The sequence below is a fragment of the Geotrypetes seraphini genome, chromosome 2 (assembly GCF_902459505.1).
Source record: "Geotrypetes seraphini chromosome 2, aGeoSer1.1, whole genome shotgun sequence".
NCBI lineage: Eukaryota > Metazoa > Chordata > Amphibia > Gymnophiona > Dermophiidae > Geotrypetes > Geotrypetes seraphini.
In genome coordinates, this window is record NC_047085.1 from 440,720,090 (window position 1) to 441,008,447 (window position 288,358).

Below are 288,358 nucleotides of genomic sequence, written 5' to 3' on the forward strand. Positions count from 1 at the left end.
GATCGTGTCGGGGAGTCGGGGGGGCAAGAGGGCTTGGGCTCCCTCTTGCCCCGATCGTGTCGGGGAGTCGGGGGGGCAAGAGGGCTTGAGCTCCCTCTTGCCCCGATCGTGTCGGGGAGTCGGGGGGGCAAGAGGGCTTGAGCTCCCTCTTGCCCCGATCGTGTCGGGGAGTCGGGGGGGCAAGAGGGCTTGGGCTCCCTCTTGCCCCGATCGTGTCGGGGAGTCGGGGGGGCAAGAGGGCTTGAGCTCCCTCTTGCCCCGATCGTGTCGGGGAGTCGGGGGGGGCAAGAGGGCTTGGGCTCCCTCTTGCCCCGATCGTGTCGGGGAGTCGGGGGGGCAAGAGGGCTTGGGCTCCCTCTTGCCCCGATCGTGTCGGGGAGTCGGGGGGGGCAAGAGGGCTTGGGCTCCCTCTTGCCCCGATCGTGTCGGGGAGTCGGGGGGGGGGGGCAAGAGGGCTTGGGCTCCCTCTTGCCCCGATCGTGTCGGGGAGTCGGGGGGGCAAGAGGGCTTGGGCTCCCTCTTGCCCCGATCGTGTCGGGGAGTCGGGGGGGGGCAAGAGGGAGCCAGGCGGAGAGAGGGCAGTTAAGCGCAGTGCCTGCGCGGAAGGATGCAGCTCGGGCGACTTCGTTGTGTGAAACGAAGTTCGTTGTACGAATCAAGACATAAAGTTCGTTGTGCGCAGCGTTCGCTGTGCGAGGCGTCCGTTATGCGAGGCACCACTGTAATGGTATTCCCCGAGTCTAAATGAACAATACATTAAAAAAAAAAAAAAAAAAAAAAAATCACTGATCTTTCTTTAGGGAGGAGGGAGTCATTACATAACAATTTTTACATCTGAAAAAGTTAATTGTCTGTAGCGTGTTTATTCAAATAACCATTTGAGCATACACTGAATATTCAAGTACAAGGATAATATGACATAAGTGTAAAGCTCCTTTGTCTCAGTGGAAATCATACAAAACAGAATTCACAATGGGATCACATGATTATAAACTTGTTCCCAGGATTTAACACTGACACTATCCATTTTTTTTAACAAGTGGATTTTTTTCCCCTCATGACAGTAAAATATAAAATAGCAATATAAAAGCTGAATTCTTCATATAATTGTACTGTTTCAGGGATATATGCACTTAATTAATGTCCTGGACTTGAGATGAAGTCATTAACATGGTGCAATAGTGTCTTATGCAAAGCAGGCAAGAATTCTGCTCTTTTCTTGGTGCCGGTGCACAGAAGCGGAGGAATTTGCACCCAGCAGGAGTAGAGCTCACCTCTTGACTTGGTGTCCATGGCTTGCTCTTCTTTTTCACAGTAAGATTCTCATCAAGAAGATTCCTTCTCTCAGCCTCGGGTAAAATTCAGCGAATTCACAAGAACATCATAGCTTCACAGTTCATCTTCTATGATTTCATGTTATAAAAATAACCAAGCTGCATACAGAATATAGCGAGTCCAAGCAGGTTCTCAGTCCCAAACAGAAATCTACAATTAAAGGATTCTACACTGTCCCCAGCACGTCACCTTTAGAAAGGTTCAAAAGAAGGGAGGGGATTTTGGAGGGGGGTTGAGGAATAAGTGAAGGTTTATATATATATATACGTCTAAAAATTAGAGGTTTCTGTTTGGGCCTTTATGGTTGAGAAACGATTTGTTTTACATTGTGTATATTTTGGTTTTTATGTTTGATGTATATAGTCTTTTCTTTGTAACACTGACTTTATAATGTAGATGAGTTTCTAATCAAAAGAGCTCTAAAAATAATAATAAAAAAGGTACAAAATGATGTGGCTGAAACAGAGAAACTCACTCAGAGTTGCTGGTTTATTGGTATTGGTCTGAAAGGAGAAAGGTTCCTTTTCTCTGATTTGGCTCTCCTAGAAGTTGCATGTTATGACAAGGTGACGACCGCCCCCTCCCTCCCCTTTCAAAACCAAAAAAAACCTAGTCCAGGGGTTCTCTTGCACCCCTTTCTTAAACCACATATCCACTCCTGACTACTGACAGCTACATATGTTGCTAAAATTACAGAATAATACAATTATATTATCAAGGAAGTCACATTTAAAGCTACAAATCTATATAAATTGTGTTTGCAAATGATGTGTACCAGGATATATTTCATTCAAAACCACTGGAAAAACATTTCAGTGTTTTCAGTCATTAGGTCACAGCCTTTGTCGCAGACATGATTGTACAGCCTGGAGAAGAAGTATGCAAATGAAGTAAAAAAAAAAACAAAAAACCTTTTTATTTTGTTACCATTAATGAGAGTGTTCCTGCTATTTACCCCTAACAAATGCTCAAAATTGTGGTACAGGTTTTTCAACAGTGAAATACACATATTATTACATGCATTCAGTCTTGTTTCTGTTCTGGGCAAATTCCTTTGAAAACTGTCTTAACTCCCTTCACTCTGTCTAGAAAATTTCAATAAAATTGCCTCAGATTTCAAGACCCTCCTCCACCCTCTTCTATACCACTGGTTAAGAACCCCTATTCTAGACAGCTGTAATTAATGAGAAAGTACATTATCTTGTCAGTATTCCCACAATAAACCTGCAGAGGCTCATTTTCAGCAGTGGTGCTTTTGCATAACTTTATATGTACAGTAAAACATGTCTATGGAATGCTGCTACTATTTGAGTTTTTGACAGGTACTTGTGACTTGGATTGGCCTCTGTGAAGGCGGGATGCTGGGCTAAATGGACCATTGGTCTGACCCAATAAGGCTATTCTTATGTTCTTAAAGCTGAACATTTGTCCAATTTTACATACATTAAGTAACACGTACAAAGTTATGGTGGTATCAGCAATATTCAAACAATTTATGCTCTTAAATTTGAGTTAGGCTTACAAATTGACCTCTTTGAAAATTTACTAGGACTGAGTGCTTAAGTTTAGCTTCAAAGGGCCCGATATTCAGCCGCCAGCATTAAACCAGGAAATTCAATGAGAACCATGTCTGAGAACAGGCATTCCATTTCTGAGTTTCCGATAGCATTTAACTGGCTATGGTTTACCACAGTGTTTCTCAACTCGGTCCTGGAGTACCCTCCTTGCCAGTCAGGTTTTCAGGATATCTACAATGAATATGGCCTACACTTGATTTCATACCTTAACCACAAAACAGTATCATATGAATGGTAATAAATTCATCTTCATTTTTACAAGGTCTTCAGAAGTGCCAGTATTAGCCAAGTGTTTTCAATGGCTAAAATACTTGTGTCAAAAATGTGAACTGACTTTGCTGTTACAATAGTAACCTATCTATGGTGTGATCAAGATTTTTTTCCAGATTACTCAGAGGCATGAAACTCTAAGGAAGGGATATACCCTCCCAAGAATGGAACAGAGTTCACTTTCCAATCATTGTAACTGTTTCAATAAAGATCACACTTCAAGCTAGGATGCAGATAAATAAAGAATGGATCACAATTTTTCAATGCTTCAATGTGTCATGGCTTTCTTTTCTTCATGAATAGTGTTAAGTTACCATCACTGAAACTGGGTAAGTTATAAAATAATAACTTAACTTTATGAAGGGTTTGGGGTCCCAACGTGGCCCCGTTTCGCTTTCTTCCTCAGGAGACCCAATCATAAATTTGATAAAAGTCCTTTAAAACTCTGAATAATATTAGAATTGGTGATGTATAATTGCTTCACTGCTGGAAATTGCTCTCTCTTCACAAAGTTATTCTCAAACTTTCCTAGTTTTTACTAGTATTACCCCCGTGATATCAGAAGGAAATATAAAATACTTGTGTGGCACTGGCCTCTTCATTAGACCCGTTTATTTAATTTTATCAATTTTTGTTTCCTTTTGTCAATTTTTCTTTTCACAAAGTGCTCTGTGCTCTATATTAAATCAGATTTATTAAATAGCTGTATATAAAAGCTAAAAACTTGATTTCATACATATTCATTATAGATATCCTGAAAACCCGACTGGCAAAGGGCTATTCCAGGACTGAGTTGAGAAACACTGGTTTGTCACATGAAAGTAAGACTGAATTTTATGCAGTCTTATTTATGTGGTTAACCTAACCAGAAAACTTCTGAATGTAAGCACTGAACTGGCCCAATGCTGACTCTACCCTGGAAGCCACGGATGCCTCCCAAATAACCAGTTTGGCACTAATAAGCATTTATAGTAGCACTAACCAATTAATGATGATTTAATTGGCCAGGAGCCCAAAATTTTGCTCAATTCCTAAAGCTAGGAGCATAAAAAGTAGGTGGCGACCTAGGCGGATTTGAGGCAGCGGAAAGTAGTTAGGAGCTCAGTACTAATTTTCACCACTAGGCTCATAAATCTAGGCAAATAACTGGCAGGCCTACATTAATAAGAATAACTTCTATGCTCCTAAATTAAGATGAATTTTCAGCCAAAATCTTTTGCTCCCAAGTTGGCTGAAAATAGGACACAAATTTAGGATGCTTAGAAGCATAAATTTAAGAGCTCAGTCTTTTTTGAATATTGGGACCTATATGTTTAGTGGATAATTCACTGCTGTCTGGCAAATTCTATATAGTCTGCCTAAAGTTAGGCACCTACATCGGCGTACCATGGAATTATTACTAATCCTTCGCCATGTGTGCCTGCATGTATGTCTGTGTAGTGGAGGCCATGTGTGGGTGTATAGTATGTCTGTGTGTACAGAAATGTGATTATATATTCCTGTGTCGGCTCTGTGCATTTCTCTGCCTAAGAAGGGATGAGTTAAAAGGAAAACTTCCTTAATCGCTGGATTTCAATGGTGGGGGATCCTTATTTTTCTGGAATCCCCACATAGATCCAACCTATTTTTTAACTTCAATCAGTCTTTTACCTGGTTTGTTCCCTATGCCAAACTTGGTCCTATTCCACTTATTTTTCATAGAGGCATTTTATCCTCAGATAGATGGAAAGTGTCTCGACTCCTGTTTTAATGATTCTTTCCAATATTTCATTGGTTTGGAAAAGATTAAAATGAAGTATTTATGCAATTGGCACTGCTGTCAACCGCATATATGATTTTGAATGTGAACTCCTTTATGTCTAGCGGAATGAGCATGGTTTGTGATTCAGAGATGCTTCAAAGGATTGTCGGAATGTTCCAGGTACATTTTCACCTCAGACTTTGTATTTTGCCTTGGCTTTTTCACTGATAATGCATATATGCTGAAACAAGACAAAGTTCAAAATATGTTAGAAAAGAATTACAAAAAATTAAAGCAACAATGACTAGCATATCCAGTTGAGTAAAATATACTACTAAGGGGCCTATTCACTAAAGCAGGGTAAGCAGTTAACACATAAATTAACGTCCAGAAATGGTTACCATGTGTCTTTAGCACTCATCATGCACTAATTATCACAGTAGCTGCTTGCTGTGGCAGTGGCATGAAAACAGCGGAGACTGGGCATGTTATGGGCATTGACAGCACTTGTAGTTAGAGCACAGTAAGGGCTAGATTCACCAACTCCCGAGTTTGTCAGCGATCCATTCACGATTGCATGCAGGCTGACGAATTCACAAAAGGCCTGCATGCAAATGGGGATGATCATTGGCATGCCCCCCCATCTACAGCCAGGATCGTTAGAGAGCGATCCTGGAGCATGCTCAGACCCTGACACTACTTCCTGTCACTGCTGTCAGGGCTTCTGCCGGCTTTTTTTCCCCATTTTAAAAAAAATATGACGCAAAATATCAGGCGTATTAAAAAAAAAAAAAAAAAAGTCTCCTGACCAGCACTGCACTCCCCTCCCCCCGGTATGGCAGGCCCACTCCTGGCACTCGACCCCCACTAAGAAAGTCCCTGATTGCCTCAGGCCCCTTCCAAGGGGGGAGGAACCCGAGGTGCCTGAGCCAATCAGGGCCTTAGGCTCTTCCTTGTGCATCACATGATGCACCGGGGCGGGGCCTAAGGCCCAACAGACATGTCGCTGGACCCGGAGGAGCAGGATGGACTGAGCACCCCTCCTGCTCCCAACTTTGAGGTACGGGCCGGACCAGAGGTGCGCCGTGCCAGGGTGTGTGTGTGTTTGAATGCCGGGCTGGGGGGGGGGGTGGCAGTTGGTGGCAGGGGGAGAGTTGCAACCCTCCTGCCATATTTGCGAGGGTGGGGAGGGCAGCGTCGGGTGGTGGCAGGAGGGAGTGGGCATCCCTCCTGCTATTTGTGGGTCACTGGGAGGGGGTCGCATTTGTCGTTGTCTTTTCATTTTTGGGGGTAGATATTTTGTGCGTGTAACACATGCAAAATATCTGTGCCATGGAAAAAAATGAATAAAAAGACAGGCAGCCCTTTCAAAAAACCTGCATACCTGTCGGTAACTCAGTTAACGACAGGTCTGCAGCAGTCGGGTTTGCCAATAGTAAAACCTGATTCAAAATAGCCAAGCAATTGTTAGTGAATCAATCGCTTGGCTATTTTGCATGGGGTTTTACTAATTTGCACGGGAGGCTTGGGATTGGGTCGCTACAGGCGCTAGTGAATAGTGCAGGAGGGAAATCTGGTCACAAAGGGGTCGCCAACTGATCGGTACAAGATCGGTTTGCTTTGTGAATCTAGTCCTAAGTTACTGTGTGTTGTCATGGCTACAAATACCACCAGAAGTCCAACAGGACATGAACCCACTGGTGCCTCTGACCCTTAGCAGCAGTCTTGCAGCACTTTTTTTTTTTTTTTGAGAACTTTCTATTCTGCCTTTAACTACATATGTAGAGCAAAGCGGTTTACAATCTGTACAATAGAAAATAACTTCTATTTTGAAAAGAACAGAATAAAATATACCCAACCACACTCATTAAACAAACACATAAAACAAAGGAGAAGGGATGCCAGGGCTGGTTACAATCAAATCCCTCGGCGGTCATCCTTTCAATTTGAAAATACCTGGTCAAAATGTTTAACAAAGCTCCTGCCCTCCAGGAAAGCCCTGGCAAAAGCCAGGGACCCTGTCAGAATCTGGGGAGATCCTTTGAGGAATGTCACGAGGGTCCTCTCTGGGGTGGGGTGGGGGTGTAGCCCCTTGATGCATTGCTAATACAGATGCAACAGCATTATTGGCAATGCAGTTGCTGAGCAATTTTAAAACAGGGTGCCAACAATTAGATGCCCAGAAAGTGCCTTTTTAGGAGCCTATTTTATAAAGAAACATAGGCGTCTACTTTCCTTTTATAGATTACCACTGTAACTGGATATATGCCTGCTTATAAGTTAGGAGCATGCATTTATGCTAGGCTTGTACCTGATGTTGGAAATAGGTGCATTATTTACAGCATTCTCAAAGTGATGCATGTAAATGGGGGCTCTGCCCATGTGTACACTCCCCTCAATGGGATTGGTAAATTTGATCATGTGCCTTCACATTTTGTTTTCCTGTATTGGTTGACTATGGAATCGATATTCCATAGTCAACCAATACAGGAAAACAAAATGTGAAGGCACATGATCAAATTTACCAATCCCATTGAAGTATAAATCCCATTAAAGTATAAACTTACTGACAGTCTACTTGAGCTTGCATAATCAATCACCACAATATTTACAGGACTGCTTGAAACTCTGTGTACTAGTGCTGCCCGATTCGCGATTCAAATCGATTCTCTGATTCACTTTGGGTGAATCGATTTGAATCGGTTTGCTATTGAAGAAAATCGGACTTACCGATTCGTTGGCCCCCTTGCTACCACTGCTTTTGCCTGGCCAGGGAGGAGAGGAGAGAGCCTTGCTGCCGGGAAGGAGAGAGCCTTGCTGCCCCGATCTGCACCAGAGACCCATTTGGGCTTTCTCTTTGCCACTGGAGTCCTTACTTCTGATGTAACTTCCGGTTTTGCAAAACTGGAAGTTACATTGAAGCAAGGACTCCGGTGGCAGAGGGAAATCCCGAACGGGTCTCTGGTGTAGATCGGGGCAGCAAGGCTCTCTCCTTCCCGGCCAGGCAAAAGTGGCAGTAACGAATGCAATTCACTACCCTGCTGCTACTCCGAGCATCTTCTCTCCATTCGGCTGCCCAAGCGGAAGCAGGAAGTTTTCACTGAGGGTGGGCCACAGTGGAGAGAAGACGCAAGGAGTGGTGGCAGGAGTGGATCGCTACCGCCACTGACAGACCTCTTCCCAGATGCATCCCTCCTGCCGAACTCTCTTTGGGAAAGGTGCAGGGGTGTGGTGGTGATGGGGGCTTAGGAGTGCCATAATAAATAAAAAAGGTAGATGGAGGGAGAGGGGAGATGGTGGACTGGAGGACAGATGGGGAGAAGATAGATGGGAGAAATGAACTTGGTGGAGGGGGAAGATGGACTTGAGGGAGATCATGGAGAGGGGAGATGGGGGGAAGGATAGAAGAAATAAGGATCTAAAAACAGGAGTGGGAGAGAGATGGTGTACATTGGGAGTTAGGGAGGGATGGAACATAAAGGGAGAGAAGTTGGACACAAGGGATGGTGTGGAGGGGGGATAGATATACTGGATAGGAGGGTAGTTGGGAAGAGAAAGGGAGACATGGTGGACCCTGGGGTGGTGGGGAAGGAGAGAGAGAGAGAGATGAAGGATGAAAGGGTAATTCAGAGAAGGTGGATCTGTGGATGGAGACAAAAAAAGGAAAGATACCAGACCTCTAGCGGGAGGGAAGGGAAATGAAAGGGGAGGACAGAGATGGCAGATGGATGGTTAGCATAGAGAAAGAAGAAAGGAGACCCTAGCAAGCAAGTTATCAGAAGACAACTGGAGCCAGGGACTCATAAGATCTGAATAATGATCAGACAACAAAAGGTAGAAAAAATAATTGTATTTTCTATTTTGTGGTGTTAGACCATGAACATGAGCTAGGATTTAAGAGAGAGAGGAAAAGTCTTTTTTTGTTTGTTTAATTTCTTTACACCACAGTGCCAGTGTGGGTAGGAGAGGGCAAAGTGGATGAAGAGGCTATAAAATAAACCCACCAGGATATTTGAAAAAAACATCCACTTGGGCAGGAAAATCGAATCGAATCAAAAAATTGATTCAATAGGCTGAATCGAATCAAATTTTGTTTTCCTGAATCGGGTAGCAATACTGTGTACCATTGAGATTTTTACATTCAGCAGCACAATCAGGATTGGTTGCACCAACTCAAAAGCAACTCCATTTGGACAGGGTAAGGAAAAGCACATTTTCATGTGCAGGATCAACAGAATGATTTGTGTCAATTTAAGAAACTTTTAAAACGTCAACTACTTTGCCAGATGAAATATGCGCCATTGAGGTACTTACTTGTCAGAAAGATTGGATTTAATGATCCAATTATAAAAACTTTTGTCATGTTATGTAATGATATTTTACTGTGTTGTCTGTGATATTATGAATGTTAAGTTACTGTTTTAATTATTAATATACAGTTGTAATCTGCTTTGTATAATGACAGAATATAAGTAATAAACTATATTTAAATGCGTTACATGTGCACGCATGCATGTAAATGCTATTACCCTAAACACTAACCCCCTTCAGGTAATTAGCCTCAAAACTTACTGGATGTTAACATGGTAGAAAACACAGATTTAACCTCAAAAGTTGACATTAAAGGAAAAATTTTATAAAACTGTTGCCAAAATATACATCATGCTACACACACAAATGTTTAGTCTACTATCATGCCAGTGCTTATTGACACAGCAAGTTGGCTGCTTCACTTTTTGAGATTTACTAGCAAAGGTTTTAGAAGAGGATCTTTATGATTATCACTAGATGTACTATTGAATGTTAATACTTTCAGGTCCCCTGACGTAGGCACATGCTGAAACATGGCTGTGTCGGGTTATTAATTTTCACCACAATAGAAGTCATTGCCTATACTGAGTGGTTTAGGTATGCAATTTATTGGTCCCCTCCAATTGGTCATGTCTGCTCCTAGACTGGCGTACGAGATTCCTAACCACTGGTATCTTGATGTGAGATGCTGAGGCTCTGAGAGGGAACCAAATATTTTTGCCATGCTAGAAATAAAGAAGGAATAACTAAGCTGTAGGCCTTTATTACATATAAACCTCTCAGTGATGTTTTTAAATTTATAGTGAACCCCCCACCCTTTCCCATACCCAATGAATATTAATTTAAAGATCTGTTTCAGGACTGTCACAATGAGATAACAGAGAGAATGACCAGTGATGCAACAGGCTGGAAAATACAGAGTGCACATGTATTAGAAAGCAAAGTATGTGACCACATGTTGTGGTCACCAATCTTCCTCCTCCTATGTTGTTTACAATTATTCATATGTAATATTAAAAACTATTCTTTTTATACCATATTACACTTACATTTAAGTCTCTGAAGTATTCATTGTAGTCCAAGGCATATCCTACCACAAATATGTTTGGAATCTCAAACCCAGCATCTTTGAGGAGAAAAATACAAAACAAGCACAAATACAGTAAAGTAATTAATGTGACTTGCATGTTTTGGCTGGCTTAATTATGTAAGTTTTCTATTTTCTTAGTCATCAGGTGCACCGGTGGGGGGGCGGGGGGAAGGAATTCTGTAATAATGCACCTCTATTTAGGTGCCTAGAGTGTGCATGTTCTATAAAGGAAAATAGGTGTCCGCTTTATAGAATTATGCCTATGTTACACACTGCACCTGACTAGGTTTCACGTTCAAAGCGTTTTACATATATACAGGTATTTATTTTGTACCTGGGGCAATGGAGGATTAAGCGACTTGGCCAGGGTCACAAGCAGCAGCGCTGGGATTCAGTCCCACAACCTCGGGGTGCTGAGGCAGCAGCTGTAGCACTAGATTTACTAAAAGGATTAGAATACAGATAAAATATACTCATGGTTCGAAGGATTCCTAAAATCCAGAACCTACAGAGTAAAATCAGATAAAGAAAAATCAGAAACTTGGTCAAACCCCTACGGCGTACTCCAAGGATCGCCATTATCCCCTACTCTTTTCAACCTCTACACTGCTTCCCTCGGTGCCCACCTGGACAAACTAGGCCTATCTTCCTACAGTTATGCAGATGACATCACCATTCTCATACCTTTTGATCAACCAAAGCTCTCTATGACAGATTCACTACACCAAACACTTGAAACAGTAGCGACTTGGATGAAAAATCACAAACTGAAACTGAACCCAGACAAAACAAAATTTATCCTCCTCGAACATAACAAAACCCCAACAATAACCAACATAGAAATCAACACAATTAACTACCCCATACAACCCACCCTAAAACTACTAGGAATAACAATAGACAGATGCTGCACCATGCAACCTCAAATCAATAAAACAATGCAGAAATAATTTGCAGTTATGAGAAACTTAAGACAAGTCAGAAAATTATTCGAGAACACACAATTTCAGCTCATAGTACAATAACAAAACAACTACAAACAATTCAAAACACAGCTCTAAGACTCATCTACTCATTGAGGAAACATGACCACATCACAGAGGCATACCTCAACTCTCACTGGCTTCCAATTCCAGCAAGAATACTATTCAAATTCTACTGTCTACTATTTATAACTTTAAACGGAGATAGCCCAACCTACTTGAACAACCACCTCATCCAAACCACCTAAACCAGACATAGGAAAACTCACACCCCATTCACACACCCGCCAATCAAAGAAGTTAAATGGAAAAAACTATATGATGGCCTCCTAGCCACTCAAGCAGCAAAAATAGACAACCAAATCGCCAACCTTCTGATAACGACCCCAGATTACAAAACTTTCAGAAAAGAAATAAAGACTATACTTTTCAAAAAATCCCTGAAAAAGTCCTAACCTCTCAAACTTCCTTCTTTCATTCCTCTAACCCCCCGAACCTCCAAATCAACCTGCTCTATTCTTTTTTTTCCCCAAAAAGGACCAGAAATCTTTTTGTAAAACACCCTCTTTAACTCTTTTGTAATCCGCCTTGAACCGCAAGGTAATGGCGAAATAGAAATCCCTAATGTAATACAGGAGATGACTAGGAACCATGGATGTCCTTCCCTCAAAGCACCCTATGAAGAGACAACAGGCTGCGCCACTGCTTTAGAGATTATGCTGTTGCTATTGCCTTACAGCTCCTTCCAATTATTCCGAAAGCATCTGAAAATCTGGCTTTTCTCTAAAATGTAAAGCTCACTACCCTCTTTATAACCACTAATTCTTATGATGTTTTCCCCTGATTTATTAAAATACCTGTAAACCGTGCCGAGCTCTGTCTTTATGGAGAGGATGTGGTATATAAACTTAAGGTTTAGTTTAGGTTTTTTTTCTATCATGACACACCTGACAAATGTTCATGTAAGTGACCCACTGAACACTAAAGTTTGCAACTGAAGAAAAAAGTACACTTCTCCCTCTGAATCCGCGGTTTCAGCATCCACAGATTCGGTTATTTGTGATTTTTTTTTGGTCCATTTTCATTTTTGGGGCTATTTTTAAGCCTTCTTAGACCCCCTTTAAGCCTTACCTGGTGGTCTAGCGGATTTTCAGGGCAGGAGCGATCTTCCTACGCTCCTGCCCTGTGCAGATCACTCATAGGAAATGGCTCTCGAGACTACGACGGGAGCTCACGGCAGCCATTTCCTGAGTGATCTGCACAGGGCAGGAGCATAGGAAGATCACTCCTGCCCCAAAATCCCGCTAGACCAGGGGTAGGCAATTCCGGTCCTTGAGAGACGGAGCCAGGTCAGGTTTTCAGGATATCCACAATAAATATGCACGAGATAGATTTGCATCTCAAGCAGCCAGTGCATGCAAATCCATCTCATACATATTCATTGTGGATATCCTGAAAACCTGACCTGGCTCTGGCTCTTGAGGACCGGAATTGCCTACCCCTGCACTAGACCACCAGGTAAGGCTTAAGGGATGCTGGGGGAAGCGAGGGGTGGATCAGAACCGGCCTGAATATTATTTGCAGTTTTTTTTAAATATTCACAGGCTGGCTCTGCCCCTAACCCCCGTGGATACGGAGGGAAAAGTATACACCACTGTTGACATTAAAGTTTTGGGTGAATTTGACTACTATTCAATTCCATATCCTCTTCTTTTACTAACGCGTAGCTTGGGTTTTAGCGCCGGCAGCGGTTGTAAGTGCTCCGAAGCTCATATGAGCGTCGGAGCAGTTACCGCCGCTGCTGGCGCTAAACCCCACGCTACGCATTAGTAAAGGAAGGTGTGTATTAATACATATAGTTGTTTTTAGTGGATTGGGTTTGACAACACACATTTCTGAATCTAAGCTTATTGAAATGTTTATTGCTAATTATTATAAAATCTGTATTAATGAATTAGAAAAACTTTTCCTGCCTGACTTCTAACTCATGGTGGAATACGGCATGCTTAATTGCCAAATATGAAAGAATAAATTTGCTATGAGATTCAGGGACAATGATTACAGACCTGAGGTCAGAAATAGGCTATGATACCAAACTGACCCGCATTGGTAACAAAATTCATGGAGAGTGATCAAAATAAAGTTTATAAAAATACTCAGAGATATGGAACTCTGTAGGGAAGGCTTGAATACCTCCTTTGGGTGAAGAGTTCACCTTCCAAGGGAGGTATTCAAGCCTTCCCTACAGAGTTCCATATCTCTGAGTATTTTTATAAACTTTATTTTGATCACTCTCCATGAATTTTGTTACCAATGTGGGTCAGTTGAATGATTTTGATGAAATATGAAAGAATAGCAGCTGAAAAAAACCAGTTCTATTTGAGTTGATATGGTCACCATTAAAAAAATACTGTTCTCCCCCCTAATATCTCAGGATAGTAGCATGTGCTTTTCTTTATGTATTATTATTACTGATTATTACCACACAGTACTGATAATCTGTCTATTTTACTCCTGAATGGTCATATTACTAAGTTATGACATATTTATCCATTAATAGGAAGAACAGCATAGCTTGCTTTTCATATCCCTGGAATAATATTTATTCTATTACACTTGTTATGTATTTCAAAAATTTTAATAAAAATATTGAACATAAAAAAAAACTGTCCCCTTTTTTACTAAGCCATGGTAGAGGTTTTTACCACAGTCCAGGGAGCTAAATGCTTCAATGCTCTGGGCCATGGTAGAAATCTCTATTGCGGCTTAGTAAAAGAGGGCTTTTACGCATTACATCAGTCCTAGATTTCTCACTTGTCATACTAAATAAGGGGAGTGTGTGGTGCAGTGGTTAGAGCTACAGCCTTAGCACCCTGAGGCGGTGGGTTAAAATCCCACACTGCTCCTTGTGACCCTGGGCAAGTCACTTAATCCTCCCTTGTCCTAGGTACATTAGGTAGAGTGTGAGCCCACTGGGACAGATAGGGAAAAATGATCGAGTACCTGAATATAAACCACTTAGACTATAAGTGGTATATAAATAAAAATAAAATAAACAAATATACAGTATATTCAGATTCTGGTGTTACCTCAGTAACTGAAAAACAAAATACCTCTACTGACAGATACTGTAAAGCATCACAAATATGTAGCAAACAGAATCTATTGATTGCAGACTGCTGATGGCAGTAGTTGTCATTGGGAGTAGTGGGGAAGCAGAAATCGGGACAAATTATGGGGATTTCAAAAATGAAAGTGGCTGACAGGATCTCTGATCTCCCCAGCTTGCAGCTGGGGGTGTTAAGGAACACGCAGACTTGCTGTCTATACCAAATATTTTTTGCTCTATAAGATGCACTTTTTCCCCCCAAAAAATTGGTTGGAAATAAGGGTGCGTCTTATAGAGCGAATATCCGGCCTCCCCTCTCAACCTTAATTCCTTTGGCAGTCCAGCACTGTAGGGCAGGAGCTTTCAGCCTCCTGCCCTTTCCTCCAGCTGACTCCCTCTATGTAGATACCACTGTCTATAAGCACGGAGGAAGAGTTGCTGAAGCACGACTCTTCAGCTCCCTGTTTTCGGCACCGGCAGGGGAAGGCAGCATAAAACCGCCACAGCAGACAAAAAAAAAAAGTTTTCAGCTCCAGCGGCGCTGTACAAAAGGGAGAAGGATCTCTGACGGTGCAGAGGTTAAATACCGCCACTGCCGATGGACATTTTTTCTTCACAGTGGCTGCTTGAAACGCGAGGACTCCCGCCGACCGCAAGGTAGCACATAAGGACTGGGAAAAAGTCGGCGAAGAAGCAACATCTCTCTTCAGCTCCCTCCCCTCAGAGACCTTCCTCCGGCTGACTCCCTCCTGTCCTTTCCTCCAGCTGACTCCCGTGGCATGGGACAAGGCAGGAAGCAAAAAGCTCACACCTGCCTTCTGCACCGCTTTGACTCTGACGCAGCAGTCAAAGCAGTGCAGAAGGCAGGTGCACGTTTTTGGCTTCCTGCCTTGTCCTGCGCCACGGGAGTAAGCTGGTGGAAAGGGCAGGAGGGAGTCAGTTGTAGGAAGGGCCCTGCCAATCGGGAGTCAGCTGGAGAAAAGGGCAGGAGGCTGAAAGCTCCTGCCCTACAGCGCTGGACCGCCGGAGGAATTGAGGTAAAGGTAGGGGGAGCCCCTGCCTGCCTGCCTGCCCCAGGCCACTAGGTATGCCTGCCTATCACCAGGCCACTAGATCTGCCTGCCACTAGGTCTGCCTGTTTGCCTGTCACCAGGCCTGTCTGACTGCCACCAGGCCACTAAGCCTGCCTGCTACTAAGCCTGCCTGACCTGTGCCCTATCCCAGCCAGCCCTGTGCCCTGTCCCAGCTTGCCCTGTCCCTCCATAGACCATCAGGGTGCAGAGCCTGGCAAGGAGTGTGGGGTTGGGTGCAGAGCCTGGCAGGGAGAATTTGGTTCAGAATGTTTTTTTCCTTCTCTAAATCTAGGGTGTCTTATGGTCAGGTGCTTCTTATGGAGCGAAAAATACAGTACCTTCCCCTTCTTGGGGGCACATCAGTGTGTCCCAACACACTGATTGAGAACCATTGCTATAGAAAACAGTATTTTTGGGATATTAGCAGCTGCTTAGTAAGTGTCATTGCTGAGTGAAGACTCGGGCCTGTTTTGCCAATAGAGATTTGAAAGCTGCCTCTGTAGTATTCCCTGCCCCAGCTAAACTGAAGATCAGGATTTGGCCTTTAGATTTAAACCTAGACTTTGTGCAAAGCAGCAAGCCCCAGGACAAAACTTTCTTCTCCCCGCCATGCAGGAAACTGATGAACTTCAGACCCCCAAATCTTGCTTTATTTAAACAGCTGTTACCTTCTGAAGGTTGTCATCTCCACCCAATGATTTTATGTTAAACTAATTCTATTTTTAATGGAATAATACTGATCTAATGGCGAATCAATGGTGGAATAATACTGATCTAATGGCGAATCAATGGTGGAATAATACTGATCTAATGGTGAGTCAACTTATCCTTGTGCATTACAGTTTCAAAAGCTGATTGTTGTTTTCATAGGAAAACCATAAATACTGAGTCATATAAAACAACATACCCTATTATATACAAGAAATGACAGCAGATTCCTGAACAGTCCATCCAGTCTGCCCATTAGTTATACTCATTAAAAATACATGATTAAATTAACGTCTCTTTTCTTTGATATTTCTGGGCCATAAACTGTAAAATCCACCTGATATTGTCCTACGTTCCAACTGCTGAAGTTGCTGTCCAAGCTTACTCCAGCCAATCTAACCATCCCATTGTTTGCAGGATATCTACTGTAAAGTCAGGCCAGTAATGTTAGTGGAGTTCCCATTGATGCCCTCCCCAGCCCATCCTACACCAAATCACCATATATGGGATACAAACCATACAAGTCTGTCCAGTACCGGCCTTAGTTCTTTAATTTATACCATTCATTTTCTAACTAGAGATCCTCTGTGTTTATCCCATGCTTTTTTTTTTTTTTTAATTCCATCACCATTTTCATCTCCACCACTTCCCTTGGGAGGGCATTCCAGGCATCCACCACCCTCTCTGTAAAAACAAATTTCCTAACATTACTCCTAAGTCTTCCTCCCTGCAACCTCAAGTTATGCCCTCTAGTTTTACCATTTTCCCTTCTCTGGAAAAGATTTGGTTCTATATTAATACCTTTCAAATATTTAGACGTCTGTATCATACAGGATAATATTCAGAAGTTATACAAGTCACGGCAGACTATGTAATTTATCTCAATATACATTCTGAAATCCTATAAAAATAGTAAAGTTGAAAATGTGACTAAAGGTCCAACTCTTGCATGGCTTGTTGGGGTCTAAGGAAGATGTAGCAGAGTGATGAAGGGCTGCAAAATTATCTGGACTAGTGCAAAGGGCATAGTAGTCTGGACAGTAGGAACGTAGCAAAGCAGTCTCCAAAACTTAGGATGGGGCAGATGTGCCTGCATCCAGGACCGAGGCCCCAAAAGCACCATCTTTTCATGCTGTCATGTCCACTCTATAAAACTTAGTAAAAAAAATGGAGTAAGGACCATTTAGCTGCTCTACATATCTTCTCCTGTAACACCACCCGGGACTCCAGCCACACAGAAGCCACTCCTCTTGTGGAATGAGCTCTCAATACAATTGTACATCAAAATAATGGCCATGCGGATCCACCTGGAGATAGTAACCTTAGAGGCTGGTTTTGTTCAGGTGGCTCAAATCTGACAACACAGAGATGATCTGATAGATAAATTTCATTTGTCACCTCTAAATACTGGAGAACAACTCTCCGAACGTCCTGCAATGCTAAAACCTTGTCATGTTTGTTTTTGTCAGAAACCTGGAAACCTGGGAGTTGGACTTTCTGATTAACATGAAATGTTGAAACTACTTTTGGTAGAAAGGATGGAACTGTGAGGAGATAGACTCTAGCCTCTTTAAATCTCAGGAAAGGCTCTCTACACAAGAGCGCTTGAAGCACGATAAGATCCATCAACAACACCTGTTGTTAGGGTTCGAACAGGTCTTTGTTAAGGGCCTGCAACAGAATATTCAGACTCCACATAGGAAAAGGCTTGCACATGGGCATGATAAAGTATATAGAGTATCTGCTGGAGCCCTTTCTATGTTTGGGACCAACTCTATTGCTTGAATATCCAGAAGTCTCTGCACTGTCATTTAGACTTTGGCCACTTTCTCTGGTCTCCCTGTTGGGACAAAGAATTCCCACAGTGGACAACAAATTTGAGCATGTAACCTTCTCGAATGATGTCCAAAACCTATTTCTCCAAGCTTATCTGTTCCCAGACCTCCCAGTACTATGAAAGTCTCCCTCCTATGCAGAGGCCCTCAGGGGCCTGGCATCATTGTGACCTTTTGGTATTGGACAAAGACGAGCAGGATCCAGATGGATGTGCTCTTCTGGATCCTCAAAACCTCTGTCTGGATCCCTGAAAGGATCTTTTTGTAGGCAGAACGCTGCAAAAAGGACACTTCCGGGGCAGGCAGATGGCGGAGGCTGGCTTTGTTGCGCCTCCGGCTGCATGAAGATTTTAAAATACAGCGGCAGGGAGCTGGTAGGTGGAGGAATTGGGAATGAAGCCTGCCTTCTGCAGTCTGCCATTGCCCCGGAAGTGTTCTTTCTGCAGCGTTATGTGTAGGCTGCAGAAAGAACACTTCCGGGGAGGCAGGCAGACAGCAGGAGGCTAGTTTCATTGCGCCGCTGGCTGCCCAAAGTTTTTAAAATACAGCAACGAGGAGCTGGTAGGTGGGGTAATTGGGAACTGGGGAAAGGTTGGATCCAGCTGAGAGGAGTGGAGGCTGAGGTTGGCTTGGCTTTGACGGAGGGTGGCGGGCAGGAAGGAGGGATCCCCAGCGGCAGAGGCGGGCGGGCAGGCAAGCAATATCCGTGGTGGCATGTACCCCCCAACAAGCGGCTTGTGTACACTGCATGTTGAGAAACACTGATATAGAGCATCTTCCACATAAACCACTCCTGCAAGGATCACCTGAGAGAGAATGCCTTCCTCCATACAGAGGGTCTGGTGCAGCATCTTAAAGAACGCTGAATCTGCCATTTTGAGCCCCAAAGCCAAGGCCTCAAACTCTTTGATCCACTTCCTGATCCTGCACATCCTTCAAAATCACTTCTTCTTTACTAGGGAGCAAAGTACTTTTGTAACTTGGGCAACCAGGGAATTCACTTTGGGCATAATTCCAATTCCTGCAGGTACACTGTAATAATTTCCAGCAAATCTGTAGGCTTAAAAAGCCTACACATCACTGGGTCCTCTCTCCCTGGTCTAGGGCTACCACAGACTCTTGGCCAGCGGCACCTCCAAACCAGAGGACTCAGTATGTGACATGAAAGGCATGGAAACAGACCCTAAGTGCTCCCAGTCCTTCTCTGACTGAATGTCTGGGTTTGTAGAAACCACTCTCCGTGGGGAAACCAGCCTCTGAGGCTTGCCACTCCCCTGCGCCTGCCGCCATGCCAGCCTGTTTGAAGCTACAGATAAGCTTCAAACAGTAAATTCACAAAATCAGAATCAAAACCCTATACAGAAGAAACCCTGGTCCATACCCTGGTCTCTCACTGGTTCTGAGGTATCTGTGCATCTGCGTTTCGCCAATGAGGCCGCATTGGTTTTTGCAGGTTCTAGGAGGGACTTGGAACCCAACAGCCAAGCCTCCTGTGACTCCAAACTCTTTGAGGGACCTGAGGGGGCTGAGCCCATTGTTGCCTCCCCCCCATATGCCCTTTGGTACGTGGCACATAGAAGCTATTCAGCCAGAGTTAATTTGACAAGATAGTCATTAAATAGGCAGAGAAGTTCATCTTGACTGATTTTAAGTAAAATCGAGGCATTTTGATGCAATTAGAAGCTTTTAAAGTAATATCAGGAAATCTAAGATGGATAAGCAAGTCCTGCATGGCCACCGTGGCAGCGATTTGGAACCAAAGAAGGACCGGGAGAGCAAAAATAAAAGTAAAAAAATTGCCAGAAGGGGGTTTTTGAAGAGGGGAACCCTCAGGGAAGCCCCCTAAAACTAAAGAAACCCCCAAATTCACTTTTTCCCATAGGAATGAATAGATTCTACTCACAGACTGGCGAGGTGCATGCCTGCATCAGCTCTCACATACAGTAGCTGGTTTTGGAGAAGTTTATCTGCCTCCTAACAAATCTGCAGCATCCCAAGGGCTTGTTTCTTCAGGCTGCCTTTTAGTCAAGTTCACAAAGCCGGGAACAATCAACCCCACCAGCTCCTCACACATCTTCGGGGAGGAGGGGGGGGGAAACATAGCCAGCACCTGCAAATTCCTGGGTCAGCCTGTGCTCAAGTGCTTGACGAGCAGGGGGTGAGCTAAGATCCCAGGGGACTAGACTCCGAGCTGTCCATGATGTTAGTGCAGGCCACCTAGGTAGGTTCCCTAGATGAAGGGTTTCCCCCAGCTGCAGACTTCTAAAGCCAGAACCTGCAACTTCTCCCAGGCAGAGCTGCACCATAAATTGGGAATATTTGTGGCACCAGGAAGCCTCAAAATTGGAAAAAAATACCCTCCCCCAAATGAAAAAAAAGCAGAGCAGAACAATAGACACGTTCTCCACTTGCTTGGAGAAGGAAAAACTGAGGAGGGGGTTATGCAAGTAACAAGGAGGCGGAGTAAAGAAAGTTTTTTTGATGCCTTCTTTAATTACTCATGAGTATGGGATATAAACTCTACTGTTTAGACTACTATGACCTTTGCACTAGAAGTGTCAATTATAAGGTGCTAATTGCCAATTAATGACTGATTGGCTTTTTAAATAATTAAGTTGTGCTTGCAAATTGGCTGTGCACACCGATTTGCACACGCAACCTATGACGGCATATACAGAATTTGAGGGCAGTGCAGCTCCTGGATAAGAAATATTTAGGTTAGGCCTGCTAGATTCATAGCAGGTCAGTGAAATGTATAGCACTGACACAGTGACTACAGTGACCCTCGGATTCTATACAGGTCGCCCAAATTTGGGTGCTGAGGGCAGATGCACATGGATAGTAATGAGTTAATGAGCTGTCAACAATCAATATTTAACATAAATTGGCACCAATTTGGGTCTGTACACATATCTGCCCTAGGTGCTATTCTATCATATCCGCATCTAAATTTTATAGCATGCAGCTTGGTGGTTCAGTGACATTTCTAGAAGTTATACCAATACCTTCTATACCAATTCCAAGAATATAATTCTTCCAATTACTAATATTTCATTTCATTTCAGACATTCATGTTATTAATACACTTTTTTTCTTTCCTTTTGGACCTCAGAAACACCCTCCTCTAACTGTTATTTTCATTTTTTGAAACGGGGAGCTTCACAGGTGTATTTCTCCTCACTGGTCCTTACTGGTTTTGTCAATATAAACCTTTTTTTGAAACTTTTTTGATTTTTTCTAAACTTAAGTATGTACTTATCTTTTTTGTTAGTGCAGCGGTAGGACCCGACATGTTTCGCATCCGCTTCGTCAGGGATCCATACAAACCGCTAACATCCACCCCGCTCTAAATTTAAATCGCAAAGTGTGGGCACATTTCTAGAAGTTAGGCATGTTATAGAATATTGTCATTTGCATGCCCTACTGCCAAATATTAGTTGCCAACATTTACACCAGGATTTGGCAGGCGTAAATGCTGGTTTCTAAAGTTGGATATGAAATCTGCACTAAGCTAGCATTTAATAAAGGGCATTCAACATGGAGAACCCTTTATAGCAGTGGTCCCCCAACACGTAAAGCTCGAAATCCTCCACCGAGGCCCTCAAATAATTGGCTGAAATGCTCTTCAAATCCCACAAATGCGTTAATTTCAATCTTGTCCACTTGATATAGTGTAGTAACTGCAAACAATTCGTGTGTTACTCGGGTGTCTCATTTATGGAATTTGCTATTTTGACAACCCAAAATAAAGCTAGTTTTTAAAAAATATCCTTGAAGTGCTGTAGAATCAATATTAGTATTAACTTTTAATGTTTAATACCCAGTCTGAACAAGCAGGTCAAGCCAGTTTATAAAATTAGTAGTATATGTAAGCATGAAATCTACTGGTGGCCCTCAGAGCTCTCTCATATTCATGCTACGACCATTTATACATGAAAAAGATTGGAGACCACTGTTTTATAGAATACAGTAGTACCTTGGATTACGAGTATAATCCGTTACAGGAGCATGCTCGTAATCCCAAATGCTCGTTTAGCAAAGCGAGTTTCCCCATAGGAAATAATGGAAACTCGCTTTGATGCGTTCCCCCCCCCCCCCCGAGAACCGGCATTGCTCCCCTCAAAAGCCCCCCCTGCGATCAGGCACCCCCCCTGCGGTCCGGCACCCCCCCCCCCCGCCACGATCCGCCCCCCCCCCCGACACGATTGGGCACCCCCCGCCACGATCCGACATCCCCCCCGACACAGTTGGGCACCCCCCCGCCGCTTCTTACCCTCATCTGGACACTCTTGAAGATCGGCCTCCTCGTCTGCTGGGCCTTGAGCATCTGAGCATGCTCAAGGCCTGCAAGTTCACGTTCACGTTCAGAGCATGAACTCGCAGGCCTTGAGCATGCTCAGATGCTCAAGGCCCAGCAGACAAGGAGGCCGATCTTCAAGAGTGCCCAGATGAGGGTAAGAAGCGGCGGGGGGGTGCCCAATTGTGTCAGGGGGGTCGGATCGTGTCGGGGGGTCGGATCGTGTCGGGGGGGTGCCCAATCGTGTCGGGGGGGGGGTCGGATCGTGGCTTAGGGGGGGGTGCCGGTTCGAGGTAGGGGGTGTGCCGGATTGCGGGGGGGGGGGGGGTTGCTCGTAAATCGAGCCATGCTCGGTTTCCGAGGCACCAATTTTGAAAATGTTTTGCTCGTCTTGCAAAACACTCGCGAACCGGTGCACTCGTAAACCGAGGTACCACTGTACTAGGTTAGTAAAGGTCTTTCCAGTGCCTATCTTTGGGAGACAAGCACTGAATTTCCCTATATATGTATATATTCAGTGAAATTCATTACTTATACATATAGCAATGCCAAAGATATATATTAATTTAAATGCTGGTAATGGCATTCAAATTAATACAGACACTGTGCCAGTTCAATATGGGGCCCACAGAAAATAAGATCAGATAAAAATAGCAAGGTCTTCCAGCTTGCTCATTCTTAACAAAAAGCACAGTTACTTACCGTAACAGGTGTTATCCAGGGACAGCAGGCAGATATTCTTTACGCATGGGTGACGTCACCGACGGAGCCCACGGTACGGACCTTTTTACTAGAAAGTTCTAGTTGGCCGCACCGCGCGTGCGCGAGTGCCTTCCCGCCCGACGGAGGAGAGCGTGGTCCCCAGTTAGTATAAGCCAGCTAAGAAGCCAACCCGGGGAGGAGGGTGGGACGTAAGAATATCTGCCTGCTGTCCCTGGATAACACCTGTTACGGTAAGTAACTGTGCTTTATCCCAGGACAAGCAGGCAGCATATTCTTTACGCATGGGTGACCTCCAAGCTAACAAAGAGGGAGGAGGGATGGTTGGCCATTAGGAAAATAAATTCTGAAGTACAGATTGGCCGAAGTGCCCATCCCGTCTGGAGAAAGCATCCAGACAGTAGTGAGTAGTGAATGTGTGAACTGAGGACCAGGTGGCCGCCTTGCAGATTTCCTCAATGGGTGTGGAACGGAGGAAAGCAACAGAAGCGGCCATAGCTCTTACCCTGTGGGCCGTGACAGCACCGTCTAGTGACAGACCGGCCCGAGCGTAACAGAACGCGATGCAGGCTGCAAGCCAGTTGGATAGCGTCCGTTTAGAGACCGGTCGACCCAAACGATTCGGGTCGAAGGTCAGGAAGAGCTGAGGGGACAAGCGGTGAGCCCTTGTACGATCAAGATAGTAAGCCAGGGCACGCTTGCAGTCAAGGCTGTGCAATGCCTGTTCTCCGGGATGTGAATGAGGTTTCGGGAAGAAAACAGGCAACACAATGGACTGGTTGAGGTGAAAAGCTGAGACCACCTTTGGAAGGAACTTTGGATGGGTGCGCAGAACCACCTTGTCATGGTGAAAAATAGTGAACGGTGGATCGGCAACCAGTGCATGAAGCTCACTAACCCTCCTGGCAGAGGTGATGGCAATGAGGAAAAGAACCTTCCATGTCAGAAATTTGAGCGAAGTTGTGGCAAGCGGCTCAAAGGGAGGTTTCATGAGGGCAGATAAAACCACATTCAGGTCCCAGACGACCGGAGGAGGCTTCAGAGGTGGTTTGATGTTGAAGAGGCCCCTCATGAATTGGGAAACCAGGGGGTGAGCCGTGAGAGGTTTTCCTAAGACAGGTTCATGAAATGCCGTGATGGCACTGAGATGGACTCTGATAGAGGTAGACTTGAGGCCTGCGTTGGACAGGGAGAGCAAGTAGTCCAGAACAGTTTCCACCGCTAAAGAGGTGGGATTGTGATGATGACGGAGGCACCAAGAGGAGAACCTGGTCCACTTCTGATGGTAACATTGGAGGGTGGCCGGTTTCCTGGAGGCGTCCAAAATGAGACGGACAGGCTGAGACAGATTTCCTGAAGAGGTCAGCCCGAGAGAAACCAAGCTGTCAGGTGGAGCGAAGACAGATTGGGATGTAGTAGAGACTGATGTTGCTGTGTAAGAAGAGTAGGAAACACAGGTAGAGGAATGGGATCCCTGGAGCTGAGCTGAAGCAGGAGGGAGAACCAGTGTTGACGAGGCCACCGGGGAGCTATGAGGATCATGGTGGCTCTGTCCCTGCGGAGTTTGGATAAAGTCCGCAACATCAGAGGTAGAGGAGGAAAGGCATAGAGGAACCGATCCGTCCAGTCGAGAAGGAATGCATCCGGGGCCAGACGATGAGGAGAGAAGAGTCTGGAGCAGAACTGGGGCAGCTGATGGTTGTGAGGAGCTGCGAATAGGTCCACCTGCGGAGTGCCCCAGCGAGCAAAGATGGAGTGGAGCGTGGGAGGATCCAAAGTCCACTCGTGAGGTTGAAGGATGCGGCTGAGATTGTCGGCCAGGGAGTTCTGTTCGCCCTGGATGTAGACAGCCTTGAGGAAGAGACTGCGGGCCGTGGCCCAGGTCCAAATGCGAAGAGCCTCCTGACAAAGGAGGCGAGATCCGGTGCCGCCCTGTTTGTTGATGTAGTACATGGCAACTTGGTTGTCCGTGCACAGGAGCAGAACCTGAGGGCAAAGAAGGTGCTGGAAGGCCTTGAGAGCATAGAACATGGCTCGGAGTTCCAGGAAATTGATGTGATGAAGACGCTCCTGCGGGGTCCAAAGACCTTGGGTGCGTAGGTCTCCCAGGTGAGCTCCCCATGCATAAGGGGAGGCATCCATGGTGATGGTCATGGAATGCGGGGGCAGATGAAAAAGAAGGCCCCTGGAAAGATTTGAGGAGTTCAACCACCATTGTAGAGATTGCTGAAGAGACGATGTCACAGAGATGGGATGAGAAAGAAGATTCGAGGTCTGCGACCATTGGTTGGCCAGAGTCCATTGAGGTGTCCTGAGGTGGAGTCGTGCCAGGGGAAGCACATGCACCGTCGAGGCCATGTGGCCCAGGAGGACCATCATCTGTCTGGCAGAAATGGAGTGATGAAGGAGCACCTGACGACACAGGCGGAGCAGATTCCGCTGACGGTCGGAGGGGAGAAACGCCCTCATTAGTGTGGTGTCGAGAACTGCTCCAATGAACTGAAGGCGCTGCGTGGGAAGCAGATGCGACTTGGGGTAGTTGATCTCGAACCCCAGGAGGTGGAGGAGAGAGATGGTATGATGAGTGGCTTGTAGCACAAGTGGAGACGTAGGTGCTTTCACCAACCAATCGTCCAAGTAGGGAAACACCTGGAGGTTGTGAGACCTGAGGAAGGCCGCCGCCACAATGAGGCATTTGGTGAACACCCTGGGTGATGAAGCGAGGCCAAAAGGTAGCACTTTGTACTGATAATGGCGATGGTGCACCTGGAATCTTAGGTAGCGACGTGAAGCTGGATTGATTGGTATGTGAGTGTAGGCCTCTTTGAGGTCCAGGGAACATAGCCAGTCGTTCTGAGAGAGATGAGGGTAAAGCGTGGCAAGGGAGAGCATTCTGAACTTCTCCTTGACAAGACATTTGTTGAGGTCCCTGAGATCGAGGATGGGACGTAGGTCTCCTGTCTTTTTTGGAACCAGAAAGTAACGGGAGTAGAATCCCCGGCCCCTTTGTTCCAGAGGTACTTCTTCGATGGCATTGAGGAGAAGGAGGGATTGGACCTCCCTCAGGAGGAGGGGGGTTTGAGTTGAAAGAGAAGCAGACTCTACGGGAGGATTGTCTGGTGGAAGAGTCTGGAAGTTGAGAGAGTAGCCGTGGCGGATGATGTTGAGGACCCACTGGTCTGATGTGATGACCTCCCAACGGCTGAGAAAAATGCGGAGCCTGCCTCCGATTGGTTGAGGGAGAGGCAATGAGGGTGGAAGACTGGCTAAGCCCTGGAGAGAGGAGTCAAAAGGGCTGAGAAGGTTTGGCAGGAGGAAGAGGCTTGGCAGGTTGATTAGACTGTGCACGAGCCTGGTTGTGTTGTTGGCGAGCCCGCCTAGGTTGCTGTGAAGGTGGGTTAAGCGGCCTAGCGGAGAACCTGCGCTGGTATGAAGACTGTGGTTTGTAAGGCCGAGCAGGAGGGGCCTTCTTCTTTGGTTTAATGAGAGTATCCCATCTGGTCTCATGGGCGGAGAGTTTTTGTGTGGTGGTATCCAGAGACTCTCCGAACAATTCGTCTCCCATACATGGGGCGTTGGCTAGTCGGTCCTGATGGTTGACATCCAGATCAGAGACCCTGAGCCAGGCCAGGCGGCGCATGGCCACAGCGATGGCAGATGCACGAGAGGTGAGCTCAAAGGAGTCATAGATGGAGCGCACCATAAATTTTCTAAGTTGAAGCAGGCTGGAGATGTGCTGCTGGAATAGTGGAACCTTGTGCTCCGGCATGTACTTTTGCATGGCGGAGAGTTGCATTACCAGATGTTTCAGGTAGAATGAAAAGTGGAAAGAGTAATTATTTGCCCTGTTGGCAAGCATGGCATTCTGGTAGAGCCGCTTGCCAAACTTGTCCATAGTTTTGCCCTCCCTGCCAGGAGGGGTAGAGGCATATACACTGGAGCCTTGAGTCTTTTTTAAAGTGGACTCAACCAGGAGAGATTCATGGGGCAGCTGGGGTTTATCAAATCCCGGGATTGGAATAACCCTGTAAAGGCTATCCAGTTTACGGGGTGCCCCAGGGACAGTTAATGGATTTTCCCAATTTTTATAAAAAGTTTCCCGTAGGATGTCATGCACGGGTAACTTCAGGAACTCCTTAGGAGGTTGATCGAAATCTAATGCCTCCAGGAAAGCTTGTGATTTCTTGGAGTCAGATTCCAGAGGCAAAGATAAGGCCCCCGATAACTCCCTGAGGAATTTTGAAAAAGAAGATTGCTCAGGTTTAGATGTGGTATCGGGGGCCGAGGGCTCTTCGTCCGACGACGATGCATCCTCCTCGGTACCGAGGGGAGATTCTTCCCAGAGGTCCGGGTCTCTGACATCGGTGTGTGCGTGCCGAGAGACTGGAGTGGAAGGCTCGGTATGATGAGCTTTAGACCGAGACTTGCCTGAGCGTACCGAGACGGTACCGGGGGATGAAGACCTGTGTCTGTCTCGGTCCCGGGAAGAACGGTGCCGGTCAGGTTCGCGGGAAGACCGGTGTTCCGCTCGGTCCCGAGGAGGATCGGATGTCGTCAGAGCGACGGCCTCGGCATGGGCATGGATATGCGGTGCCGAGAGAATGGGCATGGAGGGGTCCATAGGTACCGATAGCGTGGATACCGGTTGGACGGTGTGGGGCTCGGGCCGGTCTGGTACCGAAAGCAGTGGTGCCAGGATAGAGGGCAAGAGCTGTTTAAGTTGCTGTTGGAGTTGTTCCTGCAACTTATCCTGGAGGATGGCCGCAATGCGGTCATCCAGGGGTGGCACCGGAACCACTTTTTTCTGCTTTGGTTCCATGGGTGCCGCTCTACGCTCCGGCGATGAGGAGGCCGATGACGAGGCACTCACCGATATCGGAGCGGAGCGCTTTTTAGTTCGGCGTGGAGCCGAAAGAGCCGGTGTCGCCACCGAGGTGGGAGGGCGCTCAAGGGTGGAAGGCTTCTTAGCCGGCTTACCTGGCGCCGGTGGCACCGATGTAATGTCAGGCGGTGTCGAGGTGGTCGGTGCCGACTTCGATGGTGCCGCAGTTGAAGAAGTCGAGTCCATAGTCGGGCCGGTGCCGAACAGCAGACTTTGCTGAATTTGGCGATTCTTCAAAGTGCGTTTTTTAAGAGTGGCACAGCGGGTGCACGAGTCCGCCCGATGCTCCGGTCCCAAACACTGTAAACACCAATTGTGTGGGTCAGTGAGGGAGATCGGGCGTGCACACCGCTGGCACTTCTTAAAACCGGGCTGCGGGGGCATGAATGGAAACACGGCCTCCGCAAAATCAAACCCCGAGGCCTGGATCGTGACAACAGGCCCCGCCGGGGCAAGGACAAAAAAAAAGAAAATTTTTTTTTTTTTTTTTTTTGGAAATGAAAGAAAAAAGAACCCGAAGGTAAATAAAACGAAAAAAGAACGCGAGCGGGAAGGCAAAAAGAGGATTTCAATCGGAGTTGAAAAACGCACGTCTTCTTCGCTCCGCGGAAACGAAGAAACTGGGGACCACGCTCTCCTCCGTCGGGCGGGAAGGCACTCGCGCACGCGCGGTGCGGCCAACTAGAACTTTCTAGTAAAAAGGTCCGTACCGTGGGCTCCATCGGTGACGTCACCCATGCGTAAAGAATATGCTGCCTGCTTGTCCTGGGATAATACATGTATAGGACGACATATAAAGTACATGAATAGAAGTTTGAAGTTTCTTTATTTTTGATATACCGTCTATCAAAACAAGTGTCTAAACGGTGTACAATATAAAAAGATAGCAAAAAACAATTAAAATAAATAAATAAAAGCAATATTTTATCATATATTAAAAATCCTAGGCAAATTCAGATTAACGTACATGAAACAGAAGGAAAGTAGGGGAGGGGAAGGTTGTTTAAAATACATCGAAGTCAAAATTAATAAAAATGGGACGGTAAATGGGGAGTGGCAAAACATTAGGATGGGAATCACTTCAGAAGAACATCAGAATCTCTCTGATCTCGGATTTTGTCTTCACATTCTTTCATTTATATATCCTCTAAGCTTACACCATGTTCTTTCAATTCAGTTACTCTTCACTGATGCTAGAAATGATGTTGTACAACGTCAAAAAGAGAAAAGCATCTGCTTATAGATGATATGAATTTTTACACCGAGAACACAGAACAGAGGAAACAAATAAGATAAAAGTGGACTTTTTTAAAAAAAATGGGAAGAATGATTTAAAGTTTTTTTGGCAGCTGCAGTTTAATAAAAAGAAATCCAAGGGCTCAAAACCATTTTGGAAGCTATGAACAGCAGTCATAAAAGTGAAAGTGTGCCCCCTTCCCCAGTCTGGAAAAGCAATGTTTAAGGACCACTCCAGACTGCCTAGGGTTACATCAACAATCAATTAATACATCAGCAAGCAATCAACTCTGATTTACTATTTTAATGGTTTTTCCCATTTTCAAACAATACTTACAATCTGGCCTATACCCATGACCCTCTTGTGTTCTCTTCACCAGCAAACTGTAAAAAAAACAAAAAAACAAAGAAAAAGCAATGCAAGCTATTTAGCACATTTGACTTCAATTTCTTGTAAGTTTCCTAATTCTGAGTACTTGGTACTTACCTAACAACCTTCAACATCTTTGGCTTGAATTTTTCTATGTGACTAAGCAAGCTTCTCATAGTTCTTCCTGTACCAACAATATCCTTTCAGTAGAAAGAAAGCCAAAAGAGAATTTACAAGTTGACTTAATTGCATTTATACAATATTTGCCTCATATTCAGACTGTGGGAGATAGTTAGCTGTTTCTTACGGTCTGTTGCGAAAGTGGAAATTCAATGCTGGTGCCATGTCCAGCAAACTGACTGACTTTCTGGTTTACATTTGGCTGGTGGAGCCGCAGCCAGCCAATCCGATATTCAATGGCTGGCCGTCTAAGTCCTAACAGCCAAAGACAGACCTCCTCTTTAGGCGGGTCTATCTGGTCGCTGAACTCAGTTGGTCAGCTGTTGAATATTGGAGGTGACCAGCTATGTCACGCAACATAGGCGGTCATCAGCCAATCTGCCGAATGGGATAATCAGTGGGAGATGGCTGGCCATCTCCAACTAAATATCAGCAGATAGTCGGCTATGTGCTATTAAGCCAGCTGCAAATGTAAGACAAGTGATAAGATATTTAACTTATCGGCTCACTTCTGGTGGATTTTGCTAATTTATCTTTGATTATGAGTTCACATATCTATTAATAGACACCAGCTTTTCCAGGTTATCTGTTCAGAAGTTCAGTTACTTTTTGCTTGGATACAATGAACATAAAATCCACTAACTGCAAAATCCAAGCTTCTCCTGTTATAAGTGTAAAATAAAGCCATCTTACCTCGACTATTAACACGTTCTGCATAAAACAGGAAAGATAAAATATTATTAATGACAGTAGAGTAAAATTAACAGATGTTTAGTGTTAATAATTTGGATTAAAGTGTGATGGTAAAATTAGGACTTACTTGATAATTTTCTTTCCCTTAGTCACAGCAGACGAATTCAGATGGATGGGTTCTGTCCATCTATCAGCAGGCAGAGATAGAGAGCACTGAATTTGCCGATAGCTATATGATGGTACGCTCCCTGGCTCTTCAGTATTATTCTTTGCAAACCAGAAGAACAATTCCTCAGCCAAAACCCTTTCTGTAATACATTGCTATAAGTGATAACAATCCTGGTAAATCAACTCCACTGGAACAAACCTGTATGTAAGCTGTTCTAAAACAAAGCATGTTATAACACAAGAACCACAACTTCCAACAAGAAACTTCATAGAAATCAGAGTGGGCCTGGATTCATCTGCTGTGACTAAGGGAAAGAAAATGATAAGGTAAGTCCTGATTTTACCTTCCCTATCATCAACAGCAGACAAATCCAGATGGATGGGATGTAGCAAAGCAATCCGCAACTAGGGAGAGGAAGATGACACTGCCGCAGATAGCATGATACCTTGAAATAAGCTGAACTCCGAGCTGCCATATCCCTCTATAATGTTTGCAGAATGTGTGCAACGACAATCAGGTGGCCGCCCGACAAATCTCTTCCAAAGAATCATCCGCAACTCCGCCAAAGATGTTGCTAGAACCATGGTAGAGTTTGTTCACAAGGACACTGGTGCCGATTTACCTGCCAACAGATATGCGGACAGAATTGCTTCCCGAATCCACTGAATAATAGATGCCTTTGAAGTAGCCATCCCCCAAGACGGCCCTCTGAACAGTACAAACAAATGATCCAAGTGATGAAACTCATTTGTAGTGCACAGTTATTGCCTGAGAACCTTGTGCATATCCAACAAATGCAGCTGTTGAAAATCTTCTGGATATTCATCCTCTCAAAATGACGGGAGGAACAGAGGCTGATTCACATGAATGGCCAACACAACCTTAGACAGGAAGGAGGGAACCATCCAAAGCATAATTCTAGCCTCTGAAAAACTACGAAATGAAACTCTACAAGAGAGAGCCTGCAGCTCTGAAACACACCTTGCAGAGGAAATTACCACTAACAACACCGCTTTCAAAGTGAGATCTTTAATTGTAGCTGTGTGAAGGGGTTCGAATGGAACCTTTTGGAAATTGGACCCCCTCCAGGAGGGTCCTGGACTCTGCGCCTTTTCATGACTGACTCCCTCAGACAGTCCAGATGAACAGAGGACCCCTGCAGGATCAGTTGGGACTGCTTCAAAAGTAAAGCCTGATGCATTAAGAGAATAAACTCAGGGGAAAAGGGCTCCTGAGCCCTCTTTATCCCTGAGACGCTGCATCCCCCAATGGTTCCCAAACCAGCACCTGACCCATCAGCCGTGTATGAAATCCTGTCCAGATCTGTCTCCAATGGCAGAACTGTGGGAGAAACGGCAACCATGGCCTCCCTGGAGTCTCCCGCAGGAGCTGCTCCCATTTGGGAACTCTTGGGGACAACCACCTCTTGCTTGGTCTCTCCCTACACTGGATCCCTAGCACAACCCAAGCATTCGGTGCTGTTCTTCACTTCCCATATATCTATAGTGCTTCCAGAAGCAGCCTTTGAAGAGAGTGCAGAGGTGCACAAAACTGCTGACACAATGAGGCAGGCCTGACAGCTACTGTGGTCTAACAACTGTGGGAAACAACTTCAAAATGGTGCTGGCAGTGATAACCAAGCCTCTCACCAGAGCAGATACTCACTCCACCAATGGAACCCAAACCAGGGGGAAAAGAGAAGGCTCAAATACTCATAGCTCTGCTTGCCGGCACCGGCTTTGATAAATCAACCTGCCTTTTTTTTGTTTAAAGAACTGTGTCACCAGCTGGGTTTTATACCAGGGTCCTTTCTCCTTTTTTTTTTAAGAGATGAGGGAATGAAGATCAGAGCCAAACTAGTAGGGCAGGGGAGATAGGCAGGGAACTGGCACCACCAGCTATGCCGCTAGACAAGCACCCTGCAAGCCTGATCCCCATGCTCAGCTGAAATAGAAAACTAAATCAGGATCACGCCCGAAGCCCACAGAACCCCCAATCAGTGACAAAGCCAGGAGCTAGTAATGTCCATCCACTTGCCTGATGGAGATAGAGTATACGGAAGAGCTAGGGAGTGTGCCATCTTATAGCTATCATGCAATTAGGTGCTCTTTATCTCCGCTTGCTGGTAGATGGACATAACCCATCAATCTGGATTCGTCTTGTTGTTGATGACAGTTAATGTGGGATTAGTACATAACATCTTCTATTGGTAGGAAGTGATATAATGTAGAAAAAGAAATGAAGGCGTAGTCTAATGGTTAGAGCATTTGACTGAGGACCTGGGAAGTAAATCTCACTGTGGCTCCTCATCACATTGGGCAAGTCAATTAAATCTCCATCAGTGGCATAGTACGGGGGGAAGGGACGGAGTGCCCCCGGCACAGTCTTGGTAGGGATTCAAACATCTCTCTTCCCCTCCTGGAAATGGGGGGGGAGGGGTGTTTCTTAGATACACTCCCTCTCTTCATAACTTTTTCTCTTCACCAGCAGTGAGCAGGAATTCCTCCCCACTGAGGAAGCGATCCAAGAGCAGGCTTGAGCAGTGGGAAGGAAACTTTGATTGCTGCTAGTGAAGACGAAGAGGTACAGGGGAAAAGGAAAAGTGCATCTAAGAGACAACCACCCATCGCTGGGGGTTGGGAAGATGCCAGGTGCCATCCGCCCTCCACCCCAGGCACCATGTTCCCCCTCACTATGCCACTGCACTCTATTACCTCAGGTATAAAATCGGGACTACGTTTACTAAAATGTGCTATCATGTTAACAGGCATTAAAGTGCATTACAAGTTAACAAGTCCCAGTGCATAGATTGGGCCTGTAGTACATAATGTATGGCACCACACTGCAATCCCTTTGGAGAGAGGGAACTGCATATTGTATGCAGTTTGGATGGATTGAGACATCTGGGTTTTACTTTCATTGCTTTCAATCCGTCCTCTTTTTTTGGGGGGGAGCCATGTGGTAAACCTGCCTTTGAGATAGACAATGACACACGGACACATTTTTCCCCGTCCCTGCCCCATTCCTGCAAGCTCTGTCCTCATCTGCAAAAGCCTCAAACACTTTAAAAACATAAGTGTTCAAGGCTTGTGCGGTTAAGGCAGAGCTTACAGGAATGGAGCAGGGCCAAGGACATACACAAAACTCGCGGGAATGGGACAGGGAAATTGAGTTCCTGTGGGGATTGGGACAAATTTGATCCCGGGTCATTCTCTACTTTGAGATACACTCATAGCATGTGATATGAATGCAGCACACATACACAAAAGATACTGCATGCTTGTTCCTGATTCGTCTCTGCTCTTCTCGGTCACAGAAGTTTGCCTGGAGTTACTATCAAAGCTCAGTGCAGCCCATCCAAATCCATCTTTCCATACTTGGGACACAGACTGTAAAAGTCTGTCCTGTTGCCCTATTTGAGACATAGACCAAAGAAGTCCACCCTGTACTGGCTTTACTTCCCTTCTACGGCAGTGATTCCCAACCCTGTCCTGGAGGAACACCAGGCCAATCGGGTTTTCAGGCTAGCCCTAATGAATATGCATGAGAGAAATTTGCATATGATGGAAGTGATAGGCATGCAAATTTGCTTCATGCATATTCATTAGGGCTAGCCTGAAAACCCAATTGGCTTGGTGTTCCTCCAGGACAGGGTTGGGAACCACTGTTCTACGGGACCTGCCAACTAAGCATCAACAAGTTTTGTTTTGATTCTATTTATTTTTTTTAATTTAAGAATGCATTGTGATTTTATATTGAAAATTAATGAAAATCTCTAGGGAAAATACAGTTTTACTCCCTAAATATTTCACGTCAGGTGGGCCAACTTTAAACTAAAAAACCCCCTTATGCCCACCCCTTGCAGTGCACCTTTGAAAACGGTTGCCAACGACCTCTTGTGGCAACACATGGAAAATGTCTCAAAAAGTGTCTAGCTCACAGCCATAGGGTAAGAGGTCAGCTAGAAGCTTTCCTGAGTGATCAAATACCAGTCAGATTTTTTGGGATATTTTGTTTTTGTTACATAGAAAATTACGCCAGCTTTTGCAAAATCGCTGGCCCAAAGTAGTAACCTCTACTGTAGCTTTGTAAAAGGAGTCCTTAGTTATTAGTTGTAAAGTTTTTTAAGAAGTTAAGAATGAAATCACTGCTAAGAGAAACATTACTAGCTTTGTTTTATTTGCTGTTGGCTATTTATATAATAAATCTTCACTTGCATGAGAATATTTCCTGTCAGCCTAATTACTGAAAGCTTAGGCACCACTAGGTGTGATTCTATAAATGGTACTTAGCAGAGGATTGACAGCCGCGCCTAAAGGCACTTAAGAGTTAGGTGCCATTTATAAAATCAGGCCCTTTGTGTTTGTAGAAATGAATAATATCGAGTACATTGCTGCTTCTCACCTATTCCCTAATTCAGATATCAGTAAGTCTTACAGTGATAAGATGATGTCAATTAATTTATCTCAAAAATCACTAAGGACGGAAGTTATTGATGTGGGCTGCTGCTAGGATGTGTTATTTTGCTGATAATTCCAGTTTAGTCACTAGGTCTCATTACATAAAATGGGACGTGTGCTAAAACAGCACAAGCTAGTGGTATGCATCTTTCTATCTTTACTTACTTGAAGACGGATCTATTCGGTAAATATTTTAATTAATTGTGTCTATACTTTGTATATTTGTATTTTCATTTTTATTAACTGCACAGAACCGCGAGGTAGCTGCGGTATATAAAAAATTTTGTTATGTTATGATAAAATAACATATCTTAAACCAAGGAGGGACCATCTCTGTCGTCCTCTAGGGCAGGAGGTCTCCAATCTAGTCCTCGAGATCCACAATCCAGCTCGGTTTTCAGGATTTTCACAAGTATATATGAGATCTATTTGCATGCAATGGAAGCAATGAATATAAATAGATCTCATACATATGTATTGTGGAAATCCTGAAAAGCAGACTGGGTTATGGATCTTGAGGACTGGATTTGAGGATTTCTGGACTAGGGGGTAAAAAGTGCTCGTACACCATACTAGCCTGTACCTTCCAAATCTAAGCCCTGCTTTTTCTAAGGGCATGAGTGCAATTACTAGTTCTGTCCACCCAATCAGCAAGCGTATCCCAGTTATTATATTTATAATAACCTTTCATACACTAGATCATAACTTTGTTACCCTACAGAAGAGCATAAGATTTTTTTTAAAATGAGTATGGCAGTATCATGTACATAGACCTAATTAAAAAATTGTTCTACTGTATGATTTTACATACCTTTCCAGTCAATTTGGAGAGCTCTTCTCCTCCTATTATTTGTATTTCTTCCATAGACTGGTCATTCTATAAAATAAGAAATAAAGATTTTATTAATAATTCTTAATCAAAGTATATTAGAGCTGTTTCATTTGTGCTTTGAATGTCCTAAGCATTAGCAAAGCTGGACCATCTGACAGGGGGCATGCCCTTTCCTCTCGGCAAATCAAACCTCTCATCCATTTAGATTTCAATTCTGCAAAATATCTGAGCCACATAAAAGATTGGCACTGTTTATTTTTAGTTTTGTGGAAAAGAAAAATAAAGATGAGTATGAGACTGATTGGGAGATATATGGCTCTGTATGGTAGTGATTTACTTCTGAGACTAAGCACAGAAAGGGTGTGTGTGTGTGGGGGGGGGGAAGAGACTGAGGAAAAGACGTTCGTGAAGCAGGCTTTTATTCAATTATTAGAACAAAGCGTACATCAATAAATAATCCACATATGCTCATTTTCGGTAGCAGTATTCACCCTGTGCGTTAGCCCAGTAGGAGAATTTCTTGCCTCCGATTCTAAAATTTTGATCAAAACGTTGTTCTCCGCATGATTCTCTATATGTGATACATTGGACATCCTAGACCCCTGAGGAAGGAGTGTTTCTCCAAAACACAGACCGTGTTGGGTCCATACTCTATGTATATGAGAGCCATTTTTAAGGATTAGTTTTGTGTGAGGCTTTCGATAAAGCTTCCAGCACCTTGTACATTCGGCTCTGCAGTTTTTTCCTTGGTTCTTAGTGAGTGGAGATCTAACGTGGTCCGTGTTTCGATTAAAACATCTTCCTCAGGGGTCTGGAGGAATCTATGTTCAAAAAGAAGAGCCAAAGGTGGATGTAAAATAAGATAAAACCTTGTTTCAAAACTGATTCAAATTCAAACACTCGCTGTGGCGAACGAGAGCCGTCCTGTCCACAGCTTTGCACTGGACACAGCAGCAGAGCATGTGGGACTCCAAGTTACATGCATAACTGACAGAATACTACTAAGTTACACATATCCCTGCTGCATTTAGACACCCACAATTATACTAGATCTATGGATGTTATAATTGCGGGCTCTTAAAAAGTTAGGTACTGGGTATGCTAGTATTCTGGAATGGAACATAACCCCCCCTAAATTTTATTATAGAATAGGCTCCTACTGCACATCCTCGGGGTGTCTAAATGAAGGTGCTCATTTGTAGACTTGTCCCCTTAGTATTCATGGCCAATGTCCTTCCAGCTGGTTTTAAGAAAGATTTGAACAATTTCCTGGAGGAAAAAGTTTATAGTCTGTTATTGAGAAAGACATGGGGGGGAAGTCACTGTTGCTCTGGATCGGTAGCATGGAATATTGCTACTCCTTGGGTTTTGGCTAGGTACTAGTGACCTGGATTGGCTACCGTGAGAACGGACTACTGGGCTTGACCATCAGAGGGTGATGGTGAATGGCACTCCCTCCGAGATGTCGGAGGTGATAAGTGGAGTGCCACAGGGCTCCGTCCTAGGCCCGATCTTGTTCAACATCTATATAAGAGACCTGACAGAAGGGCTTCGAGGTAAAATAACATTGTTTGCCGATGATGCCAAACTGTGCAATGTAGTGAGCAAAAGCACAACAGACAAAAAAGCAATGACAGACGATATGGTGCATGACTTACTTCTGCTGGAGCACTGGTCTAGGTCCTGGCAACTCAGTTTCAATGCCAAAAAATGCAAAGTCATGCACCTGGGAAGCCAGAATCCATGCAAGATCTACACCCTAAATGGCGAGATCCTGACAAGAACTGTAGCAGAAAGAGACTTGGGAGTGATTGTCAGGGAAGACATGAAGTCGGCAAACCAAGTGGAGCAAGCTTCATCCAAAGCAAGGCAAATCATAGGTTGCATACGCAGGAGTTTCATCAGCCGTAAACCTGAAGTCATTATGCCACTATATAGATCCATGGTGAGACCGCACCTGGAGTACTGTGTGCAATTCTGGAGGCCGCATTACCGCAAGGATGTGCTGAGACTGGAGTCGGTCCAGAGAATGGCCACCAGGATGGTCTCGGGACTCAGGGAGCTCCCGTACGAGGAGCGGTTGGGGAATTTGCAGCTCTACTCACTCGAGGAGCGTCGAGAGAGGGGAGACATGATCGAGACATTCAAATATCTCACGGGCCGCATCAAGGTGGAAGAAGACATCTTCTTCTTCAAGGGTCCCGCGGCAACAAGGGGGCATTCGTGGAAAATCAGGGGCGGGAAACTGCACAGTGACACTAGGAAGTTCTTCTTCACTGAAAGGGTGGTTGATCGCTGGAATAGTCTTCCACTTCGGGTTATTGAGGCCACCAGTGTGGCGGATTTTAAGGCCAGATGGGATAGACATGTGGGATCTATCCGCAAAGATAGATAGTGAGGATCACTGGGGTGGGCAGACTTGATGGGCCTTGGCCCTTATCTGCCGTCTATTTCTATGTTTCTATGTTTCTATTGGTCTGACCCAGTAAGGCTATTCTTATGTTCAGTTAGAAATGACGTGATTCTGAATGCTAGACCTCCAATCCCTAGTAATGTAATTAAGTGAAAGAACTCATTCTTTTTAAGCACAAAGCTTTCTTCTTTGTATGTTTCAAAGGCAAAATACACTGGTACAGTACTCCCCTGAAATTTGCAGGGGTTCCGTTCCAAGAGCACTCGCGAATTTCAAAAACCCGCGAATGCAGTTTAGGAGCAGATCGTGGTGGGAGAGGGCTGCTAAATAAACAATATTTAGGCTGGCAGGTGGTTTGGCTGTGCAGAAAGCTGATGGGGGGAGGAGGAATCGGCTGATTGGCTGACCCGGGGGGAGGGAAGAGGAGGAGGCAGAAGGCTGATTCGCGGACTCAGTCATTCCCTGTATTTTCTGACCACGAATTCATTGGGGTCTACTGTATAGTATTTGTTGATATCCCAAAGCTTACACTATACAATACAAAACTGGACAGCTTTTATTTTAAATGCACTAAGGAAAACTAAATAGGGACAAAAGTTTGGTCTGGAGAGAAGTCTTAAGGAAAACCCAGTGTCTCAGGATGTTGTAAGTCACTCGTGATAGAGCATTAACCCCATATTCTATAAAGGTTGCTGAAATCTGCATGCCAAATTTTGGGTGTGATCCTGAGAAGCGCACACAACACGATGACTTAATGAACCAATTAACACCAATTATTAGTGTTGATTGGCAATTATTTAGATTCTGCCTCTTCTACCCACGTGCTCTTCTATAAAGTTGCATGTTGAAATTGTCTCGCATTCAACCCAAAGGGGGCATGTCCACGGAAAGGGCCATTCTCATAATTTAGTTGTAATGTTATAGAATTACATTACATTACATTACATTAGGGATTTCTATTCCGCCTGTGCCTTGCGGTTCTAGGCGGATTACAATATAGAAGATGTCTGGGCAATTCCAGTAGAATTACATTACAGGATAAGAGTAGATTTCAGGAACAGAATTACGGGGTTGTGTGTTCAACCTGTGTCAGGATTTACACCAGGTTTCACTTGGGAAGGCCCCGGAGTGGCAGATAGGGAAAATGCTTGAGGAAGGCCACTGGGACAGATAGGGAAAATGCTTGAGTACCTGATTGTAAAACCGCTTAGATAACCTTGATAGGCGGTATATAAAAACCTAATAAACTTGAAACTTGAATTAAAGCAAAATGAAAACCGTGTTTAGTATAAATCATGTTTTATTGGCACATCATCAGTAAATACACAATACAACACGACCATACAACAAGGTCGCGAACATCAAATGTACCATCAAACACATTTTCACCCCAACCAAAGAATCCCCCCAATCCCCACCCACTCCAAATCCCAAACCCCCACCCCAACCCAAACCCACACCATGAGACCCAATCCATACCCAAAAACCCCCCAGCAAGAAAGGATTATGCTGAGCCAGCTGTTTGCTTATGCCGCTCAGCACAGATCAAACAAAACAAGAGAACCAATTCCCATCCTCCCACCCACAATGTGTAATCCCACCCTACCCCCTGAACTCCACATACGTCCAACCACTCATACCCACCATTCACACTCTCCCAAACATCCACCCACCAACCCGGGGAAAACAGCTGAGAGCATAAGGTATCAACAACAGAGTGAATTCAAGACCAGACTTCTGGCCCTAGGGGAAAGCGAGGAAATGTAGGGGTCCCAGGTCTGCAGGAAAATCTTCGACCGCCGGACAGATAATCGAGCATGGCGCTGCTCCAAGAGCATCAAATTATGAAAACGATTCCTCCAAGCCCAGTAAGCAGGCGCTATGTCTTGCGTCCAAACGCTAAGAATGATCTTCTTTCCTATAACAGCACCCTTCCGGATCAGCAACCGATGTCTCCGAGCAGGCACTCGCAAAGATTCATATCTATCCAAAAGCAAGCCTACCGGAGACATCGGAATAGCGTGACCAACCAGCCGCTCCAAAAAGCGGAGTATGGCTCTCCAAAAGACTTTCACTCGAGGGCATCCCCAAAATGCATGAAAAAAGGAGTTGCAACCCAGTGTACACTTAGGGCAGATTGGAGAAGAAATGCCCCCAACCTTGTGGACCCGCTCTTGGGAAAAATACGCTCTATACACCACTCGAAATTGGCATTCCCTCAGTTCTGCACTAATAGAAATAGAAGAGATACGACCAATAAGGGAAGGAAAGTTCAAGGACTCACCAGGTATGCCCAGATCTCTACCCCAGCGGTTCTCCAGAGCCGTATAAGACTTCTGAGGAGTAAGCCGCCGCAAAGCCCCATGCAACGCAGACACCGTCAAGCCACAAACATAAAATTGGGCAAAAAATAGACGAAATTGGTTACCCAATCGAAACCGTAAGCCCGGGCGCGCCAAGGATCCCACATAATGATGAATTTGCCGGTACGCAAACAGACCTCCCACACCCAAAGAATGAAGCATGGGAAAATCTCCCCAAGGTCTCATCGCCCCTTCCTCATCCAATAAATGCTCAAGAAGAAGAAACCCCTCTCCAGTCCATCGCACAAAGACCGAGTTATCACAGCCAGGCAGAAACTGCGGATTCCCCCGTATAGACAACTGATCCGAAACTTGATGGTCCCCCCCCAGTAACCCTACCAATGCCTTCCAAGAAAAACGCCACGACCTAAGGATGAAACTAGATCGGAACGCGGGAGGCAAGAGGCGAACAGGTAACTGAGACAGCGAAAACAAGTGCCAAGGAGAGAAAAGAGCATGTTCAAAGTCCCGAAAAAGATAGTCATCACTCTGTAAGCACCAGTCTCCCAAAAATCGCAGCAAGCAAGCCAGATTATAGAGGCCAATATCCGGGAGCCCCACACCACCGATCCTTCCCGAGCCGAACAGATAAGAGATCGATATCTGAGACTTCTTGCCTTGCCAGAGGAATCGGGTCAGCTGCCTATGAAGCCGTTGAAGATCGCTACGACGCAGACAAAGAGGCAGCAACTGGAGTACATACAACCAGCGGGGAAAAATAACCATCTTATACAACTGAACCCTACCATAAAAAGAGAGAGGTAGAGACATCCACTTTGCAAAACAACCCTCCGTAGCGGCCAACAAAACATCTACATTAGCACGATATAACCGTCCCACACTGCTCGTGAGTTGCACTCCCAAATATTTGAATACACCAGCCGCCCACCGTAAAGGAAACTGCCCCGGCCACTCCAAGCGCACCGCCTCGGCCGTAGCTAATGCCAAAGATTTATCATAATTCAATTGGAAGCCCGAAAAATCGCCATACTCCGTAAAAAGCGACATAAGAGCAGGAAAGGATTCCCACGGGGAGGTCAAATGAACCAACAAATCGTCTGCAAATGCCGAAATCTTAAACTCTCGGCCGCCAAGAGAAACACCCCGAACCGCCGGATTAGCAGAGATTTTGCGAATTAAGGGATCCAAGGTGAGCACGAAAAGAAGAGGAGACAAGGGGCAACCTTGTCTAGTACCCCGCTGAATTGGAAACACCGCCGAAGAAACTCCATTAACCAGCACCCTGGCCAGCGGATCATGATATAACGCAGCCACCGCATCACTAAAGAAACCTCCCATACCATAATGTTGAAGAGTACAAAACAAAAAATCCCACAAAACCCTATCAAAGGCCTTATGGGCATCAAAACTGACCAACAAAGAAGAAACCTGCTCCCGCTCCACCCACTCCAGCGAAGCCAATATAGTACGTAAATTGCGAGTGGACGACCGACCTTTGACGAACCCAACTTGAGGCTCCGCCACCAGTGAGGGCAAAATACCCGCCAACCGGTTGGCCAACAATTTAGCAAAGAATTTAGCTTCAGCATTCAACAAGGATATGGGGCGATACGAGGAGGCCCTTAATGGGTCCTTGCCGGGCTTAAGCAAAACCACAATCTGAGCAACCCGAAGAGAAGGCGGAAGAGCCCCCTCGCGTACCGCAGTGTTAAACACATCAACCAGAACTGGGGCCACGTCCGCAAGTAGAAGTCTATAGAATTCACTGCGAAAGCCATCGGGCCCCGCCGCCTTCTGCAGCGGAGAACTACCAAGAACCAGCGATAGCTCTTCAACTGTAAAAGGAGCCTGCAAACGCGCATTCTGAGCGTCTGTCACCACCGGATGAGAGACCTGATCCAAATAAAGATCACCCGCCAACGAAGAAACCGGTGGAGCAGCATACAACTCCTGGAAATAATGGTGAAACACCGCCGCCATATCCTCATCTTTGTGGACCAAACCACCATCTGCCCGGCGGAGATGGAGAATTGGGGAAAACCCCTTAGCACGTCGAATCAAATTTGCCAAAAGCTTACCGCTCTTATTAGCATGCAAATACAGTTGAAATTTATAGTATGCCAAAGACTTCATAGCCCGATCATGTAATAGTTCCCGCAACGACAACTGCGAAGCCAATAATAACGCTCTATTGATTCCGGTGGGATGAGCCCCATAGCGGCGACGATCATCCTGAACCTGGCGCTCCAGCCGGAGCACCTGACGGTCGCGCCTTTTTTTCTTTCGGCTAGAGTAAGCAATGATCTCACCCCGCAACACCACTTTAGCAGCCTCCCAGTAAAGAAATGAGTCACCCCTATGAGACGCATTGTGAAAAGCATAGTCCTTCCATTTATCTACCAGGAAAGCATGAAACTCCTGATCAGAATAGAGCGAGAGAGGAAACCGCCAATGAAAGCCCCCAGGGGTATCTCCAGGAAACTCTAAAATAAGAACAATCATAGCATGATCCGAAACATCATATCCTCCAATCTCCGCCGAGCTCACCTGCGAAAACAGGGAATCCGTGAGCAACCAATAATCAATACGGGACTGCGTTGCATGGGCACTAGATGTATGAGTGTAGTCGCGGTCTCCAGGATGTAACACCCGCCACACATCAATCAAAGACATAGAAGAGGCAAACAAGGGAAGGCCTCTATTCGGGGCATACCTGTCGTGAGGAAGGGGATTAGATTTGTCAATAGTGGGATCAAAAGCTTGATTAAAATCCCCACCCAACACCACTGGAAGGTCCTGATGAAGAAGTCTGGTAAGGGAACGCATAAAGGACCCATCCCAAGTGTTAGGAGCATATATATTACACAAGAGCAAATCCTGCCTATTAAGTGTCACTTTAGCTACCAGATAACGCCCCTGCGGGTCAGACCATACCTTATGGGTAGTCAAATGCAGACCCTTACGACATAAAATGACTACCCCCGCCTTCCGGTGCAGACCCGAAGACTCCAAGATCTCACCAACCCACCACCGGCAGAGTTTAGCATGTTCCGCAGAAGAGAGGTGGGTCTCCTGCAAAAATGCTATATCCGCCTTTTGTCGATTCAATGCACTAAGAATTTTTTGGCGTTTAACAGGAGATGTGATACCATGGACATTCCAGGAGATAAACTTAATTACCATGAGTAGGAAAAGCTAAGATAAAAAGAAAGATAGCTGAATAGACTACCGGGGGAACCGTCCCAGCCAGCGGCTCCTTCCCAGAGCAAAAAGTCACCCATAGTCCAAAAAAAAACACAAACACAACCAAACACCAATACCCCGGGTCACACAACCACCTCCAGTCACACCCAAACACACCCTTCCAAACATTCCACACATACAAACCCCCCTCCCAAGCCCAGCCCCCAACCACCCAGCAGCCCTCCCCCCCCCCAACAACCTCCCAAACTCCAACCCCCAAATTCTCATGCACAGATCTGGGAGAAACCCAGATACCAATCACACTGAAAAGCCCTCCCGAGCCCACCCCCCAACTTCCATAGAAACTAAACACAAACCCACGAAGAAGAAGTACTGGAAATTAGACTAAAGACATATCTCAACAAATAAAACAAGAATGCACAATTACTGCGGAGGAACAGGCAGTTATGCGGGGAAACTTTCCCAATATAAGCCGCAAAGAAGACACCATATCAGTAAATAAAATAAAATAAATCCCCCTTATGCTGAGAGAAAACAAAACGAGAACTATGTCAAAAGCAGATGGGGGCACCATGGCATAAAAGCACGCCATCCCCCACGGAGGAACAGCGCCATATAATCCAATACACAGGCAAACAAGAACAGCAGGAACAAAACCAAAGGGCTGGAGTCCTCGGACATGGGTCAGGCAGAGAAAATGGCAGCAGCTCCCAAATCTCCAGCACCACCGCCCCACCGGCAGTCCATGGCAAAGTCCAAGGCTGCTTGCTAGCAGCAGCAAAACAGCAAGAGAGCCAGCCCAGTACAGTCCAGAAACCAGGAAACAGAGGACGATCAGGGGCTAGGCGCCGCTCCCGCCAGACGTTGCACATAAGCCAAGGCATCAGCCGCAGAGTCAAAAAAGTGAGAGCGACCCTCATGTTGAACTTTGAGGCGTGCAGGATAGAGAAGCGCGAACTGGATGCGCCGCTCATGGAGTTGACGACAGACAGCGGCAAACTCCTTTCTCCGGGCAGCCAATTGAACCGAGAAGTCCTGGAAGCACAAAATCTTCTGATTTTCATAGGTGAGGGGGCCTTTCGCCCGAATAGCCCGCAGGATCTCCACCTTGTGGGCATAATTCAACACCTTGAAGATTACCACCCTCGGACGGGTAGCATCTTGGCGGCGAACTCCCAGACGGTGCGCTCTTTCAATCCGCAGGGGCCCCGCAGTCGAAGGAAGCTGAAGAGACTGCACCAGCCAGGATTCCAGAAAGGAGTGCAGCTGCCCATCCAACACCGACTCGGGAACGCCAACAAGTCGCAAATTGCTGCGCCTGGAGCGATTCTCCAGATCCTCCACCTTAAGTTCCAGCTGGCGAATTTTGGAGTCCGCCGCTGTCTGAGCCTCCCTAGACTGCCCGGCCGAGTCCTCCAAATCAGATACCCTTTGTTGAAAAGAGCCAAACTCCGCTCTAATATGGCTCACAGAAGCATCCAAGCCATCCAGTTTGTCGGAGAGCTTTTGAAGCTGAGAGGTAAGGGTGTCCTGTATCGCTGCCCGCACCTCCGTTATAACATCCGCCACCCACTCAGACCGTGGGGAAGAGGGAGACACGAGGGCCGGCTCCGCCATCTTGGGATCTGCAGCCCGAGGCTTCTCCCGCTCCTTGCGGGTCACTTTTGCAGCCATAGTGCCCCAAACCGAGTTCAAAACGCTGCCGGGACTTCCCCTCCGAAACCGGAAGTCGGGGAGAGCAGACCGCGCCGATAGCAACGCCGGCCGAGATCGAGAAAACAAGCGGGCCCGGGAGCTCTTCTCACGCACGTCGGCTCACCGAGACGGCATCACGTGATATGAAAACCGTGTTTAAAGATGATGCCCACACCTCCATACAGGCCTGCGGCCAGTTCTCACCTCTTTTTGTCTCTCATACATCCTACCTCCCTCAGCCAGTCTGCCTCTGCCTCTTTTTCTCTCTCACATAGCCCACCTATTCTCAGTTGGTCTTCCCTCTCTTTCTCTTTCAAATGAATACCTCCCTCAGCCGGCCTGCCACTCTCTCTCTCACACACATCTCAACTGCTCTCCCCTCTCTCTTCCTCATATCCCACCTGTCCTCTCTTTCTCTATCTCTATCCCATATCTCACCTGCCTCAGCCAGATTGTTACTTTCTCTCACACACTTTTTAAAATAATGTATATTCCACATATCCTACAATTCTATGCAAATTACAAATTATTCAGGTACTCAAGCATTTTTCCTTATCTGTCCCAGTGGGCTTCCACTCTATCTAATGTACCTGGGGCAATGGGGATTAAGTGACTTGTCCAGGGTCACAAGGAGCAGTGTGGGATTTGAACCCATAACCTCAGGGTGCCCTCAGTCAGTCTGCTCCTCTTGCTTGCTTTCACATTATACCTGCCCTCAGCATGTCTACCCCCTCCCTCTCTCAGAGCTTGTTGAATTTGCTGTCTCATGAAATTGGGAGTTGCAAAATCAACAGGCTCTTCTTGCACCTCAACACATATCAGTTACTGAAAAATGTCTAAAGCCCTATTTAATGCTATGACAAACTAAAACTATATAAAAGTTTTGATATCACCTAAGCAAAGCCAACACACAATCCCTCCATTACAAGACACTATGAACAAACTTGTGCTAAAACAGAGTTGGATCCCGCCATAACAAAAACAGTACCAACTACATGGACTCAAAGAAATACAACCACTATTATACGACCTAGTAAGAAAAGAGAACAAATGCCCTTATATCGCTCTATGGTATGGCCGCACCTCAAAATACTGTGTGCAACTCTGGTCGCCATATCTCAAAAAAGACATAGCGGAATTAGAAAAGGAACAGAGAAAGGCAATGCAAATGATTAAAAGGGATGGGACAACTTCCCTAGGGCTTTTCAACTTGGAGAAGAGACGGCTCGGGGTGATAGGATAGAATTCTATAAAATACTGAGTGGAGTGGAAAGGGTAGATTTGAATCACTTGTCTTTCCAAAAATACTAGGACTAGGGGGCATGTGATGGAACTACTATTTCTTCACACAGAGTGTAATTAAACTCAGAGAATGTGGCTAGCTTAGGGTTTAAAAAAGGTTTGGATAATTTCCTAAAAGAGAAGTCCATAGCTATTATTGAGATGGCTTGGGGAATGTACTGCTTATTCCTAGGATATGCAGGATAAAATCTGTTTTACTACTTAAGATCTAGCTAGGTACTTGGAACCTGGGTTGGCAACGGCTGGAAACAGGATACTGGGCTTGATAGACCTTCAGTCTGTTCCAGTATGGCAATTCTTATGTACAATATCTCTAACACACAAACCATATCATAGCAGAATACCACACCCTAGTCACACAGACCCTCAACAAATATGAAACATGGGACCACAGTGCAGTAATAGATATATGAAGAGAGAAAATTGAACTGAAAACCTCAAGAAGTCAGACTCTGCATATACAGCAATCCTAGAGAAACAGAAACCAAAATACAGCTCCCCCTCTCACGAATTTGGTTATTCGTGATTTTTTTTTGTGCCGGATTTTTTTGCCCCCGACCTTACCTGGTGATCTAGCGGTGATGCGGGGCAGGAGCAATCTTCCTACGCTCCTGCCCCGTGCAGAGCTGTCATCAAAGTGGCTGCTGTGAGTTCCCGTTGTAGTCTCGGGAACTCACGGCAGCCATTTTGATGACAGCTGGAGCAGGAGCATAGGAAGATCGCTCTTGCCCCGCATCACCGCTACACCACCAGGTAAGGTCGGCCCAAAAACTTATTTGCGATTTTTCCCTATTTATGGGACGGCTCTGCACCTAACCCCCCGCGAACATTGAGGGCCTGTTGTACAAGATATCAGAGATGGACATTTACAAAGGCTCAATAAAAATAGGGCAAACAATGTTATTGTGTACAAAGGAACCAGGAACAGAATGTCCAATTATATATATATCAAGATTTGACCCAGTTCTACTTAAATATTGAACCATATAATTTTATGGCATAACAAAGTGGTCAGAAAAAAAGGTGTCTGACAGATAAAAAAAACTAGAGTCATGCCCCAAAACAAAAATCTCTACGTTTTCAGTCATAGCACTTAAAAGCCATTTATTATTTCTGAAATATGCAATGCATTCATCTCTTAAGCATAGTGAATAACTTTTGTTAAGATTTGTCTTTGTTGAACGTGGAGACGCCAGGAAGTACTTCTTCACGGAGAGAGTGATCGAGCATTGGAACAAGCTTCCAGTGCAGGTAGTCGAGGCACGCAGCATCCCAGACTTCAAGAACAAATGGGATACCCATGTGGGATCCCTACGAGGTCATGCCAAGGGATAGGGTCACTAGGACTTGAACGAGCGGGTCAGTAGAGTGACAGTATAATTACAATTATACTTAAGGGGTCAGAAGACTTAAGAGGGTGGGTAAATAGTGTGGGCAGACTTGATGGGCTATATGGCCCTTATCTGCCGTCATCTTTCTATGTTTCTATGATCACACTGATTGACAGGTTCTGACGCATTCGCAAAAGTTTCTTCAGAAAACCTGAAAAACCATTATGTTTTTCTGTGCCGAGATAGAAAAAGGGAGCTGCTGCTGGACCTGGGGAGAAGGAAGGAAGGTGGGAGATATATGGCACTTGCATTTGGGGTTCTTCCAGAGCACCGTGTACCCCTGATAATGAGTTTTTCCCATGGGTTACATGTACTGCTTTACACAACTCAGCTAACAAAGGTTAAACATTATTTATTAAATATAATCACAAAGCAACCTCCAAAATAAGGCAACCCACTAAACAAAATGCACTATTAAAGTCCTCATAAAAATTCACATATAATCAAAACGCTTAAAATGCTGGTCAAAAGTAGACAGAAAACAAAAGGCACTTATCTTAAAAATCTTCTCCGCTGCCCTTGAAATACTGGAAAATGCACAAGAGCAGGTCCCCAGAAACCCAATTTTCTGAGTTTCATTTCCTGCTTCGGGAGTGTGGGGTGCACAGTTTTCAGCATCTTTATACAACAAAGGTGAATAAAATCTATCATGATGTGGCCAAGGCTACTTTTGTTCTTATTCCTATGTACAGTGAGTAATATTTTCTTGTCCTCAACATATAACTTCTGCAGTCAAAAGTCTGCACTTGAATTGTCTTAGAACGGGCGCATAAGAGTTTGAATCGTCTGTATCTAAATCCAAGGCTAGGGCACAAAGGAGCAGCATGAGGGGTGAATAGTCTATATAGAGCTGGCTTGAATCCAGTTTAGTTGCAAGCCTCAGTTAAACCCTCTCCATTCTGAGTCCTACTTAATCCTGCCTCTAGAAATCCGAATATCGAGACAAGCCTTGATGATAATTCATGTGACTCATACTCATATAAGAGAACACTCTGCCTACTCTCCTCTGCCCATGCAGAGCTGTCCGCTGGGAAATTAATAGAGCATGCTCTGCAGGGTCCCTTGGGAGCTGCATTCAGACACTGCACATATGGGTTGACCGTCTCTGTTCCTACACCAGATTCACATTCACACCAACGTGCTGCGGCTGCCTTTCCACTCAGCTGAAAGCCTCATTTCATCCTTAAAGTAATTCAGGTCAGATTTGATCTGCCTGGCACCGAGTGACAGCTGTGCAGAGCCTTTGCAGTGTTCTCATAGTGGACACAGTTTAAAGCAATTCTGCTAAGGCCACCCAAATTTCTTCTACTCATAGCCCGCCTTCTTGGAAAAACAAAAAAAGCAGTTGCTATGTTAATCCATTTGTATATGTAGAAATTGTGCACTGACTAGACGAATGGGAAGCGAGCTGTCAAAAACTGATCACAAATGTAATTACAGTATTTGGACCAATAGAGATTACTACCTTTAACTTGCCAGTAGGCTACTATTTGTCCCCGTGGCCTCTCAACAATATCCAAGTGCTGGCCAAGAGGAAAAGAGGAGGAAGTCTGGTAACTTGGTGACCCACCCAGTTCCTACTGCATGACTTAACGCCGAAAGAATTTATTCATCAGCACTGCCAATTAATGTGCATGCTATGGGCAAAAAAATGGTTCTCTAGAGGCTGAGAGCAGCTAACAAAGTGAAACACTTATATTTATTAGGATTTGGCTCAGACCTTTTTTGGTTGTAGCTCAAGGTGAGTTACATTCAGGTCCGGGTAGGCATTTTTCTGGCAATGGAGGGTTAAGCTAAGTGCTGCAAACTATCCAGTGGAAGGTCTGTGGTAAAGAATGCCACGGAGACAAATTTGTCCCTGTCCCCGTGGAAAATCAATTCCCCATCCCGTTCCCATGAATTTTGCCGATGTCCCTGTCCCATTCCTGTAAGCTCTGCCTTAACTGCACAAGCCTCAAACACTAATGATTTTAAAGAGTTTGAGGCTTGTGCAGATGAGGACAGAGCTTGCGGGAATGGGGCAGGGGCAGGAAAATAACTCAACGGGGACAGGGTAAAATTTGTCCCTGTGTCATTCTCTAGTCTGTGGCTCAATTCCTGAGTCGGGACATCTGTTCCTCAGGTCTGCAGAGGCAGTGATAGCCCATGAGGTAGGGAAAGTTGTAGTCACTGTGTGAGGGTTCAAGTTTATTAAGCACTTGATATACCATCTATCAGGTTATCTAAACGGTTTATAGTACAATTAATGATAAAAACATATAATCAAAAAGTTCTATTGAAATGTACAAGGGGCTCACTTAACTAAGCCGGACAAATGTGAAAGCAAGAGGTGAGAGGGAATACATTATTACATTGAGATAAAATAAAAAAGAGGGGGGGGGAATGGAGAACATAATTGGAAGGGGTTTTTAATTTTTTTTTTTTTTGTAAGGGGTATTTATCACTTATTGGAATCATAAGCTAAAGGCGTCTTTAAATAGAAAGGTTTATTTTTAGTCAAGTTTATTTATTGAATTTTTTGAATACAAATAGAAAACAGAAACCATGTATCATGAGTTATACATGAGTAGTATATATACAACAATACAAGGAGAAAAAAGGTACATAAAAGACAAGTGATGCTATGAAATAGCAGTATAGCTCACAACTGAATTAACATCAGGAGGCATGAATCAATGTAACTATACACTTGAAGATGAGAGTTGAGAAGATAGAAGGACCATAGAGCCAAGGGGATACATTTTTTGCTTAGCCAGTTGCAGCTATTGGATACCTGGAGGAACGCACCTATACATTTTATTCACATCCCCATAATGTATGTGCCCGGTTGGATTACCTGTTGGTCTCGCCTACTCTGCTCCTTAGCGTGTCTGGGAAGCCATTGAAGAGGTCCCCTTATCGGATCACTCGCCAGTCGTCATGGAAATTCAGTTTACGCCGGAGTCGGGTGAGAGGCACTGGAAATTCCCATGCTACCTCTACAGAGACCTCGACTTTCATAAATATCTTCGGGAGCAGTGGATGGAGTATAGTCATCATAATAAAACTGCTGACGTTCACCCGGTGACCTTTTGGGAGGCCTCCAAGGCGGTTCTGCGGGGGTTCATTATTGCTTACCTTTCTCGCAAGTGGAAGCAGTTGGATGCTGATTTATTGGCTCTATCCGGGGAGCTTCGCCAATTGAGAGCGCGCCATTGCATTTCCCTTACTGCGACAGAATGATACCATTTTAACGCAGAGGGTATCCCATGATATTTATTTTCAACAGTATAAATTGTATTCCTGGGGGGGTAAGTCAGGACGTCTGTTGGCCAATCTGGTCCGACCTCCGCGCACACGCCAGGTTATTTTGTCTATCCAAGCCAAGAAGGGTAATCGTTTCACTCAGGCGCAGCAGATTCAACAACAATTTGTTCACTTTTATGAATCTCTCTACGCTAATCGACCATTCTCGGACTCTGCTAGAGATGCTTTCTTCCAGGGGCTCACGCTTCCTAAACTGACGGATGATCAGTTGGAGCAATTGAATGCACTCATTATTTCTGGGGAGGTACAGTTTGGTATCAAGAAGCTCAAATTAAATAAAGCGCCGGGTCCTGACGGGTTTGGCTCCGAGTACTACAAAATCTTGTCGGATCAGGTCTCTCCTGCTCTGACAAGAGGCGTTTATGGCACACGTTGTGCTTTTGCCTAAGCCAGGTTCAGGTAGGGTCTTAACGGCCTATTTCTCTTCTTAACCAGGATGCTAAGCTTTTTGCCGCGCTTTTGGCCCATAGATTGAATGCCTTTTTGCCGCTCTTGATACATGAGGACCAAGCCGGCTTTGTGCCGGGGTGCTATGCGTCGATGAATCTAGCACATGCTCTGATGGCCCTTCATTCCAGACGTGGATTGGTGGGGGACTCGGCTATTGTAGGATTAGACATGGAAAAGGCATTTGACAGAATATCCTGGCAATATCTCTTCTGGGTTTTGCGGCAGTTTGGCATTGAGGGCACTTTTCATCACTGGATTTGTAGCTTATATAAGCGACCGCAAGCCCGGCTTTTAGTAAATGGTCAGTTCACCGACCCGTTTGACTTGGGCAGGGGGACACGACAGGGATGTCCGTTGTCTCCATTACTTTTTGTGTTAGCCATTGAACCATTGGCCGCTAGTATCCGTGGCGACCCGGTTCTTCAGGGCATCCGCCTGGGGGACAAGGAGAGTCGCATTAATCTTTTTGCAGATGATATTCTCCTTTATCTCGACCAACCTCGACGGGATCTGGGGAGGGTCCTTGATCTTGTTCGATCCTTTGGAGATCTCTCTGGCCTGCGAGTCAATTGTGATAAATCTGAACTGCTACCGTTACGGTCCTCTCGGGTAGAGCCCTGGCATGCGAGTCTAGAGATTCCCCCAGTGAAGGGACCGATGCGTTATCTTGGTGTGTATTTAAGTCCCGACCTCAAGCTTTTGTATCAATATAATGTGACGCGCCATTTGGATGCGATTCAGCGTTTGTGTGAGAAATGGAAGTATCTTCCACTGGACGTTTGGAGCCGTGTGGCACTGGCTAAGATGGTACTTCTCCCCAAGATTCTGTATCTCTTGCAAACTATTCCCCTTTGGGTTACTGATAAAGAAGTGCGCTTGTTTCGTTCTACAATTTCCTCTTTCATTTGGCGTCATAAGAGAGCTAGGATTAGCTATGCCACTTTGGCTTTGGATAAATCTAGGGGTGGTTTGAACCTTCCTGATCTTCGATATTATAATGTCGCAGCTTTGTTTCGTTTTATCCATGAAGGATGGTCAGGTTGTTATAAATTTTCTTCTTGGGGCTGGATGGAAGCATGGTGTGCCCCTTATTCAGTTCTGTCCCTTCTTCATATTCCGCTATCTGTTATACCAGGGTGGGGGGCAAGGTTTGCATTTCTCTTACCCTTGTGCCGTGCCTGGCAGTGGTGGCAGCGTCGGCAGGGGAAAACTCCGGCAGCCTCCCTTTTGCTACAATTGTATGGGAATGTTGATTTTCCACCGGGAATGGGCCACTCTTGGTTTCAACAGTGGGAGCGGAGAGGGTGTAGAACCTTTCAGGATTTCCTACACATGGGGGGGGGTCAGTTCCCTCCTTTTGCTCAATTGCAAGACCGCTGGCACTTGCCCCAGAATCACTTCTGGGCCTACCTTCAAGCCCGGCATTATTATTTGTCCTTTGGTCGTAAAAGGGGGGATGCTTGACTCTGTGGTCCCTTGGATGTTCAGTTTTTTCAGGTGCCACCTGCTTTTAACAAATTAGCCACCTAGTATCAGATTCTGAAGAATGCTTCGGATCTGGGCCCAATGGATCGCTTGGCTTCCCAGTGGCAATCGGACCTTGGTCTTGCATTGGACCACAGGGCCTTTCTTGATCTTTTTGCCATTGTGCAGACCTTGGGGGGTTCCACGGATTATAGGGAAATGCAATTTAAAATTCTGCATCGAGCTTATATCGCCAGAGCACAGGGGGCACGCATGGGCCTATGGGAGGGAGAAGTCTGTACCAAATGTAATCGCTCTTTAGGAACACTTCTGCATCATTTTTTGGAATGCCCTTCTTCCGCCATATGGCTGTGAGTTCTTCCATTCTTGGAGCACATTCTTCAGCGAGCTGTGCCCTGGGACCTATGGTTTCCTGCTATTGGGAGATCAACGTTCTTTGATTGAGGGAGGACTTACGCTACCCCAGCGCAGGGTTCTTTACATGGCTGTCTTGGTGGTGAAAAAGCTCTTGTTGCAACATTGGGTGGCTGAGTCAGTAGCCTCTTTCCCACAGTGGATTGCTCGTTTTGCCGAGGTGGGGCGATATGAACTTCAACGCATTCCCAGGCCTGGGACTCTTGCCCTCCGGTGTTATTCAGATTTATGGAAGCGGGCTTTAAATTTATGTCCTAGTTTGGAGTTGGAGGACACGAACCCGAGTACTTGATTTTTCTCAGATGGAGGCCACGTCCTCCTCAGATGGAGGCTACCTCCCGGGGTGTCTGCACGGGTGGGTGTGGTGGCTGTTTGGGAGAATGCTTGTGGGATGTTTGTTGTATGATTGTTGTGGCTTGAAGCCGGGTGCTTGGGACTTGTGTGTGTTTGTTGGGGGGTTTTGTATATTAACACAAAATGTCAATTGTGTTGGGCTCCAACCATCTGGTTTTGATACTGTGAGCTATTTGATGTCACCGTTATCAATTGCTGTTTCACTACTTGTTCTGTTTTCTATGCTCTCTTCACTACTGGTTGTATGTTCACTTCGCAATTGCTAGTAAAGACATTAAAAAAAAAAAAACCAGCCCAGGAATAAATGGGTCACAGTAGGCTCAGGAAGACTGTGACATGTAACACAGAAACATCCACCTTCACTAATATTACCTCTACAGAATTCCTTCACTCCACTAGTGCACTGCGATACTCAAGAAAAAAGAAGGGAGGTGGGACTAGAACCAATGAAGGTAACTCAAGAGAACAAGCGCACCCTAAGCACAAATAAAAAAGCCAAAAACAGAAAACTATTACTGTTGGGGTATTCCATCATCAGAGGCATTAACCTTGGAACACAAGGCGAGGAGACCAAAATAGTGAAATGTCTTCCAGGATCCTCAGCTACCAGGAGTTCCAGGCAAATACAGACTATAATTAAGGAAGAAACTAAGGATTTTAACACTGATGTTGTTATCCATCTGGGAACAAATGACCTGGCCAACAACTCCACACTTGCAGTACAGAAAGCTTTTCGAGAACTTGGTGAGGGCTTGAAACCTTTTGTAAAGACTTTAGCTTTTTCTGAAATACTGCCTGCATATGGAAAGGGTGAGCAAAGAGTGAAAAACACAGATGACTTTAATAGATGGCTCAAAGCCTGGTGTCATCAAGAAGGCTTCAGGTACATAGGAGGATGGGGAAATACATGGAAGGACAAGAAGCTATATTGCACTGATGGGCTACATATTACTATAGCAGGAAAAAGAAACCTTGCAGAGAAATTTAGAAAATATTTTTCTAGGCATTTAAACTAGAAGGTGGGGGTGGTGTATGTACGAAGGACAATTATAGAGACCACCACCGGCAAAAGATGTGATAGTAGTAAAGATTGCAACAAAAACAATATCAGAAACTCATTTCTTAGTATTGCAACGGAAAGTGAAACGAAACAAAAATTCATACGAAAAAGGAAATTATCGCTGAAAAATAGCTGGAAAGCGATGACCACAAATGCTCGCAGTCTAAGCAACAAAGTTCATGATCTGCAAGCCTGATGTTAGAGGCAGATCTAGATATTGTCGCTATCACAGAGACATGGTTGAAATGACCAGGTCCCAATTTGTATTAGCCTCGTTCTGCTGTCCTGCTGTCACATACACACACAAACGCACATGCCAATATGCCAAGGGATATATCTCTTTTATTCAGAGTACTGTAACATATATATAGCATTTCACATGGGTCAGTTTTTTTAGCATATGACTGTAGGAAAGACCATACAGTGGTACCTTGGTTTATGAGCATAATTTGTTCCAGAAGCATGCTCGTAAACCAAAATACTTGTATATCAAAGCGAGTTTCCCTATAGGAACTAAGGGAAACTCGCTTGATTCGTTCCCACCCACCCCCATCCCCCGAGGCCAGCGGCAGTGCTCTATCCCCCCCAAGAACCGGCATTGCTCCCCCGTTCATGAAGGACCCCTGCGTTATCCGCCATTCCCCCTCGCTCGTTTCGCCCGCCCCCCGCGATCCGGCACCCTCCGCTCGCGTCACACCCTCTCCCCGCCATGATCCAGCATCAAAAAGGCACCCACCCACCCGATCACATTTCTTATCCCCCGTTTGGCACCGGCACCAACACACAGGGCATGCCGGTGCCCGAAGATCTGCCTCCTTCTCGCTGGGCCTTGAGCATCTGCGCATGCTCAAGGCCTTCGTGTTCCCGTTCTCTCCGAGATTCTCGGATCTCTGAGAATCTCAGAGAGAATGGGAAGCCCTGAATATGTATACCCTAGAGGAAAGGAGAGACAGGGGAGATATGATTCAGATGTTCAAATACTTGAAGGTTATTAATGTAGAACAAAATCTTTTCCAGAGAAAGGAAAATGGTAAAACCAGAGGACATAATTTGAGGTTGAGGGGTGGTAGATTCAAATGCAATGTTAGGAAATTCTACTTTATGGAGAGGGTGGTGGATGCCTGGAATGCGCTCCCGAGAGAGGTGGTGGAGAGTAAAACTGTGACTGAGTTCAAAGAAGCGTGGGATGAACACAGAGGATCTAGAATCAGAAAATAATATTAAAAATTGAACTAAGGCCGGTACTGGGCAGACTTGCACGGTCTGTGTCTATATATGGCCGTTTGGTGGAGGATGGGCTGGGGAGGGCTTCAATGACTGGGAGGGTGTAGATGGGCTGGAGTAGGTTTTTACGGAGATTTCAGCTGTTGGAACCCAAGCACAGCACCAGGTAAAGCTTTGGATTCTTGCCCAGAAATAGCTAAGAAGAAAAAATTTAAAAATTTAAATTGAATCAGGTTAGGCAGACTGGATGGACCATTCGGGTCTTTATCTGCCGTCATCTACTATGTTACTAACCTGAGATGTAGGGGCAGCGCATATCATAGTGACAGCCATAACGGAGAAGATTGTTTTCCATGTAGTGTCATAAACAATATCCCGAATTGATGGGATCAGCAGTAATTTCTGAGTATTAGAGCTCAGCATTCGTTAGGGCTGATAGATGATGAGAATTCTGTTGATAAAGGCGGGGGTGTTTGCAAAATGAGTTTTGAAGGTGAAGAGGAGAATTTTGTAATTGTCTGGTGTGTGACAGGCAGCCAATGAGCATCATGGAGAAGAGAAGAGACATGGTCAATTTTTTTTGCTTTGTAGATAAGTTTTATTGCAGTGTTCTAAAGTATCTTGGGACGGCAAATTTCTTTCAGTGTAATGCCTTGATATAAGGAATTACAGTAGTCGATGTGAGAGATAACCAAAGAATGAATGAGGGGGGATCCAGAAGAGAGGACATTGAGCATATTAATTTTGGCTTATAAAATCATTTCTTTACAGCTGCACTAATCTGATTGTGGTAGGTGAGTTTATTATCAAGCTTGATTTTTTTTCCCATTTTTATAGGGATGGATTCGATACAGATTGGATTGATTAGCTCCTTCCTATCTGTGGTGGAGAACAGAACAAAATTTGTTTTTTCGATATTGAGGACGAGCACATTTTATTTTAATCAGGAGCTTATTTGAAGGAGTTTATTATTTATGTCTTGAACTTCAGTTGAGGACTCAGGGTTCAATGGATGTATCAACTGGATGTCGTCAATGTAGGTGAAGCCTATCAATTGAGCCAGGGTCAGGGCCCAGTGTTGCAAGGTTCTAAAAGGTTCACAAGCATGATGCCAGCCACAGAAGCCTAAAAAAACGTATAACCCAGCTTCATATTTAAACTCACCAGAGAATTTTCCATTCTATGGGAAAAAGAAACCAATGGATTTTCCTACCAAAATTCAAATTTGTGATCAACTGCCTCATTCACCTCAAGCCCCCAACAATTGGGTTTGAGGACCTACTATATAAAGACAAACTGCTCACAGCATACCATGATGAAAGCCACTGCATGATGGGTGAAAAGTTGGTTCTACCTGACCAGATGCAATGAGAGTCAGTATACAATAAAAATCAATACTCCACTTGTATGAAACGATCTATATTCTGTCACTCATTCTTATATTCTCATCGATATTTAGTGTCAGCGTAGATATAGCACAGTTACTTACCGTAACAGGTGTTATCCAGGGACAGCAGGCATATATTCTCACATGTGGGTGACGTCATCTACGGAGCCCCGGCGCGGACAGCTTTTCAAGCAAACTTGATTGAAGTTTCAAGTTTGCACACTGCACCACGCATGTGCGTGCCTTCTCGCCCACTAGAGGGCGCATCCCACCTCGTGGTCCTCAGTTCCATAACTAGCAAGGAAGCCATCCCCGGGGAGGCGGGCGGGTTGTGAGAATATATGCCTGCTGTCCCTGGATAACACCTGTTACGGTAAGTAACTGTGCTTTATCCCAGGACAAGCAGGCATGATATTCTCACATGTGGGTGACCTCCAAGCTAACCAAAAAAGGGCAGGTGGGAGGATGGCAATTTAGGAAAACAGATTTTGCAAAACTGACTGGCCAAACCGGCCGTCACTCCTGGATAAAGCGTCCAGGCAGTAATGAGAGGTGAATGTATGAACCGAAGACCAAGTGGCAGCCTTACATATGTCCTCCATCGGAGTGGATCGGAGGAAAGCTATCGAAGCTGCCATCGCCCGGACCTTGTGCCCCGTGACTCGACCCGGGGGAGGAAGGCCAGCCTGAGCGTAGCAAAAGGAAATGCAAGCGGCCAACCAGTTAGACAGAGTGCGCTTGGAAACTGGATGCCCTAATCGATTGGGATCGAAGGACAAAAACAATTGAGGAACCTTCCGATGAGACCTGGTGCGTTGAAGATAATATGCCAACGCCCTCTTACAGTCAAGCGTGTGAAGCGCCGTCTCGCCAGGATGGGAGTGGGGCTTCGGGAAGAACACAGGAAGGACAATGGACTGATTGAGGTGGAAGTCAGAAACAACTTTAGGTAAAAACTTAGGATGGGTGCGGAGAACCACCTTGTCGTGATGAAAGACAGTGAAAGGAGGGTCCGCAACCAAGGCTTGCAACTCCCCAATCCGCCTGGCGGAGGTGAGGGCAATTAGAAACACCGCCTTCCAAGTCAGAAATTTCAAGAGGGACTTGTTGAGTGGCTCAAACGGGGGTTTCATCAGTTGAGCCAGAACCACATTCAAATTCCACACGACAGACGGAGGCTTAAGAGGGGGACAAACCCTGAGTAACCCTTTCATGAAGCGTGTCACCAAGGGATGGAGTGACAGAGGGCGTCCCTCCAGAGGTTGGTGGAAAGCAGAAATCGCACTGAGATGAACCCGCACCGAAGTGGTTTTCAAGCCGGAGCGCGACAAATGAAACAAATATTCTAAAACCGAGGATACCGGAACTGATACCGGATCCAGGTGAAAAGACGAGCACCAGGTGGAAAACCTGGTCCATTTCTGCGCATAGCAAAGCCTCGTCGAGATCTTGCGGGAGGCTTCCAACACCTCCTTCACCGATTGAGACAGGTCCGGAGGAGTCAGGGAACAAGAAACCAGGCTGTCAGGTGCAATGACTGCAGATTGGGATGTAACATGGATCCTTGACTCTGAGACAGCAGAGAAGGAGAGACAGGCAGGGGGAGAGGCTCCCTGGCACTGAGCTGGAGCAGCAGGGAGAACCAGTGCTGACGCGGCCACCGAGGTGCTATGAGAATCATCGTGGCCGTGGACGATTTTAGGTGTACCAACGTTCGCATGATCAGGGGGAACGGAGGGAATGCATACAGGAACCTCCCTTCCCAGTCGAGTAGGAAGGCATCCGCTTCCAGACGGTCCTGCGAGTACATCCGAGAACAATATAGTGGTAGTTTGTGTGTTTCCGGAGAGGCAAACAGATCCACCTGTGGCGTTCCCCAGCGAGCGAAAATCTCGCGTAGAACTGCTGAGTGTAGAGTCCACTCGTGCGGTTGCAGAAGTCGACTCAGTTTGTCCGCCAGGCAATTCCGTTCTCCTTGGATGTAGACCGCCCGGAGGAAGATGTTCCGGGAGGCCGCCCACTCCCAGAGGCGAAGAGCTTCGGAGCAGAGGGGCCATGACCCCGTTCCTCCCTGCTTGTTCACATAATACATTGCCACCTGATTGTCCGTGCGGACGAGGACCACCTGGTCCTGCAATATGTGAACGAAGGCTCGAAGTGCTAGGAAGATGGCTCGCAGCTCTAGCACGTTGATATGACACTGACGGTCTTCTGTCGACCACAGGCCCTGCGTGCGAAGACCGTCGAGATGGGCTCCCCACGCGTACTCCGAGGAGTCCGTGGTCAGGACCTTGCGAAAAGGCGGAGTGCGAAACAATAGCCCCATGGACAGATTTGAAGAGTCTGTCCACCAACGCAGCGATTTCCGCAAGGGCGGAGTTACCGAAATGAGGCGAGACACCGGGTCGCACTCCTGACGCCACTGGGACGCGAGGGTCCACTGAGGGATCCTCAGATGTAGCCTCGCAAACGGCGTAAGAATCTTCGACAGGCGGGGTGCACCGGAACATGGGTGTATGCTTCCTTCAGGTCGAGGGAGCACATCCAGTCCCCTTCCCCCAAGAGGGGGTACAAAACCGGGAGAGATAGCATTCGAAACTTCTCCCGGGCCAGGAATTTGTTGAGCTTCCTGAGGTCCAGTATGGGGCGCAGGTCCCCGGTCTTTTTTGGGACCAAAAAGTAGCGGGAGTAAAACCCCGTACCCCACTGGTCCTTGGGGACCGGCTCGACCGCCCGAAGCTTCAGGAGGGCTTTGGCTTCGGTTATAAGGGTCGGTAGTTGCGAACGGTTGCAGGGGACTAAACTTGGGGGACTGTCCGGCGGCGAGGACACAAAGTTGAGCGAGTAGCCCTCGGAGACGATCCGGAGCACCCAAGCGTCTGAGGTAATCCCGGTCCATGCCTCCCGGAAGGACCGAAGACGGCCCCCGATAGGAAGGGGTTCCTGAGAAAGTGCGGAGGGGAACCCGCCCCGTCCGCTCAGCCCGTCAAAAGGAGGGCGCGGGTTTAGAAGGGCCCTGCGCCTGGGCTTGGGTTTGTCCCCCTCTGCCTCGCTGAGACGGACGTCTCAGAGGCGGTCTCGAGAAAGCCGGAGTCGACTTCTGAGGGTATCGGCGCGGCGGAGGCCGAAAGGGTTTCTGCGGCGGGGGTCTAGGTTTGGGGCGGACCAGGGATGCTAGAGAGCGCTCCTGTTCCGACAAGCGTTTGGTCGCCGCATCCAATGACTCGTCGAATAACTCGGACCCCACACAGGGCAAGTCTGCCAGGCGTTCCTGCAGGTTTGGGTCCATGTCGAGGGTGCGAAGCCAGGCCAAGCGGCGCATGGCCACCGCGAGGGCCGACACCCTCGAAACCAGCTCAAAGGCGTCGTACACTGCGTGGAATAGGTACAACCGCAATTGAGACAGGTTGGACATAAACTTATCGAATCCTGCTCTTTGGGAGTCCGGTAACGAGTTTCGATATTGAGGGAGGTCCTTCACCATACCACGCAAATAGGAGGAAAAGGTGAAGGCGTAATTTAGAACCCTGGTGGCCATCAGGGAATTTGAATAGAGGCGACGGCCAAACTTGTCCAGGGTCCGCCCCTCCCTGCCTGGTGGAACCGCCGCAGAAACCCGTGAGGGCTGTGATTTTTTAAGAGCAGACTCCACCAGAAGAGACTGGTGTGAGAGCTGCGCCTTATCGAACCCTTTAGGGGGAATCGTCCTATATTTCGATTCCATTTTTGAAGGCACAGACGTGACTGTAAGAGGGTTTGACAAGTTATTCAGCCAGGTTTGCAGAAGGACACTGTTGAGAGGGAGTCTAGGCACCTCCCTAGGAAGAGTGGGGAGGTCCTGTTCCTCCAAAAATTCTTTGGAATACCGAGAGCCTACCATCAGGTCAATCCCCAGGGCTTGGGCCATGTCCTGAACGAAGGATGAAAATGAGGACGGCCTAGCCTGGGGAGACGGGGTTCTCGACCGTCCCACCGAGGAGAGGGGGGAGGCCTCATGGGAATAATGAGGATCCCTAACCGATCCCGAATCCCAGGATCCCCTCTCGAGGGCCCTCGAGGGGGAAGGGGAAGTTATCCTCCTCGCAGAGCCCTTGGGTGAGGACCCAGGGGTTCGTGGGACACTCTCCCGTTTCCTCGGCGAGGCGGCCCGGGAAGATTTCCCATGAGGTGAGCGGAGGAGCCTCGGGTTGTCGAGGCGCAACTCCGACACCTGCAGCGCCTCGCCCCCGAACGACGAGGAGCGGTCGCGCCGAGGCGAGCCTCGGGGTCGCTTAGACTTCCTCGATCGACGCCCCGTCCGAGGTCGCGTCGAGGGCGAGGCGTGTCTGGAAGACCCGGAGGAAGAGGAGGAAAGACGGCGCACTCTGCGCAACTTTTCCTTGGGCCTTACACTCCGCTCAGGGGGTTCCCCCGAGGTCGAGGTCCGGGGCCGAGGCCGAGGTGAACGGGGCCACCGTACCCGAGACCGAGGTCGCCGAGGTCGGGGCTCCCGAGGGAGCCGAGGCCGGGGCCTCCGAGACCGAAGGCGCCCCGGCCGAGGTCGAGGCCGCCGGAACCGCAGCACGCTGCAACACTTCCAGGGCTCCCGACAGCTCCGATGAGATCAGAGCTCGGAGGAGATCCTGGAAGGCCGGAATCCCCACGAAGGTGGGGAGTTCCGAGTCCGGGGCACACTCCCTGGAGGGCGACCTCGGTCTCGAGTATTCCCTCGGGGTGTGCGGAGTCGAGGTCCGATGCGGGGCCGGGGTCGACCCACCCGCCTTGGCCTGACTCGAGGATGGCTTCTTTGCTGAAGGGGATAGAACAGAGGACTTACCCGAAGCTTGCTTCACTGACGACGCCTTCGAGGAAGAGGGCCGAGGCGAGGCCGAGGCCCCCAAGGACGCCGAGGCCGAGGTCAAGGCCGGGGCCGAAGCCGAGGCCGACGTCGAGGCCTTAGGTGCGTCGACGGCGAACAATTCGGCCATTCTTGCCTTACGGCGACGGAGGGCCCTGTTTTGGAAGGTAGCACAGCGATCACACGAGTCTGTCGGATGTTCGGGCCCAAGACAGACAATGCACCACCGGTGAGGGTCGGTGATGGAAAGCAACCTTTCACACCGGCTGCACTTTTTGAATCCCGTAACAGGACGGGACATCCACGAAGGAAAAGAAGAAGGCCGGGAACGTACCGACGTCCCGCGGCCACGGATTCCGGGAGTCCCCGGAGTCCGAGGAAAAACGAAAGACTTTTTTTTTTTTTTTGAAAAGAACCGAAAAGAAAAACAGCACCGCGAACTAATTCGAAGGGAAAACAAACTAAACGCGGCAGCTAGAAGGCAAAAACACTGGAGCTCAGATCCACAGGGCTTTCTTGCTCCGCGGAAAAATTTGAACTGAGGACCACGAGGTGGGATGCGCCCTCTAGTGGGCGAGAAGGCACGCACATGCGTGGTGCAGTGTGCAAACTTGAAACTTCAATCAAGTTTGCTTGAAAAGCTGTCCGCGCCGGGGCTCCGTAGATGACGTCACCCACATGTGAGAATATCATGCCTGCTTGTCCTGGGATAAAGACCGAATACATACTCCATACTACAATCACTATCAGAAATTTTTCAACAGACAGAAGATAAGGAGGCAATACTATTGTGCCCTAAAATTGGCCCTGAAGCAGTGGACAAACTAGCGGTCTACGAAACGGCTTCAGTTCCAGCTCCAAGAGTAGGGAACAGCTCCGGTCCTGGTTCCGGTAGTTTGTGGTGGCACACAGTAAATGAAATCTATGATTGAAAACTGAACAACTACAAACACTAAAGATAAGTAAACCTCTGCTAGTTTTTCAAACTGTGAAGTGGTCTGTATTCAGAGCTCCAGTGTTGAATATATTAATCACAAGTTACAATTAAGAAAAAAAGATAAAATAGGTTAAAAATAGTTAAAGAGTTATAAGTTAAAGACTAATAGTAAAAATGCACTAAGCAGGTTTTTGGCCAGTGATTGTAGTATGGAGTATATATTCGGATTATATCTACGCTGACAGTGAATGTCAATGAGACTATAAGTGTAGTACTCCTTAACTCTGAGGCCTTTTCCTGCATAAACAGTGTGCTTTAAAAAAATGCTTAAAAAAATATTCAACACATGATTAATCAACTGGTTTAAGAAGAATATAAGAATGAGTGACAGAATATAGATCGTTTCATACGAGTGGAGTATTGATTTTTATTGTATGCTGACTATCAATACCACTCAGTTATAATTTCTTGAAGCTCAGATGCATTGAGTCCCTGAAAACTGCAACAAGCATGATGACAGCTGCGGAAGAAGTCTAAGAGGACAAATAACTCAGCTTCATGGAAAGAACACCTTTAAACTCACCAGAGAATTTTCCATTCTGTTAGAAAAAGAGGCCAATGGATTTTCCTGCCAAAATTCAAATTGGTGACCAACTTTCCAGCTTTATCCATAAGAATAGCTTTACTGCATCAGACCAATCGAGTTTGAGGACCCACTACTGTATATAAAAAGACAAATTGCTGACCATACAGCACACCCTGAAGAAAGCCACAGCATGAGGGCTGAAATCTCGGTTCTACCTATCCAGACATAGCGACACCTGGAAAATTTCAAAAGGTTAAGTGCCTTGTTCAAGGTCAAAAAGAGCTGCAGTGTGATTTGAAACCTGACTTTCCTGGTTCTTAAGATAAAAGTGAAAAAAACAAATTTGTTGCTCTAACCAATGATCCACAACAAAAAGCACATTAATTAAGATAGCTAACTATATGAAGGAGTGTGTCTCAGAACACTATTTCTAGGGACCACATGAATTTTCACCCCAATTTTTAGTGGTAATGGTTATCTTTCATCGACCACCCCTTCATTTTACTCTCTACTCTAACATATTCAATTTAATAATTTACTCATGTGAATCTAACTTCTTTTTTGAACTTTTCAATATCAATTAACTTTTCATAATTTAATTATAAATACTTTTAAATAATTTTTTCTTTCTTTTTCTAAAAAGTTTTGTATCAACATCAATTTATTATTAGAAAAACAGCCCCTATTGAATATCAAACGATTTTTAAGTGTAATTTCTTTCTTTATCCATAAGATTATAAAATTTTTACCAACATGGTTTTCTGTCGGGAGACCAACATTCATTATTGAACATTCATTGCTGAATTTCAAGGCAGAATATGCAAAACATCGACGGGCCCCATTTCGCCGCTGACTGCAGCTTCCTCAGGGATATATTCCAGGACCTGTCGGTATTTTGCATATTCTACTATCAATATGCAGTTTGGGCCAGCATAAGTCAAGTTAATGGCGAGATAAGTAAAAAAAAAATTTGTGCTCATCAACACCAGCATCTGTGCAAAGCACTGTGCCTTGAAATTCAGCAATATAATTATGGCATTTTCCAACACGTAATGAATGTTGGGCTCCCGCCAGAAAACCATGTTGGTAAAAATTTAATAACCTTATGGATAAAGAAAGAAATGACACTTAAAATCGTTTCATATTCAATAGGGGTTGTTTTTCTAATAATAAATCGACGTTGGTACAAAACTTTTTGTTTCCTGGTTCTTAGCCGGCTGCTCTGACCATTAGGCTACTCCTTCCTCTTTTAATATAGGCATTATTATAATTTAGGGGTCCTTTTACTAAGGCACGCTAGCGGCTAACGCGTCCATTATATTCTATGGACGCGTTAGCATTTAGCGCACGCTAAAACGGCTAGCGCCTTAGTAAAAGAGGGGGTTATTGATGTTTAAGCACCTTCTTGAAAGTGAACAAAACTGACAAAACAGATTGGTAGCTAAAAAGTTTTTTTTTTAACACTGTGTATCCTCATTGCAGATATTGTCTTCCTTGTTTTCAGTTCTTGCAGATATTAATATGTGCCTTGTTGAGCGATAAAAGACTAACAGTTTAGAAAACAGTATTTTATGCTGTTGTCTTTCTGTTAACATCTCTGTAATCTAATCTAATCTGAGATTTCTGAGTTGCATTACAAGGCGATTTACAATGCAATTTAAATATACAATTTAGTATAGAGGTACATTGGGATACAGTTTGAGTGGTACAATACAACAGATGAGAGCTAGTACTGTTCGAGAAGGGATGCTATGAGGTAGAGATTTCCTTACAGTGCAATTTTAGAGAGATGCAATCTAGTACAGTATCGCAAATGGTGTGCCTCCTGAGATTTCAGGTGTGCTGCGAGATGCTGGGTGAGAAGAGGCGCTGGCTGATTGCCTACAGGACTGCCTCTTACGGCGAGAGGCATATCCTGTGTAGGAAATAAGCTGGGACCAGCGCCTCTCCTTCTCTCCACGCTTCTTCCATGCTGGAAGGCCTTTGCGCATATGTCGACATGATGATATCATCGCGTCAACGCCTGCGCACTTACGGATGCCAGAATCCGTGTCCACTATGTTTAGAATGCTGCGGCTCGACAAAGTTGGCGAGACACTGTTCTAGTGTTATGGAGATGTTAACAGCCTATATATTTTTTTTCAATGCTGCTATTGTGTTTATCTTCAAATAAAGGTATCACAGGCAATACTTTTGCTATTTAAGTAATGGAACAATCCTCCTTAAAATGTGTTTACATTTATGAGTCCCTGGGTTCATTTTCAAATAAATCTTTTCCTACAGTTATGGACCATTTTGTCATTTTTATCGATTCCTACATTGCACCGTACATTCAACTGCAATTTGAAATTTAACATTGTTTCTAACCTCTCAACCCCCTTACAAGAGTAAAACGGGAGAGAAATGGTATGGAAAGGGCTGGCCCAATTATCAGGCAAGACTAGGTTGTGGCTTAGGGTAGCGGCTTCCTGGGGGCAGCAAAGAGAGGTTGACGGGTCCTATTAAAGACTTATTCAACAAATCTCTGGAGACAGGAGTGGTTCCCGGGGATTGGAGAAGAATGGATATGGTCCCTATTCACAAAAGTGGTCACAGGGATGAAGCGGGAAACTACAGGCTGGTGAGCCTCACTTTGGTTGTTGGAAAAATAATGGAAGTGTTGCTGAAGAAAGGATAGTGTACTTCCTTGAATCTAATGGGTTACAGGATCCAAGGCAACATGGCTTTACAAAAAGTAAATCGTGCTAAATGAACCTGATTGAATTTTTTGATTGGGTGACCGGAGAGCTGGATCGAGGACATATGCTAGATGCTATTTACTTAGATTTCAGCAAAGACTTTCATACGGTTCCTCATAGGAAGCTCTTGAACAAACTTGATGGGCTGAAGTTAGGACTCAAAGTGGTGAACTGGGTTAGAAACTGGCTGTCGGATAGACACCAGAGGGTGGTGGTTAATGGAAGTCGCTTGGAGGAAAGAAAGGTGAGTAGTGGAGTCCCTCAGGGTTCGGTGCTGGGACCGATCCTTTTCAATATGTTTGTGACATTGCTGAAGAGTTAGAAGGAAAAGTGTGCCTTTTTGCAGATGATACCAAGATTTGTAACAGAGTAGACACCGAAGAGGGAGTGGAAAATATGAAAAAGGATCTGCAAAAGTTAGAGAAATGGTCTATTGCCTGGCAACTAAAATTCAATGCAAAGTAATACATTTGGGGATTAATAATCGGAAGGAACCGTATATGCTGGGAGGTGAGAAGCTGATATGCATGGACAGGGAGAGGGACCTTGGGGTGATAAGTGTCTGAAGATCTAAAGGTGAAAAAACAGTGTGACAAGGTAGTGGCTGCTGCCAGAAGGATGCTGGGCTGTATAAAGAGAAGCGTATCCAATAGAAGGTGTTGATGCCCCTGTACAGGTTGTTGGTGAGGCCTCACTTGGACTATTGTGTTCAGTTTTGGAGACCGTTATCTGGAGAAGGACGCAAGAATATTTGAAGCGGTCCAGAGGAGGGCAACGAAAATGATAGGAGGCTTGGGCTAGAAGACATATGAGGAAAGACTGGAAGCCCTGAATATGTATACCCTAGAGCAGGGGTGTCCAATGTCGGTCCTCGAGGGCCGCAATCCAGTCGGGTTTTCAGGATTTCCCCAATGAATATGCATGAGATCTATTAGCATACAATGAAAGCAGTGCATGCAAATAGACCTCATGTATATTCATTGGGGAAATCCTGAAAATCCGACTGGACTGCGGCCCTCGAGGACCAACATTGGACACCCCTGCCCTAGAGGAAAGGAGAGACAGGGGAGATACAATTCAGACGTTCAAATACTTGAAGGGTATTAACGTAGAACAAAATCTTTTCCAGAGAAAGGAAAATTGTAAAACCAGAGGACATAATTCGAGGTTGAGGGTGGTAGATTCAAAGGCAATGTAAGGAAATTCTACTTTATAGAGAGGGTGGTGGATGCCTGGAATGCGCTCCCAAGAGAGGTGGTGGAGAGGAAAATGGTGACTGAGTTCAAAGAAGCGTGGTATGAACACAGATGATTTAGAATCAGAAAATAATATTAAATGTTGAACTAAGGCCAGTACTAGGCAGACTTGCACGGTCTGTGTCTGTATATGGCCATTTGGGGAAGGATGGGCTGGAGAGGGCTTCAATGGCTGGGAGGGTGTAGATGGGCTGGAGTAGGTTTTGATGGAGATTTTGGCAGTTGGAACCCAAGCACAGTACTGGGTAGAGCTTTGGATTCTTGCCCAGAAATAGCTAAGAAGAAAAAATTTAAAATTGAATCAGGTTGGGCAGACTGGATGGACCATTCGGATCTTTATCTGCCGTCATCTACTATGTTAAGACAAAGCTAAACATTAGGTTCTGACCATTTCACTATCTCAGCACATACATTTTTTTTAAGGATATTGTTGACATAATCATGACTCTAGAGTTTTAAATATAAATTTTTTTTTTTGGGGGGGAGCTGGAGTCTAGGGACCTGAAAGTTAATTGAGGGCATGGTGTAAGACTGGAGGCTCGCTTAAGGCATCCATCACCTTTGCACTAGCTCTGGGCATGAAACTAATTAACTCACATGTGCCGCTGGGGATTAGTGTAAATGCATTTTGGGCTGAGACAAATATTTTCTGCTGTCCAACTTGGCATACATCCAAATGGAAATAGCTAAAATAACAAACCAGAATTTGGATCATATTTATAGAGTCTGTTCAAAGAGCATTGAAGGGACACAGTCTACTTCCTCCTCGTATTACACTTTCTTCCTACGTCTGCAAACGTGAGAGACAAAGAGGCAGATTCTGTTCCACCCAAGACAAGAAATAATTCTGTGTCTCAATGAAGAGATTTGCATTTATTAAGAGATGGAACAGAATAATAAAGAACTGTGTAGGCCATGCTACTGATAGCATAAAACCAAGTGTTAGGCCAGCATATAAAATGTAATTTAAATTGAAATTTTTTTTAAAGAGGGGGGATTAATTTTGTTGCCATTATACTGTCACTGATAAACAGCTGATTCTCTGTTGGCTGTCTGGAGCCTCCTGAACATGGGAAAGTACAAAGGAAAGAAATTAAGGGGTAGTAAGTGCAGTAAGTAGTAAGAATTAATGCGCAACCGCACTAAGGGCTCCTTTTACAAAGGCACGCTAGTGGTTTTAGTGCGCACTAAAATGCCGCATGCACTAGCCGCTACAGGCGGTATTTTTTCAGCTAGTACGCGCTATAGCATGCGCTAAAAACGCTAGTGCACCTTTGTAAAAGGAGCCCTAAAAGTTAATGTGGCAGCTTGACACCTAACTTGCACTAAATGCCACCTCAATAGGCGACACACACATAATATTTTTAAAAGAAGGTGCTTACTAATGTGCACTAAGGCCCAGATTCTGTAAATGGCGCCATTATCAGCGGCCGTCTTAAAAATGACCGCCGATCGCATGTCAATCACGCACGGTTTACTGAACTGCAACTACTTGGAAGCTAGGCTCCAGAAATGTTGGTCAGAGTTTTAAAGGTCCATATTTCCGGCACCTATATTCAAAGAGAATCGCATTCACGGAGGCGCTTTATGATGCTTAACACCACTTTCGAAAATTTCACAGTACAGAGTATTGTTTAATAGGTCTAACATCGAACATACAATACTTCTTAGATCATCACAAATCTGTCATTCTTTTTTCTTTAGATATTTCTGCCGCCTTCGATACTATAGACCATGATCTACTTCTACATAGGTTAAAAGCAATAGGCATAAACGAGAAAGTTCTTTCTTGGTTTACCTCTTATCTTTCTAATCGCACTTCTTCGGTCAGGTTTAATAATGAACTGTCCACAACTTACTCCTCTTCTTTTGGAATCCCTCAAGGATCTATTCTGTCCCCTCTCCTGTTTAATATTTTTCTCTCCCCATTATTAAGCATCTGCCAGTCCATAGGCTTCATTCCTTTCTCTTATGCCGATGACATTCAACTCATTCATCCCTTAGACCCGGAAAATAATAACGATATTACATCCATCAATCACAAATTGGAAACAATACAAAACTGGCTCAACACAAACAAATTGGCACTAAACATAAATAAGACTAAATCAATGTTATTTACTTGGAAAAAAGACATAACCCTGACAAACCCGTTCATCCTCAATAATATTCCACTCAACCTAGTCTCCTCTGTAAAAATCCTTGGAGTAATAATTGATGATAAATTGCTTTATCATGAACACATTTCTCTTACTGTCAAAAATTGCTTCTTCAAATTACATCTGATCCGATCGATCGCCAAATTTCTTTGTTCAAATTCGATCAAGATATTAATTCATTCCTTAATAATAGCAAAACTTGACTACTGCAACGCACTTCTTCTTAACATAACTCAGAAAGAAAAAAGGAGACTTCAGTTAATACAAAATACGGCAATCAAATTAATATATAACGTGAAAAAATATGACCACGTCTCACCATTGTTGATAGATGCCCATTGGCTTCCAATCGGTCATAGGATTATATTTAAAATAATGTTGCTTATTTTCAAAACACTAGCATCCAATGAACCTCAATTTATATCTAGATCTCTAATCCCACACAGTACTCAACGCCCACTCCGTTCATCTGGTCAAAATCTCCTTTCAGTTCCCTCTTTGAAAATTATAGGAACAAGAAGATCTGATATGTTCACAGTGATGGGACCTAAATGGTGGAACGCTCTGCCTCAATATATTAGAATTGAAAATGACGTCACAATATTTAAAAAATCTTTAAAAACCTACCTGTTTAAAGATGCTTTTAATACCTAAAATGTTTTAAATTTTTTAGATAGGTTTTTAATCGTGCTATGGTTTAATTACCCCTTACCTCCTTGTTTTTTCCTTTTTTCTACCAAAAATTGAAAATTGTAACTTTTACTTTTTCCCTCCCGACTCATGTTTATATCTTATGTAATTATTTTGTTAAAATGTTAGTTTCTCTTTATTACTCTTTACTTGGATTTTGTACATCGCTTAGCAATTTTAATAGGCAATTCATCAAATGTATTAATAAACTTGAAACTTCCAGCATTAACCATGCCTACAATGGCGTTAGGCATTGTAAAGCACCTCCGGGGACAGGATATCGGCGTCCTTAGGCACCTCCATTTGTTTTTAAAATTGCGGTTTGTTTTTTAATCGGTGCAGCCAACTAGTGTGCCAATTAAGGCCAATTAAGTTAGCCGGCAGTAGGGTGCCTACCACCGTCTAGCTTATGGCAAACTATTGAGAATTTGGACCCAAGGGAATAATGCACAATATTTGCCCCTTAACATGCATTCAATAGCATTATATCACCATAATGCACATTAAAGATACTGTGGGCTACTTAATATTGAGATGTAAAGCAGGCAAAATCATGCTAAACAGTCCATTGTTATGCAAATAAAATAATACAGCTTGCTGTAAACTCTGCCTAGAGGCTGACTAAGGGCTCCTTTTACAAAGGTGCGCTAGCGGTTTTAGCGCACGCTAAAATGCCGTATGCGCTAGCCGCTACCGCCTCTTTTTAAGCAGGCGGTATTTTTTCAGCTAGCGCACACTAATCCGGTGTGTGTGCTAAAAACGCTAGCGCATCTTTGTAAAAGGAGCCCTAAATAATAATAATAATAATAACAGTTTAAATGTCAGTTTCAGTGCCAAACCTGGCCTGAAGTCCAGATTCGGCTATATTTTGCCAGCGCATTTTCAGCTGAAACTTCTTCCTCTGACCAAAAGTGAGCTGCATGGTCCCCTCAGAAGCTTGGGTTCAGGTAGAGGATACAGAGATTAAAGTGGAAGAGGGTGTTGAAATTATCCAAGGTTTGCAAGCCTGGATTGAAACTTTGTACACCATGGAAGAAAACATGATATTCAAAGCAAATGATGTTCAGAACAGAGACAGTAAGAAAACCCGGAGAATTAGGGGAATTCCTGAGGTGAAAAATTAGGAGAACATTCTGCTACTACTTGCACAGGAGACCCTTACCTTCCTTGATCACTCTGTGATGTCAAATGATCAGATGCCTTCATTTCAGATGGAGAGGGTGTTTCTAGAGAATGAAAATGCCCCCCCCCCTAAAGTAATTCCAGAGGCATTATCGCTCAGTTCCTGTACTGCACTGAAAAAGTAGTGGTCTGGCATACAGCAAAACAGCAGAGGCAACTGATTTGGCTACCATGCAAAAGCAGTGGACTTGGGTACCTAAAATTCAACCAGCCTTCAATAAATGCAGAGTGCTGGGTAAAACAACGAGGTCCTTGAGAAATTTGGGAGCAGAAATTGGAATATTGTAAAGAGGTAAAAAAAAATAAAAATAAAAATTAAGGAGAATTATAGATTTGCCAGTACTGAAATGTGATGATGAACATGTGGCTAAAAAAAAAAAAAAAAGTTCAATAGTGTGAGGAGCTTCTTCCTATATATCCTATGGTGGAGTGTACTCAGAATTCCTCAGAGGTCAACTGAAACATGCCTGATTTTACTGGACTGGGTTCTGATGCAATTTTGTTATTTGAAAAAATTGCATCCACTCAAAATATAGTAATTAGGCTATTTTATTGCACAAAACCTTCAGACCGTATCATCCCACCTCTAATGAAGACATACTGGCTTCCTTTAAGATAGAGGGTTATTTGGTAAGATCTTCATTACTAGCTTTAAAGCTTTTAAACCAGGCAAAAAGGTCAAACAGAATGCTAGGAATGATCAAGAAGAAGGGGATCATTAACAGATCGGAGGTTATCATGCCGCTGTATCGAGCCATGGTGCGCCCTCACCTGGAGTACTGCGTCCAGCACTGGTCGCCATACATGAAGAAGGACATGGTACTACTCGAAAGGGTCCAGAGAAGAGCGACTAAAATGGTTTAGGGGCTGGAGCAGTTGCCGTACAGTGAGAGATTAGAGAAGCTGGGCCTATTCTCCCTTGAAAAGAGGAGACTGAGAGGAGACATGATCAAAATATTCAAGATAATGAAGGGAATAGACTTAGTAGATAAAGGCAAGTTGTTCACCCTCTCCAAGGTAGGGAGAACGAGAGGGCACTCTCTGAAGTTGAAAGGGGATAGATTCCATACAAACATAAGGAAGTTCTTCTTCACCCAGAGAGTGGTGGAAAATTGGAATGCTCTTCCGGAGGCTGTTATAGGGGGAAACACCCTCCAGGGATTCAAGACAAAGTTGGACAAGTTCCTGATAAATTGGAACGTACGCAGGTGAGGCTGGACTCATTTAGAGCACTGATCTTTGACCTGGAGGCCACCGCGTGAGTGGACTGTTGGGCACGATGGACCACTGGTCTGATCCAGCAGCGGCAATTCTTATGTTCTTATCCCTGGACTACTTAGCCAATCTCACACTTCCTTTTACCTCATTATGTGTTCTTTGTTCCTTGAAAGACTATCTATCCTCCCGGGCCCTAAACAGGCACCCTCAGATTCTACTAGGCATAGCACCTGGAACAATTTGCCATTATGTATCCACAATATTTCCTCATTTACAAGAATTTAAAACATCTTTTCAAACCTGGCTTTATGAACAGGCATTTAGGTCCAGATTCTATAAACGATACCTGAAGTTAGGTGTTTAGATCTGTGCACTTAGCCGATCTAGATGCATAACTTAATTGGCACAACTGGCACCGTTAATTGAAAGCGCCATTCTAAAACAATTAAAAAATTAATTAGCTGGTTGGTGCCTATACCAAGATGCCTACCAGCAAGAAGACATAGTTAGGGGTGAATTTGGAGTGAATGTTGGGTATAGTCTGACTTAGGTGCACTCATTTATGGTTTATTAATCTTCACATACCGCTTTTTACAAACAGTAGCAAAGTGGTTTCCAAAAATTTACGAAGAAATAGAAAAAAGGAACTCCAAATTATGTATAGTAAGGAAAAGAAAGAGCAAGTTAAAGTAAAACAGTAAAAATAAAATTAAAAACAAACAAATCAACATAAAATTAACAAAGTAATATTAACTGCCCTAAATCAGTAATTGTGCACTAAACTTTAGAAAGCTAGCTAAAAATCAGCAGAAATACATATCAAGAATTAAAAGTTAATACAAACAAATGGGTCTTCAATCCAGATTTAAATTTAGGATATGATAATTCAAGATGTAGATACTTTGGAAGAGAATTCCAAAGGGAGGATGCCAGATAGAAAAAGGCAGACGAACGTAGAAAAAGGTAGAAGAACGTGCAGAGGCCAGTCGATGGGTAAGAGTAAGGATCTTAAATTGTATACGCTATGCCACTAAGAGCCAATGATGTTCCTTTACAAATGGTGTTACATGATCATAACATCCTGCCTTACATAAGATTCATATAGATAAATTTTAAACAGACTGCAGTTTCTTTAGCAGAGCCTGCAAAACCCCTGCATGGACCACAGTAGTCTGGTCTACTGATAACAAGACTCAAGATCAAAGCCATTTGAGAGCGATAATCCAAGGACAAATAGAGCAAAATTGCCTTAAGGCCCAAAAACAAGACTTTACCACAGAATTTATCTGAGGCTCAAATGTCAACCTAAGATCAAAGATAACCCCTAAAAACTTAAAAGGAATGACTAAAGAAAGAGAAGTGCCTGTGATAGTAGGGTCTACAAAAGGCCCGTGATCCAACAACCAACAGATTTGGACGGATTAAGGATAAGGCAGTTGGCACTTAACCAATCCACAACATTATCTATAGCCATTTGCAATGGAGAAATATCAGGAGTAACAGGATCTGTTTCATATATAATAAGTATATCATCAGCGTAAAGATAGGCCTTCAAGCGACAATCCTCAAGTAAAGATGCTAGAGGGCTCAAGAAAATATTAAATAAAACTGGGAAGGACAGAGCCCTGGGGGACCCCACAAGGAAAAGAATAACGGTCAGAATCAGAATAAACAGTGGAAACTTTAAATGAATGATCAGACAGTAAAGAGGTTAGTCAAAGAAGAGCCACACCAGTCATATAAATCGAGGCCAGATGCTTTAATAAAAGAGAATAATCAATAAGATCAAATGCAGCAGTTAGATCTAATGAGACCAAAAGTGCAATTTTTCTTTGGTAAAGACATAGATGGAGGTCACTAAGGAGAATTGCAATAACAGTTTCTGTTGCATCCAAAACCCAGATTGGCAAGGATGCAAAACCTGATCATCATCCAAGAACTGTGTAATTTGATGAAAATCCATCTTTTCTGCCAATTTAGAGATAAATGAGAAATTCAAAATGGGACAAAAATTAGAAACAAATGTTGGATCAGAACCAGAACTCTTCAAAATAGGTTGGACAAAAGCCTTTTTCCAAGCAGCCGGAGAAACCCCAGAGGACAAACTGTTACAGACTATTGATAACATGAGTGATAGAAGTGCATGTCGTTGAATTTTAAACCATAGAGTTGGGATTGCGTCAAGACGGCAAAAAGTCATATGTGATGCATTTACCAACTTACTGAAATGAGTTATGGACGGAAGACAAATGTGGAAAAAAAACACTGACATTGTTTTCTGAAACTGATAGTAAACAGAGAGATGAAGGATAGGAAACAGTAAGAGAGTTAGAGTTGGGGAAAGATAGTGATCGCGCCAACTGTACTTTCCCTATAAAGTAATCTGCAAACCTAATTGCCAAAACTGCCGAATCTAGAGCCGAGTCAGAGGACTGCTTGGTCAAAGATGCAACAAAAGAGGCTTATCAGAGGCATTATTAATCTCAGTAGCATAATATTTTGCCTTTTCTTTCTTAATTGACCTATAATAATAATAAGTAAGAAAACCCTGGCTTAAATGGCTGTGCACCTAAGGATACAACACCTACCAGTGCCTTAGACTGCTTAGGCACTGCTAGGTGTGATTTTATAAACGGTGCCTAGCAGATGATTGAAAATTGCATTCAATGGCGCCTAGGAGTTAGGTGACGTTTATAGTAGCAGGCCCTTAATACCCGAGTTACATATTTGGTGGTATAGTATCTCCCTCGGTAACAGCATACTCCTTGTAAGGATTGGTATTTGTATGCTATCTTTTTCTTTGTATGGATTTGTGTCCTAGATACTGTGATTGTCTGAGTGCACTCTCTCTCTCTGTATGAATGTGTTCTGCCATTTCATAACAATGGAATTCTCTTTTGTATCTCTTTGACAATAAATTAAGACACTGCCCAGTTTTGTATGTCAGTAGGGGAAGTCCTAATAAACTGGGGAGTGGAGGAGTGACCTAGTGATTAGAGCTGCTCGGAGCAACCCAAGGTTGCGCGTTCAATCACTTAACCCTCCATTGCCCCAGGTACGACAGTTAGATTCTTAACCTGCTGGGACAGATAAGGAAATTACGTACCTGGTTACTATTCAAGCGTGACTCTCTTCATGAAAAGGGTGAATTTCTTCATGAAAAGGCAATAAATACTAAAGTACCGTAAATTGCAAAATGTTAACTCTGTTTTTCTTCTAGGACTTGAAGGTTCCTACAAAATGATGGATATAAGCAGCACAGATACTTGTGTATCCACATAAAGAAATGGGCTCAGTGATTAGGGGATGGTTGACCTCTTCTTGTGGTCCTATCTGAGGAAACCTGCCCGAACAAATGACTTGTCTTTAGGACAATATATACATACATACATATTTCAATAAAACAGATAAGATCAGACAAACATAAACAAATAATCCTCAGAAAGTCATATAGAAATTATTCAGCAAAAACAATCACAAAAAAATCAGTATCTAAAAAATGCATTTACAAATAGTTGCGTTTTGAGCAATTTTCTAAAACTACCCTTGTCGCAACGTTTTCGTAACTGACTAACAAGTAAGTTCCACAATTTGACCCCCACACAGCAGAAAACCATTTTGCTGGTCTCAACATAATAAATATAGAGTGAATCCTGAATTGATTGAAATACATCAAGCTCCCCTCATCCCCCCAAAAATGTGGCAAACTACACTCTACCTGGACTATGAAGAATTACATTCTTTATATTAAGAGCCAGTGAGAAATAGTTTGTAGAGACTCCCTATCACTACTCTTGTTTTGACTGGCAAAAAAATCCCTTTAATACTCTTTAGGCTAATGATCAACTTTAATCTCTGAGGTGTTGATAACCCCAGATAATATCACACCTGAGGTTTGTGGATAATTGGAAGCTGTATTGCTACGGCAATCATCATTTTTTGGGAACAACTCTTAGTGAAATTCCTCAGCTGACATCAGGATGATCTCTGCATGGGCAAATATGAAAAATCAACTTTCCTTAATGGAAAACTAAAAATATCTTTCTGCAGAAGACTGTTATATATAACTAGTGTTTAAGCCAGTTAGATTAACGGGTACTAGAATAGATGTGATATGTTAACATTTGAAAAAAATTACATAAAACTTACCGTAAGAGCTTTAATATTCATTGTATAGTTGTTTTCTTTAAAGTTTTTATATTTTTCCTATTTGTTGTTGCATAGTTTACGCTTAGTAAATTGTTTGTTTTTCCATTTTTTCTGCAGATGTGTGTGCCACTAGGGCATATAAATAAAACCTAAAGTGTTTGAGAAATATTTTATTTTTGTGAGATCTGTCTCTCCTGAAACACTGTAAATGGTAGTATTTTAATCCAAAATGTTCTCTCCTCCCCAAGTAACTATCCATATAAACATTTAGAGCAAACTAAAACATGTAAAACCTCCTTCAACTATACATAACACACATACTTTCCTGACAACATAAGAAACCCTGATTAAGTCAAGGGTGTAAAGGAATGTTTGGTTCTCCTACTTTTTTTTTTAGTGGTTATATTATATTGTGCATTTACAGGAATGGAGTGTAAAATTGTGCATGTGTAGGTAAAGGTTTTATTATTATTGTTAGTATTAAGATAATTTTAAGAATTTTTTTTTTTAATGTTGTATATCTATAAAATGTCCTTATAAACAATATTCCTTGTGAAGATTCTGTTTGAGTTTGGTAATTGTTTTCCTTGGTTAGGGCCATCTATAATTGTCATCATAACATCTGAAAAACTTCTAACTCTTGAAAAAGCTACATATAAATGGCCATGGCTGAATACTGGTTCTTGTAAGTAAATGCCCACTTTTTCTAAAGTTTGCCCCTGAGCTTTATTGAATGTGACAGGAAATTGTCTCCTTCATAATGTGAATACCAGTCTGTCAATGGGCCTTTTTCTTTTAATGTCTCTCCCTGGCCCCCTGTCCTTCAGTGTCTGTGTGGAGATGTCAGGGGGATGTCATGTGTGTGGAGATAACTCTCACCTACCTTTTTTGTAGTAATAATAGAAGTTGCACAGATTTTTTTTTTTTTTTAAGTAAACCGGCAGAATAGAAATTGTCCAAAGTCTGAAATCGCCACAGAGTGACTCGTGTAGGTTAAACCGCCACTTGACACTCATTTAAAAGCGAAAGTTCGCACTCTGAACGTGCGCACGTGTAAATTTGTAATTCCGAAAGTCGAACGCGCCTACTATTACCCGGATGGGAGATATTAAAAAAAAAAAACATGCCACGGTTGCTTTGTTTAAGGTCGTGCAGTACAGATCCGCCATTTCCGCTCCTATGAGTTTGAAGCTTGACTCGTACGACAGAACTTTGGCAATTTTTTACTTTGCGAAGTTTATTTTTGTTTTAAAGCCGCCTTCGCGGCGCCTCTCTAGATCCCCGCCTGCATCAGAAGCCTTCTCCGACGCAGGTGCGGCTCGAGAGAGGATCCTCCTCTGCGGCTTTGTCTGTTGAAAATCTTCCGCTTTTGGCTTTCTTCCCCCTCCCCCGTTGCCGAGTCTCCCTGTCACTCATAATATAGGGTAGTCTGCAAAAATGGCAATTTGTCGATAAAGCAACAACCTCTAATGCACGTTTTAACCCCCCCCCCAAAAAAAAAGACAGTTTTTTTTGCGAAGTTTATTTTTTTAGACATAAAGAGAAGGGAGGAGAAACCATCAGATCATATTCTTGCCTCAGAGAAAAAGAAAGTGAGTAAAGCTACTGCTGATAGGGAGAGGATTGAAACTGGCACATGGTAGATCTGCTGATTGCTGGAGACTTGCAAGAGAGAGGAAGTAGGACCCAAGCCCTGGGCACAATCATGCCATCTCTCTGTGTCGCAGCGGGCTTGCCGGCTCCGGCCAGACAAAGTTCATTTTTTAGTTTAAAGCCGAGGCTGCGTCTCCTCTCTCGATCCCCGCCAGAGTTGGAAGTCTTCTCCGACTCTGGTGAAGTTCGATAGAGGAGCCGCAGCGGCGGCTTTGAACTAAAAAAATGAACTTTGTCTGGCCGGAGATGGCAAACCCGCTGCGAGACAGAGAGATGCGCTGGTAAGCGCGCATGCGCACTCTGCCAGCCACGGAACTACAGATCAGGCAACATGGCAGTAAGAGTGCGCATGCGCGCTTAGCGTTTTATTATATTAGATAGTTTAACTAGGAAGGTGTATTTGTTTATTTATATGTCATTTGTGGCATGAAGTCATCCAACATGGTTAATAACCACCAAGTTAAAATATAATTAGAAAACAAAATACAAAGTAAAAATAGACATTACTTAACTAAAAAGAAAAAAAACAAACAATATACTGTATAGCTCAAAGGGATAGAAGGATACCATTTATCTTTTGAAGCAGAAAATCAAAGAAAAAGATTGAGGTTGTATAATGTTTACATAACCCATAATGAGTTGAAAACACATACTCTAGGCATGGCACAAAAGTGTGTTTTGCTGAACCAGTGGCTGGGTGGGGTGCTTTTGTGCGAGTGACTATATGAAAGCACATGTGTTGTCCAAGTTCCTGGATGTGTTGATAGTATGTAAAGAAGCAGAATTAATCACAAAAATCTACTGAAAACTGACAGAGAAATGCGCTGTTGCAGTTCCACAGTTCCCACCCATACTCCCTAAGGTATAACCTACCAGTGGGCCAGTTTATCAGGATACGAAGGATTTGTACTAACATAATCCTCTATCGTGAGGAAGCAGAAAGACTTCAAGAACGACTGAAAAGAACGTCAGTATCCAAAATCGGCAATTAGGAAGGCAAAATTGAGAGCACAGTTTGCTAACAGAGACTTATTACTGCAAGAGAAACAAGATTTGTCCCAAGAAGAAAAGTTAATTTGTGTCCTTCCATATAATAAAATGGGACAGCAAATAAAAAAAAGAGTATCCTGAAATACTGGCCTATTGTACAAACGGTAGTGGAAGAATTTACAGTTACACCCACCGTAGCTATCAAAGATCCCGGAATATTGGCAAAATAATATCAAAGAAAAGATACACTATCACAACCATAGATATAAGTCATACTGAATGTGGCTTCTGTCAGTGGTGCTCTCTCACCATTGCAGGTTCCGAGTGCCAAACACAAGAAGAAGATTGACAGCGAGCACTTCTACTACATGTAAGAGCAAAAATGTAATCTATTTGATACTATGCCCTTGTGAACTTATAAACATTGGGAGAAGTAATAGACAAAAATAAATGTTTGTTTAACTGAGCACAAATCAAGGATTGTGACAGGGGCGTTACAAGCACCCCTGGTTCAGCATTGCAGGGAACAACATCACATTAGGTGGAGGGTGATAAACCAAGTAGTGGAAGGACGGGAAGGAGGGAACTATGACAGGTTTCTAAATTTTAAAGAACAAAAGCGGATTTTTTTCCCCTAGATACCGTGACCCCCTAAGGGTTTAAATTTGGAAATCAAATGGAACACATTACTGTAATTTCTCTTTGGTAGGGCTAATGAATTGCAAGTAAAAGGAAAAAAAGATTTTGATAAAAGTAGATTAAATTAGATTTAAAATTTAAGTAAGAGCACAACGTGCTAAAGCATAGATGACTCTCTGAAAACTAAATAAAAGGACGACAATTCCATATTTAGCCCACTAAGAGAACGGGGATACATGAGCGTGTGTGAGCAAAAATTGGTAAGGGATTAAAACTGGTAACTTTAAATTTTTGTTATGTGAGCATTATAAAGACTGCAGTAATAATATGTATGCTATAGGAAGGTATAAAAGCACTCTCATTGTAATAGCATTATGTTTGTATTCACCGTCTAAGGGACTGCCTTGAAAAAGCCAGTACGGCAAAACATGTCGGCAGAAGTCCCCAGCCAACGAAGTTGAAGCTGATTTCAAAAGTTAAAAAGATAAGTGATTCAGCTTTAAAAACTTTATTTATTGAATATCTTTACTCATTTTAAAGCTAACAGTAAGTGCAACATATTATACAGACATTTTACACTTTAAAACAGCACTTAAATTCAATCAAATTATATTTCATAACAAATACATCTCTTCCCCCCTTTTATACACACAAAAATTGCAATAAATTAAATTGAAGGTATTTCCCTACCCTGGACATGTATAACCAAAGGTCAAAATCAATAATCATTCCTTACAGAATTTTGTCAATGGTTCCCAAACATCCTTAAATTTCCTATAATGTCCCAGATGTACGGCAATCATACGTTCCAGTTTAAAAGTGTGGCATAAAGATTCCCACCAGAAATTATAATTTAACCGGTCCCAGTTTTTCCAGTTCTTCAAAACTTAAAATATTTTAAAAGTGAAAATATTTATATATATATATATATATCAATAATAATAAAATGCTAGAGCGCGCATGCGCTCTCGAAAATTTGTGAGGTGTGGCGCCGTGAGGTGTGCTTCTGTGGTAACATTCTAACCTCACGGCACATGCGGGGGCTGAAGGCGCGAGACTGTGCTCTCTCCCTGTCCTCAGCGTGTCACCGCCCGCCCTCACTCGCCGCTGCCTCTCACTCGCTGCCTGCCCGCGTCCTCGCCGTGTTACCTTACTCGCCGCCGCTGATCCTCCTCTTCAGAGCAGCCTGCGATCGTGGCCGGCTTTAAAGAACCTCGCAGGACGCTCTCCAACCTCAGTAGCACGCTCCCTCTGACGCACGGGATCGCGTCAGAGGGAACGTGCTACTGAGTTGGAGAGCGGCCTGCTAGGTTTGCTAAAGCCGGCCACCAAGATCGCAGGCTGCTTTGAAGAGGAGCAGGCCAGAAGACGCCGGGATGGAGGGGAGGGTAAGAAGGGGATCAATACCGGGAGCCAGGGGGAGAAGGAAAGGGGGCTGCTTTGGGGGGAGGGGTGTGCTGGGGGGGGACAGAAGGGGCCATGGAGAGGGAAAGGGGGCTGCTTTGGGGGGGGAGGTGTGCTGGGGCCAGCTTTGCTCTGGGAGGAGACAGAAGGGGCCATGGAGAGATAGGGATAGGGAAAGGGGGCTACTTTGGGGGAGAGGAATGCTGGGGACAGACAGCTTTGCTCTGGGGGGGAAGACAGAAGGGGCCATGGAGAGACAGGGAGAGGGAAAGGGGGCTGCTTTGGTGAGCAGGGGTGTGCTGGGGGGAGACAGAAGGGGCCATGAAGAGATAGGGAGAGGTGTGCTGGGGACAGACAGCTTTGCTCGGGGGGGGGGGGGAAGACAGAAGAGGGCCATGGAGAGACAGTTAGCGAGAGAGAAAGGGGGCTGCTTTGGGGGGGAGGTGTGTCCTGGGGCAGACAGCTGTGCTCGTGGGGGGGGGGGGGGAGACAGAAGGATACAGACAGCGGCCAAGGAGAGAGAGATAAAGAAACACAGTCAGACACATCTATTCTAGCACCCGTTAATGTAACGGGCTTAAAGACTAGTATATATATAACAAGTTGAAAAATTAAGTTATAAAAAATGTACAAGCAGAAGGATTGAATGACAATCAAGCAGACCTTCAATTAAAAAAAAGATAATAAAAAAATCTATTGAAGAAAACTACACTTTTCTGAAAATCCTAAAAACTGCTGAAATTGTATGTTGAAAGATTAATGAAATCGCATATAACGAGAAGACTATTTTATTGATATTCTACTATTAAGGCACATCATTTATATTGTGCTGCCATTATATCATATTTATGTTCTATTTATTTATTTTATGAATATTCTACTGTGCTATTTCCACATGTACATTACTGACACTATCATATTACTGCTATTTTTGGCTTATCACCTGTATCAAAAAGAACTCAAATAAGTTTCCTACATCACACATAGAAATGACACATTAACAAATGGCCAATCCTGACCTAATGCCATTCTAATCTATCTTAATAATTTGCCTGTTTCCATGTTCAACTCACTGTTCGAACTGTGTATTATACTAATATTTTATTTTACTACTAAATTGTTAAGCTGTTGCTACAATACATTGTTTCAAACTATACCTGTTGTACACTGCCTTGAGCGACTCTCTTCATAAAATAATTAATAAATCTTAATATATTTACATGAGCTCCTGGGGATGTACAAATGGCAGGTACTGTGGAAGTGGTAGGGCCAGCATGCAAAATGATGCCTTCTTATTTCTATGAAAGGAAGGAAAAGTGAATCAGCTGTTCCCCATTCCCCTTTCCTTTCCCCCCTTCCATTTTTCTCTTCTCACTCTCCCCATTCTCCCCTTCCATTTTCCTCTTCTCACCCTCTCCATTTTCTTTGCCCACACACCTTTTAATCTAATAAGCCATGATGCTCTCTCCTTTAGTGTCACAGGGGTCAGTTCCCCACTGGCACACTTCTGCTACTACCGTGGCCCTGATTTTCTTCAGTGGGGCTCAGATCCCTGTCAGAAGGTTGAAATACAGTAGGGGTGGGGACATGTGGATGTGTGTATGTGGAAGAAAGTAAAAGGAAACAGATGTGTGCACGTGCACATATGGATGAATGGGGTGAAGAGATGGGTATATGTGTGGAAGGGGGCATGTGGTATGTGTATGTGAAGGGATATGTGTATAGGATATGTGTGTGTGAGGAGGACATAAATGTAGAATCTATTTTGTTTTTATTTTTGTATTGGATATATGACTTGTATAACATTATGGAAACATGATGGCATATAAAGGCCAAGTGGCCCATCTAGTCTGCCCATCCACAGTAACCATTATCTCTTTCTCTCTCTGACTATCCCAAGCCCTCTTGAATTCAGACACAGTCTCTGTCTCCACCACCTCTTCTGGGAGACTGTTCCACGCATCTACCACCCTTTCTGTAACCTCTATCACCTCTTATTATAAACATTACCATTTTGTGTGTTTTTTTATAATAATAAAAGAATTCTGACCTCCTCTCCATGTATTCAAATCCTCAACTACAACCTCCCCCTCTTTTCTCTTCCCCATGATCCTACATTCCTTTCTCCCTCTCAATTCCAACCCCTCCACACACCCTCTCTCCTTCAGCCCTCACCCCTTCCCTACCACTACCATCCTAAGACCCAAACGTAAAGAATACTTTGGGCACTCAAAGTCAAATGCTAACAGAAGAGCAAAATTGACTCTAGGTTAAAAAAAACACTTGGATCTTGGCAAGGGGCAGTTGCAGCCTTTCCACCCACTTATGAATCCAGGCCCATCCCATACCTGTAGTGCAACAAGGCTGCCCAGCTTCATCCAGGCTCAAAACCTCTGGACCTTTCAGTCCCTTCATCATTTATGTCCCCTCTATCTTCATTTTGTCTTGATGTTCTTCTCCCACAAACTGTGGATTCATATCAGTTCATTGTTAACTCTTTTCTTGTTTCACTGTTGTCTTTGCTTATTTCTTTTCTACTGAAATTTCTGTATGGGCGTATCTTTGCCAATTATGGCCCTCCTTTACCGCGGTAATGGCTCCAATGCCCATAGGGATTCAATGGGCATTGGAGTGTTTGCCACATGGCAGCCGCTGCTGTGCCTTTGTAAAAGGGGGGCTGGGCATATTTGCAAGATTGCTAAATATAACATTTACAAAAAAGTGTGTCCTTACAATAACATATAGGAAACATAATAAGAGATCAACTGTTTTCACTTAAAATAGCAAACAAACCTTTGGAAACACACTGGAGGCCAATTTGTTTAAATTGTGATTTTTTTTTCACAAGTATGTATTTTTAGCACTTCAACAATAAATACAAACTGTGATATGTTCTGTTTACATCATCTCAGGGTGGAAATGGATTTTGTTTAATGGCTATGTTTAAACAGGAAAAACCTTTTTTCCTGTCCTTGTCTTGAAGAAGGGGGACTACAAAACATATAAATTGTATTAGTAAGTGTTTGCAAAAGACGTCACCCTGGGAATCTGCAAGTTTTGTGTGAACTTTGGATCAAAATGAATAAACAAAATGCTAAAATGTTTGGAATTATGCCATAGAGTCCTGCTTCAGATGCAAATCTGTTTGGACTGTACTTTTCATCTGTCTGCAGCACAATTAACTCTACGAGAAGATCAAGAATAAAACGAGCTACATTCAAACAGCTAACGAGGAAGAAAGGAGAAAACTGCATCTCTAAGCACTGCTGTTGTAGCAAGACATTTGACAAGTTAAGAGCCAGGGAAAAGATCTTTAAATATGTAAATTTACTCATCTTTTTTTTTTTGTGTGTGTGCTTTGTTTAGCTCGGTTTACGCGAATTTATTTTTCACTTTATTTTCCTCTGCTATTCGTTTTCACACCGCGTTTTTTTTTTCACTCTAAACCCTTTCTCTTTTTCCTACCCTACATTTTCCTCCTTTTACAAAACCGTACTGCATTTTTTTAGCGCCGGCTGCAACGGTAACAGCAAAGATAGAAAAAAATAATTTTAATTTCCATTTAAGATAATGTGGTAGCTGTGTTAATAATAAACATTAATAAATAAAAACAGAAAATTGAAGTGTTATCTTTTTGTTAGACTAATTTTAATACCTTTTTGACAAACTTTCAGAGATCAAAACCTCCTTCCACATCAGCAATATACTGTTCTGACCTGAGAAAGGGCAGTTTGGCCTTTGAAAGCTAATTTAAAAATGTATTTAGTCCAATAAAATGGTATCATATTTATCATTTCTTGTTTTTTTGTATTTGTTAGTTTGTAATGTAGTAATTGGAATATGTCAGTTATAGAAATTTACATCTGCTGTCTTTGCAAAGTACTAGGGACATGCATCACAGTTTCTTTCTCTACGTGCTCTTGAAAGAAAATGGCGTCGGACTAAAACACCTTCAAATTTAGCAAAATATTTAGCAAAAAAACCACTATAAGATTAAAATAAATGCTGCAAAGAAAGAGTACTATAAGAAACAAATTGGAAAGGCAAAACAACTCAGCTATGTTATTTTCAATATTAAAATCATTAACTATGTTTAAACCCCAAAGTAATACAGATTTCTTCACCGAAAGGGTGGTTGATCGCTGGAATAATCTTCCACAACAGGTAATTGAGGCCAGCAGCGTGCCAGATTTTAAGAAAAGATGGGATTGGCATGTGGGATCTCTTCATGGAGGTAGTTAGGGGGTGGGCCGGAAGAGGAAGCAGGGTAGACGCAGCGTAGACGCAGGGCTAAGAGAAGGGGCAGGACCGCCGGCAGAGGAAGCAGCAGGACGACGGTAGGAAACTTCTACATGATGGGGGGGAGGCTGTGGGGGTGCAAGCAGTCCTTCGGGGTAGGGGTGCGGCTGCGGGTGCGTGTTCCAGCGCGAGCGGTCCTGCGGGGGGGGGGGGGGTGAATCGGACGTCGGGGGGGGGGCATCAGGCTTTCAGGGTGGGGACAGGACTTCAAGGGGGAGAGGAGAGTCGGGGCGGGCTAAAGGAGAGTCGGGCAGCGACGGGAGAGTTGGGGCGGCATGCGTGGTATACAGGTGTGCGCGGTATATAAAAATGTATTTACATAAATTACAGTTCCCCACGCGCTATACCCGTGTGCGCGTTTTACATGGGTGCGCGGTATATGAATTAAAATACGGTAGAAGGGCTTGAGCATGCGCAGATGCATGCTCAAAACCGGCAGAGGCAGGAAGATGATCTTCAAGCAGCACCGGCACATCCTGTGGGCTGCGTGCCGGTGCCAGATGGGGTGGGGTGGGGGTGAATTAAAGTTGGTCGGGCGGGGGTGCCTGTTCTCGCGGGAGGGTGCCGATTCGAGCGGGGGGAGCCTTTGTGAGCAGGGGGGGGAAGCGATGCCGGTTCTCGTGCCAGTGCCAGACCGGGGGTGAGTTAAAGTTGGTCGGGCGGGGGGTGCTAATTCGAGCGGGGGTTGTATTAGCACTTAGCCATCAACTCGAGTTGAGTCCTAGTAACTTGATGAGTTACAGATCTCTCGAGTTGAGTCCTAGTAACTTGATGAGTTACAGATCTAAAAAGAAATCAGTCAAGTGGTAGTCCAATGAGGTCCTCCAGCATTATTCCCATAGCAGTTGTCAACGTATCCAGCCACCTAATTGCAAGTCGTCCTTTTTGCCTAGTTCCTTCGATCTTCCCAAACATGATGTCCTTTTCCAGTGATCTCTCTCTCTCTTCTAACAATTTGACCAAAATAAGATAGTCATTAACTTCATCATGTGGGCTTCGAATGACATATACAGTCTGATCTTTTCCAAAATCAATTTGTTAGTTCTGGCGGACCTCGGCATGCATAGAATCCTTCTCCGGCATCTAAGTTCAAATGAGTCGATCTTATTTCTGTAATGTCCAGCTTTTGCATCCATAATTGACCACTGAGGAAATGAGTGCTTGGATTACTCTGACCTTTGTTTTAACTATTATTTCATTGTCTTTAAATAGCTTATCAAGAGCCTTCATTGTAGAGTGACCGATTGCTATTCTGCGGACTATTTCTTCACTGCTAGTTGCTTGTTTACCAAAGAGCCCAGAAGATTAAAACACTTTACAACTTCTATTCTATCTCCTTCAAGCACAAAATCTTCATCATTTTCCATAGTCATAATCTTTTAGTTTATATTCAGTTCGAATCCCATGTTATGACTTTTGGCTTTAACTTTTCCTAGCAGATACAACATGACTTCTTTACTAATGTCAGTGAGCACTGCATCATCTGCATCACACAGGTTGTTTACATTTCAACCACCTACTTTAAAACTAACTCTCTTCTTCCAAATTTGCTTTTCTGAAAATAGCCTCACCGTAAAGATGAAACAAATAGGGCAACAAGATGTATCCTTGCCTTATGCCATGATTATTGTCGGTTAGTTGGCTAAGTGCGTGTGTTGTATTAGATCAGGCGTGTCAAACTCAATCGCATAAGGGGACGAAATCTAAAACACAGGCTAAGTTGAGGGCCAAATTTTTTATTAAGAAACTTACCCCTCTTTTACTAAGGTGCACTAACCGATTAGCACATGCTAAACGCTAATGCGTGCATAGACTAACACGCACACGTTAGCGATTAGCGCATGCTAATCGGTTAGCGCGCCTTCGTAAAAGAGGGCCTTAGTCTTAGTAGAAGTATAGATCCTTCCTTACCCTTAGACACCTGTGGCACGGTCAGGCACTTGTGTGGAGAGCCCTGCTCCAACCTAGCTTTTACACTGGGATTGGGTCCTTCTGCCTGCAAATGGGTACTGAGGCAGTGTGGAGCGCCACTGGGACTGGGGCTGCACAGTCACTGCGGACCACATAAAATGGCCAGGCGGGCCAGATTCGGCCCCTGGGCCTTGTGTTTGACACGTGCGTATTAGATGCTATCAACTCGGGTTCAAGTCCTAATGACTTGATGAGTTAAAGATCCAAAGAAGTCAGTCAAGAGCTAGCCCAACGAGGTCCTCCAGCATCATTCCTATAGTAGCTGTCAAACATATCCATTTATATGAAAACGCGCACAACAATCTATCATCAGCAAGAGTGGAAAAAGTTGGATTAAGAATTTGAAATGTTAATTTTGAATCATATTATTTCAACTATGTTAACTTGTATACCAAAGAACATTGATATCTAATAAGCTGGCCAGTTAGGTTTTGGACCATGGCTCCTACGTCACTAAATTTTATTAAAATTGGAGATGTGCAGCTAGGAACCTTTACTGAACTTGCAATGAAGCACCAATAACTAAATGACCATTTTGATGGGCCATTTACAAGAGTATGTGAAAGCAGTGGATGTTGTAACCTGAGTTGGAATGACAAGCCCAATAAGCTTAGCTGCACCATGAAATTTCACACTTCTAGCTTATTTGCATATTATACAATAGGATGCCAACCATACCCTTTTTTTAACCACTGCATGTATATGTGTTTGAATAATTCATGCATTTGAGACCTAACTTCTGGCCAAAGCAAGGCTGGGTTAAATATGAAACAGAATGGCTTTTTTAACAAACTAGACATTCTTTCAAGCGATATAAAATATTTTTTAAAATTGGACGATGTACATGTTACAAAATATATAAGGCGGATTACATAAGAATTGTCACGAAATTAGGTAATACATAGATTTGATAAGGAGTAGATAGTATAATAGGTGAAGCTTGGGACGGATCTGGTTGTGTTAAATGGGTTTTATGTATTTTTTGAAGAGTAGGGTTTTTGTTTCTTTTTTGAAGGTTTTGTAATCTGTGGTCGAAGACAGCAGATTGGTGAGTTGTCGGTCTAGTTTTGCTGCTCTGGTGGCCATTAGGTTGTCATATATTTGTATAAAGCACTAATATCATTTCTTTGCTTCCAATTGGCTGCAAAGCCTCCTATTGCAAATCCTATGTGCATGTCATGCGCCAAGACTGCTAGTAGTTATGACTTGAAATCGAAATATAGGTCAGGAGCAATGAGGAGTCAAAGTAGGCATTAAATTTCTTTTATAACAATTTGCCTACTTTGCTGGCTCATATAAGAGGAGGTAAACTAATGTCATATTCCAAACTTTGCAAATGAAGTTGGTGCCAAGGGTTGTATTAATACACTAAATTTCAGTTCTATTGGATGCTTTGATGGGCTTTAGTGGCTGGACAAATTTGCCATTTTGTGTTCACAGTAATGCAAGGGTGACCTTCATTCGACAGCCTCTAGGTCTCAAACCAATAGAGATCCAGCTGAAAATTTTTACATGTTTCATTTGAGACTATAGGGAACTTCCACACAAAATTTTATTCAATATGAAGGAGGTTGAGTGGGGATGATTTTCAATATTGTACCACTTGACATGGAATGACCCAGTTAACTTAAGAGAGTTTAAAAAAGTTTTAGATAATTTTCTAAAACAAAAGCCATTATCAAGATGGACTTGAGGAGATCCACTTAGAATAAGCAGCATAAAAACTGTTTACTCATTGGGATCTTGCCATGTACTTGTAACCTGGATTGGCCACTGTTAGAAACAGGATACTGGGCTTGATGGACCTCAGTCTGTCCCAGTATGGCAACTCTTATGTTCTAAATGCAGGCCCCTAGATTTCAGAATTACCACTTTATAGACTGAGATTATACGTATGTATGTGTATCTGTGTTTTGGTTTATTACATTACATTAGTGTCTTCTATCCCGCCAATACCTTTCAGTTCTAGGTGGTTTACAACAAGAGTTGGCCTGGCCATTTCAAGGGAGAATACATGGTTAATAGATGTAGTATGCGTCGAGGTCCATGGAGGGTCAATCAAGTTTAGTTAGATCATTTGACAAATTTCTTGAATAGAAAAGTTTTAAGTTCTTTCTTGAATGTTTTGTAGTTGGGCATCATAGTCAGCAGATTAGAAAGGTGGTGGTGGTCTAGTTTCGCTGCTTATGTGTTTTGAAGAATTTAAAAACTGTGAAGTTTTCCCCTGGTGCAGGCAATCTGCCAAAACAGTCATGCTGGGATTTTATTAGGTGTCTTAAAAGTCTTTTAACATGTTTTTACTTTTGATGGTTTTTTTCATTAACTTCCTGTTTTGGATTTTATCTGCCACCACTGTTCTTGCCGACATGCCTCATAGCTTCAACAGGAAACTCTAGAAAGAGCAAGCAGCTCCTCCATCAGCAGCAAATCTTTATATGCTGCCTGATGTATACCTGTGGAGCTGTTAAGAGGCAGACATGTAAAATATATAAACCCGCAACTGCAATGTCTACAGATACACACATCTAAGCAAATCTTGATACAGAGAGTATATTTATTACCCTCTTTAAAAAAAAAAAAAATATTTTAAAATATTACCACTTAAAATTGGGCACCCATCACCCTAGAACTAATTAATTTTTATTTTTAACTTGGAGGCACAGGAGAAAGTATGGCCCACTGACGCTGTTCATGACCTTGGGGAAACTGGGCTGGTTACTCAAATAGTCAAACTCTTTGGATCCGAGACTTGTATCTGTATGCCATTTGTTGCGACATGTCCTGGAGTATAACACTATCCCTCCCCTTTTTATCAAGCTGCGCTTGATGTTTTTAGCGCAGGCCAGTGAGATAAAGTGCTCCGACGCTCATAGGAATTCTATGAGCATCAGAGCGTTTACCATGCCGGCTTGCGCTTAAAACCTCTAGCGCAGCTTGATAAAAGGGGCCTTTTATTATTTATTGACTTAGTTTAATCTTAACTCATCTGATGCTTATTCTAGTACTGCCCAGCCTTTATGCAGTTGTGACCCCTACCTTACCTCTGATGCTGCTCCTCCAGGCTCACGTGTAGCATTGGCTGATGCAGGCACAGACCCCGCCACTCCTCAAGCACACAAAGGTCAAATTAGAGCATTTTTGTGTAAGCCAATGACAGGAGGTTATGTGTTTTTTGTTTTGTTTTTTTTGCCATGGTCACAACTCCAAATGGGATTATAACTTGCCACTTGGGAAGCACCGGCATATTGGCAACTCATGCCAACAGACAACAAAATTTAAAATATAAAGTCATATTAGAATAAATAAATAAACAGAATGATTGAAACTGAAAACTACAAGGCTCATTTTCAAAACACTAAAACATCCCAAAAGACACAAAGTGGCAGATAGATTTAAAAAAAAAAACAGCCAAATTGCTATTTTTAAAACTCATTTTTAAGACATTTTTCTAAATAGTTTATCTAAACATCAAAAGGGGCGCATTGAAGGCTTGTTTTGGGTAGAACGAGGGCAGGCTTAAGTTTTGGACATCTTCAGGGAAATTCTAAAACCCTACCTTGGCCCTTAGGTGCCTCAGCCAATAAGAGTCTTAGGCCCCTGCCAATGTATCCCAGGATGCACTGGGTAGGGACCTAAGGCCCCTTCTATGGGAGGGGCCATAGGTGCCTGGGCCAATCACAGTTTTAGGCCTCTCCCAGTGCATCCCAGGGTGCACCGAGAAGGGGAGGGCCCACCATTTTGAAGAGATGGATCTGCCGATTTTCCATCCAAATGTACAAGGGGGTATGAAGGGGTGTGTGGAGTGTCGGGCTCAGTGGGAGAGGGTTCTCTTTGGAGGAGTGCTGTGGGTGGTCAGCTGATAGGTGGGAAGAGGGAGGGATGGAGGGAGAGAGGAATCAGGGATCTCCCTGTTAGTTCAGCTAATCGCAGCAGAGGAATCCTCAAACAGCTGAGCTGGCAGGACTCCCTGAAGCTGCAATTTCAGGGAGTCCTGCCGGCTCAGCTGATTCAATCAGCTGACGGCAAGCTGTGGACTATTTTCAGGATCCCCTGGCAAAAAATGTGTGCCGGAAATGTAGGCCAGGGTTTTCCAGGCCTACATTTCCGGTGCCTATCTTTGCATGAATTGCACTTATGTAGGCACTTGAGGTATGATTCTCTAACTGATGCTGTTGCATGACTGGCACGCGATCAGCAGCCACCGACATGGACGCTGGTTAGAGAATCCAGGCATTTCTGCAATAATGGCACACTGTAAGAGTGTCCAAGGCAAAGAAAACAGAACATTTTTGGATAACCTGTTTCAATAATGACTAAGTACCATAAATTTGCCTAAACTGACCAGATGACTACAGGAGGGATAAGGGCATGTTCTCCCCCGCTTGATTCAAGTAGTCCCTGACCCTCTCCCATCCTCCTAAGAGGTAAAAGTGACAGCTGTACTGTAGATATAATGACCAATCAGAGCAGCAAGCAACTCCCTGGAGTAGCCTAGTGGTCAATGTAGAGCAGTGGTTCCCAACCCTGTCCTGGAGGAACACCAGGCCAATTGGGTTTTCAGGCTAGCCCTAATGAATATGCATGAAGCAAATTTGCATGCCTATCACTTCCATCATATGCAAATCTCTCTCATGCATATTCATTAGGGCTAGCCTGAAAACCCGATTGGCCTGGTGTTCCTCCAGGACAGGGTTGGGAATCACTGATGTAGAGGACTGTAGAGAAGGGGACTCGGGCCACTATCCCACTCTAACTGGTACACTTGTGGTGCAAAGTGAGAACACCCCCAAAAAACACAAAATGTCCACTGAACCTATATATAAGTGATACCTGCAGACATAAGGGTTATTGATTTGGTGTACAGTTGGGTACAGTACATTTTGTGCTATTCCTGGAGGGTTCACCATATGATGTGATGTGTACCTAGGATCTTTTATGTGAAGTCCACTGCAGTACCACCTAGGCTGTCCACTACTCTACTGCCAAGTCTGCTAGCCCCCAGATATCCCAATAGCTTGTTTTGGTGCGTTTTCCCCTTGGATGTTGTTTGTTTATTTTTGAAAATGGCCCTTAAAGGATGACAGAGCACAAAAATGTTTCAAACCAAAGAGACAGATGTTTTTCTGGTTCAAAAATGACCATGTTTGGCACAGGATTTCTGGATATTCTTTACAAAACATCCAAAATTGGATTTGAACATCATATAAAAAATGCCCCTCTATTTGAACTTACACAATAGCTTTTAACTTTGACGAAGTCAACCCTCATGGAAATAAACTTGTCTGAATTTCGGCTGAGATTCTTGATGTGTTCCACGAGGTCGGCACAGAACTTGTAACCACCTTTCAGCACGCAGAGAACGGTGATGTAGTTGTCTCCAATGTCATTCATGATATTTTTTGCCAAGCGCTCTGTCCTGAGTAAAAATAATTAAAATTGAGGTAGATTAAATCTCTTTTTCAGCATAGCAGAGCACATGTTACGAAGAACAGCAGCTCTCCTGCTCTAGATTTAATCCCTCCCCTTTTCCAAATCCAAGATCAAGGCATGCTACATATTCATATTCGGTTGGGGAATCCCTGTCCAGAGGGCTCACAGTCTAGGAGGCCCTTTTGCTAAGCTGTGGTATGTACTAATTCATGCTTACTGCAGCAAAAAATGCCTTACTTTGGGGTGCACTGATGGGTGGAGAGTGAGCATGTTCGCAGCTACATTGCTGTGTGCATTAACTGATTAGTACATGCTTAGCATGTGAGTCCTTATCGCCTACCTAATGGGTGGTTATAGGACTCATGTGCTAATGGCCACATGGTAATGGGAAAATTAGAACGTAGCTATTAATACTGAAAATAGAAACTACTACTATTAGTACTATTTATCACTTTAATAGCGCGGAAAGGTGTATGCAGCGCTGTACATTTTGACATTTAAAAGACGGTCCCTTCTCAGAAGAGTTTACAATCTAACCTGGATAGACATGACATATAGGGTTGGGGTTGCAGATCCTAAGGTGAGAGGTTGTTACGAGTTGAAAGCAGTCTCAAAAAAGTGGGCTTTTAACTGGGCCTTGAACACTGCCAGAGACGGATTCGGGCAGGGTAGGGATTCTGGCAGCTTGTTCCAAGCACACAGCACAGCAAGGTAGAAGGGACGGAGTCTGGAGTTGGCAGAGGAAGAGAAGGGCACAGATTGGAGGGATTTACCAGTTGAGCAGAGCTCGGGGGGGGGGGGCATGGGGGAGATAAGTGAAGAGAGATACTGAGCGGCAGCTAAGTGAGTGCAGTTGTATGTCAATAAGATGAGTTTGAATTGTATTCAGAAACAGATGGGAAGCTAATAAAGTGACTTTAGAGAGGGGTAGAGTGACTACAGCGGCACTTAAGGATGCACTAAGGCCACTTTGAACCGCAGTTTGATAAAAGGGTCCCTAAGTCTGTACCTGAGGCAATGGAAGTGAAATGACTCACATAGATCATCAGATGAACAAGAAGGATCTGAAGTCTGGATTCCCTGCATAGCTAATCCCTAGGCAAAGCATATGGCCTCAGGGAAAAGAAAAAACATTTTTTGCAAGAAGTTGCTTGCGCCAAACTGGTTCTGCTTTCCAGACTCCCAGCTTTCCATTCATCCTTATTAAGAGCTGATTAGTGAACAGTTCCTGGAATTCAGGTTTCCTGAGTTAAATGTTTTCTGGGATGCCTAAGCCCCCCCCCCCAAAAAAAAATTACACAAAAATTTAGGGGTCATTTTAATAAATGGTTTTAAGCACTAACACGCACTTAGTGTGGGGGGGAAAAAAAAGCTTACTGCAAAATGTACTGAACTGTTTTGCTGTAATTTGCCTGTAAGATTAGCATGAGAAAATCAAGAGTAAACCACTGCTGTAAAGGATAGCACAGATTACTACATCAGGCCCTGAGTAGAGACCAGTCTATAGAAAGATTAGGTTCTTACCTCGATAATCTTCTTTCTTGTAGATGTGCCTAGTAGTCCTGAATGCTAAGGTTGTGCATCTAAACCCGCACGTTACTTGCAGAATGCTGTCAATTATCTTTGAACTCCACCTCCTTTCCAGGCAGCTGCTCCTGTCCCCTCAGTTTGTACAAAAGCAATCAAGAAGCACTGTAATGACACACATAACTGGAAGGAGGGAAAAGAGGAAAATAACCCTGGCATTACAAATAACTATGTACAACCTGCACTAATATTATACAGAATTTGGAGCTACTCGCGTGTCCCACAGACTTAGACCAGACTTTACTTTCTTGTGTGTGTTTTTCCTCCCAGCTTATCTGAGAGACAGAGAAGTCTCCAAAGCCAGATTGATCCCAAGGCACAAGGCAGGTGAAGTCCACTTACAGGGTGGAGTTTCAAAACTAATAGAGGCATCTACATGAGAAAAGATTATCAAGGTAAGTGTCATGCCTTAATCCCTCCAGTGGCCAGCTACTCAATTAGAGTAAATTTTTATACTTCAAACCTGACTGAAATACAAGGATATTTCTGTCAACATGGATATATCATCCCAATTGGAAATTCCTGTTGTACATCCTATTCCATCTTACTCCACTTGTTCTTGGAATATTTTGTTCTTGGTCTATACTAATCTCCCAGAGCACCTAAGAAAATGGATTATTTATTAAAGGGCAGAGGTGAAATGTGCCAACTCTGGTGAGACCTCATTTAGAATATTGTGTACAATTCTGGAGGCCACACCTTCAAAAAGATATAAAAAGGATGGAGCAAGTCCAGAGGAAGGCTACTAAAATGGTGCATGGTCTTCGTGATAAGGCGTATGTGGACACACTTAAAGATCTCAATCTGTATACTTTGGAGGAAAGGCAGGAGAGGGGAGATATGATAGAGATGTTTAAATATCTACGTAATATAGATGTACATGTCGAGTCTCTGTCTTTTGAAAGGAAACTCTATAATGAGAGGGCATAGGATGAAGTTAAGAGGTGATAGGCTCTGGAGTAATCTGAGGAAATACTTTTTTACAGAAAGGGTAGTAGATACGTGGAACAGTCTCACGGAAGAGGTGGTGAAAACGGAGACTGTGTCTGAATTCGAGGGCCTGGGATAGGCAAGTGGGATCTCTCGGAGAGAGAAAGAGATAATGGTTACTACAGATGGGCAGACTAGATGGGCCATTTGGCCTTTAACTGCCATCATGTTTCTATGTTTCTTTATTTAAAAAATATGGTTCACAGTGCAGCCATTTAGGGACAGATTCTCAAAACGAAAATCTGTCTTTAACTTGCTCGCTAAACCAGTTCAAGCCGATTTAGAATGCATGTATTTTAGCGGCAGATTATCAAAACGGCTTACTGAGGTCTTTTCTAAGTTTTCTAGCAATCTTTGATACTGCTATGCAAATGTAGTACAATGAGGTCATTAATATTAAAATCACTCCAAACGATTCTCTATAATTACCGAGCGATACTCTAAGCCTGCTGTGTCACATTTGCAGTCATAATTTACCCACAGGTCTAAGCTGTCATTGCTTTACTTTCTCATCAGTGCCAGTAGCGTATCAGTTCTCTTGCACAAATGTTACACTTGATGTGAAAGTGTAAATGTGTGTTTGTAATCTTGGCTGTTTAGATTGTAAGCTCTTTCGAGCAGTGACTATTTTCTTCTTTGTGACTCTGTATAGCACTCTGTATGTCTAGTAGCACTAAAGAAATAATTAATAATCATCATCATAATACATGTGTCTTTTGCAAAGTACGCTCATCACAACTGTGCTCCACTCCTTACAAATTATACCCCCAGGTCTATGCACAGATCATGGAAAAGTGGGCAAGGTCTTTTAATGTACCTACTTTCTATGCATGTATACCCCTGCACAATTTTGTATGAGCCATTTTCCACATGTAAAACAAGCTTTACAAGTGACAAAAGCTTTATAAAATAATTCCTTGGCAGTCCAAATGTATGAAAAATGGCTGAGGAATTGAGCATAATAAGGGCTGCAGATTCCAAGCATCCCTGGCACCTGCTGTGCCTGAGATTTCATCCCGTCATTTCTCATCTTCTCTACAGCAGGACAGCAAACTGACCCCCCAACCCCACCCCGCCCAATCTCCCTGCTTCCAGCCAGCTTTCCACAGACACAGACAGCTCTGCCTGCAGCCTGCAGGCTGTCTTTTAAACTCCCTTAATTAGACATGCTCTGCACCTGGTTCCTGCCAGAAGGGGCTCAGGACTCAGACCCAGACCCAGTTCTCTTCCCTACAGCTTGTCCCTAGGGACTCAACAAAACATATCCAAGCTTTGGACCCTGCCAGTAGTTTCACATTTAAAATGTCTCCTGGAGGCTGTTCATTTGACTGCACTTCAAAAACCTCCTGGGGCAGACTCTATCTACTCTGTTACTCAGCTGTACGATAAGATCATTGGCATTATCTTGCTGTTCTGCCCTAGCTCTGTAATCTAACTCATCCATTTCTGCAACCCCCCCCCATAAAAAGGAAGATTTTAACTTAATGGCACCTGCCAAAGGATTAAGCCATCAAAAGTGTGCCAATTTGCAGATTAGGCTACTTTGGGTAAAAATAACAGTAGGAACAAAGACTGCACAATTGAAGAAGATCAGGCTCCAGGGAGTGTACTCGTCCTACTGTTTCACGGCAACATTATTGCTCATACCAGGTGATTCGTGGCATTCAAGGAAAATAATCAGAAACATACACATGAGCCTACTGACAGAATTTTTACTTGTCTAACTCAAAAATCTCTTGGAATGTACTTAAATCAATACTTTTTATGAGTTTAGAAGTTGATCCACCTTAGAAACATTTGTGGGTTCTGGAGTGTGACTTTATTGTTACAAAAATGTAACTTGAAAATTTTGTGCTTACACCTGTTTTGTAAGGAAATTTAAAGTAGAATTGTTTCAACCAGCCCTGATATAACGGTTACCCATTACCCAAGCAAGGCCCAAAACTGGCTCCCTGCTTCTTGTCTTAGCTTGAGAAGTTAAAGGGCCAAGATGTAGCCACAGAGATATTCATTTCTCCAACTAGTTTATGCCCAGGCCTTCCATGGCTATCGGGGTGATCACAACAAAGTAGATTTCCAAACCAATGCAAGTAACATCAGTATGAAGTAAATTAACAAAAATAAAAAAAATCCTTCATTATAGAAAGAAGGAGAAATGCCTCAGAATGTCCGGTGTTTTAAAATACATGGTCATTGTTAATCAATCTTTAGCACAAAAGGTAAAATTGGGACTTACCTCAATATTCGTGGAGGATAGGGTCAGAGCCGGCCCGTGAATATTTAAAAACCACGAATAACTTTTAGGGCCGGCTCTGACCCATCCCTGCCTCCCGGACCTTCCCCAAGACTACAACGGGAACTCATAGCAGCCATTTTGATGACGGCTCTGCACGAGGCAGGTGCGTAGGAAGATCGATCCTGCCCCGCATCGCTGCTAGACCACCAGGAAAGGTCTGGGGGGGAAAAAAAAATTTGCAAATAACCAAATCCACGGGTACTGAAACCGCGGATTCGGAGGGAGAAGTGTAATTTTCATTCCCTTAATCATGGCTGATGAATCCAGACGGTTGGGTTTTGTCCAACTACCAGCAGGTGGGGATAGAAAGAACTGAACTGCTTTCTATATACCATATGGCACACTCTGGCACTTCAGTATTACTCCTAACAAAAGCTGGAGGAAAAAACCTTCCCCCAACACATTATCGACTCCCTCCTCTCTAACATTCATCGCCTAAATCGACAACAGGCAATGAAATTAATTGCATCAAAAGCAATATGCAAAACAATTCTACTAAAGAACTACCAACGTACAATGCCAACAAACTGTACTGCATGCAGAAATTAGGGTGTATATAAGGGAAAGAAAATTATCAGGTAAATCCTAATTTTACTTTTCCTGGATCTACAGCAGACAAATCTAGACAGATGGGATATAGCAAAGCAATCCTTAATCAGAGATGGGAGGACGATGAAGCCATGGAAAGCACTGACACCCCAAAACAAGCCTCTTCGCAGACTGCCACATTTATTTTATAATGCTTCGAAAAGGAATGCAAGGATGCACAAATAGCCACCCAACAAATTTTTTCCAAAGAAAATAATTGCAATTCTGCACATGATGTCGCCAGAGACTTAATAGAGTGCGCTTACAACTCCTGTGGAGTGGACTTTCCCTACATCAAAAATGCCGATACAATTGCTTTTCATATCTATTGAGCAATTGAGGCCTTAGAAGCCACCAGCCCCCGAGACTGCCCTCCAAAGAGCACAAACAAATGGTCAAATCGCCAAAACTCATTCATAACATGCAGATAGCGCTTCAAAATCTTGTGCACGTCCAACAGGTGAAACTGATCCTGGGAGATCCTCTGTATAGTCTACCTCCCAGAATGACCGAAGAAACAGAGGCCGATTCAGATGAAAAGTAGAAGCCACCTTAGCTAGAAATGAAGGAACCGTACGCAGAGTCACTCCGGCCTCTGAAAAACGCAGAAATGGATCTCTACAAGACAGAGCCTGAAGCTCTGAGACTTGCATTGCCGAAGAGATTGCTACCAAAAACACCGCTTTCAGAGTGAGATCCTTAATTGTAGTCCTACGGAGAGGTTTTAAAGGAGCCTTTTGAAGCTCCTGAAGTACCAAATTAAGACTCCACTCCGGATATGGGCCATGCCCTGGTGGCTGCAGACAAGCCTCCTCCCCCTTAAGGAATCTAACCACATCTGGGTGTGCTCGCTGCCAGGGAATGTTCTTTAGCTAACCACTGAAACAGGCCAACGCTGCAACCTGAGCCTTGATCAAACTCAGGGCTAGGCCCTAGGCACAACTCTCCTGAAGAAACACCAGAATGTACGGGAGCAATGCAGACACTGGAAAGAGAGCCCCACTGAGCACACCAGGCCTCAGAGGTTATCCAAACCCACCTATATGCCAACATACTTGTAGATCGCTTCCAAGCCTGAAAAAGTGTAGCAATCATATGATCTGAATAGCCTTTCTTCCTGAGTTTTGCCCTTTCAAGAGTCAGGTCATAAGACCAAAGCGGGAGGGATTGTTCATCAGCACCAAACCCTGATGATGCATGTCCGGTGACTCTGGAAGATGCAATGGTGCATCTAACCAACAAGCAGACAAGATCCGCAAACCACAGATGGCATGGCCAAGTGGGTGTGACTAACACTACCTTCCCCTGATGAAGAAGTGTATCCAGGCCCTCCAAGCCGTACTGTTTGGTCCAGCTGAAGAAGCGTGGCATCTTTGCATTGAACAAGATGTCATCAAGTCCAAGATTGGAACTCTCCACTTCTGTGTGATTTGGCAAATTGAAAGGACTAAAGTTGCTTAAAACAGTCCCTCTGAGGCCTCTGGTTCTGCCCTGGCTGGAAGTGCTTTATATCCCTGAAACAGGAGCGGTTCTGTGCCATATGACCTGCCCCTTTAGGCTGGTGCTCTGGAAAGCATTGTGCTTTTGACTCTCCAAGATCCTTAATGATCTTCACCAGCTCTTCACCAAAGGGCATCCGACCCTTAAAGGGCAGCTTCATGAGCCTCTGCTTGGACATAGCATCTGACACCCAATTCCGAAGCCAGAGCAAATGCCTTGCCGTGACCACTAAGGCCAACTGCTTTGCCAGAGCCCTTACCAAGTCGTACAAGGAATCTGCTAAGTAGGCCAGACCCAACTCCATAGCTGGGAGCTCAACAATGGCCTTCGTCACCACATCCGCTACCTGAACATACATTAGGCAAGATTTTGTTGCGTATGAACTGCAAACTGCTGCCTTGAACAATAGGGCTGCCACCTCAAAGGCCACCTTCAGGGATGTTTCTAGCTTGCAATCATGTGCATCCTTAAGCACAATGACCCCCTTCAATGGCCAGCATAGTCCTTTTGGTGACTGCCACCAATCATAGCATCCACTTTAGAGTCTCCAGCTCCATCTGCGGCACAGGGTAAAGCCGAGCCATAGCCTGTGCCACCCTCGGATTAGAATCCAGAGAGGACCACTGAGCTGAGATCAGCTCCTGAATGGCCTCCTACATAGGAGAATGTTTTAAGTGGCCAATTAGTGCCCACCATTCTGGGATTAGAAGAGGATGGAACCACTGTCTCTTGATCTTCAATATTAAGAGCTGCCAGTGCCTTGACTATAAGCGAGAGTAGCTCCTCCTTGCAAAAAACTCACAACGCAGTGGGGTCATCTGACCAATGCCAGACGTGGATGCTATGGATCTGGTGCCTCTGATGTCACATAAGAGGCCAAAACAGTGGTCTCTCCTCTGCTTTAGCCCTGTCTTCCACTGGGTTTAGCCTTTGGGTTTCTGTTTTTTTTTTAAGAGAGGAGGGAGTCTAGGAGAACAGAGGAAATTGAGCAGGGCTAGTGGGTTGGGCAGGGAACCAGAGCCTTGAGCTGAGCCCTCGACAGGTACCCAGCCATATGATTCCCATACTCCACTGAAATAGAAGCACTATATCAGGAGCAAGCCCGAGCCACCATCTATGCCAAGGTCTGGAGGTTGTTTCATCAGTGGTGCACAAAAGCTGATGGAACCCTCAACAGCACCAGTGTCAGTGGTTTTGTCTGTTCTGCAAGTTGGCCTGGAAAAGGGGCTGGCAGTTGGATCCCAAAGAGTGCAAGCAGCAGGTCTGTCGTGTTTCAGAGCCTGGTTGGGCAAGGATTCCTTAGCTTCACATCCTGACAGATTTTTGAAGGGGGTGCTCAGGTTGAGGCATCTGGTAAGACAAACTTTACTCTCGTGGCAGCTTAACATTGTTTTGAGTGGGCTCAGCAAGGCGCCTTTTGAGTTTTTGCTGGAAGCGTCATTGCTGAATCTAACAGCGAAGACAATTTTTCTCATAGTCATTGTCTTGGCAAGAAGAGTGTTGGAGATACAGGCACTGTCATGCAGAGAGCCGTTCCTCAGATTTACAGAGGTGGGTGTTTCTTTTTGCACTGTTTCTTTGTTTCTAGTGAAGGTGGTTTCTCGTCATTCCATGTCAATCAGGAAGTCAAGTTGCCTGCTTTTCACACCACAGGTTCCAAAAAGAGGGACAAAGTTTTACAGCTATTGGATGTGCAGAGAGTTCTTCTCCGATACCTCAAAGTAACCAATGAATTTCATCTTTCAGATCATTTGTTTATCTTAACCAATTCTGCTAGACTGGGCAAACTGGCATGTAAGGTGACCATTTCCAGATGGATTTATATGGTGGCTATTTCATCAATGTATATTGGCTGTGGGAAACAGCCACCAATTTCCTTGAGAGCACACTCCACTAGGATGAGGATAAGGCGGGCCAAGTGAAGTATGCATGGGAATTTGATTTTCATCTCCCTGTGCTTTGATTACTTTGTCTGCTTTGCCCTTGAAAAGTACATGGGGCACACAGTCTTTCATGATGTTGGTTACTGCAAGAGAGAAACACAATGAGAGATGTGCCCGTGGGTCTGCATACACCATGACCAGTTTCAAAATTTTTCTTTGGCAATTGACTTGTACATTTTTCAGTCATATCTGTTCAAATGCATCATGTTCCCTCCAGACTACAGCATTCTCCTTCACGTTCTGCTCAGATTCTACATGTATTCAGTACACATATTTCTTGTTACCTGCACACATGTGTTTCTCCTTCCATTTGATGAAGTGCTGCCAAATTGTATTCAAAACTGGCTGGGTTTCTGGAAAATCTAATCTGTTTTTAAATGGAAAAATCTTCAAATCATCTCTATTTCTCATACCTGTTGGATGAGGCCATTGTAGTGGAAATGAGTTCAATGTAGTTCAAAAGCGAGGTCTAACTGTGAAAAGTAATTATAAAGTTTAGCTTGTCATCTAGCTTTCCAAAACTTTGAATTTCCTGACTTATGTATTGTTGCCTCCCACCCCCAGTGAGGCATGACATACCTCTAGGGCCTCCTAAAGTAGCAGCAGTGGCGGTGGATGGCTAACAGACACAGGCTCTGAATAGGCTTGTTTGCGGCCTGCCCCACTGGAGCCTTCCCTCTGTCATATCACTGATAACATCACCGATGACATGGCAGAGGGAAGCCTTGGCAGGGCAGGCAGCGAACAAGCCTGTTCAGAGCCTGTGTCTGCTAGCCATCCACTTCTGCTGCTGCATTAGGAGACCTGATGGTATATCAGATCTTAGGGGGAGGGGGGGTGTCAATCAGAAAGTGCTGCACAGGGGGATGGGAGGGAGGGATAGAAAGTTGCTGCACAGAGGGGAATAGAGGAAAAATTGTTGGACATGGGGTGGAGGAGAAGATGGGCATGCAACAAAGAAGTAGAAAGGGGTGAAAGGGAGAAATCCTGCATGTGGTGGAGGGAAGGGAGACAGACATACATGGAGAAGAGAGAGGGAGAAATGTTGGACATAGGGTGGAGGGCAGGGAGAGATGGTGCATTGTTCCCCCAAGATTTTAGCTGCTCATGACTTTGTACACCGCTTAAACAACTTTTTAATTGGTATATCAAATTTCAAATAAAACTTGGAAAATTTGGAAACTTAGAAAGAAATATTTCACAGGGTGCTGAAGGAACTTAGGGAAGTTCTGGTGGCTCCGCTGACTGACCTTTTCAGTGCTTCTCTAGAGTCGGGAGTGTTACCGGAGGAATAGAGAAGAGAGGATCTGGTCCCTCTTCACAAAAGTGGAAGTAAGGGAGAAGTAGGGAATTGCAGGCTGGTAGGTCTGACTTCTGTGGTAAGCAAATTAATGGAAACACTTTTAAAACAGAGAATAGTGAAGTTTCTGGAATCCGGTGGATTACAGGACCGGAGGCAACATGGATTCACTAGAGGTAGGTCTTGTCAGACAAATCTGATAAGTTTCTTTGACTAGGTGACCAGAGAATTGGATAGAGGATGTGCGCTAGATGTATATTTAGGATTTTAGCAAAGCCTTTGACAGTGTTCCACACAGGCGTCTAATAAATAAACTAAGTGCCCTCGGGATGGGTCCAAAGTGACGGGCTGGGTCAGGAACTGGTTGAGTGGAAGGCGACAGAGGGTAGTGCTCAACTGAGATCGCTTTAAGGAAAGGGATGTTACCAGTGGTGTGCCTCAAGGTTCTTTTCTTAGGCCTGTTCTTTTAAACATTTTTATAAGTGATATTGCTGAAGGGCTGTCGGGTAAGATTTGCTTCTTTGCGGATGATACCAAAATCTGCAACAGAGTAGACACCACGGATGGTGTGAATAACATGAAGAAAGTCCTAGCATAGGTTGAAGAATGGTCTGAAATTTGGCAGCTAAAATTTAATGCTAAGAAATGCAATGTCATGCATTTGGTTGCAAAACCCCAGGGAACAGTACAGTTTAGTGGGTGAAGAACTTATGTGCATGATAGAAGAGCGGGACTTGGGTGTGATTGTATGTGATGTGGCCAAACAGGTATGTGATGTGGCCAAAAGGTGACAGTGAAAGCTAGAAGGATGCTAGGGTGCATAGGGAGAAGTATTACCAGTAGAAAAAAGAAGGTATTGATGCCTCTGTATTAGAATATTGTGTACAAGTCTGGAGACTGCATCTTCAAAAAGATATAAAAAGGACAGAATTGGTCCAGAAGAAAGCTACTAAAATGGTGCGTGGTCTTTGTCTTAAGGCTTATGGCGACAGACATAAAAGATCTCAATATGTATACTTTGGAGAAAAGACAGGAGAGGAGAGATATAATAGAGGCGTTTAAATACCTTTGTGGCGTAAATGCACACAAGTCGAGCCTCTTTCATTTGAAAGGAAGCTCTGGAATGAGAGGACATAGGATGAAATCTAAGGAAATACTAAGAAAATACTTTTTTACAGAAAAGGTGGTAGATGTGTGGAAGTCTCCCGGAAGAGGTGGTGGAGACAGAGACTGTCTGAATTCAAGAAATATAGGATAAGCACCTGGGATCACTTAGAGAGAGGAAGAGATAATGGTTACTGTGGATGGGCCATTTGGCCTTTATCTGTCATCATGTTTCTATGTTTCTGTAATGGAGGAGAGCAAGGGAAAGATGCTGTACAGAGGGGAACAGAGAGGTTTGACCCAGGGAACAAGGCAGGGAGAGAGAGAGAGATGGTAGACAGAGGGATAGACTTATGTCACAGTGCGTCACCAGGCCGGGCCGTGCCCAAGTGGGTATGGCCGAGAAAGCCCAGAGCACACGGCGCTGACCAAGTGGTTAATCAGTTCCCAATTGGAGTGGTGGATCAAGTAATAAAAACACCTGGATTGATTCCAATTTAAAGTACTTTATTCCATTTGAAACTTCAATTTTCAAAAAAACCCTAAAATAACATTCATGGTTCAAAAGAAAACTTGGCTTTCAAAGATGTAGTCCAAAATGGCCTCCCTTGGGTCGTGTCTGGTTTCAAAAATGCTTTCATACAGTTTCTTATTCAAAATTATTACTGGCAGCGTCATACTGGATCTTGCCTCTGAGCTCTTCTGACTGCAGAGCTCAGGGCAGAAGGGACCTCCTCCCACAGTGGCCGTTGGTTGTGGTCCCTCTCTAAATGACCCACAATCCAGTCTTAAAGAAAAACCAAAAAGGAAAAAAATATCCCAAAAGACTACTGCCAGGGCTGTGCAGGGCCAACTGCCACAGCCTAGAAAAACTCAAGTTCTTTCAAAATAAGCTTGTAAGAACCTTCACAAGGCATTAAGCTTTACAGTAAACTTTTACAAACTTGGGTTTACTGGGGCAGCCAGGATATGACAGTAGAAGAAAAGGTACATGGGTATCTGGCTGGTTTACAATATAAAAAATTTTTAAACTAAAAGAATAAAATAGGGCAGGTTGGAGCCAAGACAAGGACAAAATTTAAACAGGTTGGAGCAGTGGGGGGGAAGGGAGCTTTTAATTGAATTTAAACTTAAAAGAAAAATTTTCCTCTCTGAATCGAGCAGTACTAGCTGATAGCAGCCATATATCTGGTGTAAATGCTCATACCAAGATTTGAGAGATATACACTTAATTTACAGGTTTCATTTATTTGATATACCATTATCTTACTTACAAGTAAAAAAAGCGGTTTACAATAAAAATATTTTAAAAAATCTAAATAAAGTAGAAAAGCTCATAAAAAGAAAAGCCCATCCCAAAAGCTTCCCCATAATCAAACTCAAAAAGACACCATCTTACCCATACAATACCCCTGTGTGTGTATATATATTGTTGGGCCTAGGGAGGGAGAAAGAAATATTGGACATGGTGGTGGGAGAGGCATAAGGCATGGGGAAGAAAGAGATGAGAGGGAGGTGGTGGAGAGGGAACAGTAGGACTGATGAAGAACAAAAATAAGTGTAAACCTCCTATCTTTTCTTTCTATTTAAACTACAGTACTTTATTTTGAAGACTGTTTCTTTAATTTTCTTTAATGTCTAAAGTTTTTATAGACTTATGTACTGTACAGGATCTGAGTTACATACAAATTCAACTTAAGAATGGTTAAAAAAGCCAGAACTCATTCTTAACCCTGGGACTGCCTGTATTCATAAAGGAGTGGAGGAGAAGCCTAGTAGTTAGTGCAGTGGCCCGAGAACCTGGGAAATTGGGTTCGATTGCTACAGCAGCTCCTTATGACTTTGGGCAAGACACTTAACTCTCCCCTGCCCCGTCTGCAAAATAAATACCTGTATATAATATGTAAACTGCTTTGATTGTAACCACAGAAAGGTGGTATATTAAATTCCATCCCCTTTCTCTATAGGACTGGTATTTACACCTGTACTTGTTACTTAACATTAGACTCCTTACAGAATTATCTCTAAAACGTGTCAGCCTTTACATGAACACTGATTTTCTTAAAGAGGTTATCCTATAGTCCTCTTTTCTCCTTGTCTTCCTAAGAACATAAGAATAGCCTTACTGGATCAAACCAATGGTCCATCTAGCCCAGTATCCCGTCTTCATGGAGGCCAATCCAAGTTACAAGTACCTGGCAAAAACCCAAATAGCAGCAGCACTTCATGCCACCGATCCAGCGCAAGCAGTGGCTTCTCCCATATCTGTCTCAACAGCAGTTTATGGACTTCCTCTCATTCTTACTTCCAACTTCCTTTATTTCAAAATTCTTACCATGTTCTGCTCTTGGAGGAATTTTGCACAACTGCACAAATCACAGTTTACACAGAATTCCCCTACAATAAAAGAATTTTGCACTTGCTGACCAGGAAGCAGCAGCCGTGGTGGGGATTCATATGGTCACAAGAGAAGAAGACCCAAATTTCCACAGGAGAAAAAGGACAATCCAAACAAACAAGACTGTGGAAATCCAATGTTCTTGACTCTGCTTTTATTCAACAAATCCACACTTGTCATAGAGGGACCCAACAAGGGCTGTGTTTCGGCAAAACACAGGGATCCAAGATATTAATAACGTAATCTTTACAAATGTGGAGTAACATCAAAAGCTTGACTAGCCCAAATAGAACCGCCAAAAAGGCACGAAACCTGAGCGTTGGAGACACAAGTTTTAATTAAAAGTCATTAATATATCAATAAAATATTGTAATCCAGAAAATGGTTCTCATTAACATGGAGAATGGACCTAACAGTCCGTGTTTCGGAGAAACACTTCTTCAGGGGTCCTATAGGAAAATGAGGTAGGAAAGGTGTGAAAATGATAGCTGAGGAATATGCACCACCTGTGAATGGTGAATCCTTTGGTGAAGAAAATAATGATATTTTAATGGTGTGAGCATGGAAGGGATATGTGAGCAAAGTACTCCAGAAATATATGGTGAAATCCAGAACCACATGTGAAAAGGATGTGAAGAATGTTTACCAGCTGTGTTAGAGGTGGCGTGTGTAAGTGCTGGTACTGCTAAAAATGATATAAATGTGAAAATGTAAAATTTAAGTGAGAACTTGCATGTGGAGAAAATGAGAAAGTAGCTGATCAAAACAAATAGAACAGTGATGAAAACTTATACATACCAAATTGCTTTGCTAACAGAGAACCACATGGAATAGAAGTGTTGTATAAAATCCTTAAGTTCTTAAAAGTAAGAGAAAAACTTAATAACTGAATAAAAGACATAAAAGAAAAAAAAGGAACAAGCTTGGAGTAAATGGAGCAGGCATTTTATTGATATTTAACAACTTTTAAATAAAAGTTCTCGCACCTTGTACATTCCTCTCTGCAGTCTCTTTTTTGTTTTTGGTGCTCGAGAGCCTCTCTCTATCAGATTCTTCCGTTCTTTACCTGGCTCACTATCTGACCTCTACGGAGCCTCCAACAAGGCCAGGGTAGAGGTAGATATCCCTGATGATACCATCAATAAAGGAGTACCCAGGTCAGCTATTTTGACTGGGTGAGCCATTTGGCCTTTATCTGCCATTATGTTTCTATTTCCGCTTGTCTCTAAATTGGGTCATAATCCCTCAGAGTACAATGATTCAGACAATTCTGGCCTGAGATTGAAAGCCTTCTTTTCAGGCTGAGCAAGAGATCTATGGGCAGGTATGCCACCACCAAGCCTGTCAGTTCTAGCAGTCACTGCCACTAAATACAAACCTGGCAGCTCTTGAGAACCGGGACAAAGCTTCTGTGCTAAAGAGAATCTGAGTGATAAGCCATCTTAGCTCACATAAGAACATAAGAAGTTGCCTCTGCTGGGGCAGACCAGAGGTCCATCCTGCCCAGCGGTCCGCTCCCGCGGCGGCCCATCAGGCCACTGCCTGAACAGTGGTCTCTGACTAATTTTGTAATTTACCTCTAATCCTGTCCCTATAACCTTACCTCTACTCCCATCTGTACCCCTCAATCCCTTTGTCCTCCAGATACCTGTCCAGACCTTCTTTGAAGCCCTGTAGCGTACTTCTGCCTATCACATCCTCCGGCAGCGCGTTCCATGTATCCACCACCCTCTGGGTGAAAAAGAACTTCCTGGCGTTTGTTCTAAACCTTTCCCCTTTCAATTTCTCCGAGTGCCCCCTTGTACCTGTGGTTCCCCTTAGTTTGAAAAATCTGTCCCTATCCACTTTTTCTATGCCCTTCATGATCTTGAAGGTTTCTATCATGTCTCCCCTGAGTCGTCGCTTTTCCAGGGAGAAAAGCCCCAGCTTTTTCAGTCTGTCAGTATATGAGAGGTCCCCCATACCCTTTATTAGCTTAGTTGCTCTTCTCTGGACTCTCTCAAGTACCGCCATGTCTTTCTTGAGGTACGGCGACCAGTACTGGACACAGTACTCCAGGTGCGGGCGCACCATTGCACGATAAAGTGGCAGGATGACTTCCTTCGTCCTGGTTGTGATACCTTTCTTAATGATACCCAACGTTGTATTTTGTTCGCTTTCCTTGAAATACAACCCTTGGTGTTTCCTTATTACGTGGGTTTTTTTTTGTTCTAACTTCCTTTTTCTTTATATCCTATTATAAGTTTATCATTTGTTTGGTCCTTGATTTCTTGATTGGTATGCAATTTTTTTGTTGTTATAGGTAAAATGTATTTTCTTGTTTCCCTTTGTTAAAATCCAATAAATAATGTTAAATTTTTTTTAAAAAGTGAAAAAGGTTCCAGGGTGCAAAAACTTTTGTAAAGCACTGTAAATAATTGACTGAATATTCTGTCTGAATAATAAAAGCTGTTCCAAGCCTTTATTCCCAAAGTACAACGTTATTAAACAACCTGTAAAAAGTATGGTACTCCACATTAGTAGTTCTCAAACTTCTCTTGGGGCCCACCAACTAGTTGGATTTTCAAGATATCCCTAATGAATATGTATGAGAAAGATTTGCTTGCCTGCTATCTCTATTATATGCAAATCTCTCTCATCTATATCCATTAGGGATATCCTGAAAATCCAACTGGCTGATGACAGGTTTCAGAACTCTGCTTAGCCCTTCCAGAAATGTGCTGACAAGTACTACAGTACAATCAAGCAAGACTCTCTCCCCCTCTTTCCACAACCTCAAGCCCAGCTCTCAGAGGAGAGAACTCAGAACCTTTGACATGACAGCGCTTTGCATTGCATCTGAGCCATTTGGCCGGCCAAGAGTAACTATTGTCTTAATGGCAGCTTGAAGTCAATGGGGGCAAATCAAATGACTAAGAGGGAGCCATCCTAAATGTTAAAATCTGTCAGTGATAAATATCTCTAGGAAGAGGCAGAAATTCAAATTATGGGCCTTCAAGCAACAATTCTGAAAAGACCCCTAGAGCAGAAGAGTGTAATACACTGCCTTAAGCCACAAATCTTACATGATCTCCGGTTTTACTTAGTCATTTTTAGCTGCTCATAAAGCTGACAATTATTGATGAAAAATACTAATCTTTGGCAGCCCAGCACAATTCTTTATGCTAGTTTCAGTGATGCTAGTATGAGCATCATGGATGCAAAAGCCTGCTGAAAAAGTGTGCACAAAGTGTGCCTTAAAACTTGTCACAGTTTGTCATAACAGATTTTGACCAGTTTATTAGCTGCTATAACTCTAGAGCAAAAGTAGATATAGACTCCAGCTTTTTATCATTGATTATCCTTGCACTGGACACTACACTGTCAAATTTGCAGCAATTCAGTATAAACAGCTGCATCAGAACATTCCTTCAAATTTTGCACCATTGACATAAGGGCTGAAATTTGGCAATTTTCAGGGTCAATTGTTAAAAAAAAGAGTCTGCCTGAATTGTTTTCTAACTAGCACTATCTGAAAGAGAAAATATTACTCTACAAGATTTATATTTATTCATTTGTTTTGCAATGCAACCTTTATTGAAATATAAATTTGCTTAAAATGATGGGATAGTCTGTATGCATGGCCCATGATATACACATATCACAAGGCTAGAAAATGTATATGAAATAGATGTTACATTGGTCCGTGTTGGCTTTGCCACTACTGGTTTCCAAATAAGCAATCAGTATCCCCATCACCAAAGGGGCCACACCCAATAGCCATACAACAACAGCCAAGGGTGGGTTTCTTTTCCACAGGATCCCAAGCCTGTTTGCATGGAAAATTACATGGCACTTTGATGCACCAATACCTTGCCAATTTGAACAGAAAGGCAAAGTTATATCCTCTTCAAAGTCTGACATGTATAATAGAGAATGACACGGGGAAAAAATCTGTCCCCGTCACCGCCCCGTCTCCGGCCCACCATCCTCTGCACCGCCCCGTCACCGCCATCCCTTTCACCGCCCCTTCCATCCCATTCACCGCCCCGTCACCATCCCCGCAGCATCCATATAAGCCTTAGTACTCTAATATTTAGCTTATTCCGTTCTTATAAAACATGAGAGAAGGGCTGTGGGAAATGCTGCTTGTAATGCAATTGAATCAAAATGTGGAGCCACCATGGTGAATCTTTTAAAAAAATATATAATCATCTTTATTGCGAGCAAACTACATAACAAACAAACAAAGGCCAAATAGGAAAACATCCAGTCCAAGTTACCGATTACAGAAGAATTTTACAATAATAAACAAAAGTAAGATAAAAATATGATACAATGCCAAAGAAGTGAACAGTAGAGGCCAATGTTTAAGAGAAAGCAGAAAGAGAAAAATAGATTTGCAGGAGAGTTTTTTTCCCCATACATTATAACATCCCTCCCCCCCAAAAAAAACTACCACCATCCCATAATCAGTACAACTCCCCTCACCCAACTTCCACCCACAGAAACCAATTATTTATTCAATATAAGACTATGTTGTTGATGAGTGAGCGTATTCCAATAGGGCTCCTAGATCGCCTGGAATGCACTCCAGCGCTTGGACTCTGCACCGGCAGACATTACAAACAAATCATTCTGCCCCAAGGCAGAGGCCTCAATATTTATTTAAGTATTTATATACTTAAATAAAGGTCCAGCAGCCCCCACCCTCCCTCCACCTCACCTTATATTCTGAGTTTGCCGGCTTCCTTTTTCCCGAGTCGCACGCGTTCAAAAAGCCGTGCACGTGCGGCTGCGCAAGTCAATCAAACTTCTCCTCTCCTGCAACTTCCTGTTTCCGGTTGCGTCAGAGGAGAAAATTGATTGACTTGCGCAGCCGCGCGTGCACGGCTGTGCGAACGCGTGCGGCTTGTGATAAAAGGAAGCCGGCAAACTCGAAATATAAGGTGAGGTGGAGGGAGGGAGCTGGCAAAACGCTACGGGCGGGTGGGCGGTGGCTGCGGGGACCGCGCGATCCTTGATACCTCACTGCGGAGACAAGACCATTCACCGCTCCACGGGGCGGTGAATGGCCTTGTTCCCATCCCCGCAGCGACTGCTATTTTTCTTTCCCCGTTCTGGCGGGTTACCCGCGGCTAAATGCGGTAGCCGCGGCTAAACCGCCACCGTGTCATTCTCTAATATATAACTTAAAAATCGAAGAACACAATCTGAATCAGATATCTTGGCAGAGGTTCAAAAAGGTTAAAAATACCTGACTAAAGCATATGAATGGAGCCAAAGCAATACACAAATGGCTAAAATGATTGGTAATAATGGGTTCAACAAGTCCTACTGAAGACAATCAATTCTGAGTGTAAAAACCATTTTAATAACTGGAAAATATGAAAGTCACACATATGCTATACATAGCAACCAATTGAAACCCAATGCTGACTTGACTGGAGAATGAACAGCAAATGAAACACAAAATATAGTACCAATCACTAAACTCACTCACCACAAGAAAAACACATATTACAACAATAATGTAGTACCTTTAGAAATCTTTGACAAGTATAAAACAGTTAGAAATACAGTGGTATTCAAATTATCGAACATAAATGCAAAATGCAAATATTGCATGTCACACTGCTAAGCATTCCTAACTTTGAGGTGAATTTGTACATTTAAGAGAGTAGCGTTGCAAAACCAAAAAGTATGCATCATATAGAGTAAAATTTTCTTTTTCAAACAGTGTTGCTTTTAGGAAGATATAGGCAGACTCTTCTTTTTTTTTTTTTTAATTGACCCTGATAATTGATGAATTTTAGCCTCTGTGTCAAAGATGACACATTTGAAGGAATATTATGATTGTAGCTATTCATGCAGTATTGCTGCAAATGTAAGGATAATCGATGATAAAAATCTGAAGTCTGTATTTACTTTACTCTGGAGCTATAGCAGCTGATAAACTGGTCAAAATCTGTTGTAACAAACTGTGACAAATTTTTGGGCACACTTGAGCAAATTTTTCGGGTGAGTATTCATGATGCATTGTTGCAACTAGCACAAAAGGTTATGGCGGATTACCAAAAATTAGAATTTGACTAATTATTTGCAATTTTACAAGCAACTAAAACTGATACTTTATTCATCACTATGCACAATGGGTCTAGCTCAGTGACTAATGCAGTTAGGAATCTAAAATCTTAGGAAAATTCTCTTACTACCCTGACTATTCTATGTGCAAATTTTGAATAAAATCTGAAACTTAATAGTGGGGACCATTAGACCACTTGGCATGGAATGACTCTATACTATATATGAAACGTATCTTGAAAATGGAAGCTTTAAATCCCAACTAGTCTCCTCTTTACTGCTTGTAATACTCCGATGCGGCCTGTGTTTTGCAGCAACACCACTGTTGTGTCAGGGAATTATAGCATCGGCTTCTTTCATTCAATAAAGCAACAATCACAGCTTCTGCATGGAGATGGCCCAAAATGGTGCTGACACACTATATAGATACCGGCAGAGGGAACAGTCAATATAAGACTGCCACATAGCACATAGATTCTCTCACCTAATTTCCCATTCAGAAAAAATGTTGCCATTCTATATTAATATTTAAACCCAATGGTTCTGTCGTCAACAATTTATAATCCATCGTTGCTCTTTCTGTGCAAGAGATGATTTATAGTCCCCTCCTCCCATGGAATACCCAATCTAGAATTACAATCTCAAGTTCATATAGTTGTGCTGTAATTGACTACAATGCTTTGAAAAAGGAGCTCCCGTATGTTACCGAACTACATTACTCTTTGTGTTTAGCCAATCTTAGATTTAATCTTCTTGATGTTTGTCCAATAGTTTTTCATAGTTTATTACACATTGATATTAGATTAGTGGTGTTTTTTTGGTCAGTAGTCAGTGAAAGACTGTTTGATAAGAAAACAAAAAATAGAAAAAATATCATTTTTTAAGTGGTGGATGGGGAGGATTTTATGCCAATGATGGAGGTTTGAAGTGGCCCAGAAGACAAGAAAGTTTAGATAGAGGTGGGCCTATACTCTGAAGCTTTTCCTACCCCACTTAAAATGAAATAACAGCATGATATCTTTTGAGCAGATCTAGGTTTGATATATAAATAATGTACTGTATTTTAGGGACACAGGATAACCTTGCTGCAATTATGCTGGGAAATGAAAAGTGGAATATAATTACCTGTCCGTGATGATTCCATGAGGTATGAACACGCATTCCAAATCTTCAGAGTAGTGGTGAGGAAATGTAAACAAATCCAGCTTATACCCAGGCCAATCATCTGGGATCTGTAAATTAATAATCATAATGATCAATAAGAAAATACATAGCTCATGTCCCTCCTCATTTCCCAGCCTCATCTCTTTTCTCTAAGATACTGCACAACTATTGGGCTGTATGGCTGGACAATATATTTCTAGGAATAGGACTGGTTACAAGTGCTCAGAGGGAATGGAGCATGGAATGTTATGATTATTACCTCCTACTTGCAACCTGATCAACAGAGATCAACAAATGTTAAAAAGTCTCATCCAAAATCAGTCAGGTAAGTGCTTAAAGAAATACTCATACTTTGAACTTGTATATAATACCAAATTGAGGCCTGCCTGGTAACTCAGACGAACAATACAAAAACCCAGAAAGGGAAAACTGAAAAAACAGCCAAAACCAGAAAGTTCCCCCTAACCCAAAAGAATAAAATGGGGGATAGAGACAAGCCAACTAGCCAAACCAACCTACTACTAATAAATAAATGTGAGTGGGATACCCTCAGTTTCACAGCCTGCATATGGGAACAAGTCCCTAAAGCACCAGCTGTCACAATCAAAGCCCACAAGGGTATTACTTGTAAAACATCCCTGGGTTACCCAACTAAATTAAACTGCGTGCACAAAAAGTGCTAAGTGAAAACAAGTGTGATTTACGTAAAACAAGTGGATTTACGGAGAAGCTAAGTCCTCTCTTTTTGATTCTGTTTGTTCTCGAGCCAGCCCGGTTGATTTTGGACGCCACTTACCCCCGAATGGGAGATAGAGACATGCGAACTATTCCACTGTGTTTTAGTGATTTTTTTGGTATATTTCTCACACTTGTTTTCACTTAGCACTTTTTGTGCACTAGTTTAATTTGGCTTGTCTCTATCCCCCATTTTGGACTTTCTGGTTTTGGTAGCTCAGATGGCATATGTTGGGTACTTAAACCAATAAGGAAAGCAACATGTTGGGCACTGCCATGAGGAAGTTTCCTGGTTTGATCCCTGCATTGGTTCTTGCATTTCCCAAGTTCACTGAGGATGCTGTGGAAACAACATTTACAGATCCCAGGGAGAGGGAGTTATAGCTTAATGGTGACACCTGGTGGCTAATTTCACTACCCATGAATGCAGGATTCCTGAAAGAAACCTTGTACATAATTGTTACTCCACTGATCAAACTAAGGGCCGGATGATCTAAAATTGCCATTAAAATCTTGTGGGTCGCTGTGGTGCTGATAAATTGTCTGAATTGAAAATGGCGATTGATGTTCAAACAATTTCACATGCAAATGACTTTAATGGGAGGTCCACCGTAATCCCAACCGATCAGTCATTAAAAAAGTGACTAACACATGCGCAGAACCGGTAGGAGAAGCCCGAATAGCTGAGTGGCAGGGGACGCTCTGAAGCAGCCTCCCTTCGCTCAGCTGTTTGAGGCAGGAAGACTTTTTTTCTTTTAATTGGCACAGATATTGTGCATGTGTTACACATACACAGTATCTATCTCCATAAAAAAAAGTCATGCTGGGCCCCTCCCCAATGACAGCCCCCACCTCCCGATGATGACCCATGAACTTAAAAAAAATTATAGGCAGGAAGGAAGCCCCACCTCCTGCCTCAGCCACCCGGACCCTCCCGCACCCTGTGACACAACCCTCACCTATCTTATTCAAATGACAGCAGGAGGGATGCCTACTCCCTCCTGCCTGCAAGCCCGCCTTTTCAAAATGGCAAGCATTACCCTTCCTGGTGCATCCTGGGATGCACTGGGAGGAGCCTAAGACTCAGATCGGTTCAGTTACCAAAGGCCCTTCCTATGGAAGAGGCCTTAGGTGCCTGGGCCAGTCACAGTCTTAGGCCCCTCCCAGTGTATCTCAAGATGTATCAGGAAGGGGAAGGCCCACCATTTTGAAGAAGTGGGTCTGTCGGCATGAGGGAGTGGGCATCCCTCCTGATGTCATCTGAATAAAGGGGGGGGGGGTCTGGGTGGCTTAGGCAGGACATCCCTTCTGCAGATTTTCATGGTGAGGTTGGAGGGTCAGAGTGGTTGAGGCAGGAGAGAATGGGCATCTCTCCTGCAGACAATCTTCACCGGGGGGAGGAGGGGGGGAATGAGATTCAGGGTGGCAAACTTATGGGTAACACACTTATTGGCACCTCCAGACCTGTCAGAAATTTTGGGTCATTAGAAGTTGTCGTTACATTTTGTGCATCACAAAGCGATGTTAAGGCATTGGTCGCAGTGCTCGATTCAATATTAATGACTTCATTTTAATACTAATGACCTCATACTACATTTGCATAGCAGATTTGAAAGCTGCAATGAACCCACAGAAATGCCCTCGTTGAGCCATTATATGCATCAGTCAGTAAATTACTATGACATTAAACTGGTTTAGAGTCAATTGTTACAGGCTGAGTTAGTTTTTAGAGCATCCAGGCTAGAGAATGACACGGGGACCATTTACCGGGGTAAACCGTGGGTCACCGCAGTAAATCTGCAGTAATGGGGACATTTGTAACTGATTTACTGCAGAAAGGGGGACAAGACCTTTCACCGCCCCGCGGGAATGGGGACAAGACCTTTCACCGCCCTGTGGAAGTGGTGAAAAGTCTTGCTCCTGTGGTAAAAAAAATTGTGCCTGTGTCAGATTTATCATCTCCTCCCCAGCTCCTCTTGCACTTATTTGACCTTCAGGAGCTAGCCATGCCACGATGAAGACAGAAGGAACCCAAACCCAAAGCCTGAGACCAATGTGATTTGAAGAATAAAATTACCAGACAACAAAAAGTAGAAAAAAAATAAATTTATTTTATATTTTGTGATTAGAATATTTCAGATTTGAAATATGTATCCTGCTAGAGCTGGTATTAGACATAACTGGGAACCGCAAAGCCCAGGCTGTGCTTCTTTAGCTTCCAGCTGGCTTAGGGCTCTCTCTGACCAGGGGCCAGTTGCCCTAGTTGCTCTCCCCTAACACTATTCCTGCCATGAGTGACTGAAGTATTTTGTTAGCTTGATTTTCTATGTAGCATTCTGTAGTAATTTGGTTTGTTCAGTTTTCACAATAGTAGAGGGGATATTTGGGAGTTTTCACAATAGTAGAGGGGAGACAGGGATTTTGTTGATCCTTGCTCTGTATTATTTGTGTTTATAAAATGACAATTGTCCAGAATAGTCTTTTTTTATACTTTAATAAAATACGTTCAGTATAAAATCATAACTATTTGAGGCTTGTGCGGATAGGATCCGACAGTTTCCAGGGTGGGGGTGGGGACGGGGCGGGAACACTGATAAATTTTTTTCCCCGTGTCATTCTCTAATCCAGGCCTAAGTATGCTGAAGAACTGGGGTATACAAAATGGGATAAAAAAATCTCAAGTTCTTGCAAATGAAGGCTCATGCTGCAAGATCCCCATCCCAGTTCTGACTGAAGAGAACACTGCCATATCTGCTTGTTGGTGGATAGGTCTCTATAAAGTGCCGACAGGTCCCCTCTATTAAACCTAAGGATCTGATTCTTTTATATCCGTAGATTTTTAGTGGGAAGAGGCCCAATTCCTTGAAGCTTTTACCAATTATATCAATTGCTCCTTGTCCTCAAACAAACCTCACCTGTTATCCTCACTTCTATGACCTGAATCTTACGACCTTATTCCCCCATCAACTCTCATTGTTTTGTCTTAATAAAACAGTATGCTCTACAGAGTGGTGAGCATCTGAGAAAAGTGAACTCTTGTCCTCAAAAGTTCATACCTCAGTAAACTAGGCTGTAAGAGGGGTGGGTAGCCATGGCCCTCAGTGCTGTAAGTTTTCCACAATGAATATGCATGAGATTTATTTAGTATTTATATAGCCTAAGTGGATTTACATTCATTTTCCCTATCTAACCTGGTGGGCTCACAATCTATCTAATGTACCTGGTACAAGGGGGGATTAAGTGACTTGCCCAAGATCACATAGGAGCAGGGTGAGGTTGAACCCACAACCTCAAGGTGCTGAGGCTGTAGCTTTAACCATTGTGCCACATGAATGTACTGGTTTCATTGTATGCGAGTAGATCTCATGTAAATTCATTGTCAAAACTTGAAAACCTGATAGCAGAAGATCCTGTAAAACTTCCTCCATTTGAGGTTGTAACAGAAGGAGATCCTGTGGTACTTCCAGGTGAAGTCATGAAGGAAGTTGCAGTGGAACTTTCTCTAGTTGAGCTGGTCTTAACTACAGAATCTGTTATAATTGTTCCAGTTGAGTTAGTGTTTGAAGATGTGAAGCTTTCTCCAGATGAAGAAGTGGTAGCAGAGGATCCTGTAAAAATTCCTCCATTTGAGGTTGTAACAGAAGGAGATCCTGTGGTACATCCAGTTGAAATGATGGAAGATGCAGTGGCCCTCAAGAACTGTAGTTGCTCACTCATAAGAATTTGCCGTTGCTGGGTCAGACCAGTGGTCCACTGTGCCCAGCAGTTCGCTCCATCGGTAGCCCCCAGATCAAAGACCAGTGCCCTAAGACTAGCCCTACCTGCATACATTCCGGTTCAATAGGAACCAGTCCAACTTTGTCTTAAATCCCTGGAGGGTGCTTTCCCCTATAATAGCCTCTGGAAGAGCATTCCAGTTTTCCATCACTCTCTGGGTGAAGAAGAACTTCCTTACGTTTGTACGGAATCTATCCCCTTTTAACTTTAGAGAGTGCCCTCTTGTTCTCCCCTACCTTGGAGAGGGTGAACAACCTGTCTTTATCTACTAAGTCTATTCCCTTCAGTATCTTGAATGTTTCTATCTTGTCCCCTCTCAGTCTCCTCTTTTCAAGGGAGAAGAGGCCCAGTTTCCCTAATCTCTCACTGAACGGCAACTCCTCAGGCCCCTAAACCATTTTAGTTGCTCTTCTCTGGACCCTTTCGATAGTACCATGTCCTTCTTGATGTATGGCAACCAGTGCTGGACACAGTATTCCAGGTGAGGGTGCACGATGGCCCGGTTCAGCAGCATGATAACCTTCTCCGATCTGTTCGTGATCCCCTTCTTAATCATTCCTAGCATTCTGTTCGCCGTTTTCGCCACAGCCGCGTATTGCGCGGACGGCTTCATTGACTTGTTGACCACAGTACTCCCAAGTCTCTTTCCTTCAAAATTAGATTACTGTAATAGTTTATTTACAGGAGTATCCCATAAAGAATTAAGACGCCTACAAATAATTCAAAATGCTGCAATTAAATTAATAACAAAATCCAGAAAATACGACCATGTAACCCCTCTACTTCGAAATACCCATTGGCTGCCAATTAATCAAAGAATCTCTTACAAAATCTCTTTAATAACGTTTAAAACAATTCATTCTAAACTACCCCAATTTATTGATAAATATCTTATCCCATATGAGCCACCCCACAGTCTTAGATTGTCTAATCGTAAATTGCTGACGGTCCCCTTCCTTCGTATAATAGGAACTAAAAGGCATGACATTTTCTCAGTCGTAGCCCCACAACTTTGGAATACCCTACCAGTTCTCATAAGAGAAGAAGCTAATCCTGAATGTTTCAAAAGCCTACTCAAGAGTCATTTATTTAAAGAAGCTTTTAACATTTGATTTAAAATTTACAGTATCCTTTTAACTCCCTTAAGGAATCAAACAACAACGAGCCCTTTCCTTTTGTTTTTTTTCCTTATTTGGCTTTCGTTCTTATCCAAATTATATTTCTAACCCTATTTCCTTTTGTTTCCCATCTGTCTGACTCATCTATCCCCTTTACTATGCCAAGTATTAGTTGGTGTTTCTCTGTAATTGTTTCTTTCTGCATGTGTTAATGGTATTATTAATAGCATTTTTATTATGTTCATGCTCTTTTTTTTTTTATATTGTAAACTCGCTTAGAAATTAATAAAACCTTGAATAGTGGTCCCAATGGACTTGCAATCTAACTATGGTTCCTGGGGCAATGAATGGTTAAGTGGCTTGCTCAGAGTCACAAGGAGCAGTGTTGGGATTAAACTCACAACCTCAGGATGCTGAAGCAGCAGTTCTGACCATTAGGCACTCCACTATTAACAAATACTATGCGGATGTACAAACCTGCATTATACCTCAAAAAGCAGGCAATTCTGACGTCGGAGAGGATGTTCCGGGCCAGCCAGGCTGTGATTGGCTGGCCCAGAATGTCCTCTCTGACGTCAAAATTGACATTGGAAAAAAGACTTCTTGTCGGCGATTAGCAGTAGCAGCGGGGAGGTAAGACTGCAGCGGCGCGGACCGGGGGAAAGGAAGGAGAGAGGTGCTTTTTTCTTTTTTTTTGCCGTGGCAGGGAGGGAAGGATGTAGGCAGGCAAGCTGGCTGGCTTTAGCGCGGGAGGGAGGAAGATAGGTAGGCAGGTAGGCACGCTCGCTTTGGGGGTGGACATTAGAAGGAGGCACTGGGGGCACTAAGGACACAGAAAGGAGGCACTGGGGGCACTATGGACAAGGGACGGAGGCACTGGGGCACTATGGACACAGGACGGAGGCACTGGGGGCTCTATGGACACGGGACGTAAACATAGAAACATAGAAAGATGACGGTAGAAAAGGGCTATAGCCCATCAAGTCTACCCACTCTACTGTCCCACCCCATTAAGTCAGAGTGCTGCTCGACCCACGTAGAGATCCCAAGTGGATGTCCCATTTATTCTTAAAGTCGAGCACGCTAGTGGCCTTGATCACCTGCACCGGTAGTTTGTTCCAGTGATCCACCACCCTTTCTGTAAAGAAATACTTCCTGGTGTCACCACCAAATCTCTCTCCTCTGAGTTTGAGCGGGTGCCCCCTTGTGACTGAAGGTCCCTTAGGAAAGAATATGTCGTTTTCCACCTCGACACGACCTGTGACGTACTTAAATGTCTCAATCATGTCACACCTCTCCCTGCGCTCCTCTAGAGAGTAGAGCTGCAACTTGCCCAGTCTTTCCTCGTATGAGAGACCCTTGAGTCCGGAGACCATCCTAGTGGCCATTCGCTGGACTGACTCAGCTCGAAGTACATCTTTATGGTAATGTGGCCTCCAGAATTGCACACAGTACTCCAGATGAGGTCTCACCATGGTTCTGTACAGTGGCATTATGACTTCAGGTTTACGGCTGACGAAGCTTCTATTGATACATCCCATCATCCGTCTTGCCTTGGATGAGGCCTTCTCTACTTGTTTGGCAGCCTTCATGTCTGCACTGATGATTACTCCCAAGTCCCGTTCTTCTGAGGTCGTAGCTAGTGTTTCTTCATTCAAGGTGTATGTTCTGCATGGATTTCTGCTGCCGAAATGCATCATCTTACACTTCTTTGCGTTGAAGCCCAGCTGCCATGTTGAGGACCAGTTTTCCAACTTGATCAGATCCTGCGCCATACCATCCGTGAGATCGCTTTCACCTACTATATTACACAGTTTGGCATCATTGGCAAACAGCGCTACTTTACCCTGAAGCCCTCGGGTCAAGTCCGCTAGTCACCTCCGATGTCTTAGAGAGGGTGCCATTGACCACCACCCTCTGAAGTCTTCCACTCAGCCAATCATTGACCCATGCCGTTAGTTTCTCACCTAACCCCATCGATTTCATCTTGTTTAATAGTCTACGGTGTGGGACACTATCAAACGCTTTACTGAAATCCAAGTACACTATGTCCAGAGACTCTCCCGAGTCTAGCTTTCCTGTCACCCAGTCAAAGAAGCTGATAAGATTGGATTGGCATGACCTGCCCCTAGTGAATCCATGTTGACAGGGATCCCTCAGATTCCCCTCATCTAATATCGTGTCTAATTGCCCTTTAAGTAGAGTTTCCATGAGTTTACACACTATTGATGTGAGACTTACTGGTCTGTAATTCGCAGCCTCCGCTCTGCAACCTTTTTTGTGCAGAGGAACAACATTGGCAGTTTTCCAATCCAGGGGGACTCTCCCCGTACTTAGGGAGAGATTGAAGAGCATGGCTAATGGTTCCGCCAAAACATCGCATAGCTCTCTGAGCACTCTTGGGTGCAGATTGTCCGGTCCCATGGCTTTGTCTTGACAATTCTCTGTAAACATCAGCTGGTGTGAACTCAAACTTCTGAAATGGGTCATCCATGCTTTGCTTTGCATCCAGCCGAGGCCCGTGCCCTAGTGCCTCGCAGGTAAAGACTGAACAGAAGTAATCATTCAGTAGTTTGGCTTTATCGGAGTCAGTTTCCACATAATTCCCGTCTGGCGTTCTAAGGCGTACTATCCCGTTTGTGTTCTTTTTCCTGTCGCTAATGTATCTGAAGAAGGATTTGTCCCCTTTCTTGATGTTCTTCGCTAGAGTTTCTTCCATACGAAGTTTTGCCTCCCTGACTGCTGTTTTGACCGCTGCAGACTTTGGACACAGGACGGAGGCACTGGGGGCACTATGGACACAGGACGGAGGCACTGGGGGCACTATGGACACAGGATGGGGGAACTGGGGGCACTATGGACACAGGAAGGAGGCACTGGGGGCACTAAGGACACAGGACAGAGACACTGGGGGCACTAAGGACATGGGAAGGAGGCACTGGGGGCACTAAGGACATGGGAAGGAGGCACTGGGGGCACTAAGGACATGGGAAGGAAGGAGAGAGGGAATAGAAAGGGACAATTGTTGGGCCTGAGTGCAGAAAGAAAGAAATGAAAGAAAGAATATACAGTCAATTAATAGATGTCCACTTTTGATGAAAAAAAATAAATAGTCACGTTACCTCTGACTTACTTTCTCTGCAGCAGAGTCGGCAGCCACGCTGAGGTGCAAGAAGGTCTCGCGATGACTCGTCTGCCGGCTCTGCTCCGGAAGAAGTAAGTTAAGTCGGAGAGGGTGGACCCAGCAGACGCAGTCATTGAGGGACTTCACCACAACTCCCTGCGTCTGCCGGGTCCACCCCCTCCGACGTAACTAACTTTTTCCGGAGCAGAGCCAGCAGACGAATCATCGCGGGACCTTCCAGCATGCAGTTGCTGAGTCCGCTCCAGAGCAAGTACATCGGAGTGGGGTGGACTGGCAGCTGGCAGCCACAGTCATCATGGGACATTGCTGCATGGAGGGAGAGAAAGGAGCAGGACTGCTGGAATGGAAGAGTAGTAGAGGGAAAGAAAGGGGGCAGGGTGGTACGGAAGGATGGTGCTGATGGAACTGATGTACAGAGAAAGGGGAGAGACATAAAGGGGAAGGATATTGGATGGAAAGAAAGGGGGCAGATGCTGATTGAAGAGGGGTGGATGGCGAGAGAAAGGGCAGACTTTGGATGGTAGTGGGGAGCCTATGCTTGATGGAAGTGCAGATGGGAGAGATAAGGGAGCAAATGAAGGAAGGAAATGGGAGGAGAGAAAGAGGTGTGCAGACGCTGGATGGAAGTAGACAGAAAGAGGAGAAGGTACTAGATGGAAGGGTTGGAGAAAGAGGGTACATGATGGAAGGAGGAGATAAATAAAAGGAGGGCACATGATGTAGAGAAAAGGATTGAGTTAGGGAAACACTGGAGGGGTGAGGGAAAGAGGTGGCAAACTTTAGGTTGACAGTATAAAAGGACATTGATGAGAGGGTAGTAAGAACGTAATCTAGACAGATACAGAAAATAAATTGAAAAGAAAATGCGGGAAAAAAGGGAAAGGGATTGCAGAGGAGAGGTGTGGGAGAGGGAAGGAGAGGAGTGAGATGCCAGATCAATGGGGGTGAGAGATGGAAGGGTGAGGCATACAGTTTCTGGAAGGGGCATAGAAGGAGAGAAGATGCCATATAGGGGAAGAGAGACGGCAGACAGTGGATGGAAGGAAGAGAGTTACAAGAAGATGAGGAAAGCAGAAACCACAGAAGACAAAGGTAGAAAATTTTTTTCTATTTATTGCTTTAGGAGACATGTGTCACTGTTTCTGTGGTGCATTGTATGCAAAATCCAGCTTCTTACTGGTTCAATTTAACCTTTGTCTATGTATTTCTATTTTATCCCCCCTTTTACAAAACTGTGGAGTGTTTTTTAGCGCCAGCCACGGTGGTAGCAGCTCTGATGCTCAGAATTCTATGAGCGTCAGAGCTGTTACCACCATGGCTAAAATCCACACTACAGTTTTGTAAAAGGGGGAGGGGTTAGTTTATGATGACATATTCCATACTAGGCGAAGGTGTTTTCTGTGTTCTGTGTGTTCGAAAGACATGGCTTTTTGTTAGGATTGACTGCAGAATGATCTGTACTAGTCTGTCTTGTTTAGTTTTACAATGGGTATATTGATGTTGTAAAGCTCACTGCAGTATGTAAGATGCTGCCTTTTCCTAGGTACTCATGTGTGACGTGTGGCTTGTTACTAAAAATCATGTTTTTCGTACAGACGGGGGGGGGGGGAGGGGTGTGTGTCAAAAAATGATGGGCCCCGGGTGTCACATATGCTAGGTACACCACTGACATACAGTACTCTTATTTTATACAACACATACACTCCTTCAATATTCACGGGGGTTAGGGGCAGAGCCGGCCCGCAAATATTGAAAATTTGCGAATAACTTTTGGGCTGACTACAATGGGAACTCATGGCAGCCATTTTGGATGAGTGATCAGCACGGGGCAGAAACCGTAGGAAGATCGCTCCTGCCCCAAAAGACCGCTAGACCACCAGGCAAGGTCGGGGAGGCCCAGGAGGCGGGAGGGAGGTGGGAGTGATTTCAGTTTTAGGAAATCACAAATAATCGAAATTGCGAATTGTAAAACCGCGAAATCGGGAGGGTGAAGTGTACGTGCATATGTCGAGTACACATGCACATTTACATCTTCTTCAGAGCAGGTGCAAATTTGTGTCTCAGCATTTGTGCACTGGTGAGGTTTGATTTGGTATCACTGTTGCCTTTGGGATCCTTTTACTAAGGCGCATTAAGGGCTGCATGGCACTTACTTCACACTAATTCACCCCTTTATGAAAGAGGCATCTTTCTGTATTTTTGACATAGGGATTAATTTTGCAATAGGACACATAGTCGATTGTTTATGATGCATTTTATAGTCCAAAAATATTAGCTTTGTGTATATGGTTTAATTAGTTAGATTGTGAGCCTGCCTGGGACAGACAGGGAAAAATGCTTGAGTACCTGAATAAATTATTGTAAACCGTTCTGAATTCCCTGGGGAGAACGGTATAGAAAATTAAATAAATCAATAAAATTAGATAATTAATCACAGGTCATGTCAGTATAGTGATCATTCTTTTATTAGAAGCATCACCCAACACAGCCACATTCTGGCTTATGCTTTTGTTATCAGGAACACCAAATTGTATCCAAAGGAAATATTCAATACCTTGAAAGCATAAGCAATCTAAATTAAATCTGAATCCTATAGCAATTTCAGCTTCAGGCTGACGTTTGTTCAAACAATGTCACTGGCTTGGCTCAGAAAACTGTCAGCTACACAGAAGACACGTGGGTACTAGGCAGATAAGACAGATCTATACCCCAAAACTAACCTGCCAGAAACAGCAGGGGCACAGGTCTAAGCTGCAAGACCTAGCAGTTATCAGAGGAAGCAGAGATGATCAGAGTGAGATTAGTTGTTCAGCTAAAGAAGCAAGGACTGGAAAGCCTAATGCTAGTGGCTTAGCAGCATGTCAGAGTGTGCAACCACAAAGGAGTTTTTGGTGGTGATCAGACTTTGATGCCAACTTGTATGTAAACCTCTGTTGTACATGAATGAGTTGCCCTGCTGCCACAGGTGAAAAAATGGTCTGCTGTAACTGTGGAGTGACAAAGCTGGAGAAGAAATAAAGACGAGGGGAGAGCATGTGGAGCACGAGGCAAATAATTCTTCCCAACCTTTCTTCATATAAATGCATATGTCTGTGTTGGGGGAAGTGTATGTGTTTGCATTTTTGTGTATGTTGGTGCATGTATATGCGAGTCTGATCACGTATGGAGTGGGGATGTACATGTTTATGCATCTGTATAGGTGGGTGTGCTTTCTATACATCTGTGATCAGGACATGAAAGTGAAAGTATTTTAAAAGGTTCAGTTCTTTAACCATTATATTGCAGTGACAGAGTGGATAGCAACATAGAAATACAGAAACATTTACATCAGAGAAACACAGAAACATGACGGCAGATAAAGGCCAAATGGCCCATCCAGTCTGCCCATCCACAGTAACCATTATCTCTTCCTCTCTCTAAGAGATCCCACGTGCCTATCCCAAGCTTTCTTGAATTCTGTCTCCACCACCTCTTCCGGGAGACTGTTCCATGCATCTACCACCCTTTCTGTAAAAAAAGTATTTCCTTAGATTACTCCTAAGCCTATCAGCTCTTAAGTTCATCCTATGCCCTCTCATTCCAGAGCTTCCTTTCAAATGAAAGAGACTAAATTCTAATGAATTTACATCACATAGGTATTTAAACATCTCTATCATATCTCCCCTCTCCCACCTTTCCTCCAAAGTATACATGTTGAAATCTTTAAGTCTGTCCCCATATGCCTTATAACAAAGATCATGCACTATTATAGTAACATAACATAACATCGTACTTATAAACCGCATAACCGTAAGTTCAACGCGGTTAACAAAAGATTAAAAATAACATAACCTTCCTCTGGACCGACTCCATCTTTTTTTATATCTTTTTGGAGGTGCGGCCTCCAGAATTGTACACAATATTCTAAATGAGGTCTCACCAAAGTCTTATATAGGGGCACACCTGGCCACACCTCTCCCTATGCACCCTAGCATCCTTCTAGCTTTCACCGTCACCTTTTCAACCTGTTTGGCCACCTTAAGATTATCACATACAATCCCACCCAAGTCCCGCTCTTCTGTCGTGCACATAAGTTCTTCACCCCTTAAACTGTACTGTTCCCTCGGGTTTTTGCAGCCCAAATGCATGGCTTTGCATTTCATAGCATTAAGAACATAAGAATTGCCATCCATCGTGCCCAGCAGTCCGCTCACATGGTGGCCCTCTGATCAAAGATCAGTGCCTTAACTGAGACTAGCCCTTCCTGAGCATGTTATGATTCAGCAGGAACTTGTCCAACTTTGTCTTGAATCCCTGAAGGGTGTTTTCCCCTGTGACAGACTCTGGAAGAGCGTTCCAGTTTCCTACCACTCTCTGGGTGAAGAAGAACTTCCTTATGTTTGTATGGAATCTATCCCCTTTAAATTTTAGAGAGTGCCCTCTCGTTCTCTCTACTTTGGAGAGGGTGACCAACCTGTCCTTATCTACTAAGTCTATTACCTTCAGTACCTTGAATGTTTCGATCATGTCCCCTCTCAATCTCCTCTGTTCGAGGGAGAAAAGGCCCAGTTTCTCTAATCTTTCACTGTATGGTAACTCCTCCAGCCCCTTAACCATCTTAGTTGCTCTTCTCTGGACCCTTTCGAGTAGTACCGTGTCCTTCTTCATGTACGGCTACCAGACAATCATAAACACAATCAATTTCTCAATACTGTATGTCAAAGGACTACTGTGTCAGGAATTTTTCATTCAATTTGATCTATAAATAGTGGGAAAAAACAAGACCTCAAAACAAACTGGAAGTTAACCCTGTAACAACATTTGTCCTAGGTTGTTACCAGTACTATCATTAGTCATTAAAAAAACTCTTCACTTTAATGTCTCATATAACATCTGAGGCTTTTAAATACGTTTAGAAACCGTAACAAAAAAAAAAAAGACCATACAACGTGAATAATGATATGCTTAATCATTATCCTCTATGTCTATATTGTGTCAACTGTATTGTGTACCATAATAGTCACTTAACTTTCCATGTGAATATTCTTCTCTTTCCAGGTGAGGATGACCATTAAATAACTATCAATCCCAACATGTGTCCTTGTTTCAGTTAAAAAATCTGCTTCTGGGGATGTTGTCCATTTTTCATAAGCCCCCAAAACTCACAGATACTGTGCCATCACTATGTATTCTTACTCCTGACCTGAACCCACCTAGGGCTCCTGCAGTTTACAGTACTCCCCCGATATTCGCGGGGGTTCCGTTCCAGGAACCCCCGTGAATCTTGAAAAACCGCGAATACAGTTTTTCATGGGGGATCCTGAAGAGGGCAGCAAGAGAGGGTGGCGAGAGAGCAGCCGGAACGCCGTGAGTGCAGGAAATCACTCGTGGTATGCTCCGACCACCTCTTCCTGCACTAAGTTGGGCCTTATCCAATCAGGAGCTGCGTGTCAAAGCAGCTACTGATTGGATAAGGCCTGACTTAGTGCAGGAAGAGGCGGTCGGAGCATACCGTGAGTGATTTCCTGCACTCGCGGCGCTCCTGCTACTCTCTCCTGCCTCTCCCGCTAACCTCTCCTTGTCGGCGGTTCACGGTTGGAAAATACCACGAATGACTGGGACCGTGAACCGCCGACCACAAACGACCGGGGGAACACTGTACATTGAGAGAGGAAAGAGATGGGGTCCACAGAAAAACTAAAGCTGGAATACCATTGCTGATTCTTGTGATCTTCTACCTCAGGTAGAAACTTAGGCCCCTGTTTAAGAAGCCTTACTAGGCTCTTTTTTTTTTTTTATCATCGACACTTATAGATGTTATATTAGATTGTAAGCCCAGGCTAAATTTTACAGGATCCAGCCAGCTGCATGATTCTACAGATATGGCCTTTGCATATCCATCCAAAGCTAGAACGGAAGTGCAACAGACTAACAACCTTTAGGAGGGGGACCAGGTGCTATGTATTCAGTCTAACAGACACATCTTTACTTCACAGCACAGTATCTGTCTTCATATCTGCAGCAGCTCTCTGTCTCAGTTTCTCAACAAAGCTGTGTTGCTCATATCTCTTTCTCATCAAGTCTTTAATACCGTGTTTCCCCCCCGAATATAAGCCCTAGCATGGTTTTTAAAGATGCTCCTAATTTAAGCCCTAGTTAAGATCGACCCTCGAATGTCCCCAACACCAGTGCTGCCCGATTCGCTGAAAAAATTGGACTCGTCGATTCAGCGACCTCCCCCCCCCACCCCGGTCAGACATGACATGCCTCCGCTCCGAAGCCTCCCAAAACAGCGGCGGCGGCAGCGCTCTGAATGGGCTGCTTCGCGGCCTTCCCTGCCAAGACCTTCCCTCTGCCGCATCACTGGTAAGAAAATTTGTCTAAAGGGGTAAATAACTCAACTACTGTGTTGTAATTGTTGAGTGACTAAAGAGATATCCGTATTTTGTAGGAAAGTCACTACATATACAAAATATATATAATGGTAAACATGAATTTCAATTCACTGTTAATCAATTTGCTCAGAGACATGAAGGCTAAATTCTCCGCCTCACCACCCAGTGTTCAATGCAAAGTTGCTCCAGATTGCATGTCTATTTGTTGTTACATCGCTAGCTGCTACAGCTATGCCAAAACTTCTTTCAACTTATTTTAGTAATGCAAAGATGTTAGAACTTAGCTTTGAATAAATGGCTGGTTCCCAAGTGCCACGTTTCGGTACTGCGTCAGGGAACCGACAATTACAGTTTAGAACTGGAGGTAAAGTGTCACTAAACATTAAATTCAAACGTGGATAAAGCTTGCTGCTCAATACTTGTTTCTTCTTCACTGGTAAGAGCAGACAGCGTAGCTGGTTTTAAGAAAGGTTTGGACAATTTCCTGGAGGAAAAGTCCATAGTCTGTTATTGAGAAAGACAAGGGGGAAGCCACTGCTTGCCCTGGATCGGTAGTATGGAATGTTGCTACCTTTGGGTTTTGGCCAGGTACTGGTGACCTGGTTTGGCCACCTTGAGGACAGGCTACTGGACTTCATGGACCACTGGTCCGACCCATCATTTATGCTCTGGAATGCATTGCCAGAGGTTGTGGTAAGAGCAGATAGTGTAGCTGGTTTTAAGAAAGGTTGTGTGTTTTTTGGGGGGGTGTCTGTGAATACTCTTCAACAAAAGCATTTGTTTAGTAACTTAGCTTTGTGTAACTCAGCTACACGTTTCTCCCACTGGGAGGTAGGTAGGACACATCAAAAGTCCAATTGATAAAACAAAGACCACCATTTCTTTCCCAAATACGAATAGTTAGCAACACCAGGCTATGTGAAAAGAGATAAAGCACAATACAAAAAATGAATCGTAAACCACGATTCATCCATCATCAGCCAATCCCATTCATAAAAAGTCTGCAGCCATGTTCGCGCTGCAAATCTTGGCTTCAAATACTTCAGTAGCCGGATTTATGGCTCCCCGCCCTTAACTTTTCTCCCTGTATGTCTAGGGCATAAAAGCAGGCCCATGTTAACACAGAGTCAGAGCCTATCCTACCCCTCAAAGCTTTTGTAGCAGCGCGTAGCACCAACTATGTGTTGCTTCCAAAACTAAAATAAATCCCCCTAAAATCCGAAACACGGATCAACTATTGCCAAGATTATTCGCACAAACGCTGAGCACGCTTTCAACCGAGACTTTTGCCTTGGCTTTAGCCAAGGGTTCAGTACGCAGACGCCACAGGGTTATTCACTTATAGGCAGGCGCCCCCCACGCCTTTGCAAAATGATCGCTGCTATTTACCACGAGCCCCTGATTTCTGGGTGCAGAAGCTGGCGAGCTGCTCCAAGCCATCTGCGAGGAAGAATAAAGCTGGAAAGTTAGCAGCAACTGGCCCTCAGGAGTGAACCGTCCCTGCTTTCCCCTGGCTCGGGTACAGCTGCAGTCTACGCCGGGAAGAAGAAAAGTGTAGGGCCTCCGGAACTGAACCTCCCCCTCCTTTGAGAAAACCAGAGTATCAGATGTCAACTGAACAGACTGCTCAGTCCGGAAAAGGAGACTTTGGGTAGCTGGCGGCGCTTATGGTTTCTTGCTCAACTCGATAGCCTCGCCTGTAGGAGGTAAACAAGTTGAGAAGTGTGTGTTGCAAGACCTGCATAGACTCTGGCAAAGAAACGCGCGTTTCACTGAAGGCTCGGGGAATGAGGGTGAGACCATCTGGATACTGGGGCGGGGGGGATTGTTTGGTTTGTGTGAGGGTAGGAAAGGCGTGGGGGACGCATTTCTCCCGGTCCCCGCGGGATCTGTCTCCATCGCTGCAACCTTTGTCCTCATCTGCGCAAGCCTCCAACGCTTTCAAATTATAAGTGTTGGAGGCTTGTGCAGATGAGGACATAAACTCACAGAGATGGAGATAGATCTCTTTGGGGACACGGACATATTTGTCCCCCCTGTCATTTTTTATAGCATATGAATCATATCTGATGCTTAGATCTTTAAATCAGAACCAATTAGTGATTCTATTATCTAGGGAAGTAGTTCATGAACATATACGTAATTCTTCATTCTCTGTTCAAGGTATTCCCTGCCAAATAAATTAAAATTACAAACTAATTTGGGACAATTTAAAATAGATCTTAAGACTTCTTTTTGAAAATGTTTATCAATTCATTTTTAAAAGGATGCTGAATAGCAGATGGAGGAACCTTATCCTTCCTCATCTTTAATTTTTAAATGGATGTATTTGAAATGCTACCCTCACTGTCAAGTTTAATTATACTTCACTTAAAATTAATTTTAATATTCTAAGCTGCTGAGTTGCATGAGAGCAGAGCTGTCAAGTTACCTATTCCAGGAGGGAGACTTTTTGGCCGGTCCTGGATTTCTGCTAATTTCATCCTGGTGCATTGTGGGACCTGCAGCACTGCTTTCAATGGATAGAATCATAGACTACAAATGCTACACTGGTTCATAGACAACGGCGCGAAAGACAAAAGACAAAGGCGCACCCAGACAATTGAGCGCAGTGCGGAGGCGCGCACCACTCAAAATTAGTTTTTAGGGGCTTTGACAGGGGGGTTTGTTGGGGAACCCCCCCACTTTACTTAATAGACATCGCGCCGACGTTATGGGGGGTTGTAACCCTCCACATTTTACTGTAAACTTAACTTTTTCCCTAAAAACAGGGAAAAAGTGAAGTTTTCAGTAAAATGTGGGGGGTTACAACCCCCCACACCCCCCACAACGCGGCACGATGTCTATTAAGTAAAGTAGGGGGGTTCCCCACCCCCACCCCCCCGTCGGAGCCCTAAAAACATTAATTTTGAGCGGCGCGCGCCTCTGCGCTGCGCTCAATTGTCTGGGCGCACCTTTGTCCCGGTGCACTTTTGACCTGACACCTGCTAGGTTCATAGACAACGGCGCTCAACTGTCTGGGCGCACCTTTGTCCCGGCGCGCTTTTGACCTGACACCTGCTACACTGCTTTAGGATGTAAGTTTAAAGCCAGGATTGGCAACATACAGTCTGGTGAAAAAATTAGGACATACCATGAAATATTCAGTTCTTTCTTTAATCTCTGGAAAAGAAAGTGATGTATTTGTAGGTAAACAACAGATTTTTCCTTGATTTACTCATGCCACAAAAGATATTCACAAAAATGTGTATTCTAACTGAGGAATAAATTAGGACACCCTACACCCTAATAGTTAATTTTATCCCCTTTGGCTGAAATAACTGCAGTGAGACACTTGTAGCCATCCACCAGATTCTGACATTGGTCTGAGGAAAGTTTGGCCCATTCCTCAATGCAGAATTCTTTCAGCTGTGAGATGTTTGAGGTGTTTCTTGCATGTACAGCACGTTTCAAATCACCCCAAAGCATAAGAACATAAGAGATCAGGACTTTGACTCGGCTACTCCAGTCCTTGGTGGATTAATTTTTTTTAGTATTTATATACCACTTATAGCCTAAGTGGTTTACATTCAGGTACCCAAGCATTTTTCCCTGTCTGTCCTGGTGGGCTCACACACTATCTAATGTACCTGGGAAAAATGGAGGGATTAAGTAACTTGCTCAAGATCACAAGGAGCAGCATGGGATTTGAATCCACAACCTCAGAGTGCTGAAGCTGTAGCTCTAACCACTGTGCCACACACTCCCCTACTGGAATGTTTTGGGTCATTGCAGAGTCCAGTTCCGCTTCCGCTTTAATTTTCTTACAATGGTCTCACCTGTTCCTCAAGCACTCTCTGATACATGGTAGAATTCATGGTGGATTCTATGATGGTGAGCTGGCCAGGTCCTGCTGCAGCAAAGCATCCTCCAAACCATGACACTTCCACCTCCATGCTTCACGGTATGAGGTTCTTTTCCTGGAATGCTGTATTTGGTGTACGCCTAACATGTCCTCTTTGCTGGTGTCCAAATAATTCAATTTTAGGCTCATCTGTCCATAGTACACTATTCCAGAAGTCCTGATGTTTGTCTACATTCTCTCTGGCAAACTTCAGTCAGGCCTTGACGTTTCTCTTAGAGAACAAAGGTTTCCACCTTGCACACCTCCCATGCAAGTTAAATTTGTGCAGTCTCTTTCTGATTGTAGAGGCATGCATTTTCACATCAACAGTAGCAAGAGCCTGCTGTAGGTCCCGTGATGACAGCAGCGCAGAAGCCCTTTCGGCATACAGTGGCCATTAATGAAGAGGTAAACTGTTCATTAAAAGCATGCTGTCGAAGCCTCCTCTATTTGCCTTTGCCATTTACAGGATCCGGATCATAGAAGTCTGCCCAGCACTTGTCTTACTTCCCAACCTCTGAAGCTACCATGAAAGCTCACTCCAATTATGAGGTCATTTCAGTTTTGCTTTAACTGGATTCCATCCTTTTTCAACAAAGAGATCCTCTGTGTCTATCTCAAGCATTCTTGAATTCTATCATCATTTTTGCCTTGTACTGTTGGTTATACTCTAAGATCTGAAGCAGAATTAAATTTACAATGCTCTAGCAAGTTTTAATCTCCTATATAGAAAATAAAACTGTGCAGGATCCATATGTAGACCCACAGAATATCATAAAATGCAGAGAGAGAAACCATATGGCTCAAAACAGACTATCTAAGACCATACATGCACGGTAGTGTCTGAAGAGCCAAAGGCAAAAAGCTAAGGCAAGAGACAAATATAAGCAGAGCCAGCTCGAAGGGTAAGAACATAAGCTTTGCTATACTGGGACAGACCGAAGGTCCATCAAGCCAAGTATCCTGTTTCCAACAGGGGCCAATTCAATATCACAACTACCCGACAATATAGTAAAATAATAAAACAGATGTGACGCTGCTGGTCCTAGAAAAAAGTAGTGGATTTTCCCAGTCCATCTTAATAATGGCTTATGGACTTTCAGAAAATGATCCAAACATTTTTTTAAACTCTGCTAAGTTAACTGCTTTTATCACATTTTCTGGCAATGAATTCCAGAGATTAATTATATATTGAGTGATGAAATATTTTCTCCCATTTGTTCTAAATATACTACATAGTAGCTTTATTGTGTGCCCCCTCGTATTTTTGGAAAGAGTAAACAAGTGATTCACATCTACCATTTCCACTCAGTATTTTATAGACTTCTATCATATCTCCCTGTCTCTTCTCCAAGCTGAAGAACTCATCCTCTTTAACCTTTCCATACAGAGAAGTCATTCCATTCCTAAGCCAACTTTATTTTGGCATCCCCATCTTGTATCCATCATGGAGGACTCAGCACAAGAATGACCCTATACCAGAAAAATCTGATGATGTAGCTTATGAGTTTCAAGTTTATTTTTAACTTATTGAATCGCTTAATTTAATTTGCTAAGCGATTTATAAATAAAAAGAGAAAAAGGTGTACACTTTAGGTTAATTATAATAGATTAAATAAGTTTGACATACTAACATACAAACTGAAAAGTTCTCAGCCCAACCAACTTCCTAAATTCTGAGCATTATGTTGCCACTGTAGCTGAAAAGAGTGTTATTTTATTTTGCAAAGTGCCAATTTGCAGAATCTTAATGCTATGTTTTCACTTTATTTCAGATCATTGACTGAACCATGTCAACGAAAAGTGGAATTTTCAAGTGTGGAACTCCGAGCTGTCATGAAGTTCCTATTCCTGCAGAAGAAAACTCCAAAGGAAATCCATGAATGTATAATGCAAACATTGAGTGATAAATGCCTAGGTTGCCAGATTTCCAGTATAAAAAAAGAGTATACCTGGTCCCATCCCATTCTGCCCCCAGGCCCGCTCCCACACAAACCTCTCCAAGCTCAGGACTGCATCTACGAATGCGCAGCCATCAACGAAATGATGTCATGTACACATATAACATCATCGCGTCAACATTATGCAGATGTCCTGAGGTCGGCGACATCCACAACCCGGACAAACTGCCGGGTTTTGGAAATCCCTCTGGGCACCCAGACAGTCCTCTAAAAAGAGGACATAAATCCAGGTTTTCCCAGAAGTCTGGTAACCATACAAATGCCCATCATACTTCATAGTGATGAAGTGGTGTGCAAACTTTCAGCATGGAGATTTCAAGACCAAAGATGCAGCAAAGTCTGGGAGGCCTCAAACGGTGTCCACTCCTGAAATTGTTGACCATGTCCATGATCTCATTTTGGAAGATTGGCAAATATCGGCTAAAACAATTGCTGAGACACTACAGCAAGGGTGTCCAATGTCGGTCCTCGAGGGCCGCAATCCAGTCGGGTTTTCAGGATTTCCCCAATGAATATGCATTGAAAGCAGTGCATGTAAATAGATCTCATGCATATTCATTGGGGAAATCCTGAAAACCCGACTGGACTGCGGCTCTCGAGGACCGACATTGGACACCCCTGCACTACAGATATCTAGGGAATGTGTCAGGTGTATAATTCATGAGCAGCTGAGTATTCAGAAGCTGTAAATCAAGTGGGTGCCCAAATGTTTGAATGCTGATGCGAAACAACTTCCAAGTGGATTTTGCAGCGTTTTTAGTGAGCTGGTGCCAACTTTTTGAAACTAGTTACTGTTGATGAAATATGGTACACCACCTATAATCCTAAGACAAAACAACACTCCATGCAATGTTGGCACTCAGATTCTCCAAGGCTAAGGAAAGGCCATGGTCACAGTGTTTTGGGATTAGGAAGGTGTTGTAATGACTGACTCTTTTCCAAGGAGCCAAACAGTTAATGCAGAATACTATTGTAACTTGCTGTACCAATTAAAGGAGGCATTGAAATACAAAAGGAATTCTCTTTTTGCAAGACAATGCACCTGCTCATACAGCTGGCAAAACAATGGATGTTTTGATGCAGTTGAGGTTTCAGTGCACAGACCATCCTCCCTACTCACCAGATCTTGCTCCAGCTGACTATGTTCTGTTTTCAAAACTTAAAAATAGTTTGAAAGGTTGACGATTTTCAAATGATTCAGAGGCGATTACAGTCTTTCTTCCACCCCTCTTAAAGTCAATCAATTTGTACCTTTGCTTAATCTTTTGTAAACCGCATAGAACTTCACAGTACTGCAGTATATAAACTGTTATTATTATTATTATTAACAACAGTATTTCAGAGTATTTTTTGGAAGGGTTACATAAACTTCAGACACAATGTGCCAAGTGTGTTGAACTTAGGGGTGAATATATGGAATAACTTGTAAGTTTCATGGCTCCACGTCATTTCCTTCTTGATTGGGCTGAGAACTTTTCAGCACCTCCTCGTAAATGCCATTCCTTATCCTGTTTTTCGACTTAAAAGTATTGCAAACGTTTAGATCCCAGAGATCATTCCCTTTCATAAATGAGCACCTATTTCAGTTTCCATTGGTGCTGTCACATTCTGCCTACCTATCTGTGTACATGCGGACTCTGCACCCTTTTCTGAGCTCCCTTTAGTACTCAAGCCAGTCCAGTAGCAGCATCCTGTAAATTCCAAGCACAGCCAATAGGAAGAAAGCAAGCAGCACAAGGCATTAAGGCTGGGTTTACCAGCTTTTACGGATTTAAAATCCAGACCCCTAGATCCGCTCCCCAGGCCCCCCCAGTTCTACCCATCCCTGCCCTGTTATGCCCACGCCATGCCCCAACCTCACCCTGCTGCCACAGCCTGCTCATCTCGGTCGGGAGGGCATCTGCGCATGTTTGGATGCGATTACATCACATGCACGATCATGTGACATCACTGCATTGCATCTGCACATGCGTGGATGCCCTTCCCAATGCAATTTGCTTTTCAAAACCCGGACAAAGTACTGGATTTTGAAAAGCCATCCGGACATGTCCTCTAAAAAGAGAACATGTCTGGGTAAATATGGACGTCTGGTAATCCTAATTAAGGCCCAGATGCACAAAGCTCTGTTACCACGGTAAAAAAAATACCATGGTGGGAATGATTTTTCTTTTACTAGCAATGCTCAGCACACTAGCATGTAAATTAAATGCGTGCTATTTGTGCACATCTGAGGCAGAGCGGGACTGCACAGGGGAAGAATGCTGGCTTTCAAACTTATTCCACAAATGTTTCATAAATTCAGAGAAAGCCTCTGGCTTCTGAGATGTCGAGTCACCCTTTGATGACTTAACTTTGCGTTTCTTAGGCTGCAGAGGGTCTGCAGCCAGGCGCACTAAATTAGCTTTGCCAAGCGCTGAAAATAAAGAAGGCCACCCCACTGGGCTAGCTGAGCATTTGGTCATCTGCTTCAATAGGAGAGAGGCTAAGTTGGACGCTGCTGCTTCTCCTGGGTGCGCGATGTAGCATGTGGCATAAGAATGCTCTTGAGGCGCTAAATTTGCGCAATCTTGGCATGAATTCACATCAGGAGAGCCTAAGGACTCCATCCCAATATGTTTTGAGGCAAAAATTGCAGTTTTGAAGAAGCAGAGGTGAGAAGATGCAGCTGGCATCCTGCGAGACACTGCCAAGCCAAGTAGGTGAGACAACTTCAGGGATGGCCCTGAGCTCCAAAGAAAACTAAGCAGGCTGGCTAACAGATACCCACTGAAGTCTGTGTGTTTTCAATGCAGGCAAAGCTGAAGAAACGCTCCAAGCACAAGAATCCTGAAAAAAAGGACTATAAACACCGAATAAAATAATCAAGGAGAGCAGAACAACACACTCCTGCTGGCACTCATCTAGAAGGAAAAAACTGCAGATGGAGCTAGAGAGCACAGTAAAGTAAAGCAGAGGCACAGAGAAAAATTCCTTCTGCAGATGGCACGTGGCCATGGGTATACTACCTATCTGTCTAGAATGTCTCACCTATTGCAGTGGAAAAACAGATAACAGTCAGCACTATTTAAATCCCAATAATTAAATATAAAGTCAGTGCTTTAGTCTAGAGAAAATATATCAAGTAGCAAAACCTATTACCAGTCAGTAGAGAAATTTACGAATAAGTCAATGGCATTTAGCAATTCCAAGTTCAGACCCTTGATGTGTAGCATACCCCTCAGAGCACCAAAATGTCAGCATTTATACTAGAATCCAAATATTGGGGGGAAAAATGTTTACTAAAAATCATTTATTTTCTTCAAACCATGCAACATTTACAATAATTCACATTAACCTTGAGACAGTGTTTAAATTTAAGAACATTCATTCTTTTATATGATTTAGGGATTGCTTTTTGTTCAACACTGTGGTTAACAAGTATAAATTCCTGAATAATGTACTCTAGACCAGTGGTCCACAACCTTTTTGACACCAAGGACCGCTTTTATAGAAGCAAATTTTTCCAGGGACCGGTGGTGGTGGTGGGGTTGGATTCGGGGTGATTCATAGGGCAGTTTTATACACAATATACATTACATTTCTATTATTATTATGTTATAATATCATAATAGAAATTATACAACTTACCATAATGCAGAATCAGTGGGAGCCCTGAGCTTGTTTTCTTGCAACCAAACAATCCCATCCGGGGACGATGGTAGACAGTGACACGCGTGCAGAGAACCCCGACGACCCCGTCAACCCAGCCCCCTGCACACCTTTCTATCTTTTCCTCCCATCCTCCACATGCAGCAGAACCCTGATGACCCTGCCAACCCATCCCCCTGCACAGTACTTTTCCATCTCTACCTCCCATCCCCCACATGCAGCAGAACTCCGATGATCCTGCCAACCCATCTCCCTGTGCACCTTACCATCTCTCCCTCCTATTCCCCAAGTGCAGCAGAACCCCAATGACCCTCTGACTGCGAGGCCCCACTGACCGCCAACCTCCATTCTGAAAAATAGCAGCAGTAGAGGCAACACTAAACAGGCTGCTTTGCTGCCTTCTCTCTGCCACTGTGTCACTAATGATGTCATCAGTGACACGGCAGCAAAGGTAAAGCCCCAGGGAAGGCAGCGAAGCAGCCTGTTCAGTGCTGCTGCCGCCGCTGCTGTTTTTCAGAACGGAGGTCAACGGTGTTCTACTGAGGATGGAGGATCTCTCGCAGCCCGGCTGTCAGTTTTAAGAACTATTGGGTATTTTCTTAGGGTCTGACTCATGACATGTTATTTCTAAGTTTTTGGGGAAAATCTTTGATTAATCTGGATTCTTGTAAGTGAAAGATACCGTTATTTTAAAAAAGATAGGAAATGTACCCCCTCCTTTACAAAACTGTGCTAGCATTTTTAGTGCTGGCCGTGGCGGTAAGAGCTCGAACACTCATAGGAATTCTATGAGGGTTGGAGTTGTTACCATGGTGGCCAGCGCTAAAAACACTAGCACGGCTTTTTAAAGGAAGGGAGTAGATAATTAAAAGTTATCATATTCATATAGTGAAAACTAAACAAATGTTTGCATTATATGTCATGCCTCAAAAATTTCTGGTGGTTGTAAAGATGAAAAATGTAATCTCATAAAGACTGTTCCAACATCTATTCTTTGATAAAGCCCTAAGGAAATTTCATCAACAATACTTCATATTTAAGAGTGTAATTTAGTTTGATCAATTCATTCCCTTCTTTTATTCCTGTTAGAAATGTGTTATGTTCCTGCCTGTAATGCATGCATTTCATTTACAACTTTTTTTTTCTTTAAATAACATGACTATTTTCTTTTCTTCCCTCTAATAGAAACAGTCTTTGTCAGACAATCCTCATTTGTTGGCAATGTAGATAATTTTGTGCCTTTCCATCAGCTGAATGTCTCGCTCCAGTTGTTTCATCTCCATTTCCAGTCTTTCCTTGTGAATTTTCTTGGGCAAGGTGTCTATTACAACAGAAAGGCCCTGATACTCATGATGCACTTCATCCCAGTTCATTTTCAGCCCCTAAAATTATTATAGGAAAATGGAAATTTTTTTCAATTTCATTTCATTGCTTTATATCCCAAAAGCAAAAGCTTACTAGATGGCTTATAATAAAACTAAGATACAATAAACGCATAGTACTATAATACCAAAATAAACTATATGGTTTTAATTCCTATGTACCGCATTATGAATGTTACTGAGGACCATATCCTTGAGTATCAGACTTGAAAGATATTAGTTCTGGTTCAGTGTGGTTGATAAAATAGTAAATCACACTGGCTTGAGAGTGCTGATGATGGTGAATAGATATTGGAATGGATATAAAACTTATTTTAAAGCAATTTACATTTTTGGAAGAGATTATCATAGTATGAAGATGGCGCCTTAGCCAACACAGTAACCTTTATATCAATAGGTAATTTTGTATTAGCTACTAGAAAGCAGGAGCTTGCAGCCTGAACATTTTTGTTTCATATTATTTCCCATGTTGTTTACAGGAATTTCCATTTTGTTTGGGGTTTTCTTTTGTTTAGTTTATGTATTTTTTTTAATCTTTATTGATTTTCCAATTTGTAATAGTGCAATACATAAATATATCATATATAATAAGTTAATATAAGCACATTTAACTTTAAAATATACATAACCAACCATTTTCTCCCACCCACCCACCTGATGATAATTTAATAAAACACAGAAACATATATTTCTCTGTTAACCTTACCCTATTAGCCATATCCTTCTATCTTCCCACCCATCCCAAGTGTAAATATTTAAAAATCAAATTATGACAGAAATAACCCCCATCCCCTCCCACCCTTCCCTGGATGTGTACCAAAATAAACAAAAATTGACTCACATATCAAAAGCCTATTATAATAAGGTAACATAAGATGTCAACAGGCCCCATACCAATTTAAATATATTACCATGCCCCAAACTCTCCGCGTTCATCCTTTCAAATCTATAACTGGAGCAAAGATTTGCCCACCAGAAAGGAAAATTTAAACGATCATAGTTCTTCCAGTTTCTGGTTATCACATGTTTTTATAATTTTTTGTTACCAGAGCAATACTGTTAAGCATGTGCACTCTTTCAGAAACAGGGTGCACTATTCCAAAAGAGGGCAAATATTTTGCTAAGAATGCACAATTGCAAAGAAGGTGCCTTCTTTGTAAAATAACGTACACCCTTGCACAAAAGCGCATATACCTTTGACAGCATGCACACTATTAATGACACTAAAGCAGGGGTGTCCAATGTCGGTCCTCGAGGGCCGCAATCCAGTCGGGTTTTCAGGATTTCCCCAATGAATATGCATGAGATCTGTGTGCATGCACTGCTTTCAATGCATATTCATTGGGGAAATCCTGAAAACCCGACTGGATTGCGGCCCTCGAGGACCGACATTGGACACCCCTGCACTAAAGAAAACCAAGGACAAAAAAGGAAATCCAAGGAATCTGCATTAAAAATGCAGAAACCAAGGACAAAGATACAGGCAAAGTTTATTTAAACAAACAGATTGCTGCGTATAAATGGGCCACTTTTTACAAAATATGAGACCCAAACAGAAATTTAGGGCTCCTTTTACAAAGGTGCGCTAGCATTTTTAGCGCATGCACTGGATTAGCACACGCTATAGCGCGCACTATCTGAAAAACTACCGCCTGCTCAAGAGGAGGTGGTAGCGGCTAGTGTATGCGGCATTTTAGCATGCGCTATTCCGCATGTTAAGGCCCTAACGCACCTTCGTAAAAGGAGCCCTTAGTTTTGGTTTGTTTTTTTTCAAACGAATGCACATCCCCACTTCTAAAGTTATAACACGTTCTGTCCAAGAACAAAAATCATATACTGTAAAACCTTGGATTGCAAGTATCTTGGTTTGCAAGTGTTTTGCAAGACAAGCAAAATATTTTATTAAATTTTAATTTGATGTACAACCAATGTCTTGCAATACAAATACATACAGTATGCACGCTCTCCCCTGCCTTGCACTAAAAGTGTATTTAAATTGAGTTATTTTCTTCTATTTGGCTTGAAAATTACATTATCTTTATACCTTCATGGCTTCAGGCAAGCAATCGAAAATAGAGGCAGCTTTTGGGGTAACGGGAGGGGGAATGAGGCTGAAACCCAACCCTCCAACACCATCAAAGATACCCTTGCCTAGCGATTCAATGGACATTGTGGAAACTTTAAACGGTATCAAAGACTTGCTTAGTGATACCAATGCTAAGGTGACAAGCTTACAGACAGATATGGTCAATTTATCACAGCATGGCTAGAATGGACAATGTGGAATAATGTGTTCCCTCTAAGCTGAGCAGGTGTCCTCCAGCTGCATTGCTACCACTAGGGGGTGGAATATTTTCAGTCGCTAAGGACAGGTATGTTCCCTGGAGTCCTGCAGAACTTGCATGTCCCTCACAATTGAAAAATGTGACAGTAAAACAGCACCCTCTATTGGTGAGACTGTGGGTGGAGGACTCCTGCTCAGCTTAGAGGGAACGATGAATTTAGTTAAGTGCACTGCAGATCACAAGTTACTGGCAAGGTTAAATAGAGATTTTGAGGACTTGAGCAACTGTACAAGATGGAATAACATCTGGGTGCTAGGTTTGCCTGAAAATGTTGAAGGGGTGAATCCCATAAGTTTTATTGAGGGTTTTATAACTCAGCTCTTGTCCTTGCAATTTGTGGCCCCTTTTGAAGTGGAGTATGCCCACAGAGTTCTTCTGAGTTTAAACAGTAACTAGGTATTAAGATTCAATCAGGCAATGGAGATACTACGAGCTGCAAAGGAAAAAAAGATCTTGAAATGGAAGGAGGTTAAAATATCCTTAGTTCCTGATTTTGCTAAGCAAACAGCAGAAATGAGGAGATAAATTCTGGCTTTCAGACCTCAACTAAAGGACATGGGAGCAAGATATGGATTATTGTATCCTTCGGTGATGAAAATCACATTTAATAATAAAACCTCGCAATATAACACTCCTGAAGTTTTAAAAGAGTTTATTGAACAGCATCAGACTACTATGGATCACTACTAAATTTTTCCGTGACTGAGAGACGGTTGGGATTCCATAACGGTTTTTCTTTTTCTACACAGATACAAATGGTTAAGTTAAGAACATAAGAAGTTGCCTCCACTGGGTCAGACCAGAGATCCATCGCGCCCAGCGGTCCGCTCCTGCGGCGGCCCATCAGTTCTGTGACCTGTGAAGTGGTTTCTGACCATTTCTATAACCTACCTCTAGTTCTATCTGTACCCTTCAATCCCCTTATCCTTTAGGAACCTATCCAAACCTTCCTTGAACCCCTGTAATGTGCTCTGGCCTATCACATCCTCCGGAAGCACGTTCCATGTGTCCACCACCCTCTGGGTAAAAAAAGAACTTCCTAGCATTTGTTCTAAACCTGTCCCCTTTCAATTTCTCCGAGTGACCCCTAGTACTTGTGGTTCCCCACAGTACTAGGGGTCACTCAGAGAAATTGAAAGGGGACAGGTTTAGAACAAATGCTAGGAAGTTCTTTTTTACCCAGAGGGTGGTGGACACATGGAACGCGCTTTTGATTGAAAGTTTAACAAACATTATAATTAATACTGATGAAAATTTATAATTTAATAGTTGCTGATAATTTAGGGAAGACAAACCTCCTGAAGCTTCTTCTTTGGTCAGCGGTTCCTGTTTTCTTCCGTATAAAGAGTTAACTTCATTATAATAGACTACACTGAAGAATTATCCTGAAATGAGCTAATGCCATCTAGTGGAGTAGCTGAAGACTTACTTCTCCTATACAACAAATATAGTTTTGGTGTGGATTTGGATTAATACTTCTAGAAGCGGAATTCAAGGTGTCTAGTGTGCAGTTTGGGAAAATAAACACAATGACAATTGATACAGAGAAACCGACATATGTGACCATTTTTGACGAGAGATTGCTGGCTTTTTTATTTAATTTATTTATTTGAAAAAAGTTGCAGTTTTACAAAAATTCTCCGTGTGTTTGCTGGTTTTCAACTCACTTGATTGGACAGAATCTCCTGGGTGGGATTTGATGGAAGAGGGTCGATTATTGGTTGGACACAGGAGGTGTGAGCATGGGGAGTGCCTATGCTAATAAGGAAATACTAGTGAAGTGGGAAAATGTGGTGAAGATGAAATGAAGATCGATACTACTTCAACTTTTTTGGGGGAAATATTACGTTCATCTTTTAAGAGTCAGTATGATTGGAGAAGGAGACTATCAGAGACACAGCACTTGCTCTGTAGCAGACACAGCACTTGCTCTGTAGTAATTTGTTGTGTGTAAACAGTGAGTCTACGATTTAATGTGTTAAAGTTTTATGAAGTAGGTTGCAGTATTATTAATTTTGTGCAGGAATTTTATTTCATTTTAAAGTTTATTATAAAAAATTTTCGGGAGGCATGAATTACTAATCGGGGGGAAAAAAACGAATCGGTAAATGTGTAATTTGAATGTAGATGTGTAAATGGAGGGGTTGTTTGAAATAGTTATGATTGGTTGATGGATGGTCAGAGAATGTTGTAAGGCTACTTGAAGTTTGTGAGTTATGATAAATAACTGTCTGCAACTGTAGTTTATTTATTTATTTCGATTTCTATCCTGTTCTCCCAGAAGCTCAGAACAGGTTACATATAGACATTCACAATCGTTTGAAAACAGATTAGTCATGACAATAAATAGGTTACAGTAGACAATAATAGATTTTATTCAAGAGACCAGAATGGTCAAAGCGAAGAGTACTAGGAGAAGTATATTGAGGAGGCAGTTTTTAATGGCCCGATTGGTGGAAGAGGATGGTCTTTATTGCTCTGCAGAAGGTCATTAGTAAGTCTAGCGACCAGATCTGTATGGGTAGTCAGTTCCATAGCTGAGGTAGGAAATGGCTTTAGGATCTTTTTGTATGCTGTACTCATTCGGAGGGATCTCCCTGCGGGAATGCTGAGTCTTTGTTTTGCTTTGGAGCGGAGGGGGCAGTTAGGGGTGTATAGGCGTAGCTTGGATGCTATGTAGGCTGGAGTTTTTTGGTAGAATCTCTTATGTGTCGTGACCAGGGCTTTGAAGATGCATCGCTTTTTGACTGGTAACCAGTGAGCTACATAGAGCGTTGGAGTAATGGGGTCATGGTAGCTGAGGTTGTATAGGAGTCAAATTGCTGAGTTCTGGACTTTTTGGGGGCGTTTTAGATAGGAATATGTGGTTAATAGATTATCTGCATATGAAATGGTGAGTGTAAGTTTTAAGAACCTGAGGAACAGTAGTTTATTGGGGTTGGGTATTTAAATAAATAGTAATAAAGGTGTGGTAATGACTTGATATGCTTGGGATTGGATGATAACTTGGCTCCCCTTTATTTATTAGTATTATTAGAGAAATTTATGGACTCTGATAAAGTATATTTCAGTGCTATTTATTATGTATTGATCAATGGTTAGATTAATACTGTGATTCAGTTGTAGACATAATTTTAATTCTATATTGACTTTTAGATGGGGTTTTTGGATAATTAATAATAAATTCACTCATAAGAGGGTTTATGCTATTAAATAAATATAACGTTAATGACTTATCTTAGCTAATTCTATTGCTTTAATGTAATTGATAATTTATTTATTGATTCACGTGGATGAGGGAATATAAGTTTAGCGCTTGCTAGCCGAAAAACTACCACCTGCTCAAGAGGAGGCGGTAGCGGATAGCGCGCGGGGCATTTTAGCGCATGCTATTCCATGCGTTAAGGCTCTAACGCGCCTTCATAAAAGGAGCCCTTAGTATAATATGTATGTATTACTGTTGGGGGGAAACTATATGAAATACAGTGGTGCCTCGCATAAAGAACACCTCGCACAGTGAACGCTGCACACAACGAACTTCATTTCATGATTCATACAACGAACTTCGTTTCACACAACGAAGTCGCCCGAGCTTCCACGATCGCTGCCGATGTATTGCATCCTTCCGCGCAGGCACTGCAGGCAGTCGTTAGTCACTGCGCTTAACTTAAGCACGTATCGCGGCAATCGTTCTTCATTACGAATTAAATCACGCACGCACGCACGTATCACGGCAGTCGTCCTTTTAAGATAAACTCAATATTTTTTATATATCATGGCTTCTAAAAAAAGCAGGAAGGTGATTTCTGTTGAAATGAAACGGGAAATAATTAGAAGGAGTGAATGTGGGGTAAAACAGTGTGACCTCGTCAAAGAGTTTGGCCTCAGCAAGACCACCATTTTCACCATTTTGACAAATTTATCTTTTTTTATGTCATCTTAGCATATTTTATGCTGCAGAACGAATAATTTTTTTTAACATGTATTGTTATGGGAAAACGCGTTTCACATAACAAACTTTTCGCATAACAAACTTGCTCCTGGAACGAATTAAGTTCGTTGTGTGAGGCACCACTGTATTATATTTGGTGCAGGGGGGAAGGGTGGGGATTGTAGGTCTCTTTGGGCTCCTTTTACTAAGCTGGCGTTAGTTTTTACGCGTAGTGCGGGGGAAGCGTGTGCTAAAAACGCTAGCGTACCTTCATAAAAGGAGCCCTATATGTGTGTCCAAGTATACTAAGATTTATTTAATTGGGTGGGTGAAGGATGGGGTAGGGGGTTGGGGATGGTTTTGGGGGGGTCCTGGATGTGTGCATGGTAATTTATTGAAATATTATTTACTTATTTTTGCACTTATTTTCATATCGTAATCAATTCAAATGGTTTTAAAACTTTATTCGTTAAATGTCAATGGGCTTAACCATCCCATCAAGAGGAAAAAAAATTCTTAATTTTTTGAAAAATCAAGATGCGGATATTTATTTCTTGCAGGAAACACATTTATCCCCTAAGGAAGCTGTAAAACTTGAGGGGGGGAGGGTAAAACATTGTTTTTACGTACCTGCTGTGGGAAAGAAGGCTGGAGTGTCTATCCTGGTCAATAGGAAATGTGATGTGGTGTTTGATAAGTTTCAAGCCGACAGTATGGGAAGATGGATATGACCTTGGGAAAAGATACCCTGACCCTTCTAATTCTAACCCTTCTAATTCAAATCAGGCCAAATTTTTCAAAAAATTCCAACATTTAATTTTATCATTGGCTACATTTAACCTTATAGTGGCCAGAGATTTCGATGCTGTCATGGATTCGTTGTTAGATAAACAATCTAGCAGGCAGCTGAAATTGCTAGGTTTGGATTACTTTGTACAATCATGTGGTCTAAAAGATATATGGAGGCTTTTTCATTTTAATGCTCATGAATTTTCTTTCTGTTCCCATGTTCATCAATCATTTTCAAGAATAGATTACTTTTTTGTTTCAGATAACTTAATTCAACAGGTTAGAAAGGCCAGTATAAATCTGATTCTTTTGACGGATTATGCTGGTATTTGGATAGAATATAATTTTGGTGAAAAAAGACTTAGCCAGACCTGTTTGGAGATTTAATAATACATAGATTACAGATTCAAACTTTCTTGAGGAAATTCAGGGAAAATGGTTGAATATTTTCAACTGAACACCTCAGAGGAAGTCTCTTTGGAAACCATCTGGGATGCTTTTAAAGCTACGATGAGAGGGCAAATAATTTCATATTTGGCACACTAAAATTAGAATTTTCCAGCTTGGCACAAAATATTCAGACCTTAGAGTCGCAATTGGCTTTGAAATGGAAACAATCTACTTTACAGGCCCTATTGAAAGCTAAATGTAAATACAATGAGATTTCCTCACTATTGGCTAGGAAAGATTTGTTTTCTCAGCAGGCTCTGTATTATGGAAACTCGAATAAAGCGGGAAGATTATTGGCAAATTATCTCAAAGCTAAAAAAAGGAAAGTAAATATTGTGGCTATTAAAGATGAGAAGGGTAAAACTCATTCTCAAATTGGGAATCTTTTAAAACAGTTTTTGAAATTTTATAAAGCTTTATATTCTTCTAAGCTTTATTCAGATAAAGAAATTGAAGGATTAGAATTTTTAAAGTTAATTCAGGGGCCAAAAGTTCCCGAGCATATAAAATTAAATCTTGATGCACCTATATCACTTCAAGAACTTCAGGCAGTGTTGAAGTCCCTCAGAGCTGGGTCCACTCCGGGTGGTGATGGTTAAACGGTGGAGTTTTTCAAATCATTCCAAATGATTATTTTACCTTATCTTCTAAATTTATATCAATCACAACTAACTAAAGGTTGTATTTCAGGTACTATGGCTGAATCCTTAACGATTGTTTTGCTGAAGCCACATAGAGATCCTATGTTGGTTTCAAACTATAGGCCTATTTCTTTAATTAACGTGGATGGAAAACTTTAGCTAAGTTATTGGCTTTAAGATTAGCCAAGGCTCTCCCTTATATTATCAGTATGCACCAAGCGGGTTTTGTTGCTCAGTGACATTCTTCAAATAATACCAGATTGGCATTTCATATGCTAAAATTAGCGAAAACAATAGACGATCTGGCCTTCTCTGTCTCTTTGGATGTAGTAGAGAAGGCCTTTGATCGTGTAGAATCGACTTTCATGTATCAAGCAATGGAATGGTTTGGTACTGGATCCGGATTTATGTTGTCTTTTCCCACCAAGTATATGGCTCCGAGTACCATGCTGTGGATGGAGACCCACTATCATATCCTAATGCTTCCTGAAGAGACAGGATCCCGTACATCCCTGCTTGTTAACATAGTACATGACAATCTGTTTGGTTGGATAAGAATAATTTGTTCTACAGTCAGTCACTTGAAGCCTTTAGAGCAGGGGTGTCCAATGTCGGTCCTCAAGGGCCGCAGTCCAGTCGGGTTTTCAGGATTTCCCCAATGAATATGCATGAGATCTATGTGCATGCACTGCTTTCAATGCATATTCATTGGGGAAATCCTGAAAACCCGACTGGATTGCGGCCCTCGAGGACCGACATTGGACACCCCTGCTTTAGAGCATTCCAAATTGTCTGTAGTTCCAGGAGACTGATGTGGAGCTGGGTTTCCTGAATGGCCCAATACCCCTGGGTGTGAGGCCCATCTAAATACAATACATGAACTTATATTCTGCTATGTTGCCAGACAGGCTTACTACAGATTACAAATATAAGAGAAGAGAATCACAAATATCTCAAAATGCAGTAAAATACCAATTAACAGCAAAAACTAATAAATTAACAAAATATCAAAATCTGCTTAATTACAACCAAATAATATCTCCTCATTCCAAGCCTCTTAGTTTTAAAAAGATGCGTTTAAACAGTATCCTAAATTTATCATAGGAGAACTCTACTCTTAGAATAAGAGGTAAGGATTTTCAGTGTTTTACAGCCTGATAGGAGGACAACAAAAAAAAGTATTTTATAATCAGATGGAAATAAAAGTAATACATATTTCAGCAATTGTTGACTCTTTAATAGTTTTAGTTCAGGAAGATAAAGGGAAGACATACCTTGGATTATTCTAAAAACCAAGATGCACATCTTAAATTTACGGTGAACTCGAATGGGGATTTCAATTATTCCAACATTGACTGGATGTTACATCAGGGAGGATTGTAAGTGCGACTAGGTTACTAATGATACTATATTACCTTTGTAAATGTAACCTCTGATGCACGCAGAATACTGAAATACTTTGGGCTGAACAGGGCTGAATACACAGGTCAGTACTGATTAGACAAACTCTCTGTTAACCAGAACTCTTAAGCAACCAGCAAAAAAATCAAATAAATAATATAATATAATACTTTAAATAAGCATGACAATAAAATCAATTTCTGGTAGAAATTTAAGTGTAAACTTTGCATGCCACACTTTAGTATGCCCACGCTTTGCCTACCACATGTCTGGTAGTTTGTGTGGAACAGTTTATGGTATATATAAATCTAACCAAGTTGAATATCAAAAATTTATATATCCACCAAAAGATATTCAATCATCTAGATACCAGAGAATGCAGCGAAAATATAAGAGAAATTCAAAAAATCATGGAGAAAAAGACCACAGTATTGCCAGGGATTACTGATACCTGGAAGTCTCTTTGATAGCTCTGCCATAGGAAATACATCCCTGGTCTGAAAAAACTCCATATACTTTTGAAATTCTCAAAAAATTATCATAATATCAATTCACTTGCAAAAACAAAACGACAGCACTTATCTGTAAAAAAGTCTCTCCTCTCTGGTGTCACCTGCCGGGGTCCCTGGAAGCTTGTGGAAGACCACCGACAGGCGGCAGCACGACCCTGGCGTGGCTCCCAAAGTGGAAGACCTCACTGGTGTCCCAATACTTTGGGCTTCGCTAAAATAAAGCACAGCGAGCCAAGTCAAATCAAAAACAATGTCCAAAGTTTAATTTGTCACCAAAACACAATGACTAGAAAACCAAAAATCATATAAGGAAGCACTAGCGCACAATCTTCCTTTTTTTCTCCAAAGGAAAAAAAAACTGATTTTTATCTTTCAAACAGTTCAATGAAAGAACAGCAGTGTTTATGTTAGGTAAGTTCACAGTCCAGGTTCTAGGGGCTCCACCCCGCACTGAACCACAGTCTCAGCAAGAGAACACAAAATTAGTCCCAAAAAGTAAGTCCTTAAGAATACTCTTGAGTCCTGGACTTTTAATCATATAATCTGGTTTCTTCACCAGGCACTTAAATTTCACATTGTAAAACAAACTTCAATCATGAAAAGAAAAAATAAAACATTACTGCAGGCTCTAGTCATTCCAGCAACAATCCGTTTTCAGCCTTTCCCACTGTTGGGCAACAGAATTGCTGGATCCCCTTTTTATTACATAGCTTTAACAAGCTCCCTCTGAATCCCACCCTTAGGTCTTCGGGGCTCCAACCCCAATTCTGTAAGTCCTTTGAACTTAAATAGGTAACTGGGAAACTGCTTCACAAGCCAGCAAACTTCCTTCAGTTTCTCTGGGCTTTTGGCACAGCTGGAGTGCAGCAACGTAATCAGTGCTGGTGCAGCACTGCTCTGAGCTTGGCTTTGCACATTAAACAAGAATAGTTTTTATCAATTTTCACAACTATATTCTTATACATCCCCGTACCTCTAGTACTTAGTGAGAGGCTGCCCAGCTCACATCCATGGCTTCCTCGTTGTCAGCTTCAGGCATGGACCATTCAGCCGTGTCCATGTTTTCTGGCATACCCAGCTGCTCTGCTGGCTCCTGAGCAATGGAATCCTCACACTCCATGGGTTCCTGAGCGAGGTCTGGCCTTTTCCTGGCCCGGAGAACCTTCTCTGCCAGGTCCTCGTGTGCAGCCTGTCTTACTGCCTTGGAGAGCTGCTTAAGAGTCTTTGGGCCACACCCTGTTCTAGGTGTCTGTGTGCCTAGCTTTCGTGCTCTTGGGCTCCCCCCCAGGTTGCTGGGCAGAATACAACTGGGAGCCTGATTAAACCTCTTAATGTAGTTGGGGTTTTTACTGGGCCGTGGAGCTACCTTGTATTCTGGCTCCTGATCAGGTTCAGATGGCTCAGGATAGGCAGCTCTGCTTTCGGTATCCCCTGCCTGTTCATTCTCGATCACTCCCTGGTCTCGGGCACAGGTTTTAGGCTGTGGTTTCCCTCGGACATGACCATCTCGGGGAGCGGAAATGTCACACTGGTAGTCGTAGCAATCCAAGAAGAAGATTGCCCAAGATCGACAATACACTGGTAACTTTTCTCCCAGTGTTACTGCTGGTGAAGAACGTTATGAAAATGAATAGATTTCCGACAAGGCCCTGTTTCGCTTTGTTGCTGCATCAGGGGAAACTATTGAAAAAAAGAGCTACTGCTTCAAAGATTTTCTTCCGTTTATGGTATGACATAGTATGGGGCATAGGCCTATTTTAATAGTAACTCTCAAGCAACCAGAAACTACATTTATCCGGCATCTATCAATCCCCATGGATTAACCAGTTAACTGAGAGTCTACTGTATTTAGCTGGTGACACTGACAGTTGCTAACTTTCCCCTGAATATTCAGTGCCAGGCCATATGTGGGCATCGGCACTGAATATCCAGGGCTAATAGCATTGGTACAGTTTGCTGGAGTTTATGCGCATCCTGGCCAATATTTAGCCAGGGCTCACATATGACAGTTATATGGGCCCCAGCTGAGTATTGACCAGGATCTGTGTAACTTTTAAATCCAAGTTTCTAATTTTATTAAAATCTTACTATCCTGCGCCATTGGTAATCCTTCTGGGTGGCTTACAATCTAAAAATTCTATAGTACAATCAATAAACAGATTAAACAAATCACATATCTTCTCCAGCACCTCTGATGATTTCCCTCCTAATACTGGGAAGCATAAAACAGCACCCTTTCCGAACCCCTCTTCCCTTATAACGACCCCCTTTCCCCTGCCATCAACATAGGTCCTCCTTTTGCCTACCTATTGTCCTTGGTGAAGGGGGGGGAGCTGGGAAAACTTATAAAAATTATGCGGGTGTCAGCAGATATTCAGTGCTGGCACCTGCATAGCTAAGAGCAAGACTGCCAGTTTCTCCCCAATGCCATTTCCCGGTTATCACCCCTGACCAGCCCACTTTTTTCATGGCTGGTCAGAGTTGATATATTCAGCAGCATTGCCTGGTTAAGTACAACTGATTATTGCTGATTAGGCAGCCTTGAGCGATTTAAGCAGGCAGGAGCCTCTCCTGCCCACTTAAATTGTTTTGAATATCAGGCAGTTTTGTTTTATTTTTTTAAACTCAAGCTGTTTTTGTTCAGCCTTTTTTATTTTTTAACACCTTACTACTTATTTTTATAGTTCTGTTAGATGTACACAGGCTATACACATAAATATTTTTGCAGACTTTTATTTGCTTCTTTGTTTTGCCAAACAAGCTGTAACTATGCTAAGGTGCCATCTAGTGAAATCAATTAAAGAAATTGTTTCTTTTAAATTTGATACATTTTATTTTTGATTCATGTAGAATTATAAATAGAGTCCTGTTCTGTAAGCATTTTTGCTAAAAAGTAAGAGAAACCCTGTGAATACAGGCCCCTAAGGCTCTCTTTTACTAAACCACAGTAGAGGTTTCTATCAAGGCCAGGGACGCTAAATGCTCTCGCGCCACTCTGACGCTAATAGGAGTTCTATGAGCATTAGAGCAGCTGTCAGAGCATTTAGTGCTCCAGGCCACGGTAGAAAGCTCTACGATAGCTTAGTAAAAGGGTCTTAATTTAGCTCACATTTTATTAATTTTTATACAATATAAAAACTACAAGGCTTACCAGTAGCACTTTTTCCCTTTCTTTCTCAGAAAGCTGCTTCATTGCCCCATCCTTGAGGCGTTCTTTTACATAGGCATCATATTCTTCCTGAGCTCTCTTAACTTCCTCTTGTTTCCTAATCAGGTACTTAGGATTTACACCATAATCCTACATTGAAGAGAACAAATAAAAGGGTAAAAATATTGTTAAAAGCCTACTTTACTTATCCCCCTTTTACAAAATCATATCACGGTTTTTAGCACCAGCCGCAGCGGTAACAGCTCCAATGCTCATAGGAATTCTATGAGCGTCAGAGCTGTTACTGCCACAGCTGTCGCTAAAAAGATACACCACAAAGGCAGAAAAAGTCTGAGGATTCCAAGAGTGAAGAAAGCTACTCAGCCACCCCTAAAGAAATAAATAAATCAAGCAAATACATAAAAATAAAAATAAATTTAGGGGAAGGAGGCAATCTTTTTATGTATTTGCTTGATTTATTTATTTCTTTAGGGGTGGCTGAGTAGCTTTCTTCACTCTTGGAATCCTCAGACTTTTTTTGCCTTTGTGGTGTATCTTTTTAAGTATCTTGTGGCAGTTTTTGAGGAGTTACTGTTTGTGCTTCTAGCCACACAGGCAGCAAAACTAGACTACCAACTCTCCAATCTACTAATCGTGACCCCAGACTACAAAACTTTCAGAAAAGAAATAAAAACCCTGCCATTCAAGAAATCCATGAAAACTAACTAATACAGTATGAAACATGTCAATCCTCTGAAGCAACCCGCTCTACTCTGTAACACCTCTGGACATGTCCAGAAATCCTCTTCTGTAATCCGCCTTGAACCACAAGGTAATGGCGGAATAAAAATCACTAATGTAATGTAATGTAATATTTCTTTAGCAGCTTTTGTAAGACAACTCTGGAGGCAGATTCGCTTATATGTGCATTGATAATACACTGTTTCAAGGTCTCTGTCTCCCATCTACTGTGCTCCACTCTAATGATATGATTGTGCTCTGTTAAAAAAAAATTGTGGAAGAGCAAGATAAATACTAAGATTTTTTTTCAGTGGTAGATTATGAACTTTGGAATTTATTACCAATTTACATTTATTACCAATTTAAGTCAGTTGCTGTTTTCAGTATTTTCGGAGAAAGGTAAAAACACTTGTAATGTATAATGTTATTGATTGTATTTTGATAATTGTTATATTTATTTATTTTAAAATGTATATACTGTATATTACCTATACAGTTTATATAATAACAGGCATAAAATGTTAAACAAAACATACATATTTCAAATATTACAAATCACCATACTTTAAAATGCAGTCAGCAGGACAGAAGAAAATTTCAGATCATGTTAATCAGGTTTTCTATTATGCTTTACCTATTCAGTTTAAGGTCAGACTACTTTACAAGACGTTGTTCTCTCAGGGTTTCCGTAGCTGGCATTGTGCTTGTTGCAGGTTCCTGGGTCTCGCTGCGTCTTGTCAGGTAGAAACCGACGTTTCAGCCATCATGCTGTGGTTTTCTTCAGGGCTATGAGGTCTGCAGTTTGTATTTGTAAATAGTGGATCCACTGACCTGACTGGGAACAGGGAAGTCCATTGGTCACCAAATTTGAATTTTGGTGGGAAAATCAGTCTCTTATTTTTTTTTTTTCTGAGAATGGAAAAGTCTGGTAAATTTAAAGATGTTCTCCCTGTGAAGCTGGCTTATATGTTCTCAGAGTGTCCGCACTTGGCATTGTGCTTGTTGCAGGTTTCAGGGTCTCACTGCATCTTGTCAGGTAGAAAGAGATTTTCAGCCATCATGCTGTGACTTTCTTCAGAGTATGTTGTGAGGTCTGTAGTTTGTCTTTGTAAATAGTGTGTGTGTGTGTGTGTGGGGTGAACTACCCCCCTGGGTGCCATCTTGCCAGAAGCATTGGTGCCTCTTGAAAAGTCTGCTGGCGCAAGCAGCATCTTCCACCTGTCTCCCTTCTGACGTCACTTCCTAGTCACAGGACCAGGACGTCACGTCAGAGGGGAGCCGAGGCAGGTGTGAGCAGGAGGTGGAAGATGCTGCTTGTGCCATTGGTCCTTCGTTGGTTACAGATGAGTCACAGTGAAGCAGATTTCAAGTACACTGTCCTGAAGCAAATTACTATTTGATGGTGGGGGGGGGGGGGGAGAGAGATGTTTCACGTTGTTTACTTCGATCAGAATGGTGGTATATTTTTACTTGGTGCAATTTGGTTCCTGAAGGTTTGAATGCTGAAATCAAATGGTTTCAGCTGTGAGGAGCTTGTTGACCTAGGATTGGCCAGATTGGCCCCTCATCCCCAACAATGAACCTATCACCTCTCACATTACTTGTGCTGTTAGGCTTTTAACCTTTCACGTCCACATTTTGGTGTGAATGATGGTGATTTATTATATGGGTTTGGATTTCCTGACTGAGGTAATAGCTTTAAGAAGGGTATTAGCTTTGTGATTATAGTGTATTTATGATGGGTTATTTTAGTGTGTTGTGTTTGGATGTGTGGGCAGTGTTTGAATGTGGCTTAATATATTTTATTTTGTATTTTGAAGTGGGCATTCCCTCCTGACGAAGCAAGAAAAAGTGAAACTCCAAGTCAGGGGGAGTCCTTGAAGTGTTTGAGGTTTGAGTGATTTGCACTAGAAGTGTTAATGCACAGGCGAGAAGGAGTTAAAAATCAGTGTCACGTTGTCCACCCTCCAGTTTTCCGGTACTAAGCCATTTTTGCACTTCTTCCTGTCACTAATATATCTAAAAAATGTCTTGTCCCCTCATTTTATCATGTCAGCTATTTTTTCTTCCATTTGCATCTTTGCTTTCTTGACTACTTGACCAGCCTCTCTTGATTTTTCCAGATATGTTTGCCTGTCCTCTTGGGGTGATTGTGTTTAAGGATCTAAAGGCATCTAAACAGTGTGATATGGTGGTGCCTGTTGTTAGAAGGATGCTATGCTGTATAGAAAGAGGAGTAACCAGCAGAAGAAGGTCATTGGTGAGGCCACACTTGGAGTATTGTGTTCCGTTTTGGAGGCTGTATCTGGAACTATTCACTTGGTTAACAACTGACCTTACAAACGGAACATTAAAAAAGGATATGGGACACATACTGATTACACCTATCCCCAAAGATCAAAAAACCTCAACAGCACTAACATCCAATTACAGACCCATAGCAAGCATTCCCCTTTTCACAAAGCTACAGGAAGGATTGGTCAACCTTCAACTAACAAACTACCTTGGAAAGCTACAGGAAGGATTGGTCAACCTTCATCTAACAAACTACCTTGAGCTCCCATAGTCTCTCGAGAGACTACGGGAGCTCAAGGCAGCCATTTACTATGAGCAATCTGCACGGGGCAGGAGCATGGGAAGATTGCTCCTGCCCCGAAAATCCACTAGACCACCAGGTAAGGCTTAAGGGGGGACTTACAGGGCTTAAAATAGCCTGAAAAATTAAAATGTTTTTTTTTGTTTTAAATAGCAAATAACCGAATCTGCGGATTCTGAAACCGCGGATTCGAAGGGGGAAGGGTATGAGAAAAGACTGGAAGACCTAAATATGTATATTCTGGAGGAAGGACAGGGGAGATATGATACAGACATTTAAATACAGTGGTACCTTGTATTACGAGCATAATCCATTCCAGGAGCATGCTCGTAATCCAAAATGCTTGTTTATCAAAGCGAGTTTCCCCATAGAAAGTAATGGAAACTCGGTTTGATATGTTCCCCCCCCGATAACGGCATCGCTCCACCCGCTAGCAAAGGCCCCCTCGCTCCAACCGGCACCTCCCCCCCCCCCCCGTTTAGTACAGGCACAGATTGAGATTCTCGGCGAGAGGGAGAATTAGAAGTCCTTGAGCATGCGCAGATGCATGCTCAAGGCAGGCAGGCAGAAGCCGGAAGATCTTCTAGGCACACGATCTGTGCCTGCGCTAGATGGGGGGGGGTTAAGTTTAAGTTGTTCGGGCGGAGGGGAGCCGGTTCACGCGGGGGGGGGGGGGTGCCGGTTGGAGCGAGAGGGCCTTTGTGAGCGGGGGGGAGCGATGCCTGTTATCGGGGGGGGGGGGGGGTGCTCGCAAATCGAGTCAACACTCGGTTTGCGAGTCAAAAGTTTGCTGAGTGTTTTGCTCGTCTTGCAAAACACTCGCAAACCGGGTTACTTGCAAACCGAGGAAGGCATTAATATAGAACCAAATCTTTTCCAGAGAAGAAAAAAATGGTAAAACTAGAGGGCATAATTTGAGGTTACAGGGAGGAAGACTTAGGAGCAATGTTAGGAAATTCTTCTTCATGGAGAGGGTCGTAGATGCCTGGAATGCCCTCCCGAGGGAAGTGGTGGCGAGGAAAATGGTGATGGAATTCAAAAAAGCGTGGGATAAAAAGAGAGGATCTATAATTAGAGAAAACAAAGGATGTAAATTAAAGAACTAAAGCTGGTATTAGACAGACCTGCATGGTCTTTGTCCTATATATGGTGATTTGGTGTAAGATGGGCTGGGGAGGGCATCAATGTGAATTCCACTAATACGTAACATGAGGATGTTGCTGACTAGACTTAATGGTAGATATCCTGCAAACAACGGGATGCTTGGATGGCAACTTCAGCATTTGGAACCTAGGACAATACTAGACTTTACAGTCTACGGCCCAGAAGTATCAAAGAAGAGACAAGTTAATCAAATCATATATTTTTAAAATGAGTATCACTAATGGGCAGGTCTTTATCTGCCATCATTTATTATGTTCCTTTTGTAGTTTATGAACATTAACCTCTTTTTCCTTACATTCTCAGCTATAACTTTTGAGAACCAACCTTCTTTTCCTCTTACTTTTACTTACTTTCTTTACAAAATGGTTTGCAGCCCTTACAATAGCTCTTTTCAGTTTTGCCCACCACTTTCCTACCCCTTCCAGATGTACCTATCCAGACAATTCCTTGACGTAATCCACCATCTGAACAAAGTTAGTTTTCTTATAGTCTCATATCTTTATAATATTAAACCATGCAGTAATCACTGACTGCCAAATGATCACCAACATCAGAAACACTTTCCCTGTTTGTAAGCACCAAGTCCAGTATGGCCCCATTCCGTTTGGGTTTTATTACCAACTGCTGGAACAGTTCTCCTTGCAGAGAATCCAAGATCTATCAACTTCTAGGAAACTGAAATAGGGATACCCCAATCAGCATTTGGCATATTAAAATCACCTATTAGTAGTACTTCTTCTTTTACAGCTATATTTTGAATGTCTACTATTAAATCTCTGTCCACTTCTATCTTTGAAGAAGGCCAATATATCACACCAATGTAAATACATTTTTCATTCCCTCTTTCCATTTAGACCCACAGTGCCTCTTCCTTACCCTGTAGATGAGGAGTGCGTGGCGCGGTGGTTGAAGCTACAGCCTCAGCACCCTGGGGTTGTGGGTTCAAACCCCGCGCTGCTCCTTGTGACCCTGGGCAAGTCACTTAATCCTCCACAGCCCCAGGTACGTTAGATAGATTGTGAGCCCACCGGGACAGACAGGGAAAATGCTTGAGTATCTGATTGTAAAACCGCTTAGAAAACCTTGATAGGTGGTATATAAAAAATCCTAATAAACTTAAACTTAATAAACTTAGATCAGACATGCCAAACTCTGGCCCGCGGGCCAAATCTGGACCGCAGTGTGTTAAAAATTGGCCCGCCAGACATTTTCAACTTTATACTAAATCTGGCCCACCAGCACAAACTGCTGCTGCTGCTGCTTTTCACTTGCGTCTGCCTTTGTCTGGTCTCCTTTTCAAAGCAGCCTGCTGAGGATCGCTGGCTGGCTGTAGCGAACCTCGCAGGCTGCTGTTGACCTCGGTAGCACGGTCCCTCTGACGCGATCCCGTACATCAGAGGAGGGGCGGGGGAGGGGAGAAAAGGAGACAGAAGCCAGACTAGGGAAAAGGAAGGAAGGCGGGAGGGAGATAAAGAAAGGAGAGGAGATACCAGATAATGGAGGGGGAGAGGAGAGAAATGCCAGGGTAAGGGGGAGGGAAGGGAAACTGAGACAAATGCCAGAACAGAGGGAAAGGAAGGAGAGGAGGTGCCAGAGCAGAGAAGGAGAGATAGAGAGGAGAGCGATGCCAGGGCATGGGGGGAGGGAAGGAGACAGAGATACCAAACCATGGGGTGGAGTGGGAAGGAAGGAAGGAAAGGAGAAAAGAGAGATGCCAGAGCATAGGGGAGGGAGTGGAGACATAAAAATTGAGAAGGGATGAAGCTGAAATGAATCATGTACAAAGGAGAGAAAGGGCACAGGATATACTGTTTACTGAAGTGACATAAAAAGAGGGAAGATGCCGTATGGAAGAGAGAGAGGGCGGACACTAGATGGAAAGAGCAGAGAGAGGGTGGACAGTGGATGGAAGGGGCAGAGAGAGGGTGGACAGTAGATGGAAGGGGTAGAGAGAGCAGAGGCTGGGTGGAAGGGGCAAAGATAGAGGGCAGATGTTGCATGGAAGGGAGAGAGGAAAAACGCTGTATAGAAAGAAAAGAGCGAAGAGAAGCAGAAACTACAAAAGGTAGAAAGAAATTTTTTTGTTGCTTTACATCAGGGGTATCCAACCTGCAGTCCGAGGGCCGCATGTGGCCCCATGAAGTATTTTGTGTGGCCCCAGTCGAGGACGATGCAGTGTTTTCCTCTGCTGCCCCCGGGTATTTACTGTCTTGCCAGTTCCCTCCTCTGTCTTGCTGCAGTGTTTGCGTGTTTGTGCGGCCCTAGAAACATTTCTTTACTGCCAGTGCAGCCCAGGGAAGCCAAAAGGTTGGACACCCCTGCTTTACATAGAATCAAGTAGTATTGTAACAGTATTGATAAAACTTTATAAATAGGAAATGGAAATAAGGCAATTTCTTTTAGACTTAACCCCCTTTCCTCAGGTCAGGACAGGACACCATAATAGCAGTATACAGTACTATCTTGAAGAAAGATTTGGCCTCTGAAAGCTAATTGAAAAATGGTTTAGTCTAATAAAATGGTATTTTCTTATTTCTCGTTATTTGTTTTATTTCTGTTTGTTAATTTTTAAAGTGGTGATTGTTATGTATCAGTTTTTTCAAATTTACATCTATTGTCTTTATATTTTGCATAGTATTAGGGAACATGTGCCACTGTTTCTGTGGTGTTGCATTAGTTTAACTTTTGTCTACCTATTTCTATTTTTAATTTGTGATTATTCCATATTGAGCGATGGTGTTTCTGTGTTCTGTGTGTCTGAAAAGGGCATGGCTTTCTGTTAGCATTGATTGTACAAAATCAATTGACTGTGCAGGATCTGGCTTGTTTAGATTTACAATTTGTGTGTTGGTGTTCTAGTGCTCACTTCAGTGTTTAAGATACTGCCTTTTCCTAGGTGTACCCTTGTTGTGTGGCTCATGGATTATTACTAAATAAAACTTTTTTATATAGAGGAGGGGGTTGTTAAAAAATGATCAGCACTGGCTGCCATATATACTAGGTACGCCACTGGATTTAATGACCCTATTCCTACCACCAAATTTCCCTGTCCCGCCCCACCCAGCTACTTTTTCATGCCACCCGGCTGTAAAAAATTTCTGGGGAGAACACCGAGGATGAGACATACCCAATTCTTCCAAATACTCCTTAGAGTATTTTGAGTCAGATTCCAAAGTGATGTTAAGATCTTTACTCATTTGGCATAGAAATTTTGTAAAGGACACCGGATCTGAAGAGGTATGGCCTCGTTGAGGAGAAGGTGTTTCAGAACCCCTTGAGATACCTCTCACAGCAGAGAATGAAGGTGAAGCCTCTCTGCAGTATTGATACCTGAGATCTGAATCCATAGGCAAAGATATAAACGAACGCCCACTTCTGGAATGAGTTGAAGAAGCATAACGTTTTCATTTTGAAAAAACAGCTGGTGAAAAAAACCTTGCAGGAGAAGAACTCGACTGATGAGAATGGTGAGGCTCCACAACAGATCTCCTCAACAAAGGAGTTGGTGATTTCGAAGAGTCTCGATGTTTCGATAAATGAGGCCTGTCTTGAGAAGAAGACCTGGGCCTCGATGAATGCCTCAACAAATGATGTGGTAATGAACTGTGCTTCGAATCACGGTCCCATGATCGAGTCGAATCTAGCCTCGAAGATGAATGTTGAGGAATCCTCATCCTGTGCCTCGAAGAAGGCAATGCCTTATGTGTAGAGGTAGGACTGGAATTCGGAGAACGACGTCGAGACACTGAGAAGGACTCAGCTCCTTGTGTAGAGGCATCTCGAAGCACTCTTAAGAACTCAACTCCTTGTGTAGAGTGTGTAAAATGATCTCGAGGCACTCTCAAGGATTCAGCGTTTGTTTTGTTGTCCCCTAAAAATTCTGTAATTTTATTGATGTGTACATCGCTTAGAATTTTGAATAAGCGATCAATCAAATTTATAATAAAACTTGAAACTTCACTAGGTTGAGCTCGAGGCACTGTCAAGGACTCGACTCCTTGTAATACTGCTGAGTGCTCAGGCTGGACTGCAGGAAGCAGGGTCAAGGCAGGAGTCAGTTTGGCAAGCATGTTACCCTTTTCCTGATGCAGAATATTTTCCACCATATTCTGCAAAGCCGGCACCAAGACCACTGGATCTGGTACAATTGGTATGGCTATGGACTCCGAGGAAGACGACCTCAAGGAAGGGTGTTCTTCGATTTTGAGACACGTTTCCTGGATAGCCTCGGACCCACCGGTTCTAAGGGTGGCATGTCTGGAGGGGTTGGCTTAGCTATCTTACATGATGGAGACACTGAGGATAATGGCACCTCAGGAGAAGATTTAGCTGATTTTCCCAAAGACGAAGACTTCCCCACTGAGGAAGGTTTGAGCGAGGTCGAGGTTGAAGGTTTTGGCCCCGTAGAAGACTTTGATGGAGTCGAGGTCGGGGCTAGAATCGGGATCGAGGTTTTAGTTGAAGATAGATCCATTTCCCTGAAGGTTTTCTCAATCTGAACTCGACGACTTTTAAGGGCTTGATTTTGAAGTGTAGCACAGTTGGCGCATGACTCCAGACAATGATCAGGTCCTAAACACTGTACACACCACTTATGTGGGTCAGTGATGGAGATCGTGCGTTGACACCGGTTACACTTCTTGAACCCTGTGACCAGCCGGGACAGCCGCGGCTAAATCAAAGCCCGCAGGCTGAGGCTGCAGAATAGGCCCAGCCGTGACATGATCAAAAAAATAAACAAAACTTTTTTTTTTTAAAAAAACGTTCAGATAAACACAGCGACCCTGTCAAGAAAATACATGAGCTGCAGTGAGAGAAGGCACTTGAAACGAGTGCTTCTCAGCTCCATGGAAAACTTAGAACTGAGATGCGTGCCCTACGTCGGGCGGGATGGCACTCGTGCATGCGCAATGCAGCAGTCGCAAACTGTTTAAAAGTTCTTCAAGCAAGTCTGCTTGTGAAGCTGTCCGAATTAGGGCTTCGTGGTTGACGTCACCCATATGTGAGAATATGCTGCCTGCTTGCCCTGGAATAATTTTAGAATACTACGTATAATTGCATACTCTGCCCAAACTCCACCTATGTGCACCCCACCAGCAAAGTTTGTGCCCTCAAAACATATGAATACTTTTCTGCCAGTTCATATTCCACTCATATAAAAAGCCACTTATACATACAAATAACTAGAATACCACCATTTAAAAGCATTCATATTGCCTTAACTTACCCCATGTGTGATGTTTTACTTATAAGTCAAAACCAATACTGGCATAAATATTTTAACTCTACGGTCAAGCAAATATCATGTCTCTCCATGCCTCCAGTTACTTCAACTTGAAAACACTACTCCGCAGGTATAAACTCCATTTTTACTCGCCTCTCTCCTGACAACTTTACATTCAAGATCTTGAATATAAAGTGGTTAGGAGAGAGGCGAGTAAAAATGAACTAGGGCTAACACCTTGATAAGGCTACCTAGCGAAACATGTCAGTGAGACACCCTAGTGGCAGGACCACATAGACATAAAGCTAAGTAACAATCTTTATTTCACTTATTAGTGTGATAAAAGCACTTATTTAAAAATACATAAATATATAAAAGAAAAATCGATCCAGTGACGAGGCAGCACGTAAAGCCCGAGGCAATGAAGGTTTGAGCCTCCGGTGGTGTTTTTGAGGATCTGGTTATTAGGAGTTTATACCTATGGAGTAGTGTTTTCAAGTTGAAGTAACTGGAGGCATGGAGAGACATGGTTTTACTTTCAGAGCAGTTAAAAGCATCCAAAGTATTCTGTTAAATACATTTTTAACTATTACCTTTTTATTGATGTATTTTGGAACAAGCCCTGAACATTCCAGGGGGTGTTTATCTCCTTTTTTGCTGTCAACAAAAATAAGTTCAGGTTTCTTAGGTACTTCCATGATAGCTTCAGCGGCATTGCTGTGTATGAAGTTTTTTTTAGTGTGAACTCCCATGATCGGCTGATCTGTCCTACGTGGTACGCATGGCTTCTTTGGCTGCTGATCCTCCAATTTGATTGATTTTCCTGTGGAATTGAAAAGAATACTTGCTTGCTGTCAGAAGGCTTTCTTAGCTATTGAAACCTTGGTACTTTCTCAATAAAATATAAAGCTTATGTGGAGGGCCATTTTTGAAAGAATGTCCAAGTCCGAATTGAGATGTCCATCTTGCAGTTATTTTCAAACAAGAAGAATGTTGGGATTTCCTGTTCAAAAATGTGTGAGAATGATGTTCTTGTGCTACAACCATCCAAAATGAACAGCCATTTTCCAAAATGAAACATCCAAAATATGACCAGGCATATGAACATCTGTCTGACATCATTTGTAAAAAAAAATGGCCACACAGATGTACCTGCAGTGCAGAAGGACAGCCTACTGATCAGTGCAGTGGACTTTAAACAATGGGACCCAGGTACTAATTCCACCTTAATTCCTTTATATGTTATTGTGAATCCTTCAGGAACAGCTATTGTCCTAAAGGTACACCACTACAATAGTTATCATGCTTGAAGGTGTCTTATAAATTCTGGTACAGGAGAGATCCAGGAGAGATCACATATTTGAACAGAAATACAAAAGTGGAAGTTGCTCAAAGTCTGCTGCACTGATCACTAGGCTACTCCTTCCACTTGCTGCTCTATTGGGAATGGCCATAATAGCTGAAGCTGTCATAGAGCTTGCTATCTACTATCACATTACTTTAGGGGGGTGGGAGGGGTTCAGCAACCACTGGCAGATTAAGGATGAGGCATGCTTTCATCCCTCCAGTGGTCAGCTGCTCAATTGAAACAGGTATAGACATGTCTTCTCATTCTATTTTCACTGATAGATGTCCTAAATTTGGGCCCTCCCTAGTCCTATCCAAAACATGCCTTTCTTGCAATTTGGATGAGCTGCTGTGTAAAATGTCCAGATTCTGTACTTGGAAAATAGCGATTTACACATTTTTGGCAGATGGATTTATTGGCCATTTTGAGATATCCATCCACTTTGAAAAATGAGTGTGATAATGTCCACAATGGAGCTTTTTTTTTTAGTTCCCTGAAATTTACATATTTTCACGACTTCCTAACTCATATTAGTTTCTCTTGTAAGCAGAGCTCCTGTTATTAAGAATTTTAATGGAAATCTACTGCACCTGATTATGGCCCTCTTTTACTATGGGCTCCTTTTACAAAGGTGCGCTAAGTGTTTTAGCGCACGCTAACCACTCGCTAAACGTTAACATGTGTATGTTAGTGCACCTTAGTAAAACAGGGGGTAAATAAAAGTTATTTACTATATTTACAAAACTTAAGCATAAGCATATTATATAGTGAGAGGAAAAAAGAGCTCAGATGTCTGCACTGATTAGTGGTTCAATCAACTATTAGCAGGTCATAAACCTCTCATGTCCAAGAATAATTATGATTTCTTTAACTTATGTTTTTTTAAATCTTATAATATTAAAGTTTTTAAATATCTACACTTATCTTAGATATATAGCCTGACAGGACCCGTTTCGCCAGTACTCTTGGCTTCTTCAGGGGTCTTTTTGAATGCTGAAAAGTAAATAAGTGCAATTAAAATTCTTCTTAAAATGCACAAAAAGTTGTTAACAGCAATAAAGATTCACAATCTACTCACTGTGAACAGCTATATGGTTACTACAATTCAAAATGGCACCGGTGAATGATAAGGTCCCTAGCTAGCTTTCTTGAGCCCTCCTCATTAAACATCTTAATACACTCACTTGTAATTTCTAAAATTGATTATTGCAACTCCCGCTACAAAGGAATATAGCTAAAGGAAATCAGACGGCTACAATTAATTCAAAATACTTCCTTTAAAATCATTACCAACTCTAAGAAATATGATCATGTCACTCCTCTACTTAAAAATGCCCATTGGCTTCCCATCCCTCATACAATCACTTTCAAAACTGCATTACACTTACTTTTAAAACACAAAAACCAGAGAATCAGCTTTCTAAACTAAACTAAACCTTAAGTTTATATACCGCATTTTCTCCACAGATGTAGAGCTCGGCACGGTTTACAAGAACTTAAATATAGGAAGAGTAGAATAAAGGGTTGGGGTTGCATAAAGGGGGGAAGAGAAAGGGTAGGGGATGCGTGAAGGGGGGAAGAGAAAATTACATTTTTGTGAAAAGCCAAGTTTTCAGGTGCTTACGGAATAGTTGGAGGGAGCTCAGGTTCCGTAGTGGGAGAGTAAGATTGTTCCAAAGTCCTGTGATTTTGAAAAGGAGGGATTTTCCCAGTTTACCCTCATAGATAATACCATGTAGAAAGGGGAAGGATAGTTTATGTTTTTGGGTGGGCCTGGTGGAGTCAGGACTCGAGGAGTTATAAGATAGTGGGATTAGGGGGGGGGGAGGATGCCGTGAATGATCTTTCATCGACAAATTACTTATCTCTCATGCTCCTTCTACAGTTCTCAGATATTCCTCCCAAAATTTACTCTTTGTCCCCTCACTTAAGACGTTCAGCACTCGCCACACAACCTCTTTTGCGGTAAAAGCCCCCCTTGCCTTGAACTCTCTGCCCTTCTTTCTCAGGGAAGAAACTAACTTAGATAAATTTAAAGGAGCTTTAAAATGTTTCCTATTCAGAGATGCTTTTGAGAACTGACTCTAGTTTCCCTTCATCGAATCTGTTAAGGCAGCTTTGAATGAAATTCCTCCCCTCCCCTCTTATTTTTTCCCTCTGTGTTCTCTTTTCTTGACTTTATTGTAGTTCTCCCATCTTCCTTTTAGTTTCTCGTCTGTTCATTTTTGTCTTCATCATTTGTCTTGTTATATTTTTTCAATTTAAAATTGCCCCGTTATTTTTAAAATATTATTGTACATCGCCTAGAATTTATGATAGCCGATCAACCAAATTTTTATTAAACTTTAATCTATGTGCTCTTTAAACTTAAATTTTGGTGATGCCATGACCCCTTTAAACCAAAACGGCCAATGAGCTACCATGTCAGACATGGCAAAACCTCTAGGTGGTCTACATAAACTTATTGGACCAAAAATCAACTTCTTGAAAAACATATTAGAAAAAAGAATTCTTGTGGGTTTTAAAGAATTTAATCTAAAGATCCACCGCGCCTCGCATTGCAACAGTTTCTTCTGCCGATCTCCACCGTGGCAATATTTTACTACTTTGTCTACTTCTTTATCTATGAAAAAACATCTTAAGTCAGTAAAATTATGTTTAAATTCTAAACAATGTTCGACTAACGGTGCATTTATCTTCCCTCCTTAAGTTGGATTTATGTTCAGTCATTCTTATTCTGAAGGGTCGCATGGACATACTAATATACAGCATTCTGCAAGGACATTCAATAATATAAATAATGTGGTCTGAGATACAAGTCAAAAAATGCCCGATGGTATACTTTTTATCATCGACAGGATTGCTGAACTCTTTAAACTGAGATGTGATGTTACAAATGCTGCATGCACCACATTTGTAAAAGCCCACTGAAGAACTCTCTTGGTAATTTCTGAATTGGTATTACACATTGCCAGACTCAGAATGTCTTTAAGGTTTCTCTCTCTTGAAAAAGCAATTCGTAGAAAAGAGTCTTTAAATACTGGATTGGCTTCTATAATTTTCCAGTTATTCTTTAAAATTTTAGCTGGTATACTACCATGGGCTGAATACCTCAAAACACAAGTCTGTATGTTGTCATCTGAATCTTCTTTATTGTTTACCTTTGTCCCCAGCAATAACTCCCTATTGGCTTATCTAGTGCTATTAAATGCACAACGGATAACCACAATTCTTCAATTTAGAACTTAAGATTTTGGCTTGAAGTTTGAATTTGCTTAGACTAGAGCAATCCCTTCACAAGAGAAAAAGATAAGTTGTTTCTAAGATTGACTAAATGACAGCTGCAATAATTTAAATAAGTGTTTCTATCTGCCGGTTTAGTATAAATTACATTACATTACATTAGTGATTTCTATTTCGCTTGTACCTTGTGGTTCTAAGCGGATTACATTAGAAGATGGCTGGTCATTTCCAGGCGATGACAATACAATACTTTACATTACTTTACAAACTTTGCATACGTTACTTTACATAACTTTTCATACATTACTTTACATAGCTTTACATAGATTTACTTTGCATTACTTTACATTACCTTACAGTACTTACATAACTTTACATTACATTATTTTGCATAGCATAACTTTACATTACAGAAAGCTAGATTCAGTTTATAAGTAGAGGTCTCAAAATGTTCCCCTTCTTGTATAATATGCATGTAATATGCAAATCCAAAACGGTTATACTTTTGCTGGCATAGTTCATGGTGAATTTAATGCATTCATCACAGGTGTTTAGCCAAACAGAAAAAAATTTAAGAAGGTCCTCTTCTTTCCCTTTCCACAGCACCAGTATGTCATCTATAAGTCAGAACCATTTAAAAATACAATTAAAAAAAATGGAGAATGGTAAATCCATAGGTCCTCAAACCTAGCCATGTACAAATTAGCTATTAACAGTGCAAATGTTGCACCCATGGCTACTCCAGACTTTTGCTTGTAGAATGCTCCGTTGTATAGACATTTTTGACTTGTAGCTCAGACCACATTATTTATATTATTAAATGTCCTTGCAGAATGCTGTATATTGGTATGTCCACACGACCCTTCAAACTAAGAATGTCTAAACATAAATCCAACTTAAAACAAGGGAAGATAAATGTACCGTTAGTTGAACATTGTTTAGAATTTAAACATAATTTTGCTGACTTAAGATGTTTTTGCATAGACAAAGAAGTAAAACATTGCCGCGGGGGAGATCAGCAGAAGAAACTGTTGCAGCGCGAGGTGCGCTGGATCTTTAGATTAAATTCTTTAAAACCTGCAGGTTTGAATAGCTCGGTGGAGTGGAATTCTTTTTTCTAATAAGTTTTTCAAGAAAGTTTGGTCCAATAAGTTTATGTAGATCACTTAGAGGTTTTGCCATGACTGACATGGTAACTCATTGGCTATTTGGTTTAAAGAGGTCATGACATCACCATCATTCAAGTTTAAAGAGCACATGCTTGGCGTCTGTTGTTCACCGGCACCATTTTGAATTGTAGTAACCATATAGCTGTTCACAGTGAGTAGATCATGGATCTTTATTGTTGTTAACAACTTTTTGTGCATTTAAAGAAGAATTTTAATTGCACTTATTTGCTTTTCAGCATTCAAAAACACCCCTGAAGAAGCCAAGAATACTGGCGAAACGGGTTCTGTCGGGCTATGTATCTAGGATAAGTGTAGATATTTAAAAACTTTAATATTAGAAGATTTAAAAAAACATAAGCTAACGAAATCATAATTATTCTTGTACATGAGAGGTTTTTGACCTGCTAATAGTTAATTGAACCACTAATCAGTGCAGACATCTGAGCTCTTTTTTCCTCTCACTATATAATATGCTTATGCTTAAGTTGTGTAAATAAGACCTATTTGCTATATGTGGAAACAATTAACAGAGGTTTTTTGTCCACTGAGATAATATTAGTTGTCCTCTTTTACTAAACCACAGTAGAGGTTTCTACTGTTACCTGGAACGCTAAATGCTCTGACACTTCTCCAACACTCATAGGAATTCTATGAGCGTAAGAGCATTTAGCGCTCTGGGCTACTGCGGCTTAGTAAAATGGGGGCGGGGAGGATACATCACCACATGTGCTTGCATGATATCACATAGAAAACAAAGAGACCATATGGTCAAAGGGCAAGAAGAAACAGTCATTTCTGTCATTATCATCAGTAAAATAGAATCTTGTACCACAGTTGTACTCAGCTGAAGAATATAAACACAGGAACATATGATGTGCAGTGCTAAGTAAGATGGAAGATCTATCAGATCCATCATTCTGTTTTCAACTGGCTAATCTGGATCTCAAGTACCTGGTAGGATCACAAAAAGTAGACCCATTCATCGTTATTCAGTCCCAAAGATAAGCAGTAGCTTTCTTAAGGCTATGTGCAGGGCCGGATTAAAGGGTAGACCCAGTAGCCATGTGCCTAGGGCCTGAAGGAGGGCAAACAGAGAGCAGCTTCCCTACCGTCTCCCTTCACCTCACCTTTTTTTTTTCAAATGAAATGGAACCCCCCCCCCCCGGCATCAACAGGCTCCCCTCCCCTCCAGCATCAATGCCCCCCCCCCCCCTCCGGCATCAACGGCACTTAAGGTTGGCAACACAGTGTTCAGCCTAAAGCTTCCCTCTGACGCGAACTGCCCGGGCGGAAACAGGATGCTGTGTCAGAGGGGAAGCTTTGGGTTGAGCACCTCGTTGCCGATGCAGCTTCTCCTCGAGGCACTGCAAGCTTCTCGTTCCTTTAAACGGAGACCTAAACTTCCTGAAAATGAGATTTGCTGGGACAGCATAACAATACAAGCAAATAATATGATAATTTCCAGAGTTCCGAAGATTTGTGTTCAGTTACGACATGAGCCACCAGCCCTAACTAATGAGATGTACTGCTTATTTGTAACTGTGAAATCACAGGAGAAAACCATAATCAAGGATGTGAAACTTACTGCTGGCTTAAAACCAGGACAAGATGCCAATCTGACCCAGAAAACTTAGTTACTCTTAACGGAAGACAAATTTGTGATGATTTACACCCTGCCTTGTTAACTGATATTCCTATAGGAGATTTGCAACCAGGAGAAAAGATTGAAAAAGTAATATATATACATTGTGCAACAGTTGGAAAAAGAGTATTTTTGGTTTATGTTTGCTACCTAATAAATACCGTACTACCGTTGAAGACAATGAAGTTATTTGTAAGTGCTAAGGATGAAGCTATAACTATTGAAACAGTCTTTCCTTTTGATGTTGCTGTTAAATTTGTTTCTACAAATTTTGAGTATCTGGATAGAGTGTATGCAGACATACCATTTTTATTAATGATATACGTTCTTAGTGCTTCTCCATAGGCTCTCACCATTGAAACCAACCAGCTACTACTTGCTAATGATGGAAGTGGGGAGAAGGGAGAGAGAGAGAAGGGGGCAGATGATGGAAGTGGGGAGAAGGGAGAAGATGATGGAAGTGGGGAGAAGGGAGAGAGAGAGAGAAGGGGACAGATGATGATGGAAGTGGGGAGAAGGGGGAGAGAGAGAAGGGGCAGATGATGATGGAAGTGGGGAGAAGGGAGAGAGAGAGAAGGGGCAGATGATGATGACAGAAGTGGGGAGAAGGGAGAGAGAGAGAGAGAAGGGGGCAGATGATGATGATGGAAGTGGGGAGAAGGGAAAGAGAGAGAAGAGGGCAGATGATGATTAGAAGTGGGGAGAAGGGAGAGAGCGAGAAGGGGGCAGATGATGATGATGGAAGTGGGGAGAAGGGAGAGAGAGAGAGAGAAGGGGCAGATGATGATGATAGAAGTGAGGAAAAGCGAGAGCGAGAGAGCGAAGGGGCAGATGATGATGATGGAGTGGGGACAAGGAGAGAGAAAGAGAAGGAGGCAGATGGATATTAGTTGAGAGGGGAAAGCAAATGCTGAATGGAAATGGAGAAAGAGAACACATACTGGATGGTAGGAGGGGGGATAAAGAAAAAGGGCATATGCTGGATGGGGGGAAGAAGATAGAGTTAGTGAGCTAGTGGAGGGATGAAAGAAAGGGGTGGCATGCTGTGGGTAGACACAGTGAAAAGAGGGAAACTGAGGACTGAATAGTAAGAAAGAATTTAATTTAGACGGAAGCAGAAAATAGAGAAGGAAGACCAGAGAAGAAAAGGAAAGGGAAGAGAAAGGAGAGAGAGATGCCAGAGAATGGGGAAGGAAGGATCAAGATGGCGTCGGGAGCGGATGCCTGAGCGAGCTCTGCTGCTCGTTGTACCTGCATTCGCGTTGGGTGTCTCTTCCCCGGTGGCGATATGGGAAAGAGGAAGGGAGTTTCCCGCTTGGCCCCTCCGGCGGTTGAACCCCCTCAATGACTGATACAGACTACATTAACGAGCGTCTTTGCTCGCATGGGTGAGGAGTCCCGAATCACTTCGGGAGGGAACCCGGATCTTTCGGGGAACTACAGCGCAGAGAGTCGGACTACTTTGAGTCCTGACCAGAGGCTGGTTCTTCCCCAGCCCGGAAGTGCACAAGTGCAGGGAATGCCTGGAAGCCGACGGCCCCGAGAGGGAGAGTGCGATTCCAGCATAGGAGGGACATCCCCACCAAGCCTTTCAGTAGAAGGAGGAGATGGGCACTATCAAGAATCTCTCTGCATTTTGGAAGAAGAGGTGAGAGGTGCTTCGGGAGGGAATATTATCAGTTTTGGGGAGATGAAGAAACCAAACAAGATAGATATGGAGGCGCTATGGCAGGCCATATTAGTCATGGACTCCAATCTCAAATTGACTTTATCTACTATTAAAACAGATTATGGAACTGTTTTTTCCAAGGTGGAACAACAAGGGGTACTTCTTACTAATGTGAATGAAAGGTTGGAGAAACAGGAAAATAATTTGAATGAAGTAAACAATCAGGGACACAGGACTCCAGAGTAGATTATCTGACCAAATCAAGAGCCGTCAAAGCGGCAGTTAGAGAGGCCAAATTCCGCATGGAGGAGTCTCTAGCAAAGAATATCCAGAAGGGAGATAAATCCTTCTTCAGGTATATTAGTGACAGGAAAAAGAACTCAGGCGGGATAGTACGACTCAGAAAACCAGACGGAGACCATGTGGAGACGGACTCGGAAAAGGCCCAACTGTTAAATGAATACTTCTGTTCAGTCTTCACCCGCGAGGTGCCGGGAATCGGCCCTCAACCACATACAAGGATTAAATCAGTAGACCCGTTTAGTAATTTCAAATTTACACCCAGCAGCGTCTACTGCGAGCTGTCAAAAATCAAGGTCAACAAGGCAATGGGGCCTGACAACCTACACCCTAGGGTACTCAGGGAGTTGGGAGATGTCTTGGCGGAACCACTATCCGCGCTCTTTAATCTCTCCCTTAGTACAGGTAACGTCCCGATGGACTGGAAGACGGCTAACGTCATTCCACTACACAAGAAAGGCTCCAGGGTGGATATGGCAAACTACAGACCAGTGAGTCTCACTTCAATAGTGAGCAAACTAATGGAAACCCTAATCAAACACCAAATGGATAGGATCATGGACGAGGAGAATCTGCGGGATCCCCGCCAACATGGATTTACTAAGGGGAGATCGTGCCAATCCAACCTGATCGGCTTCTTTGACTGGGTGACGAGGAAGCTGGATGTTGGTGAGTCCCTGGACATCGTCTATCTGGATTTCAGCAAAGCATTTGATAGCGTGCCACACCGCAGGTTGCTGAACAAGATGAGTTCTTTAGGTTTGGGCGACACTTTAACAAAATGGGTTGGGAACTGGCTTGGAGGTAGGCTTCAGAGGGTGATGGTGAATGGCACTCCCTCCGAGATGTCAGAGGTGATAAGTGGAGTGCCACAGGGCTCCGTCCTAGGCCCGATCTTGTTCAACATCTATATAAGAGACCTGACAGAAGGGCTTCGAGGTAAAATAACATTGTTTGCCGATGATGCCAAACTGTGCAATGTAGTGAGCAAAAGCACAACAGACAAAAAAGCAATGACAGACGATATGGTGCATGACTTACTTCTGCTGGAGCACTGGTCTAGGTCCTGGCAACTCAGTTTCAATGCCAAAAAATGCAAAGTCATGCACCTGGGAAGCCAGAATCCATGCAAGATCTACACCCTAAATGGCGAGATCCTGACAAGAACTGTAGCAGAAAGAGACTTGGGAGTGATTGTCAGGGAAGACATGAAGTCGGCAAACCAAGTGGAGCAAGCTTCATCCAAAGCAAGGCAAATCATAGGTTGCATACGCAGGAGTTTCATCAGCCGTAAACCTGAAGTCATTATGCCACTATATAGATCCATGGTGAGACCGCACCTGGAGTACTGTGTGCAATTCTGGAGGCCGCATTACCGCAAGGATGTGCTGAGACTGGAGTCGGTCCAGAGAATGGCCACCAGGATGGTCTCGGGACTCAGGGAGCTCCCGTACGAGGAGCGGTTGGGGAATTTGCAGCTCTACTCACTCGAGGAGCGTCGAGAGAGGGGAGACATGATCGAGACATTCAAATATCTCACGGGCCGCATCAAGGTGGAAGAAGACATCTTCTTCTTCAAGGGTCCCGCGGCAACAAGGGGGCATTCGTGGAAAATCAGGGGCGGGAAACTGCACAGTGACACTAGGAAGTTCTTCTTCACTGAAAGGGTGGTTGATCGCTGGAATAGTCTTCCACTTCGGGTTATTGAGGCCACCAGTGTGGCGGATTTTAAGGCCAGATGGGATAGACATGTGGGATCTATCCGCAAAGATAGATAGTGAGGATCACTGGGGTGGGCAGACTTGATGGGCCTTGGCCCTTATCTGCCGTCTATTTCTATGTTTCTATGTTTCTATAAAGAAGGTACAAGTGGAATTGGTTAAGGAGAGATCTTATGTTTCCCGCAAGATGGAAAATTTTGAAAATCAACTGAGGAAAAATAATTTAAGATTTTTGAATTTTCCAAAGTGTCCTATAATTTCACCAGTTGAGATGGCTAGGAAATATTTCCGTGAGACTTTAGCCATTCCACCAGAAAATCTACCTCCAATTGTTAGAGCTTACTACTTGAATATAAAGTCAACACAAGGGGAATCCACACCTATAGAAACCCTAGTGGATAAAGTAGTGGATATGAATTTGTCTTCATTTCTGGAAAACTCCCTTGAGGTTGTCACCCATAGAACTACCATGTTGTTGAATCTAGCCTTGGAGAGTGATAGGGAATTTATTCTTCGTATGTATTTTCGTCATATAAATGATAAGTTTTTGGGCTCTAATGTTCGAGTTTTTCCAGATTTAGCTCAGAGGACCCAGAGACGTAGGAAGGAGTTCTTGTCCTTGAAGTCAAGAACCCTGGCTCTGGGGGCTATATTTCTTGTTAAATTTCCTGCAAAGTGTTATGTATCTTTTCAAGATAAGAATTTTCTTTTCTTTGAGCCCAAACAACTTTTGGAATTTATTGGATCAAAGGAGAGAATGGTAACCATGTCTAGAGATGTATGACCTGCCAGCTGGCTGTAATTCGGGAATCTAATGCCGAGACCTTAATTAGTTAATCTGTTACTACTATTTAGAAGTTTATTTCTTTTCTTGATCTTTAGATTGTGGACTAAATAAGATATTATTACTTTTCTTTATAAGTTTCATTGAATATCATTACTGGATCTGTTGCATTGTGTAAAAGTAATGCTTGTATTTAAAATGGAAAATCTTATAAATAAATAAATAAGAGAATGGGGAAGGAGACAGAGATATCAGATCTGAGTGGAGGAAATGAGAAAAGAGAGATGCTAAAAACCACAGGGGGAAGGGAAGGAGAGAGCCCACATCATACGCTCAAGCCTCTGAAAAATTCAGAAGGCGATCTGGTTCCCAGGGGAATGGACCCCAAGCCTTGAAATAGCACACAGTAGGCTGGCTCCACAGGTCCACCTGAGAGTTTGCTCTACGAGCTGCAATCCATCTCTGTAGAACCCATGTCTATTCCTAGGCAGAGAGCCCCCAAATAAGGGGTTTGAGGGCATGAAAGCCTCAAAAACGAAACTTACAACTGAAAATAATAAAAACTAAAACAAATCAGATCAGAAACACCTCTGCACAGTTCGCTTGCAAATGGAGAAACTGTAGAGGGCACTCCATTGGGAATTTATTTATTTATTATTTTTAACTTTCTATACTGATTTATTCCAAAACGGTTTACAAAAAAGGTTACATACATAAAATATTAAAACGAATCAGAAAAATATGTAGGTGCTGAAAGAACTGAGTGACACACTTTTGCAAAGCTGGTTTGCGGCTGGGGATTGATCACCTAAAGTATGGATTCCTGTGTAGATAAAACAGAATTACTTATTTAAAATTCTTATATACTGCCTACGAGCATTAAGAGGCTATCAGAATTTTCAGCATAAAAATCAAACATAAATATATCATTCATCTTCTTCTATTAACCCTCCCTACCACCACCACACACAGCAGCACAAAAGAGGGTCTAGGACAAAGTCCAACAAACTTTCTCAAGCCACGGCACACTAAAGATAGTGGCTGTGGCTCGAGGCACCTGGAAGTATACAGATATTACCGTGATGACATCATGTGCATGTGTGACATCATCATGTCGATGTCCGCAAGTGTCTGAAGAACCTCCAGGCAGGCCCTGAGACACCAGTGGGGGATGCCAGAAGGGAAGAGGGCCAGAGAGGATAGGTGCTGGCGCCAGCTGATTGCCTACAGGACATGCCTGTAGGCAGTCAGTTGGCGCCTCTCCTCCTCCCCAGTGTACCATGGCACACATGAAATCTTAGGAGGCACACAGTTTGAGATACACTGGTCTAGGACAATTCATCGTGGCCATTTAATCATAGCTGAAAAATCCTACATTCTTTAGAAGCCATTGCTGGGATAGTGCTATACATTGGTGGGGGGGAGAGACTAGCCCCTGCTATAACAACCCCCCCCAAGTGCAGCCCAATATCTTTTTCCTTTCCCTTAACCCACTGTTCAAGCCAATGTCAGGATGCGCTTGTCAGAGGGTGCCTAGCCCCCCTTGTATCTCTCTCCCATTGCAGCCCAATATCTTTTTCCCTTTACCCACCCGTGGCCCAATGTCTTCCTGTTCTTTTCATGCCTCCTGTATAGTCCAGTTTATTCGGAAGAGGAAGTTGTGCAGAGGTAAGACTTTCAAGGTAAGCAAGCAAGCAAGCACATTGTTCTGGGTTTTTTAAATCAAGTCCTGATATTCAGCCCATGTAAGCAGCATCATAGCCGGCTGGCATTGAATATCTGGGGTAAGTTCAGCTTGCGGCTATGATGCTACTTACTGCCGTGGGCTGAAAAGCAGGATCTGATTTAAAAAACCCAGAACAAATGACTAATGCAATCTATATATATAAAATCGGAGGTATGTATGTGTGTATGTATGTGTGTGTGTATGTGCCGCGATCACGCAAAAACGTCTTGACCGATTTGAACGAAACTTGGTATGCAGATCCCTCACTACCTGGGGTGATATGCTCTGGGGGTCTCGCGGCCCACCTGCACACGTGGGCGGAGCTACAAACAGAAAATCAGATTTCACCCATTCATGTCAATGGAAAAAATGTAAAAAGCTGCCAACGCAAAAACGGCTTGCCCGATTTGAACGAAACTTGGTATGCTGATCCCTCACTACCTGGGGTGATATGTTCTGGGGGTCTCGCGGCCCACCTGCACACGTGGGCGGAGCTACACACAGAAAATCAGATTTCACCCATTCATGTCAATGGAAAAAATGTAAAAAGCTGCCAACGCAAAAACGGCTTGCCCGATTTGAACGAAACTTGGTATGCAGATCCCTCACTACCTGGGGTGATATGTTCCGGGGGTCTCGCGGCCCACCTGCACACGTGGGCGGAGCTACAAACTGAAAATCAGATTTTACCCATTCATGTCAATGGCAAAAATGTAAAAAGCTGCCAACGCAAAAACGGCTTGCCCGATTTGAACTACCGTATTTTCACGCATATAACGCGCGCGTTATACGCGTTTTTACCTACCGCGCATACCCCTCGCGCGTTATATGCGTGAGCGCGGTATACCAAAGTTTTAAAACATAGTTCCCACCCCGCCCGACGCCCGATTCACCCCCCCCAGCAGGACCGCTCGCACCCCCACCCCGAACGACCGCTCGCACGCGCTCCCATCCGCACCCGCATCCACGATCGGAGCAAGAGGGAGCCCAAGCCCTCTTGCCCGGCCGACTCCCCGACGTCCGATACATCCCCCCCCCCCCGGCAGGACCACTCGCACCCCCACCCCGAACGACCGCTCGCACGCGCTCCCACCCACACCCGCATCCACGATCGGAGCAAGAGGGAGCCCAAGCCCTCTTGCCCGGCCGACTCCCCGACGTCCGATACATCCCCCCCCCCCCCGGCAGGACCACTCGCACCCCCACCCCGAACGACCGCCGACTTCACGACAATATCGGGCCAGAAGGGAGCCCAAACCCTCCTGGCCACGGCGACCCCCTAACCCCACCCCGCACTACATTACGGGCAGGAGGGATCCCAGGCCCTCCTGCCCTCGACGCAAACCCCCCTCCCCCCCAAGAACCTCCGACCGCCTCCCAGCCGACCCGCGATCCCCCTGGCGACCCCCACGACCCCCCCACCCCCCTTCCCCGTACCTTTGGTAGTTGGGCCAGAAGGGAGCCCAAACCCTCCTGGCCACGGCGACCCCCTAACCCCACCCCGCACTACATTACGGGCAGGAGGGATCCCAGGCCCTCCTGCCCTCGACGCAAACCCCCCTCCCCCCCAAGAACCTCCGACCGCCCCCCAGCCGACCCGCGATCCCCCTGGCGACCCCCACGACCCCCCCACCCCCCTTCCCCGTACCTTTAGTAGTTGGCCGGACAGACGGGAGCCAAACCTGCCTGTCCGGCAGGCAGCCAACGAAGGAATGAGGCCGGATTGGCCCATCCATCCTAAAGCTCCGCCTACTGGTGGGGCCTAAGGCGCGTGGGCCAATCAGAATAGGCCCTGGAGCCTTAGGTCCCACCTGGGGGCGCGGCCTGAGGCACATGGGCCCAACCCGACCATGTGCCTCAGGCCGCGCCCCCAGGTGGGACCTAAGGCTCCAGGGCCTATTCTGATTGGCCCACGCGCCTTAGGTCCCACCAGTAGGCGGAGCTTTAGGATGGATGGGCCAATCCGGCCTCATTCCTTCGTTGGCTGCCTGCCGGACAGGCGGGTTTGGCTCCCGTCTGTCCGGCCAACTACTAAAGGTACGGGGAAGGGGGGTGGGGGGTCGTGGGGGTCGCCAGGGGGATCGCGGGTCGGCTGGGGGGCGGTCGGAGGTTCTTGGGAGGGAGGGGGGTTTGCGTCGAGGGCAGGAGGGCCTGGGATCCCTCCTGCCCGTAATGTGGTGGGGTTAGGGGGTCGCCGTGGCCAGGAGGGTTTGGGCTCCCTTCTGGCCCAACTACCAAAGGTACGGGGAAGGGGGGTGGGGGGGTCGTGGGGGTCGCCAGGGGGATCGCGGGTCGGCTGGGGGGCGGTCGGAGGTTCTTGGGGGGGGGGGGGGTTTGCGGCGAGGGCAGGAGGGCCTGGGATCCCTCCTGCCCGTAATGTAGTGCGGGGTGGGGTTAGGGGGTCGCCGTGGCCAGGAGGATTTGGGCTCCCTCCTGGCCCGATATTGTTGGTGAGTCGGCGGTCCTTCGGGGGGGGGGGGGGGGGATGTATCGGACGTCGGGGGGGGGGGCATCAGGCTTTCAGGATGGGGACAGACCTTCAAGGGGGGACAGTGCACAGAAGTCAGGGGGGGTGAACGGAGAGTCGGGACAGCGCACGGAAAGTCAGGGCGGGCGAAAGGAGCGTCGGGCAGCATGCGCGGTATACCCGTGAGCGCGGTATATCAAAGTTTTTGTGCAAATCATCGTGATTTCTGCGCGCTATATCCGTGTGCGCGTTTTATACGGGTGCGTGTTATTTGCGTGAAAATACGGTAAACTTGGTATGCAGATCCCTCACTACCTGGGGTGATATGTTCTGGGGGTCTCGCGGCCCACCTGCATACATGGGCGGAGCTACAAACATAAAATCAGATTTCACCCATTCATGTCAATGGAAAAATTGTACAAAGCTGCCAACGCAAAAACGGCTTGCCCGATTTGAACGAAACTTGCAACACATCTTCCTTTTCATTTTAAGAGATTGCAAATTCCAGTGATACTTGCATTCTCTATCACAATCAACAAATCACAGGGACAGACTATTACATACTGTGGAGTGGATTTAAGATCCCCCTGTTTTTCCCATGGTCAACTCTATGTTGCTTGCTTAAGGGTGGGTTCACCCAAGAATTTATATGTTCTTGCTCCTGGAGGTGAAACTAAAAATGTTGTTTATTATCAAGTTTTGTGTTAGTTGTATTGTATTCATTTTGTCAAATATTTCACATTATAATTTTAATATTGTACTTTTTATAAAGCTGTAAAAAAATAATTTCATTCACCACTATAAAGTATCTTTATTTGAATCCATTTAGTGTTATTGCTATAATTAAATACCCCTGCAACACCGGGGCATCAGCTAGTACAGACTAAAAAATTAGATTCATCACAAACTTACTTTCTGGTAGCTTGGGCTCTTTAGAATGCTTCATTAAGTATTCTTTAGGAGATGGTACGTCAACTTTAGCAGGTCCCATGGTTTTGTGTATGGCTTTGTTTTTCTTGGCCTCATACCTCACAGTTTCTTTAAATGTTGATATATATCTTCAATGTAAAAAGAGCAAGATAGTAAATCACTCTTCCCCCCAAAAGTTAACAGAATAATCATTAAAATGTTTTTTACATTTTGGGCACTTAAACATTTATCTTGCATAAATGTCTAACTGCCTATTTATCAAACCAAACTGCATGCAAATGGGAATGAGGGCGTGGTATGAACATGATTTAGGCAAGGCAAGGGCATGGCAAGTTCATAGACGCTTAGGCCAGGATTCTATAAATGATGCCTACAAAAACGGCGCTGTCCATGTGTCAATCATGCTTAGGTGCCATTAACAGAATCAGGGTTACCAGTGTCTAAGTAATGTAGGCCAGGGTTTTAAAGGTCACATTTCTGGTGCATAGGTTTTATAGAGAATCGCACATAGTGGCGCCTAAGGTCACCTCTGACCCTAGCCATGCCTACTTCGACCTTAGGCGCCGCTAGACTACCATGTTGTAGGTGCAATTCTAGCATCAACCCTGGTATCCACTTTTTTAAAATGAGTTTTTAATTGGTTTTAAATGGCCAATTAAAGCAATTAAGTTAGGCGTCGGTAGGCTCAATTTAGGTGCCTACCGGCGCCTAACTTACAGTACTGTTTTCAGAATCTAGGCCTTAGTTTCCTTCTGAAAGATTGACCAGAGAATCCAGTTGGTTTACAGCACCTTTGAATGCTAGTTACAGCTCTTCCTCCAATATTTTTTTTTTTCTGCAACAAGTGGCGTACCTGGACAGCCAAATTTGGGTGGGTCTGAGCCCAAGGTAGGTGAGCACAAATTTTTCTTTGCCACATCCTACCTCAAAATATAAATACTTTAGCTAATGAGTATCCTCAAGCTCTGTCAGCTGAAGACTTTCTTTGAAGGTGACTAGAACTCCCTTTTACTAAGTTTGGGAGGCAACAGCAACATCCCTAAGCCACCGATGCTGGCACCTTATACATCCTTAGTTGTTGATGGCTCAAGGATGCTGTCGCTGACTGCAGAGCTTGGTAGAAGAATGTTCTGGCAATCTTTGAAGGAGGCCCTCAGCTGAGGATGCTCTGGAATCCCTACCAACTACACAGCAAGGGTCAGACCAGTGTTAGACATGCTAAGCCCAGGTCAGAAAATAAAGGCAGGCTCCTCTCCCTGATCCCCTCCAATTTCCCCACCTGCCATTACTATCACCAAATACAGACCATCACTAAATACGGAACAAGGGATCTAGACAAAAAATGAACTGGGAACCCCAAGAAGTTAAACTTAGCATGTACTGCAGCATGGGATAAATAAAATCAGAAATGCATTTCCTTTTCTACTGAACACAATACAAACATTTGCTATGCACATTTCCCAAAGCTGACATATTCCATTTAAAACATTCAAAATAAAGTACCTTTTTTTCTAACTTTGTTGTCTGGATATTTTAATTTTCTATCATGTTGGACCCAGTTTCTCTTTTCTGCTTTCCTCTCTGTCATCTGGCTGCTGTCCATTTGTTTTTTTTTCTCCTATCTATTCTCTCATACACCTGCCTTTGACATGTTGATTGCTCTTTTTTAGCTCTTTTCTCTGTTTTCTTTTCTGCCTCTCTGTCAAATTCAAAATTTCACCCTCTTTCTCACCCTTCTTTTCTGCTACCTCTTGAATTTCCATCTTCTTCTTTCACCCACTAGTTTTCCCATTCCCTATCTCACTCCTTCACCAGGCCTCCATTCACTCATCTTTAATATACTCCCTATTACAATAAACACTATCCTCTCATTAATTTTATTGCCACCCCCTCCTGGCCAATCCCATATAGTTTCACCATTCCCAGTTTTTCTCAATCCACCCTTCTGGCCCAGCATCTGCTCCATCTTTTTCACTTCCTTGTCCTCATAGCCTCTGGTCTCTCTGTCTTTTATTTCTTCCCTCCTGCCCTCTCCCCCATGGTCCAGCATTCTACCTCTCTTCCCTCATTCCGATTGTTTGGCATCTCTCCATCACTCCCTTCTGCTTCTGGATCCAATATCTCCCCCTTTCTTCCCTCTCCACCTGTTTATCTCTCCCTCCCTCTCATCCACCCCCATGTTCAATATCTCTTCCTCTCCCTCCCTTGTGCCCTAGGTCCAACATCTGTCTTCCCACTCCCTCCATGTAGCATCTTCCCTTCCTCCCTTCCACCATCAAGTACAGTATTTGTCCCTTTCTCCTCCCTGCACAATTTATCCCTTCCATATCCATTTTCTCCCTTTCTTACCCCTTGCCTCTCCCCTCTCCACATAGCCTCTCTCTCCTCAACCCCCATATACAAAATTTATCCTTCTTTCTCCTCTCCACCCCTTTACAGCATTTCTTCTCCCCCACCTCATATCGCTACACCTTAGGTTTTGGCCAGGTACTAGTGACCTGGATTGTCAGGAGTCACATCTACTACCAAGCACATTTAGGATATGGCAAACAGCTGCTATTGAGAATCACTCCACCAGAGAGATGGGGAGGAAGTAACCCTTTTAATCCTCCAGTGATTGTTGTCCCCTCTCTCTCTCTCAAACTGAGAAGGGAACCTGGATTGTTGTCCCCTCTCTCTCTCAAAATGAGAAGGGAACCTGGTTATTGTGAACTTCCCTGACCTACCTATGCCCCTCCTAGGGTCACACACCCCTGAAGATCCATGCAGAAAAACTTAGGCACTATTCTATAAATGGGTGCAATGTGTTTTTGCAAAGATCCACTGTTTCTTCCCTGTTTTGGCACCTTGCATTTTGTTAGAATACTTTTTTTGTGTTGAAAATGTAGCACAGAAGAAGCACCTAACGTTCGGCACCATATATACAAAATTCCTCCATAAGTGATTTGCTCAGAGTTACAAGGAGCTACAGTGGGACCTGAACCCAATTCCTCTAGTTCCTAGTTCTTAGGCCCCAGGCCCCCTACATTAACCCTATCTGTAATTTACAAAAAAAACACAAAAAATTCAGTTTACCTTTAGCAGATATTTTCGCTTTGTACTATTGGTCATGTAACTAGGGATTGATAATATCAAAACTCTTCTATCAGAGGAAACAATAGTAGGATCTAAGCCAAGTATTATATTTCATGCTCAAATATCTGAGGGAAATCAAAAGTTCTACCATTTCTTCAATGTGCAGGTGATGTGATGTGAACATATAATGTGATGTACCCAGGTATGTGGAGTCCTGTCAGTCTTAAATATCCTGCATCACAGTACCCTCTTCAATGACCTTGTCTGAACTGGCAAATATATCAAGCCTTGATAAATAATATAGAACCACTCTCAGTGTAACAGCTTAGAAATGGAGCCATATGTTTCAGCATACCAGTCCCCCTCCTAAAGGGTGATTTTTGTTGGAGCCCCCTCTCTAACGGCAGCCTAGGATGCAAAAGGCATGCATGAGATATATGGACTCCTTCATAAATGCAAACACTACCTCGTTCATGCTAACTGAAACAGTACTTATGTATTGGGACTCGCAGAACAAAAAGGACCTCAGGTTGCTGTATGCAGCAAGCCCTTTCAAAGCAAGGCTGCCGAGACTAAAAGTGGCAAAACTTTTGCCCTGAGGTCTTTTCACTTTTAGTCTCGGCATAGGGAAGGAAAAGCATTAGGATCCGTCAGAGCTAAAGTGTCATAGAGGTCTGTCAGAGCCATAACCTATGCCGAGACTAAAAGTGGCACCGACCTCAGATTTTTAAGGACTTGAAGTTAAGATCCGCGTTTTACCCCTTCCCCCTTAAAGTTAACGGCAAACAACAGAGCATTTCTCAACTCCGGTTCGAAGCGCCTCTGCCCGCGCTTACCTAGGGGGTTTGACGGATCTCTCCTCCTCTTGCGTTAGCAGGTTGTACACACACTCCATCGGATACATCTCCGTCATCTTCCAGTGGATAACGGGATGAAGTGCTAGGGGCGCGTGTGGCTATGTGGCGAGGAGGAGAAACCCCGCTACTTTCCCAGGCAGAGTTCCGCAGCTGCTTCTCGTAGCTTTTGCTCCTCTTGGTAACTCCTGGATACCGTCGCTAGGCAACGCCGGAGAGAGCGATACACGTCATTTCCGACTGGGGCCTGGCTTCTGCTTAGGAGGGATTGGCGGCTGGCGGCGGAGGAAGACGAGTAGCGCGTGGTCTGTAGTAAATATTTGTAGGTGTGTGTGTGATTGCTGTAAGGGGATGTGCTGGGGGGGGGGGAAGGGGGGAGGGAGAGTGGAAACTATAATATTAAATTCGCATATTCGTATTTCCGCTAACGGGGAAAGGATTGCTTATGTTGACTTAAAAGCTGAGTTAAGGGGCGCATGATATGCAGGACGGTTCCGTGTGTTGTCTATGTTTTTGGGGGGAAGGAAGGGAAGGGGGATTTTGAGCCTGAATAACATAATGAGCATTTGTTTCTCTCCCCCCCCCGCCCCCTTTTTCCAGTATTGGTGTGCCAGCTACTTTTGAAGGCTGACAACTCTAGTTCCTTTTCTTTCCTTTCCTTCTGGAGTAGGATATTGGGATTTTGATGACCAGGAAAATAAAGTTAAGAGTGACACTTATTATAGCTTTTTAATTGTATGTCTTCGTGAATAGGGGAATATATGAAACACATTAACAAAATATATAACTATAGATTGATACTATACATATACAGTATATATCCACAGTATCTGAACATAAATGTGTATATTGTGTCAAGTTAAAAAAAAATTGTTTAGCTTTTAAAAATGCATTTAGAAGAGATTTAAAGTTACCAAAGTAGAAAATAGCTGGGTTTAAAAAGAAGTTAGACAAGTTCCTAGAGAAAAAGTCCATAAACAATTCTTAGCCAGTTAGGCTTGGGGAAAGCCACTATCTTTAAAGCCCCTAATTTTTTTTTTTTTTTTTGAAGGGGGGGGGATATCCCTGCTTCGATCAGCTGAGCGGCTGTGGCAGGGGACTCCACTCCCCATCACATGTACAGCAAAATTGGCAGGAGGTTTGTCCACTTCCTCCTGCCTCTGACTCCTCCCCCCTCCCCCCCTCCCCCCCCCAAAAGCAGCCTGGCAAGAGGAATGCCCACTACCTCCTGCTGACACCCCCCCGGAACCCCAGACACTATTCCTGAAGCAACCCGGCAAGAGGGATGCCCACTCCCTCCTGACACCACCCCCCTGACCACTCCTCCAAACCTCCACCATGCCCCTGACATCCCACAAATCTTAACCCTCCAACACACCCCAAATCTGCAGACCTTCACCCTGCACTCCTAAGTCAAACTCAGCATCTCCCCCCCCAATACCTGTTAGAAGAAAGTCTAGCTGTATGCTTACTCTCGCCAATTGGTAGGCCTGCCACTCCAAAATGGTGGGCCTTTCCCTTCCTAGTGCATTCTGGGATGCACCAGGGAGTGGCCTAAGACTGTCCAGATACCTAAGGCCACTCCCTTAGGGGTGTGGATCTGCAGATTTGGGGGGTATCGGGGAGGGGAGTTAAGGTTTGTAGAGTGTCAGGGATTCCATGGGGGCTTGGGGAGGGGGGGTGGCGGCAGGACAGGCATCCCTCTTGTAGGGCTACTTTGGAGAGGGTCGGTAGCAGGAGAGAGTGGGCATCCCTCCTGTCGGTCTTCAACAGGTAGGGCAGGGGTTCTTGGGGGGGTGTCAGGGGAGTGGCAGCAGGAGGGACTGAGCACCCATCCTGTCGGGCTGCTTTTGGGGGCATCCCTCCTCGGACTGTTTCAGGGGGGTCGGGCGTCAGTGGCAGGAGGGAGTGGGCATCCCTCCTCCTGATTTTGCCATATGTGGCAGTGGGTTCCCTGCTGCAGTCGCTCAGCTGATCATAGCAGGGGCATTCCCCCCCCCCAATCAGCTGAGCTGGCAGGCCTCTCTGAAGCTGCGACTTCAGGAAGGCCTGCCAGCTCAACTGATCAGGAATTTCTTTGTTGAGTTTCAGCTCAGTGGCTGTGTCGATTTGAAATGTAGGCCAGCATTTTGTTGGCCTACATTTCAGGTGTCTATTGAGGCCCTAGGGAGATGCCTGGGGACGCTTAAGCTTGCCCAAGGCCACTTCTGGGGGAGCCCACATTCAGCTTTGGGTGAGCTTAAGTGTCTCTTGGCATCTCCCTACACTCACGACAAACACCCACAGTATAGGTGGCTTGCCATAGGATTTTTTTAACATGTGTCCCAATTGACTGTCAGACGCCTATCACTGTCTACAATTGGGACGCCTGTTTACAGAATCTGCCCCTAAATATCTTAAATTTGCCAGTTTCACAAATTAAAAGTTACTAGTGGTGTGGCATGTTGTTTAAAGTCATCTTGTAAAGTCCCTAAGAATTTTTCAAATCTATTTTTCAGATACCGTAGTTTCTAAAATATCCAGATCCTCATCAGCTGTATTAGTAATAATTTTTCTTTGAGGTACATAATATATACCGGAAATTAACCGTCAGTGTCTTCAAAAATATTTAAACAGGATGGAGTCAATTCAGAAGAAAGCTACTAAAATGGTCGGTGGTCTTCATCATAAGGTGTATAGGAACAGACTTAAAGAGGAAAGGTGGGAGAGGGGAGATATGATAGAGACATTTACCCCCCCCACTTTTACAAAACCATGATAGTATTTTTTAGCGCAGGCTAGCATACTGAATGCTCCGCGCTGCTTCCAACGCTCCTAGAGTTCCTGTGAATGCCGGGAGCAGCATAGAGATTCAGCGCGCCAGCCTGCGCTAAAAACCGCTATCACAGTTTTTGTAAAAGGGGGGAGGCTAAATACTTGCGTAGCATAAATGCACATGAGGTGAGTCTAATTTGAAGCTCTGTAATGAGAGGGCACAGGATGAAATTAAGAGGTAATACGCTCAGGAGTAATCTAAGGAAATACATTTTTACAGAAATGGTAGTAGATGCGTGGAATAGTCTCCTGATAAAAACAATGGAAACAAAGACTCTGAATTCTAGAAAGCATGAGCCAGGCATGTGGAATCTCTTAAGGAGAGGAGGAGATACTAGATGCTGCAGATGGGCAGACTGGATGAGCTATTTGGCCTTTATTTGCCGTCATGTTCCTATGTTTAAGTATTTCCTGAACAAAATCAATGCAGAAATCAAAGAAGTAACGGGAAAGTTCAATATTCAAATTCGTAGCTCTATATCATTTTTCTAAATATTAATGTTTTTGTTAAAACGCTGAAGTATCTTTTATGCATGATACATTCTTTGCCTTCAGTACCCACACTTTAGGTTTGAGGTCATTTAAGCATTTATCACAATCCATTAATTTTCAATCAGTTGAGCCTAATGCTTGAAATGTTTGCTCAGTAAATTCACAGAGTTGAGAAATGGATCCCCTTCATGAGTTTCCTTTACATCAATCAAAGTAATTTCAGTAGGATTCTGTTCAAGTGAGTTCCTCTATCAACCCTTTCCCCTTTCTTCTACCCTCTGATGTATCTCCTATCCTTAATGTATTTTAGTTGGGGTTTTTTGTAACCTATTGTAGTAGTACTGTAAACCGCTTAATGCTCACATACTTGCAGTATAGTAATAAATCCAGTCCAGTCCAGGGAAAATTCTGTACATAACAACTGAATGACTCAAATTAGGAGAGAAATAAAATCCCAGCTATTAAAGCATTCTGGGCCTTATTCTATAAACAATGCCTAGTGGCTCCTAATTTGTAGGTGCCGCTTTGCATAGTTGTCAATCAACCACTAAGAGTCCTTCATAAAATCACTCCTAGTGGTCTCTAGGCATGCTTAGGCATTGCTAGGTGTCCTTATTGTAGGCATCGGTATGTTAGTCTAGGGTTTTCCTGGCCTAATTTACCAGTGCCTAAGTCACCCTTGCCTACTTTTCAGGTAGGCATCACTATGCTTCGGAGGGCACCTCAACTTAGGCATCCCGATATCCGTGCACAACCTAAATTGATAATTGTTTTTTAATGGTGTCAAGCCATTTAAACCAATTAAAAACAATTAAGTTGCATGCAGAACTAACCCCTCCCCCTTACAAAACTGTAGTGTGGTTTTTAGCACACTGTTACTGCAGCGGTAACAGCTCCAATGCTCATAAAATTCCTCTGAGTGTTGGAGCTGTTACCGCTGTGGCTGGCGCTAAAAACCACACTATGGTTTTGTAAAAGGAAGGGGTAAGTTAGGTGTTGCTAGGTGTTTGTGATTAGGGTGCCTAGTGGCGCCTAAATTAGGTGTCATTTATAGAATCGGGCCCTCTCCACAAATACTTCAATATATTCTGTTTCCTCACTATCCCCCTCTTTTACTAAAGTGCGCTAGCTGATTTAGCGCCCACTAAATGCTAACGCGCCCATTATATTCTATGTCCACTCAACACCTGCTATTTTTAAAACTCTATTAATTTAATTTTCAAACATTTATTATTTTGTTATATACTTATGTAATAAATTATGTCACAATACATTACACAATATCATTCACTCCACACTTATAAATGAAACCCTCCCATTCCTTTCAATCACCCCAAAGTTCATTCATCCATTGTGCAAATCCTCCTGTAGATCTCTGTGCAACAATTTGCCTTGTTGGTCAACCACAGTCTTCTGGTCTCAAGTTTATTTTATGGATACTTTTCCAAATTCATTGTTTTATCTATGTTCCTCTTTTCAAAAGCAAACACAATCAATTCAGCTGTCAGCCCGACATAGTTCTATGTTTCACAATCAATGCGTCTTCAGGAGCTGAAGTCGTGAGGGTCTCTCCTACTTTGCAGCCTGAAATCGGGAGTAGTTCCAAACCGTGTGATCAGCTGGTGCACTCTGTTTCCACCATGCCTCAAACAGCAGTATACCAGCTGATCATCCTCTTTGCCTGAAAATGCCTTGATTTTGCTCAAAATCAGCTTAGATAGACTCCTCAGGTCCGGATACTCTGGATTCATGCCTTATTTGTGGTGGATGGCTGGCAGCGTCCTACTCAAAGTTATGGCGGGGGAGAACGACGCTGACATTTAATTCCTATTGGAGGGAGTGATTTATTTGGTAGATGCACTCACTATATGATATGTTCAGAGTACTCAGCAAGGTTTTTGCATACGCTTTCTCTGCCCATAGAATTCTGTGGATTAGACTGTGGGTGGGTGATTCTGCCTCTAAATCAACTCTGAGCAAATTGCCTTTCAAGGGTCAATTGCTCTTTGGTAAAGGGATGGATGATCTAATGGCTAATGCACAGGATTGCAGACCCAAGTCTCTTAACAGATAGCAGACCAAAGGCCTCTAGGTGGTCTGCTTGAGGTAATTTTCGTGGCTCTAGGTGCTTTCATCAGTACTCAGTGGGTTCTTTGGCCCAGTGATCCTTCCAGAGCCTGAAGCAGAGATTTGGGGGAGCTAAACATGCCCAATCTTCTGGAGCCCATGTCTCAGGGGCCCCCCCAAAAGCAGTTATGACACCAAAATGGCAACCGTAACCCCCAGGTTAGGAGGGAAGTTAATAGCTTATTGGGAAAGTCACCACAGACCACTGGGTGCTTGACATTATTAAGGAGGGGTACAAGCTTGAGTTTTTCCAACCCCTCCCAGGGCTGTTTGTAGACTCCCCGGTGGGAAGACCAGAAAAAGTTGTCAAGGTCCAAGCTATTTAGAATTGGCCAAAGAATTGGGATTGGACAGATAACTCCTATATTTCATTGTGCCCAAAAGAGACTCAGAAAATTGGAGGCCGATTCTGGACCTGAAGTTGGTAAATGCCACCATCAAGGTCTCGCATTTCCACATGTATATATTTAGTTAGGTCTGTCATTGCCTCTGTAGATCTGACGGAGGCCTGTCTATATATTCTCCTCTTTCCAGACCACATGAAATATTTAAGGTTCCATGTTCTGGAAAAAGACTTCCAATTCTCTGTCTTGCCATTTAGACTGGCTGCGGCACCACAAATCTTCACCAAGCTGATGATTGTAGTAGCAGCTTACCTCCGCAAGGAGGGTGTACAAGTACATCCATATCTGGACAATTGGCTGATTCAAGCCCCATCCGCAGCTGAGGGCAGAAGAGCAATGAGGTGCATGATTCAGCTCCTCCAGACTCTAGGCTGAGTTATAAATTTACAGAAGAGACACCTGGAACCGTCACAGTCTCTGGAGTACCTGGGCATATGTTTCAATACAAAGAACAAAGTTTTCCTCTCAGATACCCACAGGCTGAAGCTGCGGAACAAGTTTCCAAGTTTATTTATAATTTGATAGACCGGCCATCAACAAATATCTGGTCGGTGTACAGAGCTAAAATTAACAATTTAAAATAAGGGGGGAAAAAAATTAAATTATTGAGAAAATAAAAGGGGATGGGAAGTAGACTAGACATAGATGACTGGGTAATGGGGGAGTTGGTACATAAGGTAATAAGGGAGGGAAGATTTAATAAATACATTAGATTGAAAGTAAAATTAAAATGGAGGAACGAGGGGGAAGGGAAAAAACAAATAGGGAGTGGAGGTCGCTTCTTAAAAGCGGTTCTTAGTAAGCACTAATGAATATCTAAGGAGATGTCTAGCTTGTGTTTTGAAAGGCATTCTGAAATAGAAAGGTCTTAAGTTTAGACTTGATTTTGTCAAGGGAATTTTCGAGATGGGGGTGTGATGGCATAGCGTTCCAGAGGGTAGGAGCAGCGGCGGAGAAGTTGGTATTACAAGTGTAGAAAAGTTCTTTGATTGATGGAACGGTTAAAAGGTTCTGGTCGGCGGATCTCAAGGCTCAAGGAGAGGCATAGGGGATGAGTTGTTTAAAAAAGATGGACAATGGTTCGACTTGATTTTGAATATGAGAAGAAGAATTTTATATGTGATGCAATGGGAGACCAGAAGCCAGTGTGACTCACGGAGAAGCGGGGTGACATGATCATATTTTTTTGCATTGTTTATGAGTGACAGCTGTGTTTTGGTTAAGCTGTAACCGGCGAATTTCTTTTTGCGTAATCCCGTGATAGAGAGAGTTACAATAATCAATGTGTGAGATAATCAGGTAGTGAATAAGAGTTTTGATGGAAGAAGGTTCTAAGAGAGAGGTTACAGAGTGGATTAGATGGAGTTTAAAAACATTTTTGAATTACTGAACTAATTTGATCATGGTAGGTAAGATGGTTGTCTAGAATAACTCCTAATAGTTTAACTTTGGATTCAATGCAGATGGGCTGGTTAGTGTTTCGTTCTTTATGACAGAAAAAAGAGTGCCTGATGTTTTGTCTGTATTCAGAGACAGTCGATTATTGCGTAGCCATAGGCTGATACTGTTAAGTTTGTGATTTATTTCTTGTATGTCTTTTTGATTTGAAGGATTAATGGGGTGCAGAAGTTGGATGTCATTGGCGTAGGCAAAAGGGGTGAATCTTATTGATTGAGCTAATGTCAGTAATGGGACCAAAAAGATATTAAAGAGTAAGGGGGAGAGAATAGAGCCTTGTGGAACGCCGTAGGTCTGAATAATTGGAGAAGATGCTGAACCTCTAGAGTGGACTTGGAAGCTGCAATTTGAGAAATAGGAGGAAAACCAGTTGAGGACATGTTCTGAGATTCTGCAGTGTTTGAGTCGATGAAGAAGATGATCGTGTTCAATAGTATGACTTGCTGCCTAGAGATCGAGGGATATGAGAAGGATGGCTTTGTGGTGATCTAAATTATAGTAGATAGTAGTGGTAAATCCAAGAAGGGACAGTTCTGTCGAATGTTTAATGTGGAAACCTGTTTGATTAGGGTGTAGTGCATTGGTTTTTTCAAGAAAATCAGAAAGCTGATTGAACACTATTTTTTCAGTGAGTTTGTCAATGAAGGGAAGATTGGCAATGAGACAGTAGTTTTTACATTTGGGTGGATCTGAGTCTCAATTTTTTAATTTAGGGAAGACTAAAGCGGATTTCTATGAGTTTGGAACAGTGTTAGAAATGAGACTATTAGTTATCATTTCAAGAAGGAAAAGGTGTGAATATAGAGAATAATTTTTTTTTTAAAGTAGAAGGAGGGATAAATTTGGCAGTATTTGCAGCTATAGATATGCTCCCTTGGGCCAGGGTGCATTTGCCTCCTACAGGAGGCACTTTTATTCCACTGGTTTCTGCAAACGGATGCGTTGCCACTTCCTTGGACAGCTCCGGCCAGCTCCAGTACATCACAGCCTGAGCTGGTGGCTACAGCCACAGTCTTTTATCCAAGGAATGCCACTTTGAATTTCCACTGGGTGAGGCTCATGATAAATGCCAATCTCTTCAACTGGGGAGCACATTTGAGAGACGATTGGTGCAGAGGCATTGGTCCCTCGCACAGAGGAACTGATCGATCAGCAGGGTTGGAACTTAGAGCTATCCGCCTGGTTCTGCAAGTGCATCCTGGTTCTGCAGTACAAGTATTCGTAGATAATGCAACAGCAGTAGCATATGTCAATCGGCAGGTCGTCACCAAGAGTGCTCCTCTGCACTTGGAGACCCAAATGCTGTTTCATTGGGCAGAGAACTATCTGTTGCCAATCTCAGCACATATTGCAGGAGTGGACAATGTTCAAGAGGATTTCCTCAGCTACCAGACACTAGATCCTAGAGAATGGACTCTATCTCCTGAGGCATTTGACACCATCGTAAATCGCTGGGGGCGTCCGATAATCAATCTCATGGCATTGGCGTTCAATAGGAAAGCAGCTCGGTTCTTCAGCTGAAGATACAAGCTCAGAAGCAACAGCTTGGATGCTCTGGTTCAGCCGTGGCCCCAAGAAGGGCTGTTGTATCTCTGTGGACCATGATAAGCAAATTCCTGTGAAAGATAAGGGACCATCAGGGACTGGTAGTCCAGGTGATGCCAGATTTGCTGAAACAGACGTGGTATGTGGATCTAGTCCGTTTAAAGTGGGACCAGGATCTCAGATTACCTTGTCATCCAGGCTTGCTAATGCAGGGCCCTATTGCCCTGGAAAGTCCAGACAGCTTTGGTCTTAAGGCTTGGCTCTTGAGCGCACAGTATTAGTACACAAGGGCTATTCTGAAGTGGTCATTGCCACTCTTCTGAAGTCCAAGAAGCTAGCAGTGCTGTCAGCCTAAGCGAAAGCCTGGAAAGGTTTCCTGAGCTGGTGTACACAAAAGAACGAGGACCCGGTTACATCCCCAAGTGCTAGCATTTCTTCAGGAAGGACTTGAAAAAAGTCTGGCGGTGGACTCCCCTAAAGTACAAATCATGTGTCTCTTGTTTTCCAGACCTCAGATCAACAAAGGAACATTGGTTTCTCATCTAGATGTATCCAGATTTTTGTAGGGAGCATTATGTCTGAATCCACCAATATTTCACCCTTTCCCAGAATGGAATCTGAATCTATTCCTGTGAGCTCTAGAGCTCCATATGAGTCGTTGGAGAAGGCATCAATAATGCATGTCACTGTGAAAGCAGTATTTTTGGTGGCTATCATGTCTGCATGATGATTTTCAGAACTGCAGGCTTTATCCTTCAGGGAACTTTTCTCAAAATATTGGATATAGAAATAGTACTATGTACAATCCCGTCCTTCTTGCCAAAGGTAGCGTCCAACTTTCATGTCAACCAGGAGGTCTGGTTGCCTGTGCGAATGCCTTTGGGATCCAAGAAAACAGACAGGTTCATGAAATTGCAAAACATGTGCAGAATGTTACTGCACTATCTAAAAATGACTAATGAGTTTCGGCTGGCAAATCATTTCTTTGTGTTAGCAGGCACTAGATGCCAGGGTCAGCCGGCTTCATAAGCAGTCATTTCAAGATGGATTTAAAAGGCCATTTCGTCAGGTTATATGAGGAGTGGTAAGATACCACTAGGAGTGTTACTTCCTCATGGGCAGAGTCCAATGTCCAGGGAAGAGATTTCTAGAGCTGCCACTTGGTCCTTTCTCCATGCTTTTACAAAATTTTACAGGGTGGATGTAGCTGCAAGATTGGTTATCACTTTCGAAGCTTCAGTGCTGTCAGCAGGCTCATCTGGCCCACTGTAGATTCCAGGGACTGCTTTGTTAAGTCTCAGTGGTTCAAGACTGACATACCTTGTTAATCATCTTACTAGGAGATAGGGAGCATCAGTCTTTAGTCCCACTCTGTCTGGTGATTCTTAGCATGTTGTCTATAGCACCGGAGTTTGCTTCTTTCCATGACCTCTAGCAAGAACTCAGATAAGAGAGTCAAGTCTCACCTATCTCAAGAATACAGGGAGTATTTGCAATAACACCATCACTATTAGTGCAGGCTGCACTCAGGTAGATGAACAGTGTTCTGTTTTGTTATGGGTTACAAAATGTTTATCATGTTAATGTTGTTGTTCTTTGTAGTGTTATGAGCAGAATAAACTTGTTTCTTGGGAAGAGTTACTGTGCCCCTCCCTTTTTCTCTGTTTATTCTCCAGGGCTGACCACCTGCTTTGGTACAAAATGAGGAGTACATGACAGACCAGGGAGAAGGGAGGCGGAGCGGAAAAATCAAATGAGACTCTTTACATACACCTTACAAGTGAAAGTGCATAAACCCAGAGGTTCAAGACTATCTCCTAGAAAGAAGATTAACAAGGTAGGTACATAATCTTCCCTTCTCTGTCTTAGATGCTGAGGGTTTTCTCTTTCATTTCAAGGTATTTCTTACAGACATAACATAATTATAAATGAAATCTACTGGTTTAGTCTTTCACTTAGGTAGCATTGTGGTAAATTCACTGCCTTGCAGTTTGATTTATACAAAAATCAATAGCCTATTATTAGCCAGGTAGATTTGGGCAAGCTATCGTGTATCTCGGGGGATAGGGGATGATCAACAGGGAATTGATTATTCTTTGGGACCTTGCTAAATAAGGTTTCCAGGATTTAATGATTTACTTAACAGCTTTTAATCATATATTACACAGTGGTGTGCAAAAGCAGATAAAATTCATTCAGAGGAGTGAGATATGCAGCACAAGACAGTTTTCCAGGATTTAATGATTTGCTTAACAGCTTTTAATCATATATTACAAAATGGTGTGCAAAAGCAGATAAAATACGTTCAGAGGGGTGAGATATGCAGCACAAGACACATTAAACTGAATGCAAAACATAAAGCAAGAAATATAAGAGCAGCTAATATAGCCAGTACATACTTATGGCAAATAATTTCTATACAGAAAATCACAACAAGGAGATATTTCATTCATTGGAAATTTTGGTATAGGGATGTTGTTTACAGAAATGCACTGGGATCATGATCCTTAGAGAATTATGGTGAATGAAGGATGTACCTGAGACATTCCCATTCTGATCCATAAAATGCTGGATGCAAGGAAACTATACATAGTGGTATAATTGGGGGGGGGGGGGAACCCTCTAATGCCATTGATCATAGAGATATCGGTCCTAAGTGATTATTTTGTGAATTGTGCAGAGGGAGGGAAGGAGAGAGAGAAATAAGATCCTTAAGTACCAAAAAAATACAAATCCGACAGAAATATACAGAATTATTTTTAATCATTTTGGGTGCCACTTGATTAAAAGGAGTTTTTCAGCAAACCTCATTAGGTTGTCTATATATATTACATCTTAGAAACTCCAGAAAGGAGCTCTGTTTGGCGTGATGCAGGTACTACGGAGAGTGTCAATTTGAGAGATTCAAATCATACTCCACTATGTGGCTTCATTATTTGCACAAAACTAACCTATTTGGAGACTTTGCTCTACTACACACAGATAGCAGTTAACAGTAAATTAAAATATAAAAAAGTGCTACATATAACATGCATTGTAATATGATGGAAGAAACTAGAAGAGGACTTGCTCCATATGAGGGGCGTTCAATGATTTATCTACCTGAGTATGAAAGAAAGTGGCAAGTGTACTGAAACAAGTCTATGCATGTTGTGACATGTCTCAAGGTTACTCATGCACAGTTGTGACTCACTGTGAGTCGCTATACGCACCGTCATGGCCCGTCCCTGTGCGGAGTTGCTGCCGGGGTGGGGATGGAGTGTGTTGGCTCTGGCTTGGTGGCAGGGTTGGCTTTGGGGGTGGGGGTGATGCAGCAGGCGGGCAGACAGGAAGGCATCCCCAGCAACTTCGGCTTCAACGGGGGCAGGCAGGGATCCCCAGTGGGAGGCAGGGAGGGATCCCTCCCTGGCAGTGGCTAGGCTGCGTACCCCCAATGGTACGTGTACCGTGTATTGAAAAACACTGGCATAGAAGACAAAAAGGGAGAGATGAAAAGGAAAGATTAAAAAGAAGAAAAATATAAATGGAAAAACTAACAAAAATAGCTTGGGACCACTGATTATATTTTCAGTTTTTAATAAGTGGAAGGTGTCTGTGTTGATAAAGCACATTTCTTATATCTTTGTATTTTGTTCAGTGCAGGAGAGAATACATTTCAGTTGCTTGTCTTGGCAGTGCTCACAGGGATTGTGGTTTCTTGGGGTTTAATTTTCACTTTTTGTCTGCATGTTACGATGTCTAATTTTTAAAAATCTTTATTCTGTAATTGGTGAGTATTGGTCTTTGTTCTGCTTGTGTAGATGAGATGATATATTTTGCTAGAGCTAGCAGTATTATTGTCATTTTGAGTACACTCTATAACAGTAGTCTCAAACTCACGGCCCAGAGGTCGCATGCAGCCCGTCGGGTACTATTTTGAGACCCTTGGTATGTTAACATTGTTCTGGAACATTGCCTGCCTCACTGCTGTAACCTCACGTAAGTACTTTCCTGCCTCTGTATGCGATTGTGAGGTGGAGTGGAGAGGACAATCGCATACAGAGGTAGGAAAGCGCTTGCTTGAGGTTACAGCAGTAAGGTGGGCAATGTTCCAGAATATAAGGTAACCATTGGAGGTAGTGCAGCTTGTGTGTGTGTATGTAATCTTGTGAACTCTCTCAAAATTTGGTACCTCTCCTGGCGGTGATTACTTGATGTAAGATGGCGGTTGTGTCCAGTGCTGGAGGAACTGAGAGCTGAAGGCGGTTGTGGATTCGATCACCAGACACTTAAGGCACAAGTTTTCCAGGCACAAGTTGGATATTGATTCTCACCTCTACTATAAAGCCTAGAGGACTACACCAAAATCTTGTCTCTTGCTGTTGATACTTTAGATTAGAATCTAAATCACAATTTTGCATGAGGTAAAACTATAGTTTATAAATCTTTCCTTAATTGCTTCTGATAATTTCAGCTATACACAGCTGAAAGCAGTGCAACTTGCAGAAAGTGAAAAACTATCTAAACTTCACTTTCTGCTTGTTGCACTGCTTTCAGCTGTGTATAGCTAAAATTATCAGAAGCAATTAAGGAAAGATTTATAAACTATAATGAGTTTTTACCTCATGTAAAGTTGTCATTTCTTTAATAAGACATGAACTATTTTTTTCTACAGCCTTCCAAGTACCTACAAATCCAAAATGTGGCCCTGCAAAGGGTTGAGTTTGAGACCACTGCTCTATAATGATACCCAGAATCAAGGGTTCCTGTTTTCTATAGCAGGGGCTGCACAGCTTTTAAGACTTGAGCAGAGATTCTGTAGTACATATACCATTGTTCACACACATTGCATTGATGTATTATTTCATATGTTGTAAAATAATTCTTCAAGTTTAAAATATTATGCAAATAAACAGAATTCTAATTTTTGAAATGTACATGTGCATCTCCCTTTCTTTTATTGTGCTTGCTGTCTCCACTGTGCCCTGGCAGCTGTTAACTGTTGTTCCTTCATCTCACTGTATCCCTGTCCCTGTAGCAGCTGCTGTTTGACTTATCTAATCTGAGCTGCAGGTTGCCAGTAGTAACCCTGGTCGCCAAGAGCAGTGTTTACTCTCTCTACAGAGCAGGTTAGTAAAAACCAAGCCAGCCTGCTGCTTTGGGTGAGTTAAAGTGATGTATGGATGGCAACCTTGCAAGAAGGGAGAGGTGTGGTATTTGGGGCTATAAGGAAGGCATGCAGCTGACAGCAACAGGGGAGTGCATCGCTATGTCCTGAAGCACTAAAGAAATGATTAGACTAGAGCTAGAGGTACAACAGACAAGGGGGGGGGGAAAGAAGCTGATAAGGCAGGAGCCGGCCACCATTTGCCAATTTTGTTGCGGAAGACAAATTCTACAGTGGTTTATCTCAGCTGTGGAAATGCAGACAACCAGCACTTTGTTACCATTTAATGAACAAATGCGTCTTTCTTTTTGTAATAGTTTCTTAGCATATTATGTTACAAGAAAAAAATATTCATAGAAATTCAAGCTGAGAAACAATGTAATCAGCAGATAAAGCTGCTCCTTTATTCTCAGCATAAATCTATGGAATTTGCTTGGTTAATCAGGGCTAATTTTGCATTCCTTCATTTCTGTAGATGATGGTTTAAACTGATTTCCTCTGGTACCATTCCTTTTTTTATGATATTTTATACAATGATATATTTGCTTTTCTAACAATGGTTAAATAAGCCATTGCTATGAGTGGAGGAGCTGAACTTTAAACTGTAGACCATGACAGGAAGAGCTAGTTAATGCCTTGGCCTCAAGGGGTAACTTTATTGTTGATGGTGATTTCTTGGGTAATTCCATATAAATATGGTCAGTAACTATAATCACTTTTATCTTACAGAAGCGACCAAGAAATATCAGTAGAAGCTCTATCTATCTTAGCTATCTTTTCATGAAGAAATTCAGCCAAAATGTTTATAATACATTGAATAGAAATCATGTGGCATACCACAGATAATGATATTGAGAACAATAAATGGGAATAGTATAGTAACATAGGCCCTGTTTTACTAAGGCGCGCTGCTAATCGCTAATGCGTGCATGTTAGTCTATGGACACGTTAGCGTTTAACGCACGCTAATTCGATTAGCGCACCTTAGTAAAACGGGGATAGCTTTTGTCAAACCTAATTTGCATATTTTTGACATAGGAGCTGCATCTAAAAAAGTTGAATTTTATTTTTTCTGAAAGGAAAGTGCTGCCCCTGAGCATTTTTACATGTTGTAAAAATCAGAGGACTAAAAAACAAGCTAGGAGGGGGTGAACAGCTAAAAATAAAAAGGGGGGTTGGTGTTGGGCAATCAATGTCACTCTGTCATTTGACCTATCCAAGATGGCAGCGAGTACTGTGAAACAGGAAGTGACACCAAGGGACATCCAGTATATTCTAACATCTTGAAAAGGGGGTGTGGCCTATGTAGAGTTTTAATGTCATTTCTTGTGGTGACACCAAACGTGGTAGGATTTGGGGTGGGTTATACAAATGGACAGAGCTTGAGCAGGGCCACAACATCATATCCAGGGATGACAAAGGGGGCGGAGAGGGCAGAGAGTAAGTGGGACTTGGGCAGCTCCTCGCTTTTGATTGGCTGATGGGATTGGAAGTGGGTATTACCACCTGTCAAAATATGGAAATTAGGTATGACGATTATATGCAGCCTTAACTACTAATGGATTAGAAAAACTTCTCAAGAGTTTTTATTTTGTGGCACACTTGTAACTTGGTTGAATCCTTACAGCACACCAAACCAATTCTACATCAACCCTACAACCTTCCACCAACAGGAGGAGCGTAGTGTGCCTCATTGTGCTGGCTTCACTCAGATGCCAGTGGCACATGTGAAACTGCTGAGCTCCACACACTCAAACATCAAATTGAAGCCAGTAGATGAGTAATTAGGTACTGCTCTTGTCCTGCCAGTAGAAAGAAAGGAATAAGAGAAGGTAAGGTTTCCATTTTTCTTGTGGGTAAATCCAGGTAATTTGTTTTCTTTGTCGAACTTTTTGTTTTGCTGAGGCAGGGTAGGGTTAAGTGACTTGCTCAAACATCAGGAGACTTGAGCCCTGGGTAGAATCTTGCTGATCTAACCATTAGACTACTCTTCTGTTCTATCACACTTTTGCCTAGCAAACCCCTGTCTGTCTGTCTCACCACCAGAGCACATCAAGAACTTTACCACTGTGCCCTGGTTTAGAATATAGTGGCATGATATACTTGGTGCTGCTGAAAAGACCCCCCCTTCATGGCACCACGAAGTAAATGGAGTACCTGCTGGTACGAAACTCCTGTGGAGGCATTGGGACTACCGATTTGAGGTCCAGTAATCTTTGTCTACTTCTTCCAAGCAGCCTAACAAAGAGAGGAAACGATCTGGCATGGGACGGGAAAACTCTTAATAGCAGTCCCGAATAACCTCTAGGACCTACCAATCCATTGTGATCTCAGTTCACCCCCAGTAAAATTCCCACAAGTGGGCTCCCACCTGAACCGGGGGAAGGACCAGCAGTGAGTCATTGGGCCAGACAGGCGGAGGAACCACTGGCAGAGTCCCGACCTCCCCCCCAAGCAGGCTCCCTGAAAGACTGCATGCGCTGAAAGAAGCGACCTCTGGAAGGAAAAGGGGCCGATCCCCGCCCAGGGTGGTACCTATGAAATTCACGTAAATGCTCATCCCGCGGCACTTAGTAAGGTCAATCCTCCAGAATCTGAGGCACCTTAGAGTCAACTCAAGGCCTGAACCAGCTTATCCAACTCCTCTCCAAAGAGGAAGGAACCTCAAAATGAAAATTTACTGAGCTTGGACTTAGAGGCTGCAACCGCCGACCAACCCTGAAGCCACAGGGTACAGCGAACCACTACTCTGACAGCCATGGCCGAAGCCCTCAAAAGATCATACATGGCATCCGAGAGATAAGACGCATCAATCTCACTGATTCACTAAAGACTAGTCAGCTGACTCCCGGTCCAGGACCACCACAAATTGCCGCCTGGACAACAAAAGCAGTGATGTCAAAACTCTGCTTAAGGAGAGCTTTCAACTTACAGTCCTTAGGGTCTCTCAGGGCTGAACCGCCCTCAACTTTCGAGTGTGGCTCTCCCGAGAGGGTCCTCCAAGCTATGTCTGGACAGCAAAAAGGGACAAGAGAACGGTTACTAATCCGATACAACAGGCCTTAACTAACCAAAGGAAAGACTACACAAGTTTACCACTCCACCTGCTGGAGACTGAGAATAGACAGACTGTAGATGGGACTGCAAAGCCCACTTGTACTATAGCCAAAAGTCAATGTCAGTTTCCACCTGGTGTCAGACTCTGCTGGTCTGGAGGGTTGCTAAAGAACTGCAGAATTACTGAGTGCTAGATTGCCTGCTTATGTCTGTATCTCTATCTTACCCTAACCTACCCTTCTTCTCTGATTGACCCATTTCTTACCAGACATTCATACCTCACAGACCCCTGCCATTTCACTTCCCCACCCCTCCTAGTTCCTGTCTCTATACCTTGCTCTCTGTTGCTGTGCTGTCTCTTTCTGTCTGTCCAATGTGCTAGGAGCTGCAGAGTGCGTGCTGTCATACTTATGTCTATCTGCTACCTCTGAAGGGATGGGCTGACTGATTGAGGACTGCTGTTGCTGGCTGTCTGAGATAGTGAGTGCCTGGGGATCGTCTGTCTAGAGAGGGGAGCACAATCTATGGTAGGTGGTAGTGCTGCCTGATTCACGATTCGAATCGGTTCACCGATTCACTTCAGGTGAATCGATTCGAATCGGTTCAAAACAAAAAAAATCGGCTTCCCGATTCGCCTGACTTGCCCCCTAAAGCAAGAGCGGCAGCGCTGCTCTTGCTGGCCGGCCGCTGCCACACCTGCTTTAGAGGGCGAGGGGGGAGGGTCAGTCGGGAAGTGCTTCTGTTGGCTTCCCCTCTGGCGTCCGGCTTCCCCTCTCCCCCCCAGCATCCGGCTTCCACCCACTGACGTCAGAGGAGGGGTGGGATTGCGACAGAGGAAATAGCTCCGAAGCAGTATAAAGATCGCTAGCACCGTGATCTTTTTTGCAGGCTGTTCCTCGAAGGTAAACAGTGCGGGGAGGCCAGGGGGAAGCCGGACCCCAGTGGGAGGCCAGGGGGAACACGCAGGCCTTCCAGGGGGGGGAAGTGAGCAGTCCTTCAGGGTGGGGGGGGGGGACAGGCATGCAGGCTTTTAAAGGGGGACAGGCAGGTCTTCAGGGGTGGGATGCAGACCTTTAAGGGGGAGACAGGCCTTTAAGGGGGAGACAAGACTTCAAGGGGAAAACAGGCCTTTAGGGGTGGGGTGCAGGCCTTCAGGGGGGACAGACCTTCAGGGGAGAGGGCCCTGGTATAGAAGTACACGGAGGGAGGGAAAGGGGGGGTTCAAAGAGATATGCATATGCCGGACTTTGGGGAAAAAGAAATGGGTTTGAAAATAGAGGAGAGGGAGAGAGATGATGGACAATGGGATTTAGGGAGGGAAGGAACAGAAAGGGAGAGAAGTGGGACACAAGGGATGGTGTGGAGGGGGTTAGAGATACTGAATAGGAGGGTAGTTGGGAAAAGAAAGGGAGAGACGGTGGACCCTGGGGTGGTGGGGATGGAGGGAGAGATGCTGGATGAAAGGGTAGTTGAGAAAAGGTGGATCTATGGAGGGAGACGAAAAAAAGGAAAGATGCCAGACCTCCAGGGAAGGGAAACGGAAGGGGAGGACAGAGATAGAAGATGAATGGTTAGCAGGGAGAAAGAAGGAGACCCTGGCAAGCAAGTTATCAAAAGACAACCAGGGCCTGGGACCAACAAAATTTGAATAATGACCAGTAACAAAAGGTAGAAAAACTAATTTTATTTTCTGTTTTGTGATTACAATATGTCAGATTTGAAATGTATATCCTGCCAGAGCTGGTGTTAGACCGCAAACGTGAGCTAGGATTTAACAGAGAGAGGAAAAGTCTTTTTTGTTTGTTTATTTTGTTTACACCACAGCACCAGTGTGGTTAGGAGAAGGCAAAGTGGGTGAAGAGGCTATAAAATAAACCCATGAGGATGTTTGGAAAAAAAAACAAACACCACCACCCAATTGGGCAGGAAAATCGAATCAAAAAACCAATTCAATAGGCTGAATCGAATCGAATCAAATTTTTTTTTTCCTGAATCGGGCAGCACTAGTCGGTGGTGGTAGTTAGCGGGGATAGTGGGCTACACCTCTGGTGGTGGGTCATGGATAGAATGCACTGATGGTGGCTGAAGTTCTGCTACAGAAGGAAAAGATACCCACATGAGAGTCTGCACTCTCCCGCAGGCAGAGATGTCCCAAGATTGGAATCCTCTGCAGCACCGAAAGCCTCACAAACGGTTAGCAAACAAAACAAGGAATTGAAAAATAAACATGAGCAGAAAAGACAGGCAGGATCCTACCATCTTGCTTGTAGACAGACAGCTGAGGAATTGGAGGCCATCCAGAGGGATGGGAGGCAGAGTAAAACAATGAGGCTTTCTACAAGAATTCTCATGAGAAGGGATTGACTACCCACAGATTTAGGAAGAGTGTCTGTCGCACTACAATCTTTTGCCCCTAGACTGGGTCAGAAATAAGAGGCTACCTTGCTCAAAGCCTGAGGCTTACTTTATTTAAATTTGATAAAGCTTAGCCTGTTTATTGGGTAGTAGAAAAAAAAAGAGAGAGAGTAAAAAGAAAGACAGTGTCCCTCTAAAACTGGCAAATCCTAGTTTAGAGCAACCTTAGGGCATTTATTATATACTAGTCTTATAGCCCGTTACATTAACGGGTGCTAGAATATATGTGTGTGTGTCTCTCTTTATTTCTTTCTCTCTCTCTCTCTCCTTAGCCGCTTTCTTTCTTTCTGTCTTTCTTTTTCCTTGGCTGTCCACCACCACCTTTTGCCTGCTCCCCCTGTCCATTCTCCCTTCCTTTTACCTCCCCTGTGTCCACCACCACCTTCACAGCTCTCCTTATGCAGCAGCAGCCCTTCTCCCTTTGTTTTACTTCCCCCCCGGTCCAGCAGCACCTTCCTTCTCCCCCTGTCCAACATTAGGCCTCCGTTCCTTTTTCTTCACCCCCCCCTGTCCATCAGCACCTCTTTCCTTCTCCCCCTGTCCAGCAGTAGGCGTCCCTTCCTTTTTCTCCCCCCCTCCTCCTTCTTATCCCTATGATACACTTACCTTGCTCTGCCCCTGATCAGAGGTTCCCGATAGCCGCCCAGTTGCACCCATTGGAAAAGTTCCCTCTGCGGCATCCCGCACCCCTCCTGACGCGACTCCCGCTGTCTTTCTTTCTGTCTGTCTCTGTTCCTGGCCCCCTTTGTCTGTTTGTCTTTCTGAATATCTCCCTGCCCCTGTGTCTTTCTTCTTTTCTTTCTGTCTCCCTTCCTCCCTCTGTCTGTCTGTCCGAAGCAGCATTCCCTCCCCCTCCATTTCCCTCCCCCCACACCAGTTCCCTGTGCACCTGGCCCTGTGTCTTTCTCCTTTTCTTTCTGTCTCCCTTCCTCCCTCTGTCTGTCTGTCCAAAGCAGCATTCCCTCCCCCTCCATTTCCCTCTCCCCACACCAATTCCCTGTGCACCTGCCCCTGTGTCTTTCTTCTTTTCTTTGTCTCCCTTCCTCCCTCTGTTTGTCTGTCCAAAGCAGCATTCCCTCCCCCCACACCAGTTCCCTGTGCAACAGCATTAGCGTTTCCTCTACCCCCTTTCCCTTCCCATAGTCGCGACTACAAACGCGGTCCCGAGTCCTGATTTACTCTGGCAAGTCCAGCTTTAGCGCGGTGCAGCGTTTTTCTCTTCATTTAAAAGTGGGTGAGCCAGCGAGAAGGAGGAGGTAGTGGTTTTGGCAGTGAGTGAGGGCGGGAGGGAAGGGGGGAGTCGCCGGCTGTGCTGTGCTTTCCCGATCTGTCCGCCGCATACGCACTCTGACCACGGACCTACAGATCAGGGATCACAGATCACGCAGGTCTGAGTGCGCATGCGCAGCTAGTGTTTTATTATATAGGACTAGTCATTAAGCCCGTTACATTAACGGGTGCTAGAATATATGTCTGTCTGTCTTTGTGTCTCTCTCCCTCCCACTGTGTCTCTCTCTCCCTGGCCCCCTTTCTCTGTCTTTCTGACCCTCTCCCTTCCCCTCCAGGTCCCTGTGCAGCAGTAGCAACATTTTCACCCACCCCCCTTCCCTACTCTTACCAGATGTGGCCTGCTCCTTTTGGTCCCTCCCCCTTCCCTCCCGCGGTCTAGCCTGCTCAAAGGGCCCCCCTTCCCTTATCGAGTTTCCCGCAGGCAAGCCAAGCTTCTTACCTTTTTTTTTCAGTCTGTTTCCCTCCCTCGCATGGCTCGCGGCTGGAGTCTCTTTGGCGCGTCCTTGCCCGGCCCGCAGTCTGGCCTAATCCGGGCAAGTATCGCTGCGGCTCCTCACGATCCCCACCAGCATCGGAAGCCTTCTCCGACGCTGGTGCGGCTCATGAGAGGAGCCGACACCGCTGGTGCGGCTCATGAGGGAGTCCAAATCTGGCAGCCATTCCTTTCTAGGTAAGTGCTGGGGACCCGCGCATGCGCACTCCTGCGGCCACGGAACTACATCTCACAGATCAGAGATCTTGAAAGCACTCAGTATGAGTGCGCATGCGCGGCTAGCTTTTTATTATATAGGATACTACTTCTAGGGCAGCTCTATCTCTGAAAGGTTATGCAACTGATTTCTGCACGTTCTCAGTATAATTAAGCACTGCTTTGGAACAGCAGTCCATTTTGGATCTGAAAGGTGGCAACAGGGCACTCCAGTTTCCTTCTTTTCATATGGAAACCCTAAAATCCTTAATTCTGGCAGTCCAACCTGGGGAATTTCTCACTTCTCTGGATCTGACAGAGGCCTACTTGCATGTTCCCATTCGGGCCTCCCATCAGCAATTCCTTTGCTTTGTGATTTTGGGAAAGCACTATCAGTTTTGTGTGGTTCCTTTTGGATTGGCCACGGCTCCGCAAACCTTCATCAAGATTATTGTGGTTGTAGCGGCGGCCTTGCTCAAAGAGGGCATTCTGGTTCATCCCTCTCTGAATGACTGGTTGATTCAAGTAGAGTCGTTTCAGGAGAACTCCTGGGTCACGACTCGAGTAGAGGAGTTTCTACAGTCGCTGGGCTGGGTCAACCTGTCCTAAAGACGGGTGACTCTGTCTCAGTGCTTGGAGTATCTTGGAGTTCTCTTTGACACTGGCTTGGGGAGAGTCTTCCTTCCTTAGGCCCGGTTGTTGAAATTGCAGTTGCAGATCTGTTCCCTCATGGATTGTCGCTGCCCTCGGGTGCAGGATTTTCTGCAAGTCCTGGGGTCGATGGCACTCTCCCTGTAAGTAGCGAAGTAGGCTCAGGTTCACATGCGCCCTCTTCAGTATGCGCTTCTTTGGTGGTGGTCACCACAGATTCACGATCTGGACTCTCCTGTCCCGCTTCAGGAGTTAGTTCATCGCAGCATGTGCTGGTGGCTGCAGTCTTCCAGTCTGGTTCAGGGAGTGAGTCTGGATCAGCCCTATTGGAAAGTGCTTCTGACGAACGCCAGTCTCCTTGGTTGGGGTGCCCAATGTCTCAGTCCCTCGGCTCAGGGCAGCTGGTCACCAGTGGAGGCTTCCTGGTCGAACAGTCTTCTCGAGACCAGAGCCATTCGGTTGGCGTTTGCTTGCTTTCTAGCCATTGCTGGAGGGCAAGTCAGTTTAGGTTCTCTCAGAGACAGTGCCACAGTGGTGGCTTATATCAATCATCAGGGAGGAACCAAAAGTTATTTGGTAATGCAGGAGACGACTCTTCTCTTGGAATGGGCAGAGGCTCATCTTCTGGACATCTTGGCCTCCCACATAGCAGGAGTGGACAATGTCTAGGCAGACTTCATCTTTATAATTCAATGATCTTTCACGGTTGAAATGAATTGTAGTTCTTTAATGAAAAAATCCCCAACCGTGAAAGATCATTGAATTATAAAGAATTTTTAGACTTCTATATTAGATTTATTTAATTCAGTGGGTGAATTAATTAAGATTAGGTAATGAGATATATTAACTTAAGGAATAAACAATAAATTAATAAATAAGTAATAAATTCATGGTTTTAGTTATGGTAGGGAGGATGAGTTCAAGCCAGTGATGTAATCAGGAGTAAGAGAAAAGAGGTTTTCTTTCTCTTGGAAGAAATCCCAGAATGGAAAAATTACTCCATAGTCTGAGGCTTGTTCCTGTTTGTTTAATTAACAATTAGAAAAAAATTTTCTGCAGCTCATTTTGACTTCTATCAATGGTTTTTGACATTTATAATTTATTATAATAACACCCACAGCTTCAAGGTTAGTGATGCTGCTGCTATATTTAAGAAAATATATACAGTTTGGCTACTCCATGCTCATTGAAGTTTGGACTCCTGCTTAGCCATTGCAGTTGCCTACAGTTTAAGGTATTCCTTTAGTGCATGTTTCAAGAATTAATCTATGTTAACAAACTTCATACTTTGTGAGGAAAAGCTAAGTGAGTATACACGCCTTGCAGTGTCATTTGGTTTAGCAAGCAACACTATCAATAACCATGGGTCAGAGAACATCTGGGAAGGGTGACATATTTATCATACTGCACTGGGACTTGACATATAGTAGCAGTCTCCTGATAAGTTTGCTTCTAGCAGTTTTATTTACTGGACATCATATTGTTGAGAGCCACTGCTAGGTGTATTATGATCTTGGCACTGCTTTTTGGAACTTTGATCTGTCATTAAGTTACCCCACTAAAGCTCACACCTGAAGGGCAGTACTGGAGTAAAAATGACCTTATAAACATGTGAATCATGCATCACAAATGGTTCTTTGGCAATGTTCGCCAATTGTCTCATACAGTGAATGTTTCCACTATTTCTAACAAACTAATTGATCCTATGCCATTTTAAATGTGAGAGGTTACTTAGAACCTGCCAAGTTTACTGAATAACAAGCAATGAGATACTGAATACCTAATTCCTGTTTACATTAGTTTAAAGGAACTTTCAAGTTAGCTGTGCATCTGGATTGTGCTCATACGCACACATGCTTACAAGACAACATCCTTTACCTTTTCCTCTTGGCAATTGTCATTTAGCTGCAGTACTATTTATGCAGTGTGCCAGGTGTATCGATGATCTGCCAGGGCTTGGTCCTGGATTAGTGAAAAGGCTGTTTTACTACTTAGGATTTTGCTAGGTACTTGGGACCTGGTTGGCCACTGTTGGAAACTGGATACTGGGCTTGATGGACCAGAATAGCAATTCTTATGTTCTTATCAGAGAGAGAGAGAGACCCTCATACTAGAGAATGACACAGTGGTTGTTACCCGCAGGTAGCCGCGGGTAACCCGCTGAAACGGGAGGTGGGGGAAGTGCTTACTGCAGATATGGAGACAAGGCCATCCACTGCCCCGTGGAGCGGTGAATGGCCTTGTTCCCGCAGTTAAGGGAGGGAACGTGCACGGTCACTGATCACGTATGACCCCCCTCCCTCCTTCCTACATATTGGCTGAATCTATCTATCTCCCTCCCTCCCCCTTACTTTCGGTGCGTTCTAAGTTTACAGACCAACTTGCTCAAGCCGCCGGAGTCTGCCTGCAGTCGCATGCATCTGTGGGCGGAAGCTTCTCTGACGCAACTTCCGGGAGAAGACGCTGAAGGGAAATGGGGAACAGAGAGTGTGGAGAAGATGCTGAAGGGAAATGGGGAACAGAGAGTGAGGAGAAGATGCTGGTAGGGGAGAAGACAGAGATGCCAGACTATGGGGGGAGCGGAGGAAAGAAGATGGGTGCTAGACCAAGAGGGGATGTGTGTGAAGGGACAGGCACAGTAACAGAGCAAATGGAAGACGCAGAGAGAAGATACACAGTGGATGGAAGGAATTGAATGAGAAGATGAGGGAAGCAGAAACCAGACAACAAAGGTAGAAAAAAATTACTATTTATTTTCTTCTTTTTTTTTTTGCTTTAGGATAAAAATTTATTAAAAAAAAAAAAAAAAAAAAAAGCCCTGCCAGCTGAACATCTCTTTCTCTAGTTCAGCAGCCAGAACTTTGATTTATAAGGAAGGAATAAGCTAAATATTGCAGTACTGAGGCTTGTATGGATGCTGCGGGGATAATAGTCGCGGGGACAGGGCAGTGACAGGGATGGTGGTCATGGGGACAAGGACAAATTTTTCCTTGTGTCATTCTCTACCTCATACCTCAAAGGCCTTTCCATCTCTCCCCATAATGATATCATTTGCCTGATTTAGTTTGGAATGGCAAGGGGTAGGGTAATCATATTGGCAGTAGGGAGAGGAGAGCTAGTTCAGCACCTGGTGCATGCCTGCAGCAGTTGTTTCCTCCCTGACACAACCTGAACACCAATATTCTCCTTGAAATGGGGTTTCCACTCCTTCCTTCCCCAGTGGCCACTCTTTCCTCCAGCCTTTTGAAAGTGCTGTTTCTCCCTGATCTGAGCTTCTCTACCTGGTGGCAAATGCCTTGTGCCCCTCCTCCTGATTTTACACTCAGCCCCTTGACAGGTGTTCTCTATACTTTTTGTCACATGATTCTGGTATTCAAACTTCGTAGCCCCCATTACCCTCTTCCTCCCCACTTTACCAGAGATGTTTCCCACTCACAATTTCAGTCCTCAAACTTTAATCCCCTCACTCCTTTGGATCCCTTACGTTCTCTCTCTCTCTCCCTCCCTCTTCCTCTCTCTCACACACATACTTCTAGGCAGAAGTAGAAGCACTGCTGGCTCTTCACCCCATCATCCTGTGCAATTCTAAGCACAGCATTTGAGACCCAGGCAACAGAGGAGGAAGTGATGTATGGCACGGCACTACCACTGTCCTACTCTAAAGCTGGGAGAAAGAAGATTGATGCTACGCATATCCCTGATGTTACTACTGAACCCCAGCTCTGTTTCTTATGACAATTTAACAGGATCAGGGAATTCCCTAGAAGGACTAGATGATGTAACACTGCCGAATTGCAAGAGACCTGGGAACTCTTATTTTACCACTTATAGTTAAAGAATGCTAACACAAATGGAAAAGCGTGTTCAATGGCAAGCAAGATTTCCAAAGGCATTTTTTACAATAGATGCAAATTTCCATTGTTTGTGCAAGAGGGAAACTTTTTCTGTGTTTGTGAAATTGTGTGTTTGAGAGAGAGCTCAAAATTATTTGCACATTTGTGTGTGCTGATGATGGGTGTTACTGTTTGTGTGAATTTATTTGTATATCTTGGAATGTAAGAGTTTGTATTTGAGAAGGAATGCATTTATTTGTCTTTTGTCATTTTAGATTTGTTTCATTTTTTTTCAGCTTATGCTTATAAGTTCATATCGTCAGAACAATACATATTTTGTCTGCTTTCAAATATGGGAGCAGATAATATTTTGCTGCGTCCAATAAAGTCAGGAACTATGCTTAGCCTTCAGATGCCTTATAAAATGAGGACACAAGTTGAAAAAGGACATGGCTAGAAACTAGCATTGAACTGAAGCATTTTCCAGCACCTCCTATAATGAATGCCTACAACTGATGCTGACTTGGACAGTATTGTAATTTTATAAATTTGTTCCACATGCAAAAAAAGCATCTATTTATAGATTATCTCATGGGTTACTGCATAAAACTATACACGGTACCAAAAGATGTATATTTTACACATGTAGTTTATAAAATACACATACTTTTACACATTTCCATTCATGAGCAGGCTTAATTGTCTATGGTTTCAGTGTAACCATGAAGTTGCCGATTTAACTTTAGTTGTTGTTTGGTATTCTTTTAAAAACACATAGGCGTCTATCTATATGCTTTTATAAAATAGTCTAGTAAAAATGAATGTCATAAATGTGGTCCAGAAAATTGTTTATATAACATTAGCATTCACACTCTGTCACCTGCAATAGCAAGACACACCTACAACTACTTAATCACACAAATAATCACATAATAATAATAATAATAATAACTTTATTCTTGTATACCGCATTACCATGGAAGTTCTATGCGGTTAACAGATGAAGAGACTGTACATTTTCAGCGAAGTTACAATTTCGTTAATGTTGCATTTACATAATAGACTATACATTTTCAGTCATGTTACATTTACATTTTTAGACAATAACTTTACGGTGAAGTTATTTTTACAGAACTCTGGAACAACCTCACATCCCCGCTCAGAAATTCAAACTCCCTCCAATTCTTCCGCAAACACCTGAAAACTTGGCTCTTTTCAAAAATCTAACACCTCCTGCTCTCTAGGGCCCTTGTTCCTCTCTTTCTTCTTGTTCCTTTCCTATAACCCTTCATTGGAGTTCCTTTCTTCCTAACTCTGTAAACCGTGCCGAGCTCTACGCTTGTGGAGATAGCGCGGTATACAAACCTAAGGTTTAGTTTAGTTTAGTTGACAGCTAGGTTGTATATTCGGAGTAGTTACATTCGCTATAAGTTACATACAGCGGTGTTACAAATGGCAGTGTTACATACGGAGGTATAGAGTCTGGGGTGAGTCGAGGTCAAAGGAGGAGGGAAGGTAGATCAGAGGAATTTGTCAAAAAAGTAGGTTTTGATTAATTTCCTGAATGTTTGATAGGGGGGGGGAATTGGAGATGAGGGTAGAGAGGCATTTGCTCCATTTGCCCGCTTGGAATGCTAGAGATCAGTCGAGGAATTTTTTGTAAAGGCAGCCCTTCAGGGAGGGAAAGGAAAACAGGCAGGTATTTCGAGTACGAGAGGGGCCAGCAATTTCAAGGTGCTCAGATAGGTAAATTGGTGAAGAGCCAGCTAAGGTTTTGAAACAGAGGCAAGCGAATTTAAAGATGATTCTTGCCTCCACCGGCAGCCAGTGGAATTTAGTGTAGTAGGGGCTAACGTGGTCATATTTTTTGAGGCCGAAAATGAGGTGGACAGCTGCATTTTGTACTATTCTAACGTTTGATGGTGTTTTTATAGGCTCCTAGGTATATGATATTACAGTAGTCCAGTATGCTTAAGATTAATGATTGGACCAGTAAACGGAAGGAGAGGTGGTCAAAGTGGCATTTGATGGTGCGAAGTTTCCAGAGGATGGTGCGAAGTTTCCATAATAATAATAACTTTATTTTTATATACCGCAATACCACAAACATAACTCATATTAATGGAAGAACTATTTGGCCGCAGCTTTATTAACTATCTTAACATCATCTAAAATCACATCACAATCCATATCAAACAACCCCAAACCCCCAATGTGATTTTCACACCCCCATGAAGCTATTCGGTGACAAAACTAACTCCCTTTAAGTTCTTAAACTGTATCATATCATCTCAAATTCACAATCCAATCCATATCCAACAACAACAAATCCTAAATGTGGTTTTCATACCCCCATGAAGCTATTCGGTGATGAAACTAGCTCCCCTTAAATTCTTAAACTGTGTAGCCTCTCCCAAACATGATCCACGGTAACGCCGGGCCATGCCTCCCCTTGCCGCAGATGCCCCAAACACAGCTGGGCCCAATACCACATTTTTTGCCTTCCTTGTCAGCTGCGACCTCCTCCTTCCACCCAAACACTGAAAGCTCCCAACTCGCCAAACCCAAAAACCCTCCAACAACAACACAATCCAGGGGAAGGGTGGTGGGATAAATTTTTCCTAGCCCTACCCTATCCTTCCCTGTTCTCCTCACACTAACACTCCAACCCGCCACAACCCCCAATCTCCCCATTTACCTCAACCAATCACCCATTTGTTTACATTTACCTTTTAACCCTTTATTTCCTCATTCCCAACCCCTGCATTCTAATCCTCTGCCCATCAGTATCAAAAACCAACCTATTTCTTACCCCCTTCTTTAAACTTGAATTACTCCTAGCAGATGACTAGGCTCAGCTAATGTTATCTTCCACCAGCTTACTCTGGTGTCTCCTTTATGAAAGCTTAGCTTTCTAAACTGAATTTTTATGCAACCTTTCTTCTATCCCATGATACCATCTAGTGGCATGGAGAGAAAATTGCCTTTAAACGTGTCAGAATAATAAGGCTCTGCAGATGGTACTGCAGAAAGGAAACAGTGCTGTAGGCAGAGCTGTCCTTAGGGGTGGGAGAGCGAGGGAGATGTCAGAGATGACTGCCTTGCTCCCCAGCTGGTTGTAATAGCTGTATCCTCAATGACTGTTCTTCCAAACTGGCAAGGAGTTCCAGTAGTCTCAAACATTTGATGCTTTGACAGATTTCCTGCAGTCTCCTACTCCAGTATATTTGCCTGACCCTTTTATCTTCTTTATTGAGAGATAAGGAGCTATTTTTCTCTTTTGGTCTTCTATTAAATCTAATGCCTTAGCTCAGGGATAGGGAAGCAAGGAACAGGATAACAAATGAGGAAAGGAAAAACTCTGGATGACAGTAGAAATCAAAAGGTGAAAGCAAACAGGAAAATAAAAAAGGATACATGGAGGAAAGAAATAAAAATATAGGGTAAAACAGACATACAAGGTTTGTTCAAAATGTTCCAGGACAGTTTGAATTGTGCGCCAATGGGAAGTTCTTGCTACTCAATGCGCTAGGGGGCACTGAGTAGCAAGAAACCTCACGAGTAATCTCCTTTTTTCATTGCTGAGCTACAGCAGTTTTTATGAACGTGTGTGTTTATGATTGGCTATTTTTCATCATGTGTGACCTCAATGAGCAGGGCTATAACGTGAAGTCCTGTTTTAAATTGGGTAAGACCGCTATAGAAGCTTATGAAATATTGAAAGTGGCTTATGGGGAACATGTCATGAGTCATGGAAGGTGTTTTGAATGGTATTCATGCTTCAAAAGTAGTTGTGAATTAGTGGAAGATGATTTGTGAACTGGAACTGTTAGAGAATTAGCACAGGAATGCAACATCTTCATTGGTTCATGACACAAGATTCTAATAGAGAAGTTGGGGATGTCTTGCCTTGTGACAAAGTTTGTTCCACAGTTGATGACTGACAACCAGAAGAACAGCTGCAAATTTTGCACAAAAAATGCAATGACAGTTCTTCCTCAGCCACCTTACTCTCCTGACTTGGCCCCTGCTGAGGTGTTCTTGTTTCCTAAACTTAAATCCATACTAAAAAGAAAGCAAATTGACACCATTGAAGACAAAACCTGAAAAGATATCAAGAAAAAGGATTCTTAACAGCTTGCACTATATTTCATTATTGAGCCTGTCATCTTTTCAGGTTTGCCTTAAAAATAAGTGGCTGTTAAAATAATCATACCAGACTGAGAAAACAGACCTAGAAAACCTCTAACCCCTGATGAAGCTTATGTTTAACGAAATGGCTGAGCTCCTGTTGGGTGAAGAGTGAAAGCTAAGTATTGCAACATTTGATACAGTCTAAATAGTAATAAATCATTTATTATAACAGCTTATTTATTGGTTTTGGGAGTGAACTTATGATGATATTCATACCCCAGTAAGCACCATTTAGTTGATGGGTGTTTGGGTGTTTGAAGTTCACTGTCCAAGCCTTTCTATGATATCAGTTTAATCTGGTTTCAATACTTGCCTCAGTGTTTGAAAAAACATTGGAAAAAGTATATACATAGGGAAGGGGAGTACTTTGAAGGGGATCCAGTGGAATAAGTTGTAAGATTGTTTAATACATTTTTATAAAATTAGTCCTGGTACTGGGAAAGAGATTGGGGGAAGAGGGTGGGGAGTAGATGAGGATAAGTGTTCAGGAGAGTAATAAAAAAATAAAGAACCACAATTGGGGAAAAAATATTCCTTGCCATCTAGGCTGCACAGTTCTGAACATATGGGATGTTATTCCAGCCTACCAGCAGATGGAGGTAGAGAAAACAAATGAGGCTTTTTCAATGAACTCTGCCCCCCCTCCCTCCTGGCTGTGTCCTGATAATGCTCAGTGGAAACATCCAGTAGTTTTCTCTACCTCTAGCAGATGGTAGTTAGTTCAGGCTGGTGTTCCTGGTCCCTGGTCTAGCTCGCTGCACAACAACATTGAGCCTAAATGGCCACTTCCAGGTTCTCAGTCTCCAGACAGGACCTGGTTGAGTGCAGAGCTTAGCTTAATTTTCCCCAGTCAGACTTTTAGCGTCTACTAGGTGAGGGTTTTGCTTAGTCCTGTGGGACCCTGCCAGAGGGGCATGGGTAGGGTTACCATATTTTTCTTCCAAAAAAGAGGTCTAAAAAGGAAAAACAAAAGGATCAATCTTCACAACAGCATACTTTATTTTGCAAGGTAAATACTTCCACTTAAAAGTCACAAGAAACAAAAGTTTCACAGTCTTGAATGTTGCTGTCACCTCAGCCTTACTTGTCCAAATTGTAGATCGAGTGAATAAAATGATCCAATATGGGCCATGTTTCAGCACTGATGTCTGCATCAGGGGTCCTATTCCATTATGTACACATATATATTAACCAAAATATATTCAGCAATATAGTTGAATGTTGGCACAAAATGACTTATTTTAGCACATTGAGAAGTGAGTCAGTGCCGACATTCAGCCAGTGGCCTATGCGTCGAGCATTTTGGTTAGTTTGTGTATGCAGTAAAATAAGATGCCTGAAGCAGGCATCGATGCTGAAACATGGCCCATGTCGGGCCATTTTCTCCACTCGATCTACAATTTGGACATGTAAGGCTGAGGTGTCGGCAACATTCAAGACTGGAACTTTTTTGTTAATTGTGACTTTTTAAGAGGAAGTATGAGCTTTTAAATAAAGTATGCTGTTGTGATCTTTATGGGTTTTTTTCCTTTTTGGACCTCACTTTTGACGACTATCTGGTGAATTACCTTCGTGAGGTGTTGCCTCCTCTTTTTCTTAATTGTTTATTACAGGAGTTATACATCATATATGTATGAATGATTAGATATTACTGTATTAGAGATCTGATCATTTTTGAAGAAGTATTATATGAAAATCAGATTATATTCACTTTAAAATCAAGTTGCAAACTTAGATTTGCTCAGGTATCTGAGGAAGCACTTGGAATATGTCAGCTGAGAACTATGGGCTCCTTTTACAAAGCCGCGCGACTTTTCATCACGCGCTAACCCCTGCGCTGGCCGAAAAACTATCGCCTGCTCAAGAGGAGGTGGTAGCTGCTAGTGCGGCGGCAGTTTAGCACGCGCTATTACATATGTTAAACCGCTAGCGCGGCTTCATAAAAGGAGCCCCATATATACATTCTTTGTACAGTATTAGCAGTTTGACATTGTTCAATCTAAAAAATGACATTGTTCATTCTAAAAAAAAAAAGTTTTTCAGACTTTTTGTTTTACTATGCTGACTTAGAGTACTCAAAATGGGTTTGAAAGTAGAACTGGTTATAATGTTTTACTTTTAGTAAAATAGAATTCTACATATATATCTTTTTTTTTCTTGTTCTACAGCACTTGGGGTCATTGGCCTTGGAAGCACAGAAAAAGATGCTTCAGATTACTCAGTATCGACATTTGAAACGAATAGCTTGGAGTTCCTTTTCTAATTTTTATTTCACAAATGACAAACTTGTTGAATTGATTTTGCCAAGACCCCACGTGGGTGCAGAGCTGCAAAAATCATGGCTAACTACCCACTGCACTCTTACTGGAGACAAGAATCTTATCCTGATGGGACCTCCTGGTGCTGGGAAAACAACAGTAGGCAGAATAATTGGTCAGAAGCTAGGCTGTCCAGTGATAGATGTGGATGACGATGTCCTTGAAAAAAAGTGGAATATGAGCGTGTCACAAAAATTGCAGGATGTTAGTAATGAGCAGTTTTTAGAAGAGGAAGGGAACGCCCTTATGAATTTTACAGCATCTGGAAGTGTCATTTCCCTTTCTGGGTCCAATCCAATGCATTCTGCTAGCATGCAGCACGTGAAGAAAAATGGAATAGTGGTTTATCTGGATGTACATTCTAGCGATATCCTTGATAGGCTACAGTTAATGAAAGTAGATCGTATTATAGGTCAGAATTCTGGGACATCAATGAGAGACATACTTCAGAAGAGGAAGCAGTTTTATAAAAAATGGCATGATGTCCGTGTCTTATGTGAAGCTGGGATTACAGCAGAGATGATGGCTAATAAAGTACTCAGTGAAGTAAAGAGATACCAGGACTCGGAATCGGAAACTTTTGTTTCAACAAGAAGCACATTGCTCAGCAAATCTGAGCAAAAATGTTCTGCAAAACATTTTAGTGATGTTGTCATTGAAGGCTTGGCTTCTGATGGAGGGCTGTTTGTTCCAGAAAAAAAGCTACCAAAACTGAATGCTGGAGAGTGGGAAAGCTTATTAGGAGCATCATATGTGGAAAGAGCACAGATATTACTGGAAAAATGTATACATCCTGCTGACGTGCCTGCTGTCAACCTGGGAGAAATAGTTGAAGTGGCTTATGGAAACAATTTTGCTTGTGCTAAAATTGCACCTGTTAGGCACTTGATGGGCAACCAGTATATTCTTGAGCTGTTTCATGGGCCAACAGCATCGTTTAAAGATCTGGCCCTGCAACTGATGCCTCATCTTTTTGCCTATTGTATTCCAAGAGCATGTAACTATTTAGTCTGTGCTGCAACATCTGGGGACACAGGCAGTGCCGTCTTGGATGGTTTTAGTCGTCTGAATGACATTGACAAGGAAAGAATTGCTGTGATCTCTCTCTTCCCTGAGGATGGGATAAGCCACATTCAAAAATCACAGATGATTGGATGCCAGTGCGGAAATGTGTGGTCAATTGGTGTCAAATCAGATTTTGATTTTTGTCAGAAGACTGTAAAACAAATATTTACCAACTCGGAATACACCGGCTTTCTGGCTGCAGAATATGGGACTGCTTTAAGTTCTGCCAATTCCATAAACTGGGCTCGACTGCTTCCGCAAGTGCTTTATCACGCCTCAGCCTACCTTGACCTTGTTGCACAGAATATCATTTCTTTTGGAAATCCAGTAGACATCTGTATTCCAACCGGCAACTTCGGCAATATATTAGCAGCTGTCTATGCCAAACTGATGGGCATTCCAATTAGAAAATTTATTTGTTCTTCAAATCAAAACAATGTTTTGACAGATTTTATAAGAACTGGCCATTATGATCTAAGGGAAAGAAAATTAGTATCCTCTGTTTCTCCTGCAATAGACATTCTGAAGTCTTCTAATCTTGAACGCTATTTACACCTGATTTCTGATGGAAATGGGCAGCTAGTTGCAGAGATATTCAGTCAGCTGGAGAAGGTGCATCACTTTCAGTTACCAAAGGATTTGATTGGGAGACTTCAGAAAGATTTTGTTGCTGGTTGGTGTTCTGAAGAGGACTGTTTAGCTACTATCCATTCTGTATACCGCTCGACAGGTTATATTTTGGACACACACACAGCTGTTGCCAAAACTGTTGCAGATCGATTGCAAGATAGATCATGTCCAGTTATCATCTCATATACAGCTCATTATTCCAAGTTTGCACCTGCTATTTTGCAGGCTTTGAGGATTGCAGAAATAAAACCAGATCCCTTAAGTCAGCTTCACCTGCTACATTCTTTTAGTCCTTTGCCTCCAACCCATAAAATGCTGATAGAGACACTGAAGCAAAAAGAGAAGCAGAAGCATCAGGTCTGTGTTGCTGATGTGAATGCTGTGTTCAGTGAGATAGAAACTGTGCTACAAAGTCATTTCCAGAAAGTGTACTAAGTAATTGAGCTCTGGGGCAAATAATGTGCATTAACTGCAAGTTGCAAAACCTTCCCAACCCCTGAATATTTAGCCAGTCAGACTGAGGATGGGCAAAACATGTCATGCCTTAAGATGTGTCAAGGAGACATCTTTCCTCTTAAACTAGTGCCCTCAAAAGGATAGTAAAATGTTTGGAGTAGCAAAGTGAATCTTGGAGCATCAACAGACAGCACTTTAAATAGCAAGATATTTCACATATTGATCAAGGTTATCAAACCCTTCACTGTTGATGCCACAGCCAATTGGGCTTTCAGATGGTGATTGAGATAAATTGTAATTTATATGGTCTCTGATATATGCAAATTATTCATATTCATTATCTATATCTTGAAACCAGGACTGATGTTTGGGATTATTAGGGCAGACTTGGAAAACCCTGTTATATATTCCCAGTCATAAAATCATACAGAATTAAGAAAAAATGGGAAATCGTTCACCCAAACCAAAAATGACTGCATTTAGAACTAGCTTCTCTACACACAGTCAAAATACAAAAGGGAATAAGTTTAATGTTTTAAAAAAAAATGTATTACTCTGTGATGCAATTCGAATCATGTCTGTATATGGAATTCTCTTCCAGTTGTGATTCGTTCTGAGCTTTCTTAAGTAAAATTCAGATCAATGGTTAAGACTCATCGCTTTGGTCTAGCATTTCCTTGAAAACATTGGGAGTAGAGTCCTCTCTTTGGCAACTATTTATACTTTAATTAATTTTGGATTTTATTTTCTTCTTTTTGTTTTTCTTTGTTTTAATGGTGTTTCTTTTTTATTATTTGTAAATTGTGCTTTTGCTAAACCGAAGTGCGGTCAAAAATTTTAATGGACATAAATATATATGTGGCTAGTTTCACCCCAAGTAGAAGTGTGTATAACTGCAGTATGAACTGTATTCTTCAATTTTCTGCTGCTTTGTAATGCTGCATTTAGAAGTACTGATACTCTGCTTATGATTTGCCTTTGCACTCCTTGAGATTTTTTCCATGATGTAAGATGAATAAGTCTTCTAAAGGATGTCTCACACAATGGAACAGTACCACAATCCACAGCGATTCACTGAGGTTGTAGATTTTGTTGCTTTTGTTTTGTGCATGTGTGTGTGTGGGGGGGTGGGGCCTCTCATGTTCTCTTAAATTGTAAAATATAGAAATAAAGTTTGGGAATATTTTAAGCATATTATATTTGAATATTCCTAATAACTTTTGAATATCTAATAGGGCTTTATTTACACAATATTTGGCAAAGGTAGAATATGTAAAAAAAACAATATGGAAAGAAATCTTTAAAAAAAACTGTTGTAGTTGTGTATACATACTGATATTTACAGTTCAGCATTTTAATTTCTAACTAAAAATAAAGTAATGGTGTAAGAAATAAAGGTAATGGTGTAAGAATGTAATGGTGTAAGAATGTAAGTAATGGTGTAAGAATGGTGTAAAGTAATGGTGTAAGAAAGCAGGTTGCTTTCTTACCTGAAAAAGTTCTTTATCCCCCTTTCCTCACCCCCTCTTTCTTGTCAATCTCTATTCTGGTTGACTATTCAAAAGGGATTTGCAGTGATGGTGATACTTGTAAGCCTGTTTCAAGCTTGCCACTAAAGGTAGTTTCTTTTATAAACTAAACTAAACTAAAATTTAATCTTATATATCGGGTCTTCAAACAAAGGAAGCTCGACGCAGTTAACAAATTAAAAAAAATAAAGTAAACTGAAATACAAGAGTTAGTTTTCAAAATGTTTAGCGAATAAAAAAGTTTTTAGAAGTTTATGGAAGAGTTGGAAGGAACTGGGACACCTCAAAATTAGGGGAAGTTCATTCCATAGTTGGGAAAATTTAAACGCCAGAGTGCTGCTAAAATTCTTAACTCCTTGTACTCCTTTCCTAGAAGGAAGAGAAAGTTTAAATCGATGAATGTCTCTCGCATATGAAAATCTATAAACATTCCATAGCAGAGGAACAAGAGGAGCAAAGATACCATGTAAAATCTTAAAAACAATACATATACACTTAAACTGAATTCTAAAATAAACCGGGAGCCAATGGAGAGAGAAAAGCAAAGGAGTCACGTAGTCGAATTTGCTCTTTCCATAGATCAACTTCACGGCGGTATTCTGAATCAGTTGTAGTCTTTGAAGGTAGTTCTTAGTGATGCCAAGATAAATGGCGTTACAATAATCTAACCAGGATAATATAATAGATTGGACCAAAACAGAAAAATTACGTTGATGGAAAAGAGATCTGACCTTTCTCAACATTCGTAAGCTGAAAAAACATTTCTTAACCAGAGAGTTTATTTGATCCTTAAAAATAAGAGAAGAATCAAAAAGTATTCCCAAAATCTTAGAGGAGAACTCAATTTGTAGGGAGGCTCCAGAATCCAGAATATTGAGAAAGGAAAGAACTACAAAAGCTAAGCCAGAAGATTGTTAATTTGCTGGGGCTGTATACTGCCATGTTCTTGAGTAGCTGAAAAAGGATGTAATTCTCACTTCTTAACGCACACTACTTAAGTTTCACTACGTACAAACTGCCTTTTGGACTTAGTTATTCCTTCCCTTTATCTCTCTCCTATCACTCTCATATCCAATATTGGATACTAGCAAAAAATCACTTACAGACATAGAGTGAAATAGTGATTCTGAAAATAGATTGTCTGCTCCTGTTAGTCAAACCCATAAAACATAAACCCATGCTCATATTTTAGCCTTTTTGCCCCTTTATTAACTTCATTTCCAGTGCAAAAGTAACATGAGTTGACCAGTGGGTTATTCACCTCTACCCATGAGTTTTTGTAGTAGGAATCATGTACAGCTTTTCAGCTCTTCCTCTTTGTGTCAGTGAGCAGTCCCCATCTCAGTTTTTCCTTGTGCAAGTGAGTTGAGAAGGTGTCTTTTCTTCTGCTCTGCAATTGAGTTATTATTTTCGGGTTGTTAATCCGAAGTTTGAGGTTTCACGATGCCCCAGAAGTTCCCAGGATTCCTGGGACAGTTCTGCCTGGGAGAAGAAACAGCCTGTAGTTCAGAGGGTTGTAGCTGGTGGAGGGGGGGAGGGGGAGGGGGGTAATACTTTCGCAGGGCACCTACCTAGCTGGCCTGCACTAATGCTTAGGATAGCTCAGGGTGTGTTACCCAATGAGCTCAGCTCACCTTTGATTTATCAGGTGCTTCAGCACAGGCTGAATGGCCCTGTGGTGGTCCAGAGTAGGTGCCAGTTGCTTTCCCCTGCCCCCTCCTACCCCATCGAAGATGCATGAGGAGCTAATGGGGTCAATGATAATCTTATTTCAGTGTCTTCCAGTTCCAGAACAAAATTCATAAATGTATGCAAAGGCATCTTGGAGGTTTCTGTAAACAAAGCTGACTAAACTTTTGATGGCTAATCCTAAACTGTTGTGCATTAGTGCTTCCTAGTAGAGAGAAGCTTTACTGAACATAGAACTGTAACTATCAAAGCTAATTAAGGAGGAGGAAGAAATGTTTTACCCTTAATGGCAATTCAGGGAGCAAACTGGATTCAAATGCAAAAAGCAAATTGAAATGTATATGACTATATTGCTCTCTCAACCACAAGATTGCATTCCGAGCAGACTTTATTGCACTGAGAAGGGTAATTTATATTACTTCAGCCATACTCTTGGAGAACTGGCATTTTTTAAAGCAAAATGCAGAAATAACCATTTCATTTAATTATTTATTACTCCATGCAGTTCACTTTGTAATTTGTATGGAGACTGTAATGCCATTCACCTTGAGTCAATGCCAGGGGGTGCTGAAAAGTTCTTAGCCCAACTAAGAAGAGAATGATGTGAATATGGTTCAATGATCTGAAACAATGTAAAAATAGAGAATTTTGTTTCTGCAAATTGGCACTTAACAAGATGAGATAACTCTTTTCACCTACAACTCTGATCTGAGAAAGAAGAAGTTCCTTTGTGAGCTAATCATAAGTTAGTCCATTAAGAAAGGTATTATATTTTTCCTTTATGTTTTTATTTCTACATATTATCAGATACAGTGGCACAATAATGCGCAGAATTTAGGAAGTTGGTTGGTTGGGATATGAACTTTTAAGCATCTCCTTGTATGTGATGAATGAAATGTTTTATCAGTACTGTACTGGGGAGAAGATGATCAGCAAACTGATTAACAATTTGGGGCACTTAGAATATGAGGCTAAGGCAATGCATCTCAATCCAATCCTCGGGGAATACCTAGTCAGTCATGTTTTCAGGGTATCCACAATGAATATGCATGAGATAGATTTTCATGGAATGGAGGTAGTACATGCAAATGAATTTCATTCATATTTATTGTAAATATCTTGAAAACCTGGCTGGCTGGGTCTGTCCTGAGTACTGGGTTGAGAACCTGTGAGCTAAGGACATATGTGGAACAATTGAAGGCTATAGCATTCAGAGGAAAAAAGGATCTTAGGTGAAATATTTAATTCAGGCATTGACATGAGTTTAGAGAAGATGATGGATGGGAAGCCTATGGTTGCCATATGGCTCCAGAAAAAGGAGGAAGGATTGAGACATTCAGGTTTTACTTCCATTGCTTTCAATGAAAGTAAAACCTAGATGTCTCTTATTGGTCCTCCTTATTTCCATTGCTATCAGTTGAAGTAAAACCTGGATGTCTCAATTCGTCATCCTTTTTCTGGAGCCATATGGTAACCTTACCTATTGACCTAGACCAGGGGTAGGCAATTTTGGTCCTTCAGAGCTACAGGCAGGTCAGTTTTTCAGGATATCCACAATAAATATGCATGAGATAGATATGCATGCACTGCTTCCTTGAGATGCAAATCTGTCTCATACATATTGCAGACATCCTGAAAAACTGACTTGCCTGGGCTCTCAAGGACCGGATTTGCCTACCTCTGACCTAAGAACATAAGAATTGCCGCTGCTGGGTCAAACCAATGGTCCATCATGCCCAGCAGTCCGCTCACGCGGTGGTCCTCTGGTCAAAGACCAGTGCCCTAACTGAGACTAGCCCTACCTGCGCACGTTCTTGTTCAGCAGGACTATAATTCCCAAGGAATAAATGAAATGAGTGCTGAAATGCAAAACAAAGTGTGTGCTTTATAAAGCTACTCTTGACCAATGGGGTGAATGAGGAAAGTAGATATGAGACTATCCAGAGAGCAGAAAAAGAGAAGAGAAATAGCCTGAAGGTTATAAGTACAAATGCTCACATTTTAAGCAGCTAAATTCCATATCTACAAGACCTGATGGTCTGGACAGACCTAAATATTCTTGGTATCATGGAATGTAGGTTTTTCTGACAGGCTGTGATAACAGAGCTGATTAGCAGTTGAGCCCTTCTAGAAAAATGAAAGTTCTATAATATCTACGTACAACTGTGTCGGTCTAACATGATACACAGGGGTCTTAGGAGACCAGATGTTTTGAGCAACGGGCACATGAGTATTGCTGGCTACTTAGATTATTACTAACCTTTGTGGTTAGGCTTGGGAAAGGTGGATGCTGGGAGAAACTAAATGAAAATTTTGTATGGTATATCAGGATCAGGATCTTGCAAAGGAGGAAGACAAAAAAGACAACTGAACCTCCCCTCAACAAAAAACCTTAAGTAAAAACACATATTCAACATAATGTTTACATTCATTGGTATGAAAACAGAACAATCTCCCAACAATCATCAGATCTGAACCAAACTATCTCACGTTTTTCAAGAAACTAAAGACCTATCTCTTCGACTTCATATCCCACAACCATCAGAGCCGAACCATACGTCGACACAAAATTCACCCAATAAAGCTGATCCACATAACTACATTTCACCCCATCGCCACCATGGCACCAAGTACACAACTAGCAATCAGTTAATGACTACAGCAGACTATCTACCTCAAAGCATCATTCATCAAACTGTATTAACTCACCTCTTTGTATTTAACCCATCCCTAAATGCTTATGTAATGTACTTCCTGCAGCATCTCTGAACTGTATCAAATTATCTCGTTTAGCTGCACGGTATGACAATTTCTACCTCATAGAATCTCAAAGGATCTATAATGTATCTCTTTTGCATTCTTGCACTGTGCTAAACTATCTTCATAAATTGCACTGTAAGTCGCCTTGAATCTTTTTTAGGCATAGCGTGACTCATAAATTTCAGATTAGTTAAGGAACATTCATACAGAGGCTCACATGATGTAGCTGGCAGTTGGGATGTGTCATATTTAATGTATTTATAAATCATAAATTTGTATTTATTCTCTACCTAGTTAGGGTTTTTTGAGGGTGCAAAAAAAAAAAAAAAAAAAGTCTTCAGTATTCAGCCAGTAGTGGTCAGCATTTTTCTAAATTGTTGACCATTGCTGGCTGAATTAGGCCTTCATATTCAATACTGGGCCATTTTGAGGCACCAGCACTGAATATCTGGGGCTATCCACACATATGCTGGCTGCTGTTATTTATGTAGGTCCTGGCTGAATGTCAGCTAGGACCCACATAAAGGCATGTGTCAGACTTAGCTCCTGATATTTAAAACCCGCCCTTTTCCAGGTTCCTGATCCCTGTAACATGCCCCTGGCTTTCAGTGTCCTCCATTTTCATTCCCCTTGACTTTTTCCCCCACTTTGGCTCCCCATTATTCCATGGCTGCAGACCTCTGTCTGAGAGATCCCACATGCCTATCCCAGGCCCTTTTGAATTCAGACACAGTTTCTGTCTCCACCACCTCTTCTGGGAGACTGTTCCATGCATCTACCATCCTTTTGGCTTACTGGGCATGTGCAGGGACTTCTGCTTTCCAAGGCTTCTCCCCTTGCCTTGCTAGTTTTGTTTTTAGCTGATGTAAATGCATATATACAGTAGATATGTCTATGGGGATTTTTATTTATTTAAAAAATTTCTATACCCACAAAAATCTCAGCAGTTTCTAAAGTAATGTATATATAAAAACATAAAAATACACACACACACTAAAGCATAACAATCCAAAATCATCACACATAAAGCATAAAGAATGCCCTTTGCAATACTTTCAACAAATACTCATCTGCCTTAAATTAAGGGAAAGCAAGACAGTTTCAGAGGAATAATTATCATGTCATATTAGAAATAAATGTCAACAAACAGCTTAGTCTTAAGCAGTTTTGTAAAAGTGGAATATTTGACTGGATAACTTATTCCATAAAGACATCCCAGATACCCTCCCAGATGGTGGGAGGGTAAGTGTGGCTGCATTCCCCTGCTGTCTAGGGAGAACCCACATTACAAGTAAGCAACTTTGCTTTCTTTGGAGACAAGTAGGGGAGATGCAGGCACACTTGTTGGTGAGTCTCAAGCTACAATGTATATTAGAGTGTAGGTGATAGGACAAGGAGCAAATAAGTGCTTAAGACAGACTGTCCAAAACTAGGTGTCCTTTTACTAAGGCGTGCTAGCCGATTTAGCGTGCCATAGTAAAAGGACCCCTAATGTCTTGTGTTGTGCCTCGGTTCAAGCAGAAAAGCTTATTGAAATTGTGAACAGAGGATCATGTTGCTACTTATCAAATGTCCAGTACCAGGCTAAATCAGAGGTTTGCCACAGAAGAAGCTGTAGTATGCAAACTGTGTGTGCCAATTGTTCCAGGAAGCTGTTGACATGCTTTCTTTTTTTATAGCAGAATTTGATGTGATGAGAAATTCACATGGAAATGGTTCACTTAGAAGCTGGTTGACCTGGATTGGGCAGGTTGTAATTGATGAAAAGCTGATTAGTAGGATGAATGGTTGCATTTTCTCGGAGATAAAGCAGTAGTGCTTTTCTGCAGTCTAAAGTAGGAAGGCATTGTTCTGCTAGTGAGGTATGCAGAGAAGGGAAGAAAGATAGTAGAACTATATTCTGATTGAGGTGGAAATCCAAAACCACTTGTTCCTTGCTAGGAATATCGGGTGTGTGCATAGTTGGGCATGATTAGGAAAGAATTGAGTATAAGAATAATAAGACACTAATGCTTGGAGATCACTGACTTGGTGTGCCAATGTAATGCCAGTGAGAAACTGCTTTCCATATGAGAAATGTAAGAGAAGCACTGCTTAGTGGCTCAAAAGGATTGTTCTTGAGTTGGTCCAAAACAACATTGAGATCCCATGGTGGAGGCAGATCATGAAGCGGAGGTCAGTGATTGGTGAGACCTCTAAGAAAGCGTGCCAATAAGGGTTGACGAGAGACCAGTTTTCCATCCAGTGGAATATGATAGGCAGAGATAGCAAATAAGTGAATGCGCACTGAATTTTTCTTGAGACTTGAATCCAATAAGTAGAGGAGGTAAGACAGTATATACATAATTGGTCATGTGAAAGGGTCTTGTTGTTAGGAATAGGCCCACTGAGGAAACTGTGTTCATTTAGATTGATATGATTTTCTAGTGGAGAATTCTTTGACTGCAGGGAGTACATCCTATACTGACTGGGAGACTGGAACTGTAGCCAGGATTCTCCATCCAATTTCCACACTATTCAGTTGAGGCTTGCTGGTTTGGATGAAAAATTTGATTATTCTGCTGCATGAGAAGAGAGGGGTGGCCTCCAAGAGTAATTGGTGGAGCTTTGAGAAGGTCCAGAAGAAGAGGGAGCCAGTTTTGTCTTGTCCATTGAGGAGCAATCAGGATTTAAACTAAACCTTAAGCTTATATACCGCATCTTCTCTATAAATATAGAGCTTGACACGGTTTACAAAAATTAAAAGGGAAGTACAGTGGGAGTTGGTGGTAGGGATGCACAGTCTTAGATGATTTTCTGAAGGATCTTGGAGAGGAGAGAAACTGACAGAAAGGCATATAGGAATTCCCCATCTAAGGAATGGTAAAAGCATCTTGTATGATAGCTCGTTGTGCAGGATGGAAGGAACAAAATTGTGGGTACTTTGCATGGTCCTTTGAGGAAAAGAAGTCTATGACTGCAGTTCTCTATTGCTGGAGCAGTCTATAGAGAACTGCAGTGTCTAGGGACCACTCATGAGGTTTAAGTTCACATCTGAGTGAATTCACTAATACATTTGATTGACTTGTGATGTAAACTGCTTGGAAGTCCATTTGGCGGGACAGAGCAAAGCGCCAGAGGCTGTGTACCTCCCTGCAGAGGAGTAGGGATGGAAGGTTCACAAGGCATAGAATATGGTGATTGATGTGTAGACACAGTTCTGTTGGGCCCCAATGATCCTGGGACTTGAGGGAACTGAAGTGTGCTCCTCAACCTATGTTGGAGGCATTCATCATAATGATAAGGCAGAGGAGGTTGGAACAGGCAACCCTCCTTTAGAGAAGGAGAGTTGATCTACCATTGTAGAGACAATTTGACTGAGTTCGATAGTGGAATGTGACATGAGCATATGTAGTCATGTAGAAAGATTTATGGTCCACTAATCAGTTACATAAACAAATACGTGCCTGTTAGTTTCTAGGGAAGACCATAATATCTCATCCAGGTTCTGCTTGCTTAGCCTACTTACACAACCAGACCCAGGCTAATGAGAAATATTTTTATTATGAAAATAGAAAAATATAATTCACAAGCCAGCAGCAATAACTAAATATTGTTCACAAAATATCCGATTACAGATATGAAACTCAGTATATAATTATTACAACACACTTGCTAGATAAATAAGTAAAACTAATTCTTACACACACTAAACAATTCCTTATAATAACAATTCCTGATTAGCAGCAATCTATTACAGATAATCACCAAGAGTAGCTTTACAAGCCTTATCCTATATCACAATAGGATACTTTATCTAACCTCAGCTGATAAGATAATAAGTTCCTTATCTCACCATTCAATTAGGCCATAGCACAGAATCAGGTGAAATGGAAGACGTCTCTCCTCAGCTTAGCAGATATAGAAATCCTTCTGTTACAGGAACAAGAGTTCATCAGCCACTGGCACAGCTGTAATTTAGGTTGGCAGCAAAGGTTTCCTTGATGTGATGGAATTCAAATCTGTTTAAGGTCCGATTCGCTTTCTCTCAAGCAGAGACACACGAGGTAACTGTTCAGGTCTTAATTATTATAAAAGATGGAGAACACCTGTGATGAGATGCGAATTCACTTACATCCCGGCACAGACTAAATTATAATTAGCACATTTCACTTGGATCTTGTCAGATGACTTCTCCGGACCAATCCAGAAACAGAACTTAGATGAATAGCCTTTCTGTATAAAATCTCATACTATCTGAGAGACAGAAGCGCCTTCGATAGATAAGCACAGCATAGGAGTATGATTCCCCCAAGATTCACATGGGAAGATCACATAGGCATAACTGGATGTCCTTGACTAAAATATAGTTCTGGTACATACCCAGAATGCATCAGGCAGAAACAGCAAAGATGTGTTCTTCTTTCTCTTCTTGCTAGGTTCAGGCTGGAATGATTTCTTGCAAATAATGGTTCAGGCTTGATGATGTCAGAGAGGCCTAACCTTCAGGTGTAAATAAGGAAACACCCCTACAGTCATTCATGTGGTACCAGGGAGAGAGAGGTTGCCATGTGACCTAGCAGGCGCAGATATGATGTACAGAACTGCTTAGGTGGTTGCAGTGAGCTATGATTGTTTAGTGTCTGTTCTCTGTCAAGTAGGCATGTGCTGCAATGGTGATTATGTGAGTTCTTATGAATGTGAACAAGGGATGATTTCTCGTAGTTGATAAAGAACTCTAGGGCTCATAGGCTGGATAAGGTGTCCTTCAGAGTGAGAAGCAGGCATTGCCTGGAATGTTCCTCTGTGTGCCAATTAATTAGAAAAGGCTGAAGAGTGATCAAAGGGTAGCACTTTGTACTGGAAGTGGTGGCCTGTAGGTGGGATGAAAGGGTTTGTGGATGTAGGTATCTTTGAGATGCAGAGTAGCCAGCCAGTCGTTGTGTCTCAGAAGAGGATAGTTGAGAGTGAAAACATCCTTAAGTTTTCCATTCTTAAGGTAAGCATTGAGTGAACGGAAATCTAGAATGGGATAGAGACTATTTATTATTTTTGGAAATTAGGAAGAAATTTTAATAAAAGCCTTTATCTGATGTTGAGGTACCTTCTCTACTGCATTGTTCTGATTGAGAAGGCAATACTGCTGTCAGAAATGGAATGTGGTAATGAGGGGTATTAGTAGCAGCCAAGGGTTTAGGTGGGGGATGGGAGGATTTATGGCCTTTAGATGAAGTCTGAGGCTTACCAGTAGAGGGAGAGGACTGCGAGGCCAAAACTGGGCCTGCAGGAGCTTTCCCTGCTGTCTGTTAATGGCTTAATACTTCTGACCTCAGAAATAATATCTTGGCTGATATTTCCAATCTGCCAAACAGAGATATTCTAGGTCATACTTGAACTAAAAAAGGGTTTTCCTGCAGAAGGATATGAAAATTATATCATGTTAACAGTTATTTCAGAAAAAGAAATTGAATCTGGGTTGTATTCATTCAATATCGAGCATTTCATAATTTTCCCTTGTTCAAAAATTTACTTGAGAGGGCTCGGAACCTCCTATTGAACAAAACTAATGTGTAATAGATATAGCAGTGAAATTTCTGAATATGGGAAAAAGGGAGGCAGATAAATACCATATGGTCTATTTATTTATATAATGCATTTTCAATCTCGTTCTCCCCAACAAGCTCAGAACAGGTTATAGGTTAACATAAATAATATACAGGTAATGGATTACAATTTGCCATAGTTACAGTACAAGCTTTTGCAATACAGGTTTTTATCTTAATTCGACACACTAGGGATTTTTCCATTTATGTGAGTAATGATCATTAAAATGAACCTTATAGGTTCAGTAATTCAATAAAACCCCTAAACCATTTTAGGACTTGCCCAGATACACCAATTGTATCCAAACATCTTATCAAGATTTCATGATCAACTAGATCAAATGCGATACTAAGATCAAGCTGTAAAATCATAGCATTTATTCCTTTACTAAATAACTGATGAAGATGATCAAGTAAGGATGCTAATACTGTCTCAGTACTGGGCCAAGAATGAAAACCTGATTGGGAAGCACCTAGAATACAAAACTGTTCAAGGTAATTTGTTAATTCGATACTTACTAAACCTTCCATCAATTTGACAAGGAAGGGAATAGCTGCTATTGGTCTATCATTGCTTTAACCTCTTCTCATAAGAGCATAAGAATAGCCTTACTGGGCCAGACCAATGGTCCATCAATCTCAGTAGCTTGTTCTTATAATGGCCAATCCAGGTCACTAGTATCTGGCCAGAACCCAGAGTAGCAACATTCTCTTTGACTCCACTATTTATTTGGTTTTATATCCTGTCCCCAAAGAGCTCAGAACGGGTTACAGATTTATTCTGCTGGTCTTACATTCTAGTGTTCTGTATCATCCACTGACTTTATCTGTTTTTGAATGCTTTATTAAATCTGATAATGCCTAAGATGACTGCAGAAAAGTGTAAGCAAGATATGACGTGAACCTGCACTGTCAATCATCAGTTCACATTCTAATATCTGGTATTTCTGTAAGAAGAATACACCGTGACAAATCTCTACTGAATTACTGTTTTCCAAGGGTGGACTGACCAGAGACTACGGAGCTATATTATCTCTTCAAAAGAGAACCTTTCTCATGCTCCTACTGCAATCACTGGCATAAAAACCTCCCTATAAATGCTTATATTTATATTTTATTACTCGATTTATATTTCTTTTCCTTTTTCATCAAAAATATTTTTTTCAACATTATAAATAGCAGTCTATTAAATTTTTCAGAACTGTTCATTTACCATTTTCACCACATAGCTGATTGTCAGTAGTGAATAAATAACATTCCTGTATTTCAGATCAGGTACTACAGATGATATTAGCAAAAGGTTACAGATCACTAACAGTAGATCAGCAATTTTATGTTGGAGTTATTTCAGTACCCTGGGTTGTATACCATTTGGTTCAGGTGATTTATCACTCTTTAACTTGTCAGTTTGGCTTAGTACGTCTTCCAGGTTCACCATGATTTCTTTCAGTTCCTCCGCATCATAACCCTTGAAAAACATTCCCATTCAGGTAGAAACATAGAAATAGACAGCAGATAAGGGCCAAGGCCCATCCAGTCTACCCACCCTAATGACCCTCCCCTACCTTTCTCTGTGAAGAGATCCCACATGACGATCCCATTTTGTCTTAAAATCAGGCACGCTGCTGGCCTCGATCACCTGAAGTGAAAGACTATTCCAGCGATCAACCACTCTCGGTGAAAAAGTACTTCCTGGCGTCACCGTGCAGCTTCCCGCCCCTGATTTTCCATAAAGACCAAAGCAAAGAATTCATTCAGTCTCTCTGCTATGGCCTTATCCTTCCTGAGCGCCCCTCAACATTGTCTTTATTTCGGGTGACTTGTATTATTAGTCAGTCTCTTTGGACCTTGGAATTTCTTTAAAAAATATATACCGGTATGTTTTTTAGATTTTTGCGAACAGTGCATATACTGTGGTTGTACAAATTATGATGGGAATTGAGTTTCACACTTTTGCTATTTGGTAGATGAATGATTTGATGTAAGATGTCTTGAACTTTATATCTTTCATAGTTGGGAATCATAGGATCTGGCTGTTAGAATTATGTTGATCAGCAGTTCAGTAAACCTGGGGAAGCTATTAGTGACATCACTGTGCTGGGACTGCTGCTTTTAAAAATATTTATCAGTGTTCTAGAGATGGGAATAACTAGTGAGAAAATTAAATTTGCTGATGATATAAAGTTAAATCACGAGAGGATTGTAAAAAATTGCAAACTGGACATCAAAATGGAAGATGAAGTTTAATATGAGCAAGTGCAAAGTGATGTTTGTGGGAAAGAGGAACCCAAACTACAGCTATGTGATGCAGGGTTCCATGTTAGGAGTCACTGCCCAGGAAAAGGATTTAGGTGTCATCATTGAGGATACTTTGAAACCCTCAGCTCATTGTGCGGTGGCGGCTAAGAAAGCAATTGGAATGATAGGAATTATCTTGAAAGGAATGGAAAACAAAGGTGAAAATGTTATAATGCCAATGTATCACTCTATGATATGGCCGCACCTCAAATACTGTGTGCAGTTCTGGTTGCTGTATCTCAAAAAAGATATAGAGGAATTAGAAAAGGTACAGAGAAGGGTGACAAAAATAATAAAAGGGTTGGGACAACTTCCCTATGAGGAAAAGCTAAAGCATCTAGGGCTCTTCAGCTTGGAGAAGAGACAACTCAGAGGTGATATGATATTGGTCTATAAAATACTGAGTGGAGTGGAATTGCTTATTTACTGTTTCCAAAAATACTAGGACTAGGGGGCATGTGATAAAGCTACTAAATAGTAGATTTAAAACAAACTGGAAAAAATATTTCTTCACACTGGGGTGAAATGGTGTGGTGGCCATGTTAGTCCACTTTCCAAGGTAATATAAAGAAATAAAACAAAAAACAAGAACTAACTCGATGCTTTTTATGATGAGCTTTCAAAGGTAACCCTTCTTCTTCAGATCAGAAAAAAGCAAATATAGACAAATATCAGTAAATATGAGGAAAACATGAAAGCATTTTAGGGATAGGAAGAGGGGGAGGGGTGGATGGGTGGACAGGAGACAGAAAGGTGGAGAGCAGTTTTAAATGTCTTAATAGTGGGAAAGAAAGCCCAGACCTCTGTTATGTCCTGTCTGGTAGGTGTCAAAATACCTTATTTTGATAACATGAGGAAAAGCCTTGAGGAATGGTCCAAAATTTTGCAGCTAATATTTAATGGTAGAGAAAGCATGGTCACGCATTTGGGCTTCAAAACCCAAGGGGATGGTACAGTTTAGGGGGTGAAAAACTTTTGTGCATGAAAGAGGAATGGGATTTGGGTGTTACAGTGCTTGCTATAGATCTCCTTGGGTGAATCTCTTCATAAAGGCAGTTAATAAATCCAAATAAATAATGTGATGATCTTAAGGTGGCAAAACAGGTTGAAATGGCGACGGTGAAACCTAGAAGATTACTTGGGTGCATAGAGAGAGGAATGGCCAGTAGGATAGAGGAGGTATTGATGTCCCTGCATAAGACTATGGTGAGACTTCAATGAATATTGTGTACGGTTCTGGAGACCAACCTTCAAAAGGATATAAACAGGATGGAGTTGGTACAGAGGAAGACTACTAAAATGGTCTGGTCTTCATCATAAAGTATACAGGGTCAGATTTAAAGATCTCTATATGTATTCTTTGGAGGAAAGGTAGAAGAAAGGAGATATGATAGAGACATTTAAATACCTAAGTGGCATGTGCATGAGACGAATCTCTTTCATTTGAGGGGGCATAGGATGAAGGTGAAAGGGGACAGACTAAGAAGTAACCTCAGAAAATACTTTTTCACAGAAAGGGTGATGAATGCTTGGAACGGCTTCCCCATGGAAGTGGTGGAGACAAAAAAGAAAGAAAGCTTCGGAAAAGTACATTGGATCTCTAAGGGAGGGGAGAGGAGAGGATAGTAGATGACATGGATAGGCATACTAGATAGGCTATATGGTCTTTATTTGCCTTCATATTTCTATGTTTCTATGTCCTACCTTGACTGCAATATGAAAATAAGAATTAGAATCTGACACTAGGGATAGCTCTTCTCTCCACTGCATTTACGCATTATGTTTCTATGTCCTACCTTGACTGCAATATGAAAATAAGAATTAGAATCTGACACTAGGGATAGCTCTTCTCTCCACTGCATTTACGCATCTGTATCAGGTTCTATGTTCAGATGACAGTAACACCAAAGTTATATGTCACAACTCCCCAGGTTCAAATGCCAGCATAGCTGGCTATCTATTTCTTTCAAGGCTTGTTTCATTTGGAGTGAAATAATGTGTGTTAAATACACCTGTAAAATGTTTAACCATCATACTATCTCTTATGCAATATTTTATTTATAATCTACAGACTGTTAGTTGATGCACTAGCTTCCTTTAAACCTGATGCATCTGAATATTTTTTTAAAAAATGCATGGCATTCTCCACCTACTGGATATACTGTAGCTCACAATATATGCATCAGGTTTAAAGGAAGCTAGTGCATCAACTAACAGTCTGTGGATTATAAATAAAATGTTGCATAAGAGATAGTATGATGGTTAAACATTTTACAGGTGTATTTAACACACATTATATCACTCCAAATGAAACAAGCCTTGAAAGAAATAGATAGCCAGCTATCCTGGCATTTGAACTAATGTATATATATCCACCAGATGGCACTTTAAATCAGTAGAGAATGTGCATGGTGCATCTGAATATTTTTTTAAAAAATGCATGGCATTGTCCACCTACTGGATATACTGTAGCTCACAATATTCAGATGCACCATGCACATTCTCTACTGATTTAAAGTGCCATCTGGTGGATTTCTTCAACTGCTGCAACTAATGATTAAAAAAGAAAGCTGTTCATTATACATGGAAATAATCTGCTTAAACAAAAACTTTGGGCTCCTTTTACAAAGGTGTGTTAAGGCCTTAACGCACGGAATAGCGCGTGTTAAAATGCTGCAAGCGCTAGCCGCTACCGCCTCCTTTTAAGCAGACGGTAATTTTTCAGCTAGCACACGCTAAAAATGCTAGCGCACCTTAGTAAAAGGAGCCCTTTATTAAGCTGTGGGGACAATTTTATAACAGGGCATCTCCATTTCAGAGCCCAGATGTTATAGAATATTAGCATAAACCTTCATTGGTGCTCCTAGATTTAGACATGAGCATTTACAACATGTCAATGGAGGGCAAATGAGCATTCCTAAGGGTAGAAAATGACACGGGGACCATTTACTGCGGTAAACTTAGGGCACCGCAGTAAATCCACAGGAATGGAGATGACATGGATAACCTGGACATACAGATGATTCAACTGGACATACTGGCCTAACTTGTGTATGCTGGACACTACAGACCTATATTTTCCCATAGCCAGGCCCAGCCTGTACCTTGCTGTCTGTAAACACCTGCAGCCTTTGCAATGCTAACGTTTTTGTCTCCATTCCCTGCTGGGAGGATATTTCTCCAAGGTTCTGCTGAACTGTTATCAGTGCTGTATGACTTCATATGCCAGGCACCCTGGAAAGCCATAAAACTTTTATAATGAGCAAGGATCCCTGCAGGACGATGTGGGTGTAGCGAGATGAGAGAACTTGGTACCAAAACATTTGCTCCCTGTCTCTGAACCAAGTTATGAGAACCAAGCAGCTGGATTGTCGAAAGATCACCTTTGCCAACTTTCAGCATACAAGGACACCATCCCGAAGATGCACAGAATTGTAAACCCACTAATTAGCATCTACATATCTCAGCGCTGGAGAAAGAAAGTTCACCAAGAGTTCTCTGTTTCTGCAAGGCCCCCCCCTACTGGGGAGGGGGGTGGAGGTGAGAGAGGCGTGGACTGAGAGGAGGAGGAGTTAGGTATACATTATTTTATGTACCAATAGGGAATTACATAACCAGAATTCGGGGATGGACTTTTTTGGAACAAAGGAAGAATTGCTCTTTATAAAAAAGACATGCATTCTAGGTAAAGCCAGAGAGAGATTCACTTACTTATGCTACGGGGATCTGCTAGCCCCCTGCTAAGCATATGGGTGCAAGTTCTTCTCTCCATTGCATATTCTGAACTGGCAATATATTTTTCTGATATGTCTCTGATGCTGTAATACTGTAAGTTTTTATACTAACAATAAACGAATATTGTCTGTTTTGGAAGATACAATGCCATCTTGTAGTTATTCCAATGAGGTAAACAAAGCAGCTTTTACTTCAGAGACATTTGCAACTGGTTTACCACAGGAATGGGGTAAACCTTTTACCACCCCTTGGTAAAAGACCCCTTGGTAAAAAACCTTTTACCACCCCTTGGTAAAAAATAATTGTGCCCGTGTCAGGCTCGGCATCTTCTCCCCAACTCCTCTTGCGCCTATTTTACCTTCAGGAGCCAGTCATGCTACGATGAAGACTGAAGGAACCCAAAACCAAAGCCTGAGACCAATATGATTTGAAGAATAAAATTACCAGACAACATATTTTATATTTTGTGATTAGAATATTTCAGATTTGAAATATGTATCCTGCTAGAGCTAGTATTAGACATAACTGGGGACCGCAAAGCCCAAGCTGTGCTTCTTTAGCTTCCAGCTGGCTTAGGGCTCTCTCTGACCAGGAGGCAGTTGCCCTAGTTGCTCTCCCCTAACACTATTCCTGCCATGTGTGACTGAAGTATTCCGTTAGTTTGATTTTTCTATGTAGCATTCTGTAGTAATTTGGTTTGTTCAGTTTTCACAATAGTGGAGGGGATATTTGTGAAAGGGAGGGGAGACAGGGGTTTTGTTGATTCTTGCTCTGTATTATTTGTGTTTATAAAATGACAATTGTTCAGAATACTGTCTCTATTTATACTTTAATAAAATAAGTTCAGTATAAAATCATAACTATTCGAGGCTTGTGCATATGGAATCTGATAGTTGCATGGCGGGGACAGGGACTGAGCTCGCGTGGATGGGGTAGGGATGGGGACTGAGCTTGCGGGGATGAGGCAGGGATGGTGATAAATTTTTCCCCCGTATCATTCTCTACTTAAGGACACCATGTAACACTCCTAACTTACAGTATTTAAGTTACATGCATAAGTTGGAGATCCACCCATGCCCTCTGCTATGCTCTGTCCATATGTACACCCCCTTGCAGTTGTGTGACATCTTATAGAATAGCATATAGTACACTTAAACAAGTGCACTTACTCGTGCATTGCGTGCACTTACATATGCAGAGCAATGTGGTGTCACATGATCACAATTGTGCCTTTTTGTGCACCTTTTTCTATTGTACTTTTGCAAGATTATGTGCTGGGGGAATGGGTGGGAGAGACTCTATGTACTTCACTTTTGTCTTTTTCCGCCTGCTCTTGTAATCCATTCCTCTGTTTTACCTTCTGTTGTTGAATTTTGCAGACTGTGAGGTTGTCATGTTGCTATAATAAAGATATATTTTTTAAAAATGCATGGAATAGACACAAAGGATCCCTAAATAGAAAGAGGCTAGTATTGACACAAAAGAGAACAATGTAAACCCAAGCAAAACATGAATGGGTTAAACAGTGTTCACATCAAAGTAATTTTGAATTGATTTTTGAAGTCTTAAATTCATTTCTCTAAAACACATGGTTTAATTATGCAGCAAAAGGACCTCAGCCTCTCTCAGTGGAACTTTACATAATAGTTTCTCAAAAGGGTCACACACTATGGGGCTGGATTTCTATGAATGACACTCAAAAATGGGTGCTGGAAAAAAATCATCCGTGTATAAAGAACACTTGAGCTTGATACAGTAGAATTGTGTTTAGTGCCATTTCCTGCCCCCTAACTTGGGCAACCTATTTTCACCTGCTGAAATCTGTATGTGCTGGTGCCAAACATCAAGCAGGCATTTGCAGTGAAAATGTAAACATTTTGGTGCTTGAAGTTTTGAATGCCCCTGTTGCTATCTTGTTGGTGTAATTAAAACTCAGATTTTCTCTGGACCAATGATTGACATGTGATGTGAATCCTTTGAGAAACTATTATGCAAAGTTCCACTGAGAGTGGCTGAGGTCCTTTTGCTGCATAATTAAACCTAGTGTTGTTTTAGAAAATTGACTGTTAAATTTAAGATGTAAAAATTCAAAATCAATTTAAAATCCTACATTCCAGTGATATACTTGTATGCATAATTTACAGTATTCAGAATGTGTAAGTGTGAGTCCTGAGTCCTGCCCATGGTCTGCCGAGACTTGACCTATGTATAATATGTGCTTTGTTTAGAAAATGTGGATGTATAGGAAATAGAACTTAGGCAGAATGATAACATTTATGCCCATATGTGCAAGTGGAATCGGTTCCTGTTTAGCCCAGGTATTTGGTACCTTCAAATTGTGGTGCCCTAGACCAGAAGATGTATGAGGAGAGACTGGAAGCCCTGAATATGTATACCCTAGAGGAAAGGAGAGACAGGGGAGATATGATTCAGACGTTCAAATACTTGAAGGGTATTAACGTAGAACAAAATCTTTTCCAGAGAAAGGAAAATGGTAAAACCAGAGGACATAATTTGAGGTTGAGGGGTGGTAGATTCAAAGGCAATGTTAGGAAATTCTACTTTACGGAGAGGGTAGTGGATGCCTGGAATGCGCTTCCGAGAGAGGTGGTGGAGAGTAAAACTGTGACTGAGTTCAAAGAAGCGTGGGATGAACACAGAAGATTTAGAATCAGAAAATAATATTAAATATTGAACTAGGCCAGTTACTGGGCAGACTTGCACGGTCTGTGTCTGTGTATGGCCGTTTGGTGGAGGATGGTCAGGGGAGGGCTTCAATGGCTGGGAGGGTGTAGATGGGCTGGAGTAAGTCTTAACAGAGATTTCGGCAGTTGGAACCCAAGCACAGTACCGGGTAAAGCTTTGGATTCTTGCCCAGAAATAGCTAAGAAGAAAAAATTAAAAAATTTAAATTGAATCAGGTTGGGCAAACTGGATGGACCATTCGGGTCTTTATCTGCCGTCATCTACTATGTTACTATGTTATTATCTATTTTGTGTATTCCTAAATTTGGCTCTATTATTAAGATCCTCTTCCTCTCCCCCCCCCAAAAAAAAAAAGAATAAATGAGATAACTGGACACATAAGACAAATCTTCAAAAGACTTTGGGGTTAATTGAAAGCACATATGCAGTCAGCAGGGAGTTTCAGGGGCAGCACCACATATAATTATTTGTATCAGTATTTAAACGTCATAGTCAGCAGTTTTTTAAAACTTGTCACAACATTTAAACAATTCAGCACTGCTATAGATACAGCTAGTATACAGCAGAGCTTCCTAAACTTTGGGTCAGGATAGTGGTGTAGTGGGGTGGTGGCACCCCTCCGCACCCTCCTTTGTGCCTCTCCGCTCCTCCTGTGCCCCCACACAACACTCACGCCATCCGTTCCCATCCTCATACCTCTAAATCTTTGTCAGTGCGAGCAGCTTCTCCACCTGCTACTCATTGCTGGCTTTCCTTGCGACATCACTTCCTGGCCCTTCAACTTGGAAGTGATGTCAGAAGGAGCTAGGCCTGCGTGAGCAACAGGCTAGAGTAGTTGCTCATGCTGTCAAAGATTTTAAAGAGGTATGGGGCGGGGATAGGGAAGATGCGAGCGTAGCATGGGGGTTGGAGAAGTGCCAGCTCCCCCATCAAGACGGTGACCAAGGCAGTCTGCCCCCCCCCCTCTTTTACTATGCTACTGGGTCAGGTCCCTAAATGTGGCCACAAAACCTGCATTTGGGATCACTACTTGGGAAGGCTCTTCCTAGGTGCATTATTCTCCTTCACCACTAGGGGGGGGAGTAACATAATTTTATTAGACTATGATGATGGGGTCATGGCTGAAATATTCACATTATACCAGCACAGTTGGTCTAAGAATTGTGTTAATTTATAGGGTGTGTTTCAGTTACTCTGGAGAATTGGTGTACATTAAGTTCATCCTTTGCCACTTTGTTATGATTAAAGATGCTTCAAATCTCATTTGCTCATATTTTCAGAAATGCTGATTGGCACTCAAAATAACCCTGGAGATCAGGCTAAAAAGCAACGGGCACTAACTTTTGGGCCATATCCTAGAAAAATCTGATACAGCATGCATGTAACCTTCTCCAATGTTACCTCTGTCTTCCGGCTATCTTTAGCTCTTTTTCTCAGCTGTGGTCGACATTTTTGTTTTTAAATATTTCATTTTTTTTCATAGGCTCAGCCTTGGTATTCTGATGCTTATCTCACCTTAAGGTTATCCCATTTGTTAGTTATCTAGAAATCTGAAAAGTAGCCAGTACCCCTCAAGGCCTTCTCATCCTTTTCAGAACACTGGATCTAGACTATGATCTAAAAATATCCTACTTGGATACTGGTTTCTTTATTTAAATTATGTTTTGCCTTTCTCAACTGTTGTTTTCCTGCAAGCTTTCACAGGCTTACTTTTTTTGTTTTGTTTTTTGCTCTGTTGTAAAGAGTTTTCATTTCAGGAAATGTTTCTTCTTTCCAGCCATTTTATTTTTAAAATTTTAATTAGATTTAATTTTTGAATGTACTTATACCCTGTATAAGAAAAAATAGTCCAGAATACAGGTTTAAGGGTTCTTGGCAATTGGTGGTTAAACAGGAGGAGGATAATACTAATGTGATGCCTTGGGTCATATTCTCCAGACTATTTTCTCTAAAGTTTCTGAAAATGTGAAATGCTTTGTCCTAGTGAGCAACAAAACAAGCAGATTTTAGGGAAGTTAAATGGGGTGACTAAATCACTCCAATGAGTGGTTTAGGGCATTTAGGCCTGGTTTTCCTTGGCTTAAATGAGTGCACCTAAATATTATGCTAAGTATGGCCACTAAGTGCAATTCTATATATAGCAGGAGCTTTTTCTAGAATTGCACTACACATCATGCTGGTCGCACCAATATGTTTGGTGCAATATACGAGGGGCTGCTGAAAAGTTCTCAGCCCAACCAACAAAGTTGAGGCAGTCTTCATCGAGGGCTATTCATTTAGTCCAGCGATTTTCTATTTTTTTCATTCTGTATTTTTCCAACGTAACAAAATAAAGTGGAAAATCACTAGACTAAGGGGCTCATAATCGAAAGAGAAAAACGTCCAAAAACCAGCCTAAGTCGGCACTTGGACGATCATAAATGAAAAAGTCCAAGTGCTGATAGTCAAACTGGGTTTTGGATGTATTTCTAAACAACCTAGGCCTTCATAGTGCCACTGAACGACCATAGCTAAACGGGGCGTTTCAGGAGGAGTGTCGAGGGCGGAATTTGGGCGGGACGTGGACAGGCTTAGATTTAGTCGTACAGCATGTATAACCGAAAGTTGTACAACAGAGCCTAGACGGAACTTGGACGTTGTGACTTAGACCATTTAAAACATGGTCTAAGTCACAAAAACCCACCTAAAGTTACCAGATAAGCACAGCAACAGATAATACAGACCCCCCACACACTACCCCAGTGATCACCAATCCCCTCCCCCAAACGTAATCACACCTTTAGAATTCAGCCTCCAGACCATCATCACCTGGCAGCCTGGCATAGGAAAGCCTAGTCGTCCAGCACAGAGGTGGCTTAAACCATCTTGGGGGTAGATTAGGGACCCATGGAGAGGAGGACCCATGCCCATAAGCCCATGTAATCACTGCATTGATACTGAAACGTGCACTCCCTTATACAGCCCCCAAACCCTTTTGTACTGGCCAGCCCCCAAACCCTTTTGTACTGGCATATAAGTGACTCCTGCAGCCATGAGGGCTATTGGGATGGTAGATAAGTGGGGATTCTGGAGGTGGTTTGGGGGCTCACCGTGACCTATATGGGAGCTGCAGTGAAGTTCACAGAAGTGCCCTTTAAGGTACCTGTAGAAAGATTTACGGTCCACTAATCAGTTACATAAACAAATACGTGCCTGTTAGTTTCTAGGGAAGACTATAATATCTCATCCAGGTTCAGCTTTCTTGCCTATTTACATGACCAGACCAAGGCTAATGAGAAATACTTTTATTGTGAAAATAGAAAAATATAATTCACAAGCCAGCAGCAATATCTAAATATTGTTCACAAAATATCTGATTACCTATATGAAACTCAGTACATAATTATCACAACACACTTGCTAGATACATAAGTAAAATTAATTCTTACACACACTAAACAATTCCTTATAATAATAATCCCTGATTAGCAGCAATCTATTACAGTTATCACCAAAAGTAGCCTTATCCTATATCACTTATTTAACCCCAGCTGATAAGATAATAAGTTCCTTATCCTTACCATCCAATTAGGCCTTGGCACAAAATCAGGTGAAATGGAATACATCTCCTCAGCTTAGCAGATGTAGAAATCCTTTGGTTACAGGAACAAGTGTTCGTCAGCCACTGGTAAAGCTGTAATTTATTGGCAGCAAAAGTTTCCTTGAGGTGATGGAATTCAGATCTGTTTAAAGTCCGATTCACTCTCTCAGACAGAGAGTCAAACGAGGTAACTGTTCAGGTCTTAATTATTATGAAAGAGATGCGTGCAGAACACCTGTGATGAGATGTGAGTTCACCCATACCTAAAACACAGACTAATTATCATTAGCACCTTTTCACTTGGATCACGTCAGATGACTTCCTCGGACCAATCCAGAAACAGAACTTAGATGAATAGCCTTTCTGTATAAAGTCTAATACAGGCTGGGAGACACAGGCGCTGTTCGAGAGATAAGCACAGCATAGGAGTATAACTCCTCCAAGATTCACACAGTCTAAGCATGAAGGCATAGATGGATGTCCTTGACTAGAATACCATTCTGGTACATACCCAGAATGCATCAGGCAGAAACAGCAAAGATGTGTTCTTTCTCTTCTTGCTAGGTTCAGGCTGGAAAGATTTCTTGCAAATAATGGTTCAGGCTTAAATGATGGTTCAGGCTTGATGATGTCAGAGAGGCCTAACCTTTAGGTGCAAATAAGGAAACACCCCTACATACCCCACTATTTAGGTGCCATGTCTGGGTGTTCAGTCCATCACTTTGCAGACCCCTCCCACATCCAACAGGGCTTGTTCTAGGCGTTTTTGACTTGGACGAAAAATTGGGTGAAAATGTATAAAGATGGATGATTTAGCAGCTTGGACGATCAGATCGACAGGATGTATAGTTAGACAATTTTCGAAACGAAAAAAAATTTGGACATATTTTTCGAAAATGTGTCCTAAGCTATTTTTTACTTTAGACGACTTGCGACTTGGATGAAAACAGACATTCCTTTCGATTATGCCCCTCCACGTATATAGCCCTCGATGGAGACTACCCCAATTTTGTTGATTGGGCTGAGAACTTTTCAGCGGCCCCTCGTATATTGCACCAAACATATTGGTGTCAATTGGCATGGCGTGTAGTGCAATTCTAGAAAAAGCTCCTGTTATATATAGAATTGCACTTAGTGGCCATACTTAGTATAATATTTAGGCGTACTCATTTATGCCAAGGAAAACCAGGCCTAAATGCCTGTGCCTAAGTTGTACGTGGATAGGGTGTACTCTATAACAGTGCACCTGAATTTTAGGAATGCCCACGATCTGCTCATGCTCCGCCATTGGCCACATTCCCTTTTGAGATTTGTGCACTAGAAGTGACATGCACCACTTTGTAGTAGGATACGCTGCCCATACTTGTTTGTATGCATAAAGTCTGCATTACCTAATTAAGGCCTATAATCAAACTCTGACTAGTGTAGGGATGGAGATCTGATAAGTTCTGATCCAGGGCATCAGAACACAGGCAAGGTTAACATGCAGGTGGTTCTGAACGCAGGCCAGGTCGGCACACCGACCTAGGCCCTGTGTGCGGATCGAGGCCTGTGTGTGGATCTAGGCCTGGGTTTGGTTCTGAGGCCCTGTTTCTCATTTCCTTTCCCTCTCCCTCTTGCCACGTAAACATTCTAAGCAAGGGCAAGGGTTGCACCTTGAGCAGAAGGCTAAGGCATCCCTGACTCTGGCCACATATTAACCTGACCATACATTTACCCTTTTTCTCTTATCTTGTCTAAGCATCCCTTATATGGGCATCAATCAGACTTTGCCTGAGCAAGGTTAATCAAGAGAGCTTAAGAAGCATGCATTATAACCTTTGGACAGTCACTTGCCATAGTAAGATTTGAGACATATCAGAAATATACACATTGGGAATCACTTTATTATAACTGTTATTATGTATTCATATGTCATGTGAGATAGTAGCCTTAAGACACATGATATAGATAAACAATGGTTTAATCCTCACTGTAAATGCATTATGACATCATAACCCTGTAGAGCATTAACTAAGTAATTAATGGAGATATGATTCTCAATAAAAAGAGGGAGAGACCATTCATTTGGAGCGTCTCCTCCTGACTCTAAGATTGCGTGTGTGTTTATTGTGGGGCATTCCTACAAGTGGCACCCGAACAGAGGGACCTTCGCCAACCCTCTCCCTGCTTGCTCCGTCTGACGATTAGACTTGGTGCACCTCATCCTCCGGGATCCCTTCGAGTAAGTATGGGCAATTCCCTGTCAGCTTTACAGCGTACTCATGTGACAGAATTGAAGAATATTCTGAGACATACAGATAGAGAGGCCTCTGATTCACAGTTAAACTGTTTAGTACAAGAGATAGGAGAGCACTGCTCCCAGTATTCAGACAAGGGATTATTATCATTAGAAGATTGGCTTAGAGTCGGGAAAGTTTTGTATGCTGAGCCTCTGGCCTCGGCAGCCATATGGGTATGGCCTCAGTATGAGCGTGGCTTGGATTTGGTAGGGACTGAGACGCAATCCAGCCTGACAATGGTTTTATTAACCGTTCCCCCACATGACTAAGTCAGAACACATATCCAAAAATCATACCTCTAGCACAGGTATCCCCAGCTCTTTTACAGGAAAAAGAGGCAGAAACAGTGCAATATATCTCAGAGACAGGTTTAAGAAGTAATTTCGCAGCCGGGTTCTTTGAATCCATGGCTAGAGCGCATACTTTCATATCAGACGTTATGCGCATGGTATTGACTACGGGTCAATATGTTATATGGGATAGTGAAAATAATAAGGAGGCTCAACGGAGAGCTTTACAGTCTGGAGGGCTTTTTACCCCAGACTAGTTAGCCTCAGGAACACCAGTTAAAAGTTATGCAAGCATCAAACAGAAAGCTGAACTTATAAACAGGTTAGGGAGACCACCTGATACTTGTCGTAGGCGCAGGAATTAGTTTAATAGAACCGGGAAATATTAAAATACAGAGTGGATATAGAGACTGCTTTTGTGTATGAGAAGAGACTGCTTCTGTGTGTGAGAAGAGATTGCTTCTGTGAGTGAGAAAAATAGGACTGTCTGTCAGTAAGAAGGTGTGTTTTTGTCTGCCTGCCTGAGAATTTTTTTTCTTGTCTGTGTTACTGATAAGATGGGTCTGAGGAGAAATTAGCGAAGTTGGTCAAAAGCTCTAGAGAGAGAATGGGGACTTTAACCTCTTATCTTTATAACCTCTTATATTTGTAAAGTTGAGACTTGGTTCAATAATAACAACAATAAATTATATTTTTGTAATGTGGGGTCCTAATTATCTCTCATAAATTGGAGTCACTGTTAAAATTCTAAATATTTATCCTTCATAAATTGAAGTCACTGTTAAAATTCTAAATTCACTGACACTGTGACTAGAGTCATTTCTTCCCCAAACTGACCTTTGCACATCTTATCACGTTTGTAGACAGACTACAGCCCAGATTCTTTTGTTTGCAACTCTTCCTTACTGATGACTCTATGTTATCTAGGTTTGTCCAAAATTAGCTATGCAGGATGTGTCCTTCCATAGCATTTGCCCACTCTGGGTAAGACAATCATTAACTGAATGGCAGGACTCACTCAGAGGTGAATTTAAACTTTTGACAGGTAATCTCTTTAAGATGGAACCTGCTACGGTAATACTAATGTTTACATATTAATCAACTTGCAAATCTAAGTTTATTACAGAAAAAAGTGGGTAAGTGATTACGTCACTGAATGAATTGTGCCCTGATATGGAACCCCAGTTAGTTGCAATTAAGGTAAGCTATTTCTGAGTCATGTTATTACAAGAATTAATAGCCTCCTTATCGAGTAGTCACAAATTAAAATTTGAATATTAATTGTACTTTGGTAACACTGCACAACAAAGTTTTTGCTTCCTGAACACTGCTGGGTGTTTCTTATAGAATTTTGGGTGCTGATCATGAATATTACATCAAAAATTACCCATCACGTACCATTTCAGAGAAATCTTCAATTTTGTCGTGATTTTTTCTTATATTTGGATGCAAACAATTTTTTCTCCCATAAGTGTCTTATCAACAACGGTTTGTGCCGCCTGGGTATGTCCATGCATAAAATCTAGCCAGGTTGGAAGCTGTTTTATGGAAGATGACATCCTGGGCATGTCTGGGCAGGTCTGAACGAGCTTGCGCTGTCTCACCATGCTATAATGGTGGCTTCCATACACCGATCCTGCTCATTTGGTTAATATAGATAGTCCGTGTGTGTATATAGTATCAGTATAGTAAAGTATAGTAGTATAGTAGCTGTAGCAATATAACAGTAAGTAAGCTTGATGCTATAGACGTTTTGGTGTCGGGCAATATGTCTCGTAGGTGTCGTAACAGCCGCGATACATTCTGCTATATCTGTGGGGAATATACACTTACGCCTCAGAGACGTTCGATGACTGCCCTTGTAAAGAAAGCCTATCATCTGTATTTTGGCTGCAAAATAGGTGATCAAGACAAGCAATGGGCGCCTCACATTTGCTGTGCGACATGTGCTGTTAGTCTGAGAGCCTGGCTCAGAGGTACTCGAAAGACGATGCCATTTGCTGTTCCGATGATATGGCGAGAACAGAAAGACCATGTGACGGACTGTTATTTCTGTTTGACTAATGTGTCTGGTTTCTCTGCCAAAAACAAGAAGTCAATTGAATATCCTAATCTGCCTTCAGCAATGAGACCCATGCCACATGATGACAGTCTTCCAGTTCCGAAACCACCAGAGGATTGGACCTTAGACGAACCAGATGAAGAAACTGCAGTGCAGGGTTCTAACAGTGACATTGACCCGGATTTTGAACCATCCTCATCAGGCGATCCACATCTGATAACACAGTCCGAATTGAACGATTTGGTCAGAGATTTGGGTCTGTCAAAAGCAAAAGCTGAGCTGCTAGGTTCGAGACTGCAGGAATGGTGTTTGCTATCACCAGGTACGAAAATTTCTGTGTTTCGAGACCGGCATCATGATATAACCAAATTTTTTGCACAAGTCGACAGTCTCTGTTTCTGTTGTGACATTGAAGGATTGTTCTCGGTCTTTGGTTGTGATCACAACCCGGAAGAGTGGCGTCTTTTCATTGATTCGTCAATGTTAAGCCTGAAAGCTGTTCTGTTGCACAATGGCAACGTTTATCCTTCAGTACCTGTTGGCTATGCAGCACATATGAAAGAAACATATGAGAATATGGAAATGTTACTAAAGTATGTCCAGTATACCAGGTATAACTGGAATATCTGTGGAGACCTCAAAGTCGTTGCTCTGTTACTAGGACTGCAGCTTGGCTATACAAAGTACTGCTGTTTCATCTGCGAATGGGACAGCCGAGACAGAGAGTCGCACTATTCTAGAAAGAACTGGCCACTCCGTAAAAAGTTAGTTCCAGGACAGAAAAATGTAGCACATGAATCGCTTGTTGACCCGACAAAGATATTTTTGCCTCCTCTTCACATTAAACTGGGACTCATGAAGAATTTTGTGAAAGCAATGAACAAGGAAGGGGAAGGTTTTCGTTATTTAAGACAGATGTTCCCAAGAATAACTGATGCCAAGATCAAAGAGGGTATTTTTGTTGGCCCCCAGATCAGACATGTTATGAGTGACAAGCGATTTGAAGATCTGTTAGTTGGGCCGGAAAAAATTGGCTGGAAAGCCTTGAAAGACGTTGTTGACAATTTTCTGGGCAATTACAGAGCCCCAAACTACATTCAGCTGGTAGACAAACTTCTCAAAGCATACAAGAGAATGAAGTGCAATATGTCACTCAAGATTCATTTCCTCCATTCACACTTGGACTTCTTCCCCGCAAATCTCGGTGCTGTGAGTGACGAGCACGGTGAAAGGTTTCATCAAGACATAGCTACGATGGAGAAACGATACCAGGGCAATTGGAATCCGTCAATGCTTGCCGACTATTGTTGGATGCTACAACGTGATGCACCAGACACTGAATATAAAAGAAACTCGGGAGCAAAACACTTTTAATTCTGTTTCATTTAGTCGCTTGTGCGAAACGTAAACTTGACTATATATTTTATTGTCAGTAAACATAAAAATGTCTATTTCTCATAGTTCTTACGTGATGCAGTAAAACCAAAACCATATTTGAGCATACCAAGTTGGTACCTGTCATAATCACCAAAAACTTTTCAGGAATCAAGACTTAACCAAAAAATTGTTGTGCAGTGTAATTTGATGGAAGAACGAATTACTGATTCATACAGAAAAATGCTGGCTTCTGGAACTCTCCAGTGTTTGTAATAAAGAAAAAAATCAGGTAAATGGAGATTGCTGCATGATCTTAGGAAAATTAATCAGTGCATTCAACCTATGGGTCCTTTACAGTGTGGCACTCCAAATCCTAACATAATTCCGATAAAAAGGAAGGTTTTGGTAATAGACCTTAAACATTGTTTTTTTACCATTCCTCTACATCCAGATGATAAAGCAAATATCTTAATAAGTAGCTCCGACAATTAAAACTGAATGGAGTTCTGAATTGACCACACATTTAAAACATTACGGGTTGTGCATTGCACTTGAAAAAGTTCAAAAGCGGTATCCTTATATTTATTTGAGTCACAAATTACTGCAATCATTTGCAGCTCCTATCATTATTACTTTAAAACTTAATTAAGGCAAACAATTTTTAGATTTGATCTATATAACACCAGACATTCAAAAGGTGATAGTGATTATTAACCAGCTATTATTAATGCAATGGGTTAATAGGATTCGAGATTCTATAGCACTTTCTTTATTAATCCTTTCATAGAAACGCCAATCTAGTGCGGTTTTAGGCCAGTTAACACCAGATAATCGTTTACATATAGTGGGATGGATATATTTACCACATACACCCCCTAAGAATATCAGTTCTCCTCAATACATGTATAGTTCACTGATTTGTAAGGCAGAAAATAGAGCATTAAGCATTATGGGATTGGATTTGATATCTATCACCATTCCCCTTTCATAAGAGCAATGGGAATTTCTTTTTCAATATAATGAGGAATTGCAAATTGCATTAATAAATTACATTGATCATATTTGTCATCATTATCCTTAAGACAAACGTTTAATTCTAGTGGCAGAAAGCGTTTTGGAATTTCATTCTGCACTAAGCTTAACACCTATAATTGACACTCTCATTGTCTATATAGACGGCAGCAAGGCATGCGGAGTCGTGCACTAGACTCAAGAAAATGCTTCTCAGGTCTTATTCTCTCCCCCGCAACAATCCGCTCAGCGATCAGAAGTAGCCGCTGTTATTCTTACCTCTACCATAGATAGGCATGCATTCTTTCACCAAAATGCCAAAGCCCTGGTAAAAATGTTAAAAATTCCTTTAAATCAAGTTACAACACTAGTTCATTCCTGCTCTCATATGCTCACAGCTGCATTCTGCTGCTGAGTACAGTAAAAACCAGGAGACTTACAGTAAATTAAGTGTGGCAAATAGATGTCATGCAATATCCCCCTTTCTGGAAATGGAAATATCTGCCCATTACTATTGACACCTATTCTGGTTATCGTTGGGTAACATCCCAAACAGGAGAAACAACGAATCAAGTAATTAATCATATGTTGTTCCCTCTAAGCTGAGCAGGAGTCCTCCACCCACAGTCTCACCAATAGAGGGTGCTGTTTTACTGTCACATTTTTCAATTGTGAGGGACAGGCAAGTTCTGCAGGACTCCAGGGAACATACCTGTCCTTAGCGACTGAAAATATTCCACCCCCTAGTGGTAGCAATGCAGCTGGAGGACACCTGCTCAGCTTAAAAACAGACAATGGCTCTGCATATTCCTCCAATGCTTTTTCTGAGTTTTGCTTACAGTGGGATATCCAGCTTATTCACGGTTTGCCTTAAGATTCTACAGGACAAGCCATTTTTAGCACAGCAAACCGTATATTAACATCTTCCTTATAAAACAGAAACCAGTGAAATATGCCATTCCTAATTTGAGACAGGTTCAAATGTCTTTGTTCACTATTAACCATTTGGACTATCTTTCAGAGTACTGTCTCCTAATCCTGTCTGGCATGCACCTGCTTCCTTCATAACCTGGAGAAGGAGTTATGCCACTGTCTCAACTCCTACAGGTTCGGTTTTGGTGCCAAGCAGAAACGTTTGGCCTGCATGCGCAGGCCAGGTCGGCACACCGACCTAGGCCCTGTGTACGGATCTAGGCCCTGTGTACGAGGCCTGTGTGTGGATCTAGGCCTGGGTTTGGTTCTGAGGCCCTGTTTCTCATTTCATCTCCCTCTCCCTCTTGCCACGTATACATTCTAAGCAAGGGCAAGGGTTGCACCTTGAGCAGAAGGCTAAGGCATCCCTGACTCTGGCCACATATTAACCTGACCATACATTTACCCTTTTTCTCTTATCTTGTCTAAGCATCCCTTATATGGGCAACAATCAGACTTTGCCTGAGCAAGGCTAATCAAGAGAGCTTAAGAAGCATGCATTATAACCTTTGGACAGTCACTTGCCATAGTAAGATTTGAGACATATCAGAAATATACACATTGGGAATCACTTTATTATAACTGTTATTATGTATTCATATGTCATGTGAGATAGTAGCCTTAAGACACATGATATAGATAAACAATGGTTTAATCCTCACTGTAAATGCATTATGACATCATAACCTTGTAGAGCATTAACTAAGTAATTAATGGAGATATGATTCTCAATAAAAAGAGGGAGAGACCATTCATTTGGAGCGTCTCCTCCTGACTCTAAGATTGTGTGTGTGTTTATTGTGGGGCATTCCTACAGACTAGGTCAGGAACCATCTTTTTTTAGGACAAAATGGTCTTAGCTGATACCAAACTAGCGTTAAAATCCTGGACACATGGTTCTGCCCTGTTCCACCTCAGCCCCAACCAGTTCTGCCTCCAGCTCTGCCCTGCTCTGTCCCCAGCCCACCCCCACAAAGCCTCTCATGTTCCTTGAGCTCCGGCCACATCTGGAGGGCCTGGAGCATGTGTGAATGTGTGTTACATCATCCGCACATACTCAGAGGCCCTCCAGATGTGGCCAGAGTTTGTCAGAGCTTTCCAAAACCCAGACAAACTGCCGGGTTTTGGAAAGTCCATTCAGGAACCCGGACAGTTTCCTAAAAATAGGACATGCCAGACTTTAAGAATAAATGGGATACCCATGTGGGATCCCTACGAGGGTCAAGATAAGAAAATTGGGTCATTAGGGCATAGACAGGGGGTGGGTAAGCAGAGTGGGCAGACTTGATGGGCTGTAGCCCTTTTCTGCCATCATCTTCTATGTTTCTATGTCCAGGTCTTCCAGATGTCTGGTAACCCTGTACCAGACTTCCTGTAGCATTGGACACTTGCATTCCAAGGAACATCTGTATTGTCTCTCTGGTGTGAAACCTACAGAGTGAGATTTACACTGACACTGGTATGTAGTAATCTTGCTATCTTGTAAGGCATCAGCAGTACCAGCTTTGAGAAGGAGAGCCATCTGCAAGGTCAGGGGCATCATCATATCATCTACAAAATAAATATTCCTATAAGCTAGTGATACGATTGATCAGAAGCATAGCTCATGCACTGTCCATGCATCCACCTAAGGCAATGAACTTTTGTGTGCTTAGCTCATCAAATCGCGTTATACAATGTCCATTATATCTTGCACTCTTGCTGTACAATAATAGACAATTGGGCAGAGGAGATGTAAGACAGAAACAGAGATACACAGCAGTGACTCTACCAGAGTGAGCCTGTTAAAAGAAAGAAACACCTCTCTGATGTATGCTGTTTCACTAGCCAACATGTAGTCCTTCTGAGTATCACTAGGTGGCTAATGCATTTTGTGCCCATAGAGAACAGAGCTACAAGTATGTGCAGTGCTGAGTAAGAGCCAGTACTAGGAAGAATCATAGTTTCAGCTAAGATAGTTCCAGAGAAGAGATGTATGCATCCCAATTTCTGTGCTGACAATCTTTCCTAGAAACAAAATGGAGCAGAAGCATCTCTTCCTCATGTCCTTGTCTAGGAGACAGGTGTGAAACTTCAGGTTGGAGTCCGAGAGGGAAAGGAGAGACCTGGAGCCAAACGACTTTGACAGTCAGCTTACAGGTGAGGTCAGTTATCTTTCCTATAGCAGGAGTGAGCTAGAAAGCATTGCCAAGTTCCAAGTGTGAGTCAGGACCTTTTTGGCACGTGGTTCTTAGACCATCACCATTAGTTATGTCTCAGGAATAATTTAGTTACACTGATATTGTCATTTTGCTGTTCTACTGTGTACTGATAAGCTTTGCTGCTAAGTTATGCTTATTGCATAGCCATACTAATGTATCTGTTTTTTTAATATTATACAAGCATACGAGGGTCAATTGAAAAGTTTATGACCTAATCAAGAAAGTGCAAGATTAACATCACAATTCTATAGCTGTCCAGCAGATGGCACTAACAAGCATCTACAGCTAGATTTCAAGTCAGTCTGATGTCTAGTTTTGTTGCCAGTCTTTTGAAGTGAACAACTGTTCCATGTTATGAAAAATGGACAAAATTGAGTATTGCACTGTGATAAAATTCCTTCATTTGAAGGGAAAATCGCCTACTGAAATTAACTCTGCATTAGATGCAGTGTAAGGTGATGTATCTCCTTCATTTTCAACAGTGAAAGCACGGGCTGCTGAATTTAAACAAGCATTGCTGATGAAGAACACTCCGGACATCCAAAAATAGCAACAACTAACAAAATGGTTGATGAAGTTCACTGAATCATGATAGAAGATCACCGACTGACCCTAATCTGAATTGACTCCCCAGTCATTAGTAGCGGTATAGAAGCTTTCAATAAACAATAAATGAGATAATAGAGGGTGCTGGCATTTCATCAGAACATGTACACACCATCCTAAACAAATATTTAGGCATGAGGAAGTTGAGTGCACGATAGATGCTGTTTGTTAACCCTCACCCAAAAATGAATTTTGATTGGACATTCTGAAATTTTGTTTTGAGCATTTTATGTGCAATGAGAATGACATGGTGTTTTATGACTGTGGATGAGACTTGGGTTCATCACTGAGACAAAACAACAATCCAAACAATGATGAACCAACTCTGAAGAAAGCAAAAATGGCTCGGTTGGTTGGGAAGGTGATGATGACCATCTTATGGGACTTCCATGGAATAATTTTTATTGACTATCTGGAAAAGGGAAAAACAATTAATGGCGAATATTATGCTGGCTTATTACAATATTTAAGAGCCAAAATCAAGATGAAATGCCCTCATTTGGCCAAGAAGAAAGTTCTTTTCTATCAGGAGAATACATTGTTTAGTTTATTATCATTTCTAACCCGCCTTTATCCAAGGTGGGCTACAAAATGTACATGCATAATAAAAGAAATAAACATACATACACAACAATTAACAAAACAACTTGCCCATAACATTTAATCAAACATTACCAAATGACATACTTCATAATACAGGGTGCATATCTTGCTATCCACTTTTTCAGTTATTACATCGCATTAAGTACCATATTTCTCACACATCAACATGGCAAAATTGCATGAACTGCATTTTGAAGTAATTCCCCATCCACTGTACTCTCCGGATTTAACCCAGTGCAATTTCACTCTGTTTCTGAACCTGAAAAAATGGCTGTCTAAAAAGAGATTTTCTTCGGATTTTGTGGTCATAGATGCTGTTAATAACTATTTTTCCAGTTTAGATTTTTGTATTTTACTGAAGGCATGAAAGGTCTGGAAATAAGTTGGAGCAAATGTATTGAGTTAAAATGAGATTTTGTTGAAAAATAAATTTCATTTCCCTCCCCTCCAAATGTTGTTTTCTTCATTAGGCTGGAAACTTTTCAATTGATTCTTGCATATCTATTTTTATATTACCAATAAACTGTAATATACAGTATTTTCAGAACATGGTCCTTGTCTGCCTTTATTGCCAAGGTTGCACAAAGTCTAGGGCAATGTATAACAAACTATGTGGAAGTGTGCCACGAGATGCCAGCACAGAGGGGCACATTCTGTAGGCAGACAGCTGGCACCGGCATCTCTCCTCCTCACCGGCGTCTCTCCTGCTCTACGCATCTGTCCTCTTGCAGCAACTCCCCAACTGGCGGCTCTGGGCCCCATCTGGAGGGCCTTTGTGCATGCATGGACATCGACATAATTACATCATGCATGTGTGTGATGATATCTTGTCGATGTCCACACTTATTTATTTTTAATATTTAAATGTTTATTATAGTAACAGCAAAATACAATGCAAACATAGTCAAACTCCAGTAGCAATACCAAACAAGATACAGTGTACAGGTAGCCATAGGGTCTCATCAAAGCAAAACATATACCATAACTCTTCAGTATATGACTTAAAGATTCAAAACAATCCCGTCCTACGCTCAGAACCCCCCCTTCCCTCCCCACAGATATACCCCCTCCCCCAAAGACAGGCCATAGAGTAAAAGAAAGCAACCAGTGCTCAGCACAAAGAATTAAAGTACAGGAATACCCCCAAGATAAACTTCTCAAACAGGCACTGTGTCAACTCCTTCCTTCCAGGAAATGTAATGAGACCAAATTTTTTGAAAGGACCCCATGCTATTTCTACGCAGTGCTGTTAACTTAGACATATTATATATATATATATATATATATATATATATATATATATAGTTTACTTTATGTTGCATCACATCCAGTGGTGGAAGATCAACTGTCTTCCAAGCGGCAGCGATCCATTTGCGATGTCATAACCGCATGGTTGGTGAGGTTATATTTAGCACACAACATTCAACAGGAAAACCCAAGACCTCCGAAATGAAGCCCACCACCTGAGACCAATATGCTTGTGCTATAGGACAAAGTCACCAAACATGTATAAAGGATGTCCACACATTTCCGGGTTTAGTCTGCTGCAGCTTCCAGAAGTTTACAAGACACAGGTCTAGGGGACACTAAGGTGTAAATCACCCTCTAGACAAGCCAGCCTATAATAAATAATTTAGGTAATTATACAACTCCAAAGCTCCTATGGGCTAGATTCACAAAGCGAGCCCTTTATGACCAAATTTCCCTCCAACCCCATTCACTAACGCCTGCAGCGATCTGATCCCGATCCTGCCTTGCAAACTAGTAAAACCCCATGCAAAATAGTCAAGCGATTGATTCACTAACAATTATTTGGCTACACTTCTCCCTCCGTATTCGCAGTTTCAGCATTTGCGGTTTCAATTATTCATGGTTTTTAGCTTGCTGGCTCCTCCCCCAAAATTACATCAGCTTGCAAAGAGAAATCGCTGGTTCCAAGCTTTTACAGAGAAAATCGCTGATTCCCAGCACTTTCTTCACCGTGTTTTGCCTCTCCTTCAGGAACAGACCAGGTCTCCCACCATGTTATTCGGGGTTTCACTTTATTCATGATGGTTTTTAATAGAAAACAGTGAATAACATATGAAAAAGTTATTTGCGATTTTTCTGTATTTGCGGTTCTCTTAATCCCCTATCACAGTGAGGGAGAAGTGTGTTTTGAATCGGATTTTACTATTGGCAAACCCGACTGCTGCAGACCTGTCGGTAACTGAGTTACCGACAGGTCTGCAGGTTTTTTGACAGATCTGCCTGTCTTTTTTATTCATTTTTTTCCCATGGAACAGATATTATGTGTGTGTCCCTGATTGGCCGAGGTGCCCCAGGCCCCTCCCAAGGGAGAGGGGAAGGAGAGGGAGGGGGTTTTAATTTTATAAAAATCGGGCTGATATTTTGCATGTATAAAACACGCAAAATATCTGCCCAATTTAAAAAAAATTTAAAAAGAAGGCAGAGCCCTGACAGCAGTGACAGGAGGCTGCTTCTCCTGTCACTAATGTCAGGGCTCAATTTGATCCGTGCAGTCAGTTGGGGGCGTGCCTCCGATTGCCCTCATTTGCATGCAGATGGTTGGCGAATTGGTTGGCCTGTCTCCAATCGCCCATGGATCGGATACGGATCAGAGGGTTAGTGAATCTAGCCCTACAAGTTTACAGAATGTGCCTACCAGTTGTACATGCAACTTCTAATTAGTCAATTGGCATAAATTATTAGGTGTGAATTGCCAATTATTGGTGGCAAGTGACTTGTTAAATAATTAAGTTGCGTGTGAAAATCATCTGTGTGTGCCAAATACAGAATTTGTGGGATAAGGTTTAACTTCTTTAATTAAACACACCAACAGCAATATAATACCCTAATGGGAAACTGACTCACAATATTAGTATATAATGTATTCCCATATATCTGAAAAAGTGTATCCTGTTTTACCTAAAAATATATATCAAGTAGGAGGTCTCAGTAACAGAGCCCACGTTCAGTCGTATTCACAGACTGGGAATTTCAACGTGGATATATTGCTCTTTAGCTCTAATCATTGGCCAACTCCTATATTTAACTTTATTATCTTCTATAAATAAGAATTCAATATTCTAGTTAATATCCTATTATATAAATATTTTTTATCAATGTTTTCTAGCACATTTTTACTTTAAATTTTTTCACAAACATAACTTATTAATATCTACACATCTACACTTCTTCATTTGGTTTAAGACTACACTGGCAAGATATAAAGCACTCAATTCTATTTCAAAAGGGACCTTGCTAGCATTCAATTTTTTGCAAGTTACTTAGCTTTTTAACAGCGCTTATGTGTCAGAAACAGCCAACGAGGCCAGCGTTTCGTGGACTTCCACTTCTGTCCACTGCTTCAGGGCTATAAACTATATGCACCAAGCCATTCTCCGTAACTACCGCTGTCAATAAGTTACGGAGAATGGCTTGGTGCATATAGTTTATAGCCCTGAAGCAGTGGACAGAAGTGGAAGTCCACGAAACGCTGGCCTCGTTGGCTGTTTCTGACACATAAGCGCTGTTAAAAAGCTAAGTAACTTGCAAAAAATTGAATGCTAGCAAGGTCCCTTTTGAAATAGAATTGAGTGCTTTATATCTTGCCAGTGTAGTCTTAAACCAAATGAAGAAGTGTAGATGTGTAGATATTAATAAGTTATGTTTGTGAAAAAATTTAAAGTAAAAATGTGCTAGAAAACATTGATAAAAAATATTTATATAATAGGATATTAACTAGAATATTGAATTCTTATTTATAGAAGATAATAAAGTTAAAAATAGGAGTTGGCCAATGATTAGAGCTAAAGAGCAATATATCCACGTTGAAATTCCCAGTCTGTGAATACGACTGAACGTGGGCTCTGTTACTGAGGCCTCCTCCTTGATATATATTTTTAGGTAAAACAGGATACACTTTTTCAGATATATGGGAATACATTATATACTAATATTATTAACTTCTTTAATGTCATAAGGGCCTTTTTACTAAAAGCTTAGTGCTAAATGTTAAAAAGCCCATTTTATACCTGATGATGACGGAGAAGTTCAGGCCTGTTTTTTGATGAACTATCAACATGATCATAAAGAGCATACAGTTTTCAAGCTCATGATTGGATCTCTGACAGCCAATGCTGTAGATTCTAAAAGTGGACATTTCTTACACAGAGGAGGCACAATTGAAAAGTTTAAACTGCAGGGATGACGTTAGTTGTAGTACTCAAAAGAAAAGTAAACCGAAGAAAGCCAACAAAAACAACCAAAGAATTATTTAATTAATAAACTAACCCCCCTCCTTTACTAACGCGGAACACGGGTTTTAGCGCCGCCAGCAGCGGTAACTGCTTTGACGCTGATAGAATTCTTATGAGCGTCAGAGCAGTTACCACTGCTGCTGGCACTAAAACCTGTGCTAAGCTTTAGTAAAGTAGGGGTTAACTTCACAAAGTAATCAAGTAGATTCGTATGAAAAGCTTTGTGAGTTAAGACAGAATTTTAAATTGAATTTTTTGTTCAATAGGTAGCCAATGGAGTTTCTGAAGTAGTGGGGTGATATGATCTCTCTGCTTAGCTCCAGAAAGGACACATGTTGCTATATTTTGAAGAATTTGAAGTTGTTTTACAGTAATTCTGATTTTGAAATACTGTCATATACCATGTTACACTAGTCAAGATGTGAGTCTATGAGTGCTTGAAACAAAGAGTGCAGGGCAGGAAAATCAAGATAACTAGAGATGGTCTGATAGCTATATGTGTATAGGTTGGAAGCTTATTAATTTTCCAAACAAAGACATAGCTGTAGTTTTTAATTAAAACAGTACACAGTAATCTAATCATGTTTGATTTGATCCTTGAGCAAGAGAGGAAACACATTCCTCCTGTCACATTCATAATCTTTATCTTGATTGCACTGACCTTGACTTCTCTGTAATAAAGCTACACGAACAAGCCTATTTTCTTTTCTTGAAATGTTTTCTTGTTTAACCCTTGCTTTACCTTTGGACACTAGGCCAAAATGCACATTTACATGATGTTTATTACATTACAGATTTCTATTCCGCCATTACCTTTTGGTTCAAAGCGGATTACAAAAAGAGTTATGGAAGAAGGGTTACAACGTTAGATCAGAGAAGGTTTCCAAGAGAGGGAAAAGTAGGATCATATGCTTCCATTTTGATCCCTTATAAAATTGCACTTAGCATTTTTCTTGTCACATAGGTGCATGTATGTACCAAATCTTGGTAAATATTTGGCACCTATCTTTTAAAAAGTTATCTTCATAACATTTATTTGAAGATGTCTTACTGACAAATCAGCATATTCCAATTGGTTATCAAAATTCTGTAAGAAGGATATCTTGTTGAATCTGCTGTTCTGTCCTCTCAACCTGTTTTATTTGATTGTTTCAGTTCAATACTATTTAGGTGTTTTGCTCTAAGTAAAATGGTGTGGTAGCTGTGTTAGGCCACTTTTAATGGTAATACAATATATAAAAATAAAATAAAACAAAACACAATGTAAAGGAAATAAAGTGATACATTTTTTACCGGACTAAATGCATTTTTTGATTAGCTTTTGAGGGTAATCCTGGGATGTGTGGTACGCAGCCTATGCCAGCTAGGTGTGTCCCTAGTGCAGAGCCCAGTTTAAAGGCCAACCCTTCCCCCAGTGTTACAGATAAACCTTTTTTTGATTCTCCTGATGCTATTTCTCCCTTGCTCTCTAGAGGGAGTCAGAGAGCACGAGTGCAAAGCGCCCATCCCCCTCTCAGGCCCAGGGTTGCTGATAGGAAATACTTCCCACCTGAGGGTTGGGGGCGGGGCTGCAAACTAGTTGCCCAGAGAGGAAAGCTCCTGGGAAGTCAGTTAAAAGTAGGAGAGGCACAGGACAAGCAGGAGAGCTCAGGGCTGGGAGATACTGATGGCAGTTCTCCACTTGAATGTATGGAACTGATAGAAGCCGGAGAAGAATCTGCTTTCAAGGAGAATGAAGAATCCCAAGCCATGGAAATTGACCTAGATCCTTCTGCAGCTCCAATGAGTGAAATTCTTCCAATGGAAGTGGGCTTCCTGACTGTTACCAGCCCAGGTAGTGGGGGTTCGCCTCACGTATTTTGTGGTGGGATAGTGGGCCTGTTTGGCAGTTTATCACCACGTGAAGTGCACTACCTGCCCAGCATTCTAGCAGCTGGGTAAGTCACAGCCGTTGCTCTGACTAGTGCTGTGGTAGTCAATTCAAGAACTGTTTGTATTTTGAATATTTTGGTTTTCATTGCTTGGAAATGAGTAGGGGCTGAAGCCAATAGCCTGAATCTTAGGAAAAGACTTGAACTTTTGAACATTTCCACTTTGGGACAGTTTGCTGTTTTGTTTTGTTTCTTGCTACCATTGATTGGGGACTATCTTCTAAACGCATGAAACATCCTGACCGAGTTTTTGTTTAAGTTCCAGTGAAAGAATAAATTCTGAATTGATTTAAGCAACTACACTTTCCTGGTGTGGCAGTATTTTTCTTCCATTAATTTTCCTTGTGCAGCCCTCCGCGGCTCACAAGAGCAGAACTCCCTTGTCCCAGCCGCTCAGGGCCCATTGTCCTATTTGAGCCGGTTGGTGACAGGTGGAAGGAGACGTACACAGATGGATCAGGAACTGGTTGGCAGGTAGGAAGCAGAGAGTAGGCGTGAAGGGCCACTACTCGGACTGGAGGAGGGTCACGAGTGGTGTTCCACAGGGGTCGGTGCTTGGGCCGCTGCTATTCAATGTATTTATAAATGATCTAGAAACAGGGACGAAGTGTGAAGTAATAAAATTCGCAGACGACACCAAACTATTTAATGGGACTAGGACTAAGGAGGACTGCAAAGACTTACAAAGGGACCTGAACAAACTAGGGGAGTGGGCGACGAGATGGCAGATGAAGTTCAATGTAGAGAAATGTAAAATCTTGCATGTAGGAAACAGAAACCCGAGGTACAACTGCATGATGGGAGGGTTGGCAATGGGTGAAAGTAGCCTAGAAAAGGACTTAGGGGTACTGGTAGACAAGACAATGAAAGTGTCGGCCCAGTGCGCATCGGCCTCTAAGAAGGCGAACAGAATGCTAGGTATCATCAAGAAAGGTATTACAACCAGAACAAAGGAAGTTATCTTGACGTTGTATCGGGCGATGGTGCACCCACATCTGGAATACTGCATCCAATACTGGTCGCCGTATCTTAAGAAGGACATGTTGATACTCGAGAGGGTTCAGAAAAGAGCGACGAGATTGATAAAAGGTATGGAAAACATTTCCTATACTGAAAGATTGGAGAAACTGGGGCTCTTTTCCCTGGAAAAGCGGAGGCTTAGAGGGGACATGATAGAGACTTACAAGAGCATAGAGAAAGTGGAGAGGGACAGCTTCTTCAAACCTTCGAAGACTACAAAAACAAGAGGGCATTAAGATAAATTAAAATGGGACAGATTCAGAACCAATGCTAGGAAGTTCTTTACCCAGAGGGTGGTGGACACCTGGAATGCGCTTCCAGAGGGTGTGGTAGGACAGAGTACGGTATTGGGTTTCAAGAAAGGATTAGATGTTTTCCTGAAGAAAAAGGGGATTGAAGGGTATAGATAGAGGATTAATATGCAGGTTCTGGACCTGATGGGCCGTCGCAAGAGCGGGCTGCCGGGCATGATGGACCTCTGGTCTGACCCAGCAGAGGCACTGCTTATGTTCTTATCAGAAATAAGCAAATGTTGACAAATGTCAGTATACATGTATATAGGTGAGCAATAAACAACTCTTTCACAAATAGGTGCATAAAGTCTAAGTTTCACTATTTTATATCATTACGTTTGCATATACATGAGCTAATCAAACAGAAAAGGAGGAAAAAGCCTCAGACCACGTAGCACAGGCTAGCAGTGATAACAGCTTTAAGGCAAAGCTAAACGATACCTCATGGGCATTAAAAAACCTCCTTTATTTTGCTAGAAAATGCTCTGTGCAATACAAATCATCAAGGAAAATATTCAGAAAGGTCAGAATAGCAACATAAAAGTTACTTATTTTTGCCAAGGATCGGTGCATCAACGATGGCCAGCGTTTCACAATTTCATGCTGCCTCAGAGTGTAAACTGCCAATCGATTTTCTCCTTGGGGAGTGCAAATGAGCATCTCCCCAAGGAGAAAGCACAGTTACTTACCGTAACAGGTGTTATCCAGGGACAGCAGGCAGCTATTCTCAACATATGGGTGATGTCATCCATGGAGCCTGGATGTGGACAGCTTCGCAAACAGACTTGCTTGAAGAACTTTTAGAGAACCAGCCAGCACGGTTTCAGCAAAGGCAGATATTGTCGGATGTCCCAACTTGTTTGGATCAAAGGAGACAAAAAGTTGAGGTGCAGATCTATATGGCTGAATTCTTTGCAAGTAGAAAGCCAAAGCACGCTTACAGTCCAGAGTATGAAGAGCTGTTTCTCCAGGATGAGAATGAGGCTTTGGAAAATGGATTGATTGAGATGAAATTCTGAAACCACTTTAGGTAAGAATTTAGGATGAGTATGGAGGACCACTTTGTCATGATGGAATACTGTGAAAGGTGGATCTGCAACTAAAGGTTCTAGCTCACTGATCCTGAGAGCAGTGTGAAAAACCACTTTCCAAGTGAGGTATTTGAGATGAGCCAAAGCCATTGGTTCAAAGGGAGGCTTCATCAATTGAGTAAGAACAACATTGAGATCCCAAACCACTGGAGGAGGTTTGAGAGGTGATTTGAATCTGGAAACCCAGGATGAGCAGAAAGGGGTTTCCGCAGCAATTGCACTAAGATGGACTCAAATGGATGTGGATTTGAGGCCTGATTGAGACAAATGGAACAGGTAATCCATAACCTATAAGGGAGTTCTGGTGAGATGTTTATGTGGCACCCTTTTTGTGAAGTTCACAGCAGTGCCCTATAATGTGCCCCTCTGCTTTGTTGCCATATCTGGATGGCCAGCCCATTACCAGATTGGCCCCTACCACATCTAAATGGTCATGTTCTGGGCGATTGGGACTTGGATGAATGTTTGGTTGGTGGTATATAAATTGACGTACTGACGGTCTGGATGAACAATAGCCTGGACTTCCAGATAAGATGATTTAAAAAAAAAAAAATTCTAGATGTATTTTTCGAGAATAGGCATTTTCCCACTGCCGACTTTGGGCATCTAGCACCATACGACCAAATTCGACTTAGATGTTTGTTTTGATTATGTCCCTCCAAGTATATATTTCATAAATTACAAAAAAAGGGTCACACATCTGTACTTATTTTGAAAATCAAAAGAGTGGCATTGCAGCTGCAAAGGTCAGAATGGTTTTCAAAGGAATAACAAACAAGTGAAGACACTGGCTGAGAGAAACAAAGCCTCTATTCATTAATAACACCGGTGATATAAAACTGGAAGTCCAATGATACTATAGTTCAGCAACCTGACATATTTCAGCTAAAGACACCTGCGTCAGGGACATTTGGATATCAATGTCTCTCAAACCTTTATAGCTCTAGCACATAAAATGGAACAGGTGTTTTTTTGTGGCAACTAAAAATGGAGCAAATGCTTTTCTTGACACATTATATTTGAAATCATAAAACTGCAAAACCAACAAAAAATTAAACCCCCATTTTACAAAACGACACAATAGGTTTTTAGCGCCAGTTGATGCACTGAATGCTTTGTAAAAGGGGGGAGGGGTGTGCACATAAACGTCTATCTTGGTGGGTTTAAAAAAAAAAAAGTGCCCTGTGTGTCTATCCTTTGTGCATCAACCATTTTTGAAAAAAAATCATATCCAAGTGAAAAGCGCACAAAACAAGCCATTTGTTCTATACTGGCCACACAGACATCCCAGCAGAGTAGCCCTTAGGCCTGCAAGTGCAGTAGTTACAGTGCATTGTGGGCCTTACTCCCCATATCTATGGTTGGCTACACTGCCCGCCAGCCTGCTTGCTGCTCTACTAGAACTAGTAAGAACATCTGAAGCTGTCATACAGGCAGGCATGTACTGTTTGAATCACACCTTTGGGGAGTAGTAGGGGGGCGGCGACTACTGGGGGAGTGTATGTGTGTGTGTGTGTGGGGGGGTCATGCCTTCATCCCTTCAGTGCTCATCTGGTCAGTTTGGACACTTTTTTGGCACTTTTTCATTGTTAAAACAGGTCTGGCCCCAAACATCTAAATTGTGCCCTGGACGTATTCTTAAATGTTCGATTATGGCAGAAAAAAGCATCCAAGTCATAAGCCTGCCTTAGTTCCATGCCTCTAATACGCTCCCTTGAGATTTAGACGCAATACAGATGAGTAGCACGTAGATTTGTCTAGAATACAGGTTTCAAAAATAGTGAATTGGAGGGGTTTGGTGAGAAAAATGTCTTTATGCCACTTTTTAGACATCTATCTTTTTTAAAAATGAGCCCGATAGTGAGGTTGTAAGATTAAAGTTTTCCGGTGGATAATGAAAAATTCTTAAGAATCCCAATCAAGACTCTTATACCATCTTGGAAAGGAGAGCAAGAACAAACTGGTTACTCTTTTGCAGCCATCTGTACTACAGTGCCACAAATAAAGTATCATTATCATAAAATCTATTGCTATTTATAAATGTACTTTTGAGAATAGTATATTTTGGGAAAATCTATATATCTAAAACAGATTTACAGAAACTGACTTGTTATTGTAGATTGATATCTTGACATGTTTATGTGTTATCAGTTGCAAAAAAATAGTGCCACAGATGGTAAAAACATAAGCAGTAGGGCTGCTATTTTATATAAAGGTTTTAATAACTTCATAAATCATGAGAATAAAGATAGAACTAGACTCCTGTGGAAATTTTCATCTTACCGAATGCTCATTAGTCTTTAGTTTATCATGGGGCACATTTACTGATGTAGTCTACAGTGTTAGTGTACATTTTCTCTGCACATCCAAGAAATTGCCAAGACCTGTCACTTCTTTCTGTACCTTAAAAGTTTCTTCTCAAGTGCTAAAAATAGCTACTGCCTTAAATTTTGTTTTACACAAATTTTTATCAAAAATGTCAAAAAATCTCTATGATAATGTTATAGAGTTTCTGTCTACAGAATATATATAAAAAATATTTTTCTCACTTGGGATTAGAGGTGGGCATATCATGCGTACTGGATAATCAGATCATAGGACCTCCTATGATCTATGCATCATTTCTGGACCCGCATCCTGAATTGAGGTAAATATTGTAATCATTTATGCTCCCATCCTCCTACCCACTACTTAAATCCATTATCCACAAGTGCTGAACATTTTTTTCCTTTTCTTTTTAAGATTATTCAATATATGAGACAAAGAATGTATACAATCTACCAAGTGACCATGGAGTTACTCAATAAATATGTTAAGGAGAATAAATATTTTTAGAAAAAAGGCAACACTTATCTTGGGTGGAACCAGCCACCACCAACGTTGGTGTATTGAATGTAAACTCCCGACGCCCGCTGGTAGAGGCGTTTCAGTCCTAAATAGATCTTCCTCCGGGGATAGTTAAGAGTTGCTGCCTCTCCCTATGAAGACATCAAACGCAAACAAATTTTAGTAGACACTTTTTGCTCATAGGTGGTGGGTGACTCACTTGTTTGGGGAGGCTGAAGAGATGGGACAGGTTGAGGTGGGATGAGCACAGACAACCTCCCCCAATGATGTGATTAGGGTGGACAATTTTAAAAAAGGACATAAACCTTGCTATATGCACATGTATATATTTAAACAATTTATAGCCAGCAATTTCCAAAGTTCAATGTGGATAACAACTAAAATACATAATATACATTCAAGTACATAAATCATGACCATAATTTGTCACTGTTCCACCTATGACTTGCTTCACAGAACTTTACATAATATAAATAAACCAATTTATATCAACAAGGAATTCAGCTTTGCTACCCAACTGATTTTTAAACTTTATTTTATATTGATCTATAAAGCATAGAAACAGAGAAAATGAAGGCAGATAAAGACTGTATGGCCTATTTAGTCTGCCTATCCATGCCATCTACTATCTCTTTTTCTAACTTAGAGATCCAACGCACTTGTCCCAAGCTTTCTTGAATTCAGTTACACTTTTTGTCTCCACCACCTCCACCAGGAGGTCATTCCTTGAATTCACTAGCCTTTCCGTGAAAAGTATTTTTTGAGGTTACTTCTGAATCTATCCACTTTTCACCTTCATCCTATGACCCCTCAATCCAGATTTTCCTTTCAATTGAAACTCACCTCATGTGCATTTATGCCACATAGGTATTTAAACATCTCTGTCATATTTCCCCTCTCCCGCATTTTCTCCAAAGTGTACGTACATATTGAGAACTTTAAGTCTGTCCTTGTATGCTTCATGACGAAGACCTCCGACCAGTTTAGTAGCCTTCCTCTTACAAAGCTAGAAGTATTTAATTATAACTTTATATGTGAAATACAATGTACATCATATAGAAAATCTGGAGTCACTTCAATTACAAAATTCAACTCTCCACTAGCAAAACCCAACTCTTCCTACACAAACCCTACTTATTCTATGTCAGCTCCTGGGAACCCAGATTCCATTGTCGAATATTACGGTAGCTCACAGTAATATCAGCTATAGACCTGTTGTAACTGTGGACGCTTAAAAATGGCAACACATGGAATTTACTGTATTCTGTCAATTATGCATGTAAGTTAAGGAGTAACCTAAAGGTTAGTGCAGTGGCCTGAGAACCTGAGGAGCTGGGTTTGATTTCTGCTGCAGCTCCTTGTGATTTTGGGCAAGTCACTTAACCCTCCATTGCCGGGGTGTGTGTGCTTGGCAAGATGGCCGCGAGTAGCTGGCGTTGAGCACTCACGAAGGCTTTGGAGCTGTTAGTTCTTATTTTTACCTTTACTGATGGTTAAACGCAAGTCTAAGCTCCTGGTTTTCCCGGAGGAATCTTCGGTAACAGCTGCAGGCCCGATGGATGCTTTCCTCCAGCGTGGGGCCAGAACGAGTCATCCGGAGTTTTCTTCAGCAGGGAGAGACACGCCGGCTGAAGCGTCTGTTTTCTCCCTCGAAGCAACATCGTTGTCTCTGGAGGAGCGGAGTCCTCCGAGTCACCCTGGGGCGTTAGACCAGCAGATGGAGGTCGGAGCGCCCCAGGGTGTTCCCTCACCAGCACAACCGAGATCGGGAGACGTCTCGGTAGGCGGAGAAGGGAAGTCAAACTGGACATCTGAGCACTTGAAGAGATTGGAACGGCAAATTCCTCAGGATTTCCTGAAATTGAATATATCTCCAGCTGAGGCTTTAGGTAACTTATCTGTAACAGAGGGTCTGGGGTCTGAACTAACTCCTATGCAGAGGCCCAAAGTTTTCACTGGAAACATTATGGGAAGCAATATCTACTTTACAACTCTCTTTAGGATCTCAAATGCAGCAACTTATCACACGATATACTACTGTTGTTTCTGAAAATTTGGAATTGAAAAATAGATTATCTAGTGTGGAAGCAAAAGTGGATGGTCATGAGACCAGAATAAAATCTGTGGAGTCCCAGGCCTCGGTGTGGGTTAGAGACAGTGGAAATCTTAATTTTAAAGTTGAAATGCTGGAAAACATGACCAGAAGATGTAATCTTCGGATTATAAACTTTCCAAAACTATCAATTATTTCTCCACAAGATATGTTTAAGAAATACCTGAAAGAGATTTTGAAAGTTCCCAAAACCTCTTATCCACCCCTCACTAAAATATATTATTTACCAACCAGAACACCTGTTCAGGAACCAGGCCAGCAGAATTTGTCTGCTGATAGTTTGGACCTGACAAATTTTCTTGAGAGGTCGGATAATGAGTCACCGGCAACTGCGACGCTGCTAGTACAGTTTGCTATAGACTCTGACAGAGAATGAATGCTTAAGTTGTTTTTCAAGTTTAAGGACATACCATTTATGACAAGAACTGTGAGAATGTATCCTGATGTGTCAAGGATGACCCAAAAGAGAAGAAAACAGTTTCTCATTTTGAGACCAAGGGTCTTACAGCTGGGTGCTACGTTCGTACTCAGATACCCCTGTAAATGTGTGATGGTCTATCAGGGGAATAGACATGTTTATTTTGAACCTCAGCAGTTGATAAAATTTATTTCTGCGAAAGAGCAAACCCAATATTCTTGAGAGAATTGTTGTTTAATTAGGTTCCTTGCCTCTACTCAACACTATCTGTATTTTCTTAGTAATGTTTGATTGAAAATTCAGCGAATGTAGCTTTCTCCTCCTTTATTGAGGTCTAATTTTTTTTCAATCCAGTATACTTAGAATTCTAAAGGAAAATTTTCCTATTGTATTGCACTATTGTTTTGTTTACCTTCTCCATTTAAATTTATCTTTTTGATTATTTTGTTAACAATGGTTGAGACTGGTATTGGAATATTTCTTTGAATTGACTGTTTATTATGTCAAATTATAAAATTAAATAAAGAATTTAAAAAAAACAAACAAAAAAAAACCCTCCATTGCCTTTGGAACAAAAAAAAAATCAGATTGTGAGCCCACTAGGAACAGGAAAAGTACTTGCATAAAAATACGATATAAAGGGACTTCTGTTCGCTTGCTAGAAAGCTTAGGGCTTCTTTTACTAAGGTGTGCTAGCGTTTTTAGCGCATGCTACATTGCCACGCGCGCTGCTCCCGCGCTACGCGCCAGAAACTAATGCCAGCTCAATGGTGGCGTTAGTGTCTAGTGCGCGCTAAAACCGCTAGTGCAGCTTACTAAAAGGAGCCCCTAGTGCAGATTACAAAAATTGTTTATTAAAAAAGAAGCAAAAAGGCTCAGATAATACAATAAATATAAAGTTCTAAGACAGAAGATAACATGGTATAAAAATGATCTAGTTCTTCAAGAATTTTCAAAATAAATAACGCAGTAGTTTCTGGAATCTTAGATAAGAGAAATCTTGTCTTAACAGCAAAGTCAAAGAGTTTCATGATTTAACAGCCAGATAGAGAAAGGATGCGGTGAAAAATCATCTGTAAAGCATTTGTTTCACAGAATGAAAAAGTAGAGTTACATTTCTCTTAGCCTGTAAGCATCTAGACAAGAATGGATAAGGTAAATAATATGGAGCTTCACCATATAATATCCTGAAAATTATAGTGCACAGTTTGAACAAACAATGTACATGAATAGGAATCCAATGAAGCCTCATCACGAAGGGGTCTAGGACAGTTTATCATGGCTGTTTCAGCGCATTGAACTGGCTGTAATGAATCCAATTCTCCTTCCTACCCTCCTCATTGCAGCATTACCAGTGCACCCCCCCATCTACTCCCCATCCCCATTAGCAGCCTCACCAGTGTCGTCGAAATGGGATGGCTTCCTCCCTGCCCTCCCCGCTAAACTCTGCCCTCCCTCAAAAGAGAAAATGGCCCCCTCTGTGCCCTCCCTGCTCCGATGAGCAGCAGCAGTGGGATTGCCTCTTCCCTGCCCTCCCCCTGAAGATAAAATGGCCTCCTCTCCCCACTCTGATGAGCAGCAGCCCACGTTCATGATGAATTCTGGAGGACGGGGCCGAAAATGGTTGATAGCCGCAGCAGGATGGGATGATTTATCGCGGCCATTTCATTGCAGCTTCAATGAAATGTCCCAGCTATGACCTGGCTGCAATGAATCATTCCATTCTAATCATGAAGGGGTAACCCTTTCAAAACAATGGATACCAAAAACCAGTCTAACAGCAACATCTACATAGGAAAAAAAAACCCATACGAAAAATGAAGGCAGATAAAGACCATATGGCCTATCTACAAGTATCTAGTCTGCCTAACATGGGCCAACCCAGCCCATGTGCCTAAGGCCCCGCCCACAGGAGGGGCCTAAGACTCCCGGGCCTATTCTGGTTGGCCCAGGCGCCTTAGGCCCCACCTGTGGGCGGGGTTTCAGACGCCTGTGCCAATCCGGCCTCATTCTGCAGCCGGCTGGCCTGCCGGATGGGCGGGTTTGACACCCGTCCATCCGGCCAACATTTTACAGGTATGGGGGTGGGATTGGGGGTGAGGGGGTTGGCGGGGGGTCACAGGACGGTGGGGGGGCGGTTATTGGGGGGTTATGTCGAGGGCAGGAGGGCCTGGGATCCCTCCTGCCTGTATTGTAGTGGGGGGTGGGGGGTAGGGGGTCCGCCTGTGCAGGAGGGGTTGGGCTCCCACCTGCCCGATCATGTAGGGGGGTGGGGGCGAGAGGCCAGGAGGGTTTGGGCTCCCTCCTGGCCTGATCGTAATCGGGGGGTGCCATGGGTGCCCGGGGCAAGAGGGCTTGGGCTCCCTCTTGCCCCGAATGTAATCGGGGGGTGGGGTCAGTGCTGCGGGGCAAGAGGGCTTGGGCTCCCTCTTGCCCCAATGTCAACAGGGAACATCGAGGTGCCATGGGGCAAGAGGGCTTGGGCTCCCTCTTGCCCCGATGTCGTCGGGGAATGTCAGGGTGCCGCGGGACAAGAGGGTTTTGGCTCCCTCTTGCCCTGAATGTAATCGGGGGGGGGGGGGAGAGGGGTCGGTGCCACAGGGCAGGAGGGCTTGAGTTCCCTCCTGCCCCAATGTCGTGGGGTGGGGGGGGGGGGTTGGTGTGGATTCTGTAACCGGTGTTGTTTTTGACAGACACCGGTTATAGAATCCAGCTTTTAGGCGAAGGACTGGCTCCTCCTTCGCCTAAAAGCCCTTGTGTTGGACATTTGGGGCTTAGGCGTTTTTTTGGTTCATTATGGGGTATAAGTGTAGATGTTGTAGGGGTATAAATGTAGACGTAGTGGTGGTCTGGATGTTTAAACACTGAATGTAAAGGCAGGCCATTATCAAAAAAAAACCTCCATTTGAACGTTTTTTTTTGATTATGGACATTTTCCCTGCTTCTACTTTCAACGTTTAAGGCCTTAGGCCAAAAGGGGAATTAGACGTTTGTTTGTTTTTTAATGCTCCTCCACGTAATTAAATTGAGAGAGAATAAACTGCTTTGATTGTAACCACAGAAAGGCTGTACATCAAATTCCTTTCCCCATCCATGTGAATGCCCTCCTCCATTTACATGCTATGCCACTTAGGTGCATCCTTACCGGATAGCACTTAGGCATTTTGTTGCTACTTGAGTGCATTTGGTGAGCACATCCATGACAGGATTCTGTACACATATGCACTCAAGTGATGCATAAATGTGGGCACCCTGACTGTTCCCTCTAAGTCAGCAGTCTCAAACTCAAACCCTTTGCAGGGCCACATTTTGGATTTGTATGTACATGGAGGGCCGCAGAAAAAATAATTAATGGCTTATTAAGAAATGACAACTTTGCATGAGGTAAAACTTGTTATAGTTTATAAATCTTTCCTTAATTGCAACATGGAGAAAGATGCAGGATAGCACTTGCGTGAGGTTACAGCAGAGAGGCGGGCAACGTTCCAGAACAATGGTAACACACTGAGGGCCTCAAAATAGTACCTGTCATGCCGCATGTGGTCCCTGAGCTGCGAGTTTGAGACCACTTATCTAAGTTGATCGGAAATCCTCCACCTACAGCTCTGCCAGTAGGGAGTGCTGTTTCACTATAACATTGTCAATAGATGAGGCACCTGCCTGTCCCTAGTAATTGAAAACACAATATTGAAGCACCACCCCCTACTGGCAGCAATACTGTTGGAGGACTCCCACTCAGCTTAGAGGGAAAAGAGATGCCCTGCTATAGAATTGCCTTCAATATGTTCGCCCTACTTCCTCCTCACCGCTTGACCATATTAAATGCTGTTGGTGCTAAGGAAACAAAATGAACATTTCTGTGTGGCTGAAGTATGTGAAAATCTTTACATCTACAGAGGAGAGCAACTCCTGTTTGCAATTTTCTGTATTTCACAGATTTCTGCATTTCACAGATTGGAAGTGTTATATCTCCTTTATACTTCAGAGTTTTTTTTTCCAGAATATAGATTGTTTGCTGTTCCTTGCTGCGTGTCTTTCAATATGTCTGTGAGAGTTTATGTTTCTTGGGCCCATTTTTTAATGAGATTGGTCTCCCATCGGGCTGTTTGATACAATGTGATCTTTGCAGCTTACGATATATTAGAGTAAGCTGTTTGAAATCTATGCTTGCTCTGAGGTAATAAAAAGAATAAAGCAAGCTAATAATTTAATTTTGATATTTATATTATGTAGAAATATATATATAATATTGCTTGAGAAATATTTGCATTTTGGTTAATTGTTCCTATAGTATCACACCAGAACTCATGCTCTTGATTTAACCTTCCTCCTGTCCATCAATAAAACAAGATACTGAAATCTCTCCCTCTATTAGTGAGCAGCAGCCAATGTGATATGGAGGGCCCTCAGTTATCACAACTCATATATGGGGAAACTGTATAATCCTACTCTAACTACCAAGGAAGCACACTTATAATCTCTAAATTTATAAATAAAGTAATGTGCTATCACTAGTTTAGGGGGGGGGGGGGGAGAGCAATAATATAATGAATGAAGATTGAAATGAATCCCAGACACACTGCAAACTACAGACAGCACCGTATAACCCCTACCACAGAGTTGTCACTCAATAACCCAAAAGGGTAAATTGTGAGAACATCCCCTGGCCCTTTCCGTGTGATTCAAAATGATTGTACAAAAATAATGTGTATAACACTTATCAGCGTCCAACTTAAATATCACCGCATAAGCAGTGTAAATACAAATAAAACACTGCTGGACAAAAAATAATAATAACACAGTACTTATCTTCAGACTTAGAACACTCAAAACCCCAAGACTGCTCCGCATGATAATAAAGTCCAAAGGGGCTCCGTTTCGAAGGAAAACATCTTCCTCGGGAACTGGGCACTGCTTCGCGTTGTATGAATAGTTCCAGCAAGCTGTGCAGTGGAAAGCAGGTTTGAAAAATGGTTTCTCCAGCAGTGTTGTATTTGTATTTACACTGCTTATGCGGTGATATTTAAATTGGACGCTGACAAGTGTTACTAACGGCAGCGGCGACACAGACTAATAACCTGTTTATACACATTATTTTTGCAAAATCACTTTGAATCATACGGAAAGGGCCTGGGGATGTTCTCACAATTTACCCTTTTGGATATTGAGTGACAACTCTGTGTTAGGGGTTATACAGTTTCTCCATATACGAGTTGTGATAACTGAGGGCCCTCTGTATCACACTGAATATTTAATTTTTTGATTTATTTTGATTGACTTTTTTCCCCAATAATGTGCTGCTGCTCTTGCTTTCACTAATAGAGGGAGAGATATCAGTATCTTTACATTTTCATCTTTTCCTTTGGGTTTCATATTTTCATAAAATCATCAATAAAACAAGGCATGATCTCTAAATGGCAATCATAACAAAGCATAAGGCAGTTTGACCCTAGTGGTAGTGCTATCACTAGGGGTCAACTGGTGCCATTTTGAACCTGGAAGCCTAGGGAGCAGGAACAACTGGAGATTTGTCATGACCCCCCCCCCCCCCAAGAGACTAAAGGCATAGCACCAATAAGTCCAAAGGTGTCATTGATAGGGTGGGGGTCTTTGCAAGGTCTGTGATATCTTTGAGACGACTAGGGATCTTTGCTGTGGGGGGAGGGGGAGAGAGTGAAAATGATATCTTTGAGGGGAGGAACCTTTGCATGAGTGTGCATAACAGCACTGTACCTCTGACCCCGTTAAGGTTGCTCATAGGAAATCAAGCCATACGTTAGCTGCCCAATGCTCCTGAAGAGGAAAACTAATGCTATCAGAAAGCTGCCATTATTTTCCATGAATAACACCAGTTGTAAAATTCAACACAAACTGCATTATTCAATTACTGTGGGAGTTAATAACCTCTAATGCTGAGGTACTGTGATAACTTAAGTTGTGGTAATATGTGAAGAGATCAAACCGGCTATGTCACTCGAAGCCCAAATGAAGTTACAACTGTCTTATGGTCACACTGTCAGAAGAGTAAGAGAATTGGAGAAGGACATTGAGAACCTGAATAAATTCATGTAAACTGTTCTGAGCTCCCTTGGGAGAACGGTATAGAAAATTGAATAAATAAATAAAATGTTTGAGAAGATTGAAGGAACCAAGTGAAGAGGGTAACCAGCAATCAGATGGCTGGACATGTTGAAAATATCCATAGGGATGAGGCTGGAGGACCTTACTGGACTAGCACAAAACCGATCTCTCTTTAGATCTGTAATCCATCAAGTTGCTAGGACTCGGACACGAGTCAGTGGCACCTAACTAACTAAAATGTGATATTTTACACAGAAAATATAGAAAATAGGGTTTGATATTCAGTGTGATTTAGGCAGCCTGAAATGGATCCTGGCTGGCTAAATCTTTTTTTAAGGGCTAACTACTGAGTTGCAGCAGCATTTAACCAGTTACTGCTGCTGAAAATAACCATTTACAGAAGTCAAAAAATCACTCAATAGATGTAATAATAGAATTAATACTTCTGGAACACACACTTAGAATTCAAAAATATGCTCAGAGACACGAAGGCAACAACATGGAGCTGCAGCCCCAAGAGAAGATTGCTTCACCACCCAATCATTGCATATTGTAAATTCCAGTGAAAACAAAATTCATTGCTGCAAACTAGCATAGAAAAAGTTCTTATACTTTGAACTGCCACAAGCAAACACTTAGCTTGATCAAAGGTTCTGACGGGGCCCGTTTCGATCCTGCGTCAGGGAACCAAATGGAGCACTCAGCAAAACTTTCAAAAAGTGGTGGTGTCTCAAAAATTCAAGTTTCATTTATATAAACGAGCCTCCTCCACACATTTCCCACCTCCCAACTCACCCATTTCTACTCTGGATGCACAGTGGGTTAGAAGTCCTGCTAGACATCTACAGTAGAAAGTTAGCTTTGAGAATGCCCACTTGGACATTTTGTCTAGTAAGACATCCAAGTGCTGTTTATATTGTTTTTATATTATAAACCACTTTGGTACTAAAGCGGTATTTCAAAACATAATAAACTTGAAACTTTATGCTGTCTTTTGGACATCTATCTTTTTTGAAAATGAGCCCCTATACCTTCAAAAAGATATAAAGAGTACGGAGTCAATCCAGAGGAAGGCTACAAAAATGGTCCGTGGTCTGGGTCATAAGGCGTACGGGGATAGACTTAAAGATATCAATATGTATATTTTGGAGGAATGGCGGGTGAGGGGAGATATGATAGAGATGTTTAAATACCTATGTGGCATAAATATGCATTAGGTGAGTCTCTTTCAATTGAAAGGAAACACCAGAGTGAGAGAGCACAGGATGACATTAAGGCTCAGGAGTAATCTAAGGAAATACTGTTTTACAGAAAGGGTGGTAGATGCATTGAATAGTCTCCCGGTTGAGGTGGTGAAGACAAAGACTGTATCTGAATTCAAGAAAGCATGGGGCAGGCATGTGGGATCTCTTAGGGAGAGGAGGAGAGAGTGGATGCTGCAGATGGGTAGACTGGATGGGCCATTTGGCCTTTATCTGCCATCATGTTTCTGTTTCCTCTTGTATTCTTGCCACTGCCCTTGAGAGAAAGGGGCAGAATCTGTGTCTGTCACCCCTACGGAACCCTTGCAAGACTAGAAAGTTACTTTTTTTCAACATATAGAACAGATAAATACCTTCGTAGAACCATATATTGCTGAATCAAAGTAGATACGGATGCAAGTATTTTTGCAGTCAGTAGGTGGCAACAAAACATATTGACAGACAACCGCACAGAATGCTGATTAGGTGGAACAGAAATAAATTATTCTTACGATGGGACATTTTGTAATGGAGCCATCTGTGCATAGCAAGAGCAGTGAGATCATCAAAGTCAGTTTGTACATTTATCATGTTTGAAAACTGAGTTGGTTTTGCCCATGCTTGAAATGCAAGTATACAGTTGGAAGGCACTGCTGAAAATTTATCCCCAAATATCCACAGAGCATCACAGTTAATTTTCTTATCTGACGGACATGATGACAAAATCAAACAAAATCAAGGGATTTTTTAAAAACTTTATACTACAGACCATTGGCAATAGTCTCTCAGGTTAATACTGGTTAGTTCAGGTTTTTAAATAAACAACAATTACTTCCTTATCAATAAAGGACATTAAAAAAGAGACTCCCGTGTGGCTAATTAATTCATAACAAATTGCAGTATCTTTCTAAAACTGGAGTGTGGCTTGTTAAAAATACGGCAGATGAATCTTTGGGTTTTATATTTTCCAGTGGACTGGCTTTATCTCAGGGGCTGGCATTTCCTCTGAGAATGAGATAAAGGCCAGTTACCATGTGATGACTGTGGGGATTTGGTCAGTTGCACAGAATGTGCCATAGATAGAATAAGGATAGGATGCAGCTGCACTTGGAAATGCTGTTGATAATATATAATAGCTCAGTCGATGCTAAAGTGCCTGTTTTTGCTAGGCAGAGATATTGCTGGAAGCTTTAAGAATATATGCATCACCAGAGTGTCTTAATAAAATGTTACAGTCAATGCAAGCAGAGGAAATATCTGTGTGTCTATATCTATAAATGTGTGTATCTGTGTGTGCGTGTGAATGTAAACCAAACTGTTTTGAAAGGCAAATCTTTTCCAGTTGGAGAGCAGCGAGATGCAGAATTAAAAATTATCTCCACAAGTTCTATAAATAAATAATTATTAAGTATAAATATATATATATATATTTATACTTAATAATTTATACTTAATAATTATTTATTTATAGAACTTGTGGAGATAATTTTTAATTCTCATAGATCTCACACAAGTATTTTCGTATAATTACTCCATACACTATTCGCAGTGCAAAATATAGACAGCTGATGAAAATTCTCAAAATTGACACAATTCAATCACTAAATTGAAAATAAAATCATTCCCCCTACCTTTGTTGTCTCCCTCCATGTTGTGCCTCAATTAGATGCCTCCCTCTGCATGCATCTGCTCTCTGACCTCCTGTCCCTTCATCATGGCAGTTGAGTGAGGCTGGGATCCTGCTCTCTCTTGTTTACAAATAGAGAATGACACGGAGAAAAAATTTATCGCCGTTCCCACCCCGTCCCCATGAGCTCGTCCCTGTCCCCGTCCCCGCGAGCTCAGTCCCTGTCCCCGCAAACTCAGTCCCTGTCCCTGCCCCATCCCTGCGAGCTCAGTCCCCGTCCCCGCCCTGCAAACTGTCAGATCCCACCCGCACAAGCCTCAAATAGTTATGATTTTATACTGAACTTATTTTATTAAAATATAAAAAGAGACTATTCTGTACAATTGTCATTTTATAAACACAAATAATACAGAGCAAGGATTAACAAAACCTCTGTCTCCCCTCCCTTTCACAAATATCCCCTCCATTATTGTGAAAACTGAACAAACCAAATTACTACATAGAAAAATCAAGCTAACAGAATACTTTAGTCACACATGGCAGGAATAGTGTTAGGCAGGGGTGTCCAATGTCGGTCCTCGAGGGCCGCAGTCCAGTCGGATTTTCAGGATTTTCCCAATGAATATGCATTGAAAGCAGTGCATGCACATAGATCTCATGCATATTCATTGGGGAAATCCTGAAAACCCGACTGGATTGCGGCCCTCGAGGACTGACATTGGACACCCCTGGTGTTAGGGGAGTACAACTAGGACAACTGCCCCCTGATCAGAGAGAGCCCTAAGCCACCTGGAAGCTAAAGAAGCACAGCCTGGGCTTTGCAGTTCCCAGTTATGTATAATACCAGCTCTAGCAGGATACATATTTCAGATCTGAAATATTCTAATCACAAAATATAAAATAATTTTTTTTCTACCTTTTGTTGTCTGGTAATTTTATTCTTCAAATCACATTGGTCTCAGGCTTTGGTTTTGGGTTCCTTATGTCTTCATCAAGTCATGGCTGGCTCCTGAAGATAAAATAGGCCCAAGAGGAGCTGAGAAGGAGATGCTGAATCTGACATGGGCGCAATTTTTTTACCACAGGAGCCAGGCTTTTCACTGCTTCCATAGGGCAGTGAAAGGTCTTGTCCCCATTCCCAGGGGGTTGGTGAAAGGTCTTGTCCCCATTCCTGCGGTAAGCCAGTTGCAAATGTCTCCATTACTGCGGTGACCACGGTCCCCATGTCATTTTCTATTTACAAACAACGCCTTGAGAAAGCCAGCTGTCTTTCTTGTCTTCCTCCCCCTCTGCAATAAACATACCAGCGCTGCCACCTGGCCATTTTATGCTTCCCATGGCCGGCTCCCTCTTCCTCACTGCTGCAGTTTGCATAAAGCCACATGTGGCGGCTCCTTGAGCGTCCCGCACATCATCCGGAAGCTTTCCCTCCGACGTTGCGACATCAGAGAGAAGGCTGCTGGTTCAGGTGCAGGACACGCATAGGAGCCACCACCCGCAGCGTTGTGCACTTATCTCCTCAGGCCCGAGGCACATGCCGGCCACGGATCGCCAGGAAATGTCTGCGGATCGGCACCGGTCTGCAGACTGGCAGTTGAAGAGCACTGGTACAGAAAATTGAATAAATAGATTTGCATTTTAGCAAGTTAAATTAAAATGTAAGGGCTCAATATCTGAAATTTTGTTGTTGCTGTGTTTTCAATCACTTACCAATTACAAAAAAAAAAAAAGAAATCTTGAAATGCAGCTCATATGCCGAGAACTGCCTGTAGTCTTTTTTTCCCCCCCGAGGGATTGTAACTTCCTGTATGGTTTCATTGCTTCTTTTCTCTCCAGCTCATCAACCATGAATGATCCATGTCATAGAAGATCTTATTTTAGGAACTCTCTTGCATATTTTTCTATTGTATACACAAATTTGTCACAGCATAATGAAAGATGAAGTCACAAAACAATGCTCTGCCTTTCTGACTAAGAAAATAACATACAATAAAATGTGTACATAATTCCTGCAGCACCTACATAATAACTATATACTATAAGTTGCCAATTGTTAAAGTGATTTTTTTTATGGCTGGTTTTAGAAAACTGCATATGACTCCACTGAAAGCAACATACTACATCTCACAGAGACATTTGTTCTTTACAGAAAGAGCTGTCACTGTGATATATGGCAATGAAAATAATAGCTTTGGAGAATAAAAATTACTATAATACATCAAACAAAATACATTTCTAATTGGCAACATTGTACCACATACTTTAGTTATCTCAGTTTAAATGAAGTAGATTATATTATTGGATTTATCTGGTGCCCCCAATACCAGGCTTTCTTGAATTCAGACACAGTCTCTGTCTCCACCACCTCTTCCGGGAGACTGTTCCACATATCTACCACTCTTTTTGTAAAAAAGTAAAATAGATTACTCCTGAGCCTATCACCTCTTAACTTCATTCTATGCCCTCTCATTCCAGAGCTTCCTCTTTCATTTGAATACCTAAGTGGTGTAAATGCACATGAATCGAATCTCTTTCATTTGAATGGAAACCCTGGAATGAGAGGGCATAGGATGAAGTAGTGATGATAGGCTCAGGAGTAATCTAAGGAAATCCTTTTTTAGAGAAAGGGTAGTGGATGTGTGGAATAGTCTCCTGGAGGAGGTGGTAGAGCTGTGTCTGATTTCAAGAAAACATGGGATAGGCATATGAGATCTCTTAGAGAGAGAAAGAGATAATGGTTATTGTGGATGGGCAGACTGGATGGGCCATTTGGCTTTTATCTGCCATCATGTTTCTATGCAATTCTCACTGATTAATTGAAGATCCTTGGTACTGGAGGCAGTATGTGGTCCTGTTTTTATCCAATGCCTAAATTTTACATGTGGGTCCAAAAAGGGGCATAGCAATGGGAAGGTCATGGGTAGGGTTACTAGACGTCTGGGAAAACCTGGACATGTCCTCTTTTTAGAAAACTATCTAGGTGCCTGGATGGACTTTCCAAAACCTGGCAGTTTGTCCAGGTTTTGAAAAGCTCCGATGAGCTCCAGCCGTGACTGGAAGGCCTCTGAGCATGCGCAGATGACGTCACATGCATCCACACATACTCAAGGCTCTCCAGATGCGGCCTGGATGTTGAGGAGGAAGAGACGAGGCTTTGTGGGGGGCGGGCTGGGGCGGAATGGGGCGGAGCTGGAGGCGGAACAAGGCTGCTAGTATTTGGGTTTTTACCAGGTACTTGTGACTTGGATTGGCCTCCGCGAAGACGGGTCACTGGGCTAGATGGACCATTGGTATGCCTCAGTAAGGCTATTCTTATGTTCTTAAGGCAGGGCTGGGGCGGAACGGAGCAGGGCCATGTGCCCAGGTTTTTCAGATCCTAAATCTGGTAACCCTAGTCATGGGCAGATCAAGGGTATTTTTGCAATTTACACATGTAGTTATAGAATAAAGGGAGAGGGGGGCATCTATGCCTAATTTAGGTGTGAGGATTTATAATGCATTTCAGCTAGTATAAATGGCCAAGACTAAACTAAGTACGGTTTCTTGTGCTAAGTGCTAATACATAAGTTGCACCTAACTTTGAGCTCCATTTATAGAATAGCGCTCAGTGCTATTTTTTTGGGCATTGATATTTTTAGAAACATAGAAACATAGAAAAAGCGGCAGAAAAGGGCTATAGCCCACCAAGTCTGCCCATTCCAAGTATCCCCCCTCTGAATTTACTCCCTTAAAGATCCCACGTGAGTATCCCATTTTTTCTTAAAATCCGTTACGCTACTGGCCTTTATCACCTGGGGTGGGAGTCTGTTCCAATGATCCACCACTCTTTCGGTGAAGAAGTACTTCCTGGGATCGCCATGAAACCTCCCTCCCCTGATTTTCAGCGGATGCCCTCTGGTGGTTGAGGGTCCCATGAGCCAGAAGATATCATCCTCTGACTCGATACGTCCCGTGATGTACTTATACGTTTCAATCATATCTCCCCGTTCTCTTCTTTCCTCAAGTGAGTACAGCCGCAACTTCTTTAGTCTTTCTTCATACGTGAGATCCTTGAGCCCCATGACCATCCTGGTGGCCGTTCGCTGAACCGACTCGATCCTCAGCACGTCCTTTCGGTAGTGTGGGCTCCAAAACTGAACACAGTACTCTAAGTGAGGCCTCACCATGGCTCTGTACAACGGCATCAGAACCTCAGGTCTCCTGCTGACGAAACCTCTACGGATACACCCCATCATTTGTCTTGCCCTGGAGGAAGCCTTCTCCACTTGATTGGCAACCTTCATATCCTCGCTAATGATCACTCCTAGATCGCGTTCCGCCGTAGTTCTAACCAAGGTCTCACCATTTAGTACATAAGTTCTACGGGGGTTTCTCCTGCCCAAGTGCATTATCTTGCATTTTTTAGCATTGAAGCCTAGCTGCCAAGTTTTTGACCATTGTTCCAGCAGCAGTAGGTCGTGTGTCATATTATCAGGTAATACGCATCTGCCTACTATGTTACAAAGTTTGGCATCGTCGGCGAACAGTGATACCCTTCCTCTAAGTCCTTTCGTCATATCTCTTATGAATAAATTGAATAGGATCGGACCCAGGACCGATCCCTGCGGCACTCCACTGATCACGTCCGATGCTTTGGATGGGGTACCGTTTACCACTACCCTCTGTAGTCTACCGCTCAGCCAATCCCCAACCCATGTAGTTAGAATGTCTCCTAATCCCATCGATTTCAGCTTGTTCAGTAATCTTCGATGAGGAACGCTATCAAATGCTTTACTGAAGTCCAAGTATACCACGTCCAGTGACTCTCCGGCGTCCAGTTGTCTGGTAACCCAGTCAAAAAAGCCAATCAGATTAGATTGGCAGGATCTACACCGGGTGAACCCGTGTTGGTGTGGATCACGCAGTTTTTCTTCATCTAGGATTGTGTCAATATTCTGTTTGATCAGTGTTTCCATGAGTTTACACACTATAGACGTGAGACTCACTGGTCTGTAGTTTGCTGTCTCTGTCCTGCAGCCCTTTTTGTGGAGTGGGATTACGTTGGCTGTTTTCCAGTCTAATGGGACCCTTCCTGTGCTTAGGGAAAGATTGAAAGGAACAGATAATGGTTCTGCCAGGACTTCCCTTAACTCCCTGAGCATTCTGGGGTGTAGGTTATCTGGTCCCATGGCTTTGTTTACTTTGAGTCTTAAAAGTTCGCCGTAGACATTACTGGGCGTAAATTCGAAATCTTGAAATGGGTCTTTCCGGTTATCTCCCGTCTGCAGCTGTGGACCAGCTCCCGGCGCTTCGCGGGTGAACACTGAACAGAAGTATTGGTTTAGTAATTCTGCCTTCACAGAGTCTGATTCTGCAAAGTTACCGTCCGATTGCTTCAGGCGTACTATCCCATCTTTGTTTCTTTTTCTGTCGCTAATATAGCTGAAGAAAGATTTATCCCCTTTCTTAATTTTCCGTGCTAGCTCTTCCTCCATTCGGAGTTTGGCCTCTCTGACTGCTGTTTTGACAGCTTTAGATCTGTCTAGATAGTCCTCTTTTGCCCCCTCTCTGCCTAAATGTTTGTAGGCGATAAAAGCGTCTCTTTTCTGTTTAACTAGGTCTGAAATTTCTTTACTGAACCATTGGGGTCTTTTGTTTCTCCTGCGTTTACTTACAGTCTTTATGTATCGGTCTGTTGCTTCGTGTAGTATGGACTTCAGAGACGACCACATATCCTCCACATTATCAGTTTTTGCTTGTTTATGTAGCTCCTCATGGACGAAATCTCCCATGCGGTTGAAGTCTGTGCCTCTAAAGTTGAGAACCCTTGTTGCTGTGTTTGTTTTCGGGAATCCTTTCTTGAGGTTGAGCCAAACCATATTATGGTCGCTGGAGGCCAGTGTTTCTCCTACTGAGACTTCCGTGACGCTATCTCCGTTGGTGAGAACCAGGTCTAGTAACGCCTTGTCCCTGGTGGGTTCCAATACCAATTGCTTGAGACGTGCGCCCTTTATGGAGTTTAATATTCTTCTGGTGCTACCCGTAGTCGCGGAGAGTGTGTCCCAATCTGCATCTGGCATGTTGAAGTCTCCTAGCATTACAGAGTCCCCGCGCAGTGTGATATTCTCTATATCCTCGATTAATTCCATGTCTTTGTCCTCCTGTTGCCTGGGAGGTCTATATATCACACCAAGGTATAGGCATCTTTCATTCCCTCTGGCCAGGTTTATCCAGAGGGATTCCCAGTGTATCTAACATCTGTGATTCTGGTGGTTTTGATGCTTTCCTTAGTGTATAGCGCTACTCCTCCTCCCAATTTACCCACTCGGTCGCAGCGAAGTAGGTTGTACCCTGGTATAACCATATCCCACCCATGCGATTCCGTGAACCAGGTTTCAGATATCGCTATCACGTCAAGATCGGCATTTGTTATTTCAGTCTCTAATTCTAGAATCTTATTGCCCAAGCTGTGCGCATTAACATACATGGCCCTCCATTTCTGTGAAGAGTTTATTTTATGAGTTAGTGTGGCTCCTAAATTATCAGTGATATTTCTCCCTGAATTAATGTGGATGTCATTGGTACTTACCTTAGACTTGGTAGTGTGAGTGCGACTTGCCTCCTCAGGGTGGTTTCTTACTGCTCTGGGATATAAGTATGTACCCTCCCCCAACTTACCTAGTTTAAAGCCCTATGGAGTAGGCGGGCCAATCGATGTCCAAATACGTTTCTACCTCTTCTGGTTAGGTGGAGTCCATCTGGTCCTTGTAGTCCCTGGAGCGTCTCGCCGTGGTTTAGGAATCCAAAGTTCATTTCTCTGCACCATTCTCGGAGCCATTCGTTAGTCCGTTGAATACGCTAACAACTCACTAAAGGAAAAAGCTGGGGGCTCAGCTTGAGAAATGGAGTTCCTCTTGTCTGCAGCTTTTCTGCCACTGCTACCTGAAGTATAGGATGGAGCCCCTTCTTTATTCCCTTGGATAGAGGGAGAGCACTAGATGGTCGCCGTACATGAAGAAAGACACGGTACTACTCGAAAGGGTCCAGAGAAGAGTGACTAAAATGGTCAAGGGGCTGGAGGAGTTGCCGTACAGTGAGAGATTGGAGAAGCCTCTTCTCCCTTGGAAAAGAGGAGACTGAGAGGAGACATGATCGAAACATTCAAAATACTGAAGGGAATAGACTTAGTAGATAAAGACAGACTGTTAACACTCTCCAAGGTAGGGAGAACGAGAGGGCACTCTCTAAAGTTGGAAAGGGGACAGATTCCATACAAACATAAGGAGATTCTTCTTCACCCAGAGAGTGGTGGAGAGCTGGAATGCTCTTCCGGAGTCTGTTGTAGGGGAAAACACCCTCCAGGGTTTCAAGACAAAGCTGGACAAGTTCCTGCTAAACTGGGACATACATAGGTGAGGCTGGATTCATTTTAGAGCACTGGCTTTTGACCTGGGGGCCTCTGTGTGAGCAGACTGCTGGGCACGATGGTCTGACCCAACAGCGGCATGTTCTTATGTTATGTATTTAGATTTTAGCAGAGTCTTTGACAATGTTCCACACATGCATCTAATAAATAAGCTGAGTGCCTTCGGTAAGGTGTGGTAAAAGGAGTTTGCTCTGAGGGAAGGGATGCTACCAGTTGTGTGTCACAAGATTTGGATCTTAGACCTGTTCTTTTAAAAATATATGTAAGTGATATTGCTGAAGGGCTATCCGGTAAGATTTGCCTCTTTGTAGATGATGCCAAAATCTGCAATATGGTAGACATCCCTGATGATATAGAGAACATGAGGAAGGACCTAGCAAAGCTTGAGGAATGGTCTGAAATTTGGCAGCTAAGATCTAATGCTAAGAAATGCAAGGTGATTCGTTTGGGCTGCAGTGCCCAAGAAAACTGTACAGTTTAGGGGTGAAAAAAATGTTGTGCATGAAAGAGGAGCAGAACTTGGGTTTGATAGTATGTGATGATCTTAAGGTGGCCAATATGTTGAAAAGGCGACGATGAAAGCAAGAAGGATGCTTGCGTGCAAAGAGTGAGAAATGGCCAGTAGGAAAAAGGAGATATTGATGCTCCTTTATGACTCTGGTGAGACCTCATTTAAAATATTGTGTACAATTCTGGAGATTGTATCTTCAAAAAAACCCACAAAAAAACCAGGATTGAGTCAGTCCAATCCTGCGGGGGTCTGCGGGGGTTGGCTGTAGCATATCGGTGGCAGCTTCAGCGGGGGCTGGCAGGGAGAGATCCCGGTCGGCAGTCAGCCTGTGTACCCCCTAGGGTACGCGTACCGCAGGTTGAGAAACACTGCCCTAGAGGAAAGAAGGTATAGAGGAAATATGATACAGACCCGAGGGAACTGGTGGAAAGGAAAACAGTGATGGAATTCAGAAAAGCGTGGGATAAAAATAGAGGATCTCTAAGTAGAAAATGAAGGATGTAAAGAGGAAGGTTACTAAAATATTCGCTGGTCTTCATCATAAAGCATATGGGGTCAGACTTAAAGATCTCAGTATAGGATAGAGGTGAAAGGGATAGACTCAGAAATAACCTCAGAAAATACTTTTTCATGGAAAGAGTGGGGGGGGGGGGGGTTTGAATACATGAAAACAAAGAGTGTATCTGAAACCCAAGCAATTTCTTCTTTTCCTTCTTATGACTCAGTATTCTTGTGTATATACCTTAATTAGCAGATTACAGTTAATTAGTTTAATATCATCAGGTTGTCTATATAATGGTATTTTCTATATTTTATTATGTATTTCTTTGTATCTGCATTACAAAAATTTCAATAAACATTTTGAACTAAAAATAATAATAATAATGCTTGGGTTAAGTATGTTGGATTTGTACTACTACTATTTAACAGTTCTATAGTGCTGAAAGGCATACACAGCACTGTACAGTTGACATGTAATAGATGGTCCCTGCTCTCAAGAGCTTACAGTCTAGCTTGGATAGGGGAGTTCCTTGCAGAGAGAATGATAAGAAGGACATAGGTAATTTCTAAGGGAGAGGAAGGGATAATGGCATGGTTAGGCATGCTAGGAAGGCCATATAGTCTTTATCTGCCTTCATTTTTCTCCGTTTCCATGTTTCTCATATACATACATATGAAGTAATCAAAGTTTGTTTTCCAATTCCAATAACATTTAGGATATATCATCCTGAATAAAGTTTCAATAAGCTTACACTTATAAGAACAACCATACTGGGTCAGGCCAATGGTCCATCTAGCCAAGTTTCCTGTTTCCAATAGTGGCCATCCAGGTCACAGTACCTGGCAGAAACCCAGATATTAGCAAAAATATGCCAGCCTCCTCATTTAAATGACATCAATCAACTACCTGGTTCTTCAGCTGTTGCGATGTTTTCTTCAGTGTGACCTAATCAGACTCTGTCACTTCAGCCCAGATTCTAAACATAGAAACATAGAAGATGATGGCAGATAAGGGCCATAGCCCATCAGGTCTGCCCACTCTACTGACCCACCCCCAAGTCTAATATCCTAGGGATCCCACTCCTGGTGATAGGTTCCCTTGGCTTATCCCTCTAAGGGATCCCACATGGGCATCCCATTTGCTCTTAAATTCTTGCACGCTGTTTGCCTCGATCACCTGCACCGGGAGCTCGTTCCAAGGATCAACCACTCTCTCGGTGAAGAAATATTTCCTGGTGTCGCCATGAAATTTCCCGCCCCTGAGTTTGAGCGGATGCCCTCTTGTGGCTGAGGGTCCTTTGAGAAAGAGAATCTCTTCTTCCATTTCGATACGGCCGGTAATATACTTAAACGTCTCGATCATGTCTCCTCTCTCCCTACGTTCCTCGAGTGAGTACAGCCGCAAATTTTTCAGCCTTTCCTCGTACGATAGATCCTTGAGCCCCGAGACCATCTTGGTGGCCATCCGTTGCACCGACTCTACTCTCAGCACATCTTTTCGGTAGTGTGGCCTCCAGAATTGCACACAATATTCCAAATGAGGTCTCACCATGGTTCTGTATAATGGCATTATGACTTCAGGCTTCCGGCTGATGAAACTCCTGCAGATGCAACCTAACAACTGTCTTGCCTTAGATGAAGCCTTCTCCACATGATCAGCAGTTTTCATGTCTGCGCTGATGATCACTCCCAAGTCTCGTTCTGTTGAAGTTCTAGCTAAGGTCTCACCATTCAAGGTGTAAGTTCTGCACGGATTTCTGCTGCCGAGGTGCATGATCTTGCATTTCTTAGCGTTGAAGCCTAGCTGCCAGGTCGAGGACCAAAGCTCCAACAAATGTAGATCCTGTGTCATACTATCGGGTGAATTGCCGTCTCTCACTATATTGCATAGTTTGGCGTTGTCAGCGAATAACATTATCTTACCTTGAAGCCCCAGAGTTAGGTCCCCTATGAATATGTTGAAAAGGAGCGGGCCCAAGACTGAGCCCTGCGGTACTCCACTGGTCACTTCCGATGTTTTAGAGAGGGTATATACAATGTCATTGGCGACCGCCTTAAAAATAACCACCGGTCACATGTGAATTACGCGACAACGCCATTTATAGAATTGCACCTTCGGGAAAGGTAGGCATCGGAAATGTAGGCCAGGGTTTATAAGCTCTACATTTGCGACGCTTACCTTTGACGTCAATCACACCTACAGAGGTGCTTTACAATGCCTAACACCACTTCTGGTATTAGCCATGCCTACTGTGGCATTAGGCATCATAAAATGCCTCTGTAGGCATGATTCTGGCTCTTATATTT

General features: G+C 42.9%; 3 protein-coding genes across 13 annotated transcripts; 1 reads left to right on the forward strand and 2 right to left on the reverse strand.

Moving 5' to 3' along the window:
• Positions 1–842: 842 nt before the first annotated feature.
• PRTFDC1 (phosphoribosyl transferase domain containing 1) lies at positions 843–131,928 on the reverse strand. Its single transcript, XM_033931384.1, has 9 exons — positions 131,490–131,928; positions 114,913–115,019; positions 93,821–94,004; positions 35,851–35,916; positions 30,411–30,428; positions 29,655–29,737; positions 29,505–29,551; positions 10,284–10,360; positions 843–5,164 (listed from the first exon to the last, which is right to left on the reverse strand). Exons 1-9 carry the CDS (start codon positions 131,538–131,540, stop codon positions 5,117–5,119), a joined length of 681 nt encoding a protein of 226 aa, XP_033787275.1. The 5' UTR covers positions 131,541–131,928; the 3' UTR covers positions 843–5,116.
• Positions 131,929–139,193: 7,265 nt separating this feature from the next.
• Positions 139,194–184,960, reverse strand: ENKUR (enkurin, TRPC channel interacting protein). The gene is made up of 5 exons (XM_033931397.1): positions 184,827–184,960; positions 180,898–181,043; positions 164,510–164,739; positions 154,195–154,341; positions 139,194–140,974 (listed from the first exon to the last, which is right to left on the reverse strand). The coding sequence occupies exons 1-5, from the start codon at positions 184,901–184,903 to the stop codon at positions 140,801–140,803; spliced, it is 774 nt and encodes a 257-aa protein (XP_033787288.1). The 5' UTR covers positions 184,904–184,960; the 3' UTR covers positions 139,194–140,800.
• Positions 184,961–185,026: 66 nt separating this feature from the next.
• On the forward strand, positions 185,027–220,832 carry THNSL1 (threonine synthase like 1). 11 transcript variants are annotated; one of them, XM_033931386.1, is made up of 4 exons: positions 185,027–185,170; positions 185,445–185,546; positions 195,361–195,521; positions 217,127–220,832. In XM_033931386.1, exons 3-4 carry the CDS (start codon positions 195,438–195,440, stop codon positions 219,404–219,406), a joined length of 2,364 nt encoding a protein of 787 aa, XP_033787277.1. In that variant the 5' UTR covers positions 185,027–185,170; positions 185,445–185,546; positions 195,361–195,437; the 3' UTR covers positions 219,407–220,832. The 11 variants fall into 11 exon arrangements, with proteins under 11 accessions (XP_033787277.1, XP_033787276.1, XP_033787283.1 ...); XM_033931385.1 differs by lacking the exon at positions 185,445–185,546; XM_033931392.1 differs by lacking the exons at positions 185,445–185,546; positions 195,361–195,521 and adding an exon at positions 198,702–198,792.
• Positions 220,833–288,358: the final 67,526 nt, after the last annotated feature.

Bases quoted from the DNA above. Each gene is read 5' to 3' on its own strand.
- PRTFDC1 (XM_033931384.1), bottom strand. From the start codon at position 131,540: ATGGCTTGGAGCAGCTCGCCAGCTTCTGCACCCAGAAATCAGGGGCTC. The intron at 29,552-29,654 runs GTAAGTACCAAG...TTTTTTTTACAG, and splicing joins AAGATGTTGAAGGTTGTTAG to TTTGCTGGTGAAGAGAACAC. The intron at 10,361-29,504 runs GTAAGTATTGTT...TTCTCCTCAAAG, and splicing joins TCATGGGTATAGGCCAGATT to ATGCTGGGTTTGAGATTCCA.
- ENKUR (XM_033931397.1), bottom strand. From the start codon at position 184,903: ATGACGGAGATGTATCCGATGGAGTGTGTGTACAACCTGCTAACGCAA. The intron at 154,342-164,509 runs GTAATAGTTAAA...TCTTCAATGTAG, and splicing joins CAAAATACATCAATAAAAAG to GATTATGGTGTAAATCCTAA. The intron at 140,975-154,194 runs GTAAGCCTTGTA...TAATAATTTTAG, and splicing joins AAAGGGAAAAAGTGCTACTG to GGGCTGAAAATGAACTGGGA.
- THNSL1 (XM_033931386.1), top strand. From the start codon at position 195,438: ATGAGACTCTTTACATACACCTTACAAGTGAAAGTGCATAAACCCAGA. The intron at 195,522-217,126 runs GTAGGTACATAA...CTTGTTCTACAG, and splicing joins CTAGAAAGAAGATTAACAAG to CACTTGGGGTCATTGGCCTT.